Genomic DNA, 285067 nt, shown 5'->3' on the forward strand with positions numbered 1-285067 from the left:
CTTGGGGTTGAGGCAGCCCAGAATGCAGGGCATCTGGATTACTTGGTAATCTGCTGCTGCTGTCTTCCTTTTAAGATGTCCTATATCTTTTAGGCTTTGCTCCCAGTAAATTCCAGGAAGAAGTGCTGGCGGATCCATTATTGTTTCCACAGTCCACATCTGTCCTTGCTGTTGAGCAATGTGGCTGACTGTTAGCACACCTCTGGTCACCATTTTGAGACATCGGTTGAGTGGCTTCATTCCCCGACTGTCCATTTACTGCAGTACAGTAGTTTGTGATAGTCCTCAGTAGAGAAGGGAGTCATCTTGGAGGCTGATTTTGATGCTATAACTAGGCTTGTGATAATTAGCAGGCCATGCTCACGGAATGATGACACAACTAATTAGCCACAAAAAAAAAAGAAAAGTACAGTCCCACAGGTTGAAACGTATCCAGGACTCACTGTTTCTAATTTTTTTTTTTTTTTAGAAAAAAAATAGTTTATCAGCAAGAAAAATATGTCAACAGAGGCAAAAGCAAGCAGAGCAAGGAAAAAAGTGTCTGCACTGTACAAGAAGCAAGAGTGAGAGTAAAGCATATTGAGTATGAAATGCGCTCAAAAATAAATTTGCCTTGTTTTGCTTACTCTTGTGATAAACCCTGTGAAAATAATCTTTGTGTGGTCAGATTATTTTGTAGAACTCTTTGTGTGACGTATTCAACAAATAGGGTATTGAAATAACTCCACAAAGTATTATTTCCAAATATCTAGTACAGTACTGGCACCAGTCAATACATTTCCATCTCTGTCCTTAATCACCCTAACCTGCTGCATATCATTCTCATCTCTATCACTCTGTCTGGCCAATTTGGATACAGTAATCCCTCGTTTTTCACGGTTAGTTGGGACCACAATCACTCCCGAAATCTGAAAAACCGCAAAGAAGCGGGGGATATGTTTATGTGGGTACCACAAGGTTTAAAATATGCAAACAGTATTTGTACTTTGCATATTTGTGACAAAAAGAGTAGCTTAGTTAAATCTTTGATTGCTTTTTGCTTTAAGATGGGGAGTTCATGTGTGTGTGTGTGTGTGTGTGTGTGTGTGTGCATGTACCAGAGTGTTTAAAATATGTCAACAGTACAGGATTTATACTTTACTTGCTTGAGTCAAAAATTACAGTGTCTAGTTAAACAATTACAATGTGTGTTTCTTTCGGCTTGTCCCTTTCGGGGTCGCCACAGCGTATCATCTCAGATGAACGCTACGCCAGATGGGCATGAACGCATATATATGTTTGGCACAATTTTTACACCGGATGCCCTTCCTGAAACAACCCTTCTCAGGGAGTGGAGGCCTCAGTAGGATACGAACTCACAACCCCTGGTTTACCAAACCAGTGCTCTAACCACTGAGCTGCAGGGCCTCTCTAGTTAAACAATAACAATAAAACAATGGAAATTTTAAATGCTGTACGGAATTAAGATTCTTCATTCAGAAAATTCTGCTGGAGGTGTTGCTGATGTAGCTTTGAGATGGGGAGTTGTTTTGTGTGTGCGTGTGTGTCTGTGGATACCAGAATGTTGAAAATATTTGACATGTGCAGGATTTATACTTTGCATACTAGAGACAAAAATTACAAACAAAGTGACAAACAAAGCAAACACGTGATACAAACACTTCTGTAGAGCGGAGAATGTTCCCAAAGCACCCCTGTGATGTCCCCGCCATCTCACTGTTGTGATGTCCTCTCCGTCCCACCAATGACCCTTTCTTTGTTGCATCACATTGCTTGAGCACACAGAGCATCAAGCAATAAAAGCAAAACAAGAGAGCAAATATTAGCTAACTTTATGTCCAACTAATCCAATTAATCCAACAGTGCTGTTGGTATAACTGAGGTGTTGTCTTTGTTTTTCTTTCTGCTTCAAAACTCCCCTGCACAAGGACATAACCCCGTCAACACAATTGCTAAACTCAACAGCTCGTACCATATTGTCATCGATTCTTCTTCTTCTTCTTTTCCTTTCGGCTTGTCCCGTTAGGGGTCGCCACAGCGTGTCATCTTTTGCCATCTTAGCCTATCTCCTGCATCTTCCTCTCTAACCCCAACTGCCCTCATGTCTTCCCTCACCACATCCATAAACCTTCTCTTTGGTCTTCCTCTCGCTCTTTTGCCTGGGAGCTCCATCCTCAGCATCCTTCTACCAATATACTCACTCTCTCGCCTCTGAACATGTCCAAACCATCGAAGTCTGCTCTCTCGAATCTTGTCTCCAAAACATCCAGCTTTGGCTGTCCCTCTAATGAGCTCATTTCTAATCCTATCCAACCTGGTCACTCCGAGCGAGAACCTCAACATCTTCATTTCTGCCACCTCCAGTTCAGATTCCTGTTGTTTCTTCAGTGCCACTGTCTCTAATCCGTACATCATGGCCGGCCTCACCACTGTTTTGTAAACTTTGCCCTTCATCCTAGCAGACACTCTTCTGTCACATAACACACCAGACACCTTTCGCCAGCTGTTCCAACCTGCTTGGACCCGTTTCTTCACTTCCTTACCACACTCACCATTGCTCTGGATTGTTGACCCCAAGTATTTGAAGTCATCCACCCTCGCTATCTCTTCTCCCTGTAGCCTCACTCTTCCCCCTCCACTTTTCTCATTCACGCACATATATTCTGTTTTACTTCGGCTAATCTTCATTCCTCTCCTTTCCGGTGCATGTCTCCATCTTTCCAATTGTTCCTCTGCATGCTCCCTGCTTTCACTGCATATGACAATATCATCTGCGAACATCATGGTCCAAGGGGATTCCAGTCTAACCTCATCTGTCAGCCTATCCATTACCACTGCAAATAGGAAGGGGCTCAGAGCTGATCCCTGATGCAGTCCCACCTCCACCTTAAATTCCTCTGTCACACCTAAGGCACACCTCACCATTGTTCTGCTGCCATCATACATGTCCTGTACTATTTTAACATACTTCTCTGCCACACCAGACTTACGCATGCAGTACCACAGTTCCTCTCTTGGTACTCTGTCATAGGCTTTCTCTAGGTCCACAAAGACGCAATGTAGCTCCTTCTGACCTTCTCTGTACTTTTCCACGAGCATCCTCAAGGCAAATAATGCATCTGTGGTACTCTTTCTAGGCATGAAACCATACTGTTGCTCGCAGATACTTACTTCTGTCCTGAGTCTAGCCTCCACTACTCTTTCCCATAACTTCATTGTGTGGCTCATCAACTTTATTCCTCTATAGTTCCCACAGCTCTGAACATCCCCTTTGTTCTTAAAAATGGGAACTAGAACACTTTTCCTCCATTCTTCAGGCATCTTTTCGCCCGCTAGTATTCTGTTGAATAAGTTGGTCAAAAACTCCACAGCCATCTCTCCAAATTGCTTCCATACCTCTACCGGTATGTCATCAGGACCAACTGCCTTTCCAGTTTTCATCCTTTGTAGTGCCTTTCTGACTTCCCCCTTAGTAATCATTTCCACTTCCTGGTCCTTCACTCTTGCCTCTTCAACTCTTCCTTCTCTCTCATTTTCTTCATTCATCAACTTCTCAAAGTATTCTTTCCATCTATTTAGTACACTACCGGCACCAGTCAACACATTTCCATCTCTATCCTTAATCACCCTGACCTGCTGCACATCCTTCCCATCTCTATCCCTCTGTCTGGCCAACCTGTAGAGATCCTTTTCTCCTTCTTTCGTGTCCAACCTGGTGTACATGTCTTCATATGCCTCTTGTTTAGCCTTTGCCACCTCTACCTTTGCCCTACGTCGCATCTCGATGTACTCCTTTCGCCTCTCCTCAGTCCTCTCAGTATCCCACTTCTTCTTCGCTAATCTCTTTCCTTGTATTACTCCCTGTATTTTGGGGTTCCACCACCAAGTCTCCTTCTCCCCTTTCCTACCAGATGACACACCAAGTACTCTCCTGCCTGTCTCTCTGATCACCTTGGCTGTCGTCGTCCAGTCTTCTGGGAGCTTCGGTTGTCCATCAAGAGCCTGTCTCACCTCTTTCCGGAAAGCCGCACAACATTCTTCCTTTCTCAGCTTCCACCACATGGTTCTCTGCTCTACCTTTGTCTTCTTAATCTTCCTACCCACCACCAGAGTCATCCTACACACTACCATCCTATGCTGTCGAGCTACACTCTCCCCTATCACTACTTTACAGTCAGTAACCTCCTTCAGATTACATCGTCTGCACAAAATATAATCTACCTGCGTGGTTCTACCTCCGCTCTTGTAGGTCACTATGTGTTCCTCCCTCTTCTGGAAATAAGTGTTCACTACAGCCATCTCCATCCTTTTTGCAAAGTCCACCACCATCTGCCCTTCAAAGTTCCTTTCCTGGATGCCGTACTTACCCATCACTTCTTCATCGCCCCTCTTTCCTTTACCAATATGTCCATTACAATCTGCACCAATCACAACTCTCTCGCTGTCTGGGATGCTCAGAACTACTTCATCTAGTTCCTTCCAGAATTTCTCTTTCAACTCTAGGTCACATCCTACCTGTGGTGCATAGCCGCTAACCACATTATACATAACACCCTCAATTTCAAATTTTAGTCTCATCACTCGATCTGATACTCTTTTCACCTCCAAGACATTCTTAGCCAGCTCTTCCTTTAAAATAACCCCTACTCCATTTCTCTTCCCATCTACTCCGTGGTAGAATAATTTAAACCCTGCTCCCAAACTTCTAGCCTTACTACCTTTCCACCTGCTCTCTTGGATGCACAGAATATCAACCTTTCTCCTAATCATCATGTCAACCAACTCCTGTGCTTTTCCTGTCATAGTCCCAACATTCAAAGTCCCTACACTCAGTTGTAGGCTCTGTGCATTCCTCTTTTTCTTCTGACGCTGGATCCGGTTTCCTCCTCTTCTTTGTCTTCGACCCACAGTAGCTGACTTTCCACCGACGCCCTGCAGGTTAGCAGTGCCGGGGGCGGGCGTTGTTAACCCGGGCCACGACCGATCCGGTATGGGATTCTTTAGATGAACGCTCATATTTGTTTGGCACAGTTTTTACGCCGGATGCCCTTCCTGACGCAACCCTCTGCATTTATCCGGGCTTGGGACCGGCCTACAGATTGCACTGGTTTGTGCCCCCATAGGGCTGCATTACCATATTGTCATCGATGTCTTGTGCAAATTCTTCCTCCACATAACGATGAGCACCGTCGTTGTTGCCGGAGGAAGCCTTACGAAATGGAGGCACACTTCTGAGGGCGCAAGGCTTTTGAATTATTTTTGATGCAACCTTTGCTTGCTGAAAAGCGTCATTGTCGAGGGTGACTCCCTCATTGCATCTTGAGATTCGTCAGCACTTTAGCCTCTTCATTATTATCAACAGGTCGTTTTTCTGCGATCCACTATCCACAAAGTGAATACAGCTTCCATTCGAACAATCTTATTTTGTGGAGACACCTAACATTCCGCTTCCTTATTAAAAGTGATTGAAGCGGATGTTTACCATACCTTTCTTTATGCAGTGCACTGCTGATTCATTTAACCAATAATGGCTCCATAAAAGGGTAACTTCTCCCGTCTTTGATCATATCCAAAACTTTCACTTTTTGGCTGATCGTCATCATCTTCCTCTTCTTTTCATCATTGTCAGTGGGCTGTTTTTCTGCAATCCACTTTCCACAAAGTGAATGCAGTTTCTATTTCAAACAATCCTCTTATTTCGCGGGGTCACCACACTTGTTAGTTATTGACACGGTTTTACAGATGTTTCACTCGTCCTTCTTTAAGTAGCGCACCTTCGATTCATTCACACCGTAATGGCGCGCCACAGAAGTGTAACTTCTGCAGTCTTTCCATAAACTGTAGTTTTACTTTTTCGCCGATCGTCATCATCTTCCTCTTTAACTTTGGTGCTTTGGAGTAAGATTTAAAGATCTAATCCAGAGTACATGTATTTAATTTGTCTATCATACAAATGTAGGTAAAATGTCATGAAAATAAAATGTTTAAAAGATTCTCAACACAACAGAAATGAAATAAATTAGCATCAAAGTCAGTCTCAAGATTATGTTCAAAATGTCCCTTATTCAGCAAGTTCTCTAACTCCCCGGAGTGTGACGTCACATCCAGACAAAATTTAGCCAGAGAGTGAAAAAGCTAGCAAAGATGGTGAGGAAATGTGTTGTATACGCCTGTTCTGCGTCAAACGCTGACGGAGTCATCTTACATGAATGGCCGAAAGATGAACATAGGTTAGACAAGACAAAGCGGTGCATTGGACTTACTAATCAAAGTGGACAGTAATATGTTCCGAGCATTTCAAGGAGGACTGCTTTGAAAACCCGGTACAGCGTTCACTTAGCTTCAGTAGCAAGTACGTATGTGTTCAGTTGTTTAGTATTGACCAGTATCTACCTCATTTTAAATATACATACAATACCGATACGAATACATATGTCAGCTAATATCCATATCCATGTGATGCTTAGGAGGTGACGAAATTTGGGCATTGTATAAATTTAGTGTACTGTTGACACTGATGTCTTCCTAAAATTCGACTACGGCAGTGTGTAATCTCAAGTGTTAGGTGCATTATTTAAAATATGGGCTAAAAGCACGTAAATAACGCTAAGAATGGGCTATAAACATGTGATCTTTAAATGCAGAACGACACCGAAGGTTTCGATTTTTATTTTATGCCGACTCAGTCGCTAGTAGGACAACATCAACAAACGACTCACTGTTGTGTGCAAGCAGCATCAGACGGTTAAACGTGTTTGAATTAGATCATTTTGTCAACAAGGTGTACGTAGATTTCTTCTTTAGTTGGGAAAAATTTTGAATCAGAATCAGCTTTATTTGGTCAAGTGTCGAAATTAACACCCAAGGAATTTTTCTCTGGCAGACGGTGTTGTCCTGGTACGACATACAGAACAAAGAACAAGAGACATTTCTATTTATAGGAACTATTCCTCATAAAAGTCATGCAAGATGCAAAAATCTTTGCTGAGAACTGGTACGAGATAAGTGTGTCAATGTCCCACATTATGTAAAGCTTGTATAGTCCCTTTTTCTCGTTCGCGGTTCCCATAATAGTAAATTACGTAAATTTAATACAGAATAACGATTAATTGGATACAAGATAAAAAAAAAAATACAATAAACCAAGCATCCAGTGGAAAAACGTGGTTCAAAATGTCTGGTAGTCTACTGTAATATAACGTGTTAACATCCATGCTCCTCCAACAGTCCGGTGAACATGTTGGGATCAGGGGGTCAAATGAAAAAAGGGCACTTCTTTTAATTTCTTCTTCTTAAAAAAAAAAAAATAGGACATCTCTGACTCATCTAAAGGGTGTTCCAAAAATGTATACACACTTTCAATAATTGTAAACTTAATATGTTTATTGTAATTCGAATAATTTTTAACATCCACCCATCCATTAACATTGCTGCTTAACCTCATGAGGGTCGTGGGGAGTTCAGGACCTTATCCCAGCTGTCAACTGGCATGAGGCAGGGTACTCCATGAACTGGTTGCCAGCCAATCGCAGGGCACATACAAACAGCTGCACTCACAATCACACCTAGGGGAATTTAGAGTCTCCAGTTATTGTTGCAGTTTTTGGTATGTGGGAGGAAACCAAAGTGCCCAGAGGAAACCAATGCAGGCACGGGGAGAACACGCAAACTCCACACAGGTGGGCCTGGGATGAAACCTGGGCCCTCAGAATTGTGAGGCCAAAGCTTTACCATCTGATCCACCGTGTCGCCTCATTTTTAACATGTAAAAGAATTTACAAATATCGTTATTTAAAATATTTAGACATTTTTTGGGGGACAGCCTGGATATAGGCACACTGGCGCAGCTGGAGAGCGTTGGCCTCACAGTTGTGAGGACTGGGGTTCAAATCCCCACCCCCGCCTGTGTGGAGTTTGCATGTTCTCCCTGTGCCTGCGTGGGTTTTCTTCAGGCACTCTGGTTTCCCCCCCACATCTCAAAAACATGCATGAATTGGAGACTCTTAATTGAACCTACGTGTGAATGTGAGTGAGACTGTTGTCTGTCACCATGTGCCCTGCAACTGGCTGGCAACCAGTTCACAGTGGATCCTGCCTCCTGCTCCAGCACTGCCGTGACCACAAGGATAAGCAGCTAAGAAAATGGATGGATGGATCTGTTGATTTTTTAAATTTTAAACAGTAGTTTCATTAAATTTTTATTGGATATACAATTATATGACAATATTTATATACAATTTGGTGAGATTATTTTTCCCAATTATAATCTCTTAAAGCAAGTTTACCACAAACCAAACTAAATATTTACAGGGTTCTAAAAAAGAAATGCAGAAAAGTACCAAAGAACAGAGGATTGAACAAGTGAATGTTTGACATTTTTTATTCCAAGGATTTTTTAAAAAATCTCATTGGGTCTTCTAATGACTATCTGTTTAGAATCATAATCCATTTGCATAGCAAGGCAAAGCATTTAAGAACAGAGCTCTTTCTCCGGCAGACGGTGCTGCCCTGGTACGACATACAGAACAAAGAACAAGAGACATTTCAAACAAACAAAGAAAAAGAAAGACAAAGACAAAGGAAATAAAGATTTCAGAGCCCGACTGGATTTATATACTGTATTCCTTTAGCACTTTTTTAATATATTCAGGACGTAAAGCATTTGTGTTTTGGGTCATTGCTATGTTGAAAGACCCAGCCACGACCCATGTTCATTCCTCTGACTGAGGGAAAGAGGTTGTTCCCCAAAATCTCACAATACATGGCCACGGTCATCCTCTCCTTAATACAATGCAGTCGTCTTGTCCCATGTGCTGAAAAACACCGCCAAAGCATGATGCTACCACCCCCATGCTTCACAGTAGGGATGGGATTCTTGGGATGGAACTCATCATTCGTCTCCCTCCAAACACGGTTAGTGGAACTATAATCAAAAAGTTCCATTTTGGTCTCATCTGACCACAAAACCTTCTCCCATAACTCTTCTGTATCATCCAAATGGTCATTGGCAAACTTCAGACCGGCCTTGACGTGCTGGTTTAACCAGGGGAACCTTCCATGCCATGCATGATTTCAAACCATAACGTCCCAGCTCTTTTCAGGTCATTGACCAAGTCCTGTCGTGTAGTCCTGGGCTGATTCCTCACCTTTCTAAGGATCAATGAGACCCCACGAGGTGATATCTTGCATGGGGCTCGACTCTGATTGAGATTGACGATCATGTTTAGCTTCTTCCATTTTCTCATGATTGCTCCAACAGTGGACCTTTTTTCACCAAGCTGCTTGGCAATTTGTCCGTAGCCCTTTTCAGCCATGTGGAGTTGTAAAATTTTGTCTCTGGTGTCTTTGGACAGCTCTTTGGTCTTGGCCATGTTAGAAATTTGAGACTTACTGATTGTATGGGGTGGACAGGTGTCTTTATGCAGCTAATGACCTCACACATGTGCATCTGATTCAGGATAATACATGGAGTGGAGGTCTACTTTTAAAAGCGGAGTAACAGGTCTTTGAGGGTCAGAATTCTAGCTGATCGACAGGTGTTCAAACACATATTTCAAGCTGTATCACAGAAATAAATTGTTAAAAAAATCATACATTGTGATTTTTCTTTTTAGATTATCTCTCTCACAGTGGACACGCACCTACGATGAAAATTTCAGACCCCACCATGATTCCCAAGTGGGAGAACTTGCAATATAACAGGGTGTTCAAATTCTTATTTTCTTCACAGTATCAGCACCAGTTATAGAACTTGTTCTATGGTTTTTAGAGGAAGTTTCTCCGGGTATTTACTAACACCTGTATTCTTTTTTGTTTAATTTTACCGTCAATAACAATTACCTTAGTTGTGTTTTTATACTTTGTGACAATAACTCTGTACCATACTGGGCATCTTAAGTCTGATTTTGAGTGTGACTATTTGATTGTTTCTATGTGCCCTGCGATTGGCTGATGACCAGTTCAAGATGTACCTGAAGATAGCTGGGAAACTGATGGCCATAATAATAATAATCATAATGTGATAATAATTGTAAAAATAAAACAATTCTCCAAAAACTATTGGGACCTTGAAGCTGGAGCAAACAGGGCATTTTCTTTTCACCGACTTCCATGACAAGCAAGGTCACCTTAGATGTTTAATATAACAAAATAAGACTGACAAATTAAAAATAGCAATAAAGTTCAGTATCATAGTCTAAAACACACAAAAATAGTTAAATTAAAACCAATAATCAAGAATGTCCTTTTAAAGAAGTGTGATTTGAGTAGAGATTTAAAGACAGAGAAGTGGAAAGTGGGTTCAGAGGAAGAAAGTTGTTTGAATGTTGGGATGATTGGAAAATCTTAGGAGATGGTTTACATGATGATTAGGAGAAAGGTTGATATAATGTGCATTCAGGAGAGACGAGGTGGAGGCATTACTTCCTTTAGGACTTTAAATTATTTTGCCATGGTGGAAATGGGAAGAGAAATGGAGTATGGATTATTTTCAAAGAAGCTTTTCCTCATAATATCTTAGAAATGAAAAGAGTATCAGAATGAGTGATGAGGCTGCAACGTGAAATTGAGGGTGTTATGTATAATGTAATTAGTGGCTCTGCTCCAAAGTTAAGATGTGAACTAGAGGTGAAAGACAAATTCTGTGAGGAGCTAGAGAAATTAGTTCTGAGCATCCAAGATTGGTGCAGCTTGTAATGGACATGTTGGTGAAGGAAAAGAGTGAGAAAGAAGTGATAAGGTTTGGCATCCAGGAAAGAAACATGGAGGAACAGATTGTGGTAGACTTTGCACAAAGGATGGAAGTGGTGAGCATTTTTTTCCCAGAAGAGACAGGAACATAAAGTCACCGACAAGAATGGAGGTAGGAACACACAGGTGGATCTTGTGCAGAATGTATAATCTGAAGGAGGTTACTGACTGTAAAGTAGCGATAGAGGAGAGTTTGGCTTGACAGCACAAGATGGGGGGGGGGGGATTAAATTGAATCTAGTAGTGGGTAAGAATATTAAGAAGACAAAGGCAGAGCATGAACCATGTGATGTAATCTGAGAAAGGAAGAATGTTGAGAATGTTGTGCAACTTTTCAAGAAGAGTTGAGACAGACTGTCGGTGCACAGGAGGAGTTTCCAGATGACAGGATCACTACAGGCCACGACAAGCCAATCACAGCTCAGGTGATCAGAGAAACAGGCAGAAGAGTACCTGGTGAATCTTCTGGCAGGAAACGTAAGAAGGAAACTTTGTGGTGGAACCTCAAAGTACAGGAAATCATACAGAGGTAAGAGTTTCGTTAATAAGAAGTGGGACACTGAGAGGAGGAGAGGTGAAAGTAATACACTGAGATGTGACGTAGGGAAAAGGCCGAGGTGGCAAAGACCAAACAAGAGGCATATGATGTGCCTGCAGGGTTGGACACTAAAGGAGAGAAAGATCAATACATGTTGGCCAGACAGAAGGATAGAGATGGGAAGGATGTGCAGCAGGCAAGGGTGATTAAGGATAGAGATGGAAATGTGTTGACTGCTTCCAGTAGTGTGCTGGATAATTGGAGAGAATACTTTGAGGAGTTGATGAATGTGAGATGTCAGGTGTGTTGTGTGAAAGAAGGGCAAGGGAAAAATTAATCAGACCGTGGTGAGGCCAATCATGATGTACAGATCTGGGTCATTGGGATTTCAGAGACAACAGGAAGCAGAGTTGGAGTGGTAGAAATGAAGATGCTGAGGTTCTTGCTCAGAGTTTGAATAGGGTTATAAATTAGCTTACCAGAGGGACAAGCAAGCTAAATGTTTTAGAAACAATGTTAGAGGTAGAAGACTTCAATGGTTTTGACTTGTCCGGATTAGAGAGAGTGAGTATATTGGTAGAAGGGTGGTGGGTATTGATCTGCCAGGTAAGAGAGCTATAGGAAGACTAAAGAGAAGGTTGATAAATTTAGTGAGGGAAAACATAAAGGCAGTTGGTGTTAGAGGAGAGAATGCAGGAGACAGGTTTACATGGAGAACAGATTGTGGCAACCCCCAATGGGACAAGCCAAAAGAAAAATTTCTCAGTAGCGATTTCAATTTGATGAAAGTCCCAGGTTTCTACTGAGGTGGTAAGGTGTTCCAAAAATGAGGGACTGAGCAACTGAAGGCTGTTGACCCCATGGTGATCAGCTGTGCAGAAGAAGTATTAAAATAGGAGGATGACCTAGGAGAAGAGGTAAAACTGTTAGGTTAGTGAGATAGTGAGATTATTGATAGTTTTGAATATGAGTCATAGGGAACAAAAATAAGTCTTGGTCCTGTGAACAAAGGAGCCTTTGGCTAAATTCTATGTTTTGACCCTTTCACTTTTGAGTATGATTCTTCTAATTTGGGATGAAATTCCATTGCATGGTTCCTTCTCAGCGCATTGAACTGATCGGAACTGGATCAATTGTATGGATACATCATGCTCATGATTAAAGTCGGACAGATTATTGTGAAATGTTTGTGCACTCTACCCAGGTCCATTCTCTCATCACTGTCTTGGCTGGAAATAAACTGTTCATACAGAGATCAGCAGAGCTTTGAGGAGGGAACTGACATCCTTCTACAAGGTGAAGCCTTCACTTGGCAACACTTTTCTATCTCCAGCACTCAAGTAGGTGCAACATATATATATAGAGATTTTTTTTTTTTTTTTTGGGGGGGGGGGGGTTGTTCTGATTGAATACTGTAGATTGGTTCTTTTGCCTCTATATATGTGTTTGTAGGTGAGAGCAGTCCTTTTCAGGGCCTCTCCACAGCCGCCAACAAGTCTTACCATTTCCTGTCACGTAAACAAAGGCCGATGCTTCCTGGACCAAAGCCAGGAGCAGCATTTATTTCAAAATATTCTGCAATACCACTTGAACCCTGAATCTCATCTGACCAACATGGAAGGAGTGACGGAGTTTACAGAATCTATCTCAAAGACAGTAGATGTACTCGCACCGTTTAACCTTCTAGAGCCCCCAACTTCTGGAGGATTTCTGAAACTATCCAAACCTTGCTGTTACATATTTCCTGGAGGAAGAGGAGACTCTGCTTTGTTTGCTGTCAATGGGTTTAACATCCTTGTGGATGGCGGGTCAGACAGAAAGTCTTGCTTCTGGAAACTGGTTCGCCATCTTGACAGGATTGACTCTGTTCTGCTTACCCATATTGGGGCAGACAACCTTCCTGGTATCAATGGCTTGTTCCAGAGAAAGATTGCAGAGTTGGAGGAGAAGGGCAACAATGGATCTGGTTCGACCAGCAGTGGTGAGTCAATGAAAAACCTGATATCCCCAGACATTGGGATTGTATTTTTAAACGTTCCTGAGAAGCTTCGAATCCCAGAGTCCACACTAAAAATGAAACGAAGCATTGAGGAAGCATCTCTTACACTGCAATACCTTGACAAGCTAGGGATAACACCTGAACCACTTCACAGGGCAGTAAGTAACACCATTGAACCCATCACACTCTTTCATAAACTTGGAGTGGGAAAGTTAGACATGTATGTGCTAAACCCTGTCAAGGAGAGCAAAGAGATGCAGTTTCTTATGCAAAAATGGTCTGGGAACAGCAAAGCTAAAACTGGTATTTTGATGTCTAATGGAAAAGAAGGAGAAATATCTGTTCCATATTTGACATCAGTTACTGCTCTTATTGTTTGGATTCCTCGCCGTCCAACAGAAAAGATTATTAGGGTGCTCTTTCCCGGAAATGCACCACAGAGTAAAATCTTTGAGGGCTTTGAGAAGCTGAAACACCTTGACTTTCTGCGATACCCAGTAGCGACTCAACAAGACATAACATCTGGTGCTCTGTTGCCTAATATTAAACAGTCTAAAATGAAATCAAGAACTGGCAGCAAAGAGAGTCTCAAAACGTCACTCAAATCAAACACAAAAACAGCCAAGAAAGAAATTATTGGGCAGGAAGAAGAGTCAAAGAGTGAAACTATTAAAGAAAATAAAGTGGAAAAGAAAGAAGAGAAAAAAATAAGTCAAAGTCTGAAGGCCACCAAGCAACAGAAAAATAGTAAGGTTGCCCCTGCGACAGGAAAGTCACAGCAGAAGAAAATATCTCGGGAGAAAAGTGCCAAAGTGTCCCAAATGGATGAAAAGAAGGACAAGGAAAAGAAGGAAATTAATAAAAACAAAGTAAAAAAAGATGAAAATACAAGAAAAGAAAAGGAAGAAAACAAGGAGTTAAAAAAGAAGGATACAAATAAGCCAGAATTGAGAAAAATGACAAAACCTGATCTAAAGCCACTCACCCCTGAAGTCAGAAAAACTTTACACAAAGTTAAGACTCAGACCAAAACCAGGACAGAAAAAAATACAGGCGGTAAGGAGCATGCAACTGGTAAAAAGCAAGTCCCTGAGAAACTCCATGAATATGTCAGAGTAGCAGCTCTTGCCGGTACATCTGTTGCATCTTCCCCCGAGGACCTTACAGAAGACTTTGAGGCTCTGAAAAGAGAAGAGCTGACCAAACCCGAGACCAAGGGTACCCAGATATCTGAGCTGTCAGCTCACAAAGACACTAACGGGTCAATGTTATTTTCACCTGATGACAAAATTACAACATGTGGTACTATTACAGAGACAGTTTCATTCACATTCAAAACAGACAAGACAGACAGGAAAACATCTGAACGAAGTAAGATTCCTCCCAAAAACGATTCAAACAGGAAATATGAGGACATGACTTTTAAAGATGACAAATATTCTGTAAAGGATGGCCTAAAAGAGATATCAAAGAAGAGTGATAGCTCAGAGGATGATGAAGATGTAATTGAAAAAGGTGAGGTTGAAGGAACTGAAGATGATTTTTTTATCAAGTATAAAACACGGGAGATCAAAAAAGAAATCACTATAAAAGAATTAGAAAACAAAGCAACTTCACAACCGACCTCATCGACTGGAGCAATGCCTGGACAAGGAGTAGCTTCATCAGCCTCAGAGGTGTTCTCCTTTATCCAAGATGAAACCGTCCCTGGTAACTCGGAGGCCGAACACACTATTTCTTTTGAGGAGCTCCAGGAAAGAAGAAGAATGCCACAATTACAATTAAATGTAGGATGTCATGACATCTCAGTCCCTGATGCCCGTCGAACCTTTGACTCTATCCACAGTACGAAAGTGATAAAAAGCTCTGCTGTGTTCGATGTTGTGGATATTAAAACCAAGGTCTTCATGGGAGGTCAGGAGTCTGAGATTGCAATTTACCCTGCTGTCATTGCAGCTCCTCTTGCTGAGGAGGAACATATCTCGTCGGCCACATCCATAACAGAATATGACAAGATGTCTTCATTTGCCACATCTGTAGCTGAAGACCAGTCCATAGCATTGGCTACAGCCCCTCAGACTGAAAGAGTTGGAAGAAACTTGCTTATTCTTGATACCATGAACAATGTACCCTCACATACAGAAGGTACCCAAGTAAAGGACTATCTCCATTCTGCAGGTACCATTTCACCCACCTCCTCTCTGGAAGACGACAAATGTTTTAAGTCTCCATCCTCTGATGAATACCAACCCAATATACATGACTTGGAGAGTAACTGCAAAGACAATGTAGCACATAAAGACAAAGATGACGATAAAGATGAGGATCAGACTCCAAATGTTGAAATCCCACCGATTAAACTCCAAGAAGAGGGCTACAAATGTCCACCAACCATGCTGCTCAGGAAGAACGAGATCACTCCTTATCCCACTATTTATCCTGTCTTTTCTGACAAAGAGCACTCTCTCACAGAGGTTGTAAGTGAAAAACTGTCTCCACTTAGTACAGGGGGATTTGTGATCAGCACTGGAATACGACTTATATCACCAACTCAACCCCTCAACACTGGTATTGAGTCTCACTCCGCAGAAGATAGTGAAGACAGATGTCCAAGTCCAGATGACAGCACTATCAAACTGGCGTCACCCACCCAGTTAGTGCCTACAAGCAGTGGCTACTCTCCAGCAGAGGAAAAGCTTTTAAAGAGAGAAGAAAAAAATGAACCAGTGTCAAACTTGAAATGCGACTCACACAAAGTCGAGAAGTCAGTCACTATTTCTGATAATACATCCTTCATTGGAATGATAAGTGACAAAACAATGTTAGAGGCTTCAGAAGAATCTGAAGAGAGTTTGGATGAAGATGATTTTTACATGAAAAATGACCTTCAGCCAGCTATTAAGGCTAAACTTATGGAGGCAAAAGAAGGGTGCTTCCTGGATGATGACGTAACAAATGAAACAAAGAACTCCAAAATAATGATAGACCATGAAATCTTAGAAAAGACTCCAAAGACAGACGAGAAACGTAAACCTCAAATGATATACTCGGATGAGGATGAAACAGATTTTTTACAAACTGGATTAGCATCAAGCAAACAGTGTCAAGAAAGTGGTCAAAAAACAAATATTTCATTCACAGGGCATGAGAAAAGTGTTCAATTTAGTGTGAGTAATTTGCCAGAGAAACAGACCAAAGAGAAAGCCATCTATATAAGACAAGACACGCCTTATGTGCATGGCAAAACATTCTCTTACAGCGACAATTATGATAGCAAACCAAGTTCTGTGGAATCCGATTCATTTCATCAGGAGTCCGTAGATAAGATGGAGGCTGCTTTGCCACGGTACCCTGTAACAAAGAAAGATAAGATGTCAGAAAAGATTTTGTCATCTACTTCTTTATTGTCAGAAATTGATCCCTTGTCCTTTCCAATGCAACAAGATGAGCCAAAACCCTCAATCTCTTCCTCAATGATACCTTTCAATGTTGCCAAATCTGATGGCAATGACAGTAAGGATCAGGGTGCAAGGCTGGAGATTGATGTGCGAAAACTAACAGCGAGAGATGAGGAAGATGATGATGCAGAAGAGGAAAAGGAGGACAAAGACGTTCAGGATGATGAAGGTAGTCTTGATTCTGACATTGAGAAAGGTTCCAAAGAGAAGTTTGAGAAAGAATTAAAATATCCTGCAAGTGACTTGTTTAGCATAAGTAATCCTGAATTTAGTGTTTCCAAGGTTGGCTATTGCTTTAACAATCAGGGGAACCCAGGTGGGAAAGAAAATCCTTCCAGCTCACCCACAAAGGCAGCAGATGAAGATATGGCAGACAGCTTATTCTCGAGTGGAAAGTTAAATGGGCGGTCGACAGGTTCCTTTGGCTACTCCACAGAGGTACAAATGTATGGAAGAGAACACAAAAAATCACTTCTTCTGAGTCAGACCACAGACAATAGCAAAGAAGAAATTACCTTTAAGTCTTCACAGAGAGGTTTAAACCAGAATGATGGAGGTGATCCTGATTTTGAGAAACCTCAGTCCCCAGACCACCTAAGCAAAATATCACCGGACACAAGCTTTCAGTTCATGACCACTGCTACCCTTGGATATTCCTCTTCCTCTGCTTATAGTTACTCCTCCTCTACATCAGGCTCCTTCTCAACCAGCCGTCACCTTGGAGAAGAGTTGGGAACACCTGCCTCAACTGAGCAAATTTTCGAGTATTCCACGTTTAAAGAAGAACACTCTCCAGTCACGGACTCTCTCTTTTCCACACTAACTAGCACCAAAGAAGATTATCTTGAAGTGTCTGAAAAACAGATCACTGGTACAACCACAGCTGAGTCTACCTCCAGCTTCGGCCACTTTTCACCCATAACCCAATTTCAGGAGGTCAGACCCTTCCATTTACATTACACGACATCTGCAGAAGTCAAAAAGGACCACACATCTTACTGTGGCTTTATGGATAAACACACCCACTCAGACTACTTCTATAAGCCTGAGTGGTCTGAGGTGTCAACTTTGAAATCTCCAAAGGACTGTGAGCATTCACTAACCATGCAAACTGAAGAAACTGCACTTTCAATTGATAAAGAGGCAGCCTGTGCGCCTCTTTTCTGTGTCACTTCTTCACCACAGCCAAGCAGTGAAAGGAAGTATTTCTTTGAGGATAGTGACAGTAGCGAAGAAGAGGGTAAGGTCGAATATATGCAGGAAATGACTCAAATATCACCCTCAAGTGGTCCCACTTGTACCTTGACATTTTCTGACAAGCCAGTTCCCTCATATGAAGGTCAAAAGACAAGTACTGTTCTCCCTGATGTTCTGGTCTCCTACATGTGCTCACCACTTCAAGCCTGCAAGCCTGACCCAACCAATGGAACCACAGAACTTGCTGCAAGGTCAACCCTCCTTGCTGGAGCTGCAGATCATGAAGGAGTTGCAGGCACAGCTAGGGTAGAGTCTAGGGAGGCTACTGGAGGCTACAGGAACTCCTGTGAATGGGAAATGTCTAAGTCCCAGAGAAGCAGTATACCTGGTGATTCCCCTCCTCATTATCGACATGATGATGACTTTGAGGAGGAGTATGAAATGGAACCAGAGCATCCCACGCGCCCACTTTCTCTCTCATCGACTAATCAGCCATTTTACTCTGCATTCTATGCTGATGAGTGCAGTCGACAAAGGCAGGATGACTTTGATGATGAGGCTGATGATGACAGTGATCAGGATATTCGTGGTAAACCAACCATAGGAGCAACCTTTCCATACACAGGCCACACCTCTCCGGGATATTCATCCTGTGAGCACAAACAGTGTAAAACTGACCTTTCACCTTCCTTTCTCAACCCTGCGGTGCAGCAGATATGTAGTGATGAAGATGATGAAGAGCAAGAACATCAAAGTGAACAGTCACAGGAAGAAGATGAAAATGACATGTCAGTTAAGAGAAGGGCTCACAAGCAGCCCCACCATCTTCAGTCGCACAGCAGCTCTTTCCATCACGCCAGCAGCATGTCAGCAGGGTTGGGTCTAGCAACAGAAGACACACCACCCATTTCTATAATGGAGTCTCTCCCCTCTCAATCAGACTCTGAAGGGCCTCAAGGCACAGAAGAGTACCCATCAGTCACTGGTGAAGGTAACATTGATTCTGATGAGGATGCAGACTGTAGCCCTATTGATAAAATATCTTCCACAGGAGAAGGCAGTCTTCACCCTGCCTCCTGGAAGAGCCATGACCCAGTTCCCACACCGCAAAAGGACCCCTACCCTCATCCTCCTCACCCTGATGTCTGCATGGTAGAGCCTGATAATGTCTCAGTTAAGAAAGAGGCCAAAGCTAAAGGGTTGACAAAAACTTCTGTGAAAACCAAATCTGCGTCCCCAGCCAGGCGCAAGAAGTCCCCCTTGCCTGACAAACAGACATCTTCTCCTCTCAGTGCGTCGTTGAAAAGGAAGGAAGCAGACATGAGTTCACGCATATCTCGCCTGTCTGATGGGCAAGGCTCAAAAGATGATGATCTCTCAAGGTCAAGTTACAACCCTGGCAAGGGGATGACCAACTGTAGCAGTAGCAGTTTGGGTAAGATAATCATTATGAATGATCTTGAAAATTATAAACATTTGAAGATTTAAGATAATGTTATTGATTAATTTTATTGTATTTGTTTTTACATTTTACTTTCTTGTGACTTACCAGGCTTGCAAAAGGCTGGTTGTCCACCTCCTATTTATGTTGACATGGCCTACATTCCCAATCACTGCAGTGCCAAGAATATTGATCAAGAATTTTTCAAACACATCCGCTCTTCATACTATGTGGTGAGCGGGAATGATGCTGGAAGTGATGAACCAAGTCGAGCAGTTCTTGATGCACTGCTGGATGGCAAAGCTCAATGGGGGTCAAATCTTCAGGTAAACTGTCTGTTGTTCCCCCATCCCAAGTGTAACATATCACAACTCACTCTTATCACTCCCTTCATCTGTGGCCCACAGTTATATTTAGATATAATATTTTTCGTTCCCCCCAAAATAGTATGAAGTATGAATAGTTATTTGAAGACAATGTTGCTCCAAATGAGATATTTTTTGTATACCTCTCTATTTTAATAAATATTGTGACACACATAGTGATACAATTCACATATTTTTAGCTTTAAAAAGTACCACAATGGATTTGAAATGTAAAAAAAAGAGTATGCTTTCATGTAGACGTTCAATTTTAATTTGAGGGTATTTACATCCAAATCCGGTGAATTGTGTAGGAATTAAAAGACTTGGTATATATGCCTCCGATTTTATAAGAGGCTAAAACTAAGGTGAAAAATCAACGTAAATAAATCAAACTCACTTTTTAACACTTGGTTGCAAAACCTTTGCAGCAGTGGTGGGTGCTGCATTTCACATGTAGGCCTTACCTCAGCCCCGAGAAAACCCGTGCAGGCACGGGGAGAACATGCAAGCTCCTCACATGGAGGGCCGGGATTGAACCCCGGTCCTCTGAACTGTGAGGCCAATGCTTTACAGCTGCAACACCATGCTGCCTTTGAAAAATGAATAATGCCCTAAACCTAATTCCTGTGTGGACCATCCTCAGCAGCAACAACTGAAATCAAGCATTTTCTATAACTGGTAATGTGTCTTTCACAACTCTGTGGAGATTTTTTGCTGGACTCTTCTTTGCATAATTGCTTGAATTCAGCCAGAATGGAGGGGTTTTAAGTTTGAACAGTTTTTTTAAGATCACACAGCCACATTTTAAATCAGATTCAAGTGTGGACTTTGACTAGACCTCTATAAAACCCTCATTTTTTTCTTTAAACTATTCCCAAAGTGACCTGCTGGTGTACGCTTTAGCTTGAGGTCACAAACTGATGCCAGAATAATCTGCTTGAATCCTCATGAACACGGACCTAAACTGAGACAAAGGAGGCCTGTAGTTTTTTAGAAGTTGTCCTGAGTTCCTCCTTGGGCGTCATCGTTGAAGACTGGCCACTCCTGGGAAAGTTCACCACTGTTCTATGTTTTCTACATGTGAAGAAAATGTCTCTCTCTATGGTTCACTGGAATCCTAAAGTTTTAAATGACTTTTGTAACCCTTTCCAGACTGATTTTTATTTTATTCCTCAACTGTTGTGTAATTTCTTTGGATCGTGTAGAGTTTTGCAAAATTTTTAGATCTTTTGTAAGACTTGATTTTGTCTGGACTAATTGTGTTTAAGAAAGAACAGGATTGGAGGTTATCTGGCTAAAGTGTGATAAGTGAAAAGCCTCAAATCATGATTCAACAAATGGGGTATTTCACACAGGGCTACTAAACATTTTTTTTTACTCCATCAATGAAATCATTTAAAAACAACATTTTAAGTTCAATTGTGTTAGATTTGTTTATTTCCTTTTTTGATTATCTTAAACATAGTGGGGAACAAAGTGGAAAAACTAAAAATATGACAATTAGAGAAGGGGGCTAATACTTATTCATGGCACTGTAACTAGATTAGCATTCGATCTTTCTCATATTTGTGTTTTGCGACAATTTGGATGTCACACGGGATTGGCGGCAAAGACTTGATGTTTAGTGGATATTTCACAGTGAAGAAAATAAGTATTTGAACACCCTGCTATATTGCAAGTTCTCCCACTAAGAAATCATGGAGGGGTCTGAAATTTTCATCGTACGTGCATGTCCTTGTAATCTAAAAAGAAAAATCCAGAAATCACAATGTATGATTTTTTTTTAATGATTTATTTGCGTGACACAGCTGCATATAAGTATTTGAACACCTGAGAAAACCAATGTTAATATTTGGTACAGTAGCCTTTGTTTGCAATTACAGAGGTCAAATGTTTCCTGTAGTTGTTCACAAGGTTTGCACACACTGCAGGAGGGATTTTGGCCCACTCCTCCACACAGATCTTCTCTAGATCAGAATGATTTCTGGGCTGTCACTGAGAAACACAGATTTTCAAATCCCTCCAAAGATTTTCTATTGGGTTTAGGTCTGGAGACTGGCGAAGCCATGCCAAAACCTTGATATGTGTAGCGCCTCTCTAGTATAAAATACTTCGATGAGGTAGCCACCTGAGTTCTTTTCTTACTCCAAAGTACAAAACAAATAAATTAACTCAAGGTTAATTACTCTAAATGTCTATTACAATTTTACTCTTTACTTGTGCATTTAATTCTCTATGACAAGTCTCTGAAATAATATTTCCCCTTATGAGTTAATATTATCCTAATTTAAATAATCAAGCTACCAAATAAACTCACCCACTATTACTGTCTTGCAGATAGTCAAATAATAAACCTGGTTATGTAACAAAAAGTGTGAACATTTAATAACAAAATAAAGGATGGAAAATCAAACATGTATACATGTATCGAATAAACAAAATCAATTTAACAGGTACACAATGTACACATGCTCAAGGCCCAAACAAATATGAATATAGCCGTTCAAGCAAATAACATTCAAACCCCAATGTCACTGCGGTGCTTCCCAAGGCAGGAGTGAAGAAAGGTGGTGGTGGTTTTTTCTCTGTCTGGCGTCCTCACGGTCCTCGTCCCTTTTTTTTCCTTGAACTCCAAACACAGCCTCGCTAGCTGCGTTAGCTCGACGCTAGCGCCCCTGTCCTCTCCTTCTTGGTCCAATACACAGGCCTTTCTATCTAGTGTTAGCTGGTTGCTAGCGCCCAAGCCAAGTCCCATGCATGCACTTAGCCCCTGTGGTAGCGGCTAACTCCCCCACGTTATGGCGTGATTTGAGTAGTCCACTCAAATGACACACTATCCCAGTTGAACTTTCAACAGTCCTTGTCGAACACATCGATCAACTTTTGATAAATGTCCACCGTTCACTTTCTTTGTCCTTTAGTTGCCCTCCAACAACCACTCGTCCCTTGCACTCCGTCTAGCCTCATTTCTCTCCTTCCCGTGTCTCTTCAGCACGTCACTTCCTGTCCTTCTTAAACAATGGTTTCAACAATAAAATGACAAACAAAAGTATTTGTTTTTCACAAATGAATCAAACACATTTAAATACAAAACCCTCCAAAAGAAAAAGTCAGCACACACAGTTTAAAAGATATTCCACCACATTGCATAAAGAAAACCTATAACCTAATTGCGACTCTATTATACTGAAATTTTACCTGTACCAACTTTTAAGGGTTACATATGCTTGTTAAAGGAGCCACTCATTGGTTTTCCTGGCTGTGTGCTTCGGGTCATTGTCATTGCCACGACCCATCTTCAATCCTCTGACTGAGGGAAAGAGGTTGTTCCCCAAAATCTCACAATACATGGCCGCGGTCATCCTCTCCTTAATAAAATGCAGTCGTCTTGTCCCATGTGCTGAAAAACACCCCCAATGCATGATGCTACCACCCCCATGCTTCACAGTAGGGATGGTGTTCTTGGGATGGAACTCATCATTTGTCTCCCTCCAAACACGGTTAGTGGAACTATAATCAAAAAGTTCCATTTTGGTTTCATCTGACCACAAAACCTTCTCCCATGACTCCTCTGTATCATCCAAATGGTCAATGGCAAATTTAAGACGGGCATTGATATGTGCTTGTTTAAGCACGGGAACCTTCCGTGCCATGTATGATTTCAAACCATGACGTCTTAGTGTATTATCAACGGTCACCTTGGAAACGGTTGTCCCAACTCTTTTTAGGTCATTGACCAAGTCCTGTCGTGTAGTCCTGGTCTGATTCCTCACCTTTCTAAGGATCATTGAAACCCCACGAGGTGATATCTTGCATTGGGCTTCACTCCAATTGAAATTGACCGTCATGTTTAGCTTCTGCCATTTTCTAATGATTGGTCCAACAGTGGAACTTTTTTCACCAAGCTGCTTGGCAATTTCTCTGTGGCCCTTTCCAGCCGTGTGGAATGTACAATTTTGTTTCTGGTTTCTTTGACAGCTCTTTGGTCTTGGCCGTATTACAAGTTTGAGTCTTACTGATCGTATGGGGTGGACAGGTGTCTTTATGCAGCTAATGACCTCACACAGGTGCATCTGATTCTGGATAATACGTGGCGGTGGACTTTTAAAGGCAGACAAACAGGTCTTTGAGGGTCAGAATTCTAGCTGATAGACAGGTGTTCAAATTCCTATTTGCGGCTGTATCACACAAATAAACCCTTAAATCATACATTGTGATTTCTGGATTTTGTCACGATGCGGGGCTCAAGGGTGGACCCAAATGCACGACTCCAGAGACAGCAGACAGTACAGAGGAAACTTTTATTCGGTCCGAGGTCTGAGATCAGGTAGACAGTCCAAACAATTCGTAGTACCAGTACGAATGGGTTTACGAGGGTGGTCAATGAACAGGCGTGGGTCGGTGCACGGAGGTCAGAAGTCGAGAAAGCAGGAGTGCGGGAACGAGGCATGAAGAGCAACGATCTAGCGGAGTATCTGTCGTCCCCCGGGTCCTATATGTACTGGGTCTAATCAAAGGTCATGAGGCGCAGGTGTGCACCTTCAGATTAGCTGGCCACGCCCAGCCCTGGCTGGAATCCAGGAGCATGACAGTACCCCCCCCTCAACGGCCGGCTCTGGACGGCCCAGGAGCATCAGGGTGAGCCGCGTGAAAGTCCCTGATGAGGGAGCGGTCCACGACGAAGCGGGAGGGGATCCAAGAGCGCTCCTCCGGGCCATATCCCTCCCAGTCCACCAGGTACTGGACCCCCCTTCCTCTGCGACGGGAAGACAGCAACCGGCGCACAGTATACACCAACCCACCGTCGACCATGCGGGGGGGCGGGGGGGATTTGAGCGGAGGAGCCAGCGACGACGTGCGATTCGGGCGAAGTCTGCTGACGTGGAACGTAGGGTGCACCCTCATCGACCTGGGCAGTTTCAACGAGACGGCGACCGGGTTAATAACTTTGGAAACCGGGAACGGGCCAACGAACCTGCGAGCAAGTTTGCGGGATTCCGTCCGCAGCGGGAGATCTTTGGTGGAGAGCCACACTCGCTGTCCCACTCTGAGCTCTGGTGCGGCCCTTCTCTTGCGGTCTGCTGCGGCCTTGTAGGCGCTGCTCACGCGCAGCAGTGTCCTCCGAGCTGCTTCCCAGGTCCGTTTGCAGCGTCGCACCACGGCCAGGGCTGACGGAACTGCGGAGTCTGTGACCAGTGGAGGAAACAGGGACGGAGGGTAGCCATGCACGACATGGAGTGGAGCCATACCTGTTGAAGCGGAGGGTAGAGAATTGTGGGCATACTCCACCCACGTGATGTGCTGGCTCCACGTGCTCTGGTCCCTAGATGCCAGACATCGAAGACCGGTCTCTAATTCGTGGTTAATCCTCTCAGTCTGGCCATTAGACTCGGGGTGATGACCCGATGTCCGACTTGCAGAAGCGCCGATGAGGTTGCAGAACTCCTTCCAGAAACGGGCGCTGAATTGCGGACCCCTGTCCGAAATGATGTCCTGGGGTAGCCCGTGGTAACGGACGACCTCGTCTAATACCAACTGGGCTGTCTGCTTGGCCGACGGGGTCTTCGGAAGCGGCACGAAGTGGACCATCTTGGAAAAATGGTCCACTACGGACAGCACCACTGTGTTCCCTTGTGAAGGCGGCAGGCCGGTGACGAAGTCCAGCGCGATGTGTGACCACGGACGAAAGGGGATGGACAGGGGTTGCAACTCACCAACAGGCCGTAGGCGGGAAGTCTTATTGGCAGCACACACCGGGCAGGCGTTGACGAACTCCCTTACGTCCTTGCTGAGGTTAGGCCACCAGAACCTTTGTTCGACCACTGAACGCGTCTTCGCCATACCCGGGTGGCAGACCGTCTTGTTGGTATGGGCCCAGTTGATGACTTCTCCCCGCAGAGATGGGATGACGAAAAGGCGGCCCGACGGAGAATCCGCGGGTGGCGGTGTCTCTCCCAGGGCCTCCTTCACCCGCGACTCGATCGCCCAGGTGAAACTGGACACGAAGCACACCGCTGCCAGGATAGTAGCGGCGTCTGAATCCGTGCGCCCTCCCTCGTGGAGCCGCGAGAGTGCATCCGGCTTGCCGTTTTTGGAACCTGGGCGGAAAGACACCTTAAAGTGGAAGCGGGTGAAAAATAGGGCCCACCTGGCCTGACGGGCGTTCAACCTCTTCGCAGACTTCAGGTATTCAAGGTTCTTATGGTCCGTGAAGACAACGAACGGTACTTGCGAGCCCTCCAGCCAGTGCCGCCACTCCTCCAACGCGCTCTTGACCGCCAGCAGTTCCCTATCTCCCACGTCGTAGTTCCTCTCTGCTGGGGTCAACTTTCTAGACAGGAACGCGCACGGGTGGATCCTTCCATCCCTGGGACTCCTCTGCGACAAGACTGCTCCGATTCCTGAATTCGATGCATCCACCTCCACCACAAACTGGTTATCTGGGTCCGGAATAATGAGAACGGGCGCAGTAGTGAAGCTTGCCTTGAGCCTGCTGAAGGCCTCCTGGCAGGTCCCGGACCAGTCGAAGGGGGTATGTGGCGAGGTGAGCGAATGCAGAGGAGCGGCCACGGAACTGAAGTTCCTTATGAATTTCCTATAGAAATTGGCAAATCCCAAAAACCTCTGCACATCCCTCCTGTTGGTGGGGGTAGGCCACCGCAGCACCGCGTCGACCTTCCCGGGATCCATCCGTATCTTCCCCTCAGCCAGGACGAAGCCCAGGAAGGACACGGATGCCCGATGGAACTCACACTTATCCATATTCACGTATAATTGGTGCTGCTGCAGACGCCGGAGCACCTCTCTGACTTGTTGAATGTGCGAGGTTAGGTCTGCTGAAAAGATGAGAATGTCATCCAGATAAACAAAGACAGATCTGTTCAGGAACTCCCGAAGCACGTCGTTAATGAAGTTCTGAAAGACGGCTGGAGCGTTTGTCAGTCCAAAGGGCATCACAAGATACTCATAGTGCCCTGTGGGGGTGTTGAATGCCGTCTTCCACTCATCCCCTTCCCGAATCCGCACCAGATGGTAAGCGCTGCGCAAGTCGAGCTTGGTGAAGATCCGGGCTCCCTGGAGGAGTTCGAATGCTGTAGAGATAAGCGGCAAAGGGTACCTGTTCTTGACTGTGATGTCGTTCAGTCCTCGGTAGTCGATGCAGGGTCGCAGCGTGGAGTCCTTCTTCTTGACAAAAAAAACCCCCGCACTGGCTGGTGAGGATGAGGGGCGAATGAGTCCGGCTGCCAGCGAGTCCTCGATGTAGTCCCTCATGGCTTGATGCTCTGGTCCTGTTAAAGAGAACAGTTTCCCTCTGGGAGGAGAGGTGCCTGGCAGGAGTTCAATCGCGCAGTCGTATGACCGATGTGGCGGCAGAGACTTTGCTTTGGATTCAGAGAAGACCTCCCGTAGGTCATGGTAGCAGGAGGGCACTGCGGTCAGGTCCAGGACGGTACTAGGTTCTGTTAGCTGAACCGGCGCAACTTGAATACCCCTGTCTCTCCGGACAGCGAAACAGCGACTGAGACAGTCCTCTCCCCAAGTCTTGACCTGACCCGTGGTCCAATCTATGTGCGGATTATGTTCTTTGAGCCACGGGCTGCCCAAGATGATGTCGCTACTACATGCATCGAAGACATGAAAGCTAATACGCTCCGAGTGAGCGTCCGGGAAGCTCATACGTAGCGTCTGAGTGCGATGTGTAACCCGACAAAGGAACTTGCCGTTGGCGGCATAGGCGTGACGAAACCGTTGCGTGGGAAGGTTGCTGCCCCCAGCTCCTCGACCACGCGGGGATTCATCAGGTTAGCTTCCGACCCAGAATCTATGAAGGCCGTCACAGTGCATAAACGGGAGTCCGTTCCCAAGGTGAGGTGAAGAAGGGACCTCTCCCTGACCCCGCCGCGGTGTACCGCACACTCACCGGAGCAGAGATCCTGATGTCAGAGTGCCCTGGTCGAGTCGGGCAGCGGGCGATCAAGTGTCCCAAACGCCCGCAGTAAAAACAGCGTCCCTCTCATCGCCGACGTAAGCGCTCCTCCGCTGAGCCGCCAAGGCCCTCCACTTGCATGGGTTCCGATGAAGCTGACAACACGGGTGGCCGGGAAGCGGAAGCAACCGGACTGCGACTCTCCCTCTCCTCCTCCCTCAGGCCCTCCATCTGTCTCTGTACGGTGAGGCGCTGGTCCACCTTGAGGGCCAATGCGATGAGGGAGTTAAGCGAAGGCGGAAGATCCATGCCCACGAGGTGGGGACAGTCCCTCGTAAAACGCGTCATGGAGGGCTTCCTCATTCCAGCGGCTCTCGGCAGCCCGAATCCGGAACTCAATGGCGTAGTCGGACACGCGGCGACGTCCCTGGCGAATTGTCATGAGCGAGGACGCCGCCTGGCGTTCCGGAGCCGCGTACTGGAACACCTGGGTGAGCGCGCAGACGAAGCTCGGCCATGAGCGGCAGGTCTCCGAGTTACGGCTCCACTCGGCGGTGGCCCATGCCTCCGCCCTCCCTGTCATGTGGGAAATGACAAAGGCGATCCGGGAGCGGTCCGTGGGAAAAGCAGACGCTTGCAGCTCAAAGTGGAGATCGCACTGCGCCAGGAAGGGCTTGACGTTACCGGAGTCACCTGAGAACCGCTCTGGTCGTGAGAGCGGAGTGATGGTGGCACGGAGAGGCACAGGAGTGGCCGCGCTAGCCTGGGAGGCTAGCCACGGTTCCAGCTGGGTGCAGAGCTCCTGGATCTGGTGAGTCATAACCTGGAGAGCAGCCTCTTGCTCACCCAGGCGTTTGCCCTGCACTTGCAGCGCACGGCGAATGGCTTCAGAGTCGGCTGGGTCCATGTTCTGGCTAGATCGTTCTGTCACGATGCGGGGCTCAAGGGTGGACCCAAATGCACGACTCCAGAGACAGCAGACAGTACAGAGGAAACTTTTATTCGGTCCGAGGTCTGAGATCAGGTAGACAGTCCAAACAATTCGTAGTACCAGTACGAATGGGCTTACGAGGGTGGTCAATGAACAGGCGTGGGTCGGTGCACGGAGGTCAGAAGTCGAGAAAGCAGGAGTGCGGGAACGAGGCATGAAGAGCAACGATCTAGCGGAGTATCTGTCGTCCCCCGGGTCCTATATGTACTGGGTCTAATCAAAGGTCATGAGGCGCAGGTGTGCACCTTCAGATTAGCTGGCCACGCCCAGCCCTGGCTGGAATCCAGGAGCATGACAGATTTTTCTTTTTAGATTCTCTCTCACAGTAGACATGCACCTACGATGAAAATCTCAGACCCCTCCATGATTTCTAACTGGGAGAACTTGCAATATAGCAAGGCAATATAAAGCAATATAGCAATACTTATTTTCTTCACTGTATATGTGTGGTGCGCTGTGTTGGTCATCTTGACTACGCCACGCAAAATGGGAACATAGGGAAAAAATTTTTATAGTCATGTGTGGAGTCTGTCATATTTATGTTTGGAACTAAGTTAAGGAACATTGCTCATATTATCTCTCATTTTATTTCGACTGAGTCCAACTTCAGAACTGAAGATTTTGCATCTGAACGCCTTGATTTGTTTTCACAACAGTTGATTGATTCAATATCTGAACCCTCCACCTTGCGTTTCAGTTTCAGTGGCATCAGATGCGAAACTTCCATATGTTTTCTGTTCAGGTGACGCTGATCCCGACACATGACACAGAAATCACTCGTGAGTGGTACCAGCAGACACACGAGCGGCAGCAGGAGCTCAACATCATGGTCCTAGCCTCCAGCAGCACAGTAGTCATGCAGGATGAATGTTTCCCCGCCTGTAAGATTGAATTTTAGGAATGCTGTCACATGCCTGGCCTCTATACTCTTTGAATAACTCTGATTTTGTTTTTGTCCCTTTTGTGCTAATTTTACAGAAGACAGAATTTAATTTCTTTTAATTCAGTTTGAAAAATGTTTAGTATTTATTTAGCTTGTTGTGACTGTCCCTGTTTACAAAACAGTTGGCATTTCATTCCGTTTTTAAAAGTATACAGGTCCTTTTTGTTTAACTTGTTCATTAGCATACTAAATCTAATGTATCAAATGTTTTTATGCTGAATTGAAAAAAGCTCGAATTTCAAAAAGCTATTAATGATTTAAAATTTTAAGCATTCAGAGTAAAGGTAATAATTATTGACTGAGCAAATTTCTTGGTGGTGGTTCATGGAAATACACTTCTTTTTTATAACTTCAAAGACAAAAGTGCATAACAAAAACATAAACAGATTCATAAAAATCACGTGAATTGCACAAATTTAGGTGTTGCCCTTCGAACTCTCTTGATATAAGTGCATGATTCATCTTAACTTCTTATTACACTCTTCAAAGGTAAAGGCATACAATAGCTCCAAAACATTCACAAATTAATGCCTGTGTATATTCTCATACATCCAGGACATTTCATTCTCAAAGCATTGAACTGATCACCAGTGGTCTGTTCTGTCTGTCTTGGAAAAGGTTTCGCCTCTCATCCCAGCAGGCTTCATAAATTCATGCATCAAGGCTTAGTTAGGATCCACTAGCACTAATTGACTAATTCTCAAACTACTTGGCTACCGCGTCTCAATCAAGCCTTGAATTGAAGAAGCCTGCTCAGATGAGAGACGAAATGTTTTCTAAGAATAACAGAACAGTCCAGTTGTGATTGGGTCACTAATTTATAGTTTTTCACATCACCGTTGGAAAGTAGAGCACCTGTTGCACATTGGGCTCACAGTTCTGAGGACCAGGGTTCAAATCCCGGCCTCCCGATGTGTCGAGTTTGCATGTTCTTCCTGTGGTTGCGTGGGATTTCTCTGAGCACTCTGGGTTCCTCCGACATCTCAAAAACATGCATTCTTTGGAGACTTTAAATTGCCCATAGGTGTGATTGTGTGTGTGGCTGTTTGTCTCTATGCGCCCTGGAATTGGCTGGCAACCAGTTCAGGGTCTACGCTGCCCCCTGCTCGTTGCCATGCATTAGTTTTTCATACAACAGTCTAGTAACATGAGACAAAGACAACATAAAATTGTATTGCTTTGGAATTCCAAAAGTTGCGCTTTCTGCCTCAATCAAGCTAGCCCTCAATATGAACGTTGAGGGTAAGGCTATATTGCAAACTCCAGGGAAGTACATAATATCTCAGAATTTCTGAGGTCTACCGTCAAAGGGTTCAAGTTTGAAAGTCAACAAAATATAGATATGTAATATTCTATTGATGTTTTATATCTGGGTTGACTTCACAGTTTTGAGGTCCAGGGTTCAATCCTGGCCCCGCCTGTGTGTTTGCATGTTCTGCCTGTGCTTGTGTGGGTTTTCTCTGGGCGCTTCGGTTTCCTCCAACATCTGAAAAACATCCAACATTAATTGGAGACTTTAAATTGCCCCTAGGTGTGATTGTGAGTGGGACTGTTGTCTGTCTTCATGTGCCCTGCGATTGGCTGGCAACCCTGCCTCCCTGCCCATTTACAGATAGGATAGGCTCCAGCACTCTCGCGACCCTTGTGAGGATAAGTGGCTAAGAAAATGGATGGATCCAGAGTTTTTAAAAATGAACTGTTTGCAAAAGGTTGATAAACACATTGATTTGAAAATATTTGCTCCTGTCTCCACAGTTGCTAAAAAAAAAAGAGCAAATATTGACCGAAATAAACTGTATTTTGGCATCACGGTAACGCAGATGTAAAGCATTGACCTCACAGTTTTGAGGTCCAGGGTTCAATCCTGGCCCCGCCTGTGTGTTTGCATGTTCTGCCTGTGCTTGTGTGGGTTTTCTCTGGGCACTTCGGTTTCCTCCAACATCTGAAAAACATCCAACATTAATTGGAGACTCTAAATTGCCCCTAGGTGTGAGTGTGAGTGCGACTGTTGTCTGTCTTCATGTGCCCTGCGATTTGCTGGCAACCCCGCCTCCCTGCCCATTTACAGCCGGGATAGGCTCCAGCACTCCCGCGACCCTTGTGAGGATAAGTGGCAAAGAAAATGGATGGATAAACTGTATTTTATGGAATGAAACAAAGTATGCTGTAAAACCACTTTTTATGTTTGTATTTTCCTTTCATGCAGTGTTAAAATTATATGCCCTAAAAGTGGAATATTGTTACAAGATAAAAAATTTGTAGTAGTGAATTTTTTTTCAAACAGTCATTTAATTGCTTTTGAAATTTTACTAGATACTAGATATTTGGTTTTATCAGTAGGTGGCTTTCATTGACATTTTAGTTATTTTGATAATGAGTCTTGGTGTCCTTTAATTTGATATTGGATTTGTCCATTTTTAATCATTTCTGTACCTACCAAAAAACAAAAAAAAAAATCCGACAATTTACAGGACCAATATGTACCACCAGGATCTACATTTTAGATTCACAAGTCTCTACTTGTTGCTGGATATTAATCGATTTCTTATTATGAGTCATGTACAACACTTTTCTCTTGTGGTACAGAAGGGTCATTAGCTTCAGTTGATTTGAAAGTGATGATGCAGATTACCTTTATGTTCTCTATGGAGGACTTAGAAATCTCACAGTTGCCTTGCTGACCCTACATCTAATGGGTTACTGTGGCCAGCAGCAGATTTCGGTTTTGCAGGGGAACTTTCAACAAAGTACACATATTTAAAAGATCCTGTGTGTGACAGGAAACATCACCAAAATGAGTTAAGTTGAAAATACTAAGTCAAATATGTGACAATGGTGATTGTCTGTTAACCCCCTGCAGCCTGATGGGCAATACTCTATGGGTCTTTAATCATTAATAAATGTACCGACAGGTAAAAATATCGAGACTACTTGTCCATGAGACTGACAAATGTTACTACCTAGTGCTCAAACATTTGAAAACATTTACATTTGACTATTGCATTCTCACTGAAAGCGATTTGAGTCCTGTTGTCCTTCATTGCTTATAAGTGCATGCATGTTCTCACATATTGTCAAAGTACATAAGACAATAATTTGACAGGTGCTGGTTTATGATTGAGATGTACTATCCAGTACTGTGATTGAATCTCACATGAAATGCTGCTGTGTTGTGCTGCAAAGAAAGCACAGTGAATTATTAATTTTTTTTGACAACTTCTGTTTTAAGTGCAAAATTCTGTTTGAGTCATCAAATTCTTCAAAGTAAAACTGTAAAAGATACATAGTTACTGTGTAAAGGGAGAAAGTGTCATGAAAACAAATAAAACCTTTATTGAAGAAAAATATCTCCTATCATCTGTTCTTACCAATGGTGGGAAACCCACCCCTCAGGTACGATACATTCAAGGAATAACTGTAGGCCTCTATTCTTTGTCACCCCAAACTGTCCTGTAGATATTTATTATAAGGTGAGAACATAGAGCTTAGAAGCATCCAGCACTGGGAGCCTGGAATCTGGAACACCACGATGTAGTTAAAGGGGAAATCCAGTGGTTTGCCTGAACAATGTATCCAATAGGTCATGTAATATGTACTCTATTTTGACAATGTGATGATGAATCCTCTCTCATTTAATAGTGTTCTGAGAAGATTTTTGTCAACAATTACAAATTTTCAGGGGCGCTGCCATTTTCACAAGTCATATGACCTACATGCGCGGATGTGACATGTATCGTGCCCCACCAAAGGCTAGATTACATTATGCCCAGCGCTGATTTCTTTGATTTATCCTCATCTGATGAAGAAATAGCAGTATCGGCTGATCGGGAAGACAGAGGAATACTTCCATACAGATTTGAACCTGTGGCTGTAAATAATGTTAAATATTCGGATGGTTCTTTGGGCGGAATGACGCCGGAGTCTGACTACTTGGAGGCCTATGTGCGGGACGTAAGTGTTTTAACAAAGGCCCCCGGAGCTCCGGGCTGGCAGCCGCGGAAGGTTCTTCGGCTGGGAATGGCGCGGAGTCTGATGAGCGAGCTCTGGCGGCAGGCCACAAGCCGACTTCGGCGAACGGCATCCGCTGGATGCCCAAGCTCAGCTCGCGGCCTCCGCCGGACGCCGGAGCTCGCGAATCAGACTCCGCGTCATTCCCGTCCGAAGAACCCTCTGCGGCTGCCAGCCCGAAGAACCATCCGCGGCTGCTGGCCCAGAGCTCCGGGGGCCTTTGTTTACACACTTACGTCCTGTGCATAGGCCTCCGAATAGTCAGACTCTAGCGTCATTCCGCCCACCGACCTCAAACCAGGCAGGGACAAAAAAACACACCAGGCCCCAGAGAGGGCAGAGGGAAGAGCACAGAGGGATGCACAGAGTGGAGAGAGAAGAGGGAATAGGCCCAACGAACAACAAAGGGGCCCCAGCACCCCCACCAGCAGCCAAAGCGGAGGACCTGGAAAGACGTCAGCCGGCACCACCCCAGCACCCACGGGACATGGGTACATTACTATTACACAATCAGTACTCCCAGAGAAGTCGCCTCTGCGGTCCCATCCCCAGAACCCCGAGATCTGGCTTGAGTGAAAAAAACGTTCCGCCCCCATAGAAGATGGAACTGCAAACAGAGGGAGAAGAGAAGAATATCCCCACTACATGAATGTGTTGTCTCACCATACAAATTGATCTAAAATGTATCATAAAAGAAAATTAAAGCGATCTTACTAACAATAATAAGAAATAATGATAGCTAAATACATAGAATAAATAATCCAACAACAACAACCTTAACAACAAAGAATACAGAAGTCAAAGCTCTATTTTCACCCTGAGGATAGTATTCTTGGTATTGTCACAAGGCGCCGCACAAAGGCCAAAAAATGAAGAGTCTAGATTTAGCATGTCGAGAAGTTCCGACTAGATATAGTCAGACTCGCCTCTATGCGCCGCTTGGGGTTAGGGTTAGCTGAAGAATGAATCCTATCAGGACATTTTGGCCAGTGGGACTCCAGAGGCAGCTGACTGGTACTGACTGGCCAAGCGGAATGCAGCTCCAGTGGTCACTGAGGCAAAAGCACGGGCGTGGGAGGAGTTCAGTGAGACCATGAATAACGACTTCAAGGTGGCTTTGAGGAAATTCTGATCCACTGTCCGGCGTGTATACTATACTATGTATAGTGGGGATGGGACACTGCTGACCTCCGGATGTTGTGAACTGGTGGAAAGAATATTTCAAAGATCTCAATTCCATCAACATGAATTCCCATGAGGAAGCTGAGTCTGGGTTCTTTGAGGCGGGCGGGCTCTTCTATCTCAGTGGTTGAGATCACCGAGGTGGTCAAAAAGCTACTTGGTGGCAGGGCCCCAGGGGTAGATGAGATTCGCCCGGAGTTCCTCAAGGCTCTGGATATTGTGGGGCTGTCCTGGTTGGCACGCCTCTGCAACATTGCGTGGACAATGGGGCCAGTGCCTCTGGATTGGCAGACTGGGGTGGTGGTCCCCTTATTAAGAAGGGGGACCGCAGGGTGTGTTCCAACTATAGATCACTCTCCTCAGCCTTCCTGGTGAGGTTAGGAGAGGAGGGTCCGTCGGGAAGTCGAATCTCAGATTCAGGAGGAGCAATGTGGTTTTTGTCCTGGGCGTGGAAGAGTGGACCAGTGCCATACCCTCGACAGGGTCCTCGAGGGTGCATGGGAGTTCGCCCAACCAGTCAAAAACATTTTATTTTTGGATTTGGAGAGGGTGTTTGACCGTGTCTCCCGCGGAGTCCTGTGGGGAATTCTTTGGGAGTATGGGGTAACGAACCCTCTGATACGGGCTGTTCAGTCCCTGTATGACCGGTGTGAGAGTTTGGTCCCCATTGCCAGCAATAGGTCAGACTCGTTTCCGGTAAGAGTTGGACACCGAGGTGTAGACGGTGTCCGGTTTGGTGGCCTCAGCATCGCATCTCTGCTCTTTGCAGATGATGTGGTTCTGTTGGCTTCATCAAGCCATGAACTTCAACCCTCACTGGAGTGGTTCGCAGCCTAGTGTCAAGCGACTGGGATGAGAATCAACACCTCCAAATCTGCGACCATGGTGCTCAGTTGGAAAAGGGTGGCGTGCCCGATCCGGGTCAGGGATGAGATCCTGCCTCAAGTCGAGGACTTCATGTATCTTGGGGTCTTGTTCATGAGTGAGGAAAGAATGGAGCGAGAGATCAACAGGCGGATCGGTGCAGCGGACTTTGTATTGATCCGTTGTGATAAAGACGGAAGTCTAAGCTCTCAATTTATCAGTTGATATACATTCCTACCCTCACCTATGGCCACAAGATGTGGGTCGTGACCGAAAGAACAAGATTCCGGATACAAGGATTTAAAATGAGTTTCCTCTGCAGGGTGTTTGGGCTCTCCCTTAGATTGGGGTTCGATGCGCAGTCATCTGGGAGGGTCTCAGTGTCGAGCAGCTGCTCCTCCTAATCCGGATGCCTCCCTGGTGAGGTGTTCTGGGCATGTCCCACCGGAAAGAGAACCCGGAGACGACCCAGGACACGCTGGAGAGACTATGTCTCTCGGCTAACCTGGGAACATCCCGGCTCCCTCTGGAAGAGCTGGAGGAAGTGGCAGGGGAAGGAAGTCTGGGTATCCCTGCTGAAGCTACTTTCCCCGCGACCCAACCCGGAGAAGCGGTAGAAAATGGATGGATGGATGGATGGATGGTATTGAGTAAAATGTAATCAATGGAGTACAGTACTTTATATCGTATAAGCTGTAGATTTGTGTATTGTATTGTGTATGTATTGTTACATATCTGGATCCAATAGTTACGGTCGGCAGAGAGAAAGATCTTATTTCTTCTTCTAAATGTAATCACATTTTCACAAGTGATTTAATATGATTTTATCAATTATTCTTATCTCTTTTTCGTGTTAATCTTAAATCATGTTAAACCCTAGATATTTTCATATCTCTGTAAAGCACTTAATATCACCTTGTTGTATTGTACAATACAAACAAACTTGCCTTGCCTTCCAATTTGGTGATTGGTACGTTTCTTGATTTAGTTCAAAAAATTATTCATCAACTCTTGGAAGATTTGTTTTACTTTGCGGTAGGAGCTTTACCATTTGCTTGACAAACTCCAGCATTTTTAAAGTACTCTGAAGTCTTGCTATTCTATTATGTTTTAATTGCTGTTTTTAATTTATTGTATTACAGAAAATTCCCACCTGTTATTTGGAATTTTTGGGACTGTTCATCATGCATTCTAAAAACCTTATTTTTAAAATAGTTGTTGTTAGTTGTCAATTCCATGTTATTCCCAGTTGCTAAAACAATGGGGAATGTTATTAATTTTTAAATGTGGATTTTTCCAGATTGGGGAGTACATACTGGGAGCTAATTAAGATTCTGTAGATTCTCTACTTTGCCACAGAGCCATTAATGATTGTCACTTTCGGCGAATTGTTTAATGCTGCTATCCAATGTATGAATAAATCCATCCATCCATCTTCTTAGTCGCTTATCCTCACAAGGGTGTGTGAGTGCTGAAGACTATCCCAGCTGTCAACAGGCAGAAGGTAGAGTACACTCTGAAATGGTCGGCAGCCAATCGTAGGGCACATGGAGACACACAACAGTCGCACTCAGAATCACACCTAGGGGCAGTTTAGAGTCTCCAATTAAGGCATGTTTTTGGGATGTGGGAGGAAGGAACCCCGGTACTCAGAACTGTGAGGCCAACACTTTATAGTTGCACCATCATGCTTACTATGAATGAATCTCCAAAGCCAAATTTTTAAAGAATTGCAAACATGAAAGCTCAGTTAACTTAATCAAAAGCTTTCTCTGCATCAAGTCACATAAGAATTGTATCCAAGTTTTTACATTGAGACATGCTTATTAAATTCAGCAAGTGTATGACATTTGTGGAACTTCTACCCTTAATGAAACCAGTCTGGTCAGAGTGAATTATCGACAAGAGAACTTTTTCAAGTCTCGCTCTGAGGGCTTTCGAGAAGATCTTGATATTTACATCAATCAGCGATAAGGTATGATAATTAGCCGGAAGAGTATGGTCTTTATTTGGTTTGAGTAATAACATAATTGAAGCTGTATTCATACGGCTAATAATTTAACTTTTATTGTTTATCTTTTTGAGTGTTCTACAAAAGAAGAGGGGCCAAGGATTGGCCCAAAATATTTAATGAATTTAGAATAATATGTAAAAAAATGTCTGTCTCTAGCTTATAGATTTAATTGAGGAATTTTTAGATCCTGAGTAAACATTTCTAATACTTTTTGATATGGGTTGTTCGAAGATGTGTATAAGATGCTATAAAATTTTTTTAAAAGTTATTTACTTTTAGCGGTGACAGTGTAGAGTTGTCGTTTGTACCTTGAATTGCTGTGTTTAGTGACTTTTCTTTATTGTGTGGTCGTTGATTTTCAAGGAATTTTCCAGATTTATTAGTGCTCAAAGTTAGTGTACATTAAGTATTGATGTAGAAAATATGCTCTTTTAGATAAAATGGCATCGAATTGATGTTTTGCTTTTGAAGTAATCTATTGGATTACTTCCATACTCTTCTGTGTGGTGTTTAATTTTTCCCTTAATTCTATTTTTAAGTATTTGTTTCTTGTTTTTTTCCTGCATTAAGAATATGATATTCTACCTCTCAAAACATTTTTCCGGTTTCCCACAAGAGAGATGAAGAGTCATTGTATTTCAGAACGCATCCCCTCCCGACAGAAAAAATCTGAATCTGGGTCCTTCAGTAGGGATATGTTGAAGCGCCGTGTTGGTGGGAGTCCCAAATTTTATTCAACTTTTAGATTAAGAGAAATTGGTGCCTGATCACTGATAATGATTGGGTGTATTTTGGGAGTAATCCATTGAGTAGCTGAGTTGTTTGAAAGAAAGAAATCTATTCTTGACAAAGACTTCACTTTCTATTGTGTTTTTCAGCCTCCATGTCGAGACCAATGTCATCCATATACTGTTTTAATGTTTTAGAAAATTGTGCCTGATTGCTATTTTTAAGATTCAAGGGATTTATTTGTGGATTTAATATATGATTAAAATCACCTCCCATAACAATTACAGAATTGGCTGACATGTTTAACAAAGTGTGAAAAAGGCTTGTGAAAGAAAGTTGGATCATCTTTATTTGGAGCGTATACACTGACAATTGTATTAAGGTTGTTGAATAGTGTGGCCTGCATAATTATATAATGGCATTCTGGATCATCAACTGTACTATTAATTGTTAAAAGTAATCTTTTATGGACAAGTATTCAGACTCCTCTGTCTGTCTAATTAGAATCAATGAGACATTTTTCTTCTGATTTAGTAATGTCCATTTCTTGTAATATGAGTAAATATGTTTCAAATTTGGATATGTCAATCTTAATTGTCTGATTTTTCTGCAGGCCACATTGTTGTTCCGGTTTCCCTCAGAAGGCCACTACGACTGTGAAACAATAATATTTAGTCATCTCATCATATTTCTTCTTCTTTCAGCTTGTCCCATTAGGGGTCGCCACAGCGTGCCATCTCAGATGAACGCTCATATTGGCTTGGCACAGTTTTTACTCCTTCCTCACATAACCCCTCTTGGCTACTAGAGGCCCCAGTAACACACTAACTCACAACCCCTGGTTTACCAAACCAATGCGCTAACCACTGAACTATGGGGCATCTCATATTTACACAATCAATTTATGAACTAATTTTGAAATCAGAAATAAAGGGTAATGTGCTTTTCAACTATTTATGTTTGGTAACACAAAAATGCTTGTAATATCTGAACTTTATCATTTTTGATATGACAATTTTAAATTTTGGTGGAGATTTTTACAAGAATCATGGAAATTAACAGTCAAGATTTGGCTTCGTGGGCCACATAAAATCATGTGGTGGGCCAGATCTGGCCCCCGGCCCTTGAGTTTGACACCCGTGTTGTACCAGTACTACCGTCCACATACGATAGTGTACAGTGGGTATGGAAAATATTCAGACCCTCTAAAATATTTCACTCTTTGTTGAATTGCAGCCATTTGCTAACATCATTTAAGTTCTTTTCCCCTCATTAATGTACACACAGCAGTTAATGTTGACGGAAAAAAGAGAATTGTTGCAAATTTATTTACATTGAGTTCATAAGTTCGTTTAAGTACAAATTTGAGTTTTTAGATGCACGTGATAGCTGCTTCAAGCAGTTATCTGAATAGCATCCCACTCTTTTAGCATGCTTCCATCCATCCATTTTCTGAGCCGCTTATCTTCACGAGTGTTGCAGGAGTGCTCGAGCTAATCCCTGCTGTCATCAGGCACCAAGCAGGGCACACACGAAACTGAATGACAGCCATTTATTTTCATTATACATTGTACAACGGGATCAGAGGGCTTCTCCTGTTTCAGTGTATATAAAAGTGCAAGGTAAAAAAAACAAATTAAATAAACATAGATATGTAAAATGGAGCGGCATCGTGCACAGTTGTAGAGTGCTGGCCTCACAGTTCTGAGGACCGGGGTTCAAATCCCAGCCCACCTGTGTGGAGTTTGCATATTCGTCCCGTACCTGCGTGGGTTTTCTTCACGCACTCCGGTTTCCACCCACATCCCAAAAACATTAATATGAGATTTTATATTGGCCCTAGCTGTGATTGTGAGTGTGACTGTTGTTCGTCTCTTATGTCTCCAGGCACCAGTTCAGTGTGTACAAATCTTGCCTCTTGCCCAATGACAGCTGGGATTGGTTCCAGCACTTTCGCGACCCTTGTGAAGATAAGCAGCTCAGAAAATAGATGGATGGAGATATATAAAATGGAATATATAAACTGTATTGCACAAGATGTTCAAAATCAATGTACCTTCACATATTGATTAATAGCACAGCTTGAGGAAAAACAAGAGTTCATTATGATCGCTCAGAATAAAACAGTTTCTCAATCTGTTTGTCCCTGCTTTTCTGCATCTGTACTGCCTTCCAGATGGCAAGATCTCAAACAGTTTAGAACTGGGGTGTGTAATATACTTAATAATGTTCCAAACTCTGCTGAGGCACCGAGAACAGTAAATGTCTGCCATTGAGGGGAGAGGGCAGCTTTAATTGTCATCTGAAGCCTTGCTCTGTCTGCCTCAGTGCAGCTACTGTACTAGAGAGAGAGAGACAGTAAATCAGCAAGCTCTTAACGGATGAGCAGTAGAAGGTGTCCAGGTTGTTTTTCCTGAGGGCTCTCAGGAAGTGGAGACGATGTTGAACTGTCTTGAGGACAGCTGAGATGTTGTCTGTCCGGGAGTGGTCCTCAGATATGAGGACTCCAAGGAACCTGAATCTGTAGACTGTCTCCAAAAACCCGCCATTGATGAAGAAGAGAGGGAGTTCAATTTTGCTCCTGCTGAAATCAACAATGATCTCCTTTGCTTTTGTAGTGTTCAGTGCCAGATTGTTCTATGAAAACCAGGTTGTGAGCTTCTGGACCTCCTCTCTGTAGGCTGTGACGTTTCCCTTTAAGTTCAGCCTGACTACTGTTTTGTCATCAGTGAATTTGAATTTGTTATTGTGGACTGGGCTGCAGTCGAAGGTATAGAGTACAGGAAGGGGGTCAGTGCGCAGCCCTGTGTTGAGCCAGTGCTCACTGTATTGGTGGAAGAAAGGTAGGAGCCGTTTCTCACAGTCTGGGTTCTGATGGTCAAAATGTCCTTGATCATGGTGCATATGACAGGACACAGACCCAGGATGTCTAGTTTAGCCAACAGAATTCCTGGTATGATTGTGTTATACTGTAGGCTGAGCTACAGTGCCATGAAAAAGTACATGTCCCATTCCTGATATATATATTTAAAAAAAAATAAATACAAAAGGCAATTTTCAAAAGACAGTTCAATTTATTAAGGCACCAAAAAAAGTCCACAAATGGAGAAAACCGGTAACAATGGCAAACATTTCCACAAGTGGATGACCACTTAAAATTACTCCAAGAGTGCAACGATGACACATCCAGGAGGTCACAAAAGAACCTGGAACAACATCTAAAGACCTGCAGGCCTTACTGGCCTCAGTTAAGTTCATGACTCTACCATAAAAAAGACACTGGCATCCTTGGAGAGTTCCCAGATGAAAACCCTTGCTGTCAGTAAAGAATACAAAGGCTCACATTTGCCAAGCATATTGATGATCCTCAAGATTTTAGAGAAATATTCTGGGGACTGACGAGTAAAAAATAGATTTTTGGAAGGTGTGCAGCCCCGTTACATCTGGTGTGAAAATGGCAATGTATTTGATCAAAAGAACATTGTGTCAACAGTGAAGCATTGTAATTGAGATGCTGTGGTGTGACCTTAAACAGGTAGTCCATGCTCGAAAACCCTCCAATATGATGGAGTTGAAACAATTCCGCAAAGAAGAGTGGGACAAATTCCTACAGAGCAATGTGAAAGACTCATCAACAATTATTGCAAAAGCTTGATTTCAGTTATTGCTCCCAAGTGTGGCACAACCCATTGTTTGGTACAGGGGGCAATTACATTTTGACAGAGGGTCAGAAAATTTTGTATTTTTTTGTGCCTGAATAAATTAAACTGTCATTTGAAAACTGCATTTTTCATTTCCCTGGATTGTCACTGAGAGATATTAAGATTAGTTTGATGATTTGAAACTTTTGTGTTTGTGCAGGCACAGTGGAACAAATGGTGAGAGCGATGGCCTCAAAGTTCTGAGGACCAAGGTTCAAATCCCGGCCCCACCTTTGTGGAGTTTGGATGTTCTCCCCGTGTCTGCGTAGATCTTATATGGTTGGCCTCAGTTAGCCCATGCAACTGAAAAACCTCTACTCCAATAACTCAATATGGCTAGTTTACTACCCATAGGAAGGAAGTCCCACCCAGCGGCAACTGGACAACGGATTTAATAGATGATGATGTGTGTGTGTGATAGATATGGAAAAAAAACAGAAATCAGAAGGAAGAAAATAGTTTTTTATACCACTGTATAATCCACAAAGACCATCCTAGCGTACCTCTGCAGTTGTTGCAGGTGGCTCAGCACAGCATACAAAGCTATGGCGATGGCATCCTCTGTTGATCTATTGGCCCGGTATGCCAACTGGTGGGGATCTAAAATCGGGGGAGATGGTCTTTGATGCGCTTGATAACTAGATAACCGCATAAAATCATACGGCGGGCCGCCAGGCCTTGAGTTTGACACCTGTGGTTTCGACTATTACCAACTTCAAAAGCTAATCCCAACTGTAACTTCTAGGAGAATAGTAAGTACAATATTTTTCATCTGTTATTGGCATTTCTGAATTTGAAGTAAGTCCATTCTGTGTTCGGACAGAGTCCTGAACAGCGCAAAATATTTGACATTCACATCAATAAACAAATGAGATAAATGTAGCCAGCCGTGTGTAGCGTATATTAGTGTTGAACAAAATGTAATCTACTTGAGAAATAAATTTGGTGAATTTGAACGACTGTGTTAGTCTTATTTATGTTTTGCGTTAAACTCAAACTGTTTCGAAAGGGCTCCAACTCCTTTTTTTGGTGCGTATAACATTTAGGAAAAGGGACATGATCAGTCTCAAAATCATAATGGCTACTACATTTCTGATATACAAGTTCTCGACACTAATTATTGTACTAAAACCTTCTGGACACAAGGCACGACAGGCGATGAAATTTTATAGGGAATTTCATGTAATCTATATTAAGCAGGCACAGCTATGAAAAAAATACAAAAACTCTTCATTGAACACCTACAACTACAAAAAGAAAAGAACATTAATGTTGGAGGGAAGAAAATTAGGTGTATAAAAATGGAAAAAGAAGACGTGTGTAGTTGCTGGGATAAGATACTGCATGTGAGCATTTAATGTGTTCAGTCAGAGCGAGAGAAAGCAAAGTTGGGATTTCATGTGAAGTTGGTAATCTCCCCCAAATTTTTAGCCATTGATGTTGTACATCCGAGTAAAGGTTGTAGTGTGACTCACGCATTCAGATCAAATGGTTCTTTGGGGAGTGGTCTTCCTCCGGATCTCAGGTGGAAATTAAGCAGGTTTGGTTGAAGGAAATGATGCACGAAAACAAAAATGAAAAAATAGTTATTGTCCCGTTTTGATGTGCTCATACCTTTACTGTCACGAGCATGCGGCAAGGGGTTGGAGCCAAATGGAGGACTTAGAGGCAGAGTCATGGTGTTGACGGTGGTTTGATTCCAGGCACGCTCAGAAAGGGCCAGGATGGGCACCCACATCGCAACACCCCTCACACTCAAGGCTGCGTGGTGAGCACCTGCTTTTCACACTCCACACTTCAAACTACTCCCCCATCCACATCAGCAATGCCTTCATTAATTAAGTACGTGGATGGCATCACAGTCATAGGGTGCATCACATGAGGTGATAGGTCCGCATATCGGGATGACATGCAGGAACTGGGTGTGAGCTGTGGAGATAATATCTTGCTCCTGAACACACAAAAAAAAAAATTCAGGAAAAACAAAAGACATTCAGCCCATTTTCATTGGTGGGACCTGTGTGGAAAGGATCAGTGACTTCTGCTTCTTGGGAGTGCACATTGCAGAGAAGATGACCTGGAATAAGAACACTTCCCAGCTGGCTAAGAAGGCACAAAAAAAGACTACATTTTCTGAGAATTCTCAGGAAGAACAACATTAGCCAGAGGATCCTTGTGTCTTTTTACCACTCCACCATGGAGCGCATCCTCACATACTGCCTGTGCACATGGTTTGCCAGCTAGATAGTGTCAAACAGGAAGGGACTACAGGGTCACCAAAATGGCTGAGAAGTTCATTGAGAGTCCTCTGCCCATAGTGAAGGACCTTCACAGTTCCGTCTGCCTCAGGAGAACACCAATGCCATCCTGGAGGACTCTTACCACCCAGACCACTCCGTGTTTGTGCTACTGCCTTCCGGCAGACGGTACAGGACCATTAAAACCAGGACACATGGACTGAAAAACAGCTTCTTTCCAACTGCTGTTAGAGCCCTAGTCAATCACTCTGTGATATGTGTCAGATTCCGCTTATCCGCAGGACTGATCGGGAGAAATGTCCTGACCGACTCTCCAGTTAAAGGGTTAAGACACCCCTTTACTCCAGCCGACTCTAACGCCGTGCGTGCAGGAGGACGGGAGCTTCTTAAGTCGGTGTCGAGATGAATTCGCCTAAGTGTACTAACTGCCTTTAGTTTTGCAGAGCCAATCCAGTCTGCCTCCACACTTGTCGAGTAACCTTTCTGAGTAACAAGGTGACAAAGTGTTCGCTCTACTTTTACAGCAGCTCCATCTCTTATGAATTGATTGCCCTTGTCATTGACCTAGCAAATTTAACAATTCTTATTAGGATCGTACGGATTTGTTTTATCTTAAGACGGAGATTATCAATGAGTGACTGATTAAAATAGAATTTTTACGACTAAAGTATGTTAATGTCGATGACATTCGATCTTTAATGAGGTAGAATGGTAATAATGAGATAACTCAATATAAGAATGACAAAGAGATGAAGATGGAAATTTTAAGAATTTAATACAATGATAAAAATTGTTCAGATAACATTCATCCTACAGTTATCCCCACCAGACGCGAGGTAAGGTTGCGATGTTAAGGCAAAATTCAATGTTAATTGAACATAAATCAATAAAAGTAAAAATGGTTAAAATGATAAAATTGATGCTAAGAAGGATAAGATAAATGATAAAAATAGCAGAAAGCAATATAAGTGAAGTGAGATTCAAAGCGTCTAAAAGCATCAGAAATTAGGGATAATAGACATTTTTGAGTGAGCCTGTTAGGGTTGATCAAGTATTTTATAGCTCGAAGCCTAATTTAATAATAAGGGTTTTCGGGATTACGGATAAATTGTCAAGCCAACTTGCCCTTCATAGGTAACCACGTAATATCGCTGGTATTATCCTGCCATTACCTTATTATAGTAGTTTTACTTGCGCCCAATCTCAAAGAGAGTCGTCAATTTAGGCACTCCAAGTTGCCAATTCCTTCTCCCCGCCAGCTTGCCACACGACTATTACACCTATAGAAAGACCTTGTCTCTTTGTCAGCGAAAACTGAACAAAAAGCCCCGAACTTCCGTATCCAAAGTTTTTAATAGCTTTTTGGTGGAACATTCTGGAAAATGTTGGCTGAATCTCCGCCTGGTGGGAATGGCCTCCTTTGGTTCATCTTATTGGGCCCCATTTGCCATTCCTGGCTTGACTTGTCACGCCCTTCTTTAGCTTCACTCAATTTTGTCATTCTCCCTTTAATTAATAAATGCATCTTATAAAAATATAACTACAATTCGCGTTCGGTTTCACCCTAGTTTTGAACAATAGCATAAATGTATCAACATTCTTGTGAATACAATTCTCTCATGAATTCTCAGGCTTGTTTTAGTTGGTTGCTCATCATGTGTTGCCTTGTCTGAGAGAGACAGCCATACACAGGTTATATTCTTTTCACAAAGCCGTTTCAAAGCATCTTATTTTTTGCTAAAAGTCCAGTAGAAAAATAGTTGAAATCTATTTCTGCTTGCCGACTTCCCGCGTGGTCATTCGAGTGTGACGGGCTTCCTGTTCAGTTACTTGATGCTGCAACCATCTTGAAAAATGTTAGGTGTGGCTTGACAGCTGCATCCTGTCACTGTCTTTATATCAGAAATAAGATGTGACTACTAAGATATAACAATAATTGGGTTCTTAAGGTTGCTAACCCCGATATATGAATGTAATACAAAGACATGAAAAATAATCAGGTTTATATAAGGTTACTGACTTTGGTATACGTATGCAATGCAATGAGAAGCTAAGCGGGTAGGCTACGTTTATCGGAGAGATCATTGCCGTGCTGGTGACCCAAGCGAGTGTAAATTATTTTGTCTGGTGTCCAATTTGAGAGTTGGTGGCTCAGCTCAAAACATGAACCTTAAGCCGTACACCCAAATTGTTATCAATTCGCTCCATTGCTATTTGTGGTATGGAAACCTATCTGACATATGTGAAATGCACCAATGCAACAACTACAGTATTTAATATACATATCTATCTTGGAGTAACTCACAATGTGCAATATTCAATTAAAGTGCACTTAGGTAAATATCTGATCAATGTGTGTTTCTGTAATGTGTCTATTCACTTCACTGAGCTTGATTGTGTTTTTTCTTTTATGTTGTGTTATGTTTTAGTTTTTTTTTTAATCTTTGCACCTTATTTTTTCATTGCACTTGTTGCAATGACAAATAAATCTGAAATGTATTTGTTATTGTTTTGGTATTATTTGTTTCATTACTGTTTCTTGTATCTTTGGGAACATTTGTTTTAATAAACAAAATATTTCAAATAATAATTATTATTCATGTAACGTGTCTCACAACATGTACACAACCATGTTACCTAAAGGTTTTAGCATGTTATCAGAAGAAGAATAACGCAATGATTCAAATGATATGCTGGACTTGACATCAGCAAACAGTTTTCCAAAAGAATAGCCGGAGCAAAATTATGGCCTAGCTTCTATTTTTAAAATATTTTGATTAAATGTGCACTCTACCTCATGCAACTCTGTTATGTATGACAATTATATTTTATTTATTCATTGAAATAAGTTTTAGTTGGTCACCAGTAACAAGCTGCTAAACAGCGAGCTTCCACTCCTGAGAGAATGCAAACATTAGGATTAATTTTTAACTCTGTTAATATTCATCCATCCATTTTCTTCACTGCTTATCATCACAAGGGCTGTGGGGAGTGCTGGAGCCTATCCCAGGTGTCAACGGGCAGGAGGCGGGGTACACCCTGAACTGGTTGCCAGCCAATCGCAGGGCACATCAAGACAAACAGCCAACCTCACAATCACGCCTAGGGTGAATTTAGAGTGTCCAATTAATGTTGCATGTTTTTGGAATGCGGGAGGAAACTTGAGTGCCCGGAGGAAACCCACGCAGGCGGGTCTGGGATTGAACACAGGAACTCAGAACTGTGAGGCCAACGCTTTACCAGCTGAGTCACCGAGCCGACCCCTGTTAATGTGATTAGAGTAAAACTATCATCTGTAGTGCAAATCAATATTTTATTTAATCTTAGATGTAAATCAGTTACATATTAACACTTCAGAATTTTACATACTGAATATTTTTCCATTTATTTGCTAATGGAAGTCCGAATGAATTATGGCTACAGGAACTACCGCAGTTGGATGATTTTTACATACATAAAATTGGATTGAAACAAGGAGTCACAATTTACAATAAGGGACAATCATTTATGTAAAATTGTTTTTCTTACAGTGTTGCCCACCACTAAGTGCTGCTGAAAAGCAGGGACACAACTGATTCAAGTGTGAGCAGTACTCTAGGAAGTGTGTACAAACAGACAGAGTCAGAGACAACTCATTGCAGCAGTAATCCATCAATATACTGAGTCGCTGATCCGCACAAGGGTCATGGGACTGCTGGAGCCTATCCCAGCTATATTTAGGCAGGAGGCAGGGTACACCCTGAACTGGTTGCCAGTCAATCACGGGGCACATAGAAACAACCAGTCACATTCAGGATAACACCTAAGGGTAATTTAGTCTCCAGCAGTAAACATTACTTCGATATTGAAAACGGATTAACCTGGGAAATTAAAATGTTTGCCACTACAAGAGGAAGGAATACACTGGAATTGGTGTGAGACTAATAGAAGTTAAATGTCATTCTCTAGATGTGACGATGTGAGATGTATTTAGTAAAACAAGCAGCCGTTCCAGCATGACGACTACAAAAATTGGATCTTGGTTTCTCTTGCCCGGACGTGGGTCACCAGGAGCACCCCCTCTGGAGCTAGGCTTGGAGGTGGGGCTCGAAGGCTAGCGCCTGGTGGCCGGGCCTGCACCCATGGTGCTTGGCCGGTCACAGCCCGAAAGGGTAACATGGGTCCCCCCTTCCCATGGCCTCACCACCTGTGAGAGGGGCCATAGAGGTCGGGTGCAATGTGAGCTGGTCGAAGGCTAAAACCGGGCACCTTGGCAATTCAATCCCCAGCTACAGAAACTAGCTCTAGGGACATGGAATGTCACCTCTTTGGCAGGGAAGGAGCCCAAGTTGCTGCGTGAGGTCTAAAAGTTCCAGCTACATATAGTCGGACTCCTCTCTAAGCGCCGCTTGGGCTCTGATAACCACTCCTCTTGAGAGGGGTTGGACTCGGTTCCAATCTGGAGTTGCCCATGGGGAGAGACGCTGAGCAGGTGTGGGTATACTTATTGCCCCCAAGCTTGGGGCCTGTACATTGGGATTTACCCCGGTGAATGAGAGGGTAGCCTCCCTCCGCCTGCAGGTAGGGGGACGGGTCCTGACTGTTGTTTGTGCTTATCCACCAAACAGCAGTGCAGATTACCCACCCTTTTTGGAGTCCTGAGAGGGAGTGCTGGAGAGCGGCCCTTCTGGTGACGCCATCATTCTGCTGGGGGACTTCAATGTTCACGTGGGCAATGACAGTGAGACCTGTAAAGGCGTGATTGGGAAAAATGCCCCCCCCGATCAGAACTTGAGTGGTGTTCTGTTACTGGACTTCTGTGCTCATCACGGATTGTCCATGACAAACACAAAGTTCAGGCATAAGGATGTTCACATGTCCACCTGGCAACACGACATCCTAGGTCGCAGTTTGATGATCAACTTTGTGGTCGTGTTATCAGACTTGCGACCGCATGTCTTGGACACTCGGGTGAAGAGAAGGGCGGCGCTGTCAAGTGATAACCACCTGGTGGTGAGTTGGCTCCAATGGTGGGGGAAGATGCCAGGCTGACATGGCAAGTCCAAACGTATTGTGAGGGTCTGCAGGGAATGGCTGGCAGATTGCCCTGCCAGAAGGAATTTCAACTCCCACCTCCCAAAGAACTTTGCTCACGTCCCAGAGGAGGCGGGGGACATTGAGTTGTCAATTGACGATGTTCCACACCTCCATTGTTGAGGCGGCCGACTGGAGCTCTGGCCGTAAGGTGTTCGGTGCCTGTTGTGGCGGCAACCCACGGACACGTTGGTGGACATCAACACTGAGGGATGGTGTCAAGCTGAAGAAGGAGTCTTATCGGGCATTTCTGGGGTGTGGGACTCCCGATGCAGCTGATAGGTACCGGCTGGCCAAGGGAATGCCCGGGCGTGGGAGGAGTTCGGTGAGGCCATAGAGAACGACTTCAGGAAATGTTGTGAGTCGGTGGGGAGAATACTTCGAAGACCTCCTCAATTCCCCCAACATGCCTTCCCACGAGGAAGCTGAGTCTGGGTGCTCTGTCTATCTATCTCTGGGGTTGAAGTCACCGAGGTGGTTAAAAAACTCCTTGGTGGCAGGGCCCCGGGGGTGGATGAGTTTCGCCTGATGTTCCTAAAGGCTCTGGATGTTGTGGGCTGTCTTGGTTCACACGCCTCTGCAACATGGCGTGGACATCGGGGACAGTGTCTCTAGATTGGTAGACTAGGGTCGCGGTCCCCCCCCCCCTTTTTTTAAGAAGGGTGACCAGAGGGTGTGTTCCAACTATATGGGATCACACTCCTCAGCCTCCCTGATAAGATCTACTCAGGGGTACTGGAGAGGAGGGTCCGCTGGGAAATTGAGTCTCGGATTTAGGAGGAGTAATGTGGTTTTTGTCCTGGCCGTGGAACAGTGGACCACCTCTACACCCTCGGCAGGATCCTGGGAGTTCGCCAAACCAGTCTACATGTGTTTTGTGGACTTGGAAAAGGTGTTTGATCACCAAACCTCCTGATACGGGCTGTTCAGTCTCTGTACGACCGCTCTCAGAGTTTGGTCCGCATTGCCGGCAATAAGTCGGACTCGTTTCCGGTGAGAGTTGGACTCCACCAAGGCTGCCCTTTGTCACCGATTTTATTCATAACTTTTATGGACAGAATTACTTGCCGCAGCCGAGGCCGAGAGGGCATCCGGTTTGGTGACGTCATCATCGCATCTCTGGTCTTTGCAGATGATGTGGTTCTGGTGGCTTCGTCAAACTGTGATCTCCAGCTCTCACTGGAGCGATTCGCAGCTGTGTGTGAAGTGGCTGGGATCAAAATCAGCACCTCCAAATCTGGGACTATGGCCTGCCTTCTCCAGGTCGGGGATGGAGGAGTTGAAGTATCTCGGGGTCTGATGATTGAGGCAAGATTGGAGCGGGAGATTGACAGACAGATCGGTGCAGCGTCTGCAGTGATGCGGACTTTGTATCGGTCCGTTGTGGTAAAGAGGGAGCTAAGTTGAAAGGCGAAGCTCTCAATTTATCAGTTGATCTTCGTTCCTACCTTCACCTATGCGCATAAGCTGTGGGTCGTGACCGAAAGAACAAGATCCCGGATACAAACGGCCGAAATGAGGAGTCTCCCTTAGAGATAGGGTGAGAAGCTCGGTCATCCGAGAGGGGCTCAGAGTCGAGCCGCTGCTCCTCCGCATTGAGAGGATCCAGATGAGGTGGCTGGGGCATCTGATTCGGATGCCTCCTGGACCCCTCCCTGGTGAGGTGTTTTGGGCATGTCCCACCGGAAAGAGACCCCGAGGACGACCCAGGACACGCTGGAGAGACTATGTCTCTCGGCTGGCTTGGGAACGCCTTGGGATCCCTCCGGAAGAGCTGGACGAAGTGGCTGGGGAAAGGGAAGTCTGGGTTTCCCTACTGAAGCTACTTCCTCCGGGACCCAACCCGGAAAAGCGGTCGATAATGTATGGATGGATCTCTAATGAAAAGGAATGGAGGTCATCATCCATCTTGCTTGAGGCATCCCTGTTACCATATCACTTTAATTTAAAATACCCTAAATTACTTTCTCACCTCAATACAGCGAGTGTTTATGCAATCATATGCAAAATGTTAGAATGAATATTGTACAATAAATACTGAAATTGTTTGTGAAACATTGCATTATGCAAAAGTTGGGTAAAACAGATTTCAAAAGTGGTTATAGTTAATTTAAATCAAGTCATATTCAAAATTAAATGGTTATTCAGAATGTTACATTATTTACTCAATGGAAGAGGAATTATATTTCAGAAATCAATGTATTTTTTTCAAGTTGCTCAATGTTGGTAACAGTTGCATTAATTATTGAAAACATCCAATAAATAATAATAATAATCATGTAATAAAAATTGTATACTTGATGTGTAAACCGAGCTAATCAAGTCTTTGATTTGTTTATTACCTACTACTATTGATGAATATGTGGCAGAAACTCAGTAAAGTGAAGCTTTATTTTTCAAGAATTTTGAAGCCTAAATGTCCTCCAAATCTGGAATGACCCACATGGCCGTTATATATATATTTTTTAATATGCAAAAATTTATTTTTTTGTGGTCAATATAGGGTGGTGTGTGTACATTAATGAGTAAAAAAATATTTTAGCAAATGCCTGTAATATAACAAGTGAAACATTTAATGGTGTCTGAACATTTTTCATACCCACTTTATCTAGATTCAAAAGTACATATTTTAGAAATGCATGGTTTTATGGTATAAGCTAGCTCAACTGTCCACACGATAACATGTGATGCACAATACACTACTGATCAAGAGGTATTTTTAATATCTGGCTTTACTCCGATAATTCTCAACTTAGAAACTCAATTCATCCTGAGTCCCAAAATATGTCTGCGAGCAAGCCATTCTAAATTTTCCCGATTTTGACACGTAGCTTAGTTTACATACGTCAATTTCTCTTGCCATAATATGACAACTAGCCTGGTCGAACATCCAATGCAACTATGGTAGTCTGTTGGTCTACATAGAAGCACAATCATCTTAAAGCCAAACACACAAAGGAGGAAAAACACAATATAAAAACCAACAAACAACATTTCACCAAATTGAACAACCTACTTCCAGGAGCCACTTTATTGGTGTTTATTACGAGATCAGGTCACCAAAAATAATGAAATGATGCTCTTTCCTGTACATACTTTCTTTAAATTAAAATTTTCATCATTTTTGTCTTTATCCCTTAGCATGGAAGGTGGCAGAATGCACACATAGAACAATTCAATAATATTGAGAAAGGAAAAACAAGCAACCTACTGCAAAAAAGCAAAAAGTAGCACACACACGCAATCAATGCTGCCATTATTTTCCCAGTGCACAAAGACAAGATGTTTGTACAGTTTCAACTCAATGCCATTTCACAGCATAGGATCCCAGATAAAGTACACATAAGCTTCCTTGTGTGCCCGAAGAGCACATGTGCAGCCCTTCTCATTCATGTGTGCTACATAACTGCTAGCCACAATAGATGCATCTCCGCAGCAAAATGTCAATAGATGCACCTCCGCAGCAAAATGTGAGTCCTTATTAAAGTAGTTATGAGTATTTGTGTTTATTAAGACAATTTACAACAAACAATGCACGTTCTCACCAAAATCCTTTGTCAAAATAAATCTTTTCTCACTGGAAATATTGAAAGACATTGAGGGCTCTAACAATACTGCACACACAATTTCACTTACTTGCAGAAATTTTGTTCAAGCAGCTCTGGACAAGCAACAACATTGTCAGGTAAGACGGGAAGATGGAGTTAAGAGCCAACGACAGTATTACTCCCATATACTGAATGACCGGATATGCAAAATGAACCCTGAAAGAGTAGACTTATTCTTAGCCATCTTTATGATACTTTGAGGGGTAAAATGTAGAGTGATAAATATAGACAAAATCAAATAGTGGTACCCTAACTGAAGAATGTAATTTGTTATGTGACTGAGGTCATGTATGGGAAACATGGGATGCTAGATGGATGTTGTGAGATCCACTGCTGTCATCTAGAAGTGGGATTTGTGTAGCGTCCTCCAACTGCACATCATATTTTGGCTCATCAGCACAATTTATGTTTATATATGAATTATAACTTCTGTTAGTTTCAGACAACGTTCAAAACACTTGGAACACTTTCAAGTTGGTGCACAAATAAGTCAAGGTACCAGTGTTCAACCTCTTTTCAAAGGTTCTACTGTCAGTGCTTAGTCTGTATGTATACGTAAAATACACAACCTTCAACCACCATTTCAACACTCGTAACTTACTGAAAAGCATCGCGGAACATTGAGATATTTGTCCATAAGGTGTTGGTAAAAGCATTTCCATCAAGTTACTTGCTGGATGACTGAGCAAAATTAAGGTGTCTTATCTTTAAGAAAGGTAAATCAAGTAAGCAAGCAGTGGGTTTAACGCAAGAGTTGAAACTCCAGTAGACTGGAACTGTAGTTTGAAAGATTATGCTCATGTTCGGATGTCTATACAGATAATGTTACAATGTGCCCGAGACGAAAGGAGAGAGCTATTCTACTCAGTACCTAGTGGTACATGCATAATAAATGAATTGATGTCTGTCGTAATTTCTTGTTCATCTTTGTAGGTTCACACCTCTGCTGGGGGATCAACTTTATGCTCATGAGATGTCTCCGATTCCGGGGGGCTCTCAGGACTATCCATCCATAAGTCCACCAATTCCTGGGTGTCGAAAAACTCATCGTGTCCTTCAGGAGACATGGGCGTCTGGGAGCTGGAACCAGCCTCGCTGCTGCTCTCTCGGAGCTCCAGCAGCACGGGTAACGAGCTTGGGAGACAGAAGCCTTCCATCCGACCTACAGAGAGCTCAGCTAGTGGAGAACAGGGTGCCCTCAACCCAGCATCTACAACATTACCACTAGGCAGGTCCACAGTTGAACAAGTCACCTCTTGACCTTCATGTGTGTGTGTGGGAGATTCAAATTGGCCGTCCCTAATATTGCATTGCTCACTAGACTCCTCTGGTGAGTTATTTGGTGTCTGTGGTGCTTCATAGCGGTTTGAAACCTCTGAGAAATTTGGGTCAATTGCTTGTGAAACCAGTGGAGGTGCTGCCTGTGGTGGGAGGTTTTGAGAGGAATGAGTTTCCTCACTACTCTGAGGAGTAAGGGAGATCTTATCACTGAAACTGAAACGTGGAGAGGTGTCAGCAGTCGTGGGAGAAGATGGCCCAGCACTGGATACGGTACTGGATGGACCACTGCTATCTGTAGAGATAGGAGAGAACCTAAGCATGAATTACAATAAAACAAAGATTTGTAACTGTGAAAGAATTAATTACTATTTCAGTTATCATGTAAAAGCATATGACTATTATTATAGTTGTTGTTAGAATTGTTTTATCATGCATTTCTTTGTTTGTCTTGCTCTGAATTGTTCTCCTTGTGAGCGGCATGCATGACCCAAAATGTGACCCAGCGATGCCTGGAAGGCGATGTCTCCATTCTGACCTCATCGCGTCTCCCTTCTGACCTCGAGCAGATACTCCTCAACACAAAGTTCCCTTTCTAGCTACAAGCGGAAACTTCCAAAATAAACATGTCTTTAAACAATGCCCTGCTTTTCTCTTGAGGGTTTATCAGGACACTGTTGCAGCCTTGAAGAAACATGTCCAGTGAAGAAAATAAGTATTTGAACACCCTGCTATATGGCAAGTTCTCCCACTTAGAAATCATGCCCGTGTCTGAAATTTTCATTGTAGGTGCATGTCCACTGTGAGAGAGATAATCTAAAAAGAAAAATCCAGAAATCAAAATGTATTTGTTTAACACTTTATTTGTGTGATACAGCTGTAAATAAGTATTTGAACACCTGAGAAAACCAATGTTAATATTTGGTACAATAGCCTTTGTTTGCAATTACAGAGGTCAAACGTTTCCTGTAGTTGTTCAACAGGTTGGCACACACTGCAGGAGGGATTTTGGCCCACTCCTCCACATAGATCTTCTCTAGAGTAGACAGGTTTCTGGGCTGTCACTGAGAAACACCGAGTTTCAGCACCCTCCAAAGATTTTCTATTGGGTTTAGGCGAAGCCAGAACCTTGATATACTTCTTATGGAGCCACTCCTTGGTTTTCCTGGCTAATGGCTTCGGGTCATTGTCATGTTGAAAGACCCAGCCACGGCCCATCTTCAATGCTCTTACTTAGGGAAAAAGGTTGTTCCCCAAAATCTCACAATACATGGCCACAATCATCCTCTCCTTCATACAAGTTGTCCTGTCCCATGTGTAGAAAAACACCCCCAAAGGGTGATGCTACCCATGCTTCACAGTAGGGATGGTGTTCTAGGGATGTAACTCATCATTCGTCTTCCTCCAAACAACCTTTTGGTCTCATCTGACCACAAAACCTTCTCCCATGACTCCTCTGTATCATCCAAATTGTCAATGGCAAACTTAATACGGGCCTTGACATGTGCTGGTTTAAGCAGGGGAACCTCCCGTGCCATGCATGATTTCAAACCATGACCTCTTAGTGTATTACCAACAGTCAACTTGGAAACAGTGGTCCCAGCTCTTTTCAGGTCATTGACCAAGTCCTGTCATGTAGTCCTGGGCTGATTCTTAACCTTTCTAAGGATCATTGAGACCCCACGAGGTGATATCTTGCATGGGGCTCCACTCCGTTTGAGATTCACCGTCATGTTTAGCTTCTTCCATTCTCTAATGCAGGGGTGCTCAATGCGTCGATCGCGATCGACCGGAAGTCTTGGTCGATCGTGGGACAGTGTGCCCAAAAAAAAAAAAAAAAAAAAAAAAAGTCAGCCAATGTTCCCTCTAAACTTCACGCGTGGGCAATTGTGCACCGCTGATGCAGGTTCTCTGCAGATATTCTGCGTTGCGCACAAAAAAAAAAGTCCAATACAAATTGAAAGTATAACATACAGCTATTCATTTTTTGGCATTTTGCAATCTGATTCAATGAGAGAGGGATGACTGGTTCTTACATCCAATGGCACAATTCATATGCATAGTGTAAAAAAAGATAAAGGTGTCTTTAGGCAGCAAACGGAACTTTCTCTAACAACGACCGCTGCATCGCCACACACTGTTTCCTACTTTATCTTACGCAGCCCATCAGCGAGCAAAGACGAGCTAGACATGCTGCTCATGTTTACTTTTGATCTTAATGAGGAAAGTTAAAAAAGAAATGCTGTTGTTTTAAGATGCAATGACTGCTGGAGTATGTGAATAATCGAAGAAAAACTGGTTAAACTGGATGAGATTTTCTCTTTTCCGAGTGGGAATGGTCTGGTCTGAAGCCAAAGTAGAAAGTGCAGGATGAGATGGTGTGTAATTTTAAAATTCCACCTTGGAACAACGTGATCCAGGATGAATGCACAGTGCACAAAAAGCTAAATCTATATTGTAAATACAGGAGGGAACATAACATTAACCTTAAAACGGTTTGGGAGCATCATCATAACCCAAAACCATCATCGGTAGCTCGCGAGGGCCTGGCCTCTTGAAAAGTACATCTTGAGGTAATAAAGTCGAGGCACCCACGCTCTTATTGATTGCTCCAACAGTGGACCTTTTTTCACCAGGCTACATGGCAATTTCTCTGTAGTCCTTTCCAGCCATGTGGAGTTGTACAATTTTATTTCTGGTGTCTTTGGACAGCTTTTTGGTCTTGGCCATGTTACAAGTTTGAGTCTTACTGATTGTATGGGGTGGACAGGTGTCTTTATGCAGCTAAACGACCTCACAAAGGTTCATCTGATTCAGAATAATACATGGAGTTGTGGTGGACTTTTAAAGGCGGACTAACAGGTCTTTGAGGGTAAGAATTCTAGCTGATTGACAGGTGTTCAAATACTTATTTGCAGCTGTATCACAAGCATAAATCGTTGAAAAATCATACATATTGATTTCTAGATTTTTCTTTAGATTTTTTTTAGATCTCTCTCACAGTGAACATGCAACTATGAAAATGTCAGACCCCTCCCAGATTTCTAAGTGGGAGAAGTTGCAATATAGCAGGGTGTTCAAATACTTATTTTCTTCACTGTACCTTATTGTTTATGTTGGTGTAGCCATCTGTTTCAGCATTTTCCCTGTGTGAACTTGTAACCAGTTAACCTAAGAAAGCAAAAAAAAGAGGTACAACGGTGTGGTTGACTCAGAACGTGGTTTGGAGTTGCAGCTGGTCAGCCAAACCCGTTTCCACTCATGAGCCGATTAAAGTCCTCTTCATTGCCCCTAATTATTTGCATATTCACTCCAGTGGTTGGTTATCAAACCTGACATTACTTGGTCCTTTGAGCTGGATTCCAACATACCTGAGAATCCCAGCTTCAGAGTCGACCTCCAGGAGAGACCGTGGCCACAGCAACACAGACTCGTAAAGGGACTGGTTCTTGAGCTCTCAAACTGGGATCTGAAGGTTGACGGAAATCCGAAGGACAAGAAGACATCTTGGTAAGAACAATTTTCTTTCGGGGTATCAAAGAGTGAATGTCGACAGGAAATCTGCGCAAAGGTACGTCGCAGTCTACATGAAGATACTGTGTAGGAGAAGACTTGTGAAGACTAGTATATTTCCTATTTTTCACAGGTTTGGAAAATAGCAAAGAATGTCTAGTTGAACGACTAGTTGCTATTTTTCACGAGGAAAGTAGCACAGAAGGTCTAGTCGAACGAGTATTTTTCATGGAGAAAATAGCGCAGAATAATTATTGTCAGACAACTAATATATTTCCTATTTTCCACAAGGAAAATAGCAAAGAATAACTGTAGTCGAACGACTAGTATATTTGCTATTTTCAAAAGAATAAGATAGTAGGAAATCGGTACTTCCAAAGAGTTTCAGGACACAGAAATTGATCAGTCTGTGAGTGTGTACACAGTGAATGTTCAAAGTTTGAGAAATCTAAAACTGACCAAGGGTTGTGAGTGAAAACATCCATGAATACCCGCTCAAAATCGGGAGTAGAAGCTTGGTATTCGACCCAAAGTCAGGCAACTTTGAATTTTTCCCAAAACTGAGGAACCATATCCAGACGCCTTTCAGAAATAAGACCGTCAGAAATGGCAGCAAAGTCGACCAAAAAATCCAATTGTCAAGTTTCCAAGGCTGAAGTAAAGGAAATACGCCATTTAGCTGAAATTGATTACAAGGGAACAACATGAGTCAGTGGAAAGTGGCAGAAAAAGTATGGATTTTCTTGAAATGTAGAAAACTGTGAAGAATTGGACAAACTTCTCAGTAAGTTCTCTCTTAAAGACAGAAGAGAAATTATGAATGTCGACTCGGGAAAAGAAAGATCTGTTTTTACATAGAAAGGAAAATAATGAGACAGGACCATTGTAAAGGACAATAGACAAAAAGATTATGTAGTCGAGAAAAAAAGAAGGAAAAAAACATTGACTGACTACTAACTTCACATTATGACACAACACCACACAGGATGACTAGATCAGAAGGGACTGACTTGAAATGGCGCCAATGTGACTATTTTAGTGTATGGGACTTGAACTAAGAATGATGTTAAAAAGGTGTTGAAGTTGTAACTGCACACAAAACTGACATAAATCAATGTGTAGTACATTTGAAAATTCAAAGAGCAACCAAGTGTTTTAGACATAGAGCAAATTAAACAAATTAAACAAAAAGAGTAAAACAAAAGGATGAGCTTTTTGAGGAATACAGAGTGAAAATGACAACTGTATTCAAAAGCAGGCGGCAGGAAGACAAAGATACAAAGAAGCCTCTTCAACAGCAGTTGAAGAATAACCTAACCTTAACCCGGTTCAAAAGATGCAATTTGGTTAACAAACATTGCATCGGCCTGTCCACAGGCACATTGGAGGAGTATGTAAATCGCATCCTGTATACTAAAGAGACAAAAAATTAGTTAAATTATATCTCGGATAAAAAGTGACATCATTGTTGAAATAAACTGATGGAGCAGAAAAACCCCTTTGCTAAATATAACAAGTTTTAGTGTCAATCACGGTAAGAGCCTTGCCAGATAACAGCAAACACCTTATCTACATGGTTGTAAAGGTCAATTTACGACCTCAGCTTAGTGTAACAACATGGACACACTGCAATAAAAAGATGAGCGGCAAGCATTAAATTGCTCAGCCAGCAGCATTTGTAGTATTAAAAGAAGTGTGTAAAATAATGAGGAAAGGATGTTACTATTTACACAAATAGTTAAAGTGCAATTGCCACAGTACACACTGTTGCGCAATATTGAAAGAATATAAGTATGATGACAACAGGTAAATGAGTTCCACATGTGGAACTCATCAGAAACACTAGGAGCAGTGTAACGGCCACAGACCTTAGCTGTATGTAAATGTTCTGCACACACACACACACACACACCACACACACACACCACACACACACACACACACACACACACACACACACACACACAAAACAGACTTAGTCTTAAGAGTAAATGATTTTGCGGATAGAACGGCAAAGGAAGAAATCTTCAAAACCATTTCTTGACTAAAAGAGACAATTTCACAACAACATTTAGATAACCAAACACCTATTAATATGCAACAATAAAGCCCAATGCAAGAACAGGTACATCGGCATAAACAAGGAGCAATAAATAAAAAAAAAAAAAAGATGGGAGTTTATATTAGCACAGAAGAAAAAATCCGGTTTACAAAAAAAAACATATAAATCTGACGCCATTTTGAGCCATGTTTTTTTACATGTCTCAAACAGGAGGAAAATGTAGAGTAGATACATTATACAATTTATATTAAAAAAAATAATAATTATAACGCGTGTTTGATCTGTGCAAAACCACAAGGCTCAGACCAAAAAGGGGGAGGTTTCCGGCACCTACTTCCCCCTTTCAAAGAATATATATAGATTTTATTGAATTAGATCGAAGTAAAGGAAAAAAATACTGTTTGGCCATTACAGAAGCATTCTCTAAATGGAGAGTCATTAAAAAAAAACACTTTGATGTTTTAACAGTAGCAAATGTATTCAATTTACAGTGACAATGGAATGCGCTTTTGTAAATCATGGGGGGGGGGGGGGGCTATGTTGACAAAATAGGGAAAAATGTTTCATAATGACTTAAAACATCATTGCACTTATCTGCAAACAAAGTTTAGATTTTGTTAAATGTTACATCAACATTACAAACTGCATGAAACATTGTTGAGAAAGCCAATATGAAACTAAGAATGATTTATATTTCGCTGACTATATGAGGAAATAATGTTAAAAGAACAGGGACACACACAAGCACCAAGTGATAAGGATCTTCCAGCCTCTCAGCAGGAAGCCAAATTAGTGGAGCTGGGAGACTGGGTGCTTGTGTGCTTGTGAGAGGCACACAAGAGCAGGAAGGAGCATTGGTGCTCTCCAATGTGGGGAGGTCCCTTTAAGTTACCGACAATGCCAACAGCTTAAGAAATAAATGAATAAAATAGAAAAATAAATTTAGGTTAGTTTGACACATTGTAAAAAGGCCATTTCAGTCGAGGATCCATTTGGTAAGGTGAACGGAAAGCTGACTTGTGGCTGGGTGCAGACTTATAGTGTCTGAAAATATCCAAAAGTCAGAGAAGACATCAAAAGACATCGAACCTATTAGGGACACCGAGATGAAATGCCTACCCGAAAAGTGGTTATATCCCAAATTAGGAGGCTGTGGCGTGGTCGTAAGCATGATAACATTCTTCCTGCTTATGACACAACTGTGGAGTGTCAGAATGTTGTCCTACTACAAAAAAACCTTTTACACTCTAAATCATTTTGAGCACCAAAGTACCTTTGAAACCACCTTCTTATGAAGTAGCAAATATACATCACTTTGCTTCTTTGTGAAGGCAAGAATAGTATCAAAGAACACAGAGATAACTTCTAGTACCCCTTCTTTTAAATCCTTATTCTTCTAAATCAAAATTAGCCCAAGTAAAAGTGATCCAAAAACTAGAGGCTAATGACTGGTTTCAATTGTGACAGGCATTTTTGGAAAAAATAATAATTGGTTTCCTATGGTAAAACAAAGGTGGCACGGTGGGGCAGTTATAAAGCGTTGGCCTCACAGTTCTGAGGCCAACGCTTTACAACTCAAATCTCGGCCCTGCCTGTGTGGAGTTGCATGTTGACCCAGTGCCTGCGTGAGTTTTCCCCGAGCCCTCCGTTTTCTTCGTACATCCCAAAAAACATGTAATATCAATTGGACACTCTAAATTACCCCCAAGTGTGATTGTGAGTGTGGCTGTTTTCTGTCTCTATGTGCCCTGGAGGTTTTACTGGAAGCTGGTTCAGGGGGTGCCTCACCTCCTGCCTGGTGGTGGCAGAAATGGGGTCCAGCACTCCAGTGACCCTTATGAGGATAAGCGACGAAGAAAATGAATGGATGGATGGATGCTAGAACAAGCAGAAAATCTTTATCGAAAGATTGTGTTCTTTGCACAACTTTTACAGATGATCTCAGTACTATTACCAGATGATTGTAGTTTTGAATTTGAAGTGGAACAGTCCCTGATAAATAATGAAAAAAAATGGGATTTTGTGTTTACATTAACTTCTTTTGAGAATTGGAAAAAAATGTTTTCTATTGACATAGCACTGAGTGACTTCACATGAATGAAATTGATAGGAACTGGAAGCAAATTGGGAAATTTATCAGCTTTGATGTGTAAAATCATTTTTGTGATCAATAATTCATTTAAGTCATTGTCATATAGAAACATCTAATGGTGTTGCAGAGGCAACGGTGTTTTTGATAAATTGAGAAAAAACAGTAACAGGTTACTGTGCTTCAATAACTTGATTGTTACCATTTGGCTGTTCATTCTATGTCTGTTTATGAATTAACATTGTACATGTAGTCTTACCCAAACACTGGCATAGAAGAAAGAGGAGAGGTATGGGAAGGAAAAATGTTTTAACATACATCGACGCCACCGATGTTCCAAGTAAGTATAAATTGGCTGATCAATTTGGTAGGAGCATTTGAGTCCTCAGTTTGTTGGTTTACAACCGACAAAAACGTAGACAGAATCAATTGCATTCAATATAACGTGCAAAAAAATTGGGCAGTTGGACACAGAGGGGGTTTGAAGCTGTGCATGAGCAGTTATCTGCTACTTCATTTATGGCATTCCAAAGCGGAGTCACTGTTGACATGTTGGCTAAGAGAGGGGAACTCAGTTCTATGAGAACAATGTCGCACACTTCTCGCCAAACATTACAGCTGTGGAGAAGTGACACACCAATGCCATAAGAGGGTCTTAGAACCCTGAATGGCGAAATGTCAAAAACATTTTGGTGTTGACACTTCCGTGTGGGACTGCTGGATGAGTGCCTTTGGAAAATACAAAGCCCTGGTGTCCTCAATTTGGTATAAGTCACTGTTTTTGTAGCAATATTGACCTTGTGTGGATGCTGTTGTACTTTTTGTCTATGTGTTGTCATTTGTAAAACTTATTAACAGTGCTTTCCCCAAAGGAACAGGTGGTGATGTATCCTTTATTGATGAAGAATGTTGATGGCGATTATCCGTTAAACTTGCCTGTTTTATGTCTAAATCCAGATTATGAGCAAAAACATTTTTTTCTCTGGGTATGTGTAGTTGTTTTTAGTAAAAACTGATTCTGTAAATGAACCTGATCAAGGATTAAAGCAAAGACAATACAGTGCACAAAGAGCTAATTCTGGATTTTAAATATAGGAGGCGAAATAACATTGTAACATAACATAACATGCTTGGCCTAAGTTAGCCTAGCGCGCTAACAACATTACCTACGTAGAGTATACAACGAGGACCAAACATTGAACGTGGACTCAACCGTCAACTACTAGAGTGAGGGCCATTGTGGTTTGAATCCCTTTCATCCACATATCCTTTATATTTTCACACAGGTAGTACGTGATTTGACTGTGTTTATGTGATTGCTTTGACCTTAACTTTAACATGGATTAGGCAGTATGAGAATTGTGTATCTTATGTGCTGACTTTGTTTATTTGAATGGTTCTTCTTTTTAACTATCTGCAGCCCGTTGGGCAGCACAATATTGTGCTACCTGTCGGCTGGTCCCAAGCCTGGATAAATACAGGTAGGGCATTTGGCGTAAAACTGTGCCAAACATATGAGCGTTCATCATACTAATTCCATAACGGTTAGGTCGTGGCCCAGGCTTCCTATCCCCGCACCTGGAAATGTTAATCTGCAAGGCGTAGGTAGAAATTCAGATAATGTAGGTCGAAGACAAAAAAGAGGAGGAAAGCGGCTTAGTAGGCAGAAGAAGAGAAATGCACAGACTATAGAGCTGTGTGTAGGAACTTTGAATGTTGGGATTATGACAGGAAAAGCTCAGGAGTTAGTTGACATGATGATTAGGAGAAAGGTTGATATATTGTGCATCCGAGAGAGCAAGTGGAAAGGGAGTAACGCTGTGGTTAGCAGCTATGACCCACAGGTAGGATGTTACCGGGAGTTGAAAGAGAAATTCTGGAAGGAACGAAACGAAGTAGTCCTGAGCATCCTAGTCAGAAAGAGAGTTGTGAGTTGTAATTGGTGCAGATTTCAATGAATGAATGAAGAAGTGATGGGTAAGTACGGCATTCAGTAAAGGAACTTTGAAGGGCAGATGGTGGCGGACTGGATGGTGGTGTGTAGGATGACTCTGGTAGCAGGTAGGAAGATTAAGAAGACAAAGGAAGAGCAGATAATCAGGTGGTGGAAGTTTAGAAAGGAAGAATGTTGTGTGGCCTTTCGAAAAGAGGTGAGACAGGCTCTCGGTGGTCAGGAAGCGCTCCTAGAAGACTGGAATACTACCGCCAAGGTATTCAGAGAGGCAGGCAGGAGAGTACATGGGATGTCTTCTGGTAGGAAAGGGGAGGAGACTTGGTGGAACCCCAAAATACAGGAAGTCATCCAAGGAAAGAGATTAGCGAAGATGTGGGACACGGAGAGGACTGAGGAGAGGTGTAAGGAATACATTGAGATGCGCTGTAGGACAAAGGTAGAGGTGGCAAATGCCAAACAAGTGGCATATGATGACGTACTCCAGGTTGGATACGAAAGAAGGAGAAAAGGATCTAAACAGAGATGGGAAGGATGTGCAGCAAGTAAAGGTGATTAAGGCTAGGGATGGAAATATGTTGACTGGTGCAAGTCGTGTGCTAAGTAGGTGGAAAGAGTAGTTTGAGAAGTTAATGAATGAAGAAAATGGGAGAGAAGGTAGAGTACAAGAGTCAAGCGTGAATGACGGGGAAGTAGCAATGATTAGTAAAGGAGAAGTTAAAAAGGGACTGAACACAATGAAAAATGGAAAGACAGTTGGACCCAATGACATACCAGTGGAAGAATGGAAGCAATTTGGTGAGGCAGCTGTTGAGTTTTTGACCAACTTCAAGAGAATACCGGCGGGAGAGAAGATGCCAGAAGAATGGAGAAAAAGTGTGCTAGTCCCCATTTTTAAGAACAAAGGCAATGTTCAGACCTGCGGAAACTACAGAGGAATCAAGATGATGAGCCACACAATGAAGTTATGGCAAAGAGTAGCGGAGGCTAGACTCAGGACGCAAGTATCTGCGAGCAACAGTATGGTTTCATGCCTAGAAAGAGTACCACAGATGCATTATTTGCCTTGAGAATGCTCGTGGAAAAGTAAAGAGAAGGTCAGAAGGAGCGACATTGTATCTTTGGAGACCTAGAGAAAGCCTATGACAGAGTACCAAGAGAGGAACTGTGGTACTTCATGCGCAAGTCTAGTGTGGCAGATAAATGTTAGAATACGACAGGACATGTATGAGGGGAGAAGAAGAGCAGTGAGATATGCTGTAGGTGTGTCAGAAGAATTTAAGGTGGAGGTGGGACTGCATCAGGGTTCCGCGCTGAGCCCCTTCCTGTTTGTGGTAGTAATGTATAGGCTGACAGACTAGGTTAGACTGGAATCCCCTTGGACCATAATGTTTGCAGATGATATTATCTGCAGTGAAAGCAGGGAGCAGGCGGATGAACAATTAGAAAGATGGAGGTACGCACTGGAAAGGAGAGGAATGAAGATTAACCAAAGTAAAACAGAATATTGCATGAGTGTGAGGGGCAGAGGAGGAGTGAAGCTCCAGGGAGAAGAGATAGCGAGGGTGAATGACTTCAAATACCTGGGGTCAACAATACAGCGCAATGGAGAGTGTGGTAAAGAATCGAAGAAACAGGTCCAAGTGGGGTGGAACAGTTGGCGGGAGTTGTCTGGTGTTCTATGTGAAAGAAGAGTATCTGCTGGGATGAAGGCCAAAGTTTATAAAACAGTGGTGAGGCTGGCCATGATGTACGGATTAGAGACGGTAGCGCCGAAGAAACAACAGGAAGCAGAACTGGAGGTAGCAGAAATGAAGATGCTGAGGTTCTCGCTTGGTGTGAACAGGTTGGATAGGATTAGAAATTAGGTCATTAGAGGGACAGCCATAGTTGGATGTTTCGGTGACAAGGTTAGAGAGAGCAGGGTTCCATGGTTTGGACATGTTCAGAGGCGAGAGAGTAAGTATATTGGTAGAAGGGTGCTGAGGATGGAGCTGCCAGGCAAAAGAGCGAGAGGAAGACCAAAGAAAAGGTTGATGGATGTTGTGAAGGAGGACATGAGGACAATGCATGTTAGAGAGGAAGATGCACGAGATAAGCTTAAAAGGAAAAAGATAACATGCTGTGGCGACCCCTAATGGGACAAGTCGAAAGAAAAAGAAGAAGAAGTGACATAACATTAACCTTAAAAGACTTTGGGAGCATCATGTCCTGTCTCCCTCTCTCTCCCTCTCACACACACATACACGTGCACACATACGCACACAGTTGGAGCAGGATGTTTTCACATTCTGCGCAAAAATACATTCATTTTGTCGCTCACTGTCTCAAGTCATAGTTGACTAAAGCTCTCCTGTTTCAGGTCAGTCAGGACAATCAAAATGTTGTTAAATGCTAAAATAATGACAGAGAGAATTTCTTAGAGAAATTTACATTTTCTTCAAGGTCAAAAGTTTACATTCATTTGCTTGGTATCGAGTAGCGTTTCCTTTGAACTGCATTCTTGGGTCAAATGTTTTGGGTAACCTTTCGCAAACTTCTTACAGTACTCTGCTGTAATACTGGCCCTGACAAAACTGGTGTAACTGAGTCAGGTTTGTCTGTTGCCTTGCTCGCACATGCCTTTTCAGATCTATCTACAAATTTTAGATGAAATTCAGATCAGGGATTTGTAATGGCCATTCTATAACATTGATGTTGTTTTTCCTGAAGCCACTTTTAAACTATTTTAGCAGTATGCTTAGGGTCATTGTCCATTTGGAAGAGCCATTTGCGCCCAAGTTTTAGCTTCTTGTCAGATGTCTTGAGATGTTGCCTTAATATCTCCATGTAATGTTCTTTCTCCATGATGCCGTCTATTTTATGACAACAGCCCCACAACATGATGATGCAACATCCTTGCTTCAGAGTTGATATGGTGTTCTCAGGTCTACAAGCTTCTCCCTTTTTCCTCCAGATGTAACGTAGGTCATTATGACCAAACAGCTCCCCTTTTGTTTTTTTTAGACCACAGGATATGTCTCCAGGAGTTAAGATCTTTGTCTTGGTGTCTTTTTACAAACTAATCTGTCTTTTTTTGCTTCTTTAGGAGTAATGGCTTCATTTTTGGTGAGTGGCCTTTCAGCCCATTTCAGTGATGGACTCGTTTCACTGTGGATAATGACAATTTCTGACCAGGTTCATCCAACATCTTCACAAGGAGTTTTTCTTTTTTTGAAGGGTTGATTTGCACATTTTGGACCAAAACATGTTCATCTCTGAGACACATAGCCTGTCTCCTTCCTGAGCAGTGTGATGACTGGACATTCCCTTGATGTTTATCCATCCATCCATTTTCTTAGCCGCTTATCCTCATGAGGGTCACGGGAATGTTGGAGCCTCTCCCGGCTGTCAACGGGCAGGAGGCAGGGTATACCCTGAAGTGGTTGCCAGCTAATCGCAGGGCACATCAAGACAAACAGACACATTTTAGAGTGTTCAATTAATGTCATATATTTTGGGGATCTGGGAGGAAACCGGAGTGCGCGGAGGAAACCCACGCAGGTACGGGGAGAACATGCAAACTCCACACAAGTAGGTCCAGGATTGAACACGGGACGTCAGAACTGTGCCAATCCTTTCCAGTTAATCCACGCCTTGGTTTTCCCTTGATGTTTATACTTTCGTATAATTGTTCGAACAGATAAATGTGGCGCCTTCAAACATCTGGAAATTTCACCCAAGGATGAGCCAGACTTGTGGAGCTCCATGAGTCTATAAATTCCTGGCCGATTTCTTGTAATTTTCCCGGGATTTAAAACAATGAAGGAGAGTGTTTGAGGTGTGGCTTTAAATACATCCCCATGTGTGCCGTCAATGAACTCACATGTAGTCAGTTAACCTATCGGGAGCTTCCAAAGCTATGATCTCATGATCTGGGATTCCCCATGTTCCTTAACGATAAACAATGGTACATCTACTTACGAAATTAATCACTTCCGGAAGTCATTTCGTAACGTGAATTTTTCATAAGCAGAAGCGCATTAAACATGGAAATAGCCTAATCCGGTTTTTCAGCAGTTTATGCAGGAATTCAAAAAAATCCAAACATACTCCTCCCTGTGTTTAGATTTGAGACTAACCGTAGTCGAGTCACATGCACACAGTACTTGTAGAAAAGGGTACAATTCCTTATAAGAGATACAGTACGTTGAGCAGAATAACGTCAAGTGATGTAATACTCACACCACGGGGGTTTATCTGAACGAGACCTGAGAGAGGAGGAGAGGACTCTGTGGGGGATGTATGAACCGTCCCCTGATGGATGGTTGTGTCCACCAAACATTGCTGACAAAGCTGCAGAGACAAAAGACCAAAGATAAAAGATTCCAAGAATTTACAAAAGCTGAGACTTACAGTATATTTAAGTCTGTAACCTCTAGTGGTCCTTGTATGAGGATCTCCGGCACTCTCACACACACTTGTGAGGAACTCATTGACCTGTTTGAGTGACAATGAGTTGTGTAGAGTTTCCAGAGGATAGATGGAGGGTACCATGGAGCATCCTTCAAAGCCTATGGTACAGAAGGAAGATGACACAGACTTTATCAACTTTTAGTTGGACAGGGCAGCCAGAAGAGGAGGTAGGCTGAACCAAATAAGATGAAACACAAGACAGTGCCCCAGTATGTTGCCTTTTACAGTAAAGAAAATAAATATTTGAACAACCTGCTGTATTGCAAGTTCTCCCACTTGGAAATCATGAAGGGGTCTGAATTTTTCATCGTAGGTGCATGTCCACTGTGAGAGAGTCTAAAAATAAAAATCCAGAAATCACTATGTATGACTTTTTAACTATTTATTTGTGTGATACAGCTGCAAATAGGTATTGTCTATCACCTAGAACTCTGACCCTCAAACACCTGCTAAGTCCGCCTTTAAAAGTCCACATCCACTCAGTGTATTATCCTGAATCAGATGCACCTATGTGAGGTCGTTAGCTGCATAAAGACACCTGTCCACCACATACAATCAGTAAGACTCAAACTTGTAACATGGCCAAGACCAAAGAGCTGTCCGAACACACCTGAGACAAAATTGTACAGCTCCACACAGCTGGTAAGGGCGACGGAGAAATTGCAAAGCAGCTTGGTGAAAAAAGGTCCACTGTTAGAGCAATCATTAAAAAATGTAAGAAGCTAAACATGATGGTCAATCTCTGTTAGAGCAATCATTAAAAAATGTAAGAAGCTAAACATGATGGTCAATCTCAATCGGAGTGGAGCCCCATGCAAGATATTACCTCGTGGGGTCTCAATGATCGTTAGAAAGGTGAGGAATCAGCCCAGGACGACACGACAGGACTTGGTCAATGACCTAAAAAGAGCTGGGACCACTGTTTCCAAGGTGACTGTTGGTAATACACTAAGACGTCGTGGTTTCAAATCATGCATGGCACGGAAGGTTCCCCTGCTTAAACCAGCACATGTCAAGGCCCATCTTAAGTTTGCCAATGGCTATTTGGATGATACAGAGGAGTCATGGGAGAAGGTTTTGTGGTCAGATGAGACCAAAATGGTGTTTGGAGGAAGACGAATGATGAGCTCCATCCCAAGAACACCATCCCTACTGTGAAGCATTGGGGTGGTAGCATCCTGCTTTGGGGGTGTTTTCTGCACATGGGACAGGACAACTGGACTGTATTAAGGAGAGGATAACCATGGCCATGTATTGTGAGATTTTGAGGAACCACCTATAAAGGACCTATTTCCCTCAGTCAGAGCATTGAAGATGGGTCGTGGCTGGGTCTTTCAACATGAAAATGACCCGAAGCACACAGCCAGGAAAACCAAGGAGTGGCTCTGTAAGAAGCATATCAAGGTTCTAGTGTGGCCTAGCCAGTCTCCAGACCACTGAAACTCCGTGTTTTTCAGCGACAGCCCAGAAACCTGTCTAATCTAGAGATCTGTGTGGAGCCATGGGCCAAAATCCCTGCTGCAGTATGTGCAAACCTGGTGAACAACTACAAGAAACATTTGACCTCTGTAATTGCAAACAAAGGCTACTGCACCAATGATTAACATTGGTTTTCTCATGTCTTCAAATACTTATTTGCAGCTGTATCACACATAAATCATTAAAAAAAATTGTGATTTCTGGATTTTTCTTTATAGATTATCTCTCTCACAGTGGACATGCACCTACGATGAAAATTTCAGACCCCTCCATGATTTCTAAGTGGGAAGACTTGCAATATAGCGGGGTGTTCAAATAGTTTTCTTCACTGTATAATACGCAAGGATCCAGCTTTCTTCACACCAATTAACATACTGTAAACTCCTAAAGAATTCTACAGTTCAACTCCACACAGCCAAGTTTCAAAACTCATGCTGGAGGTCAAAAACATTCAACCATATCAAGCAAAAAAATACATAAATCAGTGGCCCAAGCAGATTCAAAAACTCGCACAGCCTTATTCGTCAGCCCTTCAACACACACATGCTTGACCAATAACATACAGCTATCCAAACATCAGATCCAACACGTTATAAGTATATCTATAAATATATATAAGTGAGTTTAACCGCTATTAGTGAGCCACCAAGCCATACATCAACAACAGCTGCAAAGTTACAAAGCATCAAGTCGTTTTCATGGTCTACAATTTCATAGGATGACCTTGAAAGTTCACTAATGTTGAGGAATCAAGAAAGGAATTGTATCATACTTAAAGTATGACATAGGAACATGTCTCAGTTTAATTTACTTGAAAAAGTCTTGAAATCAAGATGTAGGCAAACAATGAGGATATGGTCTTGATGACATGAACTGCAAGAGAATCACATTCAGATGTTTTCTGGTAGGGATGCAAGACAGAATTTTTTCTGGTAGGGATGAGAGATAATGGGGCTGATATATTGGGGAAAATATTGACCATTATATTGGGGAAGAATGACATCATAGTCTGCTAACCCAAAAAAAAAAAAGACCAACACGGACCATATCATTTCGCAGTGCGCTGCTCGACAATGGCTGCTCTTTGCATTGGCTTGGAACATCCATCCATTCATTTTCTGAGCCGCTTATCCTCACGAGGGTCACTGGAGTGCTGGAGCCTATCCCAGCTGTCAATGGGCAGGAGGCGGGGTACACCCTGAACTGGTAGCCAGCCAATCGCAGGGCAAATGGAGACAGACAAAAGTCATACAATCACACAATTTGGGCAATTTGTGTCTCCAATTAATGCATATTTTTGGGATGTGTGAGGAAACCGGAGTGCCAGGAGAAAACCCATGCAGGAACGGGGACAACATGCAAACTCCACACAAGTGTAGCCAGGATTTGAACCCCGGTCCTCAGAACTGTGAGGCCAATGCTCTTCAGTTGCTCCATGGTGCCGCTTGTCTTGGGATAGTCAAGGAAAAATAAAATATTAAAAATTATTTGGTTAAAACTATCAACAGTGAATTAGCATATGATCACCAGCACTAGCTGAAATTGACTTCACTTGTCACGGTGATGCCCAACAAAACCATGAAAAAGGTGACAAAAGAAACATTTGTGTGTGTGTAGGTGGGGGTCTGGGGAACACCCCCATCCCGCACATAGAATTATTTTTAATTTAACATTAAGCGATGTGGAAAACTGGAGAGCAAAGCAAAGCAAAACATTTATTTATCTAGCGCATTACAGGGTTATTACATTACTCAATGTGCTTTATGTTTAAAAAATGTCAATACAAAAAGTAAAACATTTAAGATGAGAAAAAAACAAAAATGAAAAGTATAAAAATAAAAATAAGTTTATATATATATATATATATATATATATATATATATATATATGTATATTTCCTGCGATTGGCTGGCAACCAGTTCAGGGTGTACCCCGCCTCCTGCCGTTGACAGCTGGGATAGCCTCCAGCACTCCCTGAGACCCTTATGAGGATAAGCGGCTAAGAAAATGTATAAAATATATACATATAGAGCGCCACGGTGGGTCAGCTAGTAAAGCGTTGGCCTCACAGTTCTGAGGTCCCAGGTTCAATCCCGGACCTGCCTGTGTGGAGTTTGCATGTTCTCCCTGTGCCTGCGTGGGTTTCCTTCGGGTACTCTGGTTTCCTCCCACATCCCGAAAGTATGCAACAATAATTGGACACTCTAAATTGCCCCGAGGTGTGATTGTAAGTGCGGCTGTTTGTCTCCATGTGTCTTGCGATTGGCTGGCAACCAGTTCAGGGTGTACTCCGCCTTCTGCCCGTTGACAGCTGGGATAGGCTCCAGCAATCCCCGTGACCCTCGTGAGGATAAGCAGCAAAAGAAAATGTATATATATATATATATATATATATATATATATATATATATATAATATATATATATAAACCTTGCACTTTTGTAAGGCGAAAAATGAAATCTCGTTTCTGTGTATCTGTTTGCTGCTTCAGCCCCTGTGTGTATAATGACAGATTTCACAGGTGGGTGCTGATCAGAGATCTCCGTGATTTTTTTGAGGGATACCATTCACAGTGTCATGAGCAAAACGCACACTTATTCAGTTGACTTCAAACAAACGGTCCATCCATCCATCCATCCATCCATCCATCCATCCATTTTCTTAGCTGCTTATCTTCCCGAGGGTTGCGGGGATTGCTGAAGCCTATCCCAGCTGTCAATGGGCAGGGAGGCAGGGTTGCCAGCCAATCGCAGGGCACATGAAGACACACAACAGTCACACTCACAATCACACCTAGGGGCAATTTAGAGTCTCCAGTTAATGTTGCAAGATTTTTGGGATGTGGGAGGAAAGTGGGGTGCCAGAGAAAACTCGCGCATCCACGCGGAGAACATGCAAATTCCACACAGGCGGGACCAGAATTGAACCCAGGACCTCAGAACTGTGAGGCCAACGCTTTCCAGCTGATAAACCGTGCCACCCCACTTCATATTGTTCGTTGCGCTAGATGTAAATACCATAAAGTAAATGCTGGAATTTAGAACTGTTGTCTCATATTCATCTTTTGGTCTGAAATCCAAATGTCTTGAGTCCATCCATCCATACACAGTGTTGATAGTGCACTGCTTCCCCCTTCTGAGACACCAGATGGTGGACCAGAAGTTCCCCGAAGCTGTCCAGAAATCATTCTTCTTGGCCTCACCAAATTCCTCAAATGCCTCATGCCTCAACAACCATCAAACATGCATTCCGTTTGGCCAACTGGTCCCCATCAGCTGCCTCAGAGTCCCACAGGCCAAAAAGGCCAGTTAGGACTCCTTCAACTTGATGGCATCCCTCACCATTGTTGTCCACCAACAGGTTTGGGAGTTGCTGGCACAACAGGCGCTGACCACTTGGCGACCACAGCTCTGGTCGGCTGCCTCAGCACAAGCACAGAACATGGTCCACTTAGAGTCAATGTCCACTCCTTCCCGAGGGAGATGGGTAAACTTCTGCCGGACGTGGAACTGGAAACTCCTTCTGACAGGGGATTCTGATAAAGGATCCCAGTAGACCCTCAGAAAACATTTAGGTCTGCTAGGTCAGACTGGCATCTCCTCCCACCCTTGGAGCCAACACACCACCTCTTGGTGATCAGTTCCCCATCTTCTTCACTTGAATGTCCAAGACATTCAACCACAAGTCCGATGACACGACCACAATGTCCATCATCAAACTGCGGCCTGGGGTGTCCTGATACAAAATGCACAAATGCACAAAATCCATACATGGAACATGGTGTTTGTTCTGTACAATCTGTGATGTCCACAGAAGTCCAATAACGAACACTGCCCGGATTTTGATCGGGGGGCCCATTTCTCCCAATCACACCCTTCCAAGTTTCAGCGTTATAGCCCATTATGAGCATTGAAGTACGCTAGACAAGGGAGTCCCCAACTGGAGCACTCTCAAGCACTCCCTCCAAGGACTCCAAAACATGTGGGTGTGTGGTTAACTGTTCGGCGCCTCGGAATGTAAGTCTGGGAACTCCAGAGTGGAAGAGAGTCACACCCTTTTCAAGAGGACTGGTGTCAAAGTCCAAGCTCTTAACTCATGCAACTTGTTAAAGTAAAGAAAAGTTGTGACAATAGTAATGAAACACTGAATTTCAAATTTCTTGTGAAAATACAACCATCCATGATCTGCCAGTGGATCCTGACAGGCAGGACGGATGAGGATGGGGGACACTACCTCATCCACGCGGACTATCAGCACCAGGGCACCTAAAGGTTATATCCTCTCCCCTCTTGCTTTATACAAACAACTGCACCTCAAGGCACCTGGCTGTCAATCTCCTGAAGTCCGCAGATGACACCATAGTCATCAGCCTCATCAAAGACGGCGACAAATCTGCGCATCAACAGGAAATGGCAAGAATGGAGCTGGAGTCACACCAAAGACTGGAGACTTTGATGTGGCCAACAGAACCTGGACTGACCAAGACTGTAGAAATTACTCTGGACTTGAAAAGAATTCCGACATCACAGCTGCACCTCACGTTGTCCAACTGTCAACAGTCGAGACCTTCAAGTTCTTGGGAGGTACAGTCTCACAGGACCTGAAGTGCACGACTAACATCAACTCCATCCTCAAGAAAGCCCAGCAAAGTATGTACTTAATGCGGCTTCTGAGGAAGTACACCCTGTCACAAGAGCTGCTGAGACAGTTCTAGACAGCGGTGATCCAACCAGTACTGTGTACCTCCATCACAGTCGGGTTTGAGGGTGCCACAAAAAAGGACAAACTCCGACTGCAACAGATAATCAAAACCTCTGAATGAACTTTGCACTGCCCTAGCCACCCTTGAAGACTTACATACCACTCAAACTAGGACCAGAGCGGGCATGATCCTTTCGGACCCTCAACATCCTTGCCACCAGCAATTCCAGGATCTTCTGTTGGGTAGGCCCTTTCGATCAATGCAAATCAAAACTAACAATATTCAAACCGTTTTTTCCCTTCTTGCAATTAAGTCATTAATTTATTCATCAGCGAACCTACTATTTTCTGCTTTGCGCCGTAGTTGGGACACAGCCCCTCACTCTGCTGGTACAGTCAGTATTAGTATTCGTAATATAGTTTGTAGACTATCGCACGATTTGTCACTTTAAACTCCACCCTCTGCACAATTGTCATTGCACTGGTCTATAATGGTGAACTGACAATGGCTAAGGGCTTAACATAATGTGGGGGGTTGACGCACTAACTGCTCTAAATGCTAGAAGACTGCATCTTTGCACACCTGTGACTTATAGGAAATAGTTCCCTATTAATTGAATGTCTATTGTTCTTTGTTCTTTTTAGTTTCCTTGTTCTTCTCCCCCGTATTCAACATGAATGTCGTACCAGGGTGGCACCGACTGCTGGAGACAAATTCCCTCTGTGCTGTTACATACTTGGCCATTAAAGGTGATTCTGACATCTTTTAGCAGCATGCATAGCACTCACATACTTTGTTTCATCCATCCATCAATTTTCCAAGGTAATCATCCTCAAAAGAGTTTATTTGTATATAGTTTTTCATGATCCATATTCTAAGTGTAGAATGCAAATAGCCAATTATAACATTCGATTTGAGAAGTAGCTTAATGGTAAAATGTTTTGGTTAAGTAAGTTAGCAAAATACACACACAAACACACAAAAGAAGAAAGAAAAGCCACTATGTGATCGGTATTGGTATACTGGTTGGCAAGCTGATAAGGACATTTGAATGAAGATGATATTTGTTTGATTTTTATTTGCAATTGATGGAAATATTTCTCTGGGCTTCCAGATTTAACGTTCTGTTATAAAGTATTTTGTATTTTATCATTAAATTAGGCAAATGATGGGTGAAAATTAAGTTATTTCAACAATTCATTTAATTTATATCAAGATACAAAAAAGGTCAATAGACTTTGTATCTAATCAATTAGTAAAGGCAAATTATTTGCCTTAAATTTCCACAAGGTGGAGAAAAATAGGTAGCTAATATGCACCAAGCCAGCTTTGCAGTGTACACTGCCACAGAGACAGACAAGCATGCATAAACATCACGGGGTTATACAAGCGTGCACCACAGGCCAAGCACAGTCAATACTAAACCGTGTACAGTGGTTGGACAAAGTGTAAGAATGGGCATTTTAGGGTGGGCAACGGGCTAACCATAAAGGTACTCTATGGGGTCCTGGCCACAGATAAGCCAGTTTCGGAAGAGGCGGAGGTGGTAGGAGCACTGGTGGAGATGGTGGGTGAGTGCACTGTCCAGAGAGAGGTGGCAGCTTAAACTGAGTTCTGTGGAGAAACGACTCAACAACTGGGCCACCTGGTGCTCCTCCAATGGTTCTAGGGAAGAAGAGGGAAAGCGAGGATGGACATAGCTGAAGAGAAGGGGGAACAGAAGAAAAGACATGGAATGATAGATGATAAGCCCGAGATATGAGAGAGAGAAAAGGAATGGAGGAGATGAGGGGTAAGTGAATGATGTTTATCAAGTTTCCCTATCGAAGTAAAGCTGTATGTTTGACATCTGTTCATTGAACCAACAACTGTCCAGTTATTTTTAGCCAAGGTAATGAGACAGAATGCTCTGTGTCACATTTCTAAATTGCCTGACACAAAAAGATTACCTGGCTCAAACTGTGTGAATATACAACTCTGACATGACCAGCATATCTTGGGAAACTGTAGCTCGGTGAGCATAAAAAAGGTATACTGCCTCAAACACATTTAGTTTTTTTTTTTTTTTAGCAAAACATTAAGGTACTAGTGATAGCAAAAATTACCCCGGAAAATGAATGCAAACTAAACTTCTATTTGACATTGGAAAGTGGGACACGCGCCTCTGTTTTCCTGCTCAGTACACTATGGCTACATAATAATACATCAAATGCATTCAGTCTTAATACTGACTGAATTCACAGACATATTGATTTACCTCAATGTCTATTGATATATTGGCACATTTTTCTTCACTAGTTATCTTTTTACACTTATTCTAATCCATCTATCATTGAATTCTATCCATTACCTCCAGTGAGGATAAGTATTTGAAAACCCTGTGATTTTGCAAGTGCTCCCATAGCGGATTTGAAATTTTCATTTTAGGTGCATGTCCACTGTGAGAAACAAAATTAAAAACTCTGTAAATCACAATGTATGATTTTTTTTTAATAATTTGGATGTTACTGGTCCAAAATCACATTTGAACACCTGCCAATTACAAAAAAAATCTGTCCGTCAAAGATCTGTTAGACTGCTTCTGAAAAAAAAAAATGAAAAATTTAACCAACACTCCACTTCTTGTAAATTTGAAGCACCTGTTTGACATTGTTCGATGCATAAAGAACCTATCCACCCCACATAATCAGTAAGACTCGAACTCCTGGCTGAGAACAATGAGCTCTCCAAAGACACCATAGATGAAATTGTAGACCTCCACAAGGCTGGAAAAGGCAACGGGGACAATCCCCAAGCAATTTGATGAAAAAAGATAAACTACTGGAACAAGTATTAAAAAATAGAAGAACCTAAACATGAAGCTAAACATCTCCCTCGGACTGGGGCACCAAGCAAGATCTCATCTTATGTCATATCAATGATCCTAAGAAAGGTGAGGAATCCCCCCCAGAACTACATGGGAGGAGCTGGTTGATTATGTGAGAGCTGGCCCCATTTTTTCATAGGTTACTGTGGGTACTACACTAAGATGGAACGGAAGGTTCCCCTGTTTAAATCAGCACATGTCCAGACCTGTCTAAAAGGTTTGCCCATGACCATTAGGATAATCCAGAGGAGTCATGGGAGAAAGCTATGTGGTCAGATGAGATCAAAATAGAACTTCTAATTCCAATCGTCATGTTTGGAGGAGGAAGAATGAGGAACACAATCCCAAAACCACTGTCCCAACTGTGAAACATGGGGGTGGAAGCATCATGCTTTGGGGATGTGTTTCTGCACATGGGACAGGATGACTGCACTGTATAAGGGGAGGGTGATCGAGGGTATGTATTGCGAGATTTGCTTCAGCGGATTGAGGATGGGTCGTGACTGGCTCTTTCAACATGACAATGAGCCGAAGCACACAGCCAGGATAACCAAGGAATGGCTCCGTAAGAAGCCTATCAAGGTTCTGGAGTGGCCTCGCCAATCTCCAGACCAAAGCACAACAGAAAATATTGAGCGGGAGCTCAAACTTTGTGTTTCTCAGCAACAGCCAAGAGAATTGGCTGATCTAGAGAATATCGGTGTGGAGGAATGGGCCAAAATCTCTGCTGCAGTGTGTGCAAATCTGGTGAAAAACTACAGGAAACATTTGACCTCAGTAATTGCAGTCTACTGAACAAAATAACATTCATTTTCACAGGGGTTCAAATACACATTTCCAGCAGTAACATAGAAATAAATTATTTAAAAAAATCACGTAATTTCCGTTTTTTTTTTTTTTAACGTCTCTCACAGTAGACATCCACTTAAGACAATGATTCTCAATAATTTTCTGTGCCCCAAAAAAGAGGAAAACATTTTGTTTTTATTAGCATAGTGCAACATGGTACCCCACTTCATAGGATGCTAACACAGGTCGCTGGTTTCCGAAAGTAGCATTCAGGAAGCGGGATGATTGTTCGCAACATTTGGCACCTTTTCACTGAAAAAAAAAAAGCATCTTATCAGCGTGATTGGTGTGTCATGTATTTAAGTGAGATCTTAATTTATTTGGCTTCATGCTGTCTGCTGCCAATGTTTTTAGACCATAAACATACTGGTCTTTTCTTGTTACTCATCATAGTCACAATGAAGCCAAGTGCGACATATGCTTCATCGACTTAGCTTCACCGTTCACCTTCCCTCACCGCCTCTCTTTTTATACCTGTTGAAAAAAAATGTCCATGGTGGGTTTATGAACTTCATATCTTAACCATCCATCCCTTTTCTTGGCCGCTTAGCTTTACAGGGGTCGCGGGAGTCCTGGAGCCTATCCCAGCTGTCAACAGGCAGGTCACAGAGAAAAACAGCCGCACTCACAATCACACCTACGGGTAATTTAGAGCGTCCAATTAATGTCGCATGTTTTTGTGATGTGACCGGAGTGCCCGGAGGAAACCCACACAGGCACAGAAGAACACACAACCTCCACACAGGGAGGACTGGAATTGAACACAGGTCCTCAGAACTGTGAGGCCAACGCTTTCCAGCTGCACCACCGTGCCACCCCAGTTCATGTCTTACCATTGAGCCAATTCTATCTGGGCACAGTCAGGGAGCCACTCCCACCTATTGTAGTGGATGCACAATTACATCATATTCTCTTCTTCTTCATTTCCTTTCAGCTTGTCCTGTTAAGGGTCGCCACAGCGTGTCATCAGAATGCACATTTGGCACAGTTTTACGCCGGATGCCCTTCTTGATGCAACCCCTCTGAATCTAGACAGGGAGAGAAGCTTACAAGCCCTGGTATTCCCAGGGGATCTCCCATCCAAGTATTAACCAGGGCCAAACCTGCTTAGCTTCTGAGATCTGACAAGATCGAGCGTTCTCAGGCTAGCATGGCCGTAAGCCACAATTACATCATATTCTAGTACAGAAAAATAACATGTTCCCGGGGGATCTCCTGCTCCATTCTTCCCTCACTCGTGAACAAGACACCAAGATACTTGAACTCCTACACTTGGGGCAGGATCGATCCCATCCCTGACCTGTAAAGGGCATGCTACTCTTTTCTGACTAAGGACCATGGAATTAGATTTGGATACTGATTCTAAAACCAGACATTTCAGCTGGGGGTATAGATTCTGTCCATAAAGGTTATGAACAAAATTGGTGACAAAGGGCAGCCTTGGCGGAGTTCAACTCTCACTGAAAAAAAAGTCAGACTTACTGACAGCAATACTCCCCTTCCCTCGGAACACAATCGAACGCCTTCTCCAAGTCCACAAAACACATGTAGACTGGTTGTGCTAACTCCCATGTAGCGCTGGCCCAATGTTCCTCAGCCAGGAGGAAAACCACATTGCTCCTCCTGAATCTGAGATTTGACTTCCCGATGGACCTTCATCTCCAGCACCTATGCATAGGCCTTACCAGGGAGGCTGAGGAGTGTGATCCCCCTGTCATTGGAACACACCCTCCAGTCCCCCTTCTTAAAAAGGGGGAACACCACCCCAGTCTGCCAATCCAAAGGCACTGCCCCTGATCTCCATATAATGTTGCAGAGGCGTATCAACCAGGACAGCCCCACAACATCCAGAGCCTTTACAAATTCTGGGAAAATATACCCCTGGGGCCTTGCGACCGGGAAATTTCCGTGACGTAAATCCCAGAGATAGGAGAGCCCGCCTCAGAGCACCCAGACTCTGCTTCCTCATGGGAAGGCATGTGAGTGGAATTGAGGAAGTCTTCGAAGTATTCTCCCCACCGACTCACAACTTCCTGAGTTGAGGTCAGCACTGCCCCATTCTTACTATACAGTGTTGATGGAACACTGCTTCCCCCTCCTGAGACGCCGGAGTTGGACCAGAATTTCCTCATAGCCTTCTTGAACTTCTTCTCCATGGCCTTACCAAACTCCTCCCAGCCCCGGGTCTTTACCTCTGTGACCACCAAAGCTTCATTCCAGCTGGCCAGCCGGTACCAATCAACTACCTCAGGATCCCACAGGGCAAAAAGGCTGTCCACCAAAGTGTTTGGGGATTGCGGCCATGACAGGTATGGACCACCTTACGGCCACGGCTCTGGTTGGCTGCCTCAGCAATGGTGGCGCAGAACATAGTGCACTCTGAGTCAGTATCCCCCCGGAACATGAGCTAAGTTTCTGTCAGAGGTGGGAGATGAAACTTCTTCTGACAGGAATTTGCCAGGCTTTCCTAGAAGACCCTCACAATACGTTTGGGCATGCCACGTTGCACCAGCATCTTCTTCAACCATCTGAGCCAACTCACCACCAGGTGGTGATCAGTTGACAGCTCTGCTCCTCTCTTCACCCAAGTGTCTAAGACATGCGGCCGTAAGTCCAATGACATGACCACAAAGCCGATCATCTAACTGTGACCCAGTGTTTCCTAGTGGCAAGTGCATGTATGGATACCCTTTTATGTTTGAAAATGGTGTCAGTTATGCACAATCACTCAGGTTCTGATTGAGAGCGCTGTTCCCCCAATCATACCCTTCCAGGTCTCAACTCTCATTGCTCACGTGAGCAGTGAAGTCTGCCAGCAGAACGATGAAACTCCCCAGAGGACGCGCTCTCCAGCACTCTCACTAAGGACCCCAAAAGGGGTGGGTACTCTGAATTGTTTGGTACGTAGGCACATACAACAATCAGGACCCAACTCCCCAATCGAAGGTAGAGGGAGGTTACCTTTTCATCTACCCCAGCGTATAGGCGCCGAACTGAGGGGCAGTAAGTATACCCACACCTGGTCTGCGCCTCTTACCATCGGCAACTCCAGAGTGGAACAAAGTCCAACCCCACTAAAGAGGACTGGAACCAGAGCCCAAACGGTGTGTGGAGGCAAGTCCGACTATACTAGCTGCTTTACTGCCAAACAGGTCACATTCCATGCCCCTAAAGCCAGTTTCTGTAGCTGGGGATCGGGTTGACAAGGTCGCCTTTTGGTACCGCCCAACTCACATTGCACCTGACTCCTATGGCCCCTCTCACAGGTGGTGAGCCTGTAGGAAGTACTATAAATTCATTGCATTCATTTATTGTACATTTATTGTTCTCATTTTTCAAGTTACTTTATGTATCCAACTGGTTAAAGGAGGACTTTGTCAAAAAAAAAAAATGGGAATGGGAACACACATTAAAAGTTAGTAGATGAGGGTTCAATGTCTCTTTTAAAGCCAAAATTATCCACAGATTTCACCTAGAAACATCTCTAAATTGGAAAAATATTATCGAAATTCCTCTCTTGCTCAGACATTCCAATGACCCCAGCTGGAAAACTGACAGCTAATCAGCGTTTGCCACGTCTGCAAGGCTTCCTGTTCTGACCCTCCATTGATTGTGGATATGTTTCACCGAACAGACAACGCCCACTATCAGGCATTTTGTGGCAGATTTTTGTGAAAAATAATTACAAACAAACAAAACAAAAATAACAATGTACAATGTTCAAGCCCATGCGTGTGAGCCAGAATACCCACAGGTGGAACTTGACGTGTTGGAGGGGGGCGCGTGACGCTGACGGAGCACAACAATGACAAAATATGGACCACGGAGATCTTCTAGCCAGGCTTGTTTCGGAAGACTGGTGTTTGTGTTCTCTTTGTGACCTAATGCCAACTGTGGCGGAATGCTAGTGTTGTCGTGAGTTTGAAAAATTTAAAAAAAAAAAAAAAATGAAGCGTATCGGGATGAACTTGGATCACGATCAGCATGTCTGCATAACTTCCTCAGATAGATACGAAGCTGTTTGCTTGGATGAAGTTGTGTTACATCATTTAATTATGATCCATGACAGTTTGATGAAAGGACCACTTGTACATCCAATGTAAAATCGGTTAATACACATTTTTAATGGTCTTGGAATGCAAATGGTCTATGTCCAAAGTTTAGCAAAAGTCAAAGGTTATTTTGTGAGTACTACATAGGACCATTTATATGTGGAAAATAAAATGCAAAAAAAAAATATTGGGACTTCCCGAAAGTGATTACATGTATATATCCCTCCATCCATCCATCCATTTTTTTTTAGCTGCTGATCCGCACGAGGGTCGTAGAAGTGCTGGAGCCTATCCCAGCTGTCAACAGGCAGGAGGCAGGGTACACCCACGCAGGCACAGGGAGACATGCAAACTCCACACAACGAGGTCCAGGATTTGACTGGGGTCCTCATAACTGTGAGGCCAACGCTTTACAGCTGCACAACATGTTGGCATCTTGGCCTAGCGAGAACAAATGGTCTGTAATGCTAACCACCGGGGACGTCATAGGGCGGGGTCAAGGACGTTTCTTCCGGGCCTGGCTGTGAAAGCTGGCACAGATCCAGATAATGCGTGGATTTCAAAAATGATTTTTTCAATTAATGTCCAAAATATATGTAGTAATGATATTACTTCAGATTGGAGGATTTATTGTACATATGAATTTTGGGCAAAGTCCTCCTTTTATAATAAATGGGTCAGTTTTTCTAATATCAACTGTTGCTAACTATAGTTCTCTTCATCAAGCCTTTTCTCACATACCAGCCTACAAAATAAATAACATTTTTGATTATTGTTGATATCAGATCGGACTACATCGGTATCGGAAAAAATTCAATGGTGCAATATTGGTAATGGATGGAAATTGAAATAATTGCATTGGGACAACCCTTGTTGAATCCTGCTAAGAATTTGAGCAAGATTTTTTAAAACATCTGCCTCTAAAGTTGCATTAAACTTTGTAGTCTGAAGTGCCATCATGTGAAACAGAAACTCAGCTGTATTATTTCAAACAAAACTGATGCAGCTGAACTGGAATGCAACAAATTTAAACAAAACATTCTCTTTGTAGTTGGCTGTACTAATGCTTCTCTGAGAATGGAAGGGTGGAAGGGTGCAGTGACAATGAATGCCTGGAGTGTCGCACCATACTGTCCAACTATACAGTTCATGGAAGGAGTAGTAGACCGAGGGATGACTTCAGATAAAACCAGTGACGAGTGAAGCGACAAAATTAAAGTAACACAGCGCAACTGAGCAAGAAAACAACACAGAAGTTGCCCGTATTTTGCCATACAATATTGTTAAATATACTGTTTAATAGACGTCTGTCCATTGATTGTGTACAGTAAGAAAGTCATTCAACCAGTCAGGAATTGTTGGGTCTCTCAAAATGGGAGTTGTAGATTTTACAGTAGTGAATGTTTTTTTCTGCAGATGGAAATCTAGCCAGTTCAAGAATACAGTATTGAATAAATACAGTACAATATGTAAAATGTCCATGTGTAAAAAAATCATCTTGAACAATGAATTATGAATTAGAGGAAACCCTGGTTACAAAGAGAATGTCAAAGTAAGAAAGGACAACAAAATGAGTACATTTTCAAGAATCTGGAAAAAGAAAAAAAATGCTGGAGGGCCTTGTGGAAAAAAATCCGAGGTACAAAAAAAAGTTTGAAGACATGCAAGACAAAGGAAGGTGAGGTGATAGTATACTTGAAAGAAGCAGACGTACCATTAGTCGGATGCTTTGCAAACGACACAGAAAATCGCTTTACTGCCGGCATAGACAACAATTCTGAGGAAACAAAAATTCACTAATATTACTAGGATCCACAGTAAGTTGTTGATCATTTATTATCATAGCCTATTCTTGAGTAAAAATACTAATAAAAAAACTTTTACACCAAGAACTTAATTTGGGTCGACTATCCTTCCTTCATATTTGCATCGTGCTTCATTACTCAATTATGAACTTTAACAGCGGTCACTATAACCACTCAATTCCAAGGATGAGGATGAAAATATGATTAAATTCAGTGGCCCTTCACTACTTTGGATTTAGCATTAAAAAAAATACACCAAGACTGACTGGACTGAGACCAAAATGTGCCCATTAATCTCAAAATGAGACGCAACAAGATGGATCTCAAAGATGAACAAAAGGAGAGCTCTGAGGATGGCATCAGTAAAGAGAGGAAAATTCATATGATAAAACACTGAAAGCTACAGGAAAATAAGACAGAGTCCAATGTCAGCTATGTAACCATGGAAGCACAAAGGTCTTCAAACGCATCAACGAGCTGTTAGTTTTATCAATCTGTATATGAAATCATACTGGTTAAAAAAATAAACATCAAGTATGGGTGTTGTGCTAAAACATAAAAAGTCACATTATGATGAGACCAATATGCAGTAAATCGATGATTTCTTTATATCGAGACCACAAACATATTTTCATTGCAAGTAGATTTGATTGTACGAGTATTTATCAGAATATAGACTGATCCTCAAGTTTAAGTGTCAGTATTACTGAACACGAAAGAGACATAGGTAAGTCAATGGAGCCAGGATCACGGAGCAAAATGAAAACGGTATATTAGGATTTGGACAGTAAAAGCTAGGTCATGAACAAAAATGATAACCATTGTCCCCCATAGATGCAGACCCACAAATCATACCAGATTCTATGAAAATAAAATACCACTGACTTATAGTGGACAGAAACTAATAGCACTGCACAACTACTATTTAGTAGGTGTAAACCAGCCAAATATGATATTAGAAAATTAAACAGTGACTCCAAAAGTAGTGCTACAGTTAAAACAAGAAGGACCAAATGCCACAATGTACTTTTGGGAGAAAATTACCGGATTACTACAATCCAAAATACAATAACAATTTTTGGCTACCACTGAAAACTAAATTAGAAGACATAGATGTTTAAATTACCCCATGTTCTACATAACCTGCCCATTTTGATGAGGGCATGAAGTAGCATGTATATGAACTACTAAAATTAAACATGCTTATCAAAGTGGCGTGGAGAAAGAATGATGGGGAAAAGACATTTGTGTAACTAAAATGGATATGGAGTTTAATATGCAGTGACTAAAACAGAACTTTCAACATTTAATTATTGATGTATGGGCACTAGTAATACTCATTCTCTTAACATGTACCATATTTTCTTTCAGCTAAAGAATTTCAAGATTGCAATAATAATCTTTTTCAATTCAAATGTAACTCTGTATGGAAAAACTGGAATTTTTAAAAAGTAAGCGTCTCTGTATTCAGTACCTACATGGCCACATTCTCCACAGGGCTTCATTCTGAATGTTATATTTAATCGGCAAATCAAAGTGGGTATTTTCACTTGTTTTTTCTCCTGTGCTTTGTCTCAAACACATACCGTCTTTGTAGGACAGACTGCTGGTGGAGAATTTTTTGCGGTGTGCGCGTGCGTAGTCCTGCAGGTTAGGGGCACTAGAGGACCCACCTAGGACAGTGGTGCTGAACAGCCCGGCACACTGAGAGCCTGCGAGGGGGTTTGGGGGTTAGTCACCACTACACATAACATGCTGTTATTCAAATTATTAATCAAAGAGTGACAAAAAAAAGAGAAAAAAAGACAAAGAACTAAAGAAAAATATAAACATGCAGACAGAACTAGAAAAGCCCACGCAAACTGAACTAATGTGTCCCTACATCTTTGTGCTCCTTGCTTGTAACAACAGGTGATTTCCAGTAACAGTGACTTCCTGCAGGACTTCTGAAAATGAGTGTATATGTGAGTACTTGCAAAGGGCTGTTGACTGATAACAAAATACCAGCAGTTTGTCTGGCATTACCACAAGGTTACCACCAATCAAAAACTGATTTCAATACTGAAAGATTTGAATGATAAAATGACTTCTCGTCAGATGGAAAGCTCTCAGGCAGCAATTAAAAGTTTAAAAATTTCAGGAGAGGTGAAATAAGAAAAATTAGATAAGCCTTTTTTAAACAGTCATATTAAAGGTCAGGTGTCATCCCTATAAATACTCTAAAATAGATATTGCAATTAAAAATACATATAACATTATTCACTTTAATGTCTATACGAAAAAATAAATATGAGCGGAGAGTGCGTCATCCCCACGTAAAGTTGCGGAAGTGTCATTCGACATCCAAGTGGTCGCCATATTGGTTGCATCTCCTGTCCGTGACATCACCCCGGACATTCGCCATTGAAAACACGCTGCGGCCCTTACTGTGGGAGACGAACACGCCCCTTCTGACATGGAAGCTCTTTTTGAAGAAGAAAACATCCCACAACTGAGTGAAGTTACCGACGAAATATTACCCCATTATTTCGAGCCATATTTAGATGATGTGCTGATCACAGCCAAACCGCCTCCCCGTCTGATCCATCAGCAGAGATGAGCCACCGCGGCCCGGCGTCACGATGAGCCACCCCAACCGACTCAGCCGGCTTGGCCTTGTCGGCCAGGGTGGCTCATTTTCAGCACCGTGGTGGCTTATCACGGCGCTGAGCCAAGCCGCTTTACAGCGTTGTCGTCGCACGCAGCTGAGTGCGCCATCGTTGGCAGCGTTGTTCATACCCGCCGCCATCCGCGATGAACAACACCGCCGAGCCGGACCGCTTTACGGTGTTGTCGTCGCACACGGCTGAGTGCGCCATTGTCGGCAGCGTTGTTCATAGCCGCCGCCGACTGTGATGAACAACACTGCCGAGCTGGGCCGCTTTACGGTGTTGTCGTCGCACGCGGCTGAGTGAGCTATTGTCGGCAGCATTGTTCATAGCCGTAGTCATCCGCGATGAACAACACTGCCGAGTCGGACCGCTTTATGGTGTTGTTGTCGCACGCGGCTGAGAGCGCCATTGACGGCAACGTTGTTTTTAGCTGCCGCCGTCCACGAGCCTGACGCGGCAGCCTTCTCAGAGGATTTTCATGGGGGGAGTTACAAAAAGCCATTTACATCAAAATCATGTTTTGTGGTGAAAAAAGAGATGGGTTGATACCAGCTGCCGTTTTTTTCCATTAATTACATCCTAAAAATCTTCTATTTCATGACACTTGACCTTTAAGAGATAACAATGCAAAAATCAATTTTGTGGGGGCAGGGAAGTGATTTCGGTAGTTATTTTGGTGTTATGCCCACTGTGAGAAGTTGAAAATGTTTCATATTTTAGTATAGGTACAGTGAAGAAAATAAGTAATTGAACACCCAATACACAATATTGGAAGTTCTCCCACTTAGAAATCATGGAGGGGTCTGACATTTTCATCGTAGGTACATGTCCACTGTGAGAGAGATAATCTAAAAAGAAAAATCCAGAAATCACAATGTATGATTTTTTTAATGATTTATTTGTGTGATATAGCTTGAAATAAGAATTTGAACACCTGTCCATCAGCTAGAATTCTGACCCTCAAAGACCTGTTACTCCGCTTTTAAAAGTCCACCTCCACATGAATTATCCTGAATCAGATGCACCTGTGTGACGTCGTTAGCTGCATAAAGACACCTGTCCCCCCCATACAACCAGTAAGACTCAAACTTGTAACATGGCCAAAACCAAAGAGCTGTCCAAAAACACCAGAGACCAAATTGTACAACTCCACACAGCGGGAAAAGGCTATTGAGAAAATGCCAAGCAGCTTGGTGAAAAAAGGTCCACTGTTGGAGCAATCATTAGAAAGTGGAAGAAGCTAAACATGACAGTAAATCTCAATCAGAGTGGAGCCCCATGCAAGATGTCGCTTTGTTGGGTCTCAATGATCCTTAGAAAGGTGAGGAATCAGCCCAGGACTACACGACTGGACTTTGTCAAGGACCTGAAAAGAGCTGGGACCACCGTTTCCAAGGTGACTGTTGGTAATACACTAAGACGTCATGGTTTGGCAATGACCATTTGAATGATACAGAGGAGTCATGGGAGAAAGTTTTGTGGTCAGATGAGACCAAAATGGAACTTTTTGGTCATAATTCCACAAACCGTGTTTGGAGGAAGATGAATGATGAGTTCCATCCCAAGAACACCATCCCTACTGTGAAGCATGGGGGTGCTAGCATCATGCTTTGGGGGTGTTTTCTGCACATTGGACAGGACAACTGCACTGTATTAAGGACAGGATGATGGCGGTCATGTATTGTGAGATTTTGGGGAACAACCTCTTTCGTTCAGTCAGAGCATTGAAGCTGGGTCGTGGCTGGGTCTTTCAACATGAGAATGACCCGAAGCACACAGCCAGGAAAACCAATGAGTGGCTCTGTAAGAAGAATATCAAGGTTCTGGTGTGGTCTAGCCAGTCTCCAGACCTAAACCCAATAGAAAATTTAGAAATATAATAATAATAATAATAAGCATTTTTCAGCGGCAGCCCAGAAACCTATTTGATTTAGAGAAGCTCTGTGTGGAGGAGTGGGCCAAAATCCCTCCTACTGTGTGTGCAAACCTGGTGAACAATTCCAGGAAACGTTTGACCTCTGTAATTGCAAACAAAGGCTACTGTACCAAATATTAAGGTTGGTTTTCTCAGGTGTTGAAATACTTATTTGCAGCTGAATCACACAAATAAATGGTTAAAAAAATCATACATTGTGATTTCTGGATTTTTCTTTTTAGATTATTTCTCTCACAGTGGACATGCACTTATGATGAAAATTTCAGACCCCTCCATGATTTTTAAGTGGGAGAATTTACAATAAAGCAGGTTGTTCAAATACTTATTTTCTTCACTGTACTTGGCTGAGTTTGTGTGACAAGCAGGGAGGGCACAGCCATTTTAATTTGTCTGGGCTCACACATCTTCTAAGGATAGTCTTACTGAAGGTATTGTACTAACTGTTGCCCAAACTATTTACTGTATCAGAAGTAATGTTTTGGTCTGTTGTCTAAAGCAATGATTTCCAAAGAGATGACAGATAACAACAGACAACTAAAATATGACTGATCAAACCAGCGGTAATTCCTGTTTTGCAGCACTATGGAACATAAATCGTCATCGTCTAAATCCATGCATCTTTAGAGTTTTGTCATACTTACCTAAACCACTTTGTTTAATGTCTGGCGATTGACGAGAGCAAAACGAGAAGAGCCGATAACTCCCGACTTTTGAGGATGAAGTCTCTGCCAGAACCTGGAATTGAGGAAAATTGTTTTTAAGCTTAAGGAAATTCAATATAACATTGCAGTCATGAATGACAGCTTCAAATTTGAGGCGAGGCAGCCCCCCCCTCAAAAAAAAGGGAATTGTCTTGATTGACAGCTGTCTGACAAAAAATGTTAAATGTTAGAAATTAACTTTCTGAAAAAATACAGATTTCGGCCATGTTTTCATTTTCATGACATATGCTATTCAGTTCCCCTCCTCAAGCCGTCACCTTATCGTGGTGGAAGGTCCACGTGTTTACCTGGCACCGGGACACCCCAGGTTCCAGTTCGATGATCGACTTTGTGGTCGTGTCACCGGACTTGCGACCACATGTCTTGGACACTCTGCTGAAGAGAGGAGCAGAGCTGTCAACTGATCACAATCTGGTGGTGAGTTAGGCCCTATGGTTGGGGAAGATGCCGGTCCGACGTGGCAGGCCCAAATGTATTGTAAGGGTCTGCTGGGAATGGCTGGCAGATTGCCCTGTCAGAAGGAATTTCAACTCCCACCTCCGAAAGAACTTTGCTCACGTACCAGAAGAGGCGGGGACATTGAGTCCAAGTGGACGATGTTCCGCACCTCCATTGCTGAGGCGGCCGACTGGAGCTGTGGGCGTAAGGTGCTCGGTGCCTGTCGTGGCGGCAACCTGCGAACACGATGGTGGACACCAACTGTGGGGGATGCCGTCAAGCTGAAGAAGGAGTCCTATTGGGCATTTTTGGACTGTGGGACACCGAAGGCAGCTGACTGGTACTGACTGGCCAAGCGGAATGCAGGTTCGGTGGTCACTGAGGCAAAAAACAGGGCGTGGGAGGAGTTCGGTTATTTCATGGAGAAAATTCGAGGAAATTCTCGTCCACCATCCGGCGTCTCAGGAGAGGGAAGCACCGTCAACACTGTGTATAGTGGGGATGAGGCACTGCTGACCTCAACTCGGGATGTTATGAGTCGGTGGGTGAATACAAAGCCCTCCTCAATTCCACTCACATGCCTTCCCATGAGGAAGCTGAGTCTGGGTTCTCTGAAGTGAACTCTTCAATCTCTGGGCTAGAAGTCACTGAGGGGGTAGGTGAGATTTGTCCAGAGTTTCTAAAGGCTCTGGATGTTGTGGGGCTCTCCTGGTTGACACGACTCTGCAACATCGCATGGACATCAGGGACAGTGCATCTGAATTGATAGATTGGGGTGGTGGTCCCCCTTTTTAAGAAGGGTGACTGGAGGGTGTGTTCCAACTATAGGGGGATCACACGCATCAGCCTCCATGGTAAGATCTATACAGGGTACTGCAGAGGAAGGTCCGTCGGGAAGCCGAATCTCGGATTCAGGAGGAGCAATGTGGTTTTTGTCCTGGCCATGGAACAGCGGACCAGCTCTACACCCTCGGCAGAATCCTCAAGGGTGCATGGGAGTTCACCCAACCAGTCTACATGTGTTTTGTGGACTTGGAGGAGGCATTCGATTGTGTCTCTTGGGGAGTCTGTGATGGGTTCTACGGGAGTATTGGGTACCAAACCCCCTGATACGAGCTGTTTGGTCCCTGTACAACTGTTGTCAGAGTTTTGTCCAGATTGCCGGCAATAAGTCGGACTCGTTTCCGGTGAGAGTTGGACTCCGCCAAGGCTGCCCTTTGTCACTGATTCTGTTCATAACTTTTAAAGATAGAATCCCTCAGTGCAGCCAAGGCGTAGAGGGTGTCCGGTTTGGTGGCCTCAGCATCGCATCTATGCTCTTTGGAGATGATGTGGTTCCGTTGGCTTCATTAAGCCGTGATCTCCAACTCTCACTGGAGCGGTCAGCAATCGAATGTGAAGCAGCTGGGATGAGAATCAGCACCTCCAAATATGAGACCATGGTCCACAGTCGGAAAAGGGTGGCGTGTCCTCTCCGGTCGGGGATGAGATCCTGCTCCAAGTGGAAAAGTTCAAGTATCTTGGGGTCTTGTGCACGAGTGAGGGAAGAATGGAGCGGGAAATCGACAGAAGGATCAGTACAGGGTCTCCAGTGATGCAGACTTTGTATCGGTCCGTTGTGGTAAAGAGGGAGGTAATTCGAAAGGCGAAGCTCTCAATTTACCAGTCGATCTACAGTATGTTCCTACCCACACCTATCGGCACGAGCTGTGGGTCGTGACCGAAAGAATGAGATCCCGGATACAAACAGCCGAAATGAGTTTCCGCCGCAGGGTGTCCGGGCTCTCCCTTAGAGATAGGGTGACAAGCTTGGTCATCCGTTAGGGGCTCAGTATCGCGTCGGTGCTCCTCCGCATTGAGAGGAGCCAGATGAGGTGGCTGAGGCATCTGATTCGGATCCGTCTGGACGCCTCCCCGGTGAGGTGTTCCGGTCATGTCCCACCGGAAAGACACTCCGGGGAGGACCCAGGACATGCTGGATAGACTATGTCTCTCAGATGGATTGGAAACGCCTCGGGATCCTTACGAAAGAGCTGTTAGAAGTGGCTGGGGAAAGGGAAGTCTGGGTATCCCTGCTGAAGCTTCCCCCGTAACCTGACCAGAAAAGCGGTAGAAAATGGATGGAAGGATTCTATGAAGTAATGCATTTTTTTTTGCTTTGGAATGCTTTTTCTCCGGTGGTGCTCGACCAGTGGCCGCCACCTTCTGCTTCTCCTCCGGTGGGGCTTGACCAGCGGCCGCCACCTTCTGCTTCTCCTCCGGTGGGGCTTGACCAGCGGCCGCCACCTCCAGCTTCTGAACGCTTCAGTTTTCGGTCTTTGTGGGCTGACGGCAGCAGAGCTCAAAGGACAGATTATATCATAAAATAATTCAGTTCATTCCATTTACTAAAAAGGTTTGAAAACAAAACAATATAAGGAGTCCTACTTAAAATTTGCGTTTATTGCAATAGTTCATTGTCAGGTAATCAGTCTGCTCTGATGCAGATACAGTCATAGGTTTGTGCTCGACACAGATAGAAACTCTTGAGAAGTGACAGAACTTCAGTTTGGTCTGGCTGCCTACAACAACTCCGAGGCCCACTCGTGCATTGCGCCCACAGTGCACAAACGACAGGGAAGAAAGCAGAAGCGCACATGGGAGGCAAGGCTGCAAATTTTATATATATATACAGCAAACTCTCTCTACTTCGCAGATCACCTATTGCGGATTCAGAGGAGGAAATCGGAGTGCCCAGAGAAAAAGCACACAGGCACGGGGAGAAAATGCATACTCCATACTGGCGGATCTGGGATTGAGCACTGGACCTCAGGACTGTGAGGACAACGTTTTCAGGCTGAACCACTGTACCGCAATAAGATCAGAGCATCTCATTTCTTTTGATCTTTGAGTCCCGATAGTGTTTGAGCAAACTTTGCCACAATTCTGTCTCTATGCTAATACAATACTAATATGCAAGTTTATCCAGCAAAGAGGACACTTGTGTGATTATTATGAATTAGTCTTTCACCAACAAACCTCCATGGAACCAGTTTTATGGTTACGTATAAGCGGTGATCTTCTCTGAATGGTGATGGGCTCAGACAGCTGGACAGCTCTGTCTGTCTCATCACGTGAGAGGTCCTCCAGGCTTCCTGGGTCTGCCTGTTTTTGCCCATTCTAAATAAGAAGCAAAAAGCGTCCACATGACATTCCCTGTAAATTACCACATTTACTTTAGTTGGAAGGCTTCTTTGTGCCGTACCTGTCGTGCTACCTCTGCAGAGGCTGGCCTGAATCCAAAGCCAGTGGGTGCATTCTCTTCTTCCTCAACACCTTTTACTCCTGGGCTAAAGTGAAGCTCCACATGGAAACGTTCCTCTGATGAGAGATCCTTTCAAGAAAAAAAGGTCCCATGTATAATCTTGCAATCATACTGGAGTATAACATTACATTTCTTTTTGGTTTTTAAAATCTGCGGTAAAGAGTAAGAGCCTCACCTAATCTCTTCATGCACAGTTAGAGGAAAAACTATGTGAACCTATGAATGTGAATTACCTTAATTTCTACATACAGTATACTGTGCAGGTCGAGTTTACCAATCAACCACTTTAAATCTAAAGGTTCACATATTTTTGCCACCCTGCAATATCAAGTTTACATGTTGTGTTTGTGAAAGAAAACAAAATTACACTGGGAGGAAAACATTTGTGAACCCTTTTGATTCCTGTATGAATGGGTCATAAATTGGGGTATGATCATCTAAAACACAATCAATTATGTCAATTATGGGCTACACCAGCTAACTAAAAGTCCAAGTGATTGGTTAGTTGTTGGTTGATAATCTGTTTGATTTTTTTACATAAAAAAGACAGGCCAATTAAAAAAAAAAAAAAGATTACTACAAGTGGTATGGAGTCTGATGAATGCATCCGTATGGGCGCAAAAGCCAGTGCAATCTGTAGACTGGTCCAAAGCCCGGATAAATGGAGAGGGTTGCATCAGGAAGGGCATCTGGTGTAAAACTGTGCCAAACAAATATGAGCGTTCATCTAAAGAATACCGGATCAGTGGTTCCCCGGGTTAACAACACCCGACCCCAGCAATGTTAATCTGCAGAGTGTCGGTGGAAATTCAGCTACTGTGGGTCAAAGACAAAGAAGAGGAGGAAACTACATTTGTCGGGAGAAGAAAGAGGAATACACAGAGACTATAACTGAGTGTAGGGACTTTGAATGTTGGGACTATGAAAGAAAAAGCTCAGTGGTTGGTTGACATGATGAAGAAAAAGGTTGCGACAGTGAAGAAAATAAGTATTTGAACACCCTGCTATATTGCAAGTTCTCCCACACAGAAATCATGGAGGGGTCTGAAATTTTCATCATAGGTGCATGTCCACTGAGAGAGAAATAATGCAAAAAGAAAAATCCAGAAGTCACAATGCATGCTTTTTTTAATGATTTATTTGTGTGATACAGCTGCAACTAAGTATTTGAATACCCGAGCAAGCCAATGTTAATATTTGGTACAGTAGCCTTTGTTTGCAATTACAGAGGTGAAACGTTTCCTGTAGTTGTTCACCAGGTTTGGACACACTGCAGGAGGGATTTTGGCCTACTCCTCCACACAGATCTTCTCTAAATCAAATAGGTTTCTGGGCTGTCGCTGAAAAATGCTTATTATTATTATTATTATATTTCTAAATTTTCTATTGCTGAGAAACACGGAGTTTCAGCTCCCTCCAAAGATTTTCTATTGGGTTTAGGTCTGGAGACTGGCTAGGCCACGCCAGAACCTTGATATGCTTTTTACGAAGCCACTCCTTGGTTTTCCTGGCTGTTTGCTTCGGGTCATTATCATATTGAAAGACCCAGCCACGACCTATCTCCAATGCTCTGACTGAGGGAAAAAGGTTATTCCCCAAAATCTCACAATACATGGCCGCGGTCATCCTCTCCTTAATACAGTGCAGTCGTCCTGTCCAATGTGCAGAAAAACACCCCCAAAGCAAGATGCTACCACCCATATGCTTCACAGTAGGGATGGTGTTCTTCGGATGGAACTCATCATTCGTCTTCGTCCTAACACGGTTAGTGGAATTATGACCAAAGAGTTCAATTTTGGTCTCATATGATCACAAACCTTTCTCCCATGACTCCTCTGTATCATCCAAATGGCCATTGGCAAACTTAAGACGGGCCTGGACATGTACTGGTTTAAGCAGGGGAACTTTCCGTGCCATGAATGATTTCAAACCATGACGTCTTACTTAGTGTATTACCAACAGTAACTTAGAAACTGTGGTCCTAGCTCTTTTCAGGTCATTGACCAAGTCCTGTCGCGTAGTCCTGGGCTGATTCCTCACCTTTCTAACGATCACTGAGACCCTACAAGGTAATATCTTGCATGGGGCTCCACTCCGACTGAGATTGACCGTCATGTTTAGCTTCTTCCATTTTCTAATGATTGCTGCAACAGTGGAACTTTTTTCACCAAGCTGCTTGGCAATTTCTCCGTAGCCATTTGCAGCCGTGTGGAGTTGTACAAATTCGTCTCTGGTGTCTTTGGACAGCTTGATGATCTTGGCCATGTTACAGGTATGAGTCTTACTGGTTGTATGGGGGGGACAGGTGTCTTTATGCAGCTAATGACCTCACACAGGTGCATCTGACTCAGGATAATACATGGAGTGGAAGTGGACTTTAAAAAGTGGACTAATAGGTCTTTGAGGTACAGAATTCTAGCTGACAGACAGGTGTTCAAAAACTTATTTGCAGCTTGCAGCCTTCCGGATTTTTATTTTTAGATTATCTCTCTCACAGTGGAAATGCACATCCGATGACAATTTAAGACCCCTCCATGATTTCTAAGTGGGAGAACTTGCAATATAGCAGCGTGTTCAAATACTCATTTTCTTCACTCTATATTGTGCATCCAAGAGAGCAAGTGGAAAGGTAGTTAGGCGAAAAGTTTAGGAGCTGGCTTTAAATTATTTTACCATGGAGTAAATGAGAGGAGAAATGTAGTAGGGGTTATTTTCAAAGAAGAGCTGGCTAAGAATGTCTTGGAGGTGAAAAGCGTATCAGATTGAGTAATGAGGCAGAAATTTGAAATTGAGGGTGTTATGAATAATCTGATTAGCGGCTATCCCTCACAGGTAGGATGTGACCTAAAGGTGAAAGAGAAATTCTGGAAGAAACTAGATGACGTAGTTCTGAGCATCCCAGACAGAATTTTGATTGGTGCAGATTGTAATGGACATGTTGGTGAAGGGGAGAGTGTAGCTCGACAGCATAGGATGCTAGTGTGAAGGCTGACTCTGGTAGTGGGAAGGAAGATTAAGATAACAAAGGTAGAGCAGAGAACCATGTGGTGGAAGCTGACAAAGGAAAAATGTCATGCGGCCTTTCGGAGGGAGATGAGACAGGTTCTCGATGGACATGAAGAGCTCCCGAAAGACTGGACTACTACAGCCATGGTAATCAGAGAGACAGGCAGGAGAGTACATGGTGTGTCTTATGGTAGGAAAGGGGAGAAGGAAACTTAATTGTGGAACCCCAAAATACAGGAATCCACATAAGGAAAGAGATTAGCAAAAAAGTGGGACACACAGGACTGAGGAGAGTCGAAAGGAATACATCGAGATGCAACGTAGGGCAAAGGCAAAGGTGGCGGAGGCTAGACCAGGTTGGACACGAAAGAAGGAGAAAAGGATCTCTACAGGTTAACCAGACAGAGGAATAGAGAAGGGAAGGATGTGTAGCCGGTAAGGGGTTTAAGGATAGAGATGGAAATGTGTTGCCTGGTGCCGGTAATGTGCTAAATAGAAGGAAAGAATACTTTGAAAATAGATGGAAAGAATACTTTGAGAAGATGATGAATGAAGAAAATGAGGGAGAAGGAATAGAAGAAGAGGCAACTGTGAAGAATATGCCTGAAGAATGGAGGAAAAGTGTGCTAGTTCCCATTTTTAAGAGCAAAGGTGATTTGCAGAGCTATAGGGTTTGTAGAGGAATAAAGTTGATGAGCCACACAATGAAGTTATGTGAAAGAGTAGTGGAGATTAGACTCAGGACAGAAGTAAGTACCTGCGAGCAACAGTATGGTTTCATGCCAAGAAAGAGTACCACAGATGCATTATTTGCCTTGAGGATGGTAGTGGAAAAGTACAGAAAAGGTCAGAAGGAGCTACATTGTGTTTTAGGTGTGACAGAAGAATTTAAGGTAGAGGTGGGACTGCATCAGGGATCAGCTCTGAGCCCCTGCCCTAGGTGTGACAGAAGAATTTAAGGTAGACGTGAGACTGCATCAGGGATCAGCTCTGAGCCCCTTCCGGTTTGCTGTGGTAATGGATAGGCTGACAGACGAGGTTAGACTGGAATCCTCTGGACCATGATGTTCGCAGATGTGATATGAAAGCAGGGAGCAGGTGGAGGAAAGATTAGATGATGGAGTCATGCCCTGGAACGGAGAGGAATGAAGATTAGCCCAAGTAAAACAGAATATATGTGCGTGAAAGAGAGGGGGCAGAGGGAAGAGTGAGGTTCCAGGGAGAAGCGATAGCGAGGGTGGATGACTTCAAATTCTTGGGGTCAACAATCCAGAGCAATGGTGAGTTTGGTCAGGAAGTGAAGAAATGGGTCCATCAGGTTGGAACAGTTGGCGGAAGATGTCTGGTGTGTGACAGAAGAGTATCTGATGGGATGAAGGGTAAAGTTCAGAAAGAGAACGGCCATAATGTATGGATTAGAAACAACAGGAACCAGAATTGGAGGTGGCAGAAATGAAGATGTTGAGATTCTCTCTCGGAGTGAGCAGATTGAATAGGTTTAGAAATGAGTTCATTTGAGGGACAGGATCATTTGAGGAAAAGGAACTCGTGTAAGACCCATAAATTTAAAATATTGGGCCAATTGTATGTAATGTTTCCAGAGGTGAGAGAGTGAGTATATTGGTAGAAAGGTGCTGAGGATGCAGCTGCCAGGCAAAAGACCTTGAGGAAGACCAAAGAGAAGGTTGATGGATGTTGTGAGGGAAGACATGAGGGCAGTGGGTGTTAGAGAGTAAGCTGCAGGAGATAGGCTTAGATGAAAAAAGATGACAAGCTGTGGCGACCTCTAACTGGACAAGCAGAAAGGAAAAAAAGAAGGTATGTAGTCTGATGGGCATGAAATATCGCCAAGCAGTTACCTCTGTTTTTATGGATTGGGTTTGTGTACCAGGTAGTTTTGGATTACATGTGAAGATTAGGAATAGGATATCACTTAAATTTGAATCAAGACAGGTGAGCGAATAATTTTGGAACACATTGTATATCTCAACAATTCAGTACTATATTGTTCTTAATTTTTACACATTCAGCACTTCACACATATTTAATGTATTTTACTTAGAAATTCTTCTCATTGCAATTCATAAAACAAATGCGATAATGAATTTAGTTGCGCTTTAGGGAACACTCATGCCAAATAGCATGCTGTTATCACAAATTAGTAGTAACATAAGTCCGTTTGCAAATTGATTGTGTTCAGTTTATTTACTACAATGAAAACTGCAAATTAATGACACATTTGAAAATACTGTACAAGTATTTGTGCAACTGTTGAAGGCACAATTAATAACATGTGAGACTTTCATTATTCTAGCAGTATTTTCACGATGACTAAGTGATACTAATGAGGACACCCTATGGATTTTATCGTGATAATGACATATTAGCATTTGTGATTTGAAGATCATATTTTATGACCAGTTCACTCTAAAATCCTGGTAATTACAAAGCGTTCCCATATATTGCTCACATTATCTTGAGTTAAATTTTTGCTGTTGTTGATGTTGAGTAATCATGGATGATGATTAAAAACAAAATAGAACCTTATTGTTGTCCTCATATAACATAATGACAATCTGAGTCATGTAGTTGAGTTCAGAAACAGCACTAAGGTAATCCATGGCACGGTTCCACTGCTGGTCTTTCTCTTCCTTTTGCACATAAACAAACAAAACAAGACAAAACAGTTTTAGTGTGACCACCCAGAATACGCATTTGACGATCAAGAGATGCACATCTTACATTAAGTAAACCACCAAAGCGGAAAATACTCAGCAGAGAGTGGACGTGGCTTTCACTGGTGAAATATAGACGTGTCCTCACATGTCGTCCTGGCGACATCACCCCGCGTGAGTATCTGCAAAAAATATCTGCCACTTAAAGGTACTAGTTCATGCTGAAAACAGTGGCACTTATACCATAGTTCTGGACTTCAAATCATGTCTGCAGCAAAAAAAAAAACAAAAAAAAAAAAAAAAAAACATCCTCCCAAATGTACTCAATAGTAGTTTTAGGCTTGATTCCTAATGAAATATTAGCTTTTCAGACAGATTTTGAATCACCAAATTTTTGACACAGCCTGTGTTGGAGAGGGCAGAAGGCAAAGACATTTCCTCATTCAAATTCTATGTTTTTTGGGGTGGAATTCTTGCCAATATTGAAAGTATGGAAGATTCTTTTTAATACACAAAGTGAAACTAGTGATTGTGAAACATGCTGGAAGGCTTGTTTGAAAAAAAAAAAAAAAAATTACTGCTGAAATGCCTCCAAGAGGAAAGATGATAGCTACGTCATCCCACATTAAGTAATTTTAGCAGATTTTGTTCCACATATGTACGCCTGAATATGTATAGACTGGATCAAGAATTCCTCCATATTTATGCCCATATACACCTCTGGAAAACAGTACATTCCGCTTGGTATTCATGATTTTATGGAAGTATTTCCACGTCAGCCAAGTTTATTATCCCACATGAAGTTCTTTGGAGTCATTTCTGAATACAGTATGTGCATGGCTCTTGTCATGTTAATTTTGTATATTGATTACACCAGTCACTCACATTAGACAAACGCGTTCACGCTGGCAAATCTGCACAGTCGAGCATGAAAAATCACGCGCATAAAATTTGTTCAGAGTAGAAAAAAATAGATATTGAAAGATGTCGCTTATTTTGTGTAGTATTGACATTTATAATAATTTACGTGTTTATTTAATAAACATTGTTAACTAAACAAGCCTGCTCCTACACAATCACTTATTCACCCGGAAAAAGGAAATGCAAGTTAACCGTACTGAGCACGTCTGGAAGTGATGCCACAAGCGCATGTTCAGAGCTTCTTCACATACTGCAAGCGCATTTACATTGAAAGTCATCAACATTATGATCACGGCAGTTTTGGTTGATCATGTGACGACGTGCCCTCCCCCCTCCCCAAAAAAAAAAAAAAAAAAAAAAACCACATGTTCGACATTGTTGCTTGATTCAGGTGTGGTCAATATGTCGAGCGCACGCACATGAAGACGCATTCTAGCAAGCCGGCCTTCCATTTACAGCTGTTGCGGCAATGGGCGCGTGCACCCCCCCAAAGCTCACCCACCCTGCTAACTATAATAAGTATGAGATTGTGATTTACTTTGACTTGATCTAAGTTCTAACGGTCATTTTCCCCATGGTATACGTTATCTTGAAGTTGAAAACTTTTCCCCTCTGCATGCTTTAGAAAGATATAGATCTTCTCCTGGTAGCTTACATCATGAATACTGACAGGAATGTTTGTTACAACGTATCGCTATCTTGTTGCCACAAATGCCGATTATGTTGAACTAAACTTTCAGCATTTTCAAAACATTGTGGGTATATACCGTTTGTGTTTATTCCTTGACAGGGCAGTGCATTTAACTTTTCTTCAGATACAGTTTGTCAGATCAAGAATTTTTATTGATGAAAATTTTTAAATACTGTTTTATATCATGTTCTAGTCATTTCAGTTGAAATTGGAAATGATCATTTCTGAGTTTGAAATTTTTGTTTTCTATTTTAGTTATGTATTTATTTTATTTTTAATTTACAGTTATGTCACATTAATCGAGTAAGATATTTTAAGGTCTTGAGATTCCATCCCTAATCACACCCCGAACTTTATCTGTGAGCATGATGACCACACCCATACATTTTTCAAATGTGAGTGGCTGGATTACACCACAAGCACCTCTAAAATATTCCAATAGATTTCCTATATGTCGCAAAAGCATTTATGTAGGTGAAAATGTGTAAGAGTTATGAACTTTGGCTGGCTGTCATAAAGATGAACAATGAGCGGAACTCCAGCCAAAAGAGTTATGTTGGTTTATGTCCCAAAACTGCAGCCCATCTTAACCAAATGTATGAGAACATCCCCATTTATGCCCACTTACGTCTCTGAAAAATATGACTACAAACCAGTCAACTATTTTTGGTTTTATGGACTATAATGTTTTGCTCTCCATGATTATTTGAGGAAAAGGAAGGCATGTAATGTATATAAATCTAAAATATTGGGCCAATTGTAATATTTCCAGAGGCTGCTGCTGCGCTCAGTAGAAATGTCCGCATATATTTTGGTGATGAATGGAGGCAGTTTTTTGACATTACGCCACATTTCTTGGGTTCGTGCATGAGGTTTGCAAGGATGTGGTGGTCGCCCGCCCTGTTTGCATGATTTTAATGATGACACCATAACAAAATTACTATTTTTATATTATATATATTATATTAAATTAGCCCTTGTCGACTGAACATAATTTCGGCATGTTAGCTGTTGTTCATGTTAGTGTGATTATATACAAAAGCTATAAATGCAATACAGACTTAAAGCGGTACTTGGAAACATGTACATGTCATTTCAGTATTTGAAGGCCTTTGTCCAAAATTTCTATGTACAATAAACCCTCCAACCTGAAGTAAAATTATTATTACATATATGTTGTACATTAACTGAAAAAAAAGGTGCAAGTAATTGAAAATAAAGAACAGATTTGAAATCCACGCAATATCTGGATATCTGTCAGCTTTCACAGCCAGAGCCGGAACAAACATCCTTGACCCCGTGACGTCACCGGGGCTTAGCATTCCTGACAAATCTTTCTAGCTAGGCCAAGATGCCGACGTGTTGTGCACCAAACAGCAACAAACCTGAGAAGTCGCACCCGAATTTGTCGTTCTTTAATTTCCCATAGGGTAAACCTGACAGAATAAAAGAGGTGGCTGCCAGAGGTGAGGCTCATTCATCAGCCCAGTAATTCTGCATGTATCTGCAGTGATCACTTCGAAGAACGGTTTCTGGAACAGGACCCTAAATTTTTCATCGCACCACATCTTTACACCAAACAGAAGAAAACTCGAACAGTTAACTATCATACTAGTTCTGAACATAAAAAAAAACAGTCAACCGTGAGAGAAATATCGATAGACAAAAGAAACGGCGAAGAATAGAGGTCAGTTGTTTTGTGCGCTGTTTATGTGGGCGATAATAGAAGATAAAATGACCATTACTGGTTATTAGTTGCCGGTACAAGCAGTACAAGCAACAAGATATTTATGATGGGTGTTGTTATATATAATATAAGTTTATTCTGATACGCTCCATTTCTTGTTTCAACTTTTCGAACTCACAACAACACTGATTCTACCACAGTTGGCATTAGGTCACAAAGAGAACACAAACACATCTTTCAAAATGAGTCCGTCTGGAAAAACTCAGAGTTCCATATTTTGGGACTGTTGTTGTTCTTCGTCGTCAGCACCACTTCCCTTGCCCAACATGTCAAGTTCCGAGTGTGTTTATTCTGGTTCAAACGCAGAGGCTTGAAGATTGTACATAATATTATTTTTGTTTTGTTTGATGTGTTTAGATATTTTTTGTAAAAATTGGCCACAAAATGCCAGATAGTGGACGTTGTTTGTTTGATGAAACCATATCTTCAAGGAATCGAGTCAGATCAGGAAGCACTGGTGACGTGGTCATGCGCCGATTGTCAGTTTTGCAGCCGGGATAATGTGAATCACTAATCGAGGGAAGAATTGTGTAGGATTTTTAAAATTATATTTACAGATGTTTCAATGTGAAATCTGTGGATAATTTTGCTATTTGAAGAAACACTGAACCCTCATCTACTAACTTTTAATGTGTGCTCCCATGCCCATTTTTTTTATGTCATCTTTTAAGTCCCTGAAAAGTTGTCATTCAGGTTACCTAACAGCTTCCCTATATGAAAAATGAATTTACATTTCCATTTTACATTATAGTATATTCCTTTGTCCAACCCTGACTATGGAGTGTCTCCAGTTGTTTTGTGTGTGCATTTATTTTTTCATTTTTGTCATTTTCAAAGTGGGGGGTTCCATCTGACAGCAACAATATATAAAACCTGACTAATTATTCTCACTTTATATGATATAGTACATTCCTTTTTCCCCCAGATCGGTTATGCACTGAATTTGGTCTTCACTTCTGTCCTCTGTCACACCCAGATAAAGGGCAGTGTTGATTTTGCCGATAAAATGGGGGGTTTCAAAAGGCAATTAATCTAAAATGTACTGGTATTGTATTGCAAATTTCATTTTCTTGAGGAAAAAAATAAACATAAATCAACATGTTGGCAAACAATGGACCATTAAGACCCCATACCTTCTTAATTAAACATATTCTCTAGTGTCATCCAAAGCTTTGTACTAATCATTTACTTATCAAGGAGACTTTAGCATCTACTTACAGAGGGTGCAGCTTGTTGACAGACTCATCCTCATGAGTCCTCTGAAGGTCAAGCTGAATCTTTCTGACCAGTGGAAGGCAGTAGGCATATGCAATGTCCAGCTTTTCATCTTTATTTATGCCATATTCCTACAATTAAAAAAATATATAGGTCAGGAGCTGTAAAAGTAATCAATGTTCCCTCTAAGATGCGCAACTGCTTATTTGCGCACTTGTTGCACACTCTCAGCGCAGAGGAAAACAAGTCCAGCACAGTGAGCTACAGCCTGATGATTTTTTTTTAAACATGGCAGCACACTGCCTCTCACAAACGGTTGTTTCTCGGCCACACCCAGTGATCTAAAAAAAAAAAAAAAAAAAGACTGGATAGCGCATACCGCATACATTTTTAGTGGTGTGTCAATTGGTTGAAGCCAGTTGGCTGCCATCTTGGTGCTTCTAAAATGTGTGAAGGACATGGTTTACAGGTTGGATTGTGGCGGGGATTTTCCTCAAAGTTTGGCATGTAGAATTAAAACTGCCTGTGTTAGCTTGACATTTTTTCAGGTCTGGTAACATGAAGGATTTTTAATTCGACTTGGTAAGCTAAAAAAGGCTGAGTGCAAAGGAAATAGATATAACACCATGACTACCAAGAAACATTGCATATTACCTAGGGCCCGATTTCCATGACATGTTAACTTTTCTCAAAATACGCTGTGAAGCACTATCATCATAACATGGCAAAAAACTAAGCATTTTTTTGTCATAAAAACCTTAAATTTTAAGTGAAACTGTTAGATATATTTTGAGAAATAAGGACTTGTAATGGGAAAATACATCCTAACACATTGTTCATTTGTTGTCTCTGCGATGTCCTATTTCAGGCAGAAAATTTAAACTCATTTCTTCGATCTTGAAAATCAAATTAAATTTGCAGAGTTCTGTATTATGAAGTACATAAAAAATTTCCACTGATGAAGTTTGGGAAAATATTTACACCCCTTTTCGCAATAAAACGTCAGCCTATAAAGGTGAAGCAGAGAGTGAACATTTAACAACAACAAACGTTAACAAAACTTTGTTCAAGTGAATTAAGCTAATCAGAAAATAAAAAACCCTTTGGAAACAAACTTTAACAGTGTCAAAGTAAATCTTTCTAACTTACCTGTGGAATATTTTCTCACAGCCACGAAACTAGTGATTAGTGCACAGGTTGGCATCGTTGTTTTGGGAGTATCAAGATTGCGGATATCTGCTTTCGGCGACTTCAGTTTTGGTGGCCAATGAGCTATCCAGTCTTTTTTATAGACCAGTGGCCACACCGGGTCACAGACTCTACTTCCTAGTTTACCTGACAGCCCCCCATTTTAAATGGGTACACTCATATTTTCCAAACACCGGGGTATGTGAATAATAGAAGAGAAAGTGGTGAAACTGGATGAGATTTTCTCTTTTTGAGTAAAAAAGGTCTGGTCTGAAGGCAAAGTACAAACTGCAGGATGAGATGGTGTGTAATGTTAAAATTCCCCCTTGGCACAGGCTGATTGAGGATGAAAGCACAGACGATACATTGCCCATGAAACAAATTCTGTATTTTAAATATAGGATGCAACAACATTAACCCTACAACTGTTTGGGAGCATCATCCTACTGTATGTTGTTATGAGTGATTCTAGCAAGTAATTAAATGTTATAGTGTCTAGTGAACTTGAAAGTGAATGAACACCATATTACATACATGTTAACAAAAAAAAAGTAAAGAATTGCTGAGCTGCACATTGAGGAGTTGTGAGAGTGAGTTAGGGTCTAACCACAAGGGGGAAGGAGGTGTGTCAGTGAGTCAACGAGCCAGTACAATTCTAGGAGGGCCCCAACCACTAAGTCCCACCACTTCTACCACTATTGAAGTGTAAGAGGGCCCCACCAACCAAGACAGTCTAACACAGGAACCCACAGCCACCTTAAAACGGTCATCGCCCGCCAAAGTGAGCCGATGTTAAGCACCCAGGCTGAACAAAATGACAGGGCAGGCAAATTTACATCCTTTCCAAAAAATGTGAATATCAAGGAAAAGTTAATTAATTTACATAATTAAAAAAAACATTTTAATCCATTTTCTAATGAGTGCTCCAAAACTGGACCTTTTTTTTTTCCACCAAGCTGCTTGTCAATTTCTCCGTATCCCTTTGATTTTGACTGATAGTCGAATTATGACCAAACACTTAAATTTTGGTCTCATCTGAACACAAAACTCTCTCCCATGACTCCTCTGTTTCATCCAAATGGTCATTGGCAAACTTAAGACGGGCCTTGACATGTGCTGGTGTAAACAGGGGAACCTTCCGTGCCATGCACGATTTCAAACCATGACGTTTAGTGTATTACCAGTCACCTTGGAAATGGTGGTCCCAGCTCTTTTCAGGTCATTGACCAAGTCCTGTTGTGTAGGCCTGGGGTGATTGCTCACCTTTCGAAGTATCATTGAGAGCCAAGAGGTGATATCTTGAAAGGGGCTCCACTCCGATTGAGATTGACCGTCATGTTTAGGTTCTTCCATTTTCTAATAATTGACCCCTCCGTACAGGGCACTTAACCACACCTCCTGAAGTGACGTCACGCCACGTGCGCTGACGTCAGACAAACAATTAGCAAAAATATCGGCGCAGCACGAAAAGAATAGAGCGAAACTGTCCGATTTACCGGCTGATTTCTCACTCGCATTCTTAGCTAACAGTGAAATATCGTTGAAAAGCAGACAGCAGGGCTTCAAGTATTTCAGCGAGCGGTATTTCAATACTATTTACATGCATATTGACGGAGAAACCATTGATATTAGCGCGAGATCTTTCCAGAGTCAGAGGAAGACCGAGAAGCCACATAATATAATATATTATAAACCAAAGACGAATTCGTCATTGACAGTTTCCTATTTTCGTGTTACATATCACACTTGTGTGCATAATCTGTATATGTATCTGTATAGCCGTTTGTGAACCACCGTATGAAGGAAAAGCAGGCGAGGCTTGATTTACGAGTTGTTTCTCTCGTTTTCTTTGTGTAACGTCACGCGCTCCCCTCAATAATTATTCTTGAATTAGTGCCGAACCTACGTAAGTCCCGACCGAGTACGACAATCACCACTTTAGTGTCCTCAAGCATCCTTCCTTCAGTCTTGGTGTCTCGGTGCACGTCGAAGGCTTTTAGGACTGCTAGTCCGGTTTAGCTTAGCTAATTAGCCGCGAACAATGGGACACGTTTGTGCAGTCAGATCATGGCAAAATATCGCTCAACACAGATCAAGTGTGACAATCATTCACACGTAGCTATATTATGCAAGCGAAGAACTGCTAATTCATTTATATGAGACGTATTGAAAATCAAATATAGGGCATGCCTTCGTGCTAACACAGTCCGGTTTACCCTAGCCGCGTAGCCGCGTACAAAGCGACACGTTTGTGCAGTCAGATCATCACAAAATATCGCTCAACACAGATCAAGTATGTCAATCATACACACTTAGCAATGTTATGCAAGCGAAGAACTGCTAATTCATTTATATGAGACATGTATTGAAAATCAAATTTAGGGTTTACCTTCGTGCAAACATATCTGTTCCGGTTGATGGATTCAGTTGATCATGCGGTCTTCCTCAAAGTTTTATCCATCAAAGACATTTTTCGTACTCGGTCTTCTGTTCCGGTTGATTTTAGATGGATTCAGTTGATGATGGTGTCTTACACAAAGTTTGATCCATCAAAGACATTTTTCGTACTGGGTCTTCGGTTTTGGAAAGGGTACGAATTGAACTCCACCAACTAGCCTTTCAGGATACCTGTTGTCACTATTATAAAGTCCGTGACTACACCATATCTATTGTTCAAGAACCCAAATACGCGACTTTGGAAATCTTATCCCCAAGTACAAAATTTTGCTCTATGTAACATGGAACCCCACCTCTCTGGCAGGGAAGGAGCCCGAGCTAGTGTGCGAGGTCTGCGTAGATATAGTTGCACTTGCCTCCACACATAGCATAGACTGTCCTCTCTTCCACTCTGGAGTTGCCTACGGTGTGAGGTACTGAACAGGTGTGGCATTCTCGGCGGGACGCCGTTGTTGTCCTGAGGGCCTTCAATGCTCATCAGGAGAATGACAGTGAGATCTGGAAGGGCGTGATTGAACAGAACAGCCCTGAACATGAACGATGTTCTGTTAATGGACTTCTGTGGTCCTCACAAACTTTCCATAATGTACACCATGTTCAGTTATACTGGTGTCAATCTGTGCACTTGGCACCAGGGCACCTTAGGTTGTAATTCATTGATTGACTTTGTGGTGTGTTATCTGACTTTCAGATGCATGTCTTGGACACTCAAGTGAAGAGATGGACAACTAATGATAACTACCTGGTAGTGTGTTGGCTCCCATGGTGGGGGATGATGCCACTCTGACCTGCCAGACCCAAATGTATTGTGAGTGTCTGCTGGGAACAGCTGCCAGAATCCCCTGTCTAAAGGAGTTTCAACTCCCACCTCCAAGAGAACTTCACCCACGTCCCGGAGGAGGCTGGAGACTGTTTCCGAGTGGACCATATTCCATAATCCAGAGGTGTGGCTGTAAGGTGGTCGGAGCATGTCATGGCAGCAACCCTTGAACCCATTGGTGGCCTTCAGCGGTGAGGGATGCTCAGTTCCTAAATAACTTCGGAGTTCACCCGGCATTTCTAAAGGCTCTGGATGTTATAGTGCTGTCCTGGATCACACGCCTCTGCAACATCGTGCCAAATAGAGCCTTGAAATTGCATGTGTGAATGTGAGTGTAAATAGTTATTTGTTATGTGTCCTGCGATTAGCTTGTGACCAGTTCAGGGTGTACCCCGCCTCTCACCCAAAGAGAGTTGAAACAAAGACAGTGCCTCTGGATTGGTAGAATGGGGTGGTGGTCCTCATCCTTAAGAAGTTGAACTCCAAAGTGTGTTTCAAGTACAAGGGGATCACATCCTCAGCCTCTCGGTAGTCTATTCAGGGGTCCTGGATCAGAGAGCGCATCACAAAGTCAAATCTCGGATTCAGGAGGAGCAGTGTGGTTTTCGTCCTGTCTGCGGAACATTAGAACAGCTCTACATCTTCAGTCGTGTTTTTGAGGGTGCATGGGAGTTCACCCAACCAGTCTACTGTACATGCATTTTGTAGACTTGGAGAATGCATTCAACCATTCATCTTGGGGAGTACTGCAGTGTGTGGTTTGGGAGTGTGGGGTACCGAACCCACTCATTCGGGGTGTTCAGTACAACCTGTACAACCGGTGTTAGAGTTTGGGTCGCATTGCCAGGATTAAGTCAGATTTATTTTCAGTGAGGTTTGGAGTCTGGCAAGTATGATCTTTGTCATCGATTCTGTTCTTAACTTTTATGAACACAATCCCAGCTGAGGAGTAGCAGTCCAATTTGGTGGCGTCAGTATTACATCTTTGCTTTTTGCAGATGATGTACTGTTAGGTTCATCAACCCGTGACATCCCATTCTCACTTGCGAGGTTCAAAGCCGTGTGTGAAGGGAATGAGATGAAAATCAGTACTTCTAAATCTGAGAGCATGGGGAGTGCCCGCTTCAGGTGAGCGATGAAATTCTGCCCTGAGTGGAGAAGTTTAAGTTTGTTGGGGTCTTGTTCACGAATGAGGGAAGAATAGAATGGAAGATCGAAAGGCAGAATGGTGCAGTGTCTGCAGTTATGCAGAGTTTGTATCTGTCCATTGTGGTGAATAAGTTAACTTGAAAGTCAAAGTTCTCAATTTACCAGTGTCTATCTTCCTACTGTCACCAATGGTCACGAGGTGTGGGTCACGACCAAAAGAACAAAATCACATATAGGCTGGTTTCGTCAGCATGACTTTGCTCTCCCTTTGAAAAAGTATAAAAAGCTTGGTCATCCGGGAAAGTTTCAGAGTAGAGCCTTTGCTCCTACATGTTGAGACAAGGCTGATGAGGTAGCTCAGGAATCTGATTGGGATTCCTCAATGACGCCTCCCTGGTGAGGTACTCAGGGAACATCCCACTGGGAGAAGACCCCGGAGATGACCCAGGACACGCTGGAGAGATGATATCTCCTGACTGGCCTGGGAACGTCTCATGATCTTGCTTGAAGAGTTGGATGAAGTGGCTGGGGAGCGGGAAGTCTGGCCCTCCCCCCTAAACCTACTGGCCGCATGACCTAACCTCAGATAAGTAGAACAAAATGGATTGATGAATTGATGGTAGATTTTTTTGAAGACTCTAAATTGTCCAGAGGTGTGTGAGAGTTGTGAGAGTGAGAGTAAAGCATTATGTTTATATGTGCTGTGTGATTAGCTGGTGACCAGTTCAGTGTGTACCCCGCCTCTCGCCCAATGATAGCTGAGATTGGCTCCAGTATGCACATGACCATAGTGAAGACAACCAGAAAAAAAATTGAAGGATGGATGAAGGGATGGATTGAAGTCCATCATCATCCACGACATTTTTTTTTCTATTAACATTGATATTTGACTTAATAAAGCTCACTGATTACACCTGTGTGGAAATAATGTTAAAAAAAAATGTTAAAACAGCGTAAATCCAGCGTTAAACGTTTTATGACTACAGTTTCCAGATTTGAAACAAAAATTACTCTCAATGGGAAAAATCTGTTTTGAAAATGACCAGAACTGACTTATTGTCACAAAAGCAGATGGTGGTCATAATTAAAGTAAAACAGTAATACAAGTCCTTTTTTCCTCAAAAAAACAAAGACAAAAACATTTACTCATACTCTGACAATTAGCAGTGCATGAGAACTTCCTAAATCTTACCTGCGGGATCACAATGTCGGCCAAAGCACGAGAAAGTCTGAACAACTCCAGTGTGTCCTCCAAACCCAGAGTAGCATTATGAATGACATCATATTTTACACAGTCGTAAATGTCAGGTATTTTACTGATATCGTAGCGGCCATTTTTCATGCGGAAATCTCTCTCAAGTTTGGACCATCGCTGCAACATCAGCTCCAGTGTTTCACTGTGGTAAAGTTGCAGGTCTGAGGACAGCAAGAAAAGAAGGTATGCTGGTTACTGGTGCACCAATGTACACCATTTTAAGAAAACACAATGAATTATAAACCAACCTAAAAATTATATTTGTTAGCGCCGGTTTCCTCCCACACCCAAAAAAACATGCATTAATTGGAGACTCTAAATTGCCCTTAAGTGTGACTGTGTGACATTTGTCCATCTCCATGTGACCTGGGATTGGCTAGCAACCAGTTCAGGGTGTACCCTGCCTCCTGCCCAATGACAGCTTTAATTGGCTCCAGCACTTCTGCGACCCTCATGAAAGACGCATAAAAGTATTAATACATATCTAAATAGAGCTTTTTAAAGTACATAAAGTCTCTTTACATAAGTCACGGATCCCCGAGGATTCCTACCTTATTTTACGGACCACAAGCTGCTACTTTTTTAGGCGTGGTGAATCCTGCGTCATCTTTAAAGAGGAAGCTAAAACATTTTTTTGTCGATAGCAGCTGTGAGTTTAAATGTAAAACAAAATGTTTGAACAAAATGTTTAAAACATGGTCATTCCCTATAACGGACTCGGGTTTGGCCATGCACAGATTCCTCCAATGTATAGAAAAAGATGACTTCTTTCAGCATGCGTAGAAGAAGAAACTACTTCAATTGTGGATTGAAGAAGAAGAATCCAACCGAATTTCATAGAAGAAAAAGAAGAAAAATACCTCAATCACTTGTAGAATAGGACAAAGTTACCTCTAATGTGTAGAAGATGGTGGTAGTTTTTGGTGCCCTCAAAGCAGGACACAGCACAACACGCACAAACACAAAATATATATCCATCCATCATCTATTTTCTCAGCCGCTTATCCTCACGAGGGTCGTGGGAGTGTTGGAGCTAATCCCAGCTGTCAAAGGGCAGGAGGCGGGGAACACCCTGAACTGGTTGCCACACTTCGGGGCAATTAATGTTGCATGTTTTTGGGATGTGGGAGGAAACTGGAGTTCCCGTAGAAAACAACGCAGGCACGAGGAGAACATACAAACGCTTGAAATATATATTTTTAATTTAATTTAAAATCTTTCACAAAAATTGACCGCATGCAAAGGTCTTCCTTTTCAAAGGTCTGCCATTGGATTTTACACGTGAGAAGCAGAATGAAAGAATCCATTGTCATAACGGATTAAAAGGCTGGACCGCTACGTGAGGACAACAGCACAATTTCAGTGGTAACTCGAGATGAAAATGACTGAGAGTGGCAGGAGACTGAAATGGTGTGTAACAAACTTTCTGAGGCTCTTCAACTCTGATACTGTAGACGAGGACTTTCGTGGTTTCAGTGAACAGGAGGAAGATGAATAAGATCAATTACTTTTCCGTTATCTTTGAGCCCCTTGACTGCCATGTTACAGCCACTGTTTGGAAACAAGGTATGTAAATAAACATTTAGGTCTTTCTGTGTGAATCTCTAATTTCATGACTGTAATAATTGTGATCATAATTATCATACATCTGCTTCCAACAAAGAAATGCTTTGCTCTGCTCGAGATAACGTGGCAGCCTCCAAGCAGGAGAGAGCAAGAACAAAAACGTCTAATCATCACAAGTGTTAGAACTGCTGCCTGTTAAAAGAAATGATGACCACACATGCATTCAGAAATCTTCCACACATGCACACGCACATGAACAAACATGTACGCTTTGTTTCCAACAGTTTTGCTTGCCGTATCCTTTTTGAAACATCCATGTAAATAAGGGGCGTCTTAAAACTAAATAAAAACAGGTGCTGAGGAGAGGATAATCAGAGAGTGCAGTGGTGAATTGTACGAGACAGTTCCCCTCCTCTCTCATCGCGAGACTTGAACTGGTGTCTTTGCTTCCTTTTCTGTCCTGTTTTATGAATGTCTGATTGGTGAACCTGACATTTACTTGGTCCTTCGAGCCGGATCTCAAGATACCTGAGGTTTCCAGGGGCTGAGTCGACGTCCAGGCAAAGACCATGGCCACGGCACTTGAGACCCTTTCCGGGACTGAGCCTCGACTTTGCATCTGGAGGCTGAGGATTGATGAGAAGCCAAAGGAAGTAAAGGCATCTCTGGTGAGTAGGAAACTCCCGTACTCATGAGGAATGAGTGAAAGCGCGTCTGGGTGACTGCGGCAGAACCAAACCTCGAAAAAAACTAGTCCCTATCGTGTAGACTAGTCTATAAAACTGAGAAAAGGGCAAGTTGTGTCCTGTACGTGAGCTCCGTGAAACGTGTGCATGTGTAAAAGTGTGAGTGGAGGTTCGCTACCTCATTTGAACACGAAATTGAGTGACAAGTGTTTGAGGATGCAGACGTAAGAATTCTCCGCCACTTGTGGTAGAAGCTTGAGAATGACCTCAAACAGAACGTAATTGTCACCCTATTCAGGGGGAAGTCAGTACAGTCACCCTCGGTGAACCACTGACTCCAACAGGGAAAAAGAAATAGCAAAATAGTTGATAAATAGCAAAATTGTTGAAATTGAACATCTGGAAGAAAAAATTAATGTGTAAGGACGAGAAGTTTGTAGAAAGCCAATGTCCTACTAAAAGAAAACATCCAAATTTGTGGATAACACAATATGACTTTGCTGGCCAGCTCAACATACACACAAAAAATATATGTAGTTAACCTGCAAGACAAAATAAGAGAAACACACACAAAAAAAAAAAAAACAACTGGACTCAATATGATATGAAAATGGCCACAAAAGGTATCACATTTCATAAAGTTGATGTAACATAATTCGTCCAGGGAATGGAAGACTTGAGAAAATCTCACCACTTAGATGGTGTGGAAGTACAACACATTTGGATGAAAGCAAAGTACTTTCTCACAGCAGCAGGGAGTTCAAGGGTTATTATCGCGCACTTCTGCTAGATTTAGAAAAAAAGCAAAATTTTCTGCCATTGAAAGCGCAAAATAATACAGCAATGAACCATTTGAAGAATATAGAATTGGAATGACTACATGTTTTAAAGCAAACAGTGGAAGATCACACTCCAGGGAGTGTATCAAGGGCAATTAAAAATGCTCTTCATGCGAATTCAAATAATCCTACAAAACAATGGATTGAAAAACATTGGGTTGACAAACCGACTGACAGTCTGTCACAATACATTAACCAAGCACTACACACAGAAAGAGTGCTTAAAATAAGAAAAAGAAAGTTGACACCTTTCTGACAGAGGAATGAGAAATTTGTGGAGCTTTATGCGAAAAATTTAATAATTGTGGCCGCAGATGAGGAAGAGGCAGGGGAAGAGTAATGGGGTGGGGTTGCAAATTTGATGAAAAATAAATTATTTGCTAGTGTTGTGGAGAAAAAGGTCACATATCATGTCACTCCCCAAAAACAAAACACCCATCACCGCATAACTCGAGCAGCTATCTCCCCATAAATAAACAAATAAATGTCACAACTAATGCTCCCAAAATGCAACTTCTTAATTTGCCCCAAATGTTTGTTGGGAAGAGATGGCTTGCTGAAACTAGGACAAGGCTTAATTCCCTCTCTGACAGGAAATATAGAAGTAAAAAGAAAAAAAAGATTGTGTTGTTTGCACAGATCCAGATATTATGCCAATGCTATCAATTGAAAACGAATGCAAAAAAAAAAAAGTTGGGGATTCTGTGTATCCATTAACTTCTTTTGAAAAACAAAAAACATTGTTTTCTAATGGCGTGTCACTAGGAAATTTCACATGGATCAATTTGATAGGAATAGAAACAAATTGGGAATTTTATCAGCATTGATGTGTAAAGCCATTTTTGTGCCATTGCCATGGTGGTGCGGCAGTCACTGTCTTTGATTTTTTTACGCTGGATGCCTTTCCTGACGCAACCCTTCTGCATTTATTCGGAGAAAGAGCTGGACCCAATCCCAGCTAACTTCGGGCAGCGGCAGACTACACCCCGAACTGGTCACCAGCCAGTCGCAGTGCAGATGTCGACACCATCCCTGAGCAGGAAACGATCCCACGCTGCTTTCACTCAAAATGTCCCTCTGAGGGAAACCCAAACTACAACGTGGCCCACAAGAGAAATTAGTTTGACACCCCTGCACTACACCATCAGAAAAAAAAAAATGTAACAAGTTACTGTGCTTTAATAACTTTATTACTGCCATTTGTCTTTTCATCATCCTATGTTTATGAATTATCCTCTACTGTACATGCAGTTTTACCCGAACACTGGCATAGACTGAGCAAGAGCTGAATGACATGGACAAAATAGCAGAAAGAAACACGTGGATGCACCTAACACACCGTAAAAGGTCATCTCAGCTGAGTCACCAAAGGTAAAGGTGAGCAAAGTCCAGCATACGGTGAGTGCAGATTTATAGTATCTGAAAATACCTGAAGGCTGGTGAAGATTTAAAAGACAATTCACTTATTTAGGGGTGACTTGGTCGACATGACTTCAAAATGGCTAAATAATATGGTAGCATGTTGGGCTGCAACATTGACAGCCGTAACGATATTTTTGTTCATATGCTACTTTTGGACACCTGTAAAGCTGACAAAAATACAAAACAACAGAACCAATAATTATACTCAGTCAACTATGCCTACCACACATAATTTCTAATAACATTGGGAAACAACTATAAGGGAGTCACCGAGGCATGAGGGGAAGACTCCATGTGTGCCTCCCAATGAATCAGTTAAGCAGTTTTTCAATTCCTTGGCAGAGTCTAATTGCTGGGGATTCCATCGATGGGCTTATGCTAAAGAAAACCCCAATTTTCTTCTCACCATTTGCCAATTTAATGCTACCTTAAACCCGAATGCCATACAAAAGAGTATGTACACTATGGAGGGAGTATTTTAACTGAAAAAGCCTGAGGAACATTTTTTTAATTATTATTATTATCTTTTTTTTTTTTTTTTTACAAATGGGAAAAAAACTGGTTATTAATGTAGACTGCAGCTAACAAGGTAAACTATAGTTTCATCACATACAATGTGTGTCATTCCAGCAGAAATCCCAACACAGTGTACCCTGGAGGTAATGACTAAAACAACTCCTAACACCATTTGTAAGAAATGGAAAAGTGTTTATCCAACAACTAAGGCAGTAAATGTGAAACTGATATTTTCCACTAATATTGCATGTGCTAATTTCTCCTGTGTTAGCTTTACAGGGACAGATTTTAAGCTGGGAAGTCTCAGCAAAAGATGGTGTTATGATATTCATCTGCAAACTGCCCCACTGCTCTCATGCAGCGATGTGTGGTGGTGGTGTGGTGGTCAAAAGTTGTATGACACACTGATAAATGTAGCAGGAACGTGTGCACTGGTATCACTGCTCTTATCTGTGACTGTGTTTCCATTCAAAGCAGAGGATATACAATTGGCCGCATCCATCTTTGGACCTCCCCTTGGGTTCTCCCGAAGGCGAAGGTCCTCTTGGAAAGATGGAGAGCCGACATACATTGATGCAAATGGCATCCCAACTACATACCAGATGAGTATAAATTGGTTAACGAGATTGCTGCAGGATGGGAATCCATCTTGTTATGGATAACTCTGAATAATAACGTTGACAGAATCAACTACATACATTACAATGTACAGAAACTGGGTAATTATACGGAAGCAGGCTATAAGGGAACAACCAGCTGCAACCTCACTCATGACGTTCCAGAACTGCAGCATAGCAGTCGACATGTTCCTGGCCGAGAAGGGTGGCGACTGCTCTATGTTCGGTGACCAGTGTTGTTTATTCCAAATATCACAGCACCTGATGGGTCACTCACAAGGGCTATTCAAGGCCTCCGCACCGTGAATCACAAAATGAAGGAGCACTCTGGTGTAAACACATCAGCCAGGTCTGAGTGGTGGGGAAAAAAAAAAAAAAGTTTGGCAAATCTAAAAACTTGGTGTTCTCTGTCCTAGTTTCTATCGCTGTTTGCAGCTATTCTTGCATTGTGTTGATGCTGTTGTATTCCCTGCATAAAGGCATCACTTAACCAACTTGTAACCACTGCTCTTGCCCCGATAAATTCAAAATTGGCAGAAATATATCCACTATTGGCACAATAGGGTAATGACAGTGATATTGTTGACCACGGTGATGATGTTATGACTTCTCTTCCAGACCTGTTCGCTGATCCAGAAGATTACAAGTAATTAGTGCTATATTTTCCTCAGAGTCTAACTATGTAGAATAAAGCCGAAAGAGTGATCTATTAGATGATGTGAGGATTTGAGTAAATGTAGGATAAACGGGAGGATAATGTAGAAATAATTGTAAATAGAATTAAATAACTGCTTTTGACTGCAATGAAGAAATGCTTTGCTCTGCTCCAATTCAGTAACTGTTCCTGACTGCAATGAATAAATGCTTTGCTCTGCGCCAATTCAGTAACTGTTCCTGCTTGCAATGAAGAAATGCTTTGCTCTGCTCCAATTCAGTAACTGTTCCTGCTTGCAAATAAGAAATGCTTTGCTCTGCTCAAATTCAGTTACTGCTCTGCCTGCATTGAAGAATGCTTTGCTGTGCTCTAGAAAACTGGGTCGCAAATGTTGGATAAACAGGGGAGAAATGTAGGAATAATTGTGATCATAATTATCATACATCTGCTTCCAATAAAGAAATGCTTTGCTCTGCTCTAGATAACGTGGCAGCCTTCTAGCAGGAGATAGCAAGAACAAAAACGTCTAATCATCAGAACTGTTAGAACTGCTCCTGTTAAAGAAATGATGACCACATGTATTAAGCAATCTTCCACACATGCACACGCACGTTAACAAACATGTACACTTTCTTTCCAACACTTTTGCTTGCAGTCTCCTTTTTGTAACATCCATGTAAATAAGGGGCGTCTTAAAACTAAATAAATAGAGGTGCTGAGGAGAGGATAATCAGAGAGTGCAGTGGTGAATTATACGAGACAGTTCCTCTCCTCTCTCCTCGCGAGACTTGAACTGGTGTCTTTGCTTCCTTTTCTGTTCTGTTTAATGAATGTCTGATTGGTGAACCTGACAATGATAGTGAATACAGTATATATCCGCGGCCTATGATCAGGTATGGCTCATGTCAGAATTAAAATAAGAATCTGCTTTAATGACCAAACAATAACACAAGAAATTTGTCTCCGGCAGTCAGTGCTGACTTGGTATAACATTCAGAACAACAAACTAACAAGAACAAAGCTCAATACACATTCAATTAATAGGAACTATTCCTTGTCAGAGTCAGAGTTGTGCAAGATGCAGAGTCTTCTTTATTTAGAGCAGTTAAGAGTGTGTCAATGCCCCACATTATCTAAAGTTATATAGAGAGGCCTTACCTGTTCGCGGTTCACCATTATACTCCAGTGCAATGACAATTGTGCAAAAGGAGCAGTTTAAAGTGACGAAGTGTGCGATAGTTTACAGTATATATTACTAATGCCATCCATCCATCCATCTTCTTAGCCGTTTAACCTTACAAGGGTTGCGGGAGTGCTGGAGTCTATCCCAACTGTGATCGGGCAGGAGGCAGGGTACATTCTGAACTGGTTGCCAGCCAATCGCAGGATACATGAAGACGGACAATAGTAGCACTCACAATTACACCTAGGGTCAATTTAGAGTGTCCAATTAATGTTCCATGTTTTTGGGATGTGGGAGGAAACTGGAGTGCTCGGAGAAAACTCACACAGGCACGGGAGAACATGCGAACTCCACACAGGTAGGGCTGGAATTGTATCCGGGTCCTCAGAACTGTGAGCCCAACGATTTACAGCTGCGCCACTGTGCCGCCTTACTAATACTAATGTATGAAAATAAAAAATAAAAAAACACTACACAAAGTGGCCGTGGCTTAGTATCCCGTGTGCACACTCGTTTGGAAAATACAGGAGTTGATCCTGCAAGTAGCATATTCTTTATGACCTCATTAGCTGTAGGTTGAGGAGGGGGTTCTCTCCTTTTCTCTGCGGTGTAACAAGCAGTCGGTCCGTACCTGACCTCGAAGAGTCCAGCCCAGGGGTGCTCAAACTTTTTTACCTCAAGATCTACTTTCCAAGCAGCCAGGTTCTTGGGATCTACAGACAGGGGTTGGTGGGTGCTGCCACATCTGTGCTAGTTGCTCTAAAGTCCAGACTGGAAGCTGAAATGCATCAACAAGTCCAATTAGGATGTAGAAGTATAATGGGCTGATGCGGAGGCTTGATTAGCTGACCTCACCGCTGCAGCTGAGGCTGCACAGTTGCACTCTGCAGATTGTGGAGAATTAAACTATGACAATGACAAATAAACACAAGCCCCCATCGCGAGGGAACTAATTTCTAGGGGTCAACACGACCACTTACAAGATGCTTATGCCAAGATCCCTGATTTAAAAGCTAAAATTGTAAAATTAGCTGACTGACCATCTAATGACCACATGCTTGAGTTATGGGCTGAGCAGCAGCAACCAACTCTGCTCCTGATTGAAGCAGCCAGTGACATTGAGTGTTCGAGTGCCTCACTGAAACAACTGAAACACTCAAACAGAAAGCTCTAAAGAGATGGAACAGTCCTATAATCACAAGACACAGCTGGCAGTCTGGGAGATGGAGCTTGTATGACTATAGGAACAGCTCCAGGACCAAGAGGGTGAGTTAAGCCAAGTCAAGCGCAAGCTGCACTTAGGTCAACAGCTATCTCACACCTCCCTGACTCATCCCACTGCTGCAGCTGATAGACAGCCTGGGTACCTTCCTCACCCGAAGTGCCATAGAGCCCTCCAAAACATCTCTAGTGTTTGGGCTAGAACTGACCTTCACGATGCTGTGCGACCTCCAAAAACGTACCAGGCCCACCAGCCACTGCTCATGTTTTTGACTCACCCCCGACTCTCCCTCCACTGATCGCTGCTACAGGCATGAAGTTAAAAGACTTAAAGTGGTTCCCCGGTTTGAAGCTCAACCAAATAGTTCACACGACATAGCTGCGTAGCTTAGAGACCTCAAATTGTGCCGTAAATGATTCCCTTTCGCAACTATGGAAGACAGACTGTACCCAATTAAAGTTACATCCAGCCGAGAAGTCAGAAGCTTCATTGAATGGCAACTGGCTCATGTGCTCAACAATTACTCAACCATTGTCTCAAGAATGGGATGATCCAGAGGCTACAACCAACTTATTTCCAGCCTTCCTAGTGAAACAGGAGACTTGAGACACCCCAAGCTATTACTGCTGGTTGCGTAAAGTATACTTTGTAAAATTACATGAGACATATATAGAAGAGGACAAACGTTTCAAAATGTTTATCAAAAACCTACACCCAAACACCAGCCAGGCGTAGCAGCGTCCCAGTGAACATTGTCCATTTCCCAATTGTGTGAGGTGGTAGCCAAAGGTTTTGCGAAGGAGAAACACACTCACTCTAAAGCAGGATTCTTAAACATGCGGCTCGTGGGTCATTTGCTGCCCATGAGATGATATTTTGTGGCCTCCACCTTAATATGAAAATATAATGGTAGTGCAGCCCTTGAGTTTTATATGGCTGGCACTTTTACAGTATTGTGTGCGGAGCTGACGAGTCGACCAACCACGGTGGGGTCGTGGCTATCGGGGGTGTGGCATCGACCGGTGTGATGGTCTGAGCACTCCCCCGCGCTGAAAAGTCTCCTTGTGATCAATGCGCATGCGTTACTAACGTAGGAACTCTGGGTACAAAGCAGATGCTTACTGGGAAATCACTCAGTCTCATAGTTACCCTTCTTCTCCATAGATGAAGCTAACATAGGTTAGAACCTAACCCTAACTCTAACCTAACCTTAAAACAAAAGTTGATTAAAAAAAAGATATACACATATATGTACGTTAATTCTGTTCGTCTTTCTGACACGTCCATAGCGAACATGAACACTCGGTGACAAGTTGTCGAATGGCACATGTTGAACCATGGATGGGGATGTTTCAGAATGGCCGGAAGTTTACAAAATATATGGGCATGCGCATTACTCACGAAGAGACTTTGCCGCACCGAGAGCGCTCAGACCATTTTCATGTTACAGCAGCGTTGCCAAGGAGTTTTTTTTTTCAATAGGTTTTGCACACAAGTTGTAAGCACCAATGCCCTTCATCTTATTTTGTTAAAAAAAAAAGATTGTTTTTAATTTTTAGTTTAAATTCCACACAGATGTGCACCAAGGCTGCAGTCCAGCCTCAGCCAGACTCCGCCTCCAGTGGCCCCAAGGTAAATTGAGTTTGAGACCCCCGCTCTAAAGCACAAGACTGAGCCACCTTATTCGCAAATGGACAACCAGAGATGGATTTTGATGGCGCTACATAAAACACGCGCGTACCTGACACACAACATTTTGGGAATGCTAAACCAGACAATAAAAGGAAGTCATTTAATTCATACAACCAAACACACCCTGCATACAACAATGGTACTTGTAACCAAGAAAGCCAGTCCCATACAAAATCCAAATCATGGAATGACTGCAGCTCAAATTCACATCAAACTTTCACGTCAAAACAGGGTACGGACTATGACCATCTTAAATCAGACAGGTCCAAACGCAACAGTAAAATGACAAGTGACAATTGTAAAAAAAGGTTCCCGAACTAAGCACTTCCAAAGGGACTTTGGTGCCATGGCAGATAATTACTTGAGTTTCTCTGCAGCCTGACTAAAGATGAAAAGCATGATCCCTCATGAGGACGAGGCCGGGCTCAGTCGAAGAGGACCACTGAGGATACAACAGGTCAACTAAGTAACCTTCATTGTTCCCCTACTGACCAGCCAAGTACCTCTGCAACCCAGGTCGACTCTGCGACTCCTTTACCTCGACACCCCTGTAACGGATCACCTTGTGACAAGCAATCACAAGACACCTCACGTACCATCCTAGTTGTTCGATGAGACCAAAGCGAGGCCCATGACTCGTGCCACAAGGCTACTAAACCACATTCTGCCATTCTGACAACTTTTGGGTGAACCAATCGCTGAAGGTACTTCCCAGAAGTTCGAATTGACTGTCACATATGAGCTCATCTGCAAAGCTCTGATTGACCTAGCAGCAGACATCACTGTTCATCCCCCACTGTGTTCAATCAAGCTTTGATAGTGCCACAAGCGAGTGGCCCCAACCTCCAATGGCAACACTGCACTCTTAACTATCCGTGCATATTCCATGACTAACACAGAGTTAAAGGAAAGCTCAGGTCATTGCTTACGTCGACGAAATGCCAAAATTCCAGAAAAAAAATTATAAATAACTTTAATGCACTTTTTTATTCAAGTAATCACATTTTTGTATGACCGGTGTCATTTTGAATATTTTTACGAGATCACATGAATTAAAAAACAGGAAGTGTTGTATCCTGTGCGTAAACAAAGGCTTGGTTGCAGATCAATTCCTACACAATTACATAGCTGATTTCTCGGATGTATCCTCATCCGATGAAGAAATAGCAATATCGGTTGATCGGGAAGACGGAGGAATACGTCCATACAGATTTGAACCTGTGGCTGTAAATGTTGAATATTTGGATGGATCTTCTTCTGACGGGAATGACGCAGACTCTGACTATTCGGAGGCAGACACGCGGGTATGGAAGTAAATATGTGCCACCAGGATTTTAATTTGAAATGCCAGAGAAAACAGGATTTGAATTTGAAATGATTCTGGGAGAACCGGAATGTTAGTCCAAGTTCCAATCGGTTCTAGATTCTTTATGCCCAACCCTAGCCATGGGTCATAAATGATTTGTTTGAGAAAGTATCTTCTCTTAATCTCGTGACTCAAATAATGAATTAATGAATGACTGACCAGCTGATTTGGGATCCTCCATTCTTTTGCGGATCTGTGCAGTAAGGCTCTGGATGAGTGCATAAACTTGGTCACAAGTGCCCACTGGGTTCTGGACTATTTTCATGGAATTCACCAATGATGCACTACATGTTGGGGCCAGCTGGCACATACAGAAACGTACACAGTTCACACATTGTTAATTTAATTTAATTATGTGTACAGGAGGGGAAATTGTCCCATAATCATGTTAGGCAACTCACCCGGTCATAGTCTTCATCTATAAAGTCCCTGTCTTTCTGTAGAATCTCATGGAGTCTGGCTTTGACACGATGCTGACAACCACTCAGCGAATCACTGTCGCTATCTAGCAGCCCGTTCATGTTAGCACTCTTCACCATCTGCACTAGAATGGGAGTCAGTTCACCTTCCAGGGCCAGCAAACCCTGACAAAAAGAAAAATATTTTTACACTTCATACATTGAACCAAAATTTCATGTAAAAGCAATACAGTGCAAGATCTGAGTGTCCCAACTTTTTCGTGATAAAAGCCGTCAAGTGCCCTAATTTTTGCTTTGACATGCAAGCAAACAACGTCCCCATAGAGTGAGTGCTATATGGGGCGAGGGTGTCACTTTGACTGATATAATTGGTGAATGTTCTTCAAAAAAGAGGCTTCAAGTTGTACAGTAACACTAGCAGGTGGAGTTTACTTGAAAGCTATAAAACTAAGAGAGTGCCATGCATTTTAAACAACCACAACCTCCATCAAGAATACGATGGAAAACACTACAGCCTTCTCCCCCCACGAGTCCCGAAAATCTGCGAATAATTGATGCAGTTGTAAAACACCTATGTATGATATGTACTCTATTTTAGGGACCATGAGGCGCACTTAAAAGCCTTAAATTTTCCCCAGAATGGATTGGGGGGGTTTATAATCCGACACACGTGATGTATCCACCATGTTCCAAAATCTGTAAATGTTTTGGAGTGACTATTTCAATTAATTACAACCAAACAGGCTGGTTACATAGATAGCATAAATGCAAACATGTGTTATCATGCATTCTAATACATGGTAGGGCTCATGAGGTAGTGAGGAACAATTGCACTTTTACATATTTAAGCAGAAGTAGCTTGCATTCCCCCATACACTGACAGTGTAGGCAAGTCATTAGTCAACGTTGTACACAATTAAGGTTCATATCAAGACTAAACTTATCATACCACAGCAAACAAAATAACATAACTAGCAAATAATAAAACAATAAAAGGACTGAATAAATGACAGAAAACATGTTCTTTAAACACTATTGACATCTTAAGTGCCTCAAAACATCCTGGAAGCCGCTCACAGAAAATGTGAGACTTTTAAGTGCACCTTATGGTCGTAAAAATATGGTACATTATTGACGCCTGTTGCATTAATCCAGTTCTTCGCAATTATTTTCTGTCACGCCCCCCCTAGCAAGAAGAAAACAACCATTCGCACCCTCCCGCCCGCGACTATAAATATAATTTTTCTATGAAATTGTAATATGTACAGTTCTGCATAACATTGTATGCTTAATAATATCAATGAAGATGAAAAATAAATTAGAGAGATCGTTAAACTTCCAACTAAGAGAAGAAAGAAAATTTATTAACTGCATTAATACAATGTTAACACAATGACGGTTGACTCAATTCCACCAATCAAGCACATTTAAAGGCACATGCATGCAAATGAAAAATGCAGCCCTATGGGGGCACAAACCAGTGCAATCTGTAGGCCGGTCCCAAGCCCGGATAAATGCAGAGGGTTGCGTCAGGAAGGGCATCCGGCGTAAAAACTGTGCCAAACAAATATGAGCGTTCATCTAAAGAATCCCATACCGGATCGGTCGTGGCCCGGGTTAACAACGCCCGCCCCCGGCACTGCTAACCTGCAGGGCGTCGGTGGAAATTCAGCTACTGTGGGTCGAAGACAAAGAAGAGGAGGAAACCGGATCCAGCGTCAGAAGAAAAAGAGGAATGCACAGAGCCTACAACTGAGTGTGGGGACTTTGAATGTTGGGACTATGACAGGAAAAGCTCAGGAGTTGGTTGACATGATGATTAGGAGAAAGGTTGATATTCTGTGCATCCAAGAGAGCAGGTGGAAAGGTAGTAAGGCTAGAAGTTTGGGAGCAGGGTTTAAATTATTCTACCACAGAGTAGATGGGAAGAGAAATGGAGTAGGGGTTATTTTAAAGGAAGAGCTGGCTAAGAATGTCTTGGAGGTGAAAAGAGTATCAGATCGAGTGATGAGACTAAAATTTGAAATTGAGGGTGTTATGTATAATGTGGTTAGCGGCTATGCACCACAGGTAGGATGTGACCTAGAGTTGAAAGAGAAATTCTGGAAGGAACTAGATGAAGTAGTTCTGAGCATCCCAGACAGCGAGAGAGTTGTGATTGGTGCAGATTGTAATGGACATATTGGTAAAGGAAACAGGGGCGATGAAGAAGTGATGGGTAAGTACGGCATCCAGGAAAGGAACTTTGAAGGGCAGATGGTGGTGGACTTTGCAAAAAGGATGGAGATGGCTGTAGTGAACACTTATTTCCAAAAGAGGGAGGAACATATAGTGACCTACAAGAGCGGCGGTAGAACCACGCAGGTAGATTATATTTTGTGCAGACGATGTAATCTGAAGGAGGTTACTGACTGTAAAGTAGTGGTAGGGGAGAGTGTAGCTCGACAGCATAGGATGGTAGTATGTAGGATGATTCTGGTGGTGGGTAGGAAGATTAAGAAGACAAAGGTAGAGCAGAGAACCATGTGGTGGAAGCTGAGAAAGGAAGAATGTTGTGCGGCCTTCCGGAAAGAGGTGAGACAGGCTCTCGATGGACAACCGAAGCTCCCGGAAGACTGGACGACGACAGCCAAGGTGATCAGAGAGACAGGCAGGAGAGTACTTGGTGTGTCATCTGGTAGGAAAGGGGAGAAGGAGACTTGGTGGTGGAACCCCATAATACAGGGAGTCATACAAGGAAAGAGATTAGCGAAGAAGAAGTGGGATACTGAGAGGACTGAGGAGAGGCGAAAGGAGTACATCGAGATGCGACATAGGGCAAAGGTAGAGGTGGCAAAGGCTAAACAAGAGGCATATGAAGACATGTACACCAGGTTGGACACGAAAGAAGGAGAAAAGGATCTCTACAGGTTGGCCAGACAGAGGGATAGAGATGGGAAGGATGTGCAGAAGGTTAGGGTGATTAAGGATAGAGATGGAAATGTGTTGACTGGTGCCGGTAGTGTGCTAAATAGATGGAAAGAATACTTTGAGAAGTTGATGAATGAAGAAAATGAGAGAGAAGGAAGAGTTGAAGAGGCAAGAGTGAAGGACCAGGAAGTGGAAATGATTACTAAGGGGGAAATCAGAAAGGCATTACAAAGGATGAAAAATGGGAAGGCAGTTGGTCCTGATGACATACCGGTAGAGGTATGGAAGCAATTTGGAGAGATGGCTGTGGAGTTTTTGACCAACTTATTCAACAGAATACTAGCGGGCGAAAAGATGCCTGAAGAATGGAGGAAAAGTGTTCTAGTTCCCATTTTTAAGAACAAAGGGGATTTTCAGAGCTGTGGGAACTATAGAGGAATAAAGTTGATGAGCTACACAATGAAGTTATGGGAAAGAGTAGTGGAGGCTAGACTCAGAACAGAAGTAAGTATCTGCGAGCAACAGTATGGTTTCATGCCTAGAAAGAGTACCACAGATGCATTATTTGCCTTGAGGATGCTCGTGGAAAAGTACAGAGAAGGTCAGAAGGAGCTACATTGTGTCTTTGTGGATCTAGAGAAAGCCTATGACAGAGTACCAAGAGAGGAACTGTGGTACTGCATGCGTAAGTCTGGTGTGGCAGAGAAGTATGTTAAAATAGTACAGGACATGTATGATGGCAGCAGAACAATCGTGAGGTGTGCCTTAGGTGTGACAGAAGAATTTAAGATGGAGGTGGGACTACATCAGGGATCAGCTCTGAGCCCCTTCCTGTTTGCCGTGGTAATGGATAGGCTGACAGATGAGGTTAGACTGGAATCCCCTTGGACCATGATGTTCGCAGATGATATTGTCATATGCAGTGAAAGCAGGGAGCATGCAGAGGAACAATTGGAAAGATGGAGACATGCACTGGAAAGGAGAGGAATGAAGATTAGCCGAAGTAAAACAGAATATATGTGCGTGAATGAGAAAAGTAGAGGGGGAAGAGTGAGGCTACAGGGAGAAGAGATAGCGAGGGTGGATGACTTCAAATACTTGGGGTCAACAATACAGAGCAATGGAGAGTGTGGTCAGGAAGTGAAGAAACGGGTCCAAGCAGGTTGGAACAGCTGGCGAAAGGTGTCTGGTGTGTTATGTGACAGAAGAGTGTCTGCTAGGATGAAGGGCAAAGTTTACAAAACAGTGGTGAGGCCGGCCATGATGTACGGATTAGAGACAGTGGCACTGAAGAAACAACAGGAATCTGAACTGGAGGTGGCAGAAATGAAGATGTTGAGGTTATCGCTTGGAGTGACCAGGTTGGATAGGATTAGAAATGAGCTCATTCGAGGGACAGCCAAAGCTGGATGTTTTGGAGACAAGATTCGAGAGAGCAGACTTCGATGGTTTGGACATGTTCAGAGGCGAGAGAGTGAGTATATTGGTAGAAGGATGCTGAGGATGGAGCTCCCAGGCAAAAGAGCGAGAGGAAGACCAAAGAGAAGGTTTATGGATGTGGTGAGGGAAGACATGAGGGCAGTTGGGGTTAGAGAGGAAGATGCAGGAGATAGGCTAAGATGGCAAAAGATGACACGCTGTGGCGACCCCTAACGGGACAAGCCGAAAGGAAAAGAAGAAGAAGAAGAAGATTCTGTATATGTGTGTATATGTGTGTTTGTGTGCATGCGTGTGAGACTTTGGCTTCCATACACTTCATAAACCAGTTAATATATTTACAGTCCCTTCTGTTATATTTTTATGACTACATTTTACAAAATAATGTTAGTTGTCTTAGTTTGAGGGTTTCTGGCAGCAGCAGCCCAGAAACCTGTCTGATGTAGAGAAGATCTGTGTAGAGGAGTGGGCCAAAATCCCTCCTGCAGTGTGTGCAAAAATCGTTAAAAAAAAAATCATACATTGTGATTTCTGGGTTTTTCTTTTTAGATTATCTCTCTCACAGTGGACATGCACCTACGATGAAAATTTCAGACCCCTCCATGATTTCTAAGTCGGAGAACTTGCAATATGGCAAGGTGTTCAAATATTTATTTTCTTCACTGTATGAGCATTTTGAGACAGTCAAAGAATAACAAATATATCTAAAAAAAAAAACACTGTATTGCAAAACAGATTATTACATTTCTTAGTACCTTTGCAAAAGCTGCAGCAGTCATCTGCACTCTCCCTTCATCCGATGCATATATCTTTAGGTCATGTCTGTAGGTGCTATGCAACCGCAACAAACCACAACCAGGAAAGCCAGCATAGTCGCCTATAAAAATATTGTAACCAAATCAATTTTAGCAATGAGGCAACGCTAATTATGAACAGATGTTGCTTACACACCAATTGCAGATTAGTGCTGTCACAGTTGAATAATAATCATGATATCAATTATTCCATCAATTGAACAAATAATCAGACAAAAATGTATTTTCATGTTTAATGGAAAATCCTTTTTGATTACTGTTTATTAAACAGTTTTTGTTTATTTGGTATTGTTTAACGACTTGACAAGCCCAAATAAGAAATGATTGTCGTATATTAGACAAAAAGGAGTGATGTATTAGATAGCCAATATTTTTGTAACAGAATTACTTCTAGGGTATTGATTAATACACTTCAGAGGCTAAGGCATAAAAACAGCTTCAGAATAGATTAGACCTATTTTTCCACAAATTGATTAAGCTGGGAAACGATGTGAAAAAAGTTTTCAATTACCTTAATTTCTCGTGTATAATGCAAATACATGTAAAGTATGATATACACCCACAAAATTCCCTAAAACCCTACTGTATCCTGATATATAATGGATTTTTATAATGCATGGTTTTGCTTCTACCCATACTATCAAAACTTGTCTGTAATTTTTTCCCCCAAAGAATTATTGTGAAATTACACTAAAGAAAATAAGTATTTTAACACCCTGCTATATTGCAAGTTCTCCCAGTTAGAATCAAGGAGGGGTCTGAAATTTTCACCATATGTACATGACCACTGTAAGAGAATGACTCCAAAAAGAAAAATCCAGTATGCACGTATGATTTTTTTAAACGATTTATTTGTGTGATACAGCTGCAAATAAATATTTGAACACATGAAAAAAAAACAATGTTAATATTTGGTACTGTAGCCTTTGTTTACAGAGGTCAAACGTTTTCTGTAGTCGTTCACCACGTTTGCACACACTGCAGGAGGGATTTTGGCCCACTCCTCCACACAGATCTTCTCTACATCAGACAGGTTTCTGGGCTGTCGCTGAAAAAAACGGAGTTTCAGCTCCCTCCAAAGATTTTCTATGGGGTTTAGGTCTGGAGACTGGCTAGGCCACGCCAGAACCTTGATATGCTTCTTATGGAGCCACTCCTTGGTTTTCCTGGCTAATGGCTCCGGGTCATTGTCATGTTGAAAGACCCAGCCACGACAGAGGTTGTTCCCCAAAATCTCACAATACATGGCCGCGGTCATCCTCTCCTTAATATGGTGCATTCGTCCTGTCCCATGTGCAGAAAAACACCCCCAAAGCATGATGCTACCATCCCCATCCTTCACAGTAGGGATGGTGTTCTTTGGATGGAACTCATCATTCGTCTTCCTCCAAACACGGTTAGTGGAATTATGACCAAAAAATTCAATTTTGGTCTCATCAGACCACAAAACATTCTCCCATGACTCCTCTGTATCATCCAAATGGTCATTGGCAAACTTAAGATGGGCCTTAAAATATTCTGGTTTAAGCAAGGGAACCTTCTGTGCCATGCATGATTTCAAACCATGACGTCTTAGTGTATTACCAACAGTCACCTTGGAAACGGTGGTCCCAACTCTTTTCAGGTCATTGACCAAGTCCTGTCGTGTAGTCCTGGGCTGATTCCTCACCTTTCTAAGGATCATTGAGACCCCACGAGGTGATAACTTGCATGGTGCTTCACTTTGATTGAGAATGACCGTCATGTTTAGCTTCTTCCATGTTCTCATAATTGCTCCAACAGTGGACCAAGCTGCTTGACAATTTCTCTGTAGCCCTTTCCAGCCGTGTGGAATTGTACAATCTTGTCTCTGGTGTCTTTGGACAGCTCTTTGGTCTTGGCCATGTTACAAATTTGAGTCTTACTAATTGCATGGGGTGGACAGGTGTCTTTATGCAGACAGGTGCATAAAATTCAGGATAACACATGGAGTGGAGGTGGACTTTTAAAGGCGGACTAATAGGTTTTTGAGGGTCAGAATTCTAGCTGATAGACAGGTGTTCAAATACTTATTTGCAGCTATAATCACACAAATAAATTGTTGAAAAAAATCATATATTGTGATTTCTGGATTTTTATTTTCAGATTATCTCACTCACAGTGGACATGCACCTGCGATGAAAATTTCAAACCCCTCCATGATTTCTTAGTGGGAGTTCAAATCCTTATTTTCTTCACTGTAAGAAATTTCTTGGAAGATGTAATACATTTTTTGAATTTACTTATTCTATCTTGAAAAACAGTCCTACTTTTATTTCGTAAATTACAAAACAGACAGTTGTGCTCATATGTTTGATTACACAGGCAGAATTTTAAAATGGATATTATTCTTTAAATAAAACAGGAAGACCAAGATAAACACTTTTTTTTTCCTTTATCATTAAAAAAAAAGTTACTGATTGTCTTTGGTTAGTCATCAATCATTAAAAAAAAAAAAAAAAAACCTTCAAAAGTTCTGCCAGGGTTTGGAAACTTATGAGCACAACATTCATATCATATTGGAATGCAAGTGTATGGAGCACCTTTTTTATTATGACTAGCTGGCTGTCGCATATAAGAATGAAAGTGTGCACCTTTGTCATAACCTCTAAGTGATGGTGGCAGTTTGGAATAAAAGTTTACAGCTTGTTCATAACCACTGGATGGGAGCATACATTTATAAAATGGGAACGTCACCCCCCCCCCCCATTTGCCCCTATAGGTAGTAACACTAGCTGACACTAGTGACGTTTGACTTTTTTGGGGATGGAGAGGGGGAAGAGCATCAAACAAGAAATTATGGTATGTTTTTATGATTATTAAAATGAAAACTGGTATGCCGTTTCCAAAATTGCAGTTAGTTCTTTTCCAGCATGTTAGGTTTTTTTCTCTCCACATCTTACCCTAAAGATGAGCAAAATTCCACTGATTACCTGTTCTAAGACTTGGCAGATAATTTCGACTGGACTTTATCTACAGTTTTGTGGCAATTTGTGCAGTTGAAATTGAGACGTGTGTGCAACTCCCAATGGGTCATTGCTATAAATATCTGCAAACAGAAGCGTATCATCGTAGGAATTGAGAATTTCTGCCATATCCTTTGTAAAACACAATGCTAAATAAACATTGCAGTCATGCCTGTTTCTTTAATATTTAATTGTATATTAATATTTGAGTTTTGAGTACAGTACTTTTCAGATCTTTTTAAGAAAATTGAGTATCTACAGTTAAAATCCTTGACTAGATAATATAGAAAAAAAAAAAAAAAAATCAGACCAATTTTGGATTCCGTACCCCAAAATTAGTTAAAAACAGCAATAAGACTTAACTCAAACAAAATTGTGTTGCCCAGTGTTGTGATTCAGTTACTGGTTTGGTTTGTGACGTCACAAGTTGGGGGAAATGTGTATCAACATCATTGTTTCCAAAGTAAAAGAAGAAATGAATGAAAATGTTTTATTTTGATGAAACAGGATTATCAGCCTACTTTCAAGAAGGATGAAGAAGAAGTCAGAGGATTTGGAAAATTCCAAGTTAAACAATGCCTCTAAAAAAATACAGTGCCCTCCATAATTATTGGTACCACTGGTTAAGATTTGTTAAAAGCCTTAAAATAAATTCTGTGTTTATTGCAGAGGAATACTTTTACACTGAAAATTTTAGGAAAATGTAACCTTCAACTCAGAGGAATTGTAAGAAAATAAAAAAATCCCTGACTAAAAAAACAATTATTTTTCAATAAATCACCTGTTCCACAATTATTGGCACCCTTACCAATTCCCCCAAAAATATACTTGAAGCATTTCTGTCATTTATACAGTAGTTTACAATGTTTACCTGAGTATATAGGAACATTTAATTAGTAATTCATCACTTCCTGTTTCCCTGGGGTATAAGTATGACGTGACACAGATGCCATTTCTCTTATTCACTCTTAAACATGGGAAAGACAAAGGAACACAGCATACAAGTGAGGCAGATGTGCGTCGACCTTCACAGGTCAGGCAGAGGCCACAAGAAGATTGCCACTCAACTGCAGCTGCCCATATCCACTGTGAGAGGAATAATTAAGAAGTTAAAAAAACTGGAACAGTGGTAAACAAGCCTGGACGAGGACCCAAGTTTATTTTGCCACCACGCACAGTGAGGAGGATGGTAAGAGAAATCAAAAGATCGCCAAAGCTCACTGTTACAGAATTACAACAAAGGGTAGCATCCTGGGGTCACAAAGTCTCCAAATCAACCATCAGGCGCTGTCTACACACCAACAAACTGTTTTGGAGGCATGCACGGAGAAAACCTTTTCTCACTCACAATCATAAACGCTGGAGTTCGCCAAGCGGTATTGGGGCTTCAACTGGGACTGTGTGCTTTGGTCAGATGAGACCAAGATTGAGCTTTTTGGCAACAAACACTCTTAAGTGGGTCTGGCGTGCCACGAAAGATGCGCATGCTGAAAAACACCTCATACCCACTGTAAAGTATCAGGGATGCTGTGGGGCTGTTTCGCTTCCAAAGGCCCTGGGAACCTTGTTAGGGTGCATGGTATCATGAATGCTTTGAAATACCAGGACATTTTAAATCAAAACCTGTTGCCCTCTGCCCGAAAGGTGAAGATTGTTTGTCACTGGGTCTTTCAGCAAGACAATGACCATAAACATATGGCCAAATCTACACAGAAATGGTTCAGCAGACACAATATCAAGCTCCTCCCATTGCCATCTCAGTCCCCAGACCTCAACCCCAATGAAAACCTGTGGGGTGAGCTGAAGAGGAGAGGTCAGAGGAGAGGACCCATGTCTCTGGATAATTTAGAAAGATTCTGCAAAGAGGAATGGCCGAATATCCCTCTTTCTGTGTTTTCATATCTTGTGAAACATTAGAGGAGAAGATTAGGTGCTGTTTTGTTGGCAAAAGGGGCTTGTACAAAGTATTAAGACCAGGGGTGCTAACAATTGTGACACACATTATTTGATGTCAAATAATTATTTCTATATGTGGGATTTTTTTCCCCACTGATTATATGCACTTGTATTGAAGGTTGGATTTTTCTCTTTTTTCCATTAAGGTCCCATATTATTTAGAAAAAAATTATTAGAAGATAAAAAACACATCTTAACCAGGGGTGCCAATAATTATAGAGGGCACTGTAACCAATTAACAAAATAGTCAATTAATGTAATAATCGATTGGTTTTCAATTAATAGTTAAATTGCGACATCTACTGCTTATGCAATGCTGCATTTGCGAATGCACTCTAGATTTGCATGTTTTCTTTGCAACTACTTGATTTAGTTAAAAAAAATTAAAAGAGCAGTTTTAGTCTGTTTAAGCAAAATCAAGTTACTGTTTCAAATAAAGTACAAAAAAGACTGCTTTGTATTCCACCTTGTCCTCCAGGGTACATGCAGCGGAAGGCCCTTCCAAGTTCCTCAGCTTGTACCCTGCCAGCAGGTGTAAGCTCCCCTCCCCACTTCAGTACTAGCAGTAGAGATGGACCTTCTTTTCGTGTGTCTGTCAGAAAACAAAAACAACAACAACAACAACAACAAAAATCAGTACTTTTTTCCTAGGATGGGTTTTAGTTTGACTTGGTCATATTTGTTTTTTTTTTTTTTAAAGTTTTGTACATGCCTTCTTCTTCACTCGAGGTTTTGGGCTGTCCATAGGGCAAGTATGTCAGCTGCACTTTCCTGTTGATTCCCGAAAAGTGTCCATACCTTTATTTGTAGAAAAATATGATCTTTACTCATGTAAGTAAATGAGTACAACAAGGTTGTCTTGCAAATATAGTAGATATAAGTCATTTAAACACCCCTGTCAAATTGCTAGTTTTATGTCATGTTTTTACACATAAATGTAATAATTTCCAAACCTTTCCATTCTTTATTTAACTTATAATTTGTACAACCCAACCAAAAACAGCAAGTTTTTCAAAAATAAGAAGGAGGATAGTGGAGAGAGAAGGGGACTGCTGAGATAATGTGATTGCACAAGTGTGCAGCCTCTATGAACTGGGGATGTGGCTGCATTAAGAAATAACGATGACCAGGGAGGCGTCTGGGAGGGATCTGGATCAGACGCCCAAGCCACCTCAACGAAATAATATTTGAACTCATGTTAAATGGGAGTCAAAACAAGCCAGCTACCATTTAAAGTGACACTGATTAAAAAATGTCAGATATTTTAGTGGTCTTTTCCTGACATTTCTGATGTCACAAAACCTTCTGGCGTCAGTTGGAAAGATGACGAGTGACATCATCTTTCTAAGCCTGACAATGACTTCAATCATACCGTACTTCCATGTCAACAGAAGAATGGCATCTATCTGTGGAAATATCTAAAAAGGGCTGTACCTAGGAAATGCCCTTGCAAGGTAACAAATTTGGACGTTTTTTTTTTGGGCTCAGAAAAGTGGACAAATATTGTGCCCTACTAATATACACTGACTACCCAAAGACACTTCGTGCAACAAAGCTATTAGTGTGAGAGTGTGAATATTTATGCAACCAGGTTATTGTATTTTTATTTATTACTTTTGTTTTTTTCCAATTGGCTTTATAGATATAGGTTAAGAAAAGGGTTTTGAAATCATTCATTTATTCATCTTATTTTGTGTTACATGAAAACCTGGCCACGGTTAGGCCTACCCAAAACATGGATGGTAGGTTTATTGAAGACTTAAATTGCACCAAGGTATGGATGTGTGCTGGAATGGTTGTTTGTTATTATGTGCCCTGCGAGTGGCTAGCCCAGTTCACAGGATGTACCCTGCCACTCCCCCAAAGATAGCTGGAATAGGCTCCAGCTTCTCGTGACCCCTGTGAGGTACGGAAAATTGGTGTGTAGACTTTTGAGAGCTGCTGTAATTTCGATTTTGAGTTTTCATTTCAATTGCCTGTACAAAAATATGGAAAATTACAAACAGAAGAAAACCAAGCTTTCTCCGGTTACTTTTTCATTCCTGGCGGTCAAGGAATCCCTGTTTCCAATGTGGACAAACCGGAGTCATCAGAAAATCCAGGAGGACGAGAAGGGCAAATGTGACAGGCCATGATTGCCGTGGATGCCCATCAAGACGTTTAAACTGCAGGAATGTCCAATGAATTTTTGTTGTGTGCCACATCGTTGTGCCAGTTTTCCTCAGAGGGCTACTATGACTGTGAAACCATAATTATACATTTAATAAATTTAATGTTCATGTTTTTTGTTGGTGACATAAAATTAGTATCTAACATTTATTGAGCAAAATTAGGTCTCCCTCTATGTCAGCCCTGGCATGGTAGCTTTCAATCAACTCAGATAGCATAAGAAATGTGTACACAAGGTCCCCAACGAAGTTTCATCATTAGAAAGAATTTAAGAGAACCTGAGAAACATGACTGAAAGGGCAGGAGACATACTGGTATCTGTGGTAAACCGTGGCCCCAACCAAAGTGCAGTTTTGAGCTTCTACGTTGCATCAACCACGTCCCCACACCGACAGTTACGAATAATGTGATAGACTGTGAGAAAACATGGGGGTTCGTCAACTGCAAAATTTTACAATTCACGGCAGAGATAGTGCCTTTACCTGCAAATCAATATAGCAACGCAGCTCCAGAGCACAATGGCGCCTCTCCCATATTAATCAGTGTTCTTTTTAAATTTCATTAAAAATTACAGAAATTGTTTTCTTGCTTCCAGTGATAGCCTCTTAAAGGTTTCATCTAGGGCAGTATGATTTTTTTCCCCTTTCAAAACCATTTTGTTGGACGAGGAAAAAAAAGCAATACTCGAATGTCTTTTTTTTTTTTTTTAAATCTAAACATTTTTTTTATGATTACATTTGTCAGTTTAAAATTATGTCAGTGATCACTGTTGGCTTTTCATTTTCTAATGATTCTTTTCCCTGTATAGCCAAGCAAGTACTATTTAAAAGCCCGTTATCTACAATGCTAGTACAAAAAAACAATGTAAAATATTTCAAGCGTTTTCAATAACTTAAACCAATTGGCGTAGCTGTTGACAAGTCTGGCATATAAATAGTGGTATTTCTAAAGGTTTAAGTTTAAACATAATGGCCTAGGCCTGTCATGATCATTTTTCTGAGAAGACATTTTCCCAAACGCCATAAACAAAGCTTTTTTTTAATGCTTCTGAAATTATGAGGCAGCACAGTGGGGCAGCTGTAAAGCATTGGCCTCAGAGCTCTGAGGACCAAGGTTCAATGCCGGCCCCGCAAGGACTACTGCAGAGGATATGAGTTCTGGAATCAAAAATCTGCCGTTTTGAAGTCTATGTGAATGTACAGTGAAAAAAACAAGTATTTCAACACCTTGCTATTCTGAAAGTTCTTCCACTAAGAAATCATGGAGTTTTCTGAAATTTTCATCGTAGGTGCATGTCTACTGTGAGAGAGAATCTAAAAAGAAAAATCCAGAAATCACAATGTATGATTTAAGGGTTTATTTGTGTGATACAGCAGCAAATAGGAATTTGAACACCTGTCTATCAGCTAGAATTCTGTACCTCAAAGACCTGTCAGTCCACCTTTAAAAGTCCACCTCCACTCCATGTATTATCCTGAATCAGATGCACCTGTCTGAGGTCGTTAGATGCATAAAGACACCTGTCCACCCCATACAATCAGTAAGTCTCAAATTTCTAACATGGCCAAGACCAAAGACCTGTCCAAAGACACAAGAGACAAAAATGTACAACTCCACACGACTGGAAAGGGCTACGGAGAAATTGCCAAGCAGCTTGGTGAAAAAAAGTCCACTGTTGGAGCAATCATTACAAAATGGAAGAAGCTAAACATGATGGTCAATCTCAATCGGAGTGGAGCCCCAAGATATCACATTGTGGGGTCTTAATCATATTTCTTGCACTGAACATGGTTTTAATTTCACTTTTTTTAAAGTGAAAATATTTTGTTGTCATTCTTGATTTTATCCGACGCACCGTAGCTCAATGGTTAGAGCACTGGTTTGGTAAACCAGGGGTTGTGGGTTTGTATCCCACTTGGGCCTCCACTCCCTGAGAAGGGTTGCGTCAGGAAGGGTATTTGGCGTAAAAATTGTGCCAAACATATATTCTGAGATGACACGCTGTGGCGACCCCGAAAGGGACAAGCCGAAAGAAACACATTCTTGTTTTTATCCCATTTTAAATGTTGTATCTCTTTGTTTTCAAATACTTTTAATCACGTAAAGCACATTGAGTTACGTTTTGAATGAAATCCGTTATACAAATAAATTTGTTTTGCTTTGCTCACAAAGGATGGCACAGAGCTGTGCTGTGGGAGCAAGATGGGATGTACATGATGCAATGCAGGAGGCACCGGAACTGGACCAAGTCATCAATGATGAGTTCCACAACGATGCACCAAAGGTAACTACTATGGATCTGTTTCGGATTGGAGATGAGTCAGATGCTTCTTTTGAAGCCTTGGCCAAAGATGTGTAATGTAATGGATAAACTGCATTATGCACAACATTTAATGCAAAAAAGTTCAAGTTAAACAGTGTTAGTTTATTTATTTAAGATTGTAATACGCATTATCAAAAGTATTAATAAAATGTTATTGAGCATTTATTTTAGTTGGTTGAGGGAATTTGTTCTGACAATTACAGGGACTAGGACAAGGGTGTCCTGTGGCCTGTCCCGAGATATACTGTATATCATAGCTACATCAGCACATGCACAAAGATTATTATTAATGATTGTTTTACACAACTTTTTTTTTAAACACTACAAGTACAAACAATAAAAGTACAAAAGTACAGCAAGATAGAAATATAGATAATTCCTAATATTTTGAGCACATGTGTAGCAGCAAATTGGTGGTGCGCATTGTACACTGGTGAAAGGGTTTTCCTGATTTTTTTAGGTCAACTTTGGGGGTGCCCATTAGACTTCAGGACGCATTATACATGCACAATTACGGTAAATGTGTAACAAAAGACATTGAATATCATTTTGAAATGTAACTGTATACCTTTTTTACCACCCTATCTACCAGTGCACGATTATACCATGTGATTTTAATCCACCCATCCATCATTCCATCCATCTTCTACCGCTTCTCTGGGGTTGGGTTGCAGGGACAGCAGCTTTAGCAGGGATACCCAGACTTCCCTTTCCCCAGCTACTTCTTCTAGCTCTTCCGGAGGGATCCCATGGCGTATCCATGCCAGCCGAGAGACATAGTCTCTCCAACATGTCCTGTGGTGTCCCCGGGGTCATTTTCCGGTGGGACATGCCCAAAACCCCTCACCAGGGAGGCGTTTGGGAGGGATCTGAATCAGATGCCCTAGCCACCTCATCTGGCTCCTCTGAGCTTTTCCCGGATGACCAAGCTTCTCACCTTATCTTTAAGGGACAGCCCGGACACCCTGCAGAGGAAACTCATTTTGGCCGCTTGTATCCAGAATCTTGTTCTTTCGGTTATGACCCACATCTTGTGAATATAGGGTAGGAACGTAGATTGACTGGTAAATTGAGAGCTTTGCCTTTCGACTTACCTCCTTCTTCACCACAACGGACCGATACAAAGTCCGCATCACTGCAGATGCTACACCAATCTGCCTGTGGATCACCCGCGCCATTCTTCCCTCACTCGTGAACAAGACCCCAACATACTGGGAGTTCTGGGTTTAAGACAGTCTCGACCTAAGTCGTTTCGACTTTACGACACCCCTGTCTTGTCTGCCATGATAGCCCCAGCACCATAGTGTTTCTGCTTAGCTAATGCATATTGCTTATCTGTCTTTGTACGCTGGAAATTTATTTGTCCTTTTCGCCCACCTTTTTACATATTATGGCCAAAAAGAAGAAAGCTGTTTTTTTTGTTTGTTTTTTTCAGCAATGCTGGTCCAGACGAAGAAAAGCAGACTGTGGAAACGTCATCATCATGAAAAAAAAGGAAGAAAAAATGGAGCAAGGATTATGATCGACGGACATGACGGACATTAAGACTTGGGTTTCAGTCGGATAACTGTGGCGATTATTATTAAGAACAAAGCCTGTATTTTAACGCACATGAAGGGTTTCACCACAATGAGGGATACAGTGATCACGGGGCAACTTTTTTATGATAAAAAAAAAAGACCCAACGTTCTTCGATTGTTGCTGAGATGGATGGATTACGTTATGGATCGAGGATCTGAATCAACGTAGGCTTAATATTAGCCTCATGTTCATTAAGGGAAAAGGCATGGCGTATTTTCCCAACTTTGAAAGAGCAGAAAGGAGAGGATGCTGAGGAGGAATTTACCGTGAGCAACGACTAGCAGGTTCACTTGCTTTCTTAGCAAGAGTTTAGGGTAGATTTGCTTCATTCTTTGTCATCCACTTCTCACAGTAATGGTGATTTATTTATGTATTTTAGTTTTTTATATGAAGTACCAAGACCCATCCATTTCTGAGCTGTTTATGCTCATGAGGGTCTCGGGAATGCTGAAGCCATTCCCAGTGGTCATCGTAAATTTTGACTTTAACGGTGAAATCCAACTTAAATCTCTGTTGTAGACTCCCCTGTACTTGAACCCCTCCTGAGAACCATGGTCTCAGATTTGGAGGTGCTAAGTCTCATCCCAGCCACTTCACAGTTGGGTGCAAACTGCTGCGGTGTGCATTGGAGATCATATCTTAATGAAGCCAATAGAACCACATCATCTGCAAAGACCAGAGACACAATAATGACGCCCACCAAACCTCTACGCCTTCGCTGTGCCTAGAAATTTCATCCATAAAAGTTATGAACAAAATCGGTGACAAAGGGCAGCTTTGGTGGTGTCCAATCACTAGAAACGAGTCCGACTGATTGCCGGCAATGCAGACCAAACTCTGACACCGGTCGGACAGGGACCGAACAGCCCATATCAGCGAAGAATCCCCCACAGGACTCCCTGAGAGTCACAATCGAACGCCTTCGCCAAGCCAACAAAACATATGTAGACTGGTTGGCCGAGCTCCCATGCACCCTGGACCATCCATAAAAAGATTTAGGTTTCTGGTAACCTGACCGTCCGTAAATATTCAAAAGCAAATACTTTTTTTCAAAAGCATTTTTTTTTTTTTTTTAACACATGAAGGGACTTAAGTCTGGACAAGGAAAGTAACTGTGTGTGTGTGTGTGTCAACAACAACACGAGACAGTTTTGAATGTTCAGTCATGCTTGTATTGTGTCACCGCTCTGCACATAACGGTGCGCTTCCGCATACGCTGCTGGAACAACCCATTGAGCAGGGGGTGGGCACTACCATTCCTAACCGTAACCCAGGTCCTGTCTCAAATATTAGCCAATCAAGAAGTGATTTTCTCGCCGTCTGACTCATGCTATCATGGGGGAGGGCATGTCGTTTGCTTTCTCACTTATTTTAAACAGCGAACACATTGTATTCAGTCGAGAAAGGTGAGCCCTTCTTTAAAACTGCAGGATGCATTCAAACAAATTGCCCCGGAAGAATTTGGAGATGACATAAAATGAGATAAAAGCACTGCGACTGGGGCAAACGCACGGTGGCATCCAATACGAATGTTCTCATGATTTTGAGACATTATTACAGTACGATCCGCATCTTAGGGTAGTGATTTTTCATTTGAGGAAAAAAACCACTGAAGGGCCCAAAATGGATGCATTTATCACTTTGACGGCAGCTGCCAACAAAAAGTCAAGACCTTTCCTTCCCGTTAAAAAAAAAATTGGTGATCTCGGAAACCACCTTTTTAACGAAGTCCTGGAAGACATCGACTGAGCCAGCGCATCATTCCCAAGTTCAGTGTCCAAAGAAGAAGCTATGTATGTTATCCAGGTTTGCACATCAGTGATTTTAACTCATTATTGGGAAGTTCAAAATATGAAGAAATAACTATTTATTTAATTTATTAATATATAGCTAAAAGGTAAGCTACATCAACACAGTGACTATATTTATTGGTAGCATATGGGCCAAAATATTAGCAGAATATCATGGAATTGACCTTTGGACCGACCAACTCTTTTTTTTTTTTTTCTCCACTCTTGTTACCAGAAACCAAAATATTTTTTTATGGATGGCCCTACTACGGCACCCCTATTGCTCCTTCTGAATCTGCTATTTGACTTCACGATGAACCCTCCTCTCCAGCACTCCTGAATAGACCTTGCCAGGGAGGCTGAGGAGTGTGACCCCCTTGTAGTTGGAACATGGGAACCACCACCCCAGTCTGCCAATCCAAGGGGAACAGTGCCCGATGTCCACACAAGGCCTGTCAACCAGGACAGCGCCACAACATCCATAGCCTTGAGAAACTCTGGGCAAATATCATCCACCTGGAGCCTTGCTACTGAGGAGCTTTTTAACCAACTCAGTAACCTCAACCCCAGAGATAGAAGATACTCTGCTTCCTCATGGGAAGGCGTGTCGGTGGAAATGAGGAGGTTTTCAAGTATTCTCCCAACCGACTCACAATGTCCCGAGTCGAGGTCAGCCATCCTCAATATACACTGTTGACAGTGCACTGGTTCCCCCTCTTGAGAAGTCAGACAGTGGACCAGAATTTTCTCAAAGCAGTCTTGAAATCATTTTCTATGGCCCCACCAAACTCCTCTCACACCTGGGTTTTTGCCTCAGCGACTACCGAAGCTGCATTCCGCTTGGCCAGCTGGTACCTATTAGCTGCCTTGAGAGTCCCCAGAAATGACCGCTAGGACTCCTCCTTCAGCCTGACTGAATCCCTCATTGTTGGTGTCCAACAAAATGTTCGGGGGTTGCCGCCACGACAGGCACCGACCACCTTAAGGCCACCCATCGTCCACTTCAACTCGATGTTCCCAGTCTCTCCCGGAATATGGGATAAGTTCTTTCGGAGGTGGGAGTTGAAATTCCTTATTACAGGGGAATCTACCAGCTGGTCCCAGCAGACCCTCACAATAGGTTTGGCACTGCCACGTAGGACCGGGATCTTCCCCCACCATTGGAGCCAATTCACCACTAGGTGATGATCAGTTGACAGCTCTGCCCCTCTCGTCACTTGAGTGTCTAAGATATGCGGCCGCAAGTCCGATGACAGGACCACCAAGTCGATCATCCAACTGCAACCTACGGGGTCCTGGTGTCAATTGCACATGCAGACACCCTTATGCCTGAACATGGTGTTCGTTATTGACAATCCATGATGAGGACAGTAGTCTAGTAAGAGAACATCACTCGGGTTCTGATCGGGACGCCCGTTCTTCCCAATCACACCCTTCCAGATCTCACTGTCATTGCCCACGTCGGCATTGAAGTGCCCAGTAGAATGATGGAGTCCTCAAAGAAAGCGCTCTCCAGCACTTCCTCTCAGCACTTCAAAAAGGGTGGTTACTCTGAACTGCTGTTGGTGCATAGGGACAAACAACAGTCAGGACCAATCCCCCCACCCAAAGGCCAAGGGAGACTACCTTCTCATAAACCCCAACGAACAAGTGCCTAGCCAGGAGGTAATAAGTATACCTACACTTGTTTGGTGCCTCTCACCATGGGCAACTCCAGAGTGGAACACTCTCAAGAGGACTGGTACCAGAGACTAAGCGGTGCATAGAGTCAAGTCCGACTATATCTAGTCAGAACTTCTCGACTTCACGCACAAGTTCGGGCTTCTTCCCTGCTAGAGAGGTGACATTCCATGTCCTGAGAGCTAGTTTCTGTACCCGGGGATTGGATCACCATGGTACCCACCTTTGGCTATCGCCCAGCCTACATTATACCCGACCCCGATGGCCTCCCTCACACGTGGTGAGCCCATGGGAAGTAGGACCCATATTACCCTTTTGGGCTGTAACCTACTGAGCCCCATGGGTGCAGGTCCGGCCAACAGGGCCTCACCGTCAAGCCCCACTTCCAGGCCTGGCTCCAGAGGGGGGCCCAGTCACCCACGTCTGGGCAAGGGAAACCTGAATCCACTATTCTTATTCGTCATGGGGGTTTATGGAGATACTGTTTGTCTGGTCCCTCACTTAGGACCTGTTTGACATGGGTGACCCTACCAGGGGCATGAAGCCCCAGACAACTTAGCTCCTAGGATCATCAGGACACACAAACTTCTCAACCACGATAAGGTGACGGCTCAATGACGTCTTTTTAATCTATACCTAAATATAATGCACTCTCGTGAGTTTTTGAAAATATGTTTGAAAATTATACGTGAGAAATTATTGTACTAATAAAATAAGAACATTGTGTATGAGTGAGAGACTTGGCAAAAAGATATGACTGTTCCACGTCAATCATACTGTAATGCCCTCGGAAAAAGAACAAATAAGGAAAAGGAGTCACCACTGGGTTGTGGTTGATTTTTATTCAACACGTCGGGAGCACACACCGAACTCTCAACCAACAAGCTGCTGCTTGGCCACAGTCACTCTCCCACCAAGTCTACCTTACACTGCCCCCCCTCCTACACTCTTCTGGCAAAGTTCTGACAAGGAGAAATAGGAGGAAGTAATCTCTAACACAGAGATAAAGGAAGTGTTGGCAATGTGGGAGAACGTTTCGGACTTTATGGTGAAGAAACAGTCAGAAAGAGTTGCTTCTGGTCTTGCATTGGCGCTATTTAATGGAATGTGCCTTATACATTTCAGAAATACAGTCATACCTCTACTTACGAACATCTCTACTCAAGAAAAATTCAGGTTACAAAAAGCCTTGATAAAATTCACGATATGAAAGGAAAAAAATGGCACTGGATTCCACCCAACGGAAACATCCTGTAATGTATCTTTGTTTAAAACCGGCACGATAGAGCTGCTCTCCCATTGGCTACCATCGCAACATCTTCCCGGCATCACATTGGCTAGGAGGAATGTCACTATTTAACGATGATGCACTTCCTGTCTCTTGGCTTGTGTGGCGCGATAGAGCTGCTCTACCATTGGCTAGCACGTAGCATCTTCCTGGCATCCCTCCATTGGCTAGGAGGAACATCAATATTTACCCGTGACACACATCCTGTATCTGTATCACCAAATCCATTGTCATACGATCGCGCACACTCATACTGTACAACTTCTTTGCGGATTTGTTCATCTTTTTTCATCATGGGCCACAAAAAATTGATGACTAGTGCCAGTGAGAAGAAGATGAGAGTTGTTTTGTCCATCAAAACAAAACAAGAAATCATCGAGAAATATGAAAAAGTGATGTGTGCATGTGGCCTCATACTGCTGTTCCACGGGATTTTGAGAGGTTCGAAGTGGAGGTTGAACCTGAAGTTGAGAAAATTGTTTTGCTGGGAAAGGCTGAGAACATCGATGAGTCCGCTCAGGAGCATCATGAGGATCGTTCGACAATTAGGACCACCATGCGGATCTTTTGATGGAGGAGTGAAAGGAGCTGGACCACATTGCAATGCAGGAGGTGGCCTGGAACAGATTAGGCTATTTACATGTAAAATGCGTTTCTATTTACAAAAAATTCACATTAGGAAATGACTTTCAGAATAGATTAATTTGTGAGTAGAGGTACCACTGTATAGTCAAAAAGAGGCAAAAACAAATCTCCTTGGACAGGTATTTTTTGAAACAGCTGTCTGTTGACAGAAGAATGAGTTGGAAAAAAGGCTAAAAATTGTGCACGAGAAAAGACGCAAAGCAAAACTGGAAAAAAAATGTAGAGTAGCAATTAAGTTCATTCATTAACCGTACTTTAGCATTGAAAGTGTAGCTAAATTCAATGATACAAATTAAATTCAGAGATTGAGTGTGAAGAAGAGAGTGAGCGAAAGTCTCCACGAACATCCTCCATCTGCCTTCTCCACTCTCCACCTCCATCAGTATCTTTTATTTCCAAAAGTTATCTTTCCTTTCTTTCCATTCTCTTTTGTTTTTATACAGTATTTGTTATTTAGAATTTTTTTTTAAAAGTTCAGGGGTGACATTTTGAGGGCTGCAACCGATTAATGCCAGTTACATCAATTTCAATGAGGAAATTCGCTTTGACATAAGAGCAACTTGAGGTAAAAATTATCTCAAGGTACCACTGTATTATGATTTCCGTTCTTTTTTTCTCTATTAAATAAAATTTCTTCACTCTATACTACCGTAATTTCTGGCTAACAGAGCGCACCTGATTATAAGCCTCACCCATTACATTTGTAAAGGAAATACTATTTGGGACATACATGAGATGCACCTGTGTAAAAGCTGCAAGTCCCCACATTGAAACCTACATTGAAACACGAGCTATTTACAAAGAAAGACGGTACAAAGAAAGAGTTTTTTAAGTTTTATACCTTAGCTTATCTTAACATAGCAACAACACGGTAGTATGAACAGGGCTGGTAAAAAATTTTTTTTTAAAAAATACCAGTTAAAAAAAAACAAAAAAAAAAAAAAAAAAAAAAAAAAAACAGCTGCAACAGCTACACGGTAGCACAGCACCAATAGGGCTAGTTAAAAAAAACATACCTAAATCACAGACGTGGCAGTAGCACAGCACCAATAGGGCTAGTTAAAAAAAACATACCTAAATCACAGACGTGGCAGTAACACAGCAGCAACAGTCTAGTGTGGCGATAATGCTAGCGCAGCATTAACAGAGCTGGTTAAAAAAGAACATGGAGGTAAAAATCACTGAGACAAGGCAGTAACACAGCAGCAACACGCTAGCGCTGTGCAAACACTAACACGGGGCTAACAGGGATGGTTAAAAAAACATACTGGCAAAAAAAAAAAAAAAAAAAAAATCACTGAGTCGCGGCAGTTACACGGCACCAACATGCTAGCACAGCAGTAGCGCAGCGCTAACAGGGCCGGTTAAAAAAAGACATACCGGTAAAAGTCACTTCCTCGGCACATATACTCCAACGGTTTCACTCTTTCCTGTTCCGCTCGAGTACCCCCTTGCAACCGTTAAAAAAAATGCACATATTAGCCGCATCACCAGAAATTAAGACGGAAATTACGGTACATGTATACTGAAGAATAAAGACCTGGAAGAATAGCCTGATTTAAAGGGAGCATTCTTTTCTGATTACAATCAGTTCAGAAGCACAAACGAAATGAAAATGCTCCATATAAACAACTTATTTAGAATAAACAGGCAGAATCTGAATGGAATTTCATTCAGTTTTACACAGGTGTAATATTCCTTTTGTCAAAGAAATCAGAGGTAAATTTTTGCCATGAACACTGTTATTCAGATAGAGCCGGGGAAAGGTCTGTCCTCACATGCTTGCTTGCGCATGTTTGCACTGCATAGTGACGTCATCGTTTAGGCAGGATAAATAGGGTGGCTCCCGACAGTGAATATATGCGTTCGAGATCTTGTTTTTAACCACCTTTTGATTTTATTTGAGATCTTATTTTTAACCACTTGTTGGCCTTATCAAGTGTTTTTTTTCTCTAAAATAAACCAAAAACAATTCCAACTACTGTTCTGAAGAAATGACGGACCTCCATTTTGATAAATGACGTGACTTTCACATCGACATGTGCATGTCTCACAGTTGTTCTGATTGAATGTAGTGGACACGAGATGTATATATATGCCTGAGAGGAACATTACATGTAAACTGTTGACCAAAAATCTTCACTCGGATAATTTCCACCAGAATGACAAAAAGTAGTACGGTCACGTTGGTGCAGCTGTAGAGCGTTGGCCTCATAGTTCTGAGGACTGGGATTCAAATCCCGGCTATGACTGGGTGGAGTTTGGATGTTCTTCTTGTGCCTGCATGGGTTTTCTCGGGCATTCTGGTTTCCTCCTGCATCCCCAAAACATCCATTAATTAGAGATTCTAAATTGCCCTTTGGTGTGATTGTGAGAGTGACTGTAGTCTGTCTCTATGTGCCCTGCGATTGGCTGGGAACCAGTTCAGGGTGTACCCTGCGTCCTGCCCATTGACAGCTGGGATAGGCTCCAGCACTCCTGCGACCCTCGTGACAATGAGCAGCTCAGGAAATGGATGGATGGATGGGTGGAGAACAAAAAAAGTGTCCGTGTAAACCCAGCTACTGTGGTTGTGGCTGATCTGCTAAAGCCGAGCCCTTCACCTTTCAATCGAATATATGCTGATGTTCACTGTGGTCAACTCCTGGCTGAAAAATGTCACTGATGTTGTGCCTAGTAAACAGTTAACGTTCCTGTGTTTGTGTTAATTGAGGATTAACACACAACAACTTTGAGGAAGGCGCTAATGTTTTAAACAACATCGCCAAGTTTGAGCAAGTTGTTTTAATCTTTAACTTGTTAGCTTGCAGGTTAGTTAGCCCAGAGTCTGGCCAACACAATAATCAGTCAACATCCCCATAAGTGTCTCTCTTCTGTGAATCTACATACTGGACATGGAGCAAGGCTGTGCAATATTATACAGAGTCAACACCAGCAACAGTCTGCCGGTGTTCCATGAGCCCACTAGCGCTAATGACACAGCCGTCCAACTTGTCAGCTTAACCCTTTTCGCAGGCAAGCTCACCACAATGACCACTTAACGAGTCCAGACAAACTATCAGAATATTTTCTTTAAAAAAAAGTTGTTACAGTAATTATCGTTACAGCCCTAACAATTGCCAACATAATTAAATGCGAAAAAGATGATCAAGGAAGAAAAGTGACAAAAAATCTATCACTTACATTTCTAGAACGGTTTTCAGCTGCTCGAGTTTGGATTTCTTCTCTTCTATCTCACAGTCATTGTGTTGACCCAGTTCTGCTAACAACTGCCGTGTAATGTCAAGCACCTCCTGTTGTAGTTCAAAAACCAATCAATATACACCAAGTTTAACACACAATGATAAGCAAATGTGTCAAGTGTTTGAACCAACATGCATTAATTGCTACCTGCAGTTGCTTTGGTTTCTTCAGTTTCAATTTCCCAGTTTTGTAGCCTCCATATTTTTCAAATAGGTCAAAAAACCTGTGTAGATAAGACTTTTTAATTGAACACATTGTCATCAAAATTGGTTTTGAAAGGAAAAACTTACATGGGATTGCGAACTTCCATCTTCATCTTCTGCTTTGGTGTTCTGTCTCCATGCCGGATGACAGCGATCACACAGCGCAATTCCATCCTTGAGTGTCAAAATTTAGTTTATGATTAGATATGCCAAAACATATTTGTATGTAAAAGAAAAAAAATGCAACTGTACACCACCTCATCAAAATACCTTGTTAGATTGACAAAAAGACCAGTACAGAAGAAGCTGGTGCTTCTACTGCAACCTTAAATTTGATGTCATTTTTAAGCTTTACACGATCAGGATGTTTGGGGCCAATCACAGATCAGTGAGTTAAAAAAATTATGAGCGATCACAAGATGGAGCAATGAGTCTATTTAAATGAGCAGTTCATTTACTGTACATAACTGTGTACTTAATTGCTCATAAAATAGATTTTTATGATAGATAATGTATCTTTGTCCATCTATTTATGCCAGTGAGGGATCGTAACATATCGAACAAATGAATGGTCTTCTATTGGAAAAGGTATTTGACCCCTCCTGATTTCTGTTTTTTTTTTTGGGGGGGGGGGCACATTTACACAAAGGTTTCACATTATCAAACGAACCTCTATCAACCTTACTTACACTCTGTTAAAATGTATTGGTGACCCTTGTCATGGTCATGGTGACTAACCACAAACTTGGGAAAGGTGAGCTCAATTTCAAAAGTCACACACAAACCTGATTATCACCATATGTGTTGTGCCAAGAAATAACTTAAATGAATGTATCAGAGAATGTGCAGTAGGCTACAAGATCTCAAGAAGTGATCCATCAAGGAACACTGCAAAAAAAATTCAAAAAGAAATGAGAAAAAAAGTGACTGAAATTAATTAGTCTGAAAAAGGGTACAATGCAATTTCCAAGGCTCTGGGGCTCCACTGAACTACTGTCGGAGCCGTTATCCACAAATAGAGAAAACTGGGAAGAGGGGCAAAACTTCCCTGGAGTGGACAACCAACTAAAATTACAACGACGACTCATCCAGGAGGTCACAAAAGAACCTCAAACAACATCAAACGACCTGCGGGCCTGGCTGGCTTCAGTTAAGGTCAGGGTCCTTGACAGGCCAAAAATGGCATTCATAGGGGAGTTCCCAGGCGAAAATCCGTGCTGTCAGCAAAAAACAAAAAGCCACGTCTCAAAAAACATCTTGATGATCTTCAAGAGTTTTGGAGAAATATTCCGTGGACTGATGAGTCAAAAACTGAAGTTTTTGGAAGGTGTACGCCCATTTCATCATGGCATAAAAATGTCACAGCATTTGATAAAAAGAACATCATGGCATCAGTGATCCATGGTGGTTGCGGTGTGATGGTCTGGGGCTGTTCTGGTGCCTCAGGACCAGGACAGCTTGCTGTGATTGATGGAACAATGACCTGTGTACCAGAAAATCCAGAACAAGAATGTCTATCCATCAGTTTGTCCCCTCAAACTCAAGCACTCTTTGATTATGCAGCAGGACAACGATCAAAAACACATAAGATAGTCCACCTCTGAGTGGGTCAAAAAGAAAAAAAAAGGTTTTGGCATTGCCAAGTCAAAGTCCAGATTTAAATTGATACGCTGTGGTGTGACCTTAAATGTGCAGTCCATCCTCGAAAATCCTCCAATATAGACGAGTTGAAACAATTCGACAAAGAGGAGTGGGGAAAAAAGTCCTCCGGAGCGATGTGATAGACTTATCCCCAATTATCACAAATACTTGATTTCAGATATTGCTGCTAAGGGTGGCACAACCCATTATTAAGTTCAAGGGGAAGTTACGTTTTCACAGAGGGTCAGAACGGTTTAGACTGTTTTCATGCCTTAATAAATTGAATTGTTCTTTGAAAATCACATTTTGTATTTCCTTGTGTAGTCTCTGAGTAATATTAAAATTGGTTTGATGATTTGAAACCTTTGTGTGTGATAGAGATTAAAAAAAACTGTAGGGGGGGAATAGTTTGTCATGGCACTGTTATTTACTTTTTGTGACATTTATGTCTGTTGGTGTGCAGTGAAATTCTTCAATTGCTAAATACCGGTATGTGACTTCCACTGTTCCCTCTAATTTTTGATGTCCTAAGCCCGAGAGCGTTCCCTTTGACCATTATGAGCAACATCAGAAGTATGCACTATGGTCAGATCGGTGTTATCCATTGAAGTTACATGCCTCATTAAAAGGTTCCGATTACATTTGCATTATCATCGGAAAATTTCAAGAATTAAATTTGTATAAAATAAATTTAATTTTATTTGTATTTTTTGAAACTTGAAAGGAAAATGTCAACAAGCAAAAAAATATATTGCTAACCAAACCAAGCAAAGTATGAACTGTAAATTTGAAATGCCGCTTCCAATTTTGTTTCATTTATTTATTTTTAACCTACAATGATATCCCCATCTGTTTTTCTTGGTATATAACTGAGTTATTGCTTGCAGAATATCTTTAGCAATGCATGTTGAAAGCAGAATGACGCTACCAAACAGTTTTTGTTGTCTCCTATTTTAAAAATACAGAATTAGCTTTTTGTGCACTGTATTGTTTGTGCTTTCATCCTCTATCAGGCTGGGCCAAGGTGGAATTTTAACATTATACACCATCTCATCCTGTACTTTCTACTTTGGCTTCAGACAAGACCTTTTTTACTCAAATAAGAGAAAACCTTGTCCAGTTTCCCCACTTTTTCTTCATTATTATTATTATTCACATACTCTGACAATCATTAAAGCAACAGCTGTTTGTTTTTTTTACTTTTGCCATTATTATCAAGAGTAAACATAAGCAGTATGTCTAACTCGTCTTTCTTCTACGTTGCCCAGACTGTGTGGCTGGACGGTGTTTGTAATTATGAGTGTACCCCTTTAAGAGCCTTGTCAGGTAAACATGGAAGTAGAGTGTGTGGCATGGTGAGGCCGAGCAGCAGTTAGAGACCACGTGCTTCCGTGGTAAAAAAAAAAAAAAAAAAAGAAAAAGGCAAGCTGTGGTTCACTGTGCTGGATCGGTTTTCATGTGCGCTGAGGGTGTGCTCCAAGTGTGCAATTGCGCAGGTGCACAGCTTCGAGCGAAAATTGGTGCGTTCACTCCAAAAAGGTTGAAATTTACTGTTCTAGTGATCTTGTGTTCAACAGAATGCAAGTATGTTTACAAACAACCACGATCAGTAGCACTAGCATGCTTGGCTTCGTAATGTTTTGTTGATGGCTTTTGAGCCATATCGTAATAAAAGATCAATATCAATATTTTATTCACGTCTGATATGAATCTGGTTTATTTTCCATACTTTTCACTACCCCAGAAGACTTCTTTGTTTCATGAGACTTCCTCTGCACTTCTCGTTGCATGGCGACAACATGGAGAGGATGCCAATGGCTACCAAGTCAGAAATAGTCCCCAAAAAGGCCCGCAAAACATATGAAAGACCTTAGGACAAAGACATGTAAAAGCACCTGAACATGAAGCATGTGATCAAATGCAATGTGCCTGAGACGCTCTGATTTAAACAAAACAAACTTAACTGGATCTTTATTCAGCTCCTGTATTTATGAGAGGTCACGCACCAAAGAGGGTTCATATACATAACATTACCTGATTATTAGCTTGAATTTTTTTTGGGGGGGGGCATTACTCAGTCGACAAAACATCTATAGGACTGTCGATTCTGAAAAGATTAGATACTGAGAGCTCTAATACAGACAGCTCTAATAATCATATGGAATCATCATTTGAGAAAAGGTTGTGACAAATTTTATATCGCACAGCACTAATATGTTGACCCATTTTAGAAGGAAAAAAGCTTTGAGTCATTCCAAACAAATGATAGTGTCAACCATTAGTGCACTTCTGTTTGTTTATTAAAGTGAGAGTAGTAGCAGGTTCACCCACTGCTAATTAACTTAAGATGTTGGTTTGGTCTCTAGTTCTAATGTTAAAGTTGTATTTGTAGTACTTATTTGATTAAAAAAAGAAATAGCAGGCAAACCTGCTTTGAGAGATGTTATGTTAGTTGCACTTTATTCCAAAAATGTGTGAGTGCATTTGCCATTAATTATTGTTTCTTCATAAGATCCATAATTAATCTGAGCAGATACCCTTACAAGAAACAACAGGAATCTGGGAACTTTCACCTACACTGTGGAGTATCCAAGTATTTATTTTTCAGTTACAGTGGTTTAATTTTTGGCTTAAAAGTTACAGCCACTTAATCGTTTCGAATCGGATCGTTCTAAATCAGGGGTGTCTCACTTATTTTTGTCAGGGGCCATAGTTATGGTTTCGATCTGAGGGGCGTTATGACTGTGGAACTTTATAAATGTTTCAGCTACACATCCATCCATCCATTTTCTTTGCCGCTTATCCTCACGAGGGTCGCGGGAGTGCTGGAGCCTATCCCAGCTGTCAACGGGCAGGAGGCGGGGTACACCCTGAACTGGTTGCAAGCCAATCGCAGGGCACATAGAGAAAAACAGCCACAGAACTGTGAGGCAAATGCTTTATGAGCTGAGCCACCGTGCCACCTCAGCTACACATCATGTTACATAAATAAACAATAAATTGGTGATTAATTTTGAAATCAGGGGTCAAGGATAATAGTTTAACTATTCTTCCATTACTTAATTGAATGGATCAGAGAGAACGATGTGGTGGGCTGGATCTGGGCCCAGGCCTTCACTTTTGACAGCCATGTTCTAAACCAATTTAATAATAATCGAACAAAATTGGCATTTATGAATCATGACATGAATGGAATAAACAAATCATTACACCTCTACATATTTCATAATAATTGATGACATTCTGCAGTAAAGGTGATAATTTCCTTGAGAAAATCATTGCAGCTTCGAGATTATTTATTAGAATATTATTATTATTATTAGAAGATTTACATTAAACACATCTGCAATCTGAACGTCGAGCAAATTGTGTACATTACATTACTCACATGGTCCCTGAAGTAGTCGGAACAATTGGAATGTCCTCTGCTTCAGTAGGGATAGACCATGGAATCTGAAACTGAGGCGCTAGCTCACGCATCACAATATTCCTTTCGAAAAACAATAAATCCGGATGAAAAAACATCGATAAAGAAAGGACAAAATGGTTCAATCAACATGGAACAGAAAAAAGTACATTATAAAATCAATTAATTTCAAACAATTACAAAAAGTATTACCCTAGAATCTTAGCGCAGTCATCGTAGTATTTCATAGAGTTCTTCACAAAACTAAAACCGTTGACATCACACACATAGGAGTGCCCATTTGCTCGAAGAAGGTCGAACCCACAAACAGTTTGCTGCAATGATGTGAAAAGGCAAAGAGCAACGCAATGGCATTTTTAAAGATTGACGGTGCAGTGACAGCACTACACAGAATACTAGGATATGGTCTTTGCTTACCTTGAAGGCTAAACAGACTTTCCGGGCAACCAGTTTCTCCATAGCTGACAGCATGACAGGGTAACGGACCTCCTTGCCCTCACTGTCTCGCTCAACCTTCCCGTCCAGAGCAGGAGACTTTCTAGCTTCGGCATGAGCATAGTCAGGCCCCACAGTATATACCTAGAGTTAAAATCATCATCTCATTTTGAACATTGATCTACTGGTCATGATGATCATGGAAAATACTTCACAAACTCGAATTGTTCAGGACTAGCGACCCAAAGTAATTTTTCACATTAAACTGATGCAAATGGACCTTGTTTTAGGTGTCTAGGTAAAAAGGAAAAAAAAGACGTCAATTAACAATTTATAGACTTTTTGTTCTCTTAAAGGTTATCTGTCATTATTTTTTTAATGATCTTTAATGTAATCTTATCTGGTTTACAAGATAATTTTCATTAGAAATGCTTAAGATGGTGTTTTTCAAACTATTCTACTTGGTCTTTTGAACCTGGAAGATGAGACTGCTGCATTTCTTGGATCGGTTTACTTTTTGTATTTGGCATATGACCGCAACAATAGTACACACATAGAATGTGTATTTGGTTTTACAATTGACAGTCACAAACAAATAGTACTGACTAGATATGACAGTTTCCAGACAGCATTGTGCCGGGGGCCCACAAACTGTGACAATAATTATATCTGCCATTGTTTGAGGACGCTGTGACGCAGCATATTCTTGACGCCAATTGGCTGTAGCAATGCAGCGTCACAGGAATATTACTTGAGTAGGCAGGTACTTGAATATTAGTGGTGAATCGCCAATTTCAAATCCATCTGCTTTGCCATCGGTTAGGTTTTTAAAGCCTAATTTATACAACTGACAAACAATGTAGATGTCAAACAAATCAGGTCATAGCCTTGTTTTGACCTACTTTATGTATAAAACAATGGAAAAAAAATATTTTGAAGCCATGTGACATTTAAGAAGAGTACAGAGGTGATGCAACTGGGTGAAAACAATTTACGTTCCGCCTGGATGTGACTCTTAAGAAAAGCAGTATTTGGTTGAAACTATTTTTTTGGAAACTGATTTGTTTGTGAAAATGGTTCCTAAACTTTAGGTTTATTTCCACTGCATTAACTCTGTTCAGATGCTTCAAAAGTGTTGGCAATTGAGTTAGTGAAGCCTTCCATCTTATCTCCGCACAAGTCTCCAATTGAATGTGAACTGAATTTAACAAAATTTACAAACAGTCGCTCTTTTGTTGTTAAAATGGATAATTGATGACGTTACAACTGTCAGTATGATTTGTTTTATCATTATCCGGGGTGCACATAAATATTTTGACCTGGCTCTCAAATGAACATTACAGGATGTTGCCCGGTGCTAATTTTTTGCGTGACTAACCGTCTTCGCCTGGATGAACTTATGTCCGATTGTAAACAGACCCTTCATCTGTTATTTCTTTTCTGTTCAAATGAACGAATTTAACATTGATTTTGTTGAATGAAGTAGTTTAAAGGAAGACTCAACCCAAAATTATAGGAATGGGAGCACACATTAAAAGTTAGTAGTTGAGGGTTCAGTGTTTCTTTTAATGCCAGAGTTATCCACAGATTTCACCAAGAAACATCTCTAATTTGGAAAAGTATTATCGAAATTTCTCTCTCACTCAGACATTCCAATGAACCCGGCGGGAAAACTGACAGCCAATCAACGTTTACCACGCCTGCAGTGCTTCCTGTTCTGAGCCCCCATTGCTCGTGGATAGATTTCACCGAACAGAGAACGTCCAGTATCTGGAATTTTGTTGCCGATATTTGTGAAAAATAATTACAAACAAACAAAACAAAAATAGCATGATGTACAATGTTCAAGCCTGTGCGACCGCGGAGATTTGTTTGATGCTTTTCTGAGGAGTTGGTTTACATTTAGAGAATATACAGCAGGTGTGCCCAGACTTTTTTTACTCCAAGTTGTACTTTTCAAGCAGCCAACCTCTTCCGATCGACGGACAGCAGAGATGGCATGCGCGCATCACCGCAAATAGTAACCGTGAAGTGCTGTGTGCTTACACGTAAATATCCATCCATCCATTTTCTTCGCCGCAAAATGGTGCAGGAGTACTGGAACCTATCCCAGCTGTCAACGGGCAGGAGGCAGGATACACACACGCAGACACAGGGAGAACATGCAAACTCCACACACAGAGGTCCAGGATTGAACAGCTGCGCCAACATTCCGCCTCATAAAGTATGTTGTTGCTTATACAGTACCAGCACAAGAGGCTATAACTCAGCGGCTAGTAACCAGTAATGATTCAATGGGTGCGAATTTCACCATCTGATGAACAAACCTCAATTGTGACAGCCACAGCTTTAACCAGTCTGGTTCCCCTACTGGAGGTTAAAGAAGGACACTTTTTTTTCTCAGTTTTGTTGCAGTTTGGTGCAGAACATGTTGGCATCTTGGCTTAGCTAGAAAGAATGGTCTTTAATGCTAAGCATCGGTGACGTCAGGGGCGGGGTCAAGGATGTTTCTTCCGGGTCTGGTTGTCAAAGTTGGCACATATCCAGATTTTGCTTGAATTTCAAAAAGGTTCTTTATTTTCATTTTTTTTTCAATTAATCTCCAAAAATATATGTAATAATAATATTACTTCACATTGGAGGGTTTGTTGTACATATGAATTTTGGGGAGAGTCTTCCTTTAATCAACAGTTCCCTCACCCACCCACCTTTTAGGTCTGTTTGCACATGAATTATGTTTTCTTAGTCTTAATCTGAACCAGTTCAGAGACGAGTAAACAGCCTGTCCATACAGATCTGTAGCAATAGATATTTCATTTTGACATTTAATATAATATGATACCTTGGATTCTGTATAAAGACAGACAAAATTGTTGGTACCCCTCTCTGTCAATGTACAAAAAATCCACAGTAGTCACAGAATTTACTTACCCCACAAAGGACACTGAAAAGTAATACCAAATAAACAATGAATATTAATCAATGAAAATTTGCTTTTGAAATGTGGTTCAACATGATTATTTTTAAAAACAAACTCATAAAAATCATCTGCACAAAAATAATGGTACCCTTAAAAAAGAGCAAAATAATTTGATCACTGGTACTTGTTCAAAGAAGATCCGTCTAATTAGGATCACAAGTATGTTCAAACTAGTGATCAGTCAGTTGAGCTATATAAAGGGTGACGAGTAAAAACTGTCCTACATGGTGTGTACAATGCTAAACGTGCCCCAGAGGAAGCGAAGGAGAGTTGTCTTATGAGATGAAAACAAAAACTATAGACTTAATCTTCTTCTTTTCCTTTCAGCCTTTCCCGTTAGGGGTCGCCACAGCGTGTCATCTTTTTCTATCTAAGCCTTTCTCATGCACCTTCTTCTCTAACACTCACTGTCCTCATGTCCTCCCTCACAACATCAATCAACCTTTTCTTTGGTCTTCCTCTCACTTTTTTGCCTGGCAGCTCCTTCCTCAGCACCCTTCTATCAATGTACTCACTCTCTTGCCTCTGACCATGTCCAAACCATCTAAGTCTACTCTCTCTAACCTTGTCTCCAAAGCATCTAACTTTGGCTGTCCCTCTAATGAGCTCGTTTCTAATCCTATCCAACCTGTTCACTCCAAGCGAGAACCTCTTCATTTCTGCTACCTCCAGTTTTGCTTCCTGTTGTTTCTTCAGTGCCACTGTCTCTCATCCGTACATCATCATCACTACTATTTTATAAACTTTGCCCTTCATCCTAGCAGAGACTCTTCTGTCGCATAGAACACCAGACACCTTCCGCCAATTGTTCCATGCCGCTTGGACCCGTTTGTTCACTTCCTTATCACACTCTCCATTGCTCTGTATTGTTGACCCCAAGTATTTGAAGTCATCTACCCTCGCTATCTCTTCTCCCTGGAACTTCACTCCTCCTCCTCCACCCCTCACATTCATACACATATTCTGTTTTACTTCGGCAAATCTTCAGTCCTCTCCTTTCCAGTGCGTGCCTCCATTTTTCTAAAACAAAAACTATAGTGAATCACGTTAAATGTTAAGGCATTAAGAGCATTTCCAATTGCATTTCCGGTACAATAAACTCGAGACGTTCAAGGTATTCTGAAAAGAAATGTTGTGCCCTGGGTCAAAAAGCTCGAGTTCAGTCGCAGGCCGTGAGTCTTGCAATACGATAATGACTAAGAAGACACAGCTAAAAACACATAAGAATGTCCGACAGCAAACCAGTGGACTATTCTGAAGTGGCCTTCTATCCTGATATAAATCCAATTAAACATATGTGAAAAGAGCTGAAACATGCCACCTGTAGAAAGCACGAAACCTCTTTCCTTCAGTGTGGGCCAAAATACCTGCTGGTCTCATTGAAAATTACAAAAGCTGTTTGATTGCAGTAATTGCCTCAAAATGTTGTGGAACAAGGGTACCATAACTTTTCATGAATTTGTTTTGTAAATTAATTGTTAAACAACAATTCAAAAGCAATGTCTGACTTTTTTATTGGTTAATTCATAAAATTTTCATTCATTATTATTTTTGACATACATCCATTTTTTTAAGCCGCCTATCCTTACAAGGGGCGCAGGAGTGCCGGAGCCTGTCATGTTCAAGTTATTTCAGTTTCCACTGTGGGGGTTTTCTTTGATTCAGGGGGTACAACAATTTTATCCATGCTGCTGCAGAATTTCAATCCATAAAGGCATAGTGTGTTAGCAATGTTTCACTTGGTCACTGTGGTCCCAACTGCCTTGATATCATTAACAAGCTCCTTCAATGTAGTTCTGGGCTGATACCTAGTCTTTCTCATGATCACTGATACCCTAGGAGACCAAATCTTGTAAGGAGACACAGACTGAAGTTGACTGACAGTCATTGTTTAATCCATTTTCTAATAATTGCACGATGAGTCATCTCCTTCTCACTCAGCACCTTTCCAATGGTCTTGTAGCCCATTTCAGCCTTATGCATCTTGTCCCTGGTGTTCTTAGAAGGTTCTTTGGTTTTGCCTATGATGGAGGGACTGGTGTCTGATTGAATGATTCTGTGGTACAGGTAAAAAAATTAAGCTAGTATTTTTCATAAGGCAAACAAGTTCAGATTAGCTCCGAGTACTACTACTACTACTACTTCCCGCTTTCACTTTTTGCGGCTTCAGTGCTTCGCAGTTTTGCACTTGTGTTGATGGAGTTAAGTCCTTGTACAGGGAAATTTTGAAGCAGAAGGAAAAATAAAGACAACACCAAGTTTTCTCAAAGATAACCTCAAGTTAAATCATCAGCACTGTTGCATTAATTCTACAGAAAGTTCTCATATTTGCTGTCTTGTTTTGCTTTTATCAAATTAAATCAATCAAAAGCCTTTGTCATTATATAACTGTGCATACAACAAAATAACTCCAAGGTGCATGCGCAAATAAAAATAGAATAAAAATAGAAATAAAATGAAAAAATAAAATATGTACATCAAGGCACAGTTATTGCTAAAATAATAAAATAAATGCATAAAGTGACTTTTCAGTCTTATACTCCCTGTCCAGGCCTTGGTAAGATTATTAAAACCAAGAAAAGCAAACAAAAAAGCACTCCCCATGTCAGAGCTAAAAAAAAAAAAAAAACTCAGCTAAATCGTCAGCGCCTCCAGCAGAAGAGTCTCCGTGTGATGAATGGTAACTAAACAGTAATGTAATACAGTACGTTTTATCATTTATATCATAAATTTACAATACTATATATTATATTTATAAGATTTTATAATTGAAGATTTAACTAAATACCTCTTTTTGTCTCAAATATGCCTAGTACAAATGCAGTTTACATATTTTAAAGTGCAACTGACACCAAAAACATGAAATCAGTCGGAATGGAACCATCCGTTTGTTCACACCACATTAGAATGTTGCTGCATATTGATTTTTTTACTCTCGCCATGAAAAATCTGTGGACTGTGTGAGGTTCAAGAAGAAGCCGGGAGTGACGTGTTTTGCAGACAACGTCAGCTGCAGGATCGAGTGTAGTTTACCGCTTGTAGAGGCGAGAAATTTGATGTTTTCTTCTGCGTTTTTGCCAAAATGCCGACTTCAACACTTGGGAGGATGGATTCAGTCTTCACACATTTCCAAAAGACCCAATTCGTGAAAAATGGATTGTACAGGTGCAAAAGACAAAGCTTTGTGGGTTCCAAATGACAGTAGGTGTGTATAGAGCTAGTGAAAAAAAAAATAAATGGGTGGGGGGACTAATTTGTCTCACAGTTTATAGCACACGTTTAAGTGTGAATTTAGAGTAAATCCCCTTGGTCAAACCAGCAAAATATAACAAAGCACTTGCATTGTGTTTAAGACAATTTAATCACACTCAATACAATACAATACAATACAATACAACACAAAACAATAGCAAAATAGAAGTACAAAGACAGTTTAGTAGCCTGTAAAACGAGCTAACTAGCTAAACTACATATAGTCACCATAGTCGAACGAATGTTCCAAATAGGTGGATGTTATTTCCAGCGAATGTTCCGGAAATGTGACTGAAGACGGAAGGCAGCGTGGCGTCTGTGTATTTGCGTACTTGTCCAAAAGCAGCAGTATTAATAAAAAGCTCTGTCGACACCCATCCTCGTCCTTATAGGAACATTCTAGAAATCCGCTCCGAGGACGTAATAGAGTCCTTCTCTCAGAACGTGACAAAAGATCTACATCATAATAACTTAATAAAGTACGTAAGTAATAAAGTATGTACGAAACGAAAATAAAGAGAACAATAAAGAATGAATAACTAAAATAACAGACACATATGGCACATAGCTCTACATTAATTTCGGTAACATCCATGATATTTACTTCGCCCGGCATGGGTCTTCCTGAGTACGCAACAGAGACAAGACTTGTAAAAGGGTTAGGAAATCGAACAATTATGGGCCAGTCATTTAGATTATTTCATCGGGTCCCTCGTCCTCCTTGTGTGCCCACTCGTCTGTGTCTGTTGGGGAGTCTGTTGTAAGTTGAAAAGTGATCCACATATCGTTCTAAGTATGGCTCGAAATGATATGGTAAAAGGCCCCAGTCGCTTCACTTGGTTCTGGGATATTTTATTCCTCAGTAAGAGCTTCAGTCTCAGAAGGGGCGTCAGAAAAATCCAAAAATTGCTCTCGTTCATCTGCCATTGCATTCGGCACAGCGTGTTTTCAATGCCAGGGTGATGCATGCCTGCACATGAATAAACAGACAAATATGGGCGCCACTGTGATGCGCATTGTGTCAAGACAGACTTACGCAACTTTGCGCTTTTATAAAACGCTCCCAGCTCACTTATTCCGAATGGTATCATCATCAAAGTGATTAAAATTATTTGTAGATTTAATAATAATAATTTTAAAGTGTGATTTTTGTGTCAGTGGCACTTTAAACGTTCTGGTACCCATATAAACATACATCCCCCACTATTTCACGGTTTTTCAGTTTTTGCAGGTGGTTCTGGTCTCAATTAACTGCGAAAAACAAACTATTACTGTATTTTCTTAAAGCAAGAGGACTAATCTATGGGACCAAGAATTCTTTATTTTTGGGAGGAAATCAAATACATATTTCATTCAATGAAACGCAAATCCATTTTTTTAATGTGATTTTCTGGCTTTTCTTTTAAATATTCTGTCTCACTGTTTACAGACACCTACAATTACTATTATAGACTGCTCATATCTTTGTCGGCAGGTAAGCTTACAAAACCAGTGAGGGCTGAAATAATAATGTCCTCCATTGTATGTGCATGCACTTTTGAATATTATGAATTTTACAAAATTCAACTGCATTGTGGAGGAAAACCTTAAAACCTTAACCTATTCTGCTTTGAACAAAGGGCAGCTAACGCATTAACCTACACAAATTACATAATCCACTTTCTTTCAAGAAAAAACATTACCTTAACATCTGTGCCATCTGTGGGCATAAACTCTTCATAGATGTAAGAGCCAGTCTTCCTTACATTGCTCTCTGGTGAGTACACACTGCTTCTGCTCCCAATCTAGAAAAATCAGAGAGTTTATGTTAAACAGTGTGATCATTCGTGCTCAAGTATTCTGAGTTATTGCTGAGTCAAATGCTGTAAACACTGTCTTTTAAAAGGCATTGACCTGCAGCGGTCTGGCTGTGTTTGACAATATTTTGCTTACTGTGTGACAATAATTAATTAAGGAAAACAACAAACAACCCTATAAGTGTACCATTACAATCGTTTTCTAGACAGTGTGGGTAATCCAGTCTTTTGGAAAGGTTACTTAAAAAATAAATACAGAAAAAAGTTCCACATATTGCAGCATTCTGTTACATGTGTCGGTAGTGACTGTACATCATGCATCGTGCCCTGTACCTAAGCAAAGCAGAGCAGTTACAGCTCTTTAAAATATAAAAAAATAATAGAAATTTGTCATGGGATTAGGAATCCCAAAATATTATGTGGCAAATGTGCGACTAAAAATAAATGTGTTCAAATCAGAAATCCATGAAAAACCAGGGCCGCAGTTTTTTTTTTCCCCCCTATTTGGGGTCGCTGTTTTGGGATTAAGGTTTTGGTGCAGGTTTTTCTGGATGGATTCCTCACTTCCAGGCCTTCCTACTCATCTGAGCTTTAGACCAGCACCGAGTTAGGCAGTGTTGCAGGTATTATTCCCAGTTGGTCTCCTATCCAAGAACCAGGCCAGACCCTGCTTAGTTTCCAAGATCAGACAAGTTTAACAATTTCAGAGTGGAATAATCATAATTATTGTGAAATTACTGTATTACTCAAATAAAAAGGAGGATATGTTCTCAGTACTGAACACAGCGTTACATCGGAACAACAGCGTTTACTTAGCGCGGCCTCGCTTTAGCATAGATTTGTGTGTGTGTATAATTTCATTCAGTGAAGCAGGCATTTTTTTAAGGCGTATGAATGCTCATTGTGCTCTCTAGACCCATTTGCTAAGGGAAGCTGCACATCATGTTCTGCATCCTGATTGGTTAAGGTACTGTAGACCATTATTAACCCCCCTAAGTACCAGACCGGTTTCGGCGCACCCGTCGTGACGTGGCGTACCTACACAGGGTCTCAGTGCTTAGTGTGGGCCATCACTGCAAAAAAAGTTAAAAAAAGAAGGCGCAGACAGGTACCCAGTCGTTAGAAAGAGAGAAAAAAAGGTCAGCGACATGCGAGCACTAATGAAACCCCTCATGGTCTCTAAGCAAAGAATGAATGGCAGGGAAGTGAAACAAGTGTGTAAACAGCGGGCATCGGAGAAATGAGGAATAATTATATATATATATATATATATATATATATATATATATAACTGGATAATATGTCTCCAATAAAAGATGAGCAGACAACTATACCGTCTCCCTTCTGGTGGAAAACTGTTTCCACACTTCAATGGACTTCACCATGACAGGCTGCTTCTAAGATAGTGTCATGTTGTAACAGGGAGCAGTCACCAACTTGATCAGATTGATATGTAATGAGTCTTGAAGACATGCCTTCCAAATTGTGGCCTATGGTCTTTTCAAGACATATGTATGAAGCAGTGAAAAATTAATAAACAAAGTAGTATGGTAAGGGACTTCAGTTATAAAACAAATAACTTTATACAAGAAAAATAAAAAGTGGACAAAGAATCAATCTTGACTTGAAAAACAAGATTTGACAAATTATTTGACAAATGTAATCTCAATGAACACATTTGGTTTCAGAGAAAAAAAAAAGTCCACTTTGATAGCGGTCATGGAGGTGGTGGAGGACATATCCACAAACATAAGTAAAGACTACACAGCTGGTGTTTTTTTATAAAGTTAAAACAGCATTTGACACTATTTATAACAGTAAATTAATGAATAAATAAGATCTGTCATGTGAGGTCTGGTATACAAGTGGAGTGAAAGATACTTGGATGACAGATTTCAATATCCATCATCCATCCAGCCATTTATGAAGCCGTGTTTCCTCACAAGGGCTCACAGAGTGCTGAAGCCTCTCCCAGCTAACTTCAAGCAAGAACAAAAGAAGGAGAAAAGGATCTCTACAGGTTGGTCAGACAGAGGGATAGAGATGGGAAAAATGTGCAGCAGGTAAGGGTGATTAAGGATAGAGATGGAAATATGTTGACTGGTGCCAGTTGTGTGCTAAATAGATGGAAAGAATACTTTGAGCAGTTGATGAATGAAGAAAAATAGAGAAGGAAGAGTAGAAGAGGCAAGTGTGAAGGACCGGGAAGTGGCAATGATGAGCAAGGGGGAAGTTGAAAAGGCTCTCAGGAGGATGAAAAATGGAAAGGCAGTTGGTCCTGATGACATACATGTGGAGGTATGGAAGTAATTTGGAGGAGCAGCTGTGGGGATTTTGACCAACTTATTCAAAAGAATACTCGCGGGCAAGAAGATGCCTGAGGAATGGAGGAAAAGTGTGCTAGTTCCCAGTTTTAAGAACAAAGGCAAGATGCAGAGCTGTGGTAACTATAGTGGAATAAAGTTGATGGGCCACACAAGAGAAGTGGAGGCTAGACTCAGGACCGAAGTAAATATCTGCGAGCAACAGCATGGTTTCATGCCTAAAAAGAGTTATCACAGATCCATTATTTGCTTTGAGGATGCCTGTGGAAAAGTAAAGAGAATGCCAGAAGGAGCTACAGTGTGTCTTTGTGCAGAGAAAGTCTATGACAGAGTACCAAGAGAGGGACCGTGGTACTGGATGTGTAAGTCTGGTGTGGTGGAGAAATATGTTAGAATAGTACAAGACATGGATGAGGGCAACAGGACAGTGGTGAGGTGTGGCATAGGTGTGATAAAAGACTTTTAGGTGGCGGTGGGACTGGATCAGGGATCAGCTCTGAAGGTTCCCCTGCTTAAACCAGCACATGTCAAGGCCCGTCTTAAGTTTTCCAATGACCATTTGGATGATACAGAGGAGTCATGGGAGAAAGATTTGTGGTTAGATAAGACCAAAATGGAACTTTTTGATCATAATTCTACTATCCGTGTTTGGAGGAAGACGAATGATGAGTTCCATCCCAAGAACACCATCCCAACTGTAAAGGATGGGGTTGGTAGCATCATACTTTGGGGGTGTTTTTATGCACATGGGACAGAATGACGGCACTGTATTAAGGAACGGATGACCACGGCCATGTACTGTGAGATTTTCGGGTACAAACTCTTTCCTTCAGTCAGAGCATTGAAGATGGGTCATGGCTGGGTCTTTCAACATGACAATGACCTGAAGCACACAGCCAGGAAAACCAAGGAGTGGCTACATAAAGAAGCATATCAAGGTTCCTGGGGTGGCCTAGCCAATGGTGTGGCCTAGCCAATCTCCAGATCTAAACACAATAGAAAATCTTTGGAGGGAGCTGAAACTCCGTGTTTCTCAGCGACAGCCCAGAAACCTCTGATCAAGAGAAGATCTGTGTGGAGGAGTGGGGCAAAATCCCTCCTGGAGTGTGTGCAAACCTGGTGAACACCTACAGAAAACAGTAGATTTTCAGAAAACCATCAAGACCTTGTCGTTCATGATATACATCCTCTAACGGTGTGGAATTGGGTAATTTGTTGAAAGGGGTGTGTTCAAAAAATAGCAGTGTGGCATTCAACCATTGAGGTCAACAAAAAGAAGTGCAAAAAATAAAAGGATATTCAGCTAAAATGATCAGAGACACGTGGCAGAAAACAGAATGGAATGTGGATCGCAGAATAACTAGAATGTCAAAGGCTCAGCCAATGATCAGCTCCAGGACGATCAAAGACAGTCTGGAGTTACCTGTAAGTACTGTGACAGTGAGAAGATGTCTGTGTTAAGGTATTATATTTACAAGAATCCCCTACAAAGTGCCTCTTTAAAAAAAAAAAAAAAGAAAAAAAGGCATGTGCAGAAGAGGATGCCATTTGCCAATGAACAGATCAACTGACCTAAAGAGAAATGAAGGAACATTTTGTGTACTGATGATAGTAGAATTGTTGTTTTGGGTCTCGGGGCTGCAGACAGTTCGTGAGACGAGCCCGAAACTCTGAATTCAAGACACAGTACTGCATGATGGCAGTGAAGCATGGCGATGCAAGCACAATGATATGGGCATGTTTTTTCCTACTATGGTGTTGGGCCTATTTATCGCATAACAGGGATCATGGATCGGTTTGCAAATATCAAAATACTTGAAGAGGTCATGTTGCCAAATGCTGAAGAGGACATGCCCTTGAAATTGATGTTCCAACAAGACAACGACCACAAACACACTCGTAAACATAGTCTTGGTTCCAAACCAACAAAATTAATGTCACGAAGGAGCAAGCCAAATCCCCGGACCTAAATCCAATCGAGAACTTATGGGGTGACATCATACAGTGAAGAAAATAAGTATTTGAACACCTTGCTATATTCCAAGTTCTCCCACTTAGAAATCATGGAGGGGTCTGAAATTTTCATCATACTTGCATGTCTACTGTGAGAGAGAATCTAAAAAGAAAAATCCAGAAATCACAATGTATGATTGTTTTAACAAATTGTGTGATACAGCTGTGAATAAGTATTTGAACACCTGTCTATCAGCTTGAGTTCTGACCCTCAAAGACCTGTTAGTTCGCCTTTAAAAGTCCACCTCCACTCCATGTCTTACCCTGAATCAGATGCACCTGTGTGAGGTGGTTAGCTGCATTAAGACACCTGTCCACCCCATACAATCGGTGAGACTCAAACTTGTGACATGGCCAAGACCAAAGAGCTGTCCAAAGACACCAGAGACAAAATTGTACAACTCCACACGGCTGAAAAGGGCTATGGAGTAATTGCCAAGGAGCTTGGTGAAAATGGGTCCACTGTTGGAGCAATCATTAGAAAATTGAAGAAGCTAAACATGACGGTCAATCTCAATTGGAGTGGAGCCCCTTGCAAGATATCACCTCGTGCGGTATCAATGATCCTTAAAAAGATGAGGAATCAGCCCAGGACTACACAACAGGACTTGGTCAATGACCTGAAAAGAGCTAGGATCACCGTTCCCAAGGAGACTGTTGGTAATACACTAAGACGTCATGGTTTGAAATCATGCATGGCACGGAAGGTTTCCCTGCTTAAACCAGCACATTTCAAGGCCCATCTTAAGTTTGCCAATGACCATTTGGATGATACAGAGGAGGCATGTGAGAAGGCTTTGTGGTCAGATGAGACCAAAATGGAACTTTTTAGTCATAATTCCACTCACCATGTTTGGAGGAAGACAGATGTGGCCGAGCCAGTCTCCAGACCTAAACCCAATAGAAAATCTTTGGAGGGAGCTGAAAGCCCAGAAACATGTCTGATCTAGAGAAGATCTGTGTAGAGGAGTGGGCCAAAATCCCTCCTGCAGTGTGTGCAAACCTGGTGAACAATTACAGGAAATGTTTGACCTCTGTAATAGCAAGCAAAGGTTACTGTACCAAATATTAACATTGGTTTTCTCAGGTGTTCAAATACTTATTTGCAGCTGTATCACACAAATCGTTGAAAAAAAATCTTACATTGTGATTTCTGGACTTTTCTTATTAGATTATCTCCCCCAAAGTGGGCATGCACCCACAATGAAAATGTCAGACCCCTCCATGATATCTAAGTGGGAGAATTTGCAATATAGCAGGGTTTTCAAATACTCATTTTCTTCACTGTAATTTTTGTTTCTGAAGCAAATCCAAGAAATGTAAATGAATTGTTGTCAAAGAATCTTGGAGTGGAATAACAGCTGAAAGGTGCCACAAGTTGGTTTGACTCCATGCCACACAGATCTGAAGCAGTTTTTAAAAACTGTGGTCATACAACTTAATATTAGTTTTGGATTGATAAATCCTTGGGAATTTTTTTGTGCAAAATAGTTTTTAGGTTGTAAATTCAACAGCAGATTACTGTGTGTGTGTATATATCATGAATGCTGGTTTTCTGAGAATGTACTGCACCAATTATTATTGTTTGACATGTATCAATAAAAAAATATATTGAAAACATGGATTAATCTGGTTAGTCACATTGGACTGCTATTATTTTGGACACTACAATATGCCTCTTGTTTAGTCTTCACCTTTGCCCTACAGTGCCATGCGAACGTATTCTCCCCCCTCCTGATTTGATTATTTTCCATAACTATTGCACACAGAGGTTTAAAATCATCAAACTAATTTAATATCACTCAGACACAACCCAAGGAAATACAAAATGCAGTTTTCAAATGACAATTCAATTTATTTAAGGCACAAAAAAAATCCAAACCTTTGTGACCCTCTGTGGAAAAAGTAATTGTGCCCCTTCTCAAATCACAAAGTCACTGTGCCCAACCACAAATTTGGGAAAGGTGCGTTCAAATTCACAAAGCACACCCAAACCTGATTACCACAATACTTGTTGAATCCAGAAACCACTTAAATAAAATCTGTCAGAGAATGTGAAATAGGCTGGAAGATCTCAAGAACCAATGCATCATTCCACTTCTTCTTTGGGTTGTCCCGTCAGGGGTCGCCACAGCATGTCATCTTAGCTGAACGCATGTATGTTTGGCACAGTTTTTATGCCGGAAGCCCTTCCTGACGCAACCCCTCTGCATTTAGCTGGGGAGAGAAGCTTACAGCAACCGGTATTCCCAGGCCACATCCCACCATCCCACGATACAAAGAAATTCGAGAAAAAATGAGGAAAAAAAGTTATTAAAATCCATCAGTTTGGAAAAGGTTACAAAGCCATTCAATTAAGAGGGAATTATTCCTTTTTAGAGTCACAGCTGTGCAAAGAAGCAGTCTTCTAGCATTTACAGCAATGAGAGTGCGTCAAACCCCCACATTATGTTAATCTTAACAGAGTGAACATACCCATTCGCGGTTAACTGTAATAGACCAGTGCAATGACAATTGTGTCGGAAATCCTACTCGATATGAAGAAAATGTATGTAAACTTTTGACCTTGAATAAAACATAAAATTCTCTCAGAAATTCTCTCTCATTATTGTGGCAGGAATAACAAAATGGAATAGTTTTAGTGATCCTAACTGACTTGAAACAGAAAAGGTTTAGTCTGATTTGACAAAAAAAATGTTTCTGCAGTATATATTATTTGATAAATGATTTGATAAATACTGTAATGCTGTGCATGTCTGGTGGGCAGCGTGACATACACAATTCGATGTACAGTTGCAGTAACAAAGAAAGTACAACAAATCTCAATTGAATATTGTTATTATGACTGTTTTGGCAGAGTTTAAAGACTATATGCCAGAGAGTATTGTTAGATATGCTGTTTGAATTTGGTTAGACAACATTTGTGGAGCTATATTAATTTTTCAAAGATATACAATGTTATGAAAATTGATTTCAGTTTTTTTTTTTTTTTTTTTTTTCATTGTCCAGCTGTCGCTGGGTGGGACTTCCTCCCAATGGGTAGTGAACTAGCCATCCATCCATGGCTAGTGCAGACACAGGGAGAACACACAAACCCCATAAATGCGGGGCTGACATTTGAACCTAGGTCCTCAGAACTTTGAGGCCAATGCTCTCACCATTTGCGCCACTGTGCCTGGACAAACACAAAGGTTACAAATCATCAAACCAATTTTAATGTCATTCAGAAACAACCCAAAGAGATACAAAATGCAGTTTTCAAATTATGGTGATGAGTCTTTCACATCGCTCTGGAGGAATTTGATCCCTCTTGTTTTCAGAATTGTTTAAACTCCACCATATTGGACGGTTTTCTAGCATGAACTGCCCGTTTAAGGTACACAAAATCTCAATTGGATTTAAATCCAGACTTTGATGTGGCCACTCCAAAACCTTCATTTTTTTCTTTTTACCCATTCATAGGTGGACTTCCTGGTGTGCTTCATATCATTGTCCTCCTGCATAATCCAATGGCACTTGTGTTTAAGAGCAAGAATTTATGGCAGAATGTTCTCCTTCAGGTTTTTCTGGTATGTAATAGAATTCATTGTTCCATCAATCACAAAGTATTGTCCTGGTCCTGAGGTAGAAAAGGAGCATGTTGTTCTTTTTGACAGATGCTGTGCCATTTTTACACAGATGTAACACGCCGCACATGTTCTAAAAAGTTAAATTTTTGACTCCTCAGTCACCAGAATGTTTCTCTCAAAGTCTCGAGGACCATCAAGATGTTTTTTGGAAAATGTGAAATGAGCCTTTGTACTCTTTGTAGACAGCAGGAGTTTTCACCCTGGAACTCTCCCATGGATGCCATTTTTGGCCGGTGTCTTTCTTATGGTAGAGTCATTAACATGGACCTTAACTGAGGCCAGAGGGGCCTGCAAGTCTTTGAATGTGGACCGAGGTTCTTTTGTAACCTCTTAAATGAGTCGTCGTCACACTCTTGGAGTAATTTCAGTTAGTCGTCCACTCCCGGGAAGTTTGCCACTGTGAACAGTTTTCTCCATTTGTGGATAATGGCTCTGACAGCAGTTTGCTGGAACCCCAAAGCCTTGGGAATGGGTTTGTAACCTTTTCCAGACTGATGTATTTCAATTACTTTTTTTCCCCTCATTTATTCTTGAATTTTTTGGTGGATCGTTGCATGATGCTTTAGTTCTTGAGATCTTGTAGCCAACTTTACAGTCTCTGACAGATTCTAGTTAGGTGATTTTCTGATTCAAGAAGTATGGTATTTATCAAGTTTGGGGGTGGCTTGTGAAACTGAACTCACCTTTCCCAAATTTGTGGTTGGTCACAGTGACTGTGATTTAACAAGGCTGAGACAATTACGTTTTCACAGAGGGTCAGAAAGGTTTGTATTTTTTGGCACCTTTATAAATTGAATTGTCATTTCAATACTGCATTTTGTATTTCCTTGTGTTGATACTGAGTGATATTAAAATTGGGTTGATGAGTTGAAACCTTTGTGTGTAATAGATACGAAAAATATCTGCCCCCTACAAAAATATATGGGGGGCACATACCTTTTCACGGGACTGTGTGCCACACAAGTTTAATGCTAATTTTCGTTTGTTCGTCAGTTTTTTCATTCAAGGTGTTAGCTTTGAGGTCGCTATTTTTGTAAACAAAAACGAAAAATAATTAAGGCTGTAATGTATTTCATCAATCAGTAGGTGCAATTTTGCTATTTGAGTTTAGTGTTACAGTGATCTTAAACTGGGTTGTTAACGAACAACATTCCCTCCTACTCCTTGCTTCTATGTGAGCACCTAAGCAACCTACTGTTGTGAGCACGTGGAATCTGCATGCCATTCGGCCACTGCTGAATAAAAGTGCTGGAGTGGAGTATGCAATGGACTGCTTGTACCCGTGTAAAAATGATCAAATCTGAGATTTTATATCAGATCTGTTTTCTGACAATATCAGACTGATTTCTGGTCTCAAGAGGTTGGATCGGGACACCCTTAACCATACGAATACGACGACAGAGGGAGTTCTCTTAAAAAGACGCGAAGACCAAACCTTTCTGAAGAGACGTTGGCTCCCACCACCAGCAGAAGTAGGGTAATAGATATAGACATTGTGATCCTCAGCACAGACAGGCTTCTCAACAAAAGGCTTCTGGAATATTTCTCCATTCACCTCCACATGGTCCTCTCCTTCCACCAAATTACACTCTAAGAAATATCACAGAACATGTTTCTATTAGCAAGCATACATGAACTCAAATCTGAGGCAGATGTGCCCTAAAACACTTTCTAAAGTATCACTGTTTTGAACTATAACAATGTCATTCATCACAGTATAACGTCATCATATTTGATACAACAAACCCCATTCTAATGAAGCTGGGATGTTGTGTTCAACAAAAACAGATTACAATGATTTGCAAATCCTGTTAACCCTATACTTGATGGAATGGACTACAAAGACAAGATATTTAATGTTCAAACTGATACACTGTTTTTTGCGAATAGTCATTAACTTTGAATTTTATCGCTGCACAACTTTCCAAAAAAGATGGTATAGTTGGCAAAAGAGAAAGTTGAGCAATACTCATGAAATACCTGTTTAGAACATCCCACGTGAGAAGAGGCAAACTGGGAAGCGGTGGGTCCCATGATTGGATATGAAAGGAGCTTCCATAAATTGCTAAGTCATTCACAACCAAAGATGTGGTGAGGTTCACCTCTTTGTGAAGAAGTTGGTAAGAAAATGGTCAAACAGTAAACGTAGAATTGCCGGGAATTTAGGGATTTAATCATCCACAGTCTACGACGACGTCAAAAGTTTTAGAGAATTTTGAGAAATCACTATGTAAGCAGCAAGGCAGAAAGCCAACAGTGAATAACTGTGACCTTCGATCCCTCAGGTGGTACTGCATCAACCACCGAGATCAATATGAAGAGGATATCACCGCTCAGGAACACTTCAGAAATCCAGTGACATTCTAGACCTATCTCCCGTTGTAGCGCATTATGAAGCGTAAAATGCAAAATGAAGACTCCGAGACTGTTGAACAGCTGAAGCTATAAATTAATCAAAAATGGGAAGAATTCCCCCTACAAATCAATTAGTGTCCTCACTTCCCATATGTTTATTGAATGGTGTCAAAAGGTAATGTAAAACTGTGATGCACATGACCCTGTCCCAGTCTTTTTTGAACGTGTTGCCGCTATAAATTTCTAAGCGATGACTTCTTTTTTTCCTTTCGGCTTGTCCCATTAGGGGTCGCCACAGTGTGTCATCTTTTTCCTTCTAAGCTTATCTTGTGCATTTTCTTCTCTAACACCCACTGTCCTCATGTCCTCCCTCACAACATCCATCAACCTTTTCTTTGGTCTTCCTCTCGCTCTTTTGCCTGGCAGCTCCATCCTCAGCACTCTTCTACCAATATACTCACTCTCTCGCCTCTGAACATGTCCAAACTATCGAAGTCTGCGCTCTCTAATCTTGTCTCCAAAACGTCCAACTTTGGCTCTCCCTCTAATGAGCTCGTTTCTAATCCTATCACTCCAAGCGAGAACCTTAGCACCTTCATTTCTGCTACCTCCAGTTCTGCTTCCCTTTGTTTCTTCAGTGCCACCGTCTCTAATCCATACATCATGGCCGGCCTCACCACTGTTTTATAAACTTTGCCCTTCATCCTAGCAAACTTTTCTGTCACATAATACACCAAACACCTTCTGCCAGCTATTCCACCCGGCTTGTACCAGTTTCTTCACTTCCTTACCACACTCACCATTGCTCTGAATTGTTGACCCCAAGTATTTGAAGTCATCCACCGTCACTGTCTCTTCTTCCTGGAGACTCACTCTTCTCCTTTGACCCTTCACATTCTTGCACATATATTCTGTTTTACTTTGGCTAATCTTCATTCCTCTCCTTTCCAGTGCGTGCCTCCATGTTTCTAACTGTTCCTCCGCCTACTCCCTGCTTTCACTGCAGATCACAATATCATCTGAGAACATCATAGTCCAAGGGGATTCCAGTCTAACCTCATCTGTTACCTCATCCTATCCATTACTACCGCAAACAGGAAGGGGCATAGTGTGGATCCCTGGTGTAGTCCCATCTCCACCTTTTTCTGACACACCAACGGTACACCTCACAGCTTTTCTGATGCCTTCATACATGTCCTGTACTATTCTAACACTGTCTCTCTGATCCCCTCGGCCGTAGTACTCCAGTCGTCTGGGAGCTCCTCCAGTCCCTCGAGAGCCTGTCTTACCTCTTTCCAAAAAGCCGCGCAACATTCTTCCTTTCTCAGCTTCCACCACATGGTTCTTTGCTCTACTTTTGTCTTCTTAATCTTCTTCCCCACCATCAGACTCATCCTACATACCACCATTCTATGCCTTCGAGCTATACTCTCTCCGACCACTGCCTTAAAGTCAGTAACCTCATTGAGATTATATCGTCTTCACAAAATGTAATCCACTTGTGTGCTTCTACCTGTCCTTGTAGGTCACCCTATGTTGTTTTGTCTTCTGGAAAAAAAAAAATGTTAACTAATGCCATTTCCATTCCTTTAGCAAAGTCGACCACCATCTGCCCCTCAAAGTTCCTTCCCTTACCCATCACTTCTTCATCGTCCCTGTTTCCTTCACCAATATATCCATTGGAATCCGCACCAATCACAACTCTTTCTGTCTGAGATTGCCCAGAACTACTTCATGTAGTTCCTTTCAGAATCTCTCTTTTAACTCTAGGTCATATGCTACTTGAGGGGTATAGCCGCAAATCACATGATACATAACACCCTCAATTTCAGGTTTTTGCCTGATGATTAGATTTGATCCTCTTTTCACCTGCAAGACATTCTTGGCCAGCTCTTTCATTAAAATAAACCCTACTACATTTTTGTTCCAATTTACTCTATGGGAAAATAATTTAAACCTGGCCCTAAACTTCTAGCCTTACTACATTTCCACCTGCTCTCTTGGATGCACAATATATGACCCTGTCTCCTGATTATCATGTCACCCAACTCCTGAGCTTTTCCTGTCATAGTCCCAACATTCAAAGGACTTACACTCAGTTATCGGCTCTGTGGATTCCTCTTCTTCTTCTGCCGAATAATCCGCTTTCCTCCTCTTCTTGTGACCCATGGTTGCTGAATATTCACCGACAGCCTGAAGGTTAACGGTGCCGGGGGCGGACGGTGTAAACTCCACGACCAATTGTGTTTGGGATGCTTTAGATTAACAGTCATACAGCGGTACCTCTACTCACAAAATGAATCCGTTCTGGAAGTCGTTTCATAACTAGAACCGCCAAAAAAAAAAAGCATTCAAAGTGTACATTCTTCTTCACATTTTCCTTTCGGCTTGCCCTGTTAGGAGTTGCCACAGTGTGTCATCTTTTTCCATGCAAGCCCATCTCCTGCATCTTCCACTCCAACACCCACTGCCCCCATGTCTTCCCTCACAACATCCATCAAATTTCTCTTTGATCTCCCTCTCGGTCCTTCGCCATCCTCAGCACCCTTCTACCAATATACTCACCCTCTTGGCTCTGGACATGTGCAAACCATCTCTAATGTGAATATTATGGCTGGCCTCACCACTGTTTTATAATCTTTGCCTTTCATCCTAGCAGAGACTCTTCTGTCACATAACACACACAGTGCATGCCTCTATCATTCTTACTGTTCCTCCACCTGCTCCCTGCTTTCACTGCAGATCACAATATGATCTTCAATCATCATGGTCCAAGGGGATTCCAGTCTAACCTCATCAGAAAGGGGCTCAGAGCTGATCCCTGATACAGTCCCACCTCCACGTTAAATTTTTCTGTCACACCTACGGCACGATTCACCACTGTTCTGCTGCCCTCATACCTGTCCTATACAAACATTTCTCCAGCATACCAGATTTACACATGAAGTACCACAGTTCCTCTCAAGGTACTCTTTCATAGGCTTTCTCGAGATTCTTTTGAGTACATGCGGAAATGTCATGGAATTTACTTAAATAAACTAGAATAAACTTCTGTTATTCTGGCTCACAGAATAGTGGCTGCCTCCTCCTGTCCGCCATCCTCACTAAACTGCTCCTGCATTGCTGTGTGTTGCATCGCCTCCAGTTCTTTTAACTCCAACATTGAAAGATCCTCGTGGCGCTCCTGAACCAACTCGTCGATGTCTTCCTCAGGCTTTCACAGCGAAACAGTTTCCTCTACTTCAGGTTCAACCTCCACTTCAATCTTCTCAAAAATCCAGTGATGCAACAGCATGAGGCCACATGCACGCATGCATTTTTCATATGTCTCAATGATTTCTTGCTTTGTTTTGATGGACAAAACAACTTTCGTCTTCTTCTCCCTGGCAATGGGCATCAATTTTTTGGGGACCATGTTGAAAAAAGATGAACAAATCTGTGAGGAAGTTGTAGAGTACGAGTGTGCACTAGCGTATGACAATAGATACGGTGATGAAGATACAGGAATTTCATCACTGGTTACCCCTCCTATCCAATGGAGGGATGTGATGTCAGGAAGATGCTATGTGAGAGCCAATGGGAGACCAGCTCCATTGCGCCACACAAACCAAGATACAGGAACTTCATCATTTGTAAAAATTGACGTCCCTCCTAGCCAATGTGATGCCAGGAAGATGCTTTGGCGTTAGCCAATGGGAGAGCAGCTCTATCGCGCCACTTTTAAACCAAGATACAGTACAGGATGTTTACGTTCCGAGGAATCCAGTACTCTTTTTTTCCTTTCATATCCCGAATTTCCTTTGTAACTAGAGACAACATTTTTTCGGGGAGGTGTTTCGTAACCTGAGTTTTTCGAGAGTTGAGACATTCTAAGGTAGAGGTATGACTGTATATGTTTGGCAAAGTTTTAAGCCGGATGACCTTCCTGATGCAAACCTTCTGCGTTTATCCGGGAATGGGATCGGCCTTCAGATTCCACTGGCCTGTGTCCCCTTAGGGCTGCTTTCTTATATTTGTAGAGTATTCAGTTAAATATAGGTTGAACATGATTTTCTAATCATTGTATTCTCTTTTTATTTGTTGAACAAAATGTCCCAACTTAATTGGAATTGGGTTTGTAAATGTATCTTCAAGATAAAACCACAATCCTATCATATTAAAACGAGCAATTTGCTCCACTCCATTGCTGCAAACACATTTTAGACTATCAAGAATTTAAAAAGTTAGGATAGGTCCACTCCACATCAGTGGATAGTTCCAATATGGAGAAAGAAAAGTCGAGCCAAACCACATTCACTCAAAGGATTCCATAAAACAGGAAAACGCAAACAGTAGATCGAGATTACATATGCTACCACTATGTAACAAGGTTTGTGCCACTGTGAGCTCAATACTGACCATCTGGTTTATCTGGGTCACGATTCAGCACAGCATAGCGTGGAAGATCTATCCCTTCTTCTTGCAGGATGCGATATACTTCTCTCCTGTCAGAAATTTGATGGAAATAAGTGGTTAAAAAAACATCACTAAATCAAGTAAATGCATGCTTTTTGGAAAGCATGATTCAAACCTTCAAACTCGAAATTAATAGAAAAGATGTACCTGTCCTGTATGTAGTATTGCATGTTCAGGTCGTTGATGAGCAGAGGGTTTCTTAGTTTTGCATAGCTCACTGCTTTATCTAGTGGAAATCCTGATTAACAAGCAGACATATTTAGAATAATTAAGATGATAGCTGCTTTGACAAAAGTCCTTCAGTACACATTCCAAGATTTAAAATGACACCATAGGATGGACCTTTCAGATCAAAGAGCACAGAACAGTATATATTTAAGACAGGGGTCAACACCATTGTGTGTCGGTCCATCTGTTTCACATTACCTTTATAAAAATATTTTGTATCATGTATGCAATTTAAGAAAACTAACAATTCAACCATAACTATTTACTTCTGTTACCCTTCCAACTCTCTCATTCATGCACATATATTCTGTCATATTTCGGCTAATCTTCATTTATTTCCTTTCCACTACATGGATCCATCCTTCTCACTCTTCCTCCACCTCCTCCGTACCTTTGCTGCAGATCACAATTCCATCTGCGAACATCATGGTCCAAGGGAATTTCGGCTTAACCCCATCTGTCAGCCTATCCATCACCACTGCAAATAGGCAGGGGCTCAGACCTGATCCTTGATGCAGTCTCAACTCCAACTTAAATTGTTGTCACACCTACGACATACCTCACCATTGTACTGCTGCCCACATACATGTCCTGAACTATTCTAACGTACTTCTCTGCAGCGCTAGACTTATGCATGCAGTACCACAGTTACATTCTTGGTACTCTCATACGCTTTCTCTAGATCTACAAAGACACAATGTTGCTCCTTCTGACCTTCTCTATACTATTCCATTGGCGTCCTCAAGACAAATTATTCATCTGTGGTACTTTTTTTGACATCAAACCATACTGTTGATCGCAAATCCGTCCTGAGTTTAGCCTCCAATCGTCTTTCCCCTAACTTCATTGTGACTCATGAACTTTATTCCTCTCTGGTTCCTACAGCTCTGCACACTGCTTTTGTTCTTAAAAATGGGAAGTAGCACACTTTTACACCATTCTTGAGCCATCTTCTTAACTGCTAGTATTCTGTTGAACAAGTTGGTCAAAAACCCAAAGGCCTCCTCTCCAAATTGCTTCATACCATCACAAGTATGTCATCAGCACAACCTACCTTTCCCGTTTTTCATTCTCATTAATGCTTTTGGAACTTACATCTTACTTATCGTTGCCACTTCCTGGTCCACCACATTTCCCTCTTCTAACCATCAATTTCACTAAGTATTCTGTCCATCTATTTAGCACACTACTGGCACCAGTCAACATTTCCACCTCTATCCTTAATCAACCTAACCTGCTCCACATCCTTCCCCTCTCTATCCCTCTGTCTGGCTAACCTGTTGAGATACTTTTCTCCTTCTTTAGTGTTCAACCTGGTGTACATGTCATCATATGCATATTGTTTAACCTTCACCAAATCTACCTTTCCCCTACGTCGCATCTCAATGTATTCCTTTCATCTCTCTTGAGTGTCCCACTTCTTTGCTAACCTCTTTCCTTGTAATACTTTCGCTAATTTGGGGTTCCACCACCAAATCTTCTACCCTTTCCTTCTAAAAGATAACACCAATTACTCTCCAGCCTGTCACTCAGATCACCTTGGCACCAGTAGTCCAGTCTTCCAGGAGCTCTTTCAGTGAACAGAAAGTCTGTCTCCTGGAATAACTGGATTTTGCCTCGATATAAAAAAAATAATATTCTACTGCCTTTCATTTCCCGTGTTAGCATACAGGTAAGTGCCCATAGAAAAACTTACTTACTCACTCACCTGTGTGCTAACATGGAAACGAAATGCGATGGAATATGATTTTATATCAACAAGGAGTGGTGCACGGGTGTTACAGAGCTCAGCACACACTGCAGCCCGCTTTTAGAGTCGCTGTTTTTCAACTTTAGGCCGTCTTATTTGCCATGTGAGTTCACACCTGTTATCCTAGTCGGTGTTTACATTCCGCCTTAAGCTAAACAAGCTAGCAAAAACAAAACAAAACCCAGAGTCGCCGCTCATTATTGTAGGAGTTTTTAACACAGCTGAACTTAACCACGAACTCCGTAAGTATGGCTTGTTTTCACGTGACAGGGTTTAGGGTTAGGCAATACTGCACTTTTGTGACACAGCCCTGAGTCCCATGACGTGTGTATGCCAGTTAGCCTGGTAGTCAGTCTGGGCTTGATGTGCTGTTGGTCGCGTCTTCACTAAATGCAGATAGAAACATAATGTTGTCCATCTTGCATATCTATGAGTAACGAGCTCAGGGATATAAAATGGCCACCGTCCGAGGTGGCACAACGGGTGGCACCACGTGAAAACAACCCATAGCATGGGTAGAGAAATGGGTAACTATGGTTTTCCAGTCACAGGAAGTTTAAATATCCGGCAGTGATAACATTTAAAAGAAAGGTTGGAGGAGGAGAAAAAGGGTTAGGGTTAGGGTTAGGGTTAAAAGAAGAACAAACAATTGAAATTAAGGATTTTGAAGACTGAGAAAAATACACGATCTCTAGAAATATGGTTGACAGACGCTAATGAGTATGAGAAGAGTCAAAAGAATTTAGATGAGAAAAGTCAAACGTGCTAAGAAACTGAAGACTGTGTATCTCCTCCTGTGACATTGTATACGAGGTTGCCTGGTGGACTACAGCGGGACACCAGTGACTGGGTACCCCCATATCTTCGGCAAGTTAAATGGCAACCTGAGTATTCAAGTGACAATGACGGCCGGTGGGCCCTCTTGGGCGTCCACCTGCTACGCTCCCTCCCCTCTGCACACAAGTTTCTGCTGCTGCTTCTTCCTGCTCGGAGCCTGCTCAGCTGGCTCCTCTTGGCAGTTTGCCACCTACTGTCATGGGACAGAAAAACGGATTCCATACCATCACCAGTAGTTCCCAGACAGAAGGCAAAGATGGATCCGAACTTCCGCATGCCAATGATCGAGCTCCCTGGTCCAGATAGTCAACCTGTCTTGGCATACAGTCACATGGACCCGTAAATGAAAGAGGAAATTAAACAGTAGCCACATCTCAATGAAGGTGGCCGAAATCTGAGTGATGAGATATGCCAAATATGCTGAGACTACAGAATGCAACCAGAAGAAGAAAAAAGAAGAGGATTTGGCCAAGACATCGCCGAATGTACACCTCGCGATGACTACTCTCTCAAGAACAATTTCAAATTGTGGCCACAGGCAAGGTATGAAACATGGTGGGGTAGAAGAGGCCGTGACAACGTCAACTGGGAGTGACACTTGCCTCGACTGTGAAGAGAAGGGACATGGGCAAAGGGACTGCCCAAAAAGACGTCAGGATGCCATTGCTGACCATCAGAGGTGGCGTGAGTGGTTCAACTCGTGTGGTTTCGCATCTGACTGATTCTTGACGGGCTCCGAAGCAGGGCAGTTGACCGTTGATAGATACACAAACATACCTGCATTCGACACTCACTCTTCGCAACAAAGAAACGCTTGCTACTGATGGATTAGATGCTGAGATTCAAGATAAAATCATTGCTTTAGAGAAAGAAATTTCAGCCCAACCACCAGATATTCGCATGCTTTTGAAAACTGCCACCTACTTGAACTTTCTCACAGTTGACTGTTTGGTTACTAAGACACTCATTACATTCCTTGTTGATTCAGGAGCTTCAAATTCTGTGATAATGGCCTCCGAGTCCATTATTCTTGCTCCAACCAAACAATGTTGTTACTCAATGTGTGCAAATGGGGGTTTCACAAAAGATAAATGTACACACCCTGCTTCATGTGCAAAGTATGGGCCATATGTGTTGTTTAAGCAATCATTTGTGGTGTCATCCACATGTTTAATAAATTTGTTGGGAAGGGATCTCATGATAAGACGTGGATTGGTACTGACATCCACTGCCGACGGTATTGAAATTACGTGTTTGGTAAATACTGTGGATTCCGTCCCGACAACCTACTATGCATTTAACATTGGGGAATCAGCGCTCCAATTAGCACCTATCTGACAAGATTTGCAGCTCAGTTCATTTCTCACAGTTATGACATAATGACGAGCCACAAATTGCATTGTACGACACGTGCATGGCACTGACAGACATTTTGAGGAGACTTTTTAGGGATGACTTCTTGAACATCAGTGACTTTTTTTTTGATAAAGACATTGATGCAGCGCCTGTGTCACTAACACCATCTCAGCTGTATGCCTTTGTCTGTTCAGAACTGCACATTTCTTTGGCAAAACAACCTGCTGCAAAATGGCAGGATGTAGGCCTGTTTGTTTATTGATGTCACAGTGCAACTGAATGGCTGCAAAAATCAGATCTGACAATGTGTTTTTCAGTCTGTTAATGCGTTAATGCACACAGAAATGCTTTTCCTGCACGCACATGCGCCCTGTGTGCCGTTTATCTCCCATTGAAGTCGACCTTGTATCAATCTCAGTCATTTCACACATACTCCTACAGACATTTCTCCCCTGCTGAAGGAAGTCCCATTCAATACTGCGGGCTTCCAGTAAGCATGATGTTGAGCTAGTTAAAAACTGTCCACTGGTTTAGACTGAATCTATATCGTTTTATCGCGCTGTACAGGGTTAATACCCATTGCGGGTAGATGCTGTTGAGGATATTCGACCGGTATTTGAAGCAGTACTCGAAGCTGGAATTGTTGTACAATGTGTAAAATTTCCCAGTTCAAACGCCGATATTTCCGGTGAAAGAAATCTGACCGCAACGTCAGCCAACTGTTCAAGATTTGCAAGCTGTTTATGCAAGCCGTTTATTATGCAATAAATGCTCCAGCTCCTTGTGTGCCAAACCCTTATTCCATTTTGAGCCAAATTCCATCTGGCACGAAGAGGTTTTCAGTAGTTAACCTAATGCATTTTTTTCTGTGCCAGATTCACAATTTTTGTTTGCTTTAATTTTCAAAGGGAATAAGTACACATGGACACGCTTGTGCCAAGGGCGGACATGGAGCCCCACCCTCTTCCGTGACTCACTCCTCCACAGTCTTGAACCTTTGACACACCAGGCACTGATTTGCTACAACATACTGATTTGTTGATTGCTGCTCACACCAAAGAACAGTGTGAGACTGATGTTGCTTTGCTAAAACAACTCGTGTCAAGAGGCCACAAAGCATCCTTATCAGTGAGTTGGCACGCACAGAGGCCTGTCATTTAGCTCCCACTTTGCTATTGGCATTGTCCATGACTTTGATGCCCTCTGGCGCCACCTCAACTTTTTGAAATCTGATGGCAAACCAATTCTTCACCATGACAAGGTTGCAGCTCTCCTCGATCCTGTCCTGGTGCCATTTCTTATAGCGGTGTGTAAATGTGCGGCACACACTGACTTGTCTGACCCAGTCTCTGTGGGAAAAGCACATGCGGACACCGCAGCCAAAGCTGCTTCATGCCTGCCTCTACATTCATTCCACCACACCTCCTAACTCTGCAATCTTTCCAATCCAAGTTTTTGCAACTCTTGCCTCACATGTGGTTGGTTCAATTCTGGTAAACCGCACCCACTTAGCCAACAGGGGGCCCATCCTCCACCTAAACAAAACACGTTGTAGTTACCATCCCAAGTCCAGTGGTACAGCAGAAAAAGAAAATGATATTGTAAAAGCTAAACGGAGTTAATGTTGTGAAGACACGAAATTAAATTGGATCAAGTGTCTGCCGCTTGTCTTGAAGTATATGAGGATGCGTGTGCATCCCATGTAAAATCTGTCCCTTTTTGAGATCCTGTTTGCAGGCCCTCCAAATGTTGGACTGCATCCTCCAGGCTTACCGATGGACACACCTTTGCAAGGACTACAAGATCAGGTATTCCACGTCTTTGACTAAACTACTCTCTCATGTCAGGAAACACGTTCTTGCAGCACTACAGAGGGTGGAAGATGGACCCTTGCATCATGTCAAACCCAGTGACTTCATGTTGATAAAGCCCTTCCGGCGGAAACGTGGAGGCATCAGCACTGGCTAGGCCCATTTAAAGTTCTCCAACACTGCAGTGAAGGTTGCTGAAAGGGCTACGTGGGTTCATGCGTCATACTTTGTGAAGGTCGGAATGCCTCCACTGCTCCTGAATGATCCACTCTCTTCTGCGTCAATTGACCATAAAGGTCATGAAGACCACAAATGTCTGCCTATAAAGGCTGAGTAACCTCTATGAAAGAGAGTTGACTTTTCACATCCTGAATCTGCAACATACTTGACGACCACCGCTCATGATAGATTATCTTATCTGGGAGTGTGAATTTCTGGATGATTGTGGGGTTGTCGTTTCGTTGATGTGTGATGATTTGTTGTTTCTTTTTTATACCGAAGCTTCACTTTTTGTTTTACTTCCGTCTAGCCCATTGTTTAGTATTCAGTTGCTTTGCTTTGCTCGTTAATGTTTAGTGCTTAGTTAGTTGATTTTGCAAAAAAAGACCTTACCAAGGAGACTGAGGTCCAGCTTCTTGAAAAGGGGGACAACTACCCAGGCTGCCAGTCCAGACACAATGTCCCTGATGTCCATGCGATGCTGCAGAGGCACATAAACCAGGACAGCCCCCCAACAAATAGAGCCTTTAGGAACTCTGGGTGAATCTCTTCCACCCCTGGTGCCTGCCAACAAGGAGCTTTTTTACCACCTTGGTGACCTCGTCCCCAGAGGTAGGAGAGTTTGCTTCCTCATGGGAAGGCATATCCATGGAATTGAGGAGGTATTCCAAATATTCTCCCACAAACTCACAATGTTTAAGTCGAGGTCAGCAACGGCACATCCCCACTATGCACACTGTCGATGGTGCACTGCTTCCCCATCCTGATACGGTGGAGGGTGGGCGAAAATTTCCTTGAAGCTGTCTGGATGTCTCTCTCCATTGCCTCCCATGCCAGAGTTTTCTTTTCAGCAACCACAAAACCTGCATTCTGCTTATCCTACTGGTACCCATCTCCTGCCTTAAGAGTCCCACAGGGCAATAAGGCCTGAAAGGACTCCTTCAGCTTGACGGCATCCCTCGCCATTGGTGCCCACCTACATATTCGGGGATTCACACAATGACAGGCACAGACCACCTCACAGCCACAGCTTCAGTGGACCACATCAACAATGGAGGCGCCGAACATAGTCCACTCATGCTCCATGTCCCCCGCGTCCCCTGGAACATGAAGTTCGGTCGGAGGTGGGAGATGAAACTCATTTTGACAGGAGATTATAAAAGACATTCCCAGCAGATTCTCACAATATGGTTGTGCTTGCTAGGACAGAATGGCATTTTCTCTCACCATCCGGCAGAATTCACCAGGTGGTGATCAGTGGATACCTGCGGCGCTCTTCACAAGAGTGTCCAAGATATGAAGCTGTATGTCCGATGACATGATCACCAAGTCAATCATTGTACTGCAACTGAGCATGTCCTGGTGACAAGTGCAGATGTGGATACCTTTACGTTTGAACGGGGTGTTTGTTATGAACAATCTGTGATGGGCACAGAAGTTCAATAACAGCAGGTTCCTGATTGGTGTGTGTGTGTGTGGGAGGGGGGGGGGCGTTCCTCCAAATCAAACCCTTTCAGGTCTCACTGTCACTGCCCATGTGAGCAGTAAAGATCCCAACCAGAATGATGAACTCCCCAATGGGAGAGGTCTCCAGCACCCAATCTAAGGACTTAAAAAAATGGTAGGTACACTGAACTGCTGTTTGATGCATAGCCACAAACAACAATCAGCATCTGTCCCTCCGCCCAAGGGTGGAGAGAAGCTACCCTCTCTTCCACTGGGATGAACCCAACGAACAGTCACCAAGCCGACATCTCAAATCGGAGAAGGGGTAGAATTTATTTAAAAAAAAACTCCATCCAAACATTGCACTTTTGTTAGGAGACAAATGAGATCTCGCTTCAGTAGAAGTGATTGCTGCACCTGCTCAACCCCTCTCAAGAAGACTAGTACTAGCCGTGTGTGGAATTGACCCCGTCTACATCTATTCAGCCCTTCTCAAACTCACACATCAGCTTGGGCTCCTTCCCTGCTAGAGGGTGACATTCTACATCCCTAGAGCTCGCTTCTGTAGCCAAGGATCAGATCGCCAAAGTGCCTGCCTTTGGCCACTGCCCAGCTCACACTCCATCTGACCCAATGGTCCCTCCCACACGTGATGAGCCTATAGAAACATTAGCATCTATGAAAGCGACGTTAGACAGCTCTTCAAACAAGCTCAACAAAGCGCCAGGCCCCGATCTTGGGTCCCCATTCTGCCTCAAAGTCTGCACAGAACAATTTGCTCCTGTCTACACAAAGATCTTCAATAGGTTTCGAAAACTGTGTGAAGTACCAACCTGCTTTAAACGCACCACCATTATACCGGTTCCCCAAAAAAGCAGCAGTCTTAGGTCTTAATGACAACAGAACTGTTGCCTTGACATCTGTGGTCATGAAGTCCTTTGAATCCCTTGTGCTGGACCACCTCAAGAGCGTCACAGGTCCTCAGCTGGACCCACTGCAGTTTGCCTATCGAGCAAACAGGTCTGCGGATGATGCCGTCATCATGGGTCTGTACTTCATCCTTGAACATCTTGAAAGTGAGGGTACCGGTGTGAGGATTCTGTTCGTGGACTTCAGATCTGCGTTTATCACTATCATCTCTGAATTCCTCTCCTCCAAACTTCTCCAGCTCAGCGTCTCACCGGCCACTTCCCAGTGGATCTACAACTTTCTGAATGACTGCAGCTCATGGCATCCGACTGTCAAACTCCTGAAGTTCGCAGATGACACCACGGTCATGGGCCTCATCAAAGACAGCGACGAGTCTACGTATCAACAGGAAGTGGAAAGACTAGCGCTCTGGTGTGGTTAACACAACCAGGCTTTGAACACTCTAAAGACTGTAGAAACGATTGTGGACTTCAGGAGGCATCCTTCACCACAGCTGTCCAACTGTCTTGTGTCAACCATCGAAACCTTCAAGTTCTTGGGAATTACAGTCTCAGAGAACCTAAAGTGGGAGGCAAACATCAACTCCATTTTCAAAAAAGGATGCACTTCTTGCAGCTTCTAAGGAAGCACAGCCTGTCACAAGAGCTGCTGAGACAGTTCTACGCAGGGCTTATCCAATCAGTACTGTATACCTCCATCACAGTTTGATTTGGGGTCGCCACAAAAAATGAGAAACTCAGACTGCAACGGACAATAAAAAACGCTGAATGGATTGTTGGCACCACGCTACCCGCTATTGAGGACTTGCACGCAACGCAAACGAGGTCTCGAGCAGGCAGGATCCTTTTGGATCCTCAAAAATCCTAGCCACCAGCTCTTCCAACTCCTTCCATCGGGAAAGTGCTACAGATCAATGCAACTCAAAAGTAGCAGGCATTCGAACAGTTTTTCCCTCTGGCAATTAAGTCATTGAATTATATGTGTGCGTTCATCTGAGATGACACGCTGTGGCGACCCCGAAAGGGACAAGCCGAAAGAAACTTACTATATATATATATATATATATATATATATATATATATATATATACACAGGGGAGAAAATAAGTATTTGAATAGCCTGCTATATTGCAAGTTCTCCCACTTAGAAATCATGGAGGGGTCTCAAATTTTCATCGTGGGTGCATGTCCACTGTGAGAGAGAGAATCTAAAAAGAAAAATCCAGAAATCACAATGTGTGATTTTTTTCTGTCCCATGTGCAGAAAAACACCCATAGAGCATGATGCAAGCACCCCCATGCTTCACAGTAGGCATGGTGTTTTTGGGATGGAACTCATCATTCGTCTTCTCCAAACATGCTTAGTGGAATTATGACCAAAAAGTTCAATTTTGGTCTCATCTGACCACAAACCCTTCTCCCATGACTCTTCTGTATCATCCAAATGGTCATTGACAAACTTAAGACGGGCCTTGACATGTGCTAGTTTAAGCAGGGGAATATTCCATGCCATGCATGATTTCAAACCATGTCTTAGTGTCTTACCAACAGTCACCTTAGAAACAGTGGTCCAAGCTCTTTTCGGGTCATTGACCAAGTCCTGTCGTGTAGTCCTGGGCTGATTCCTCACCTTTCTTTGGATCACTGAGACCCCACGAGGTGATATCTTGCATGGGGCTCTACTCCAATTGAAATTGAGCATCATGTTTGGCTTCTTCCGTTTTCTAATAATTGCTCCAACAGTGGACCTTTTTTCACCTTCTATTTAGTCTTCCTCTCACTCTTTTGCCTGGCAGTTCCATCCTCAGGACCCTTCTACCAATATACTCACTCTCTCACCTAAGGACATGTCCAAACCATCGAAGTTTGCTCTCTAGAACTTTGTCTCCAAAAGATCCAACATCCAATATCTATCAAACCTGCTCACTTCTAGCGAGAACCTCAACATCTTCATTTCTGCCACCTCCAGCTCTGTTTCCTGTTGTCACTTCAGTGCCACCATCTCTAATCCATACATCATGGCCAGCCTCACCACTGTTTTATTAACTTTACCCTTGCTCCTAGCAAACCTTTCTGTCACGTAACACACCAGACACCTTCCACCAACTGTTCCAACCTGCTTGGACCCGTTTCCTTCCTGACCACACACGTCATTGCTCTGGATTGTTGACACCAAGTATTTGAAGTCGTCCACCCTCACTCGCTCTTCTCCCTGGAGCCTCACTCTCTCCCCTCCACTCCACTCATTCACACACATATATTCTGTTTTACTTTGGCTATCTTCATTCCGCCAGTGCATGCTTCCATCTTTCTAATTGCTCCTCCACCTGGTCCCTGCTTTCACTGCAAATAACAATGTCATCTGAGAACATCATGTTCTGAGGGGGTTCCAGTCTAACCTCGTCTGTCAGCCTATCCATTACCACAGTAAACAGGAAAGGGGTCAGTGCTCATTCTTGATGCAATCTCATCTCCACCTTAAACTCTTCTCTTCACAACTATAGCACACATCACCACTGTTCCCGCCCGCTAGTATTCTCGTGAATAAGTTGGTCGAAAACTCCACAGTCACCTCTCCAAATTGCTTCCATACCTTCACAGGTATGTCATCAGGATCAACTGGTTTTCCATTATTCATCCTTTGTAGTGCCTAAATTACCCCTTACTAATTGTCACTTCCTGGTCCTTCACACTTGCCTCTTCTACTCTTTCTTCTGTCTCTTTTTCTTCATTCATCAACTTCTCAAAGTATTCTTTCCATCTATTTAGCACACTACTGGCACCAGTCAACACATTTCCATCGCTATCCTTAATCACCCTTACTTGCTCCAAATCCTTCCCATTTCGAGCCCTCTGTCTGGCCAACCTGTAGAGATCCTTTTCTCCTTCTTTCATCTCCAACCTGCTGTACATGTCGTCATATGCCTCTTGTTAAGCCTTCGACACCACCAACTTTGCCTGATGTCACATCTCAATGTATTCCTTTCCCCTCTCAGTCCTCTTGGTGTCCCACTTCTTCTTTCCTAACCTGTTTCCTTGTATGACCGCCTGTATTTTGGGGTTCCACCACCTAGCCTCCTTCTCACTTTTCCTACCAGAAGACACCCCAAGTACCCTCCTGCCTGTCTCTCTGATCACCTTGGCTGTACTATTCCAGTCTTCTGGAGCTCCTCCTGTCCATCCAGAGCCTGTTTCACCTCTTTCCGAAAGGCCACACAACATTCTTCCTTTCTCAGCTTCCACCACATGGGTCTCTGCCCTACGTTTGTCTTCTTAATCTTCCTACCCACTACCAGAGTTGTCCTACACACCACCATCCTATGCTGTCAAGCTACACTCTCCCCTACCACTACTTTACAGTCAGTAACCTCCTTCAGATTACATCGTCTGCACAAAATATAATCCACCTGCGTGCTTCTACCTCTGCTCTTGTAGGTCACTCCTATCATAGTCCCAACATTCAAAGTTCCTACACTCAGTTTTAGGCTGTACGCATTCCTCTTCTTCTTCTGACGATGAATCCACTTTCCTCCTCTTCTTTGTCTTCGACCCAGTTTCTGAATTTCCACCAACTTGCAAATTAATGGTGCCGTGGGCGACCATTTTTAAATCCACTGGTAGAGGACCGCTACGGCTTGGGCGAAAGACTGCTGTGGGTCGGTCACCGCTGAGACGTGGAACTGAGGTGGCCGTGGATAGGCTGCCGCCGAGGCGTGGTTGTCCGGCGGCCATGGAATGGTCGCCGTTGAGGCGTGATTGTCAGGCGGCGTGACGGGTCGCCGCCGGGACAGGCGGCCGAGCACGGGTCGCCGCTGGAACAGGCGGCCGTGGACGGGTCGCCGCTGGGACAGGCCGCCGTGGAAGAGTCACCGTCGAGACAGGTGGCCGTGGAGGGGTCACCGCCGAGACAGGCGGCCGTGGAGGGGTCACCGCCGAGACAGGCGGCCGTGGAGGGGTCACCGCCAAGACAGGTGGCCAAGGCGGGGTCGCCACCGAGATGTGGATGCGGATTTGCTGCAACCCGGTTGCTAACTAAGCGTGGACATGGGTCGGTTGCGGATCGTTCGCCACAGAGGCATAGACATGGGTCGGCGGTGAATCGGTTGCCATTGAGACGTAGTCATTGTGTGGCCGAGGATCAGTCGCCGCAGAGGCGTGGTCGTTAGGTGGCTGAGGATCGTTCGCCATTGAGCCGTGGTCATTAGGTCGCCACCAAGACAGGTGGCCGTGGTGGGGTACCTGCCGGTCGTCATCGAAGCGTGGACATGGGTCAGCTGCGGTTCGGTCACCACCTAGGTGTGGACGTGGGTCAGCTGCAGATCGGTCGCCACCGAGGTGTGGACGTGGGTCGGTTGCAGATCTGTCGCTACTGAGGTGTGGGCGTGGGTCAGTTGCAGATATGTCGCCACTGAGGCGTGGACGTGGGTCGACTGCGGATCGGTCGCCAAACAAAGCGCGGATGTGGGTTGGTTGCAGATCGATCGCCACCGAGGCGTGGACATGGGTAGGCTGGGGATCGGTCGCCATTGAGACGTGGTCATCATGCGGCCGAGGATCAGTCCCCATTGAGGGGTGGTCATCAGGTGGCCGGGATCAGTCGCCGCAAAGGTGTGGTCGTGAGGAGGCTGAGGATCGGTCACCATTGAGACGTGGTCATCAGATCGCCGCCGAGACAGGCGGCCATGGTGGGGTTGCTGCCGGTCGCAACCGAAGCGTGGACGTGGGTCGGTTGGGCATCGGTCGCCATCTAGGCCTGGACGTGGGTCAGCTGCGGATCGATCGCCATAGACGTGTTGACGTGGGTCGGCTGCAGCTCGGTCGCCACTGTGGTGTGGACGTGGGTTGGTTGCAGATCTGTCGCCACCGAGGCCTGGACGTGGGTCGCCAACAAAGCGTAAATGTGGGTTGGTTGCGGATCGATCACCACCAAGGCATGGACGTGGCTATGTTGCAGATCGGTCATCACTGAGGCGTGGATGTGAGTCGGCTGCAGATTGGTTGTTGTGAAGCTTCTGGGCCAGAGGGACGATGAGTTCACAGCCCTTGAAGTGCAGCACAACGAGGTCTATGATGCCTTCTTCCACCATATGCAGGAGCAATTGGAGCGGAGGAGTGCAGAAATTGCGGTCCTCATGGACTGGGTTCACCATGAATTAGACTACCGGTGGAGTACCCTTGCTGTTTCTCCGGCGACAGATTCGCAACAGATGCTCGTCCATGCATTCGTGGTGACCGAGCCACAGACGTGGGTCGGCTGCAGATCGGTCGCCACTGAGGCATGGACGTGTGTCGGATGCAGCTCGGTCACCACCGATGCATGGATGAGCGTCAGTTGCGAATCTGTCACCGGAGAAAAAACAAGGGGACTAATGAGGTTGAAGAAAGTGCTGACGAACCTCAAGCTGCAATGAGGAATTCACCCCGAGGATGAGGCTTTTCGGCAAGTAAATGTTGGTTTGAAAAATTTCAAGAGTTACGCCCTCAGAAGCGTGCAACAATGTGGTATGAGCTGTCCAGTTTAGCAATTTTGTTGATAGGGTTATCTCCTTGTACAGGGTGTTGGATTAAATGGATAAATTATATATAAAGTTATCTCATATTTGCTCTCGTTTTGCTATGCTTAATATCCTTTAACAATATTATGCAACAAACACACACATTACATTGCGTGCGAAGCAGCGTTCAATCGAGTGGAGACATTGCTAGCATAAGCGGAGATGACGTCACCAGGGTGCGGTGGGAGCATTTGGTGGACTACAACTCATCAGCGGAGGATGTGCCAGGACACACGCTTGCTTTGTTTGTCATGTTTTCTTAAGGATGCTTTGTTTATCACATTTGCTGTGTTTGTTACATTTCGGACCGCCCTAAGGACATAAAAAAAAAGAGGATTTGTGGAGATATGGCCAGAATAGGCTGGAGGTGGTGACAGAGAAACGTCCCGTATTCTCCTCATGAGCAAAAGTTCCTCTTGTCAGAGGAGGGGATGTCACAACAGTGAGATGGCGGTGATGTCACAACAGTGAGACGGAAGTGATGTTATAACAGTGCGTCTGGAACATTCTGGCGTCTACAGGAGAAGAACATTTTTGCTTTGTCACTGCAGTAAAAATTTTCTTGTTTAACTTAACACTTGTAGTGTTATAATTTCAGTCTCAAGCATGCAAAGTATAAATGCTGTACTGTTGATTAAATATTCTTGTACCGACACACACAGACACAAAAACCTCTAACATTACACAATGAATGGGAAAGTCATGTGCTCTTAACACCCACCGTGACAATATTTATGCCAAAGGTTGCCAACCCCCTTCTATGTGCGATTATGTCACCAAATATTTTTTCCCAAGTTGGAGATGTCAAACAATTTTTTAAAATTTGCCTTTAGATTTCATTATCCAGTGGGGAGCCTTAGGCAACCAGTCTTTATATATGGAATTGATGAGCCAGTCATTAGAGAATTTACATCATCACATGATGAGTTATATTAATTTACAGATTGGACACGTATGCCTCAGGGTCCAAAATTAGCACTCAGAAGGTGTCAAAGGCAACTAAATCATTTTGGAGAGTGAATATCAAATGCCTACTTGTCACATGAAGAGCAAATGTTTGCAACCTCATGAAAAAAAAAAACACACACGCACCAATAACAGATAAGCTGTGCAAGTCATATTGGAGCCAGGGATGGTCCTGGAATGAATGGCACGCTGTTTGACAGCCATCGATTGCACCCCTTTGGCCGATTGGCACAGTGAGCGAGGCCACCACAACAACAATCAACAAGGGTAAGCCTCATCACAATTGGACAACAATTCAAGGCATTTAATTATCCCCAAGGGGGAAGTTTGTTTATTTTATATTTTATACATCCAAAAATACTCAGAGGACTTCAAAGTAGTATTACATTATTCTTTTCTACATTTGCTGCACTGTTGAGTGTTCTATTACCTTTCGGTATTATTTTATTTGTTTAGTGGGCAAATAGTAATGGTTTACTGTTTTAATTATTATTATCCATTATGCATATCTATCACACACAAAGGTTTCAAATCATCAAACCAATTTTAATATCACTCAGGGATAACAAAAGGAAATGCAAAATGCTGTTTTCAAATGATGATCCAATTTATTAAGGGACTAAAAAAAAATCCAAACCTTTCTGAACTTCTGCGAAAAAAGTAATTGTGCCCATTATTAAAGTCAATTTGACTAACCACAAATTTGGGAAATGTGAGGTCAATTTCACAAGCCACATCCAAACCTGATTCCCGCCATACTTGTTGAATCGTGAAATCACTTTAATAGAATCTGTCAGCGAACATGAAGTAGGCAAGAAGATCTAAAGAACCAATGCATCAAGCAACGATTCAAAAAAATTCAAGAAGAAATGAGAAAAAAGGTGATTTGAATCCATCAGTTTGGAAAAGATTACAAAGCCATTTCCAAGGCTTTGGGGTCCAGCGAATCACTGTCAGAGTCATTATCCACAAATGCGGAAAACTGAGAACAGTGGACAACCAATTAAAATTACTGCAAGAGCCCAATGAAAACTCATATAGGCGGTCACAAAAGAACCTCAAACAACATTCGATGTTACATGTTCACCTGTAATCGGGGCGATGTAAGGAAGAAATTAAATTTGAAAGACAGTAATATCCATCTGCTCTCAAAACCTATTGGAGATAGTAAAAAACAGGATGGGATTTATATATTTATTTATCCAAAATGTTTTATTCATTGTTCTATATTACAATGCAATGTTAAACATATTCATTAATTGTCCTTAAAAAGGATTTACTTACTTGAATTATCGTGCTCCAATTACACAGGTAGCATAAAAAAAACAATCTGATCGTTTGTTGCAATGAAAAAAAAAATGTTGGGAGAAAAAAAAATTCATAAAAAAATTAAAAAACTGAACATATTTAGAGTGACCGAGCCATTAATGACAGCACAAAAATGTAAAACATTAATAATGTTAAATGTGTTGTGTGGCCTTTTTCTCTTCATTCTATTTCATGTATGCAAGATGGTGATTATAAATTCTAAGAACGAGTGATCAATCCCCTTAATTAATCAATAAACATCTACTTTGGGAGGTTACATGTTTTTGCTCAGGGGAGAAAAAAATGTTTTGCCTCCCTGTCGGACACCTTGTGCAAATAAGTCTGATCACACCGCACCGTAATCATTCTAATTGACTTTGTGCACTTGTATCTGTTGAAGAGGTACCTTTAGAGTGGAAGGAGATGAGGCAGTCACACAGTGGCCAGTTTTCCACTGGCTCATTGAGGATAACGTCCTCTGGAAAGATGACCACAGTGATGTACTCAAATCTGCAAAGCCTCTCCAGGATTTGGGTCATTGGCTTGGACTTTGACTTCTTCAACATGCAGCATATGCCCACCACAATCTGTTGCTCAGGGGGCTGAAAAAGAATGTGGAAAAAGTACAGCAAGAAAGAAGTATTCAACAAACATTTATGACACCCCTGTAGTACACCAAAGTGTATACACTAGAGGATATTGGAAAATGTGTCAAATGTGGGAAAAACTTCACACATACTATTCAAATTATGATGGCTAGTCATCAAAACAAGAGACCCCATCCTAATCAGTACAAGAGTACAAAATGCTTTGGTTTCAATAGAGGACTTGTCAGTAAAAGGTTTTCTTCTGATTAACTTGTACAGTCCTGCTCACTATCATTGGCACTCTTACGTTTTTTGCAGTACCTATAAAATTGGTTCATAAACAAACTTATATAATCAGGATCTTTTAATTGGAGGCCCAAATGATTTTACCAAAGAAAAGCATATTTTTTTTCCAACTTAGATATTGTAATTTCAGACGAAAACAACAGAAAACAGCATGTGGAAAAAAACTGTACTCAATAATTGTTTGCACACACTTTGGCAGTGATGACAGAGTCGAAACATTTCTTGGGTTGATCTAAAAGCTTTTTGCACTTCAGTGGTATTTTCACCCAAACTGCCTTTCTAATTTGTTTAAACTATTGAAAATTTTCAGGGTTCTTTTCTCAACGGCATATTTCAGCTTCCCCCAAAGATTTTCAATGAGTCAGCAAGCAAGATGACACCCCACAATTCAGCGAGCTCAACCCATCTTCACACGGGAAGGCAAGGACAAGGAGACATTTGTTGTGACACCCCACAATTCAGCGAGCTCAACCTATGTTCACACGGGAACGCAAGGACAAGGAGACATTTGTTGTGGCACTCCGACGTGAAGTGGATTACCAGCCAGAATATCAGAAGACTGACTGAGTAAGGGCACTATGTTTAACAATGTGGGGCGTTCACACGCTCTTAACTGTTCTAAATGAAAAAGACTGCATCTTGCATATCTGTTAATCGTTCCTATTAACTTAATGTCTCTTGGTCTTTGTTGTTATTTGTTTGTTCTTTGTTCTGTCATACCAGGGCAGCACCGACTGCCAGAGACAAATTCCTTGTGTATTGTTAAACACTTGGCAAATAAAGCTGATTCTGATTCTGAGTGAATCTGTCTTACTAGTGCCACAAGGGAAAAGAAAAGAAATACACCAATTTTATTGGGAACAGTGAGATAATTGCGACAGTCTTCAGCAGTGCCTCTCAATTATTTTCTGTCATGCCCCGTTCTGCCCTGCAAGATGTCGAGAGGTATTTTTATGTTTTGCACATTTTATTATAATTTGCACGTGCTAATCTGTTACACTTGTACACAGCCTTGTTAATTTAATGGTTTGGCTTAATTTCACATCCGACCTTAGGGTGGCAGCATTCATTCATTCATGCTTAGTGCACTTACAGAGAAGATCGAACTTTCCTTTGTGTAAATAAAGCAGGCACAGAACGCACATGTAGTTCGTCATGTTGTCCATCATTTCGTGTATGCTACCCTTCAGAAAGCATTGGCTGTACGTTTGTTGTGATGAACTAGCCGAATCTTTGGTGTTTATTTTGGTGCATGTTGTATGGGAATGCAAATGTGTTTTTATTTCGTGCATATCCTAGCTAATTAGCTACTCTCTGCTCATTGTATATCAGGGCTGTTTAGCTATTAGTGTGGATTTTTATGTTCACCTACCTATACACCTGTTCATAAGTGGATACGATTTTCAATTGGTTAACACTGTTAGTTTAGGTTGGTATTTTCATACATTTTATTGATGTACAGTACAGGCTTAATTGACAACTCACCAAGGACTGTATATTTCTTCTCACTGTTTTAGTTTCACTCTGCTTCAATTGTTCAATAAAGGAGCTATAGAGCAGTCATCTCCTGGTTGTTGAACAGAGTTTGGCTGGCTGTTAATTCTGCATTCTACATTGAGCATGTTAACACGTAGAAAGAACAATACAGTGAAAAGCCAAGAATCAGTGGGCACAACAATTCATCACGGATTAAGATAACGAACTGATGACAGCAAAGACCCTGATGTATGCAGATGAAGAGATGTTACTGCAAGAGAAAAGCTCCCAGTCATCATCTCAAAGTCCTTTGTCAACAGTGCGGCTGCCAAAGCCAGAGCCTTAGCTGAGGCTGCTTCGGCTAAGGTAGCTTTTGTTAAGAAGAAGGAACTTAAAATCTAAAAATAGAAAGCAAGACTTGACTTGGAGAAGGTTATGCAGCAGGCCGACCTCGAAGCCTTAGATATGGAACAGGAGCCTGCTGCTGCTCTTGCAGAGGCAACATCTTTAGAAGCTGCAGCGAATAGCTCTCATTCCTCAAGACCAAGATCTTCTGTCTCACCACACACAGTCAGAGACAGAGGAGTATGTAAAAAAACGGAATCAGTTAATCACCAATTCCACCTCCCCTTTCCTGCGTAGCACTCCACCTCATGTCACATTAAATGTTATGGGACAGCCATCACCAACAAAATTCGACATCCCAGAGCACTATTCCCCCTACAACATATGGACAGACACATGACAGCCACCCAGCAGCAATAGAGCAGCCTGTTCCCCATCCTCAGGTAAGACTATCAATCCAAAAGCAGTCCCCTAAGGAGCAAATATTCTCCTCAGTCAGTCAGTTCATCCAGACCATTCTCCTAAGCAGAGCTCACTGCATCCATTATCAGACTCGTACTTACAACATGGCTGACTTTGCAAAATATGTAGCTCAGAGAGAGCTAGTAACCACTGGGCTTACCAATTGTGACAGCCAACCGGAAAACTTCAAAGCATGGGGGTCCTCCTTCCTTCACGCCATTCACAACTTAGATCAAACACCCAGCGAAGCGCTAGATCTGCTAGTAAAAGGGCTCGGCTAGAAACCAGAGGACCATGCCAGAAGAATTTGGGCTGTCTATCCCTCCAACCCTCGTGCTGCTCTACAGATGACTTGGACTAGACTCGGAGAGTGTTACGCCACCCCAGAGGTCATAGAGAACGCCCTCTTCCCACAGCTAGACAACTTTCCAAAACTGTCTTCAAGAGAAAACTAAAATCTCCGAGAACTCGGAGACCTCCTTATGGAACTGAATGCAGCCAAGCAAGATGGGTTTCTTACCAAGGCTCTCTTATCTTGATACTCCTCGTGGAATCAATCCCATAGTCGAGAAGCTGTCCACTGGCCTCCAGGATAAGTGCTGCTGGTTCACAAATCAAAGAAGAATACCGGGTGAGCTTTCCACCATTCTCCTTTTTTACTCAGTTCATCTGCCAGGATGCCAAAGTGAGAAACGATCCGGTTTCATTCTGTCAAACGGTAGCTGTGGTCGCAACAAAATGTTTACATCAAGACAGGATCCCGGAAAGACCATCTTAACAATCCACAAGACAGATGTGTCCTACCAACTGAGGAGAAGTCAACCTACAGAGCCGAGGCAGAGAGGAGGGAGAGTGACCCCGACAAGTTCTGTCCCATCCACAAGAAGCACCATCCTCTAACAAAATTTTGAGTCTTCAGGTCAAAGCCACTGACAGACCGCAAAGCATTCCTTAAAGAATACAAGTGGTGTTACAAGTGCTGCTTTTCAACTCACCGAGTGAAAGACTGTCAAGTGGTTCTGAAGTGAAAAGTGTGTGAGAGTAACCAACACTGCACAGCCCTACATCCTGACACCAGCTCATCTCCCACACATGCCACGCAGAAGCCGGAGTCAACCACACCAGAGCAGCAAAGGAGTACTCCAGAGGTAACCTGGTGCGGGTGTATCCTGAAGGACAGCGGGAATGCTCTGTCAAAATCTATGCCATCCTTGATGACCACAGCAACCACTCGCTGGCCAGGTCAGAGTTCTTCCAGCTGTTTGGACTCGAAGGCAGCCTGTTAGCATATCTAATGAGGACCAGTGCTGGCATCAAAGAGATGACTGGGTGGAAAGATCGATTCCAGATTGAAGCAGTCAGTGGTGGTGAGTGTTTTGAACTTTCACCTCTCATTGAATGTAACGAGATAATGAGCAACAGGTCAGAAATCGCAACACCGGAGGTTGCCCTTCTGCACACCCACTTAAGCTGATCGGTCAGTTCCAGGATCCAAGCTGGCCAACACCATCTAGTTACGTGGACCTGATTTCCTTCGGAAGCCTCGTCATCCTGAAGAATGCCAAGCATTCACACTAGGGGACCCCGAACTGGATGCTGAGGTCAGACCACAGGTAACCAACCACACTCCACACTCAAGGGAACAAATATCTGCCTCAGCCTCAGAACGGTTTCATCAGTTCTCTACCTGGAGCTCTCATCTGCATGCTGTTACCTTCTTGATCCATCAAGCCCTGTCTCACAAGTCAGGCTCCGCGAACTCACCTGACACATGCAAAGGATGGCATCAGTGTGACAGACCACACACCCCAGATGAACTAGAAGCAGCCAAAAAGGTCATCTTCAGGGCCGTTCAGATGGATGCCTATCCAAAGGAGATCATTGGACTGGAAAAGGAAGGAGTGATTCCAAACACCAGCACACTTCCGAACCTTGACCCTTCGATGGATGAAGGTCTAATGAGAATTGGTGGACGTCTGAGACATTCTCCTCTCAACTCAGAAGTCAAACATCCCATCATTCTTCCGAAGACGAGTCATGTCACAATTCTGGTAGTCCGTCATTACCATGCAGAGGTGAAACACCAGGGACGACACTTTTCGGAAGGAGCAATAAGGGCAGCTGGCCTGTGGATAGTGTCTGGCAACAAGGTGATGAGCTCTGTACTCCATCACTGCGTCACATGCCGTAAGCTGAGAGGGAAAATGGAAGAACAAAAGCTGTTAGATCTTCTTCCAGAGCGCCTGAGCACTTCTCCCTTCAGCTTTGTGGGACTAGATGTTACCAGGCGTACCCGAGGAGGTGCTGCACAGAGCAAGCGGTGGGCCATACTTTTCACTTGCATGAGTAACAGAGCCATGCATATTGAAGTCATGGACTCAATGAACACAGCCAGCTGCATCAATGCCCTGCGCAGGTTTTTTGCTGGTAGAGGGCGGGGAAAACAGCTGAGATCGGACAGAGGAACCAACTTCATCAGAGCAAGTGGGGAAATGGGCATGAAAACCGAGAAACACCAGACCAGTGTCTTAAAGTACTTACATGACAAGGGCTGCACCTGGGAATTCAATCCCCCCTCACGCCTCCCACATGGGAGGTTCCTGGAAACGCATGATAGACGTGTTCCAAAGAATCCTGGACTCAATGCTTCTGCAGACCAGAGGTGCTCCTTTGACCCACGATGTGCTTTATAATTTGTTGGCGGAAGACTCAGGGATCGTCAAAGTCCCCATCTCCTCTGATCCATTTTCTCCATTCCTGCTCACTCCTGCTATGGTGCTAAATCAAAAGGAGGGTCTACCAGCTCCACCAGGCAACTTCACAGGAAAATATCTCTTCAAGTCTCAGTGGAAACAAGTTCAAGCACTCGCCAATGAGTTTTGGGCCCACTGGAGATAAGAGTATCTCAGCACTCTTCAACCGAGGCGCAAATGGCTTACAGCACATCCAAACCTGCAGACGGGAGACATTTTGCTTCTGAAGGATAACCAGCTCCCTCGTAACGAGTGGCCGATGAGACTGGTCACCTCAACCTTCCCAAGCAGTGATGGGAAGGTTAGGAAGATAGGGATCAGGATAACCACTCAGGATACTGTCAAGACATTCCTCAGACCTGTGTCTGAGGTCATCTTACTTCTTCCCAAAGAGAACTGAGGATTATTGGAAAATGACAATGTAAGTAGAGGAGTGATATTGGCACAATGTCAGGCGGGGAGTGTTCTGCCGAGCAAGACGTCGTGAGATATTTTTCTGTTTTCCATATTTTATTATCATTTTCACATGTTAATCAATTACACTTGTACACAGCCTTGTTAATTTAATGCTTTGGTATAATTTTGCATCTGACCTCTGGGTGGAAGCACTCATTCATTCATGGTTAGTACACTTACAGAGAAGATCGAACAATCCCTTGTGTAAACAAAGCAGCCACAGAACGCACATCATCGTGTTGTCCATCATTTCCTGTTTCATTTCAGCCTTCACAAATCATTGGCTGTAAGTTCGTTGTGATGCACTCGCCCAATCTTGGATGTTTATGTTGGTGCATGTTGTATGGGAATGCAAATGTGTTTATTTTGATTTTGTGCATTTCCTAGCTAATTAGCTACTCTCTCCTCTTTGTATGTCAGGCTGGCTGTTTGGTTATTAGTGTGGATTTTTATGTTAACCTACCTATTGTAATACCTGTTCATAAGTGGATAGGATTTTCAAGTGGTTAACACTGTTAGTTCAGGTTGGTATTTTCATACATTTTATTGATGTACAGTAACGGCTTAATTGACAACTCACCAAGTACTGCATATTTCTTCTCACTGTTTTAGTTTCACTCTGCTTCAATTGTTCAATAAAGGAGCTACAGAGCAATCAACTCATTCGTGTATGCTACCCTTCAGAAAGCATTGGCTGTACGTTTGTTGTGATGCACTAGCCGAATCTTTGGTGTTTATTTTGGTGCATGTTGTATGGGAATGCAAATGTGTTTTTATTTCGTGCATATCCTAGCTAATTAGTTACTCTGCTCATTGTATGTCAGGGCTGTTTAGCTATTAGTGTGAATTTTTATGTTCACCTACCTATACACCTGTTCATAAGTGGATAGGATTTTCAATTGCTTAACACTGTTAGTTTAGGTTGGTCTTTTCATACATTTTATTGATGTACAGTACAGGCTTAATTGACAACTCACCAAGGACTGTATATTTCTTCTCACTGTTTTAGTTTCACTCCGCTTCAATTGTTCAATAAAGAAGTTAGAACACTCATCTCCTGGCTCTTGAACAGAGTTTGGCTGGCTGTTAATTCTGCATTCTACACCGAGCATGTTAACGTGTAGAAAGAACAGTACACCCGCCCCTTGCAAGAAGAAAAAAAATTTGCGCTCACCCACTCTCCATCGCGACTATAAATATTATCATGTCTATAAAATTGTTATATGTACAGTTTTTCTGAACATGCTATCCTTATTAACATTAAAGAAAAATAATAATAAATTTGAAAGAAATATAGTTCAACTGACAATAAAAAATAACTTTTTTTTAGTCAATAACAGAAAAGATTAAGTGCATCAATTTGCCTTAAATAAAAACAAAAAAATCTTTGTTTAAACATTTTTGACAAACTTGTTGCAGTTTGATCGTGAAAAATAAAATTAAATATAAATCAATAAATAACTTCAAATTCAGTTCAGCAACATTAACTCTGGAACACAATATATAAAACACTTCAACTGACGAAAAAATTAATAAATCTGTTATGGTCAGTTTTTTTTTTTGCACTGAGCAATTTGGTACGCTACCTTGTATGATGCTAAAAGTTTAATGAAGCAGCTTTCACAAAGCGGGTTTATTATCGGCAATATTCAGCACGTTTTTGCTGAAAAAAATCCATCGGGCTATCAGCATTACTGGGGTGTAATCTTTTTAAGTGCCGCATTAATTTATTTGGCTTCCTGCTGTCCACTGCCAACATTTTTGGACACAGTAAACACAACCATTTTTCCTCGTCTCCTACTGTATTCACATATGTATACACATACGCGCTACATATGGTTCGTTGTAATTCCTCGTCTTGGCTTTCGTGTGACTTTCTTTTGTCTCATTGTCTTCGTCTCTCTCTGCCTTTTTTTCATCCCTGTTAAAAAAAAAATCATTTTGTCTCTTTGGCTTCGTTTACTGTACTCAGGTCGCCTGCTCAGTGCAGTTAAAAAATAACTACAGTATATAGCTATAGCTAACATTTCACGCGCACACTCTGACAATGCGGGCGCCACTGTCAACTACTGTAGTGGATGTGAAATTGCACTTAATTCTAGTCCGGCAAAAAAAAAAAAAAAAAAAGCACGTTACCCCAGAGTCACACGGGGGGCGTTCATGTAACACATGAACATTAGTCACGGGACTTATATATGAGTATGGGACTAGATAATACTGGAGATAAAATGGTCTCATAACCTGAAACTCAATTATTGATATTTTATTCACCGGTTTTAACCAAGTTGATCTGAAGATGAAAAGTATCGATCAGACAAACATGGCCTGGCAGCAAGTGTTTGTTGACAAGGCAATGGGAATGAGGGCGGAGAGTGTGAAAACAGCCATTTGTAACTTTCTTCAGGGATGAAAAGGCCAGAGCCATGCTCTGCCATGGGCTTTTTGGCTTTTGCGATTCATTTTGCTCTTTGTTTTTTGTCTGCCCGGACCTTCCTGATCAAGATGATAGGTCTTGCCCTCCGCGAGGTGATGCAGACCTGTCAAAGCGCAGTCTTGAAGGCAGAGCATATTTGCTCATGTTCGAAACAAACAGAAACAGACACCTTGCACCCGTACCGAACCTCCTGTGAGTAACTGGCCTCTCATAGATCCCAGAAGGTCCACCCACCTGCGTCGACCGTGGACAATGCTTAAATCAGAATCAGCTTTAATGGGCAAGTGTGTAAAAACATTGCATGTTCAACTTTGCAGTCGACTAAAAGTACAGATGAGTGCATATTTGGGTTAAATTAAGAACAGTAAATCTTACAACGCACCTAGTCATACCTCCACCCCACCATTATGTCACATCTTGGCTTCCTAAATTACCAATGTTTGTCTGTCCTCGTTTGTGTTGTCTAGCTTGTCTTGCATGCTGTTGTAGATTCCCCCGTTAGCCTCCATTAAAATATCCATAAAATTCATGACATACATTCTTGTGTTGCTTGTTTTTTTAGCGAAGGAGAGCAGAGGACCTTCTGAAATAGAGAACTGATACTGATTTCAACTCCCGATAAAAAGTATTTGCCCCCTCCTTATTTTTTTTTTTGCACATCACTCACAAATTTCAAATCATCACACTACTTTTAATATCACTCAGGAAAAACAAAATGCAGTTTTCAAATGACAGTTCAATTTATTAAGGCACAGGAAAAAGCTTTCTGACCCTCTGTGAAAAGGTAATTGCCCCACCAACCCCCCACATCCCTTGTTAAATCACAAAGTCACAGTGACTAATCGTAAATTTGGGAAAGGTGAGTTCAATTTTACAAGCCACATCGAAATCTGATTCCCACCTTACTAGTTGAATCGTGAAATCACTTAAATAGAGTGAAGAAAATAAGTATTTGAACACCCAACTATATTGCAAATTCTCCCACTTAGATATCACGGAGGGGTCTGAAATTTTCATTGTATGTCCACTGTGAGAGAGATAATCTAAAAAGAAAAATCCAGAAATCACAATGTATGATTTTTTTAAACGATTTGTGTGCGATACAACTGCAAATAAGTATTTGAATACCTGAGAAAACCAATGTTAATATTTGGTACAGTAACCTTTGTTTGCAATTACAGAGGTCAAACGTTTCCTGTAGTTGTTCACCAGGTTTGCACACACTGTAGGAGGGATTTTGGCCCACTCCTCTACACAGATGTTCTCTAGATCAGACAGGTTTTTGGGCTGTCACTGAGAAACCTGGAGTTTCAGCTCCTTCCAAAGATTTTCTATTGGGTTTAAGTCTGGAGATTGACTAGGCCACGCCAGAACCTTGATATTCTTCTTGCGGAGCCACTCCTTCCTTTTCCTGGATGTGTGCTTCAGGTCATTGTCATGATGAAAGACCCAGTCACGACCCATCTTAAATGCTCTGACTGAGGGAAAGAGGTTGTTCACCAAAATCTCACAATACATGGCCGCGGTCATCCTCTCCTTAATACAGTGCAGTCGTCCTGTCCCATGTGCAGAAAAACACCCATAGAGCATGATGCTACCACCCCCATGCTTTACAGTAGCGATGGTGTTTTTGGGATGGAACTCATCATTAGTCTCCCTCCAAACATGCTTAGTGGAATTATGACCAAAAAGTTCAATTTTGGTCTCATATGACCACAAAACCTTCTCCCATGACTCTTCTGTATCATCCAAATGGTCATTGACAAACTTAAGACGAGCCTTGATATGTGCTGGTTTAAGCAGGGGAACCTTCCGTGCCATGCATGATTTCAAATAATGTCTTAGTGTATTACCAACACTGACCAAGTCCTGTTGTGTAGTCCTGGGTTGATTCCTGACCTTTTTAAGGATCATTGAGACCCCACGAGGTGATATATTGCATGGGGCTCCACTCTGATTGAGATTTACCATCATGTTTAGCTTCTTCCATTTTCTAATGATTGATCCAACAGTGGACCTTTTTTTCAGCAAGCCACTTAGCAATTTCTCTGTAGCCCTTTCCAGCAGTGTGGAGTTGTACAATTTTGTCTCTGGTGTCTTATTCTTACGGAGCCACTCCTTTGTTTTCCTGGCTGTGTGCTTCGGGTCATTGTCATGTTGAAAGACCCAGCCACGACCTATCTTCAGTGCTCTGACTGAGGGAAAAAGTTGCTCCCCAAAATCTCACAATACATGGCTTTAGTCATTCTCTCCTTAAAACACCCCCAAAGCATGATGCTACCACCCCCATGCTTCACAGTAGGGATGGTGTTCTTGGGATAGAACTCATCATTCATCTTCCTCCAAACACGATTAGTTGAATTACGATCAAAAAATTCCATTTTGGTCTCATCTGACCACAAAACTTACTTCAATGGTCATTGGCAAACTTAAGATGGGCCTTGACATTTACTGGTTTAAAGCAGAGGAACCTTCCGTGCCATGCATGATTTCAAACCATGACATCTTACTATATTACCAACAGTCAACTTGGAAATGGTGGTCCCAGCTCTTTTCAGGTCATTGACCAAGTCCTGTCGTGTAGTCCTGGACTGATTCCTCACCTTTCTGAGGATCATTGAGACCCCACGAAGTGATATCTCGCATGGGGCTCCACTCCGATTGAGATTGACAGTCATGTTTAGCTTCTTCAATTTTCTAATGATTGCTCCAACAGTGGACCCTTTCTCTCCAAACTGCTTGGCAATTTCACTGTCGCCCTTTCCAGCTCTGTGGAGTTGTACAATTTTGTCTCTGGTGTCTTTGGACAGCTCTTTGGTCTTGGCCATGTTACAAGTTTGAGTCTTACTGATTGTATGGGGTGGACAAGTGTCTTTATGCAGCTAATGACCTCATACAGGTGCATTTGATTCAGGATAATACATGGAGTGGAGGTGGACTTTTAAAGGCGGAATAACAGGTCTTTGAAGGTCAGAATTGTAGCTGATAGACAGGTGTTCAAATGCTTATTTGCAGCTGTACCACACAAATTGTTGAAAAAAAAAAAAAGTCATACTTTGGGATTTCTGGATTTTTCTTTTGGGATTATCTCTCTCACAGTGGACATGCACCTACGATGAAAATTTCAGATCCCTCCATGATTTCTAAGTGGGAGAACTGGCAATATAGCAGGGTGTTCAAATATAAAAAAATTCTTCACTTAAGAATCTGTCAGAGAATGTGCAGTCGGCTAGAAGATCTCAAGAACCAATGCATCATGCAATGATCCAAAGAAATTCAAGAAGAAATGATTGAAATCCATGAAATCCATCAGTCTGGAAAAGGCTACAAAGGCATTCCCAATGCTTTGGGACTCCAATGAACCACTGTTAGAGTATTATCCAAAAATGGAGAAAACCGGGAACAGTGTCAAAACTTCCTAGGAATAGACGACCAAGTTAAATTACTCCACGAGTGCGATTACGATTGATCAAATTTAATGAATCTATTACAGCACAGTGCAAGAATTATGGCCGACTCATCTTTGCAAAATTTTCGCCAATTTGAGGGTTTTCGAGCATGAACCTTGTTTCAGGTCAGGGCTGAGCATCTTAATAGGTTGCAGGGCAGGACTTTGCAGATATCACGACAAAGTCTTCATTTTGTTTTCCTTCAGCCATTAAAAGGTGAACTTGTTATTGTATTTTGGATCATTGTCCTGCTGCAAAACCAAAGTACTTCTCAGTTTGAGGTCATGAAAAGATGACCAGACATTCTCCTACAGGATTTTTTTGTTAGACAGCAGAATGGTTCCTTTTATAACAGCAACTCTTTAGGTCCTGAAGCACCATCACAGTACGAGCACTTTATGTTAATGCTGCTCTTTTTAGAAAGCGCTGCGTTGCTTTTATGCCAGATGTAATGGGCCACACACCTTCCAAAAAGTTCAACTCTTGTCATCAAAACACGGAGAATTTTCCCCAAAAAATGTTTGGGATCATCAAGATGTCTTCTGGAAAAAAATAAGCATAGCCTTAATGTTCTTTTTGTCCAAGAGTGGTTTTTATATTGACATCTGCCATGCAGGGTTAGGGTCTCTTTCTTATCGTGGAGTCATGAACACTGACCTCAGCTGAGGCAAGTGACGCCTGCAGTTCTTTGGATGTTGGTGTGGGTTTTTTGTGACCTCTTAAATGAGCTGTTGCAGCACGTTTGGGGTAATTTTGGTTGTTCCTTCCTGGAAAGGTTCACCACTGTTCTGTTTTATTCATTTTTGGAAAATGGCCCTTACTGTGGTTCCCTGGAGTCACAAACCCTCTTCCATACTGACCAAACTCAATTAAACTTTTCTGTCCTTTGCTCCTGAATTTCTTTAGATTTCTGCATGATGTCAAGCTTTTCGTGATATTTTGGTCTACTTCACTTTATCAGAAAGGTCTTTTTCAAGTGATTTTTGATTAAAAGGAGTGGCACTATCAGGCTTTGATGTGTTTAGAGAGATAGATAAACCATTGATAATCCACTATAATAAACCAGACTTGTGTTTTAATGCAGTTTTTAGGTTTGGATAGTTTTGGATAGTTCCTTTAATAAATTAAATGTGAAAAAAATGCATTTTGTGATGGCATACATGAAAAAAAAAAATCAGGAAGGAGGTGAACAGTAGTATTGAAACTTCATGGGTGCCAATAATGGTGAGCAAGACTATAAATGTAATTTTTTTCTAGTATATCAAGAGTCCTACATTATTTGTTTGTGTTAAGCGCCTTACAGAGTCTGTGTCTTCATCGTCCTCATACAGTTCCATGTCTGTTTTTATGGTATCCTCCAAGAACTCGCTCTCATCGTCTTCGCAGCCCACGAAGAATCTGGGAGCGCCACGCCGGCTCTCGCCTGGGCTGTTGTGCTCTGACATCACAGTCTCCCGCAGCAGCCCTCAGCATCCCACCGTGCCATCGCACACAAACACACCACCAACAGAGCAGGCCACCGATGAAAGGGGAGGAGGTCAAAGGACGCAAATGGTCCTAAGTTGTCTACGTTGGACAGCAGGGTTGGTGAGGAGGGATGTAGAACAAAAATGGGCCTCTAAGATTACTGTTCAAATACGATAAGTGAAGGGGAACAATAATTCTGAAGAGTCCTCTGCAACAACACTCAATCAATCATGTCATTCTTTATTCAATTAACTGAAATTGGATTGACTTGCTTTGACTTGGAAATTGCAGGCCCAGTTATCTCTTTATCTCTCTTTCTTCCATGATGATGAAAGTCTATAAGGAAAACAGATAAATACGTGTTAATTTTTGTGATGTCAACTAGTCAATTTTCTACCTGGCGTTAATATTTGAGCTCAAATAGAGGCATGAATTCCACTAAGCCAGACAGGGATATGATTTTGTTCCTGAGACTCATTATTCACACTGTTCTGCTGAAAGCAATTGTTCTTGTCTGACAAGTATTCTATACTACACCAGATGCTTGCACTTATGATGCACATGCAATTATCTGATTGAGTGATGCCATACAGTTAGTGCATCGTGTTGCTTCAATATCCTCGCTGAATTCTGTGCAAAAGGCAGAGGTGTTGTGTCTTCTGATGTACTACGATGAACTAGTTTTGTAGGACCTTTGCATAAAATGGGGAGTCTAACATTTTATAAATAATTGAAGCATTAACTTATACAGAACCAGAATGTCATCTAATATTACCAAATACACACACTTTGAACATGGTCCAAACAAAACTGTAGTTTAAGTTCCAAATTTAAAAATCTCACTAGTTGGTGGAGGAGACGCATTGAAAACAGTTGGAAAGGGGTAGTTTTGACTACTCGGATTCTGATACATGCAACTCTTGAGTTTACGAGAGGAATGACAGCTGCACAGAAAGTTAAACATTTAGTCACTGAGGTGAAAAAGTCGTTTCAGCTTCACATGCTATGTGCATGAAAAAAATGAATATATTCACTACAAACTATCACAGATCTATATATCCTTCAGTCACTTGAGGGATCTGGAATTGGAAAAAGTTGCCTGAATTAACTTCAGATGGTTGGCCACAGAATTTTTATCAGCTGTAACATTGTGAATGATTGACAATGTGAAGGTAGCCTGAAATAGAATGGTGGTAATAGATTAGCTGGCACACAATATGTGCTTGTAACAGTGTTCCACTCGCTTACGATCCATCTATCCATTTTCTGAGCCACTTATCCTCACAAAACTGACAAGAGTGCTGGAGCCTATCCCAGCTATCTTCAGGCAGGAGGCAGGGTACACCCTGAACTGGTAGCCACTCAATCTCACCGCACATAGAAAAAAATCACTCGCACTCACAATCGCACACAGGGTAATTTTAGAGTCTCCAATTAATGCATCTTTTGGGTATGTGGGAGGAAACCAGAGTGCCACACAGGCACGAGAGAGCACGCAAACTCCACACAATTGGGGCCGGGATTTGAACCCCGGTTCTCAGAACTGCGAGGCAGACGCTCTAACCAGTCAACCACCCTTCCACCCTCACTTGAGATTTAAAAATTAGATACTTTGCAGATCCTAATGTCCAGACTACTCAATCAGGGAAAAAAAACATGATATTTTAGTAAATACATATGGATTGTAACCACAATAGCAAAATTGTTTAAGTCATTTTTTAACATTTTCATAAGAGAAAAACAAGAAAAATAAATTCAACAAAGAATAGTCTATTTGTTTTCTTTTGCGTTATTCGACCTGGATGATTTGGAGCATTTTCTCTCGGGCTAAATTGTTAAAATAAAAACTCTGATTGTAATGTGTTAGGTTTAGATCAGAGATGCATCGATCGTGAAAGTCGTGTTGGTCAATCGCATGACAGAGTGAGGAAAAAAAAAACAAAATAAAAAAATAAAACGGTCTCAACCTCTCATCCACCCCGTCAATTAATTCAGGTGTGCATCGCGTTGATTCATTGACAGTCGGTTTGACCAATCCTGGCCTTTTCTGATAGGTCACTGCGTATGTGCACATAGCAGCCCACTTTTGCAAGATAGCGAGTTGGTCACTAATTTACAGTTCACTGAAAAAGTACTTGCCCCCTGCTGAATTCTGTTTTGTTTGCACATCTATCACACACAAAGGTTTCAAATCTTCACCCAAATTTCAATATCACTTAGAGACAACCCAAGGAAATGCAAAACTTAGTTTTCAAATGACAATTCAATTTATTAAGGCACAAAAAAATTCCAAACCTCTGACCCTCTGTAAAAAAGTAATTCCCCTCCTTGTTAAATTACAAAGTGACTGTGACAAACCACAAATTCGGGAAAGGTAAGTTCAATTTCACTCACTCAGGTTCGTCACTGTGACGAACCACAAATTCAAGAAAGGTGAGTTCATTTACACAAGCCTCACCAAAACCTGATTACCACGATACTTGTTGAATCCAAAAACCACTTGAAAAAAATCTGTCAGAGAATGTGAACTAGGCTAAAACATATCAAGAACCAATGCATCATGCCATGATACAAAGAAATTCAAGAAGAAATGACGAAAAAAAAGTCATTAAAATCCATCGGTCAGAAATAGATTACAAAGCAATTTCCAAGGCTTTGGGCCTCAGCAAACTACTTTCAGAGCCATTATCCACAAAGTAAGAAAACCGAGAACAGTGACAAACCTTCTCAAGAGTGGACAACCAACTAAAATTACTCCAAGAGACGACGACTCATGCAGGAGGTCACAAAAGAACCTTGAACAACATCTAAAGACCTGCAGGCCTTGCTGGCACACATGGGAGCGTTCCCAGGTGAAAACCCCTGCTGTCAGAAAAGAATATGAAGGCTTGTCTCACATTTGCCAAAAAACATCTTGATGATCCTCAAGACTTTGGATAAACATTCTGTGGACTGACGAATCAAAAATTTTACTTTTTGGAACGTGTGCAGAACATGGCACAGCATTTGATAAAAAGAACATTATGCCAACAGTGAAGCATGGTGGTGGCAGTGTGATGGTCCGGGACCGCTTTGTGACATCAGGACCAGGACAATTTGCTGTGGTTGATAGAACAATGAATTCTGCTGTGTACCAGATAATCCTGAAGGAGAACGTCCGGCCATGAGTTCGTGCCCTCAAACTCAAGCACTTTTGGATCATGCAGCAGAACAACAATCCAAAACACACCAGAAATTCCACCTCCGAAAGGCTAAAAAAAAAAAAAAAAAAAAAGTTTTGGATTGGCTAAATTAAAGTCCGGATTTAAATCCAATTGAGATGCTGTTGTATGACCTTAAACAGGCAGTTCATGGTCGAAAACCCTCCAATATGGCGGAATTGAAACAATTCTGCAAAGAAGAGTGGGGCAAAATTCCTCCAGAGCGATTTGAAAGACTCGTCATGAATTCACGCATTGATTTCAGTCATCGCTATCAACCCGTTACGAAGTCATCCAGTTTTAATGCAGTGACTCACATTTGAAAAATGTATGGGTGTGGTCAGTCATGCCCCCAGATATAATTTTGTGGGTGTGGTCCACCAGTCATGACTGCAGATATAAAGTTGTGGGTGTGATTAGGGATGGAATCTCAAGACCTTAAAATAACTTACTGAGTTGTTATACCTGACTATGTAGTTGTTACCTAATACCATAATCATAATTTATTTACTGAGACGGACATTTTTAAAGAGGTCAATCCACATTCAATTTGAGAGATGGACTGTGTACGGTGCTACTGTGAGATTGAGGGGTAAAAGAGGAAGATTTCCTAACAGATAGACATCTCCAAGGTGGAGAGGACAGCACAACCTTTACAGCGTTCCGTTTTTCTTCTCCATCGACCTCTCAGCAGTAATGGTAAGTACAGCATCTTATTTTTTTACTTTAACGTATTTTAGATTTTTTTATCCCAAGTATTCAAATTAGATAATTCATTAAGTAAATTTCACCTTTAAATGGTGAAAGCTGACCCTACCGTAGGAACAGAACTCGTTCATAACTCGAGGATTTCCTGTATTAGGTTCAGGGAGCAATTACTTTTTCAATGAGGGTCAGAATGTTTTTTTTGTGCCTTAAGAATTTGAACGGTCATTCGAAAACTGCATTTTGTATTTGCTCAGATTGACTCAGTGACATTAAAATTAATTTGATGGTTTGAAACCTTTGTGTGTGACAGGTATGCAAAAAAAAAAACTGAAATCAGGTAGGGGGCAAATATTTTTTCACGGCGCTGTATGTTTTCTAAACTTAAGAGTATAAAAATGAGTGGGGGTGCTAACCAGGCAAAAAACTTAAAACATACCAAACAAGCTATCGAGAACTAAAGTTACACGAAGCAGTAAAGCCATGGTCGAGGATTTGACCAAGTAACTTTGGAAGGACTGTGCTTCTAACTGCAACTGGTTGAGTCGACAGACGTGAGTGACACAGACTCTTTGTACATTTTTATTCTATTCTGATCTCCGTGCTTGACAAATTCATATTACCATGTAAGCAGCTGGGAAAGCACTACTGAACAATACAAAGCATGCAAGATAAATAATATCACCCCTCCTAACCTCACCGTTGGTAGTGTGTTGGCAGATGTATGTTTGACATATACCGAATATTAGTTCTACCTTCAACTTTAATGGGTTTATCCTGTTGTGGGTTTTAGTTCACCCAGTCAGGCTGTTCTTCATGTGATGTTCCTTCCAGCTCCATGTGTATTGAGTTCATGCACATACGTCACCGAAATCACGTGACTGGCCATATTGCCGGTCAAACAAAGCATTGTTCAATGCTAAGTCCAGTGATACGAAACTAAAATATGCCTTATAGCACGACTCCCAGAGTTTTGTCTGATACAGTTAAACATTTAGAGGGCGATAATAAACGAAGATACGAGGAAACGTTAGAGACACTTGGCATAGAGGACCCATATTTAATGCCAAAGTCGATGTTTGTCGATAAGAAATTGGACTGTTAATTAGCTTTTGCTTGTCTTAGACAACTGGATATACACATATCTCTGGTGAGTAAGTCATTGAGATTTACACAGAAAAGTTCGAAAGCGGGAAAATTCTGGACGTATACAAATACTTCGTTGCTGGATCTGTACTCAATCAAGAATAAATCCCACATAGTGATGGTTCCACTCAGATTTTTTAAATACAAATACCAATATTTAAATGCATGACCCCTGGTTTTACACAAACTCGCATTCATTAACTAGATAAAAAAAAAAGACAGGGAGACAGTTCCTCCGTCCATCATATTGCTGCCACACGTAAACATCTCTGTGACAGACGGTTGTCTTATTTAAAATATGCATTGTTCTCAAATGAGTCAATTTGGCATTATAGATACTAATTGGTAATTTGAGATTAAGAATAATTCCTACCTGAAATGAAGTGATCACTCCACAGGTGTGTGTATTTGGTTGGGCACCAGCCATCATGTTTAATTCCCTAAATCCATTGATCTTTTCTGGTCGTTTCAGCTGGTATGGTATAGAATGATCTCTTTGAATATCTGTCTCGTCTGTTGTGAAAACCAACAGCAAAACAGGTCTCGAGCAATTTGAAAAATCTACTCTGGCTCAATGGCTCCCGCAGTCCAAAGCAGCTCGGTTTGACCGGCAATATGGCGCCATGCAAACTGTGACGTCACATGCACGAGCTCTATAAATCTGGACATAGATTACTGTCTTCTTTTGTCTCTCTCTCTCTCTCACTTTTATATAACCAGGTCTTTTAGTCTTGATTTTTAGTAAGGGGTGACAACTCACGAGAGTTTTACAAAGAATGCAAACAAAGGAAAGGAATGGCAACAAGCAGGTGTGAGTGCTTCTGCAGTTACAGTGAGGTTAAGACTTGTGGAGGATGTCCTGGTGTCAAAAAGAGCAGAAAAGAAGCCATTTTTCTTCACAAAAAACATCAGGGACAGACCAATATTCTGCAAAAGGTACCGTAATTTATTTTAAATAATGTGCATTTTTTTCCAAAAATATTTTCAAAAAGTCAATAGAGTGCATTATATTTAGGTATGGATGAAAAATAAAAAATACGATCACATTGTATAGTCTCATACAGGTACATAGAGTGGTCAAAAATAAGGTATACATAGAAATTTCAATATGATATTCGATGTCTTATGTTATAGGATTATATTACGGTAATCTGCGCCACCAACCTGAACTCTGACGTCCTTAGGGGGGCAAGGAAGCTTGCATTTTATGAACGTTAGCGTAGCATATTTGTTGCTACTGCACTAAACATCAGAAACGACTGCCCTTGAATTTCTTTTAACTAAAACGAAGACAAAAAAAATTTCAACTACAAGGGCTAGTTGTGCAGCCGCTTTTGAAAGAAATGTGTCATCACTCCGGCCGAAACCGGAAGCAAAACAACGTGAGCTAAGACTACGTAGTACGATCGAACGATCATTTAAAAAAAAAAAAAAAGGGGGGGGGGGGGCACACATTGAAATGCCCGCGTTTTTAAAAGTGCCCATTATACTGATTTCTACGTAGTTTGAGCTCTCATTTTGACAGCAACCTGACGCTATAAAGATTGTAGCAGAACGGGGACAAGAAGCTGTGCTGTTAGCACGGTGGACTTTCCCCTCAAAGCACTGACAGTAATGAGGAATAAAGGGAACCAAGACTCTTGGGATTCAAAAAATGTTTCCTCAAAAACGCCATGGTTCGCACAGACGATGACATGCTGTGACAGGAAGATGGGATCACTGCAGGCATCAGAACTGAACCAAGTCATCAAGGACGGGTTTGATACAATGGAAATTTTTCAGATTGGAGATGAGTCAGATGCTTCTTTTGAAGTCTTGGCCAAAGATGTCTGATGTAAACAAACAAATCCTCAAATGTTTTATGCACAAATATGTAATGGGAAAAAAAGAAAATGATCGATGTGAGTGGAGGTTTGCTACCTCATTTGAACAGGAAATTGAGGGACAACTGTTTGAGGATGTAGAGGTAAGAATTTTCCACCACTTGCCTCAAACGGAAAGTAATTGTCAGTATAGTCATCCTAAGTCAACCACTGACTCCAACAGGTGAAAAACAAATGGCAAAATAGTTGACACAGAACATCTGAAACAAAAATTAATGTGTAAGGGCTGGAGGTTTGTAGAAAACCATTGTCCTTCTAAAATAAAACATTTAAATTTATGGATAACACAATATGGCTTTGCTGGCCGACTCAACACACACAAAAATACAGTATTTGAACACCCTGCTATATTGCAACTTCTCCCACTTACAGGGTTCATACTCAGTCTGACCCAAAAAAAATTAAGGGCTTTTTAGGGGCATTCTGAGGGGCTGACACGAAAATTTAGGGCCAACACGGAAAAAATTTAGTGCTGACACGAAAAATTTAGGGCCATTGTGGGAAATCAAGAGTAAGGAAAAAAGACTCACCCAATGGTGCCATCAACCGTTCTCGGTTCATCAAATGTTCCAGTACCTCAGTACCTGTGACAGTGATCACCTGTCGCCCCTTGTGGTAGTTCTCATTCATATGACCACTGTCAATGTCTTCACATAACAGTCTACAGAAAAACAGATTCTAACTACAATTGCAACTATATACACAAATAACTTCTACTGATGTCTGTCTCAGCACACCTACTCAAGCTCCTTGAGCCTACCCAGTGCCTCCTCTATTTGTTGCTGCAGAGGTGCCAAAGTGGCTCTCTTGTCCTTTGCTCTGCTTCTGAGTGCATTGGCCTCGGTGATAAACCTCAGATTCCTCTTTTATTCTGCCTCCTCACACAGCCTGTCAGCCTTCTCAATAAGCGTAGATATGTCAGTCTTTATTCTGGCTTTTTTGGCTTTGAGGTAGTACAGATGAAAAGTGGGCAGCGATGCCAAATGTAGCCAGGTACGAAGTCTTCCGTTCCCCACAGTGGTAGTTTTTAGCAATCTCACTGTCTGAGAACATGACTGCAAACACTTTCGGATTATTTTCATTTGGAACTGTAATGGTTGCAGATCACTTTTAAAGCCCACACGATCTCTGCCTTTAACGAGTCCGTCTTCGTGTATTGAACTAGGTTCATAAAGCCTGACTTCGGCTGGTCGAAGTCGATGACTGGACAACTGTAGGTGTGCATGCACTGCCAGTACCACTGCCTGAAGTTGATGCTTCACTGTCTTCATATTTTAGAAACAGATTCTTACCTAACGGAAGATGAGAGAGTCTTCGCCAAATCAGCGTGTCTCCTGTTTTTCTGGTGCGACTCCAGCGCTTTGACGCCCATCTTTTCAAGTTGGTAACTGTGCTTGCACAGATGGCAGTAAAATATGTGCCGATCTTTTGGATCTCGACGAACCCAGCTCCCGAACTCCTTACTTTCAACCCAAGCATATTGAAAAATGCACTTCCCCATGATACAAGTTGGATCGATGAAAGAACTATGCTACGTCGGAACGAAGGCGAAGTGAAGAGCCTACTCACGGAAACAAACAATGGAATATCGACAAGATGGCGACGAGTTGTCAACACAGTGACTTCCGTTGACAATTTCCGGCTGTTTGGGATGCCAGACGCATCGCTATTTTTTTAAAATAAAAGAAAAATTTTTTTAGGAAAAATTTTGGCGGTAGAGGTCCTCCCTTTAATTTTTTTTAATTTAAGGCCTTTTTAGGGGCTTGATTTGCGGATTTTTAAGGACTTTCAGGAGCCCCTAAATGCACCTTCGAAAATTTGGGGGTTTTTAGGGACTTTTAGGGCCACGTGCGAACCCTGCACTTAGAATTCATGGAGGGGTTTTCATCGGGGGTGCATGTCCTCTGTGAGAGAGATAATCTAAAAAGAAAAATACAGAAATCATAATATGATTTTTTTATGATTTATTTGTGTGATACAGCTGCAAATAAGTATTTTAACACCTATCAGCTAGACAAAATTGAACTTTTTGGTCATAATTCCACTAACCATGTTTGGAGGAAAACGAATGATCAGTTACATCCCAAAAACACCATCCCTACTGTGAAGCATGCGGGTGGTAGCATCTTTGGGGGCCCTTTTCAGCACATGGGACAAGACGACTGCACTGTATTAAGGAGAGGATGACCGCGGCCATGTGTTGTGAGATTTTGGGGAACAACCTCTTTCCCTCAGTCAGAGCATTGCAGATGAGTTGTGGCTGGGTCTTTCAACATGACAATGATCCGAATCACACATCCAGGAAAAGCAAGGAGTGGCTCCGCAACAAGCATATCAAGGTTCTGGCGTGGCCTAGCCAATCTCCAGACCTAAACCCAATAGAAAATCTTTGGAGGGAGTTGAAAATCCATGTTTCTCAGCGACAGCCCACAAACCTGTCTGATCTAGAGAAGATCTGAAGGTTTTGTGGTCAGATGAGACCAAAATAGAACTTTTTAGTCATAATTCCACTCACCATGTTTGGAGGAAGACAGATGTGGCCGAGCCAGTCTCCAGACCTAAACCCAATAGAAAATCTTTGGAGGGAGCTGAAAGCCCAGAAACATGTCTGATCTAGAGAAGATCTGTGTAGAGTAGTGGGCTAAAATCCCTCCTGCAGTGTGCACAAACCTGGTGTTTAACTACAGGAAATGTTTGACCTCTGCAATTGCAAACAAAGGCTACTGTACCAAATATCATTGGTTTTCTCAGGTGTTCAAATACTTATTTGCAGTTGTATTACACAAATAAATTGTTTAAAAAAAATCATACATTGTGATAACTGGATTTTCCTTTTTAGATTATCTCTCTCACAATGGACATGCAAATGATGAACATTTCAGACCCCTCCATGATTTCTAAGTGGGAGAACTTGCAATATAGTAAGGTGTTCAAATACTTATTTTCTTCATTGTATATAGTTAATCTGCAGGACAAAATAAGAAAAATATAGAAAAGAAAAAAAATGAACTCAAGATGATGTGTAAATGGCCATAAAATGTATCATCTCATAAAGTTGATGGAATGAAGTCGTTCTGGGAATGGAAGACTTGAGAAAGTCTTACCACTTAAATGGTGAAGGGAGATTGGCATAGCATCAGGGGAGATTGGAGTCCAAAAGATAAAAACAAAGTACTTCCTCACAGCAGCGGGGAACTTAATTATCGAGTTCAAGGATTAATAGAGGGCACTTGCACTAGATTTAGAGAAAGAGGAAATTATACTGCCATTGGAAGAGCAAAACAAAACAACGATGAACAATTTGAAGAATATAGAATCAAAATGTCATGTTTGAAAGAAAACAATGGCATTCCTGAAGATCACACTCCAGGGAGTATGTATCAAGAGCAATTAAAAAATGCTCTTCATGCGAATTCAAATTATCCCACCAAACAATGGATTGAAATACATTGGGTTGACAAACCAACTGGCAGCCTGTTACAATACATGAACCAACCACAACCCGGAGAAAGAGTGCTACAAAATGAGAAAAAAAGTTGAGACCTTTCTGACAAAGGAAGGAGAAATTTAAGGAGCTTTATGCAAAACATTTGATAGTCGTGGCTGGAGAGTAAGAGGCAGGGGAAGAGTAATGGGCAGGGATGCGAGTTTGATCAAAAAGAAATTATTTGCTGATGTTGTGGAGAAAACGGTCACATTTCACATGAGTGCCCAAAAAACAAAACACCCACCACCACATGACTAGAGAAGCCATCTTCGGATCAAAAATGTCACAACCAATGCTCTCAAAACGCAACTTTTTAATCTGCCCCATACGTTTGTTGGGACGAGATGGCTTGCTCAAACTAAGACTGGGCTTACTTCCCTCTCTCACAGGAAATATAGAAGTAAAAACAAAAAAGGAATAACTGGGAGGACAGTTGACAGTCTATTATTATACCTTGGATATTCCAGACAAACCTCTCACAGGAACAGGAGATCTCTCGCTACAAACACCTCAAGACATGATGAAACAACCACAATCTCAAATAGGAAGTGACTCACTGCATGTGAATATGTAGTATAAGATAAACTTATCACAGTCCACGCCGGCCAAAATCATGATTGATTATCTCAACTCAGATGGTACATAAGTAGCAGTGGCAGGAACAAGACTCACTGACAAATTAAATGCATTACACAAGGAATGGACACCACCACACACATCATTGTACAAACTCAACAGGAGTGGAAGCGTTTGGGACAATTTGTATAGAAAACACGAAATGTTTCTGATTGGACAGAAACGAAACAGATTTGGATTGGGACGACTGAACTGGACAGAAAATCATCTTATTGGACAGTGTTGAACAAGATGAGACCAGATGCTGCTGTATTCACAGTGGTATCACAAACTACCCAGACAATACTGGAAAAATGGAAGAATGGTGACAACTCCAGGGAAATTGGTGAAATATGCAGAACTACTACAAATTTTACTCATAGCAGTTCAATTACCAAAAGAAATAGCCATATGTAAATGTAAAGCACACAGATCAAATACAAAGTATCATGAGGAAATGCATTTGCAGATAAAAGAGCAAAAGAAGCAGCAGCCAAAACCTTCATGGCAGAGGTATCAAACTCAAGGCCCGGGGGCAGATCTGGCAACCACATGATTTTATGTGGCTTGCGAAGTCAAATCTAGTGTCAATTTCCATGATTCTTGTAAAAATCTGAACCAAAATTTCAAATTGTCATATATCATAAATGATAAAGTTGGGATGTTTCAAGCATTATTGTGTTACCTAACGTGAATAATTGAAAAACACATTACCCATGATTTCTGATTCCAAAACTAGTTCATAAATTCATAATGTAAATATGATGAGATGATTAAATATTTTTGTTCCACGGTCATAACAGCTTTCTGAGGGAAACCGGAACAACAATGTGGCCCGCGGGAAAAATTAGTTTGACACCCCTGCTTTATGGGATTAGCTGACCATGTAACAAATAAAAGACATACTTTCAGATGATGTGCGAATCAAAATGCAACAACAAAGCTCACCAGCAGAACTAAAAATGTGGAAAAATGAAGGTGCTACATTACAAAAAGGGATTTATGTCAGCACAGATGGAAAACCAATTCTACCAAAAAATCTTTTTAAGTGGGCAGCAATATTAAGCCATGGGAAGTTTCATGTCTCAACAAAGGAAATGGTAGCCCTGGTACAAAGGGGTTACACGACCTATGGATTTAACTTGTATGCAAAAAAAAATGTGTTGGGTTTGTTTGACCTGTGCTTGACATAATCCAAAAGGGAATGTGCGTCCAAAACGTGGTGAGTTTCCTCAGGCTAAATATCCATTTTAGAAAATACAAATGGATTTAATTGAACTGCGTGCAGGAAAACAATACTGTTTCGTCATCATCGATGCTCTTTCAGAATGGGTGGAAATATTTCCAGCTAAACAACCTGATGCACAAACAGTACCTAAAGCATTATGCAAATACATCGTACCAATGGAATACACTTTGTAAACAAAATGGTCGACAAAATGGGATTCATGTTCCACATTAACTCGAAACACCACTGTTCTTAGCATCCACAAAGGGAGAGATTGGATAGTACAATTATAGTGAAAAAAATAAGCATTTGAACACCCTGCTATATTGTAAGTTCTCCCACTTAGAAATCATGGAGGGGTCTAAAATTTTCATCGTAGGTGCATGTCCACTGTCAGAGAGAATCTAAAAATGAAAATTCAGAAAGCACAATGTATGATTTTTGAAATTATTTATTTCTGTGATACGGCTGCAGATAAGTATTTAAACACCTAACAAAACCAATGTTAATATTTGGTACTGTAGCCTTTGTTTGCAATTACAGCCGTCAAACGTTTCTTGTAGTTGTTCACCAGGTTTGCACACACTGCAGGAGGGATTTTGGCCCACTCGTCCACACAGATCTTTTCTCGATCAGACAAGTTTCTGGGCTGTCGCTGACAAACGCGCAGATTCACCTCCCTCCACAGATTTTCTATTGGGTTTAGGTCTGGAGACTGGCTAGGCCACACCAGAACCTTGATATTCTTCTTACGGAGACACTCCTTGGTTTTCCTGGCTGTATGCTTCGGGACATTGTCATGTTGAAAGACCCACCCACAACACATCCTCAATGCTCTGAGTGAGGGAAAGAGGTTGTTCGCCAAAATCTCACACAGCCGAGGGCATCCTCTCCTTAATACAGTGAAGACGTTATGTCCCATGCAGAAAAACCCGAAAGCATGATGCTACCACATCCATGCTTCACAGTAGGCATAGTGTTCTGGGGATGGAACTACTCATTCGTCTTTGTCCAAACACGGTTCGTGGAATTATGACCAAAAAGTTCAATTTTGGTCTCATCTGACCACAAAAGGGAAAAAGGTTATTCCCCCAAATCTCACAATACATGGCCGCGGTCATCCTCTCCTTAATACAGTGCAGTTGTCCTGTCTCATGTGCAGAAAAACACCCCCAAAGCATGATGCTACTATCCCCATGCTTCACAGTAGGCATGGTGTTCTTGGGATGGAACTCACTCGTCTTCCTCCAAACACGATGAGAGGAATTATGACCAAAAAGTTCCAGTTTGGTCTCATCTGACCACAAAACATTTTCCCATGACTCCTCTGTATCATCCAAATGGTCATTGGCAACCTGAAGACGGCCCTTGACATGTGCTGATTTAAGCACGGGAACCTTCCGTGCCATGCATGATTTAAAAACCATGAGGTCTTAGTGTATTACTAACAGTCACCTCGGAAACGGTGGTCCCAGCTCTTTTCAGGTCATTGACCAAGTCCTGTCGTGCAGTCCTGTAGTCCACGAGGTGATATCTTGCATGGGGCTCCACTACGATTGAGGTTGACCATCATGTTTAGCTTCTTCCATTTTCTAATGATTGCTCCAACAGTGGAAATTTTTTAACCAAGATGCTTGGCAATTTCTCCATAGCCCTTTCCAGCTGTGTGGAGTTGCACAATTCTGTCTCTGGTGTCTTTGGACAGCTCTTTGGTCTTGACCATGTTACAAGTTTGAGTCTTACTGATTGTATGGGGTGGACAGGTGTCTTTATGCAGCTAATGACCTCACACATGTGCATCTGATTCAGGATAATACATGGAGTGGAGGTGGACTTTTAAAGGTGGACTAACAGGTCTTTGAGGGTATATTTATCTCGGTAATTCTAGCTGCTTTGGGGGTGCTTTTCTGCACATTGGACAGGACGACTGCACTGTATTAAGGAGAGGATGAACGCAGCCATGTATTGTGAGATTTTGGGGAACAACCTCTTTCCCTTAGTCAGAGCATTGAAGATGGGTTGTGGCTGGGTCTTTCAACATGACAATGACCCGAAGCACACCTCCAGGAAAGCGAAGGAGTGGGTCCGCAACAAGCATATCAAGGTTCTGGCGTGGCCTAGCCAGTCTCCAGACCTAATCCCAATAGAAAATCTTTGGAGGGAGTTGAAACTCCATGTTTCTCAGCGACAGCCCACAAACCTGTCTGATCTAGAGAAGATCTGTGTGGAGGAGTGGGATAAAATCCCTCCTGCAGTGTGGACAAACCTGGTGTTTAACTACAGGAAACGTTTTGACCTCTGCAATTGCAAACAAAGCCTATTGTACCAAATATTAATATTGTTTTTTTCAGGTGTTCAAATACTTATTTGCAGCTTCTTCTTCTTCTTCTTTTCCTTTCGGCTTGTCCCGTTAGGGGTCGCCACAGCGTGTCATCTTTTGCCATCTTAGCCTATCTCCTGCATCTTCCTCTCTAACCCCAACTGCCCTCATGTCTTCCCTCACCACATCCATAAACCTTCTCTTTGGTCTTCCTCTCGCTCTTTTGCCTGGGAGCGCCATCCTCAGCATCCTTCTACCAATATACTCACTCTCTCGCCTCTGAACATGTCCAAACCATCGAAGTCTGCTCTCTCGAATCTTGTCTCCAAAACATCCAGCTTTGGCTGTCCCTCTAATGAGCTCATTTCTAATCCTATCCAACCTGCTCACTCCGAGCGAGAACCTCAACATCTTCATTTCTGCCACCTGTTGTTTCTTCAGTGCCACCGTCTCTAATCCGTACATGATGGCCGGCCTCACCACTGTTTTGTAAACTTTGCCCTTCATCCTAGCAGAGACTCTTCTGTCACATAACACACCAGACACCTTTCGCCAGCTGTTCCAACCTGCTTGGACCCATTTCTTCACTTCCTGACCAAACTCATCATTGCTCTGGATTGTTGACCCTAAATATTTGAAGTCGTCCACCCTCGCTATCTCTTCTCCCTGTAGCCTCACTCTTCCCCCTCCACTTTTCTCATTCACGCACATATATTCTGTTTTACTTCGGCTAATCTTCATTCCTCTCCTTTCCAGTGCATGTCTCCATCTTTCCAATTGTTCCTCTGCATGCTCCCTGCTTTCACTGCATATGACAATATCATCTGCGAACATCATGGTCCAAGGGGATTCCAGTCTAACCTCATCTGTCAGCCTATCCATTACCACTGCAAACAGGAAGGGGCTCAGAGCTGATCCCTGATGCAGTCCCACCTCCACCTTAAATTCCTCTGTCACACCTAAGGCACACCTCACCATTGTTCTGCTGCCATCATACATGTCCTGTACTATTTTAACATACTTCTCTGCCACACCAGACTTACGCATGCAGTACCACAGTTCCTCTCTTGGTACTCTGTCATAGGCTTTCTCTAGATCCACAAAGACACAATGTAGCTCCTTCTGACCTTCTCTGTACTTTTCCACGAGCATCCTCAAGGCAAATAATGCATCTGTGGTACTCTTTCTAGGCATGAAACCATACTGTTGCTCACAGATACTTACTTCTGTCCTGAGTCTAGCCTCCACTACTCTTTCCCATAACTTCATTGTGTGGCTCATCAACTTTATTCCTCTATAGTTCCCACAGCTCTGAACATCCCCTTTGTTCTTAAAAATGGGAACTAGAACACTTTTCCTCCATTCTTCAGGCATCTTTTCGCCCGCTAGTATTCTGTTGAATAAGTTGGTCAAAAACTCCACAGCCATCTCTCCAAATTGCTTCCATACCTCTACCGGTATGTCATCAGGACCAACTGCCTTTCCATTTTTCATCCTTTGTAGTGCCTTTCTGACTTCCCCCTTAGTAATCATTTCCACTTCCTGGTCCTTCACTCTTGCCTCTTCAACTCTTCCTTCTCTCTCATTTTCTTCATTCATCAACTTCTCAAAGTATTCTTTCCATCTATTTAGCACACTACCGGCACCAGTCAACACATTTCCATCTCTATCCTTAATCACCCTAACCTTCTGCACATCCTTCCCATCTCTATCCCTCTGTCTGGCCAACCTGTAGAGATCCTTTTCTCCTTCTTTCTTGTCCAACCTGGTGTACATGTCTTCATATGCCTCTTGTTTAGCCTTTGCCACCTCTACCTTTGCCCTACGTCGCATCTCGATGTACTCCTTTCGCCTCTCCTCAGTCCTCTCAGTATCCCACTTCTTCTTCGCTAATCTCTTTCCTTGTATGACTCCCTGTATTTTGGGGTTCCACCACCAAGTCTCCTTCTCCCCTTTCCTACCAGATGACACACCAAGTACTCTCCTGCCTGTTTCTCTGATCATCTTGGCTGTCGTCGTCCAGTCTTCCAGGAGCTTCGGTTGTCCATCGAGAGCCTGTCTCACCTCTTTCCGGAAGGCCGCACAACATTCTTCCTTTCTCAGCTTCCACACATGGTTCTCTGCTCTGCCTTTGTCTTCTTAATCTTCCTACCCACCACCAGAATCATCCTACATACTACCATCCTATGCTGTCGAGCTACACTCTCCCCTACCACTACTTTACAGTCAGTAACCTCCTTCAGATTACATCGTCTGCACAAAATATAATCTACCTGCGTGGTTCTACCGCCGCTCTTGTAGGTCACTATATGTTCCTCCCTCTTTTGGAAATAAGTGTTCACTACAGCCATCTCCATCCTTTTTGCAAAGTCCACCACCATCTGCCCTTCAAAGTTCCTTTCCTGGATGCCGTACTTACCCATCACTTCTTCATCGCCCCTCTTTCCTTTACCAATATGTCCATTACAATCTGCACCAATCACAACTCTCTCGCTGTCTGGGATGCTCAGAACTACTTCATCTAGTTCCTTCCAGAATTTCTCTTTCAACTCTAGGTCACATCCTACCTGTGGTGCATAGCCGCGAACCACATTATACATAACACCCTCAATTTCAAATTTTAGTCTCATCACTCGATCTGATACTCTTTTCACCTCCAAGACATTCTTAGCCAGCTCTTCCTTTAAAATAACCCCTACTCCATTTCTCTTCCCATCTACTCCGTGGTAGAATAATTTAAACCCTGCTCCCAAACTTCTAGCCTTACTACCTTTCCACCTGCTCTCTTGGATGCACAGAATATCAACCTTTCTCCTAATCATCATGTCAACCAACTCCTGAGCTTTTCCTGTCATAGTCCCAACATTCAAAGTCCCTACACTCAGTTGTAGGCTCTGTGCATTCCTTTTTTTCTTCTGACGCTGGATCCGGTTTCCTCCTCTTCTTTGTCTTCGACCCACAGTAGCTGAATTTCCACCGACGCCCTGCAGGTTAGCAGTGCAGCTACATCACACAAATAAATCGGTAAAAAATTATGCATTGTGATTTCTGGATTTTTCTTTTTAGATTATCTCTCTCACAGTGGACATGCATCTACGATGAAATTTCAGACCCCTTCATGATTTCTAAGTGGGAGAACTTGCAATATAGTAGGTTGTTCAAATACTTATTTTCTTCACTGTATATTGTGTGGATGTTGTTGTATTCCCTGCATAAGGGCATTACTTAACCAACTTATAAACCACTGCTATTGCCCCGACAAATTCAAAATTGGCCGAAATATATCCACACCTGGCACAACAGGGTAATAGTGATATTGTTGACCACGATGATGGCGTGATGACTTCTCTTCTAAACCTGTTCTCTGATCCAATAGATTACAAGTGATTAGAGCTATATTTTCCTATGAGTGTAACTATGTTTTAATCAATATGATTCTGTAGCATAAAGCCGAAAGGGTGATCTATTAGATTAAGGGTGCCCAGACTTTTTTACCCCAAGATCTACTTTTCAAGCAGCCAGCCTCTTTCGAGCTCCCGATGGGGGGGTGATTATGTTGCCTCTTATATTTAAAATACAGAATTAGCTTTTTGTGCACTGAATTTTCTGTGCTTTCATCCTGGATCAGGCTGTGCCATGGTGGAATTTTAAAATTACACACCATCTCATCCTGCACTTTCTACTTTGTCTTCAGATCAGACCTTTCGCACTCGGAAAAGAGAAAATCTCGTCCAGTTTAACCAATTATTCTTTGATTATTCACATCCTCTGACAGTCATTGCATCTTAAAACAACAGAATTTCTTTTTTAACAGTCTCCATTAATATCGAAAGTAAACATAAGCAGCATGTATAGCTCGTCTTTGCTCTACATTGCACAAACTGTTTGCTCACTAAAGCAGCGGTGGCGGACGCTGTCATTAAAAAAAAAACACACACACATTGATGGGCTGCGTAATTACTGTAGCATTTGTAATTATGAGTGTACATCTTTGGAGGGGGGTGGGGGGTGTTAGGTAAATTAGGAAAAAAAGTGTGGCGGAGCAGCGGTCGTTAGAAAAAGTTGTGTGTGCTGCCTAAAAGAAACCAGTGGCTTTTTCTTTTCAGTTTTTCCAGTACGTATGCAAATTGTGCCATTGGATATAACAACCAGTCATCCCTCACTCATTGAATCACATTGCAAAATGCCACAAACTTAATAGCTATATGTTATACTTTCAATTTGAATTGGATTTTTTTTTTTGGTTATCGCGCGCAACGCAGAATATCTGCGAAGAGACTGCATCAGCGGTGCACAATTGTGCACGAGCGCAGTTTTGAGGGAACGTTGGCTGACATCTTTTTTTTTGGTTTTTTTTTGGCATGTCGTACAGCGATCGAACAAGACCGGTCGATCATGATTGACGCATTGAGCACCCCTGTATTAGATGATGTGAGGATTTGAGGAAAAAAATGATAAACAGGGGGATAAGGTAGGAATAATTGTAAATGTAATTAAGTAACTCCTCCTGCCTGCAATGAAGAATGCTTTTCTCTGCTACAATTAAGAAAGTTATTGTCTGCAATGAAGAATGATTTGCTCTCCTCCAATTAAGTAACTGTTTCTACCTGCAATGAAGAATGCTCTGCTCTGTTCTCGATAACATGGTAGGAAATGTGGGATAAACAGGGGGGAAATGTAGGAATAATTGTGAATGTAATTATCATACATCTGCTTCCAATAAAGAAATGCTTGGCTCTGCTCTAGATAACGTGGCAACCGCTTAGCAGGAGATATCACAAGAACAAGAACATCTAATCATCAGAACTGTTAGAACAAGTAGCACCTGTTGTCTGCTAAAGAAATGATGACCACACATGTACTCAGAAATCTTACACACACACACACACACACACACACACACACCACACACACACACACAAGTACACTTTGTTTCCAACTATGTTTTGCTCACTTGTCTCCTTTTTGTAACATTCATGTAAATAAGGGGTGTTTGAAACTAAATAAATGGAGATGCTGAGGAAAGGATAATGAAGAGAGTGCAGTGGTGAATTGTATGAGACCATTCCTCTCCTCTCTTCTCGCGAGCTTTCAAACTTGAACTGGTGTCTTTGCTTACTTTTGTCCTGTTTAATGACTGTCTAATTGGTAAACCTGACATGGGGCTGTCCTGGTTGACACTTCTGCAACATCGCATGAAAATTGGGGACAGTGCCTCTGGAACAGACTTGGGAGGTGGTCTCCCTTTTTAAGAAGAGGATGAGTCCCCGATAAGGCACCTCAGCCCAACTGGTAAGATCTATTCAGGGGTGCTGGAGAAGAGGGTCGGTCCATCGGGAGGTCAAATCTGTGATTCAGGAGGGGCAATGTGGTTTTCGTCCTGGCTGTGGAACAATGGACCAGCTCCACACCCTCAGCAGGATCCTTAAGTGTGTGCATGGGAGTTCACCCAACCATTCTACATGTGTTTTGTGAACTTGGAGAAGGCGTTCGAACGTTTCCCTCAAGTAGTCTTTTTTTTTTTTTGGGGGGGGGGGGGGTTCTTCGGGAGTATGAGGTACCGAACCCCCTGATACGGACTGTTCAATGCGTGTACGACCGCTGTCAAGAATTTGGTCCACATTGCCGACAATAAGTCAGACTGGTTTCCGGTAAGAGTTGGCCTCCGCCAAGGCTGCCCTTTGTCACCGATTGTGTTTTTCAGCCGAGGCGTAGAGTGTGTGGTTATGTATGGTTAGTGGTTTGGTGGCCTCAGCATAACATGTCTGCTCTTTGCAGATGATGTTGTTCTGTTGGCTTCATCAAGCCGTGATCGCCAACTCTCACTGGAGCGGTATGCAGCAAAGTGTGAAGCGGCTGGGATGAGAATCCGCACCTCCAAATCTGAGACCACGGTCCTCAGTCGCAAAAGGGTGACATTCCCTCTCCGGGTCGGGGATATATCCTGTCCCAAATGGAGGAGTTCAAGTATCTTGGGGTCTTGTTCATGAGTGAGGTAAGAATGGAGCGGGAGATCGACAGAAGGATCAGTGCACAGTCTGCAGTGATGTGGACTTTGTATCGGTCCATTGTGGTAAAGAGGGAGCTAAGCCGAAAGGTGAAGGTCTTAATTTACCAGTCGATCTATGTCCCTACCCTCACCTATGGGCACTAATTGTGGGTTGTGACCGAAAGAACAAGATCCCGGGTACAAGCAGCCGAAATGAGTTTCCTCTGCAGGGTGTCCGGGCTCTCCCTTAAAGATAGGATCAGAAGCTTGGTCATCCGAGAGGGGCTCAGTGTCGAGCCACTGGTCCTCTGCATTGAGAGGAGCCAGATGAGGTTGCTGGGGCATCTGATCCGGATGCCTCCCGGACGCCTCCCCCAGTGAGGTGTTCTGGGCATGTCCCACCAGAATGAGACCCGGGGACGACCCAGGACATACTGGAGAGACTATGTCTCTCGGCAGTCCTGGGAACTCCTCGGGATCCCTCCAGAAGAGATGGAATTACTGGCTGGGTATCCCTGCTAAAGCTTCTTCCCGCGCGCCCCTACCCAGAGAAGTGGTAGAAAATGGATGGATGGATGGATGGATGGATGGACATTTGTAATTTTTGCTTCTCAGCAAAAAATTATTGCACATTCCTGAATCCCCACACAGCAGAAAATCACGACATGATGTCAGAACGAACAGAAATATGGGAACCATTCGACACCAATGTGAGGATGATGAGTTTCCAATACTTTGAACGATGAACAATTCTGAAAGGTCCCATGAAGACCGTGAAGAATACGAGCTCTATAAAGGCGTTAAAGGTTATCATTTTGAGCCAATTCGACTGAACACACGTTCAAATCCAGACAAAGGTCAGAGCCAAGGAATACATCATTTGTGTTGGAAATACTGACTGATAAGCATTTCAGAATCAGCTTTAAAGGCCAAGTGTGTAGAACACACAAGGAATTTTTCTCCAGCAGTCGGTGCTGCCCTGGTACGACACACAGAACAGAAAACAGAGAACAAGGAACAACATAGCAACAAGGACAAAGAACAAGAGACATTTCTGTTTATAGGAATTATTCCTTATAAGACGTGTAAGATGTGAAATCTATATAGATGAGTAGGTTAAAAATGTCAATTGTGCAAAGGGGGCGGTTTTAGTGATGAATCGTGCAGTCTGCAAAATAAATATAGTAAAATAAATAAATATAATATTTTATATAGATATATTACTCATACTGACTGGACCTGCAGGGTGTGAGTGAGTGTCCGAACATGGGACAAGGCAGAAAAATAATAGGTTTACTGAATTGAATGACTTAATTTCCAGAGGGGAAAAAAATGTTCGAATACCTGCTAGTTTTGACTTTCATTGATCTGTATCGTTTTCCCGATGGAAGAAGCTGGAAGAGCTGGTGGCCAGGATGTTGAGGGTCCGAGAGGATCCTGCCTGCTCTGGACCTGGTTCGCGTTGGGTGCAAGTCTTCAATAGTGGGTAGCGCAGTGCCAATAATCCGTTCAGCCGTTTTGACTGGCTGGCGGCTCCAAACCAGACTGTGATGGCGGTACACAGTAGTGATTCGATAACCGCTGTGGAGAACGGTCTCACCAGCTCTTGTGACAGGCTGTGCTTCCTTGGAAGCCGCAAGAAGTACATCCTTTGCTGGGCTTTTTTGAGGATGGAGGTGTTGTTTGTCCACCACTTCAAGTCCTCTGAGACTGTAATTCCCGAGAAATTGAATGTCTCGACAGTTGACACAAGCCAGTTAGACAGCTTCAAGGGCAGCTGTGGTGAAGGATGCCTGCTGAAGTCCGTAATCATCTCCACAGTCTTTCGAGTGTTCAACGAAAGGTTGTGTTGACCACACCAAAAAGCTCCAGTCTCGCCACTTCCTGTCAATACGCAGACTCGTCGCCGTCTTTGATGAGGCCGATGACCGTGGTGTCATCTGCGACCTTCACGAGTTTGACAGTCGTATACCACGAGGTGCAGTTGTTCATGTAGAGATAAAACGACCAGAGGGTAGAGGGCACAACCATGGGGTGCCCCAGTGCTTATTGTGCGCTGTCTGAACCCATGGGTACTTGAGGTTGCCTCTCTCCAATTCAGGCAACAGTATCGGCAGCAACTGGATTTTCCACATGAGTAAGAGCTGTTTTAAAATTTATTAATATTAATATTTCTCCTAATCAGCCCAGAATTTTGCAATTTGTATTCAGATTTTTTAATATAAAGAATTATTTATTTGATTATTGTTCCTGCTAAAAGCAGCATTGGTCCAATCAATGCTTGTTCAAACAGAGTTCCATTCTGGAACATTGTCATCTGAGTATATCTTCTTCCTTTCAAGTCCATCCTGCTTTTAGACATCTTATGAGATGGTGTTGGGGAATTGTAGCCAGAAATAACCGAATAAAAGTAATCAGTAATACAGCCCGATGGGGGCATAAACCAGTGCAATCTGTAGGACGGTCCCAAGCCCGGATAAATGCAGAGGGTTGCGTCAGGAAGGTCACCCGGCGTAAAAACTGTGCCAAACAAATATGAGCGTTCATCTAAAGAATCCCATACCGAATCGGTCGTGGCCCGGGTTAACAATGCCCGCCCCCGGCACTGCTAACCTGCAGGGCGTCGGTGGAAATTCAGCTACTGTGGGTCGAAGACAAAGAAGAGGAGGAAATTGGATCCAACGTCACAAGAAAAGGAGGAATGCACAGAGCCTACAACTGAGTGTAGGGACTATGACAGGAAAAGCTCAGGAGTTGGTTGACATGATGATGAGGAGAAAGGTTGATATTCTGTGCATCCAAGAGAGCAGGTGGAAAGGTAGTAAGGCTAGAAGTTTAGGAGCGGGGTTTAAATTATTCTACCACGGAGTAGATGGGAAGAGAAATTGAGTAGGGGTTATTTTAAAGGAAGAGCTAGCTAAGAATGTCTTGAAGGTGAAAAGAGTATCACATCGAGTGATGAGACTAAAATTTGAAATTGAGGGTGTTATGTATAATGTGGTTAGCGGCTATGCCCCACAGGTAGGATGTGACCTAGAGTTAAAAGAAATTCTGGAAGGAACGAGATGAAGTAGTTCTGAGCATCCCAGACAGCGAGAGAGTTGTGATTGGTGCAGATTGTAATGGACATATTGGTAAAGGAAACAGGGGCGATAAAGAAGTGATGGGTAAGTATGGCATCCAGGAAAGGAACTTTGAGGGACAGATGGTGGTGGACTTTGCAAAAAGGATGGAGATGGCTGTAGTGAACACTTATTTCCAGAAGAGGGAGGAACATATAGTGACCTACAAGAGCAGAGGTAGAGGCACGCAGGTGGATTATATTTTGTGCAGACGATGTAATCTGAAGGAGATTACTGACTGTAAAGATGGAGACATGCACTGGAAAAGAGAGGAATGAAGATTAGCCTTAGTAAAACAGAATATATGTGCGTGAATGAGAAAGGTGGAGGAGGAAGAGTGAGGCTACAGTGAGAAGAGATAGCGAGGGTGGAGGACTTCAAATATTTAGGGTCAACAATCCAGAACAATGGTCAGTGTGGTAAGGAAGTGAAGAAACGGGTCCAAGCAGGTTGGAACAGCTGGCAAAAGGTGTCTGGTGTGTTGTGTTATGTGAGTCTCTGCTAGGATGAAGGGCAAAGTTTACAAAAACAGTGGTGAGGCCGGCCATGATGTACGGATTAGAGACGGTGGCACTGAAGAAACAACACGAAGCAGAACTCAAGGTAGCAGAAATGAAGATGTTGAGGTTCTCGCTCGGAGTGAGCAGGTTGGATAGGATTAGAAATGAGCTCATTAGAGGGACAGCCAAAGTTGGATGTTTTGGAGACAAGATTCGAGAGAGCAGACTTCAATGGTTTGGACATGTTCAGAGGCGAGAGAGTGATTATATTGGTGGAAGGGTGCTGAGGATGGAGCTGCCAGGCAAAAGAGCGAGAGGAAGACCAAAGAGAAGGTTTATGGATGTGGTGAGGGAAGACATGAGGGCAGTTGGGGTTAGAGAGGAAGATGCAGAAGATGACACGCTGTGGCGACATCTAACGGGACAAGCCGAAAGGAAAAGAAGAAGAGGCAGAAATAACCGCGTGCCACTTCCATCCTGGTGTGATGTCTAAGATTCGTGACAGATGACAAAGATAAGACTGGATTGAAATGGTCTCCATCCTGAATTTTTTTGTTTTGTCTTTGTTAAATGTTAATGTATATGTTTGTATATGAACTAAACATACACCACAGAACTGAAATCATCGCATTTTTATTGAACTGTATGCTTACATTGTGTATAAATGTTTCTCTCACCACATTTTGACTGATTGCTGATTTGGTCTTTCAATATGAGCAACTTTAGGCCACCTGAGGTTGAAATACATGTTGCAGTATCCTCTCTGCTCTGAAAGAAATGTGTTTCTTTCTCATGAATAAGCATTTCTTCAGTCTGGTAACTTTTGGAATGTACCAAAGATAGAGACCCAGGATTTGCTGGTTTGATGTCAACCTCTTGTGCAGAAGATGGTTCCTGCAACATCTGTAATTAATGTAGAAAAGATTCAAAGTTTATAAAATAAGAAAAAATCTATAGATAGTTTATTTAAATCAATTTCATGGTGTACAAATTATTTTTGATAAGGTGAAAACATGTCTCCTCGAGAGCACAATTCATTTCAATCAACCCTTGCTTCATACTTTGGATGAGGTTTTAAAGCAGCTTATGTTGATAAAATCTCCATAGGACAATGTGGTAACAAAGGAAAGAGTTTAATTCACTGATTTAATAATTCCACACGATGCTGGTATTGGTCGCAGTTTTCGTTTTCTCAACAACCAAGTTTCCCAAGGAAGTACTATGTACAAATTTGCGAGTAAGAGAATTGACATTAGTTTGCAGTTATAAACTGTTCTGTGAGTGACTAGTATGCAATACTGTTTGTTCAATACGACATAGTATTTTATTAAAATTAAACACCCTGCATATATCAGAACATAAGCTTGCTGGACTTGTCAATAGCCAGATATACAGTACTTCCTTGTGATGCTGTTTGGGGTGGAGTCACGGGCATTTTTTGTTTACATTTTGGAAAGCTGACATTAAATTTTAAACTTAAAAGGTTTGTATACAATATTATCCTGTTTTTCTAGTTGAGAATGGTCAAACGGTTTGCTATGGTAAAATATTTTTCGCCAAGAACGACGTGCTACTTTTATTCAACCATATCCACACTGTTCAGTTTTCAGGAAATGAAATATAATCAACATACCTCGTCAACTTGTGTTTTAACCAAAGGTCTTCGCAGTTTTGGTACTTTCTGTGGGGGCGCTTCTGAGCTTGTCAGACAGTGTCCAGGTTCGGTGGCTGATCCAAGTTCGCATTTGGTCCCTTTAGCAACACCGATCTGTTCGGCTGTCGGAACTTGCTGTATGGTAGGCACTGATCCAGGTTTTAACATTTAGAACCAATCTCAAACATGAGTCCACCAGTCAAAGATTCCGGGGTGAAATGTTCACTGCATATGCCAGACTGCTGACTGGGTTTGTTAAAATTTGCTCTCGTTTGCACAAACCTGACCCACTGTCATTTGAATTGCGACAAAACTGAACCGCACACTTCTTCCAACATTGTTATGAATTTATTTTAGCTTCAATCACTGAGAAATTCTCGAAATGAATTGGTTTTGTTCAGCGTCAACAAGCAGTGCTGCGAGTAATAAAGCTGTGACACAAACACAAGTCGCCTAGTTGTGATGTCAGAGGCAAGCCGGACAAAAAGGGCCGTTTGTCAGGTACAGGAAACTCGGTCAAAGTTCGTGGATTTTAATTCATAAATATTTTTTGGTAAAAACATCAAACAAGATATGCATTTTATGGTACAGTTGAACATATATTTTTGTCTCAATAAGATTACTTCCACTCGAAAATTGACGTTCTATTCACTCAAACAATACAATTCAAAGCCAATTTCTGTTTTTCCCATCAGTTAAAGGGGAAATCCAGTGTTTTTCATGAACAATGTATCCAATAGGTCATGTAATATGTACTCTATTTTGACAATGTGATGTTAAATCCTGTCTCATTGAATAGTGAGAAGATTTTTATCAACAATTACGCTGCCATTTTCGCGAGTCACATGACCTACGTGCGTGGATGTGACGTGTTACATGCCGTTCCAAACGCTCGATTACATGGGACACCATCTATGCCCAGTGCTGATTTCTTGGATTTATCCTCATCTGATGAAGAAATGGCTGTATCGGTTGATCGGGAAGACGGAACCTGTGGCTGTAAATGTTGACTAGTCGGTTTGTTCTTTGGGCGGTGCCTAACTACTGGGAGGCCTATGCGCGGGACATAAGTGCGTAAACAAATGCGCCAGGGCTCTGGGCCGGCAGCTGGGGATGGTTCTTCAGACGGGAATGACGCGGAGTCTGACGAATGAGCTCCGGCGGTGGGCCGTGAGCAGAGATTTGGCGGCGGCGGAGGTGGTTAGCCAAGCTTCGGCGGAGGCCGTTAGCCTTGGACGCCGAAGCTAGGCTAAAGGCCTCCGCCGCCACCGGAGCTCAGCTAAAGGCTTCCGCTGCCGCCGAAGCTCGGCTCAAGGCCACCGCCAAAGCCAGACTAACGGACCCCGGAGTTCGGCTCGCGGCCCGCCGCTGGAGCTCATGACCCGCTGCTGGAGCTCCCTCGTCAGACTCCGCGTCATTCCGCCCAAAGAACCATGCGAATATTCAACATTAATTACAGTTACAGGTTCAAATCTGTATGGAAGTATTCCTCTGTCTTCCCGATCAACCGGTACTGCTATTTCTTCATCAGATGAGGATAAATCCGAGAAATCAGCGCTGGGCATAAATGGTGTCCCATGTAATTGAGCGGTTGGGATGGCACGTAACACGTCACAATCCTCCACGTACGTCATGTGACTCGCGAAAATAGCAGCACCCATGAAAATTCGTAATTGTCGATAAAAATCTTCTCAAAATACTATTAAATGAGAGAGGATTTAACATCACATTGTCAAAATAGGGTACATATGACATGACCTATTGGATACACTGTTCATGCAAACCACTGGATTTACCCTTTAATTTTCATTACATTTTTATTTATTACTTGTCATCTTTCTGTAATCACTGTGGGTTTTTCCTTTCATTAACAAGTGGGTAAAAAAATTTCCAGATGTACCGCACGTGTATTTTGTTTGTTTTTTTACATTTTATGGGGGCACGGTGGTGCAACCGGTTAGCTTGTTAGCTCCACAGTTCTACACAATGGGGTTCAAATCCCAGTCCCGGCTGTGTGGAGTTTGCATGTTTTCCCCGTGCCTCTGTGGGTTTTCTCCGAGAACACCGTTTTTTTCCCATATCCCAAAAATATCCATTAATTGGAGACTCTAAATTGTGATTGTGAGTATCACTGTTGTTTGTCCTTTGCGATTGTCTGGCAACCAGTTCAGGGCTTACCCCGCCTCCTGTCCGTTTATTGCTCGTATAAACTCCAGCACTCCCGAAATCCTTGTAAGGATAAGGGCATTGGAAAATGAATGGATTTATATTTTATGAATTCTACCAAATAACAACTTTCTCTCTGATCAGCAAGTTAAAAAAGAGAAAAACAACAACCGATCATAGATCCGATCACAAGAAAGAGCAGTTTAAATTACCTATTCATTTAGTGTATATAATTGTGTCCTAATTGCTCAAAAAAAGATTGAAACGATCATTTGTCAGATCATAACAGTAAAAATCTTTGTAATCACAACTCCAGCAACATCATTTTCTTGTGACTGTATCTCAGATTTAGAATCGTGACAAAATGACAATGCTTTTTAAAGTTGCTGTGCAGTGGCCACCTTAGTTTTGCATACTATGCACTGAGTCCTCAAAACAATCTAATGGCCTGACATGACATGCCACACTTGGCAACCAGCACACTGACACTTTAAATGGTGAGGATGCATCAACATGATCCCCAGTTCTAAATAAATCATTTGAGTTTTATCTAAGCAAATTAATATCGACTTGCTTGGTCTGAAAGATTCTAACCTGTGTTGCTATTCCATTGGATTCAGTCAGTATGCAATATACAGTACAGTCAATTGATTCAGTTAGTATGTAATATACAGTCAGCATCCAAAATCAAAACGCCAAAATATAGACTTCGTGGTTAATAGCAAAGCTCGATAGCTGTCACTATGATGGGTTGGACAACATGACACTTGGAAACGTAGCCTTTGAGATGTCGACAAATACAGCTCGGTAGTTTCATCTATCTATGAGTGATGTATTGGCTTGGACTTGGTAATGTTTATTACATTATAGCAGCTCACTTTATTCTCGTCAGTTGCTTTAAAAGACAAAGCCTTACCCAGTCAAATTTAACATTGTAGAACAGGCTAATATTAGCATTCGACAGGGTCATCAATGTAAACAAATCCCAGCGTTATTATGTTTGTACCTTTAGGAGACATTACTGTTACATGTTTGCGTTACACATAACTATTCACCCATAGTATTTGATGTGATCATCATAATAGTATAAAAAATAAACTCACAATGAAGTTGGAGCGTCACGTAATATACCAGTTTCCTCCCTTGACACCTTGCGCATGTAACCTAACTTACTTTTTCGTGTTCATAAACGCAAGAGCAACGTTTGAAAGAACCAATAGAACCAGGGAGGTATGTCAGGAAGGCGTTCCACAAAACACACAGCGGCCAATTCACTGCGAATAAGAAAAAGAAGAGCGAGGATTATTTAAAAAATAAATCTTTGGATTTAACTTGAAATACTAAATTCAGTATGTTTCATTGGAATGCACTTTTGCGTGTTCTAAATTACGCGACTATTCTTTTCCTTTCGGTTTTTCCCGTTAGGGGTCGCCAAAGCACATCATCTTTTTTTTCCATGTAAGCCTATGCCTCAACCTTCTCTTTGGTCTTCCTCTCACTCTTTTGCCTGACAGCTTCATCCTCAGCACCCTTCTACCAATGGACTCACTCTCTCGCCTCCGAACATGTCCAAACCATCGAAGTCTGCCCTCATGAACCTTGTCTCACAAACATCTAACTTTGGCTGTCCCTCAAATAAGATCATTTCTAATCCTTCCAACCTACTCACTTCTAGAGAGAACCTGAACATCTTCATTTGTGCCACATCCACCTCTGCTTGCTGTCTCTTCAGTGTCAGCATCCCTAATCCGAACATCATGGCTTGTTTTACCACTGTTGGATAAAGTTTGCCCTTCATCCTAGCAGAGACTCTTCTGTCACATAACACACCAGACACCTTCCACCAACTGTTCCAACCAGCTTGGACCCATTTCTTCACTTCCTTACCACACTCACCATTGCTCTGGATTGTTGACCCCAACAATTTGAAGTCGTCCACCCTCGCTATCTCTTTTCCCTGGGGCCTCACTCACCCTCCTTGACCTCTCTCGTTGACGCACATATGTTCTGTTTTACTTCGGCTCATCTTCATTTTTCTCCTTTCCAGTGCATCCCTCCATCTTTCTAATTGTTCCTCCATCCGCTCTCTGCTTTCGCTGCAGATCACAATGTCATCTGTGAACATCGTGGTCCAAGGGGACTCCATTCTAACTTCATCTGTAAGCCTATCCATTGCCACTGCAAACAGGAAGGGGATCAGAGCTGATCCCTGATGCAGTCCCACCTCCACCTTAAATTCCTCTGTCACACCTAAGGCACACATCACCATTGTTCTGCTGCCATCATACATGTCCTGTACTATTCTAACATATTTCTCCGCCACACCAGATTTACGCATGCAGTACCGCAGTTCATCTCTTGCGACTCTGTCATAGGCTTTCTCTAGATCCACAAAGACACCATGTAACTCCTTCTGACCTTCTCTGTACTTTTACACTAGCATCGTCAAGGCAAATAAAGCATTGGTGACACTCTTTCTAGGCATGAAACCATACTGTTACTCACAGATACTGTCCTTAGTGTAGCCTCCACTATTGTTTTCAATAACTTCATTGTGTGGCTCATCTCCTTTATTCCTCAATAGTTCCCACAGCTCTGCAAATTGCCTTTGTTCTTAAAAATGGGAACTCGCACACTTTTCCTCCATTCTTCAGACAACTTCTTGCCCACTAGAATTCTGTTGAACAAGTTAATCAAACACTCCACTGCCACCTCTCCAAATTGCTTCCATACCGCCACAGGTACAATGAAGAAATAAAATTTTGAACACCCTGCTATATTTCAAGTTATCCAACTTAGAAATCATGGAGGGGTCTGAAATTTACATCGTAGATGCGTCTCGACTGTGAGAGAGATAATCTAAAAAGAAAAATTGAGAAATTACAATGTATGATTTTATTTTTACGATTTATTTGATACAGCTGCAAATAAGTATTTGAACACCTGTCTATCAGCTACAATTCTGACACTCAAAGACCTGTTAGTCCCCATTTAAAAGTCCACGTCCACTCCATGTATTGTCGTGAATCGGATGCACGTGTGTGAGGTCTTTAGCTGCATAAAGACACCTGTCCACACCATACAATCAGTAAGACCCAACCGTGTACTATGGCCAAGACCAAAGAGCTGTCAAAAGACACCAGAGACAAAATTGTACAACTCCACATGGCTGGAAAGGGCTACGGACAAATTGCCAAGCAGCTTGGTGAAAAAAGGTCCACTGTTGGAGCAATCATTAGAAAATGGAAGAAGCTAAACATGATGGTCAATCTCAATTGGAGTGGAGCCCCATGCAAGATATCCTCTCGTGGGGTCTCAATAATCCTTAGAAAGGTGAGGAATCAGCTCAGGGCTATATGGCAGGACTTGGCCAATGACCTGAAAAGAGCTGGGACCACCGTTTCTAAGGTGACTGTTGGTAAGACATTAAGACGTCGTGGTTTGAAATCATGCATGGCACGGAAGGTTCCTCTGCTTAAACTAGCACATGTCAAGGCCCTTCTTAAGTTTGTCAATGACCATTTGGATGATACAGATGAGTCATGGGAAAATGTTTTGTGGTCAGATGAGACCAAACTGGAACTTTTTGGTCATAATTCCTCTCATCGTGTTTGGAGGAAGATGAATGAGTTCCATCCCAAGAACACCATGTCTACTGTGAAGCATGGGGATAGTAGCATCATGCTTTGGGGGTGTTTTTCTGCACATGAGACAGGACAACTGCACTGTATTAAGGACATGATGACCGCGGCCATGTATTGTGAGATTTGGGGGAATAACCTTTTTCCCTCAGTCAGAGCATTGGAGATAGGTCGTGGCTGGGTCTTTCAACATGACAATGACCCGAAGCAAACAGCCAGGAAAACCAAGGAGTGCTTCCATAAGAAGCATATCAAGGTTCTGACGTGGCCCAGCCAGTCTCCAGAGCTGAACCCAATAGAAAATCTTTGGAGGGAGGTGAAACTCCGTGTTTCTCAGCGACAGCCCACAAACCTGTCTGATCGAGAGAAGATCTGTCTCTCTTCAAATACTTATTTGCAGCTGTATCACACATATAAATCGTGAAAAAATCATATACCGTTATTTCTGGATTTTTCTTTTTGGATTATCTCTCTCACGGAGGACATGCACCTATGAGGAAAATTTCAGACCCCTCTGTGATTTCCAAGTGGGAGAACTTGCAAGATAGCAGGTGTTCAAATACTTACTTTCGTTTCCAACCTGGTGTACATGTCATCATATGCCTCCTGTTTATCCTTCGCCAACTCTACCTTTGCCCCACGTCACATCTCATTGTATTCCTTTTGCTTCCCCTCAGTCCTCTACGTGTTCCATTTCTTCTTCACTAACCTCTTTCCTTGTATGACTTCCTGTATTTTGGGGTTCCACCACCAAGTCTCCTTCTCACCTTTCCTACCAGAGGGCACACTAAGTATTATCCTGCCTGTCTCTCTGATCAGCTTGGCTGTAATAGTCTAGTCTTCCGGGAGCTCTTTGTCTCCATCGAGAGCTTCTCTTCTCCATCGAGAGCTTGTCTCACCTTTTTCTGAAAATCCGCACAACATTCTTCCTTTCTCAGCTTCTATCACATGGTTCTCTGCTCTACCTTTGTCTTCTTAATCTTCCTACCCACCACTAGAGTCACCCTACACACCACCATCGTATGCAGTCGACCAACACTCTCCCCGACCACTACCCTACAGTCAGCAACTTCCTTCAGATTATATCGTCTGCACAAAATGTAATCCACCTATGTGCTTCTACCTGCGCTCCTGGAGGTCACCCTTCGTTCCTGCCTCTTCTGGAAAAAAAATGTTCACTACTGCCATTTCCATCCTTTTTGCAAAGTCCACCACCATCTGTCCCTCAAAGTTCTCTTCCTGGATGCCATACCTACCCATCACTTCTTCATCCATTACAATCTGCACCAAACACAACTCTCTCTCTGTCTGGTATTCTCAAAACTACTTCATCTCGTTCCTTCCGGAATTTCTCTTTCAACTCTAGGTCACATTCTACCTGTGGGCCATAGCCACTAATCACATTATACATAACACCCTCAGTTTCAAATTTCAGCCACATTACTGGATCTGATCTTCTTTTCACCTCCAAGACATTCTTAGCCAGCTCTTCCTTTAAAATAACCCCGACTCCATTTTCTTCCCTTCTACTCCATGGTAAAATAATTTAAACCTTGCCCGTTAACCTCAAGCCTTACTACCTTTCCACTTGCTCCCTTGGATGCACCTTTCTCCTTATCATCATGTCAATCAACTTCCGAACTTTTCCTGTCAAAGTCTGTTGGGTCCAAAGCACGGACTTCTCGCTCAATGTGGACCCAGAGGTCACAGCACCAGGGATAGAATGATTGAGACAGAGGCAGAGTTATTTTTTACTAAACTGCAGTTTAGGGAGAGCTTGGAGGAGCAGAACATATCCTCCACACCCGCACGTAAGACTCTCTCCGAGCCCCCCCCAAAACCACACATTTTATTGAGTTTCACACATAGGGAGGGGGAAAGAGGTTTCACAAGACAAGTAAAGTTGTTATACAGAGACAGTTAATCTTCTCAAGGCCGGGTGTCCTCTGAGTGGACACAGTTCTTCCTGTTACAAAAACCCACAAGAATGCAACTATTATAAATTTGCAGTCACCTTGAGCTCTTAAACTTCCCATAGACAAACAGCACACACACACATCCCTGCACAGCAAAAGAGTAATTAAAAAAGATTTATGACACATGAGGAGATACATTTCACAGGCCTCTGTGAAATGTGTAAGCTTATCTTACAAGTCCCAACATTCAAAGTCCCTACACTCAGTTGCAGGCTCTGTGCATTCCTCTTCTTCTTCTGCCGAAGAATCTGGTTTCCTCCTCTTCTTTGATTTCCACCGACGCCCTGCAGGTTAACGGTTCCGGGGGAGGATGTTGTTAACCTAGGCCACGACCGAGCCGGGATGGGGATTCTTTTGATAAGCAGCCATACTGTATTTGTTTGGCAAAGTTTTAAGCCGGTTTCCCTTCCTGACGCAACGCTCTGCATTTATCCGGGCTTGGGGCTGGCCTACAGATTGCACTGGCTTGTGCCCCCATAGGGCTGCATTACTGAATCAGTCAAATCAGTTCATTATTATTTTTTGTTTATGAATCGTTCACTTCTTTTTCATAAAATAACGTGCTTCCTCATTTAGTTAATGATCCATCCCTGAGGTTAACATTCACTCAACAGATTCACCAAAGCACTATACGCGCCTCACAATTCTGAGGACCAGGGTTCCAATCCTTTCATGTTCTGTCTCTGGGCACTCCGGTTTCCTTCCACATCCCCAAAACAAGCATTAATTGGAGACCTTAAACTGCCCCTACGTGTGATTTTGATTGGTACTGTTGTCTTTCTCCATGTGCCCTGTGATTGGGTGGCAACCAGTTCAGCAGGGTGTTCCCTCCCTCCAGCATGTTGACAGCTGGGAAAGCCTCCGGCACTCCCTACGACCCTTGTGAGGATAATCAGCTAAGAAAATGAATGGATGTATATAGACACACACGCACACACAGACACACGCATTGTTCAGAGGGTTGTTTGGACAAACAAAAAATATATAGACTTCTTCTTCTTTTCCTTTCAGCTTGTCCCGTTAGGGGTTGCCACAGTGTGTCATCTTTTTCCATCTAAGCCTATCTCATGCATCTTCTTCTTTAACACCCACTGTCCTTATGTCCTCCCTCACAACATCCATCAACCCTTTCTTTGGTCTTCCTCTCACTCTTTTGCCTGGCAGCTGAAACATCCAACAATATATGGACTAACATCGTCATTTCAGATGTCAAAAAGTATTTGCGGCTCCCAGTGTTGTCTTTTTTGTTTAAACCGGGTCAAAATTGCTCTTTGAGTGCTAAAGATTGGCAACCCCTTATCTAGCCTCTCACAAGCCAGAGTAACTTTTCTCCATTGAGGTGCACAGCATCACTGACAACAGTATCTGCCACCTGGGCTGTCTTCCTGCTCACTCACCACACAGTTGTTATTATTTTCTTATTCGTGGCAACTGTCTTTGAGTGTTGAGAAGTGTGATATAGGTTTAATGTATTATTATTCAGGCGGCACGGTGGATTGCTTGGAAAGCATTGGGTTCAATCCCAGCCATTCCTGTGTGGAGTTTGCATGCTCTCCCTGTGCCTTGGTGGGTTTCCTAATCCTAACTCCAGTACCTCCCACATCACGAAAAACATCGTCCATTAATTGGACACTCTAAATTGCCCCTAGATGTGATTATAAGTGCGGCTGTTTGTATCTATATTCCCTGCAATTGACTGACGAACATTTCATGGTGTAGCCTGCCTCCTGCCCGTTGACAGCTGGGATAGGCTTCAGCGCTCCTGTGAGGATAAGAGGCTTAGAAAATGGATGGATGGTTGGTATTATTAGTCATCATAATAATGAATTTAAAAAATAAAATAATTTATAAATAAATAATTTAAAATAATCTCATTAGAGACAGAGGGAATGTTATGTATGAGTACATACTGTAATATCTGTATATCCACTGGGCAGGAGAGTCAGGAGGCAGAGCAGCAGCTCATTGTTTGAGAATGTTTGGTGTGCTGCAGAAGTGTTCAATAAAAAAGCAAAAATTCAGTGGTTAGTTGTTTCCTCAGACGTCCTGCTTACAAAGGACCCCAGGATCAATTACACGCACCGCTTCAGCAGAAAGCGGTTGGGCCACCCATTGCGTGTGTGGCTGTGAAGATGATGGGCCCTTTCTTTGTGACTGAAAGAGGGAATAAGCATGTTTTGTGAGCGATGGAGTCTTTCACAAAATCCCCAGATGCGTATGTCTTACGAGACCAAGAGGTGGAGACAATTGTGTATGCACTGCTGGAGAGCATGTTGAGACTGCAGACATCCTGCAACAGTGATCAGGGCAAGAATTTTGAGTCAAAGGTTTTCACTGCCCTGTGCAAGCGACTGGACATGCAAAAGACCCACACCATGCCCTTGCATCCTCAGAGTGATGGTCTGGTTGAGCGGTTCAACCGCACCATGAAGCAAGACCTCGCCATTCTCACCGCTAAACACCAGCGTGACGGGAAAGGGAACATTCCCATGGTGTTAATGGCCTACCAATCTTTCATCAAGAGTTTTACCAGATGCACTCGTCCTCTGCTGATGTTGGGCGGGGAGATTCCAACACCGCCGGAGCTGGCATTTGGAAGACCATCAGACTTCTCTGAAAACCGTCCACTGTTGGAGCACCTCAGAAACCGCGTGATCGACTCGAGTCAGACGAGTTGGTTTGTGCATCCCCACTCAAGCGGTGGTGGTGCCCAAGGACACAGCGGCTTCATGGCTCTCACTATCAGTGCTAGTATTCGTATATTGTCTTGGTTTTTTTGGGCATGTTGCTCACATGTGCCTTGGCGCTACAATGCTACATTCACAAGGAACTTTTTGACTTTGGATACCAACACAAAGTAGCAGTTTCATGCGACTCTCACTGCAAATACAACATTCCAGACAAGCTAGCAAGACTACCGGGCTCACTGTGGATTGTTGTCGGGCCAATGAAGAGGCGCAGGCAGAGGAAAGAGAGAAAGCAGATGTGATGCCATTTGTCTGGCCACATTCTTGGGCCAAAAGAATAATACACACAGACCACCTCTTCCAAGCCTGTACCTCACAAATGCCAGATCTATCGCAAACAAAACTGACAAGCTGGAATTACAATTTGTGAATAATCACTGTTTGTCAGTGGTGTGTCATCATCATTACGGAGACCTGGCTTCACGCAAACATTCCCATTTCAGGGGCAAGGCGAAGCCACTGCCCTGGGTGGAGCTGCCTCTGGCAGCAGTCTCACACCTGCACTGCATGGACACGAATTGGACCAGGCATTTAAACCTTGAGTTGGTCTTCTGCATTTGCCAGGTTGTTGTGCTACTGTGTATTGGACACTTCACTGTCGTGCATGAGTACGCAAGCATAGTCATCGGACCTTGTTTCATGTTTTTTGACATTGCCTTTTGCCTTGCGCCTTTTGTGTCTGTGCCTTCTCGGACTGCTTACCTGTGTATGACCTCAGTTTTGAATAAAGCCACTCTCAACATAATGCCCTCGGCTCAGAGTCCTGCAGTTGGGTCCTGTCCCTTGCCTCGTTCTTTTGACAGAATGAACTGGCCACAGAACCACTGGCTACTTTCACTCACTCCTCGCCGACGACCGAGCCACAGCAGACTCTCGCTTCTGCCTGAGTGGCGACCGAGCCACAGTGGACTTCTACCCTCACCTCACTGTCAACCGGCCACAGTGGATTCTCTCTTCCACCTCGGTGGGCACCGAGCCACATTTTCGCCCATGCCTCGGTGGGGACTGAGCTACAGCTTCCTTATGGCCACGTCTTGGTGGCGACCCATCCACGGCCGCCTGAAGACCGCGCCTCGGAGGCAACCAATCCACGGCTGCCTGACAACCACGGTTCAGTGCCGACTGATCCACAGCCACCTCACGACCATGTCTCAGCAATGACCGATCCATGGCCGCCTCACGCCCACGTCTCGGCGGCGACCAATGCATGAAAGCCTGATGCCCACGTCTTGTTGGCGACCAATCCATGGCCGCCTCATGTCCACATCTTGACGACAACACATCCGTCATAAGCACGTGGCAAGGGACAGGACCCAACTGCAGGACTCCAAGGCGAGGGCATAATGTTGAGAGTGGCTTTATTCAAAACTGAGGTCATACACAGGTAAGCAGTCCAAAAATGTGGAACAAGGTTCAATGACTATGGGGCAACACTTGGAAACATTACTTTTGGTCACAGACATTAGCAAAGGATTTCAGAACCCAACACCCAGCAGCCAGCCAATCCTGTTACGCTTTCTTAGTCAGGTGACGTGATGCGAAGTGGCGGGCATATAGAGGGCTTGCAACTGATGTCACTGCCGAGCATGCACATTAATTGTCCGCCATATTGAAAAGCAAACAAGTGTACCGGAGGCCGTATCCCCGTGCACCAGTGACTCCATTATTTTTTAAAACTTGCACAAACCAACTGGCCTCCAGATATTGTTAACTCAAGTGCTGTGGTTGGCTGCTCCAACAGAGCAAGGTCTGACGTGAACAAGTCATTATTCAGGATTCCAGCTGTTATAACATGGCAGGGAGAACAAACTGAAAAACTTCCTTCTCAGGGTCAAAGGGATTGGCTGGCAGCATTGTCCAGAGCAGATGTAAACACTGCTAATCTGTCCCAGTTTCGTGTGTGCTCAGATCATTTTGTCACTGGTAAGTGTTTTTTTGTCAGTTGAGTGATACATTTGAGTAAACAGGTGACCTTGATCTGCAAGCCCAGAGAATGGTGGGTCATGTATGGCTGCATGGTGTGTTGGCACTTGGAACAAGTGAACAATGAAATTGATACTAAACAACAGGAAAACATGCTTCCTCTTATAATGATGTTAAATGAATACTGTTCTGAAATTGTTTTGAAACGTTTTTCTGGTGTGCTCTTAATAATATGGTTATTGTTTGATATTGTACTGAGTTACATGAATCAAATTCTGAAATATTTTAGGACTGGGGACTTGTTTTAATATCAGCATCCTTTCAACAACTTATTGAAATTTTAATATGATGTGTTCCGTTTAATTAAGTAACTTGGTCAAACAAAAAGATCATTATATTAACATTTTCTTATTTATGATTATTGTTTCAGGCAAGGCAGCACATCTGTATAATTCCACTAATCCGGACTGGGTTCCAACCAACAAACAATCAAATGGAAATCAGTGGAATATTCCCTCTGTACAGCAAATTGAAATAAAATGTGTCCCTATATTCATAAAATGATGTGAAGAGCATTCTTAAGTACATGTCTTTGTGGAATTATATTGGCATGACTGTGGTTACCCGTGCATCCTTTATAATCTTAAGATAATGGACTTTGCATTCTTCCTTGAAAATTGGGAGTGACATTTTGACATTCAAAGATAGTATCAACAACTCCAAATTGAAAACAAAGAAATCTGTTACATTTGGAAGGCATTTATTGCAATTCATGTAAATTTGTACACACACACCACACACACACACACACAAACACACATATATATATATATATATATATATATATATATATATATATATATACTCTATTTGAAACAAAAAAATATGTGTACAAAAACTTTTTTTGTTTCAAATACAGTGGGTGTAGGAATAATTGTGATCATAATTATCATACATCTGCTTCCAATAAAGAAATGCTTTGCTCTGCTCTAGATAACGTGGCAGCCTCCTAGCAGGAGATAGCAAGAACAAAAACATCTAATCATCAGAACTGCTGCCTGTTAAAGTTGTTAAAGAAATGATGACAACACATGTATTCAGCAAGCTTCCACACATGCACACGCACATGAACAAACATGTACACTTTGTTTCAAATTGTTTTGCTTGTCATCTCCTTTTTGTAACATCCATGTAAATAAGGGGCGTCTTAAAACTAAATAAATAGAGGTGCTGAGGAGAAGATAATTAGAGAGTGCAGTGGTGAATTGTAGGAGACAGTTCCTCTCCTCTCTCCTCGCGAGACTTGAACTGGTGTCTTTGCTTCCTTTTTTGTCCTGTTTGATGAATGTCTGATTGGTGAACCTGACATTTACCTGGTCCTTCGAGCCGGATCTCAAGATACCTGAGGTTTCCAGGGGCCGAGTCGACGTCCAGGCAAAGACCGTGGCCATGGCACTTGAGACCCTTTCTGGGACTGGGCCTCGACTTTGCGCCTGGAGGCTGAGGGTTGACGAGAAGCCGAAGTAAGTGAAGACATCTCTGGTGAGTAGGAAACTCCTACACTCATGAGGAATGAGTGAATGCGCGTCTGGGTGACTGCGGCAGAACCAAACCTCGAGAATACTAGTCACTATCGAGTACACTAATTAGTCTATAAAACTGAGAAAAGGGCTTGTTTGATCTGTGTGCGACATAATCCACAAGGGAATATGCATTCAAAATGTGGTCAATTTCCTCAAGCTACACATCCATTCATCCCTCCATCCATTTTCTTAGCCGCTTATCCTCACAAGGGTCGCGGGGAGGGCTGGAGCCTATCCCAGCTGTCAACGGGCAGGAGGCAGGGTACCCTGACCTGGTTGCCAGCCAATTGGAGGTCACATGGAGACAAACAGCCGCACTCACAATCACACGTAGGGGCAATTTGGACACAATGACAGATTTAGTCTAACTAAACATACATTACAAGCACGTAAGGGTCTCATTCCATTGGAAACACTGTTTGGGAGACCATAGAAATTACCAATATTTTCCACACAATGAGAGATAGACGAATGATGAAGAAAAAAAAACACACAAGTGGGTCCCTTTCAGGAGTTATTAACAGCCCCAAACAGCTTAAAAAAATTGCAAAAAGGGGTACTTGAGTTCATTTGTTCATTGTAGGAAAGTTTTTGCTTTTGAAACCATTGTTAACACAAACAAAACTAATTTGTTTTTATTGGCCACAGATAGCTGTTCTCATTCCCACTGCCAAGGTCGCTGTAGTCCGGTTACACATGGGAGTGAGACTGCTGTCATAATGGCAACTAAACAGTTAAATTTTACTGTTGGGTGTTGGATGAAAACGCTACCCGTTATTTTCATTTTTCTGTTCAAGTGGTACCTGTGGGAACCACTCAAGGTCCGACCCAAAAAAAAAAAGATAAAATAAAATAAAAACAAAACAAATTGGATAACTACAAACAAAAAACGTGTCCAAAAGAGTGTGTTGTTTGCACAGATCCAGAGATAATACCAATGTTATTAATTGATAATGAATGCAAAAAAAAAAAAGTTGGAGGATTCTGTGTATCCATTAACTTCTCTTGAAAAAAAAAAAAACTGTTTTCTAATGGCGTGTCACTCGGAAATTTCACATGCATCAATTTGATAGGACTAGAAACAAATTGGGAATTTTATCAGCATTGATGTGTAAAGCCATTTTTGTGCCATTGCCATGGTGGTGCGGCAGTCACTGTCTTTGATTTTTTTACGCTGGATGCCTTTCCTGATGCAACCCTTCTGCATTTATTCGGAGAGAGAGCTGGAGCCAATCCCGGCCTAACTTCGGGCAGCGGCAGACTACACGCCGAACTGGTCGCCAGCCAGTCGCAGTGCAGATGTCGACAACATCACTGAGCGGGAATCGATCCTACGCTGCCTTCACTCGAAATGTCCCTCTGAGGGAAACCCGAACTACAACGTGGCCCACAAGAGAAATGAGTTTTACATCCCTGCACTACACCATCAGAATTTTTTTTTTAACAAGTTACTGTGCTTTAATAACCTTGTTACTGCCATCTGTCTACTCATCCTATGTCTGTTTATGAATTAACATCTACTGTACATGCAGTTTTACCCGAACACTGGCATAGACTGAGCAAGAGCTGAATGACATGGACAAAATAGCAGAAAGAAACGCGTGGATACACCTTACACACTGTTGGGTTTATGCTAAATGAAACCCCCACTTTCTTCTCACCATTTGCCAATTTAATGCTACCTTAGACCCGAATGCCATACAAAAGAGTACGTATACTGTGGAAGGAGTATTTTAACCGAAAAACCTGAGGAACATTTTTTCATTATTATGATTATCTTTTTTACAAATAGGAAACAAAACTGGTTGTTATTAATGTAGAATGCAGCAAACAAGGTAAACTATAGTTACTTCACATCCATGGGCCCTGGGCCACTAATGTGTGTCATTCCAACAGAAATCCCAACACAATGTAACCTGGAGGTAATGACTAAAACAACTCCTAACACCACTTGTCAGAAATGGAAAAGTGTTTATCCAACAACTAAGGCAGAAAATTATAAACTGATATTTTCTATTAATGTTGCATTGGCTAATTTCTCCTGTGTTAGCGTTACAGGGACAGATTTTAAGGTGGGAATTCTCAACAAAACATGGTGTCATGATATACATCTGCAAACTGCCCCACTGCTCCCATGCAGTGATTTGTTGTGATGGTGTGTTGGTCAAAAGTTGTATGACACACTGATAAATGCAGCAGGAACGTGTACACTGGTATCACTGCTCTTATCTGTAACTGTGTTTCCATTCAAAGCAGAGGATATACAATTGGCCGCATCCATCTTTGGACCTCCCCCTGGGTTCTCCCGAAGGTGAAGGTCCTCTTGGAAAGATGGAGATCTGACATACATTGATGCAAATGGCATCCCAACTGCATACCAGATGAGTATAAGTTGGTTAACGAGATTGCTGCAGGATGGAAATCCATCTTGTTATGGATAACTCTGAATAAAAACGTTGACAGAATCAACTACATACATTACAATGTACAGAAACTAGGTAATTATACGGAAGCAGGCTTTATTGCCATAAGGGAACAACCAGCTGCAACCTCACCCATGACGTTCCAGAACCGCATAGCGGTCGACATGCTCCTGGCCGAGAAGGGTGGCGACTGCTCAATGTTTGGTGACCAGTGTTCTTTATTCCAAATATCACAGCACCTGATGGGTCACGCACAAAGGCCATTCAAGGCCTCCGCACCGTGAATCACAAGATGAAGGAGCACTCTGGTGTAAACACATCAGCCAGGTTGGAGTGGTGGGGGAAAAAAAAAGTTTGGCAAATCTAAAAACTTGGTGTTCTCTGTCCTAGTTTCTATCGCTGTTTGCAGCTATTCTTGCATTGTGTGGATGTTGTTGTATTCCCTGCATAAAGGCATCACTTAACCAACTTATAAGCACTGCTATTGCCCCGACAAATTCAAAATTGGCAGAAATGTATCCACTCTTGGCACAACAGAGTAATGACAGTGATATTGTTGACCACGATGATGACATTATGACTTCTCTTCCAGACCTGTTCTCTGATCCAGAAGATGACAAGTAATTAGTGCTATATTTTCCTCCGAGTATAAGCCGAAAGGGTGATCTATTAGATGATTTAAGGATTTGAGCAAATGTTGGATAAACAGGAGGATAATGTAGAAATGCTTTGCTCTCCTCCAATTCAGTTACTGTTTCTGCCTGCAATGAAGAAATGCTTTGCTCTCCTCCAATTCAGTTACTGTTTCTGCCTGCAATGAAGAAATGCTTTGCTCTGCTCCAATTCAGTTCCTGTTTCAGCCTGCAATGAAGAAATGCCTTGCTCTGCTCCAATTCAGTTACTGCTTCTGCCTGCAATGAAGAAATGCTTTGCTCTGCTCCAATTCAGTTACTGTTTCTGCCTGCAATGAAGAAATGCTTTGCTCTGCTCCAATTCAGTTACTGTTTCTGCCTGCAATGAAGAAATGCCTTGCTCTGCTCCAATTCAGTTACTGTTTCTGCCTGCAATGAAGAAATGCTTTGCTCTGCTCCAATTCAGTTACTGTCTCTGCCTGCAATGAAGAATGCTTTGCTCTGCTCTAGAAAACGTGGTAGCAAATGTAGGATAAACAGTGGGGAAATGTAGGAATAATTGTGATCATAATTATCATACATTTGCTTTCAATAAAGAAATGCTTTCCTCTGCCCTAGATAACGTGGCAGCCTCCTAGCAAGAGATAGCAAGAACAAAAACATCAAATCATCAGAACTGTTAGAACTGCTGCCTGTTAAAGAAATGATGACCACACATGTATTCAGCAATCTCACACACACGCACACGCACATGAACAAACATGCACACCTTGTTTCAAACTGTTTTGCCTGTCGTCTCCTTTTTGTAACATCCATCTAAATAAGGGGCGTCTAAAAACTAAATAAATAGAGGTGCTGAGGAGAGGATAATCAGAGAGTGCAGTGGTGAATTACACGAGACAGTTCCTCTCCTCTCTCCCCGCGAGACTTGAACTGGTGTCTTTGCTTCCTTTTTTGTCCTGTTTAATGAATGTCTGATTGGTGAACCTGACAGTGGGTAACTGTTACAAGTAGAACTAAACACAATTTTTAGGGTACAGAACAGCCTAACAAGTTAGATGGAGAACGAGACAATAAAATTTTGAAGTAAAATTGGTTTGTTTGTGCACTGTCAAGAACGAGACTCGAGGGCGGACACAAATGCACGACTCAGGTGAGAGGTAAGCAGTGAGGAATAAGCCTTTATTCGTTCCAGTGTCAGTTACCAGGGAGTCAGTCCAAACAAGCGGCAGGATCAGTAACGGCAGGCTTACGGGGTAGGTCGGGAGACAGGTGTTAGTCAGTACACGGGAGGTTGGCGTCAGGAGTACGGAAGTGCGGGAACGAGGCATGAGAAGCAACGATTTGGCGAAGACCAGTTGTCCCCAGGGTCCTATAAATAGCGACTATAATCAGTCAAGGTGAGGCGCAGGTGTGCGCCTCCTAATCAGCTCCAGTGTGCTGGCCACGCCCAGCCAGGACAGGAAGGCAGGATCATGACACGCACTTACATAGCATTGGGTACAGCACATTTATATGGTCAAAACATTGTGATAAGGCCAAAGAAAAATAATGTTGTTCCCGCTATCACAGACTAAGAAAACTAGGCTCGGTAGGTAGTTCGTGATTTTTTTTTTTGTATTGACAACTTTTGAGGAGGACTATGGATTGGTTAGATATAGGATGCTATTGTTGCAGAGAACTTGGAAATGAATTGATCTGAGTCTGAAAATGGTGATTGGCATCCACATTGGCACCAACTTCATGGGCACTATGCATTTGGTGTCTTTGTTGAAGTAAAGTCAATTTCCCCAATTGGACGATACTCCACATCCTTTAAACATGTTGGCAGCTTCCTGTATGCTTTCTCTTGTGTGACAGTCTTTGAGTCCCGTATCCTGATGTTGGCTTCAACCCAAAACAGCAGTGCTGCAACATGTGAGCAAGCTTTTCCCAGGCCAGTTTTGTAGTTCCAATGTGCAGCAACAATTTTCCCACTTTGTTCAGCAATCACCCAAGGCCAAAGGGGATTTTTTCGCAATGCTTGGGAATGGAGAACCTGTAAAGACAGTATTGGGGTTTCTAACATTCATGCATGTATACATGTATTAAGTATCATCCACATTTAATTAATATTACTGAATATTTTCACCTATCATTATTGTAGCAAATGAATATTTCACAATAGAATGTAGGCTGGAGAAATTTGTACTTTATTGAAAAATGTCTATTTCAAATATGATTTTGAAAATATATGTAGTACAAAGAGATGCAAAGGAAGTAATTATACTCTTTCCTGCATGGCGTTACTTAAAGTGCGGGTGACATCCCTATAAACATTCTAGAATAGATATTGTAATGAAAAATACATCAGTATTCACTTCAATGTCTATACGAAAAAAAAAGTGAGCGGAGAGTGCGTCATCCATGCACAAAGTTGCGCAATTGAGTGTCCCTCGACATCCAAGTGGTCACCATAATAGTCGCATCATCTGTCCTTGACGTCATCGTCACTTCCGCCGTTGAAAACGTGCATTGCCTGCTACTATGTAAGCCGAACAACAGAGATATTCGGATTTTTCCAAAGCCCCTTCTGACACGGAAGCTCTTTTCGAAAAGGACAACACCACACAACCGAGTGAAGTTACCGAGCAATATTACACCATTGTTTCGAGCCCTCAGGGCAATATTACACTACTGTTTCGAGCCATATTCAGATGACATCCGATCCCGGCCAAACCACATCCCGTCCGATCCACTCCCGCGGCGGAGATGAGCCATCGCGGCTCATTGCAGCCGGCCGTTGTAGCTTATGACAGAGCCGTGCGGTGCTGCTTTAGTGACAGTCAAGTCGGGGCTCTTTATGCGCGCATGCGACTGAGTAACGCATTTTCATCTGGGTTCTTCAGAGTCGCCCCCGTCGCAAAGCCCCACGCACAGCCTTCGCGGAAGATGTGACCGCCGAACGCGGCGCCTCAGCCTCGGTGCAGCTGAGCTTCAGCCCGCCGTGCTAAATAAGGAGAGGGTGGAGCCGAGCTATGTTGCAGGCTGAAAAATCATGTTTTGTGGTGAAAAAACACATGGGACCATATTGGCTGTGGGTTTTTCATTAATAATATACCAAGAATCATCCGTTTGACGTCACTTGAGCTTTAACTGTCAAATTACAAGTTTCAAATGATCATTAAATTACTCCTGGCTTCACGAACGTTATAAAAATTTAAAAGTACATGAATTAAATAATTGGATTTACTAAAAAGCTGGAGTGGGAACGTCTACATTGAACTGAGAATAGTCACAGTGTAATGAAATATAGATCATATGAAATGTAAACACTGACCTTTCCACTGACTAGTTGGTAGCCATTCCTGACAACAGCTCCCACATCGCGAACCCAGCCACACACAAACTGATTGTATGCATGCATGCTCTTGTCAGCTTTCAGGTCATCCATGGTATAAACACTTGGAGTGAAGATAAAATCGTTCACAATGTCGGGGTAACTTACAGATGGATAGTATTTCACGTCTGTTTTCCATTCCTTTTTGGGTAACTCATAAGGGTCAACTCCATCAACCAGCACAAGTTTCTCCTTGTAACGATTCCTTTCGACAGCTGGCTGGGTGTCAACATGTTTACACTTGGCAGAAGTGCCTGCCATGCCTTGCTTGATCATGGGGATCAAATTCCAAGCGAAGAAACAGTGACAAAACAATATAAAAACAGATTGATTACACCTACACGCAGTCAAACTTCCCAATACGGCAGACGACTAATGCGCATGCTCGGCTGGGACGCCACTTCGCGTCACGTCATGTGACTAAGAAAGCGTAACTGGTTTGGCTGGCTGCTGGATGTTGGGTTCTGAAATCCTTTGCTAGTGTTTGTGACCAAAAGTAACCCCGTCTGTCATGTTGCCCTGTGTTAGATAACATTGTTCTGGTTACTTCGTTATCTGCAGCATTAGCTACACCAAACAGTGTTCCCGTTCCTCCTAAGAGAGTATCATACCAAGCTCTACGTCTTCGTGTACAGTGTGGTATATCGGGGAATTTTATTTCCCAGTATACTCGGGTTTTAACCCTGGCTTGTGCCATGTGTGTACAGGTATCTAATACTGGTGCTATGTGTGTTCTTATAGCATTAGGTTTCCCAGGTAACACCCATATTATATACAAAAATGTGTTCCGTCCCGAGATTTCAGCGCTGTTAAAAAAATCAGAGTTTCCTTTACGGTAATTGTGCACCTCGTCCAGTTGTGCTCATTGCAGGTCTCGGTCGTCCTGTTGTAGTGGCACATGGGGACTACTGAGGTAACGGTTAAGTTGCATCCTTGTTCCACCACCGGAATGTCCTTCCCTCCAAGGCACCTTTTGCACTTCCACATCTGACAATTGCTGGTGACGTTTACCACGTCGCAAGTTTGGTAAGCTGGACAGGTGTAGCCTCCTTGAGTACGGTCCCGGGTACTTCTTTTCCATCTTATGCGGAGCCACTCCACTGGACCTGCTCCAGTTTCTCACCCTCCGTCATTGCGCAGCAGAGTTGGACCATGGCACCAAGGACAAGGATACGCATGACCCAGCAGACGACACTGCCACCTCTTGTGCCCTCGGTTTTCCCTGGTCCGGCCATGGCGCCTCTCCGATGATGGTCTTCCAATCAGCAAATACCACCACGGCATCTGTGTTACGACAAATAGTGCATACTACAAACATGTGATTAGTTCTCTCTTGTATAACATTTTGACACCGGTACATTTACCCATTTTTCCTCTCCAGGATATAAGACGCTCACAGTAGCATCTTGCCCTTGAGCTATAATTTCTGCTGCTCGGGGAGGACCGTCTGGCTGTTTTACCCAAACTTTTGCCCCTGCCAAATCAGTGGAGCCAAATCCTCCCTCCCCTCTGGTGGTTATCATCACAGGTTTAGGTATTTCTTTTACCTTGGTTACAAGGCAAGGCTTCACTATCAATTGAGCAATTTTGTCCCCTCTTTCCAATGTAAGGGGCTGTTCTGCTAATAATTTGCATACCACTCCAATTTCTCCTTGATAGTCCGCATCAATTACTCCGGCTTGAATTGTTAACCCTTTTAGTGATAACCCACTTCGTGGTAGAATGTGTCCATATGTCCCTGGTGGACATTGGAGCCCCAATCCTGTTTTCACTATTTGGATTTCATTGGGAACCTGAGTGATGTTTGTGAGGATTTTCAAATCCAATCCCGCTGAGCCTGGAGTAGCTCGTACGGGAATTTCAGCTTGAAGATAAATTTTCCACATTTTAATTTCCCCATTGGAATTTTGTACCGGTTCCCCCATTATCATTCGTATTAAGGGCGTTATTCCCGACCCAAGCGGTCTATTATTAATCTGATTCACCGCCTCGGGTAAGTCTTTGCACCATTTGTCCAGCGTTCTGTTTCGAGATAGCTTTTTCAATGTTTCCTTAAGAATTCCATTCATTCGCTCTATTAGCCCAGCAGCCTGCGGATAATAGGGAATGTGATAGATACATTCTACATGGTGAGTCTTTGCCCACTCTTTTACCACATTCCCTGTGAAATGCGTTCCATTATCCGTCTGTATTTGAACTCGTGTTCCATAATACCCCTGTATTACTTCTAAACATCGTATTGTGCTTTGTTGTTTTGCTGTTTTACTGGGATGAACTACCAGAACCCCTGAGAATGTGTCTACTGCGGTGCAGGCATATTTACAGCCCTGCGACTGTGGCAGTGGTCCAACAAAATCCATCTGCCAGATCTGTCCGGAGGTTTTACCCCTGTGTAGCTGTCCTGCCACATGCTGAGGAACACCTCGCCTCTGATGTTGACATTCTTCACATTCTGCAATAGCGGTTCTGACATCGTCGAACTTCAGATCTATGCCCCGTCTCGAGCCCACTGGAGAGTTCCTTGTACTCCCCAATGTCCTGCTTTAACATGAGCCCATCTAGCTAATCCTGGGCAAGACTCTCTTACTTCTGTCATGATTTTTACTAGCTGATCTGCAGCTTTGTTATCGAGAGCTTCTGAGTCTCCTCTGTTAGTGTGTGCATCCACATGCACCACAGTGATGGGAATAGTTTTAGCTTTTTCCCAAATGTCCGCCCACAACTCTTTTCCCCAAACTTCTTTTGAATGAATTTTCCACCCCGTGGCATGCCATGTGGGCATCCACGTAAGAAGCCCCTGGGCTACTGACCACGAGTCTGTAAATATGCAGAGTCCTTGCGGCCCTCCTTGCATAATTACCATATGTACTGCCTTCAATTCAGCCCACTGACTACTCTTTCCTTCTCCTAATTCTTCTAGGGATTGTCCGAGTTGTGGGTTCAACGCCCCAGCCTTCCATCGCCGTTTACCAGCAATGTATTGGCACGACCCATCAGTGAACCAAGCACGCTCTTTTCCCTCCTTATCTAGGTCGTCCCATCGTTTTCCAGCCTTTACGGGAGACTCTTCGAGAGGATGTACCTCGAACGGCGTCTCTCCATCCTCCGGAGCATCTGCAACTTGTTCATGCAACATAGAGACTCCTTTTTCCCCTATTTTAATTCACTCAGACACATACCATTTCCATTTGATAATACTAGCTTCCTGTGCGGTTCCTATTCTATGTGTCGTCGGGTTACCTTTCACCCATGTCAAAATCGATATATGTGTTCTCATTAACACCTCGTGGCCCGCCGTTTGAGCCTAAGTTTAAACCAATGCCCAATAGCATGCTAATAGCTGCTTTTCAAAAGGTGTGTACCTTAGGCCTGCTTCTGGGAGCTTTCTTGACCAGAATCCCAAAGGTTTACGTATCCTATCTTGCTTTTGCCACAAACTCCAGTTAGCGTATTCATTTAACGCCGGCACCTGCAATTCTACCGGTCCCGATTTAATTTTTCCCAGTGACACTGCTTGCTGTATCGCTTCCTTCGCCATATCAAATGATCGCTGTTGTTCTTCTCCCCAACTAAAGTATCATTATTTCCTTAGGAACTTTTAGCTTTTCCAGGTGCTCTGCTACCACCCAGTGGCAGATTGTGGGACTGTAAATAACCCTGTGGTAGTCTGGTAAACGTGGAGTGGCGCCCTTCCCAGGTCAACGCGAATTGATTCATCCTATCCTCAGGAATAGGAATAGTGAAAAATGCGTTAGCCAAATCTATGACCCCATACCACATTCCGGGATGATGTTGCACTCGTTCTATAATTGTCACTGCGTCGGGCACTGCGGAAGTCAATGCAGGTGTGGGTTTATTCAATCCTCTGTAGTCTACTGTCATCCTCCCAGAGTTATCTGATTTCCTGAGTGGCCACAACGGATTGTTCCAGTTTGTCGTCACTGTTTTCAATACACCAGCTTCTAAATATTCTTTAATGGTCGCCGAAATTTCTTCCTGTCCTCCAGGTATCCGGTATTGCTTTTGACTAACTACCTGTGTAGCTTGTGGTATCGGAAAAGGTGGCATTTTTACTTTACCCACCAATATTGCATGTATTTTCAGTGGATTTGCTCCGAATTCAAATCTCCCGGCTGTCAAATAAAGTGTCATTCCGGCTAATATGTCCATGCCCACTATCCACTCTGGGATAGGGGTTATAATCACCATATATGTTTTTGTAGGCATATTTCCTATTTTCAAAGGTAAGTTTACATGTGTTCCATAAATCACTTTTCCTCCTAGTTTTGTTAATGGTACTAGGGGTCCTTTCATTTTCTCTGGATTTCCATAAATTATTGAGGCCTCCGCCCCGGTATCTATTAACGCTGTTACTGTTTGAACTGATTTATCCCAATAAATTTCCATATCATATACTTCAAAAGACACAGTCGTAGTTAACAAAAAAGGAACCGGTGCATCCTTTGTAAAACTGTACATGCAAACATAGTGCACATTATTCAGAAGATATGACAAGCATACAATATAGTATTTGGATAGCTTTTTCGGTAAACAAAGATCTTTGTAACGTTAGGTCTATTGAAACAGTTGCAGAAAGGCAACACCCACGCGCGCACACACGCGTACAAATGCGTACACGCACGATAGAAAGGCAACACCCGCGCGCGCACAAACACGTACACGCACGATAGAAAGGCAACACCCGCGCGCGCACACATGCGTACAAACACATACACGCACGATAAGAGTATGGTTGTAAGCAGTATTATGTGCAAAAGTGAACGTTCATTCATTTCCTATACTGCATTATCCTCACTGTTTAATGCACTGATCTAAACAAAAACAAACAAAAAAAGACTGGACGGCTCATTGGCCACCAAAACTGTAGTCGCCCTCCGCCATCTTGATACTCCCAAAACAACCATGCCGACCTGTGTATAATCTTCTCTAGTCATGAACAATTCTGGCTCTGGCTGCGCTTGTGGGACCGGCCCTCGCACTCGCTCGCCATTTTCATCCGGAATTGGTTGACCGTCCGCCCCCATCAGATCCTGGGTTCGATCTGGTCTCACGCGTCGCTGCTCTTTTCGTCATGTGAAAGGGTGTATCTGCAACCCCTTTAACGAGGGATACAACCCAGTCTGTGGTGGCGGGTCCGGTCTTATCCCCCCACATATCCCTGTTCCACTCCTCCGGATTCCACTGCGCTGACAGCCCAGTGGTGAATGAACGGATTTGCGCTTGTTCTATTTTACAAGGTTTCTTCTTTCGCCCTCTTCGCACCACTCAGGAGATATGCAGTACAGCTCTTTCCGTTATACTCTGCATTTTTGCCAAATGCTCCTTTAATTCTTTCACTATAACCTCTAGCTGGATAACCTCTTGCGCCTTTTGATTTTCTGTGCTTCTAACCTTATCCAACTCCAACACGCAATTTTTCCAAGCTTCCGCACACATCCACAACATCTGCTGCGTGCCTCCCAGCGGAGCACGAGCATTCACATCCACCCGCCTCAACATATCAGATAATGCCAGCGGCGTGGCAGCGGGATTCACTCCTGTCCACGGTCCGGGGCGTCCCCCACGCTCCCGTAAGACAGCTTCTATCTCTGGGAAAGTGATGCCTTCCCACCCGGGCACCACCTCCTCCTCTGGTGCCTCTTGCGCGCCCTTATTTCTCCACAACATCTGCTGCGTGCCTCCCAGCGGAGCACGAGCATTCACATCCACCCGCCTCAACATATCAGATAATGCCAGCGGCGTGGCAACGGGATTCACTCCTGTCCACGGTCCGGGGCGCCCCCCACGCTCCCGTAAGACAGCTTCTATCTCTCAGAAAGTGATGCCTTCCCACCCGGCCACCACCTCCTCCTCTGGTGCCTCTTGCGCACCCTTAGTTTTCCTTCTAAAACGACACATCCTGTTTTTATCTCCTGCGCGTAGCCTGCACGATCCTGCCGACAACGCCAAAAAATGTTTTATTGAAAGGATCGGTGCTGGTCGGCGCTCAGGAGACAAAGACAACACTCAAAAGACCAACGTTCCCAAATGCTATTTAGCCTCAATAACTGCCATATTTATTTCGACCAAATGCAAGTTCTCAAAACACAGTTGACATTGCGTGAAATCAATCATATGAGCCCCTTACCTATGCCGAGAAGGTGGAGAGCCATTCACCCAGGTAGAGGTCCGCTTGTCAACCAGCTGGGTGTCCGTATGAAACCCGCAGCAGACTCTCCCTGTTTGTACCCTGCATCTCTCTATTATACTTTTCAGTTGCGTGCGAGAGAAAGGACGGGTGGCCTACCCGTCCCACCTGGGGCCGCAACAATTGTAGCCGATTTACTATTGACACCTAAGTGTGTCCTTCAGGCTCTGAGAAACATCTTACGCAGCCATAACTGTCGAGACATCCCACAACAATGTTCGTCTTTGGTATGCATGTGAACAAGATAGTGAAACGGTCCAGACGTCTTGACCAGAAAAACAAGTGATGCGAAAAACAAGTGAGTGATACGAAAGTGAAAAACAAGTGAGTGAAAAACAACTTATATAACCATGGTTGCACAATACATTCGGGTATTCAACAGTTATGGGAAGCATCACTAATTAACACTCCTTTCAGTCTGAGAAACAGTTCCATGAAAAGGAAGTTGGGCTCCTCCGCACCCAGCAGGCTGAGCATCATTTCCATGTGTTCGGAAGGGTTTGCTGTCCCCCAGTCCATTAATAGCCAAAAGACGTTGGGCTCGCTCTGGCCGTGAAAGCTCGAAGAAAAAAAGAGAAAACCCACACATGTACGGGACGCACATGCAAACTCCACACCGGGAGGGCTGGGATTGAACCCGAGTCCTCAGAACTGTGAGGCGAACACTTTCCAGCTACGCTACCGTGCCCGGTCCATTACATTTAGAACGTGTAAAATTTGACACTCATCATTTCATTTCAATGCAACTGAACCTAAATATATATTGGAAGATCAATAATCTTCTTGATAATCTATACATCTTTTAATAATTAACTACATGTAAATTTAATGTGTACATTCCTCAAGCATCTATTTCTTTTAACAATGGTGCTTGTAAGTTTACTCGAATAGAACATAAGTGAAAGATTTTGGTTGAAATGGGTCTGTATGGGGCAGATTTGTACCTGAGTATCTCAATTTTTTTTTTTATTCTTTCGTTTCCACATTCCACATGAATATGTGCCCTTGCGATCTTGTAACAAGCGGCAGCCTCTTGTAAATGCACTTTTGTTGAAAAGGAAATCTGAAAGAAAAAGATATAAATCATCGCTAGCAGTAATCCGCACACACATTCAAATGACGACTTTGTGTATCGTCTTTACCTTTTTCCTTTCTGTCCTTTATGCCGGAAATAGACATGGGTTTGCGCTTTTCAATCTTGAGCAAGAGGTCCTCAACATTTTTATGGTGTAGTTTACCTTCTTCTATGTTGAAATAGTCATCATTGTATTTGAAAACACAATATTGTTTTTTACATCGTGAAGGTACAGAAAATCCGTTGTGAACTTTGTACGGCAACGAAGGGGATACAGTATGTTATAAAGGGTTTTTGTTTTTCACAAACACAGATTACACATACTGAAAACAAATTATGACAAAAAGATAGTTATTACGAATCTTTTTCGAGCTCAAATTATCCTCAATTATGCCAAACGTGCATACGTTCACCAATGTTTAAAACCTTTTCTTATTTTTTGTCGCTGCAGAGGATTTGTTTGCCACCGTCTGAACCACTTTCTGAAGTAGTCACATGTTACACCCGAGCAACGAAGCTTTAGACGTCATCATTTCTGGCCCTTCCTTCAAATGAAGGAATCTTTGATTTAAGATTCAATTTTAAACCATATCACAACAATTCAGTACAACTGAATACATGTATTGTTTTCAGTACTTCAAACATATATAACGTATATTGAAACAAAACGTGAAAATGAATTTTGTTAAAGTGTGTGGGAAGAGTTAAACAAAATTTTGTAGACGGTTTTTAATGGTGACCAAGGGCAAGTACTCTCAAGAGTATCTGTGAACCTTGCATTCGTCTGGAATCGCATACCAGGAATAATGTGAAGTATGTGTTATGCCCATATTTAGTCATGACTGCATAATTTCCTCATGTCCTCAGTGGGGCTCAGCTCTGGAGCCAGATGTGTCCTTGAGTGCATCTCTACACGTAGGCTAACCTTGATGAACTGCATACTTTGTAATAATCCATTGCCAGCTAGAACCGGTTGAGACAGAAACCCTTTGTCTAAGTGGAAAGCCTCGATGTCATGCCACAGGTTTGGTACCACCCATGGTCCGCCCTTCTGACAAGATAAAGGATGTGTGCTTTCTCTGTATCTTCGCACTTGTGATCTGCTCTCTACACCCATTGTCTATAACTTATAAGTGCCCGGAATATTCTGTAGGTAAATTCTTTGAAGAAACTTGTCATAACCAGAACTGTAGTGTGGACCCAAATGCACGACTCGGTAAGCAGGAAGGCAGTTAAAAGAAGGTCTTTATTCGTTCCAAGGTCGTAAGCCGGGAGGTCAGTCAGAGAGAGCAGCAGTATCAAGGACGTTAAGCTTACTGGGATGGTCGGAGGACAGCCAGAGGTCGATACACCGGGATTTTGGATCATAAACAAGGAAGTGCTGGAACGAGGCGTGGATGGCAATGATCTGGCAGAGTCAGACCATCCCTGGGTCCTATAAGTACAGGGGTTCATTATCGCAGATGAGGTGCAGGTGTGCGTCTCTTAATCAATACAGGTGTGCAGGGGATCTGCACCGCCAGAGCTGGGACCGGCAGGTCCAGGACAGTACCACCCCCCCCTCAACGGCCGGCTCCAGATGGCCCAGGAACCCCAGGATGGGATGTCTCTGATAAGTTTGGGGTCCACAATAAAATGAGACGGGATCCAGGAACGTTCTTCAGTGCCATATCCTTCCCAGTCCACCAGGTATTGGACCCCCCTACCTCTACAGCGGGATGATAGAAGCCGACGTACCGAGTACACCGGACCTCCATCGATCATGTGTGAAGTGGAGGGGGCTTGGCTGGAGGGACTAATGGCAATGGATGAGTTGGCCGGAGCCAGCTCACATGGAACGTGGGATGAACCCTCATCGATCTGGGAAGCTTCAAGGATACATCGACAGGGTTAATGATCTTGGTGATACGAAAAGGACCCACGAACCTGGGAGCTAGCTTGCGTGAATCTGTCCGCAGCGGAAGATCCTTTGTGGACAACCATACACTTTGTCCCACTTTGAACGTTGGTGCCCTTCTCTTGAGATCTGCCACGGACTTGTAGGAGTTGCCCATCCATAGTAGCATCTTCCTGACTAGCTCCCAGGTCCGCTTGCAGCATCTTACTACTGCCAACGCGGATGGCACCAAGGAGTCGGCAGCTACAGATGGAAACAGAGAAGGGGGCTACCCATGAACAATGTAGAATGGAGCCATACCTGTGGAAGTGGAAGGCAGTGAGTTGTGTGCTTATTCCACCCATCTGAGGTGCTGGTTCCAAGGGCTGTGATCATGTGATGCCAGACAGTGTAGACTGGTCTCCAGATCCAGATTTATTCTTTCAGTTTCACTATTGGACTCCAGGTGATGGCCTGACGTAAGGCTTACTTTCGCCCCGATGAGGGTGCAGAACTCCTTCCAGAACCGAAACACGAATTGTGGTCCTCTGTCTGACACTACGTCCATTGGCAGACCATGATAACAAATGACTTTATCTAGCAGGAGCTGAGCAGTCTGCTTGGCGGACGGAATCTTAGGAACTGGTACGAAGTGAACAATCTTGGAACACCGATCGATAACTGAAAGTACCACAGTGTTCCCCTAGGAACAGGGTGGATCCGTAACGAAGTCTAAAGAGATGTGTGACCAAGTGCGAGAGGGAATTGGTAGCGGGCGCAGCTCACCCATTGGTCGCGGGCGCAGCTCACCCATTGGTCGCAGGCGAGAGATCTTATTAGCCATGCAGATCGGGCACGCGTTGACATACTCTTCACGTCCCTTCCCAGGTTAGGCCATCAAAACAATTGTTCGATTACCAAGCGCGTCTTCATCATGCCGGGATGGCAGACAGTCTTGTTCGTGTGAGCCCAATCGATAACGTCTCCCCGTAGCAAGGGTACCACAAACAGACAACCGGAAGGACATTCGGTTGGGCCGGGGGAGTCCCTTAGGGCATCCTTTTCCTGTGTTTCGATTTCCCAAGTGAACCCGGACACAAAGCAGGCCTCCGGAAGGATGGGGACACTCACGGCTTCCGTTCACTCCCATTCATGGATCCAGGATAGTGCGTCCGGTTTACCGTTCTTCGAGCCTGGACGAAAGGACAGAGTGAAACGGAAGCGAGTAAAGAAGAGTGAGCACCTGGCCTGACGGGCATTCAATCTCTTGGTGGTCCTCAGGTACTCCAAGTTCTTGTGATCAGTAAGGACCAGGAACGGCACTTAGGATCCCTCCAGCCAGTACCTCCATTCTTCCAGCGCCATCTTGACTGCCAATAATTCACGATCCACCACCTCATACTTCTGTTCTACCGGAGTCAGTCTCTTAGATATGAAGGCGCACGGTGAAGTCTCCCATCCCTTGCACACCTCAGGAAGAGTACTGCATCCACTTCCACTACAAACTGTCTCTCTGGATCTGGCATGATGAGGACTGGAGCTATGCTGAAACTTGACTTAAGTCTGTGTCGAAGGCCTTCTGGCAGGTGTCATGCCACTCGAATGACTTGCGGGGTGAAGTGAGAGCGTGCAAGGGGGCGGCTATGGAGCTGAAGTTTCTGATGAACTTGCGGTGGAAATTAGCGAATCCAATTAACCTTTGAACCTCCCTGCGATTTGTGGGGTGGGCCATTGGAGAACGGAGTCGATCTTACTGGAATCCATGCGAATCTCTCCCTTGGCCAAGATGAAGCCCAGGAACGTGATTGAAGACCGGTGAAACTCGCATTTCTCCATCTTGACATATAGGTTGTGTCATAGGAGCTGGTGCAGCACCTCCCTGACGTGCTCGATGTGGGAAGCCTTGTCTGAAGAAAAGATCAAAATGTCGTCAAGGTAGACGAACATGTTCTTTTTAAGTCTCTCCCATAGCACATCATTAATAAAATTCTGAAAAACCGCTGGCGAATTAGTCAGACCAAACGGCATCACCAGGTACTCGTAGTGGCCTGTTGGTGTATTAAAGGCAGTCTTCCACTTGTCCCCCTCTCTGATGCGTACCAGATGGTACGCATTTTGTCGACCCAACTTCGTAAAGATCCGGGCCCCCTGGAGCAACTCGAATGCGGTGGCGATTAGGGGAAGAGGGTACCTGTTCTTGATGGTGATGTCGTTTAGTCCCTGATAATCAATACAGGGCCGTAACGAGGCATCCTTCTTCTTGACGAAGAAAAATGCCGCTCCAGCAGGCGACAATGAAGGTCGGATGAGACCTGCCGCCAGCGACTCCTCGACATACTTTTCCATAGCTTGGTGCTCTGGTCATGTCAACGAAAAGAGCCTGCCTCGAGCGGGTGAGGTACCGGGGAACAACTCGATAGCACGATCGTACGTGCAATGCGGCGGAAGGGAAAATACTTCCTTAAGATCCCAATAACAAGACGGAACTCCTGATAGTTCTGGCACGAGTTTCGACTCCTGTAGGTCTACCGGGGCGATCTGCAGGTTCCTCTCTTTTAAAGCCCCAAGACACATCTTCCTGCATTCAGCGCCCCATGCCCTGATTTGCTCGGTGGTCCAGTCAATGTGTGGGTTGTGTTTTTTAAGGCATGGGCTGCCCAGGATGACATCACTGTTCCGGGAGTTAAATACATGGAAGCTTATCGGCTCAGTGTGCGTATCTGGAAATGTCATCCTCAGAGATTGCATATGGTGAGTTACTCGGCATAAGAGTTTGCCATCGGCCGTGTACACGTTACGGAACCGTTGCACTGGAAAACCTCTGCACTCAAGCACTCGACTTCCCATGGATTAATCAGATTGGCATCCGATCCCAAGTCAACAAAGGCTGTAGCTGAACAGGTACAATTCAAAACCGCCGCAGTGTAATTCACACTCACCGGAGTTGTAATCTTGAGGGGGGAATGCTTGGACCTGTCCGGACAGTGGGTTATTAGGTGGCCCAGCCGTCCACAGTAAAAGCATCGGCCCTCTCGCTGTCGTCGCAGTCGTGCCTCTGCCAGAGCATCGAGCCCCTCAACCTGCATAGGCTCTGTTACGGCTATGGGCGTCGGCGGAAGAGGGACCGGTTGTGTGGATGTGCCCTGCTCTCCCTCTTGTAGCGAGTCCACCTGTCCCTGGATCGCTAGCCTCTGGTTGATCCTGAGAGATAGGGTGATGAGCGAATCCAGGGAGGTAGGTAATTCCACCGCAATGAGATGACTGCAGATCTGCGGTGAAAGTCCTTGGAAAAAGGTGTCAAGAAGCGCCTCTTCGTTCCACTGACTCTCAGTTGCTCTGATGCGAAACTCAATTGCATAATCTGCCACACAATGCTGCCCCTGTGGAAGAGTGATCAATGTAGCTGCTGCCATGCATTACGGCAAGGCATACTGAAAGACTTGGATCATGGCACATACGAAGGAGGTCCAGGTGCGGCACGTTTTGGAGTGGCGACTCCACTCTGTTGTAGCCCACGTCTCCGCTCTCCCTGTCAGGTGGGATATGACGAAGGCAATCCGTGCGCGGTCGGTCGGGAAGGCGGAAGCCTGCAGCTCGAAGTGGAGGTCACACTGACCAAGGAAGGGCTTGACATTACCAGTGTCTCCGGAGAAGCGTTTGGGCCGGTCGAGAGGCGTGTATCCGAACCGCTGAAACTCTGTGACGGGTGGGGTGGCAGGAGCAACCTGGACTGGGGTAGAAATGGTGGCTGACGCCGTCGAAGTGGTGTTAGCAGCGCTAGCCTGAGATGCTAGCCATGGCTCTAATCGGGCACAGATCTCGAGTAGTCTTTGGTTGGTAATCTGAAGAGCAGTCTCCTGCTCAGCCAGATGTCTGCCCTGGATCTGTAGAGAGCGTTGGATAGCTGCTGAGTTGGCTGAGTCCATGTCGTGGCCAGATCGTTCTGTCATAACCAGAACTCTAGTGTGAGCCCAATTGCACGACTCGGTAACCAGGAAGGCAGGAAAAGAAGCTCTTTATTCATTCCAAGGTCGTAAGCCGGGAGGTCAGTCAGAGAGAGCAGCAGTATCAAGGACGTTAAGCTTACTGGGTTTTTCGGAGGACAGGCAGAGGTCGATACACCAGGATTCAGGCTCAGAAGCAAGGAAGTGCTGGAATGAGGCATGGATGGCAACGATCTGGCAAAGCCAGACCGTCCGCTGGGTCCTATAAGTACTGGGGTTCATTATCACAAATGAGGCGCAGGTGTGAGCCTCCTAATCAATGCAGGTGTGTAGGGGACCTGCACCGCCAGGACTGGGACTGGCAAGACCTTGACAAAACTGTTTATCATCTCCAGCCTTTATTTGGATAACCAACATTCTCACTACCTGAAATTAAACGAACACGCAGAGGAAAAAAAAGCATTCTCCAAAAGACGCAAGATGAAAAACACAACTACAAGATAAAAATGCAGTAATTACAGACAACTGCAAAATAAAATACTACAATACACAAATGGTGTAATCACACAAACAACAGCAAAGAAAAATCCTGCAAAAAAACAACAAAAACACATACACATACACACACGACAACCCCAAGAGAGAAATACGTACACAAAAAACAAACAAATGAAAAAAACGCAGCCTGTATAAGTATCAAAGACATCCCTATTTTGTGATCCGCGCTGACGGTACACTAGGAGGTCAAATATACCTCCTCGCATTTCAGGTGTGTGAACGGCGAGAGAACCAAAACACCAGAAATGCTGAAACATGGTTCTCCATAGTGGAGTAAAATACCGCACAATTAAAACAAGGAACATAGAAGTCCGTTTCACGAATACGTAATTTCTATTCTGTTTTTTTTTAATTTATCGAATGTTGCAGATTACATAATGTTCATGTAAAATCAGTTGAACAACGTTCATTCATCGGCTTTCATGGGATACCGATTTCGCTGATTGACTCAACGATTTTTCAATTCTATTGTAATCCCGTCTTCTTAACAACGAAGTTTAATTTTAACAATGAAACTGAATTTTAACAACGAGGTTGAATTTTAACAACAAAGTTTAATTTCAGATAGCGAATTATTTAATTTAACATTGTAGCGCCGGAGAAAAGGAGTCGGAGGCGCTACAAACTACTCGCATAACGGCGGGAACTCTGTTAACCTTTCCTCCGGAAGCGCAACAACAAAAACAGTCCGTGCGGAACCCCGCACCCCAACTCGAGGTTCCGCGGGTGAATTATGTAAACACCACAACATTTCAAATTCCGATCCGATTTCAAATTCAAATCCACTTCCCATTTTAAATTCAAATCCACATAACATTTCAAATTCAAATCCTGTTCAAATTAAAATCCCGGTGGCACTCGTCTACTTCCATAGACGTTCATCTTGTAACTGAATAGTGAAAATTCCCATAGTGTAGTATAACCAAAACACAGCATAAGCCTGACTCACATGACTTGGTCACGTGATAAGACTCTTCAGGGGTGTTGGGGTTTCTCAACAAAGCGTCATAGTTTGGGCTTCGGATTCTCAATTTTCCAAGCAGAACAATGAGGAGTTTTTATCTGTTTCTTTTTTCGTCTTTAGTCCTGTCGAGCTGCACGATTGTTAGGTAACAAAATCAAATTGTTGAACATGTTTATATGCTTAGTCATTCAAAATCAGCCATGTTATCAGTGTTTCCTTTGGAATGCACACGAAAGGACTGTTTTTATAGGGATGTTACACACATTGTACAGTTTATTTTCTTCCAATTTTTAACTCTGTACAACAGGGTTTTATTGGGAGACACGGTAATGCGTAGCTTTGTGTTGGAGCCATGTTTTGTTTTTGTAATTGAGAAGCATTTGCTTACGGTGTATTTTTATGTAAGGAGTTGTTGGTTGTCAAACTAATGGCGAAACCCCGGCCCGTAAAATGAAATAAATGGGATTGATGAGTTAACTATTAAGAAAAAAAAGAAAAAAAACTCGTAGCACATTAAATTTCAAGTCTCCTCCTAAAGTATTGAAATGACGAAGTTAATTCCTTTGTTTTTGATATATACTGAAGACAATTGAGTTTCAGATCAAAAGCTATTTATGAGAAAAAAATTCAGAATTCCAGAATGTATTTCTTGGTATGGGAGAACATGCAAACTTCCCACATGCGGGGCTGGGATTTAAACCCCAGTCCTCAGAACTGTGAGGCGGAACGTTCTAACTAGTAGTCTGCCTTGGACCAATCAAATGTAAAACAGTGGTAAATTAAGATGTAAATTAGCTTTTTCTGATGACATTCTCACACTGTGGTCCATTTGTAACCTCAGTCATGTGTCATCATGTACCAAGGGCTTTCGGGATTGAAACATTATGTAGAAAATTTTGTGTTGAATGTCATAACTTTACTGCAAGGCCATCTGTAATGTGTACTATAGAACCTGCATTTTCAATTATGTTTCAATTGCTGCTTGATGCAAATGCTTTTCTAGCCAGATGACAATATTAACACATTTGTTGTTTCTGAAACAGAATTCCCTTAAAGAAATTCCGCTCCATCAGACGCGAATTGACTGACTCGGGGAGAAATGCAGAGGCGCTTGTGGCCAACAAGCTTTCCCTCAAGTACAACTTTGGCTTTCCTTCTAGTAATGGACCAACTCCTGAGACCCTTAAGAACTATTTGGATGTAGGCATCCCAGTCTCACACTTTTTCTGTATGCGCTCCCCCCCCCCGATTTCTTCACACTTACTACACTTTACCTCCCAGGGCCCCAGTTACCTTTTTTCTGACTTGTTCCCACCAGTCTTTTATATGTCGGAATGGTTGGAGTACACAGTCACATCCATCCATTTTCTGTGCCGCTTATCCTCATTAGGGTTGCAGGAGTGCTGGTGCCAATCCCAGCTGTCATCAAGCAAGGAGGCAGAGGAGACCTTGAACTGGATGCCAGACAGACTACAGTCGCACTCACAAATCATACTTAGGGGCAATTTAGAGTCTCCAATTAATGCATGTTTTTGGGAAGTGGGAGGAAACCGGAGTGCCCAGAGAAAACCCACGCAGGCACAGGGAGAACATGTTGACTCCACACAGGCGGGGCCGGGATTTGAACCCCGGTCCTCAGAACTGTTAGGCCAATGCAGTACACCTACGCCATGGTGACCCCCAGTTGACATAATGAAATGGCTACATCTTTTCATGGGGAAACTTGGAACAAGGTTTTAGTTTTGAGCTCAATACTGATTTTAATTTCCACATTTATGTCTAAGGCTAAGACATTAAAAATGAATAGTTCATATAGCATCCAGACAATAAAATTGGGGTGGGGGTGCTAAAGCTGTATGATAATTATGAGGGAGTCCCTAAATGCTATTCCAGGTCAGTGTTCCATCCTCTGAAATTTGAAACCTATGCAGTATTGTATATGGAAAGAGGAACTTTAAGGGATTACAGTAACATGACATACATTTTGAAATGACCTTTCCGTGATGCAACATTGCTTGGGTCACATGAAACAGACATTTTTGTCAGCTACGGAGTTGTTTGAAACAATCACCGTTAGATCGGACATGACTTGGACTGTTTGACGTGTGTTGGCCTAGCAGTCACAGATGCAAACAGCTACAGTCTCATTTTGCGGCTGTTAATAGAACAGACTGACCTATATTTGTTGCTAATCTTTCCAAGTACATATCTATCTGAATTAGCTATACAGTGGTTTCTGTTTAGACCAGGTTATCATGCGTAATTGTAAGCTTCCAACAATATTCTGAAAAATTATAATGACTCTTGTTGTCACAAGGCCCAGTATTACGGCGAGATTGGCCTGGGCACCCCCCCTCAGCCCTTCACTGTAGTCTTTGACACTGGGTCTTCCAACCTGTGGGTTCCCTCCATCCACTGCTCCCTCCTTGACATTGCTTGCTGTAAGTCATAGCTTGATATTGTGTGAAAGCATTTCTGTAAGTCGAGCTATTATATCTCATTCATTTCGCAAATCTTTGTATTTCAGTGCTTCACCACAAATACAACTCTGCCAAGTCCAGCACATATGTAAAGAATGGCACTTCTTTTGCGATCCAGTACGGAAGCGGCAGTTTGTCGGGCTACCTGAGTCAGGACACGTGCACCGTAAGATTGACTCGTGCAGTTGTATCAAGCAAATGATCTTTTAATCTGAAAATTAAAAATTCTTCAGCTTCTTTGTTCGCTTATCTTTTTAGATTGGAAACATTGCTGTGGAGAACCAGCTCTTTGGGGAAGCTATAAAGCAGCCCGGGGTGGCTTTTATTGCTGCCAAGTTTGATGGGATTCTGGGAATGGCCTATCCACGCATCTCTGTGGATGCTGTGGCACCAGTCTTTGACAACATCATGACCCAGAAGAAGGTTGAGCAGAACATGTTCTCCTTCTACCTGAACAGGTGAAAAATGTACCTTCATGCCATTGTACAGAAAAGGTAGGGAGTATAATTGTTGAAACACCATGTTTTTGTGATGTTTGAGGAAAAAAACTGTTGGAAATAAGCCCTGGACCTTTAATTTAATAGGGGAAATACAGCAACAAAAAAATGCAAATTTGTTGAAATTTGTCTACACCCATAAAGTAACAAAACTGTAACAAGTCTGTAAGTTAATTTGTACTTTTCGTTATCTAATCCTTTTCATATTTCTTTGCCTCGACACTAATTAGTACAAGGCTCACAAACAAGTAATGAGAGTTTATATGCATCTGCTTTAGAAATCCTGACACTGAGCCAGGTGGCGAGTTGCTGCTGGGAGGAACGGACCCCAAATACTACACTGGTGAATTCAGCTATGTCAACATCACCCGTCAAGCCTACTGGCAGATCCACATGGACTCGTGAGTGCTCTGATACTCCTGGCCAGTCAGACAAATCAGATATGGGGAAAAATAGGGGAGTCCACAGCTGCTTTAATAAAAATGTTCATAGATGGTGTGTGACACCATTATGGGTTGCAAAATATGGCCTGATAGTGCAAAATATTTTTCGATTTTTGTGGGTTTTATGAGCTGGAAACTCAAATTATGTAAAAATAAACAAACAACTACTTGAAGTTGTTTAAATTATGGCACTGAATCAATTATCCATGACAGTTTAACTTTTTGAATTGATTTATTGAAAACATTTTCATGATATAGTAATCCTTTGTTTTTTACAGTTAATTGGGACCAGAACCACCCGTGAAAAGTGAGAAACTGCGAAGTAGCGGGGGACGCATGTTTATGTGGGTCAGAACGTTTATAAAATCTAAACTGTATTTGTACTTTGCGCATTTGTGACAAAAAGAAGTATTTAGTTAAATCTAAAACCATATAAATATAATATACACAGTATTCTAAATGTATAATATATATTATAAAACACCTACTGTATTATATTACTGTATAGTTATTATGCATTACACAGAGACTTTTCCTGGAGACGCTGTGTGGGTACCAGAATGTTTAATCAAAAGTACAGCATTTATACTTTGCATACTTGAGACAAAAATTACAACAGTACAAGTGTTATAGCTGTAACAATAAAATGATAAAAAATGTTATTGCTATACAGAAAGTGACAAAGCAAACACATGGTCTCTTCTGTAGCCCACAGATGTTCCCGATGCATTGTTGTGACGTCACCTCCATTGCGCATGTTGTGACATAACTTCCATTTCGCTAGTGTGACATCACTTCTGTTCTGCCGTTGTGGTGTCCCCTCCTCCGACAAGAGGAGCTTTTGCTTGCGAGGAGAACGCAGGGTGTGTCATTCTGGCCACATGTCCACGAATCCTCTTTTTATTATTTACTTGGGGCGTCCGAAACGTAACAAATACAGCAAACGTGATCAACAAAGCAACCGGAAGCAGACGTGACATGCAAAGCAAGCGTAAGTCGATAAAGGAAGCAACTGTGGTAAACAAAGCAAACGTGAGTCATTGTACAGGAATAATAATTTTCCACGGATTCGCGGAATTCTGAGTTTTTTTCAGCTGAAAATGTCATTGTTGTGAAACATGTACGTTCGTTGAGAAAATTCGGGGTGGGAGGGGTTGTACGGCTGAGGTGAGGCTCTGATCAAGACCGGCTGCCAGCATCTATCGGCAATGTTCGTCGTGAAAGTAGTCACAGCTGTGATAGCGGAAAACGGCATTGCTACCTGTTTACAGCATTGCTATCCGTTTGCATTAAATTTGATGTTTATAATAACGACAACATTCCGATTTTCGACAGCATTTTGCCAGTATTTCATCGATATTTTCACTCTGATGTTAAGGTTTCTTAGAGAAGCATTCTGTTTATTATGGCATAGATATAACTTATAGACATACGTACGCATATGTTATCGAGCGGTCTGCACGTTTTCCAGTATGGCGAAATTCTTGGAGCGAAAAGATGAAGATCGTGCCAGGGAAATTGATAAAAACCACGAGGTAAAAAAAACTTTTTCAGATGGGCATGGCTTGAAAAAAGCGTAACCATGCAGATAGGAACCAAAACGTTATCAACATGTCTTATCGAACATATAAAAAAAAGTGGACTTTCCTGGCAAAGTGCTATGCACTTATCCAGGAGCATATCCAAACCAGGAAAAACAAAGGCATATATATATTGGTGGAGGACGCTTTTTCCTCCGTGTGTTTGTTTAATTTCAGGTTGTGAGAATGTTGGTTATCCAAATACATGCTGGAGACGATGACCAGTTTCTTCGAAGCTGTTACTTACAGAATATTCCGGGCACAAATGAGTTACAGACAATGGCTGTAGCAGATCACAAGTGTGAAGATGCAGAGGACTTACAGCATTCTATCAGAAGGGTCCATATCACAAAAGTATGAAAATAAAATAAAAGAGCATCACAAAAGATCCGCATCTTAATGACTAAACCAGTTCTAGCTGGTAATTACTGGCACATTCCTATGTCCTGGTCTCCAGTAAAGATTTCAGCAAGATTCACTTAAGGTTAACGGATGAGTTGGCATGCTTCAAACATCTGATTACAATACAGTGTTTAACTGACGGTATGAGGGAGTTATAGAGTCATGACTAAATATGAGCAGAAGACACACTTCTATATATATATATATATATATATATATATATATAAAATCCAAGAAATCGGCGCTGGGCATAAATTGTTTCCCATGTCATCAAGCCTTTGTTAAGGCACGGTACACGTCACATCCGCACACGTAGGTCATGTGACTCGTGAAAATGGCAGCGCCCTTGAAAATTCGTAATTGTCGATAAAAAATCTTCTCAAAACACTATTAAATGAGAGAGGATTTAACCTCACATTGTCAAAATAGGGTACATATTACATGACCTATTGGATACACTGTTCATGCAAAGCACTGGATTTCCCCTTTACGCGTTAAAAACAAAATATGCAAATATGAGAACTTTGTTTCTGTTCCCATCAACACACAATTGCTAAACTCACCATCTTGTACCATATTGTCACACGCTTTTGAAATTTTTTGAACCAACCATCCTCAAGGGGGTGAATCCCTCATTGCAGCTTGAGGTTCATAAATGCACATTTCACTTCCTTCTTAAAAGTTATTGAAGTGGTTTTACATATGTTTACCACATCATCCTTTATGTAGTGTACCACTGATTCATTCACGCCATAATGTCGCCATAAAAGTACAACTTCTCCCATCTTTGATCGTATCCAAAAGTTTTACTTTTTCACTGATCATCATCATCATCTTCCCCTTCCTCATTGTCACCAGGCCGTTTTTCTGCAATCCACTTTCCACAAAGTGGATGCAACTCGCATTTCGAACTATCCTCTCATTTCGTATCCTCTCTTCCGCTTGGGTGCATCGAGGGAAGCTTTAACTTTAGCATAGCGCTTTGGTGCCATTGTAAACATGGGAGGTTATCGTGCACACAGTCAACAGTTTAGAAAATGGCAGATAGGTAGGGCAAGGGAGAGGAGGAGGGGAGGTAGAGTTGCTGGGTGGGGTTTCAAGATGCACAGCCAATCAACTCCAAAAAGCTTACCTGACTTTTTTCCTTCTTTGGTCCATGTCACGCCGGGGTTGTCGGCTTGTATCAATGCGCCTTCCTTTAATATAGTACATACTGTATGCCAATCTGGCTTTTTTTTGGGGGGGGTGAAAAAATGCACTGTACTGAATCCGCAATAGGTGAAGCGTTAAGTAGAGAGGGAATACTATATTCAAATTTTTTTGCAATGTATGTTTGTGTGTCAGTTATATAGTTATATAGTTGAAACCAGAAGTTTACATGCACTGTGCAAAAGCACGCTTCATTTTTTGTCTGTCTGAAGTCAAATCAAACTAAGCCTCACCTGCTTTAAGTCAGTCAGATCACCAAAATTATTGTGTCAAGAATGAATTTTTACGAGAATTTTACATTTTTTCTTTCAAAGTCAAGTTCACATACACATAAATTACTATGCCTTTAAAGAACATGCGAAAGCCCAGATGATTATGGTTTTAGAAGCTCCTGATAGGTTAACTGACAATGTGAGTTAATTGACTTAAGGCCACACCTCAAACACACTGCTTCCTTCTTTGACCTCATTGGGGGGAATTGGCCAGGAAATCAAAAAGAGATTTATCGCACTCCACAAGTCTGGCTCATTCTTGGATGCAATTTCCAGATGCTTCGTGCAACATTCATCTTTTCAAACAATTATACCCAAGTAAAAACATCATGGGAATAATTCAGCCATCAAACCACTCAGAAAGGAGATGTTTCGTTAACTGATCCGAAATATGCGAAACAGCCCAACAGCAAAAGCTAAGGATCTTGTGAAGATGGTGTATTAAGCAGTAAGAGTTTTACTATCCACAGTGAAATGAGTCCTGGACTGGCATGGGATGAAAGTCCACTTGCTGAGAATGAAGCCATTACTCCGAAAGAAACATAAAAAAGACATAGTTTGCAAACAGACAAGACAAAGATCTTATCTTCTGGAGACATGTCTTGTGGTCTGATGAAACTAAAGTGGAGCTATTTGGCCATAATGAGGAAGAAAAGGGGAATCTTGTAGACCTCAGAACACCATACAAACTGTGAAGCATAGAGGTGGCAGCATCATGTTGTGGGGCTGTTTTTCTGCAGCATGAACTGGAGCTTTTAATAAAATAGATGGGGTCATGAAGAAAGAACATTACTGGAGATATTAAGGCAACATCTTGAGACAGCCAGGAAGCTTAAACGTGGGCACAAATGGGTCTTCCAAATGGACATTGACCCAAAGCATACTGCCTAAATGGTTAAAATGTGGCTTGAGAATAACAAAGTCATTGTCTTGTAGTGGCCATCACAAAGCCCTGATCTTACTCCTGCAAAAAATTTGTCGGTAGATCTGAAAATCCATCAGTACTGTGTACCTCCATCACAGTCTGGTTTGGGGCCACCACAAAAAAGGACAACCTCCGACTGCAACGGACAATCAAAACCGCTCAATGGATTGTTGGCACCATGCTACCCACGATTGAGGATTTGCACGCAACGCGAACTCTGTCCAGAGCATGCAGGATCCTTTCGGATCCTCCACATCCAGACCACCAACTCTTTCAGCTCCTTCCATTGGGAAAGCGCTACAGATCAATGAAAGTCAAAACTAGTAGGCATTCGGACAGTTTTTTTCCTCTGGCAATTAAGTCATTAAATTCTTGATCAGCGAACCTACTATTTTTCTGCCTTGTGCCATGTTAGGGCACTCACTCACATCTTGCTGGTCAAGTCATTATTAGTAATATATTTTGTAGACTATCACACAATTCGTGACTTTAAACTGCTCCCTTTTTACAATTGTCATTGCATTGGTCTCTAACGGGAACCGCGAACGAGTAAAGGCACTCTGTAGAAGCTTAACACAATGTGTTTTTACACATTTGGCCAATAAAGCTGATTATGATTGTGAAGTGAGAGCAAGGTAACTGACAGACCTGACTCAGTTACATGAGTACTGTCATGAGGAATGGGGCAGGATTCCAGCAAAATAATATCAGAAACTTGTGGAAGGTTACCCAAAATGTTTGAGCCAAGTCATGTAGTTCAAAGGAAATGCTATGCTATAGTATGGAAATAAATAAAATAAAAATAAAATAATAATTTTAATAATAATAATTTTCTCTCAATTTTGTGCATTAACAAAGTTTAAAAAAAATTGCTGATCCTGACTGACCTGAAGCAGAAGAGATATAGTCTGATTTGACTTTAGACAGTGAGACAAAAAAGTTTTTGTAGTGTATAAAATTTTTAGGCTTCAACTGTCATTTCCGCCAAAGGATCATATCTGGTAACAACAATCCCTATATGAATGCAAGGCTCTGTAAAGAAGAAAGAAGAGAAAATGGATATGACCTTAAGGCCGACATTGATTTGGGGATATGTCAGGAAAGTGGTAATATAACAGCTGTAATTTAACTCTGTGTTACAGAAACAAACCAAAACAGAACACTTTGAAATAAATAATGCAGAAGTCTTCAACAATATGAAGCAATGACATGGGACATTGCTAAAATGTAACCTCTCCTGAACACTTTGCCCAAAGTAATACGAGTGGGAACACACATTAAAAGTTAGTAGAGGAGGGTTCAATGTTTCTTTTAATGCCAGAGTTATCCACAGATTTCACCAAGAAACATCTCTAAATTGGAAAAATATTATCGAAATTCCTCTCTCACTCAGACATTCCAATGAGCCCGGCTGGAAAACTGACAGCCAATAAGCGTTTGCCAGGCCTGCAGTGGTTCCTGTTCTGACCTCCCATTGCTTGTGGATATGTTTCACCGAACAGAGAACGTTCATTATCTGGAATTTTGTGGCCGATTTGTGAAATATAATAATGAAAAAAATAGCATAATGTACAATATTCAAGCCCATGCATTTTAGCCAGAATACAGACAGGCAGAACTTGACGTGTTGGAGAGGGGGCGTGGCGCTGATAATGAACAATAATGATAATGCCATTATATGGACTGCGGGGATGGAGATTTGTGTGATGCTTTTCTGAGGAGTTGGTTTAGATGTAGAGAATATACAGCTGGGGTGGCGAGAATTTTTTTTTACCCCAAAAAAGCAGCCAGCCTCTCTCGATCAACCGGTGGCAGCTGGGGGGGAATATGCGCATCGCCGTAAAGACGTGCCGGGAAGTGTTGTGTGCTCAGAGCCAATAAAGCGAGTATGACAGCGAGTCGATGCTTTGTGTTATTACTACTCCCACCATTGAGTAAACAAAACAAAAATACAATGTTCAAGGATTTCAGTCAGAATACACACAAGCAGAAATTGACGTGTTGGAAAGGGGGCGTGATGCTGACGGAGGGGCATAACATGGACCTCGGAGATGTTCCAGACAGGCTTGTTTTGAAAGACAGGTGTTCATGTTCTCTTTGTGACCTAATGCCTACTGTGGCGGAACACCAGTGTTGTCGTGAGTTTGAAAAGGTCGAACAAATGGAGCGTATCGGAATGAACTTGGATCACGACAAACATGTCTGCATAACATAGCTACTAGATACAAGATAATAGATACAAAGTTTGATGAAAGGACCATTTATACATCCAGTGGAAAATCGGTGAGTACACATTTTTAACTGTTGGAATCCTGTGTGAATGCTATGTGAGCTATATGAATGCTATGGGGTAAGGGGGTTTTCTGAGTACGGCGTAGGACTACCGAATGATTTATTTATATCTGGAATATAAAATGTAAAAAAATAAAATAAAATTTAGACTTCCCTAAAGTGATTACACGTCCATCCATCCATTTTCTTAGCCGCAGGAGGGTCGCGGGAGTGCTGTAGCCTATCCCAACTGTCAACGGGCAGGAGGCAGGTTATGCACACACAGACACTGGGAGAATATGCAAACTCCACACATGGAGGTCCGGCATTGAACCCAGGTCCTCATAACTGTGAGGCCAATGCTTTACAGCTGCATGAACGTGCCACCTGTACTGTAGTACGCCATCTTGCCGTCTCATAAAGTTTGTTGTTGCTTATACAGTACCGGCACGAAAAGCTATAGCTAAGCGGCTAATAAGCGTAACGGTTAGATGTGTGTGATGATGTGTGTTTCCCCGGTTGATGAACGAGTCTCAACTGTGACAACTACAGCTTTATCGTGTCAGGTCGACCCCACAGGAGGTTAAAGAAGGACAAATTTGGGTGCGTTTTCTCAGTTTTGTTGCAGTTTGGTGCACAACATGTCGGCATCTTGGCTTAACTATAACGAATGGTCTGTAATGCTAAGCACCGGCGACGTAAGGGGTGGGGTCAATGACGTTTCTTCAGAGTCTGGCTCTGAAACTGGCTCATATCCAGATTTTGCGAGGATTTCAAAAAATTTTCTTTATTTTCAATTGTTTTCAATTAATGTCCAAAATACATATAATATTAATATTACTTCACATTGGAGGGTTTATTACACATGAGAATTTTGGGGACGCTCTTCCTTTAATTCTAATGATCAGCGAAAGGAACAGTCTCAGAAATAGAAATAAATGATTTGACGAACTAAATCCCAAGAAAATGTCATAGCCCACAGATGAGAAGTATGATAAATTAATGGGAAGAACACCTCAAGAATTTTTGGGGACACGTCGTGAAATCTGTATTCTCAACCATGTACGTACACATGGTCCAAGCTTGGTGTAAAATCTTTTAATTTTGCCACGCATTTTACATAAAATCTCATATTTTGCATGGAAACAGTCTTACCTTTTATCCAGACATCTGAGCACACACCTACTTGAAAATGAGGCCCCACCTTATCTGCAACCCTAATGCGGATAAAAGGAGTATAGAAGATGGTTGAATTATATGTATCTGTATCCGTGTGTGCATTTCAGGTTGCAAGTGGGCGGAGAGCTGAGTTTGTGCAAAGGCGGTTGTGAAGCCATCGTGGACACCGGCACATCTCTGATCACTGGCCCGGCTGCTGAGGTCTTGGCTCTGCAGAAAGCCATCGGAGCCACTCCACTCATCCAGGGAGAGGTGAGATACAACTTTGAGCCTATTGGTGCTTTTATTTTTCAGATCCATCCAATTCACATTCCAAATACAGTTATCAATGCCAATTAGCTTTTGAAATCACTTTTTAAGGCTTTGAATTTTGCATAAAAATGGAAAACCACAGTCTAAAAAATCTATTAATATTATTGTCAATATATTGTGTGTACATATTGAAATTGCTAAGTCAATATTGATGTTAAAGCTTACTTAAAAATATTTATGGGCAAAATGCTTACACAGAGGGCTGAATTAATGTGACTGTCCATAAATATGCAGTGTCTTTGATGTCAGGGAACTTGTACTATATGCAATAAAGAAAACATTAAGAGAGAGTGTACCATGGTCCCTCGATTTACGAAATCAATCTTTTCTGGAAATCGCTTCATAGCGTGAAACTTGCCTAAGTAGAAACGCATTTTACATGTAAATAGCCTAATCCGATCCAAGTCACCCGCCCCCCTCTGCACTCCACCAAAAATAAGCATTCTAAGTGTACATAATGGAAAGAATAATACAAAATTCTGTTCATCTACCTTTGGCGTTGAGTACGTGGCGAGCAAAAAATGCATTGCAGAAAATGCATTTAATTCCACTAAAATTAATACATTTCACAAACTACAAATTCAAAACAAACATTAACTTTCAATGTTTCCTGAAGGACCAATCCAAGGATGTCTGCCTTTTAATAATCAAGCAGAAATGTGCAAGGCCAATGTCATCAAACTGAGCGGTCACCCAACTAGTTAACACATATTCCGGATGATTCTTTTGAATCAATTCAGAAATGTCACGGAATTGCGTCAACACGTCTTTTATTGTGGCTGACGCAATGGTGGCTGCCTCCTCTTCCTTAGCCGAAAACTGCTCCTGCATTTTGTCGTGTGTGAACCAACTCGTCGATGTCCTCGCTTTTCCGTCGAAAGATCTTTGTGGTGAACCAACTCGTTGATGTCCTCCTTAAACTTTCCCAGCAAAACAATCTCCTCAACTTCCGGTTCAACCTCCACTTCGAACCTCTCAAGTCAAGCAGCAGCATGTCTTTTTCATATTTCTCGACAAGTTCTTGTGTTTTGATGGACTAAACAACTTCTCACTGGCATTGGCCATCACTTTCTTAGGGCCCATAGTGAAAAAGATGAATAAATCGGCAAAGTCGTTGTCGAGTGTACGTGAATATATAACAAAAGATTCAGTGACTAATATACAAGGAAATGCATCACGGATAAAGATCAATCCCCCCCACCCCCAAAAAAAATATTGACTTCGCGCTGAGCCATTGGAGGGATGTGATGCCAGGAAGATGCTACGTGGCAGCCAGTAGGTGAAGCTGCTCTATTGCGCCATATATACCAAGAGACAGGATGTGCGTCATGGCTAAAGATTTCCATCCCTCCTAGCCAATGTGATGCCAGGAAAATGCTCCAGCAGTGGCCAGTGGGAGAGCAGCTCTATCATGCCGCTTTCAAACCAAGATACAGTTCAAGATGTTTACGTTCAGTTGATTCCAGCGCCGTATTTTTCCTTTCATATTCTGAATTTCTTTCGCAACTAGAGACGAATATTTTCTGGGAACGCTTTTCGTAACCTGAATCTTCCATTAGTAGAGATTTTCGTAAGTAAAGGGACCACTGTCTTTGTCTTTCTGTTGAAGAGCTTTTTGTAATTACAATGACTAAACATTAAAAAATGTCTCGGAAGGAGGCTGAGTGTTCCTTAATAAATGCAAAATATGTGATGTCAAAATATGACTATGAAATCATGAAACCTTGTATGTTCATCTTGTGGCACACAAGCTGTCTATCCCATTTGTGTTTCAGTACATGGTGAACTGCGATAAGATCCCTTCACTGCCAGTTATTACTTTCAACGTGGGTGGCCAGTCCTATAAGATGACTGGAGACCAATATGTCCTAAAGGTGAAAACATATGCTCTCTTTCTTGTCCAGCAGGGAAGCAACATAGATTGCCCTATACTCCATAACAATTCAACTCTGCAAACCAGTGTGACATCACCTGAAGGAAAAACAGATTCAGCCTTGTTTTATTCAACCAAGTCATAAGGGGGCAGCTTTGTTATTTAGAGGGATTACACATGTTTTTCACTCATTCCCGTTAGAGACTGTGTGCCAAATTTGAGATTTTATCGTTTTTATTCCAAAATAGTAAAACAACAGCACACCCTGAATGACTCTCTTAATTGCAGGAGAGCCAAGCTGGAAAGACCATTTGTCTTAGTGGCTTCATGGGTCTGAACATCCCACCCCCAGCAGGCCCCTTGTGGATTCTTGGAGACGTCTTCATCGGCCAGTACTACACTGTGTTTGACCGAGAGAACAACAGGGTTGGCTTTGCAAAGTCCAAATAAGGATTTAAGAGCTTAATACACATGGCGGTACAGTCCTTAAGAGTTGACATTTTTAAAAACACATGTGCTTCACAGCTTTTATTGCTTTGCAATCAAACCCCATTTCGCTAAAGGCAATGTGTAGCGTTATCTCACACTTTACTGAAAATGTTGACTTCTTACTGGTTTTAGAAGTGATGTGTGTGCTGATTTAAGAAAGATGATCTGGCTTTCATTTTCATCAGGGACTTGTTTTAAACTGTCACCTGAATTAAATGCAGTTTTAAGGTACGGACTTTGATTTTGTGATTGTCCTTATTTCCAAAATAAACAATTAAAATCATCCTGTGGGTTCAATTTGCAATGTGAAATTTGTTTTAAAAACTACAATAGAAGTCAATGTCTGGCTACGAGGCTCTATGGACTAGTTGACCATCTAAAGTATTGTTAGTATTTGTAAAGTAGAAAGATTAACTAGTTAATCAACAAATGTTTTCCCAAGTTTACTCCTTCTACTAATCAGCATTTCAGGCTTGTTGATTAATTCAGAATCTAAGTTATTTTCAGGATTAAACTCCGTTGCTAGATATTAAGCAGTTTGGGTCAAGATGATCTTTTTTTGTATTTTATTTGTGACCAACAATGGAAGCACAACTGTGGTTTAAACATGAATATCTATCCATTTTCTGTACAACTTATCCTCACGACAAATGGGTGTGCTGGAGCCAATCCAGGCAATCTGTGGGCGAGAGGCCGGATATAACTTGAACTGGTCACTGCCCGATTGCAGGGCACATCTGAACAAATAACCCTTCACAGACTCACCAATGGGCAGTTTATAGTCCTCGATCAAGTGACCACCCATGTTTTTGGTATGTGGGAGGAAACTGGAATGCCAGGCCACAGGCACGGGGGAGAACATCAAAACTCCACACAGCCAGGTCCAATATTTGTACCCGAGTCCTCAGAACTTTATGCTAACTTGTCGTACATCAGGCCTCTTTCCATTCAAAAGTTAAAACCTTTTGTAGATTATAGATTCGGTGCCTGCAATTAAAAAAAATCCAATATTTATTCCTAAATAATTTGGGCTTCAGATAATAAAACCTGTGAAATTAGGATTTAAAAAAGATTAATTCTGTGAAGAAATTGGCACAAATTTTTCAGGTCATAAATGTTTTTAATTGAGTGTAACACACCAATAATTACTAAACTCAGAGCACCTGGACAAGTTTCCCCATGTGTCATTAAATTGCTCCAGTTTCGTTCAATTGTCTCAGTTGGGTTCAATATGGGGAAGACTGTAGACTTGACAACTGGCCAGAAGACCATGAGTGATGTCCTCCATATGATTGGTAATTCATAGCTAAGGAGGCTGGTTGTTCACAGAATGCTGTGTCTGAGTCTATCACTGGAAGTACAAAATGTGGTAGAAGATGCACCAGCAAAAGAGAGGAGAGTGGGCTTCAGCTGTTTATCAAACAAGAAGATTCAAGAAACATGCAGAGATCCAGAAAGAGTGAAATGAGGCAGGATTTACAGCTTTAAAAACCACCACATTGAAATGCTTCTGGGAGATGGGCTACAATTGTCGGGTTTGTCATTTAAAGCCACTTTTGAGTTTGTGTCAATGTAGGAATGATCTCAACTGGGCCAAGGAGCAGAAGGACTGGACTGTTGGCCAGTGATTAAAGCAAAGTAGTTCCCACCTCACGTATTGACTCACATGTTATTTTTAAAGTACTGTATATGTATGGAGGTGTAAATAAGACCGTACAGTGAAGAAAATAAGTATTTGAACACCCTGCTATACTGGAAGTTCTCTCACTTACAAATCATGGAGGAGTCTGACATTTTCATCATAGGTGAATGTCCACTGTGAGAGAGAGAATCTAAAAGAAAATTCCAGAAATCACAATGTAAGATTTTTATTTTTAGATTATCTCTCTCAGAGTGGACATGCACCTACGATGAAAATTTCAGACCCCTCCATGATGTCTAAGTGGGAGAACTTGGAATATAGCAGGGTGTTCAAATACTTATTTTATTCACTGTATTTGGCATCGACATGCGTCTCTGATTCTGTTTCCATTTTAAAGTTACAAGGCATCTAATCTAGGTAAATAAATAATCAAACCAACATGCAATATTAGTATGTCCTCTGGGCTGTGCCTTTACACGTCACTGGAATGAATATGAACTTAAAGTTAGCAAGGTATTGACCTGTTTATTAACAAATATGTGTTCAATATTTAGTTAAACTACCCTTGTCTTGTTTATTAATGCATATTACCGGTGTCTTTGTACGTTTGTATCCATCCATTTCTTAGCTGCTTATCCTCACAAGGGTCACGGGAGTGCTGGAGCCAATCGCAGCTGTTATCAGGCAGGAGGCACGATACACCCTGAACTCGTTGCCAGCCAATCGCAGCACACATAGAGACAGACAACAGTCACACTCACAATCACACGAAGGGGCAATTTCGAGTGTCCAATTTATGCATGTTTTTGGGATGTGGGAGGAAACAGGCTTGCCCGCAGAAAACCCACACAGGCACGGGGAGAATATGCAAAATGAACACAGGTAGGGACGGGATTGAACCCTGGTCCTCAGAACTGTGAGGCCAATGCTTTACAGCTGCATGACTGTGCCACCTGTACTGTAGTATCTTAAAATTATATTAGACATCCCAGTTCCATGGTCCTTCTTTCTCACACTCACTATTGCTCCCTGTTAAGATGTATTTACTGCATGTTTGCAAATTTAATCCAATCTATAATAATTTGAATAGTAAAATCTTGAAAAAAAAATAAACAACATGAAGCATATGTACATTTTCCTCAAAGTATTGGAATACAGCAACAGTAACTAAAACTGCATGATGCCTTATTTTCATAAAACTATTTTGATTGTCCGTTTTCTTCATACAGTGCCATGAAAAAGTATTCACTGCCTTTGTGATTTCAGTTTTTTTCCACACATAAAGGTTTCAAATCATCAAACCAATTTCAAGAGACAACAAAGAAATTCAAAATGCAGTTTTCAAATGACAATTGAACTGATTAAGGAACAAAAAAAGTTTTTAACCTTTCAGACCCTCTGTGAAAAAATAATTGCCCCCTGAACCTAATAACAGATTGTGCCACCCTTGGCAGCAATAACTGAAATCAAGTGTTTGCGATAATTAGTGATGAGTCACATCACTCTGGGGGAATTTTGTCCCACTCTTCTTTGCGGAATTGTTTGAACTCCGCTCTATTTGGAGGGTTTTCTAGCATGAACTGAACGTTTTTAAGGTCACGCCATAGCATCTCAATTGAATTTAAATCCGGACTTTGACTTGGCCACTCCAAAACCTAAATTTTATTATTTTATTTTGTTGGTTTTTTTGAGCGATTCAGATGTTGACTTGCTAATGCATTTTGTTGCATGATCCAAGAAAGCTTGAATTTGAGGGCACAAACTGATGCCTGGAAATTCTCCTTCAGGATTTTCTGGTACACAGCAGAATTCTTTGTTCCACCAATCACAGCAAGTTGCACTGGTTCTGAGGTAGCAAAGGAGCCCCACACTGTCACACTGCCACCACCATGCTTCACTGTTGGCATAATGTTCTTTTTGTCAAATGCTGTGTCATTTCTACACCAGACTGCATACCTTTCAAAAAGTTACATTTTTGACTCATCACTCCACACAATGTTTCTCCAAAAGTCTTGAGGGTCATCAAAATGTGAGATGAGCCTTTTACATTCTTTGCTGACAGCAGGGGTTTTTGGCTGGAAACTGTCCCAGGGATGCCATTTTTGGCCAGTGTCTTTCTTATGGTAGGGTCACGAACACTGACCTTAACTGAGGCCAGCGACGCCTGCAGGTCAAAAAGTCCTGGCGGGAATGTTTCAATGTTGTTCCAGGGTCTTTTGTGACCTCCTGGATGAGTCGTTGTTGGACTCTTGGAGTAATTTTAGTTGGTTTTCTACTCCTGAGATGGTTTGTCTCTTTCCAGTTTTGTCCATTTGTGAATAATGGCTCTGACTGTTTTGCTGGAGACCCAAAGCCTTGTAACCTTTTCCAGACTTTTTTCCTGTTATTCTTTCTTCTCCTCATTGGTTCTTGAGCTCTTGCAGATCACCTCTGATAGAAGGGATTTATTGATTCAACAAGTATGCTGGTAATGAGGTTTGGGTGTGTGAAATTGAACTCGCCTTTCTCAAATTTTTGGTTACTCACAGTGATTGTAATTTAACAAGGGGAGCAAATATTTATTCACAGAAGGTC

The 285067-nt window shown here is 42.4% G+C and overlaps 4 protein-coding genes and 1 pseudogene across 9 annotated transcripts; 2 read left to right on the forward strand and 3 right to left on the reverse strand.

Moving 5' to 3' along the window:
- Nucleotides 1–12504: 12504 nt before the first annotated feature.
- Nucleotides 12505–32906, forward strand: map1aa (microtubule-associated protein 1Aa). 3 transcript variants are annotated; one of them, XM_061815770.1, is made up of 5 exons: nucleotides 12505–12627; nucleotides 12740–18932; nucleotides 18993–19376; nucleotides 19494–19708; nucleotides 29408–32906. In XM_061815770.1, the coding sequence occupies exons 2-5, from the start codon at nucleotides 12902–12904 to the stop codon at nucleotides 29561–29563; spliced, it is 6786 nt and encodes a 2261-aa protein (XP_061671754.1). In that variant the 5' UTR covers nucleotides 12505–12627; nucleotides 12740–12901; the 3' UTR covers nucleotides 29564–32906. The 3 variants fall into 3 exon arrangements, with proteins under 3 accessions (XP_061671754.1, XP_061671753.1, XP_061671755.1); XM_061815769.1 differs by having other exon boundaries at nucleotides 12740–19376; XM_061815771.1 differs by having other exon boundaries at nucleotides 12536–12583; nucleotides 12740–19376.
- A 19534-nt stretch (nucleotides 32907–52440) lies between these two features.
- Nucleotides 52441–235225, reverse strand: ppip5k1a (diphosphoinositol pentakisphosphate kinase 1a). Of its 4 annotated transcripts, XM_061815775.1 has the most exons (31): nucleotides 235094–235225; nucleotides 205810–206311; nucleotides 192647–192842; nucleotides 175983–176073; nucleotides 175779–175864; nucleotides 170461–170615; nucleotides 160946–161047; nucleotides 153014–153175; nucleotides 152789–152910; nucleotides 152558–152659; nucleotides 147616–147702; nucleotides 147473–147548; nucleotides 147266–147375; nucleotides 133319–133404; nucleotides 133073–133198; nucleotides 127607–127728; nucleotides 122487–122669; nucleotides 122245–122386; nucleotides 110259–110482; nucleotides 103456–103583; nucleotides 98946–99060; nucleotides 98747–98854; nucleotides 93138–93266; nucleotides 92912–93052; nucleotides 89375–89468; nucleotides 85733–85858; nucleotides 84056–84118; nucleotides 68354–68491; nucleotides 68163–68273; nucleotides 57695–57792; nucleotides 54482–54618 (listed from the first exon to the last, which is right to left on the reverse strand). In XM_061815775.1, the coding sequence occupies exons 2-30, from the start codon at nucleotides 205951–205953 to the stop codon at nucleotides 57710–57712; spliced, it is 3552 nt and encodes a 1183-aa protein (XP_061671759.1). In that variant the 5' UTR covers nucleotides 205954–206311; nucleotides 235094–235225; the 3' UTR covers nucleotides 54482–54618; nucleotides 57695–57709. The 4 variants fall into 4 exon arrangements, with proteins under 4 accessions (XP_061671756.1, XP_061671757.1, XP_061671758.1 ...); XM_061815772.1 differs by lacking the exon at nucleotides 57695–57792 and having other exon boundaries at nucleotides 52441–54618; XM_061815773.1 differs by lacking the exons at nucleotides 57695–57792; nucleotides 84056–84118 and having other exon boundaries at nucleotides 52441–54618.
- LOC133498712 (5S ribosomal RNA) lies at nucleotides 79333–79451 on the reverse strand (annotated as a pseudogene).
- Nucleotides 235226–250088: 14863 nt separating the features above from the next.
- On the reverse strand, nucleotides 250089–258413 carry LOC133498648 (uncharacterized). The gene is made up of 2 exons (XM_061815776.1): nucleotides 252235–258413; nucleotides 250089–250953 (listed from the first exon to the last, which is right to left on the reverse strand). The coding sequence occupies exon 1, from the start codon at nucleotides 254652–254654 to the stop codon at nucleotides 253617–253619; it is 1038 nt and encodes a 345-aa protein (XP_061671760.1). The 5' UTR covers nucleotides 254655–258413; the 3' UTR covers nucleotides 250089–250953; nucleotides 252235–253616.
- Nucleotides 258414–266904: 8491 nt separating this feature from the next.
- ctsd (cathepsin D) lies at nucleotides 266905–281134 on the forward strand. The gene is made up of 9 exons (XM_061815777.1): nucleotides 266905–267064; nucleotides 267963–268119; nucleotides 269237–269360; nucleotides 269447–269565; nucleotides 269658–269857; nucleotides 270175–270297; nucleotides 278285–278429; nucleotides 280265–280363; nucleotides 280651–281134. The coding sequence occupies exons 1-9, from the start codon at nucleotides 267003–267005 to the stop codon at nucleotides 280810–280812; spliced, it is 1191 nt and encodes a 396-aa protein (XP_061671761.1). The 5' UTR covers nucleotides 266905–267002; the 3' UTR covers nucleotides 280813–281134.
- Nucleotides 281135–285067: the final 3933 nt, after the last annotated feature.

This window comes from Syngnathoides biaculeatus, chromosome 3 (genome assembly GCF_019802595.1).
Source record: "Syngnathoides biaculeatus isolate LvHL_M chromosome 3, ASM1980259v1, whole genome shotgun sequence".
NCBI classification, from domain to species: domain Eukaryota; kingdom Metazoa; phylum Chordata; class Actinopteri; order Syngnathiformes; family Syngnathidae; genus Syngnathoides; species Syngnathoides biaculeatus.

Excerpts from the sequence above, each read along its gene's own strand:
- map1aa (XM_061815769.1), top strand. The coding sequence starts at position 12,902 with ATGGAAGGAGTGACGGAGTTTACAGAATCTATCTCAAAGACAGTAGAT. Across the intron at positions 19,377-19,493 it reads CTGTAGCAGTAGCAGTTTGG|GCTTGCAAAAGGCTGGTTGT; the intron begins GTAAGATAATCA and ends GTGACTTACCAG. Across the intron at positions 19,709-29,407 it reads AATGGGGGTCAAATCTTCAG|GTGACGCTGATCCCGACACA; the intron begins GTAAACTGTCTG and ends TTTTCTGTTCAG.
- ctsd (XM_061815777.1), top strand. The coding sequence starts at position 267,003 with ATGAGGAGTTTTTATCTGTTTCTTTTTTCGTCTTTAGTCCTGTCGAGC. Across the intron at positions 267,065-267,962 it reads TCGAGCTGCACGATTGTTAG|AATTCCCTTAAAGAAATTCC; the intron begins GTAACAAAATCA and ends TTTCTGAAACAG. Across the intron at positions 269,858-270,174 it reads TTCTCCTTCTACCTGAACAG|AAATCCTGACACTGAGCCAG; the intron begins GTGAAAAATGTA and ends CATCTGCTTTAG.
- LOC133498648 (XM_061815776.1), bottom strand. The coding sequence starts at position 254,654 with ATGGATTTTGTTGGACCACTGCCACAGTCGCAGGGCTGTAAATATGCC.
- ppip5k1a (XM_061815772.1), bottom strand. The coding sequence starts at position 205,953 with ATGTCAGAGCACAACAGCCCAGGCGAGAGCCGGCGTGGCGCTCCCAGA. Across the intron at positions 127,729-133,072 it reads CATGTACCCTGGAGGACAAG|GCGACTATGCTGGCTTTCCT; the intron begins GTGGAATACAAA and ends ATATTTTTATAG. Across the intron at positions 98,855-98,945 it reads GCTTTGGTGGTTTACTTAAT|GAAGAGAAAGACCAGCAGTG; the intron begins GTAAGATGTGCA and ends TATGTGCAAAAG.